This window comes from Schistocerca gregaria, chromosome 5 (genome assembly GCF_023897955.1).
Source record: "Schistocerca gregaria isolate iqSchGreg1 chromosome 5, iqSchGreg1.2, whole genome shotgun sequence".
Classification (NCBI taxonomy): domain Eukaryota; kingdom Metazoa; phylum Arthropoda; class Insecta; order Orthoptera; family Acrididae; genus Schistocerca; species Schistocerca gregaria.
Window position 1 is genome coordinate 1,018,996 of NC_064924.1, and position 288,358 is coordinate 1,307,353.

The window sequence follows — 288,358 nt, forward strand, 5'->3', positions numbered from 1 at the left end:
TCCACGAGATGTATGTCTCTAACAGTCTATGCTTTGATCGTTCCCTTGAAGACCAGTAGTAGTTTCCGATGCACATCTGGTGGCATTCTGTAATCTGTGGACTATCAGAGTGTTGATGAAACACAGAAATTGCATCGGGATTGAACATAACAGTCACCATCCGCACTTTCCTCCATGGGAGGAATTTCTGAAACAGTCTACGCTTTGATCGTTCCCTGTAAGACCAGTAGCAGTTACCGATGCACATCTAGTGGCATTCTGTAATATGTGGACTATCAGAGTGTTGATGAAACACAGAAATTGCTCCGGGATTGAATACAACAGTCACCATGCGCACTTTACTCCACGGGAGTAATGTCTCAAACTATCTACGCTTTTGATCGTTCCCTGGAAGACCAGTACTTGTTTCCGATGCACATCTGGTGGCATTCTGTAATGTGTAGACTATCAGAGTGTTGATGAAACACAGTAATTGCATCGGGATTGAATACAACAGTCACCATGCGCACTTTCCAGCATGGGAGAAATGTCCCAAACAGTCTACGCTTTGATCGTTCCCTGGAAGACCAGTAGTTGTTTCCGATGCACATCGGGAGGCATTCTGTAATCTGTGGACTATCAGAGTGTTGATGAAACACAGAAATTGCATCGGGATTGAATACTACATTCACCATGCGCACTTTCCTCCATGGGAGTAATGTCTCAATCAGTCTACGACTTGATCGTTCCCTGGAAGACCAGTAGTAGTTTCCGATGCACATCTGGTGGCATTCTGTAATCTGTGGACTATCAGAGTGTTGATGAAACACAGAAATTGTATCGGGATTGAATACAACAATCACCATGCGCACTTTCCTCCACGGGAGGTATGTCTCAAACAGTCTACGCTTTGATCGTTCCCTGGAAGACCAGTAGTAGTTTCCGATGCACATCTGGTGGCATTCTGTAATCTGTGGACTATCAGAGTGTTGATGAAACACAGAAATTGCATCGGGATTGAATACAACAGTCACCATCCGCACTTTCCTCCATGGGAGTAATGTCTGAAACAGTCTACGCTTTAATCGTTCCCTGGAAGACCAGTAGTAGTTTCCGATGCACATCTGGTAGCATTCTGTAATCTGTGGACTATCAGAGTGTTGATGAAACACAGAAATTTCATCCGGATTGAATACAACAGTCACCATGCGCACTCTCCTCCATGGGAGTAATGTCCCAAACGTTCTATGCTTTGATCGTTCCCTGGAAGCCCAGTAGTAGTTTGCGATGAACATGTGGAAGCATTCTGAAACCTGTGGACTATCAGATGGTTGATGAAACACAAAAACTGCATCGGGATTGAATACAACAGAAACCATGCGCACTTTCCTCCATGGGAGTAATGTCACTAACAGTCTACGTTTTGATCGTTCCCTGGAAGACCACTAGTAGTTTCCGATGCACATTTGGAGGCTTTCCGTTATCTGTGGACTATCAGAGTGTTGATGAAACACAGAAATAGCATCGGGATTGAATACAAGAGTCACCATGCGCACTTTCCTTTATGGGAGTAATGTCTCAAACAGTCTACGCTTTGATCGTTCCCTGAAAGACCAGTAGTAGTTTCCGATGCAAATCTGCTGGCATTCTGTAATCTGTGGACTACTAGAGTGTTGATGAAACACAGAAATTGCATCGGGATTGAATACAACAGTCACCATCCGCACTTTCCTCCATGGGAATAATGTCTGAAACAGTCTACGCTTGGATCGTTCCCAGGAAGACCAGTAGTAGTTTCCGATGCACATCTCGTATCATTCTGTAATCTGTGGACTATCAGAGTGTTGATGAAACACAGAAAACAGCATCGGGATTGAATACAACATTCACCATGCGCACTTTCCTCCATGGGAGTAATGTCTCAAGGAGTTTACAATTTGATCGTACTCTGGAAGTCCAATAGTAGTTTCCGATGCACATCTGGAGGCATTCTGTAATCTGTGGACTATCAGAGTGTTGATGAAACACAGAAATTGCATCGAAATTGAATACAACAATCACCATGCGCACTTTCTTCCATGGGAGTAATGTCTGAAACAGTCTACGCTTTGATCGTTCCCTGGAAGACCAGTAGTAGTTTCCGATGCACATCTGGAGGCATTCTGTAATCTGTGGACTATCAGAGTGTTGATGAAACACAGAAATTGCATCGGGATTGAATAGAACAGTCACCATGCGCACATTCTTCCATAAAAGTAATGTCTCAAAGAGTCTACGCTTTCATCGTTCCCTGGAAGATCAGTAGTAGTTTCCAATGAATATCTGGATGCAGTCTGTTATCTGTGGACTATCAGAGTGTTGATGAAACACAGAAATTGCATCGGGATTGAACACAACAGTCACCATCCGCACTTTCCTCCATGGGACTAATGTCTCAAACAGTCTACGCTTTGATCGTTAGCTGGAAGACCAGTAGTAGTTTCCGATGCACATCTGGTGGCATTCTGTAATCTGTGGACTATCAGAGTGTTGATGAAACACAGAAATTGCATCGGGATTGAATACAACAGTCACCATGCGCACTTTCCTCCATGGGAGAAACGTCTCAAAGAGTTTACGCTTTGATCGTTCCCTGGAACACCAGTAGTAGTTTAGGATGCACATCTGGAGGCATTCTGTAATCTGTGGACTATTAGAGTGTTGATGAAACACAGAAATTGCATCGGGATTGAATACAACAGTCACCATGCGCACATTCATCAATAAAAGTAATGTCTCAAAGAGTCTACGCTTTGATCGTTCCCTGGAAGACCAGTTGTAGTTTCCGATGAACATCTGGATGCATTCTGTAATCTGTGGACTATCAGAGTGTTGATGAAACACAGAAATTGCATCGGGATTGAACACAACGGTCACCATCCGCTTTTTCCTCCATGGGAGTAATGTCTGAAACAGTCTACGCTTTGATGGCTAGCTGGAAGACCAGTAGTAGTTTCCGATGCACATCTTGAAACATTCTGTAATATGTGGACTATCAGAGTGTTGATGAAACACAGAAATTGCTTCGGGATTGAATACAACAGTCGCCATGCGCACTTTACTCCACGGGAGTAATGTCTCAAACAATCTACGCGTTTGATCGTTCGCTGGAAGACCAGTACTTGTTTCCGATGCACATCTGGTGGCATTCTGTAATGTGTAGACTATCAGAGTGTTGATGAAACACAGTAATTGCATCGGGATTGAATACAACAGTCACCATGCGCACTTTCCTCCCTGGGAGTAATGTCTCTAACAGTCTATGCTTTGATCGTTCCCTGGAAGACCAGTAGTATTTTCCGATGCACATCTGGAGGCTTCCTGTAATCTGTGGACTATCAGAGTGTTGATGAAACACAGAAATTTCATCGGGATTGAATACAACAGTCTCCATGCGCTGTTTCCTACATGGCAGTAATGTCTCAAACAGTCTACGCCTTGATCGTTCCCTGGGAGACCAGAAGTAGCTTCCGATTAACATCTGGAGGCATTCTGTAATCTGTGGACTATCAGAGAGTTGATGAAACACAGAAATTGCTTCAGGATTGAAGACAAAAGTCACCATGCGCACTTTCCAGCATGGGAGAAATGTCCCAAACAGTCTACGCTTTGATCGTTCCCTGGAAGACCAGTAGTTGTTTCCGATGCACATCGGGAGGCATTCTGTAATCTGTGGACTATCAGAGTGTTGATGAAACACAGAAATTGCATCGGGATTGAATACTACATTCACCATACGCACTTTCCTCCATGGGAGTCATGTCTCAATCAGTCTACGACTTGATCGTTCCCTGGAAGACCAGTAGTAGTTTCCGATGCACATCTGGTGGCATTCTGTAATCTGTGGACTATCAGAGTGTTGATGAAACACAGAAATTGTATCGGGATTGAATACAACAATTACCATGCGCACTTTCCTCCACGGGAGGTATGTCTCAAACAGTCTACGCTTTGATCGTTCCCTGGAAGACCAGTAGTAGTTTCCGATGCACATCTGGTGGCATTCTGTAATCTGTGGACTATCAGAGTGTTGATGAAACACAGAAATTGCATCGGGATTGAATACAACAGTCACCATCCGCACATTCCTCCACGGAAGGTATGTCTCAAACAGTCTACGCTTTGATCGTTCCCTGGAAGACCAGTAGTAGTTTCCGATGCACATCTGGAGGCATTCTGTAATCTGTGGACTATCAGAGTGTTGATGAAACACAGAAATTGCATCGGGATTGAATACAACAGTCACCTTGCGCACTTTCCTCCATGGGAGTAATGTCTCTAACAGTCTACGCTTTGATCGTTCCCTGGAAGACCAGTAGTATTTTCCGATGCACATCTGGAGGCTTCCTGTAATCTGTGGACTATCAGAGTGTTGATGAAACACAGAAATTTCATCGGGATTGAATACAAAGGTCTCCATGCGCAGTTTCCTACATGGCAGTAATGTCTCAAACAGTCTACGCTTTGATCGTTCCCTGGGAGACCAGAAGTAGCTTCCGATTAACATCTGGAGGCATTCTGTAATCAGTGGACTATCAGAGTGTTGATGAAACACAGAAATTGCATCAGGATTGAAGACAACAGTCACCATGCGCACTTTCCAGCATGGGAGAAATGTCCCAAACAGTCTACGCTTTGATCGTTCCCTGGAAGACCAGTAGTTGTTTCCGATGCACATCGGGAGGCATTCTGTAATCTGTGGATTATCAGAGTGTTGATGAAACACAGAAATTGCATCGGGATTGAATACTACATTCACCATGCGCACTTTCCTCCATGGGAGTAATGTCTCAATCAGTCTACGATTTGATCGTTCCCTGGAAGACCAGTAGTAGTTTCCGATGCACATCTGGTAGCATTCTGTAATCTGTGGACTATCAGAGTGTTGATGAAACACAGAAATTTCATCCGGATTGAATACAAAAGTCACCATGCGCACTTTCCTCCATGGGAGTAATTCTCAAACAGTCTACGCTTTGATCGTTCCCTGGAAGGCCAGTAGTAGTTTCCGATGCACATCTGGTGGCATTCTGTAATCTGTGGACTATCAGAGTGTTGATGAAACACAGAAATTGCATCGGGATTGAATACAACAGTCACCATCTGCTCTTTCCTCCATGGGAGTAAAGTCTGAAACAGTCTACGCTTTAATCGTTCCCTGGAAGACCAGTAGTAGTTTCCGATGCACATCTGGTAGCATTCTGTAATCTGTGGACTATCAGAGTGTTGATGAAACACAGAAGTTTCATCCGGATTGAATACAACAGTCACCATGCGCACATTCCTCCACGGGAGGTATGTCTCAAACAGTCTACGCGTTGATCGTTCCCTAGAAGACCAGTACTTGTTTCCGATGCAAATCTGGTGGCATTCTGTAATGTGTAGACTATCAGAGTGTTGATGAAACACAGAAATTTCATCCGGATTTAATGCAACAGTCACCATGCGCACTTTCCTCCATGGGAGTAATTCTCAAACAGTCTACGCTTTGATCGTTCCCTGGAAGGCCAGTAGTAGTTTCCGATGCACATCCTATGGCATTCTGTAATCTGTGGACTATCAGAGTGTTGATGAAACACAGAAATTGTATCGGGATTGAATACAACAATCACCATGCGCACTTTCCTCCACGGGAGGTATGTCTCAAACAGTCTACGCCTTGATCGTTCCCTGGAAGACCAGTAGCAGTTTCCGATGCACATCTGGTGGCATTCTGTAATCTGTGGACTATCAGAGTGTTGATGAAACACAGAAATTGCATCGGGATTGAATACAACAGTCACCATCCGCACTTTCCTCCATGGGAGTAATGTCTGAAACAGTCTACGCTTTAATCGTTCCCTGGAAGACCAGTAGTAGTTTCCGATGCACATCTGGTAGCATTCTGTAATCTGTGGACTGTCAGAGTGTTGATGAAACACAGAAATTTCATCCGGATTGAATACAACAGTCACCATGCGCACATTCCTCCACGGGAGGTATGTCGCAAACAGTCTACGTTTTGATCGTTCCCTGGAAGACCAGTAGTAGTTTCCGATGCACATCTGGTAGCATTTTGTAATCTGTGGACTGTCAGAGTGTTGATGAAACACAGAAATTTCATCCGGATTGAATACAACAGTCACCATGCGCATATTCCTCCACGGGAGGTATGTCTCAAACAGTCTACGCTTTGATCGTTCCCTGGAAGACCAGTAGTAGTTTCCGATGCACATCTGGTGGCATTCTGTGATCTGTGGACTATCAGAGTGTAAATGAAACACAGAAATTGCTTCGGGATTGAATACAACAATCACCATACGCACTTTCCTCCACGGGAGGTATGTCTCAAACAGTCTACGCTTTGATCGTTCACTGGAGGACCAGTAGTAGTTTCCGATGCACATCTGGAGGCATTCTGTAATCTGTGGACTATCAGAGTGTTGATGAAACACAGAAATTGCATCGGGATTGAATAAAACAGTCACCATGCGCACATTCTTCCATAAAAGTAATGTCTCAAAGAGTCTACGCTTTGATCGTTCCCTGGTAGATCAGTAGTAGCTTCCCATGAATATCTGGATGCATACTGTAATCTGTGGACGATCAGAGTGTTGATGAAACACAGAAATTGCATCGGGATTGAACACAACAGTCACCATCCGCACTTTCCTCCATGGGAGTAATGTCTCATACAGTCTACGCTTTGATCGTTAGCTGGAAGACCAGTAGTAGTTTCCGATGCACATCTTGAAACATTCTGTAATATGTGGACTATCACACTTTTGATGAAACACAGAAATTGCATCGGGATTGAATACAACAGTCACCTTGCGCACTTTCCTCCATGGGAGTAATGTCTCTAACAGTCTACGCTTTGATCGTTCCCTGGAAGACCAGTAGTATTTTCCGATGCACATCTGGAGGCTTCCTGTAATCTGTGGACTATCAGAGTGTTGATGAAACACAGAAATTTCATCGGGATTGAATACAACAGTCTCCATGCGCAGTTTCCTACATGGCAGTAATGTCTCAAACAGTCTACGCTTTGATCGTTCCCTGGGAGACCAGAAGTAGCTTCCGATTAACATCTGGAGGCATTCTGTAATCAGTGGACTATCAGAGTGTTGATGAAACACAGAAATTGCATCAGGATTGAAGACAACAGTCACCATGCGCACTTTCCAGCATGGGAGAAATGTCCCAAACAGTCTACGCTTTGATCGTTCCCTGGAAGACCAGTAGTTGTTTCCGATGCACATCGGGAGGCATTCTGTAATCTGTGGATTATCAGAGTGTTGATGAAACACAGAAATTGCATCGGGATTGAATACTACATTCACCATGCGCACTTTCCTCCATGGGAGTAATGTCTCAATCAGTCTACGATTTGATCGTTCCCTGGAAGACCAGTAGTATTTTCCGATGCACATCTGGAGGCTTCCTGTAATCTGTGGACTATCAGAGTGTTGATGAAACACAGAAATTTCATCGGGATTGAATACAAAGGTCTCCATGCGCAGTTTCCTACATGGCAGTAATGTCTCAAACAGTCTACGCTTTGATCGTTCCCTGGAAGGCCAGTAGTAGTTTCCGATGCACATCTGGTGGCATTCTGTAATCTGTGGACTATCAGAGTGTTGATGAAACACAGAAATTGCATCGGGATTGAATATAGCAGTCACCATCTGCTCTTTCCTCCATGGGAGTAAAGTCTGAAACAGTCTACGCTTTAATCGTTCCCTGGAAGACCAGTAGTAGTTTCCGATGCACATCTGGTAGCATTCTGTAATCTGTGGAGTATCAGAGTGCTGATGAAACACAGAAATTTCATCCGGATTGAATACAACAGTCACCATGCGCACATTCCTCCACGGGAGGTATGTCTCAAACAGTCTACGCGTTGATCGTTCCCTGGAAGACCAGTACTTGTTTCCGATGCACATCTGGTGGCATTCTGTAATGTGTAGACTATCAGAGTGTTGATGAAACACAGAAATTTCATCCGGATTTAATGCAACAGTCACCATGCGCACTTTCCTCCATGGGAGTAATTCTCAAACAGTCTACGCTTTGATCGTTCCCTGGAAGGCCAGTAGTAGTTTCCGATGCACATCTGGTAGCATTCTGTAATCTGTGGACTATCAGAGTGTTGATGAAACACAGAAATTGTATCAGGATTGAATACAACAATCACCATGCGCACTTTCCTCCACGGGAGGTATGTCTCAAACAGTCTACGCTTTGATCGTTCCCTGGAAGACCAGTAGCAGTTTCCGATGCACATCTGGTGGCATTCTGTAATCTGTGGACTATCAGAGTGTTGATGAAACACAGAAATTGCATCGGGATTGAATACAACAGTCACCATCCGCACTTTCCTCCATGGGAGTAATGTCTGAAACAGTCTACGCTTTAATCGTTCCCTGGAAGACCAGTAGTAGTTTCCGATGCACATCTGGTAGCATTCTGTATTTTGTGGACTATCAGAGTGTTGATGAAACACAGAAATTTCATCCGGATTGTATACAACAGTCACCATGCGCACATTCCTCCACGGGAGGTATATCTCAAACAGTCTACGCTTTGATCGTTCGCTGGAAGACCAGTAGTAGTTTCCGATGCACATCTGGAGGCATTCTGTAATCTGTGGACTATCAGAGTGTTGATGAAACACAGAAATTGCATCGGGATTGAATACAACAGTCACCATGCGCACTTTCCTCCATGTGAGTAATGTCTCAAACAGTCTACGCTTTGATCGTTCCCTGGAAGACCAGAAGTAGCTTCCGATTAACATCTGGAGGCATTCTGTAATCTGTGGACTATCAGAGTGTTAATGAAACACAGAAATTGCATCAGGATTGAAGACAACAGTCACCATGCGCACTTTCCAGCATGGGAGGAATGTCTCAAACAGTCTACGCTTTGATCGATCCCTAGAAGACCAGTAGTTGTTTCCGATGCACATCGGGAGGCATTCTGTAATCTGTGGACTATCAGAGCGTTGATGAAACACAGAAATTGCATCGGGATTGAATACTACATTCACCATGCGCACTTTCCTCCATGGGAGTAATGTCTCAATCAGTCTACGATTTGATCGTTCCCTGGAAGACCAGTAGTAGTTTCCGATGCACATCTGGTAGCATTCTGTAATCTGTGGACTATCAGAGTGTTGATGAAACACAGAAATTTCATCTGGATTGAATACAACAGTCACCATGCGCACTTTCCTCCATGTGAGTAATGTCTCAAACAGTCTACGCTTTGATCGTTCCCTGGAAGGCCAGTAGTAGTTTCCGATGCACATCTGGTGGCATTCTGTAATCTGTGGACTATCAGAGTGTTGATGAAACACAGAAATTGTATCGGGATTGAATACAACAGTTTCCATGCGCAATTTCCTACATGGCAGTAATGTCTCAAACAGTCTACGCTTTGATCGTTCCCTGGAAGACCAGCAGTTGTTTCCGATGCACATCGGGAGGCATACTGTAATCTGTGGACTATCAGAGTGTTGATGAAACACAGAAATTGCATCGGGATTGAATACTACATTCACCATGCGCACTTCCCTCCATGGGAGTAATGTCTCAATCAGTCTACGATTTGATCGTTCCCTGGAAGACCAGTAGTAGTTTCCGATGCACATCTGGTAGCATTCTGTAATCTGTGGACTATCAGAGTGTTGATGAAACACAGAAATTTCATCCGGATTGAATACAACAGTCACCATGCGCACTTTCCTCCATGGGAGTAATTGTCAAACAGTCTACGCTTTGATCGTTCCCTGGAAGGCCAGTAGTAGTTTCCGATGCACAACTGGTGGCATTCTGTAATCTGTGGACTATCAGAGTGTTGATGAAACACAGAAATTGTATCGGGATTGAATACAACAATCACCATGCGCACTTTCCTCCACGGGAGGTATGTCTCAAACAGTCTACGCTTTGATCGTTCCCTGGAAGACCAGTAGTAGTTTCCGATGCACATCTGGTGGCATTCTGTAATCTGTGGACTATCAGAGTGTTGATGAAACACAGAAATTGCATCGGGATTGAATACAACAGTCACCATCCGCACTTTCCTCCATGGGAGTAATGTCTGAAACAGTCTACGCTTTAATCGTTCCCTGGAAGACCAGTAGTAGTTTCCGATGCACATCTGGTAGCATTTTGTAATCTGTGGACTGTCAGAGTGTTGATGAAACACAGAAATTTCATCCGGATTGAATACAACAGTCACCATGCGCATATTCCTCCACGGGAGGTATGTCTCAAACAGTCTACGCTTTGATCGTTCCCTGGAAGACCAGTAGTAGTTTCCGATGCACATCTGGTGGCATTCTGTGATCTGTGGACTATCAGAGTGTAAATGAAACACAGAAATTGCTTCGGGATTGAATACAACAATCACCATACGCACTTTCCTCCACGGGAGGTATGTCTCAAACAGTCTACGCTTTGATCGTTCCCTGGAGGACCAGTAGTAGTTTCCGATGCACATCTGGAGGCATTCTGTAATCTGTGGACTATCAGAGTGTTGATGAAACACAGAAATTGCATCGGGATTGAATAAAACAGTCACCATGCGCACATTCTTCCATAAAAGTAATGTCTCAAAGAGTCTACGCTTTGATCGTTCCCTGGTAGATCAGTAGTAGCTTCCGATGAATATCTGGATGCATACTGTAATCTGTGGACGATCAGAGTGTTGATGAAACACAGAAATTGCATCGGGATTGAACACAACAGTCACCATCCGCACTTTCCTCCATGGGAGTAATGTCTCATACAGTCTACGCTTTGATCGTTAGCTGGAAGACCAGTAGTAGTTTCCGATGCACATCTTGAAACATTCTGTAATATGTGGACTATCACAGTTTTGATGAAACACAGAAATTGCATCGGGATTGAATACAACAGTCACCATGCGCACTTTCCTGTATGGGAGAAATGTCCCAAACAGTCTACGCTTTGATCGTTCCCTGGAAGACCAGTACTTGTTTCCGATGCACATCTGGTGGCATTCTGTAATGTGTAGACTATCAGAGTGTTGATGAAACACAGAAATTTCATCGGGATTGAATACAACTGTCTCCATGCGCAGTTTCCTACATGGCAGTAATGTCTCAAACAGTATATACTTTGATCGTTCCCTGGAAGACCAGTAGTAGTTTCCGATGCACATCTGGTGGCATTCTGTAATCTGTGGACTATCAGAATGTTGATGAAACACAGAAATTGCATCGGGATTGAATACAACAGTCACCATCTGGTCTTTCCTCCATGGGAGTAAAGTCTGAAACAGTCTACGCTTTAATCGTTCCCTGGAAGACCAGTAGTAGTTTCCGATGCACATCTGGTAGCATTCTGTAATCTGTGGACTATCAGAGTGTTGATGAAACACAGACATTTCATCCGGATTGAATACAACAGTCACAATGCGCACATTCCTCCACGGGAGGTATGTCTCAAACAGTCTACGCGTTGATCGTTCCCTGGAAGACCAGTACTTGTTTCCGATGCACATCTGGTGGCATTCTGTAATGTGTAGACTATCAGAGTGTTGATGAAACACAGAAATTTCATCCGGATTCAATGCAACAGTCACCATGCGCACTTTCCTCCATGGGAGTAATTCTCAAACAGTCTACGCTTTGATCGTTCCCTGGAAGGCCAGTAGTAGTTTCCGATGCACATCCTATGGCATTCTGTAATCTGTGGACTATCAGAGTGTTGATGAAACACAGAAATTGTATCGGGATTGAATACAACAACCACCATGCGCACTTTCCTCCACGGGAGGTATGTCTCAAACAGTCTACGCTTTGATCGTTCCCTGGAAGACCAGTAGCAGTTTCCGATGCACATCTGGTGGCATTCTGTAATCTGAGGACTATCAGAGTGTTGATGAAACACAGAAATTGCATCGGGATTGAATACAACAGTCACCATCCGCACTTTCCTCCATGGGAGTAATGTCTGAAACAGTCTACGCTTTAATCGTTCCCTGGAAGACCAGTAGTAGTTTCCGATGCACATCTGGTAGCATTCTGTAATCTGTGGACTATCAGAGTGTTGATGAAACACAGAAATTTCATCCGGATTGAATACAACAGTCACCATGCGCACATTCCTCCACGGGAGGTATGTCTCAAACAGTCTACGCTTTGATCGTTCCCTGGAAGACCAGTAGTAGTTTCCGATGCACATCTGGAGGCATTCTGTAATCTGTGGACTATCAGAGTGTTGATGAAACACAGAAATTGCATCGGGATTGAATACAACAGTCACCATGCGCACTTTCCTCCATGTGAGTAATGTCTCAAACAGTCTACGCTTTGATCGTTCCCTGGAAGACCAGAAGTAGCTTCCGATTAACATCTGGAGGCATTCTGTAATCTGTGGACTATCAGAGTGTTAATGAAACACAGAAATTGCATCAGGATTGAAGACAACAGTCACCATGCGCACTTTCCAGCATGGGAGGAATGTCCCAAACAGTCTACGCTTTGATCGATCCCTAGAAGACCAGTAGTTGTTTCCGATGCACATCGGGAGGCATTCTGTAATCTGTGGACTATCAGAGCGTTGATGAAACACAGAAATTGCATCGGGATTGAATACTACATTCACCATGCGCACTTTCCTCCATGGGAGTAATGTCTCAATCAGTCTACGATTTGATCGTTCCCTGGAAGACCAGTAGTAGTTTCCGATGCACATCTGGTAGCATTCTGTAATCTGTGGACTATCAGAGTGTTGATGAAACACAGAAATTTCATCTGGATTGAATACAACAGTCACCATGCGCACTTTCCTCCATGTGAGTAATGTCTCAAACAGTCTACGCTTTGATCGTTCCCTGGAAGGCCAGTAGTAGTTTCCGATGCACTTCTGGTGGCATTCTGTAATCTGTGGACTATCAGAGTGTTGATGAAACACAGAAATTGTATCGGGATTGAATACAACAGTCTCCATGCGCAATTTCCTACATGGCAGTAATGTCTCAAACAGTCTACGCTTTGATCGTTCCCTGGAAGACCAGTAGTTGTTTCCGATGCACATCGGGAGGCATTCTGTAATCTGTGGACTATCAGAGTGTTGATGAAACACAGAAATTGCATCGGGATTGAATACTACATTCACCATGCGCACTTCCCTCCATGGGAGTAATGTCTCAATCAGTCTACGATTTGATCGTTCCCTGGAAGACCAGTAGTAGTTTCCGATGCACATCTGGTAGCATTCTGTATTCTGTGGATTATCAGAGTGTTGATGAAACACAGAAATTTCATCCGGATTGAATATAACAGTCACCATGCGCACTTTCCTCCATGGGAGTAATTCTCAAACAGTCTACGCTTTGATCGTTCCCTGGAAGGCCAGTAGTAGTTTCCGATGCACAACTGGTGGCATTCTGTAATCTGTGGACTATCAGAGTGTTGATGAAACACAGAAATTGTATCGGGATTGAATACAACAATCACCATGCGCACTTTCCTCCACGGGAGGTATGTCTCAAACAGTCTACGCTTTGATCGTTCCCTGGAAGACCAGTAGTAGTTTCCGATGCACATCTGGTGGCATTCTGTAATCTGTGGACTATCAGAGTGTTGATGAAACACAGAAATTGCATCGGGATTGAATACAACAGTCACCATCCGCACTTTCCTCCATGGGAGTAATGTCTGAAACAGTCTACGCTTTAATCGTTCCCTGGAAGACCAGTAGTAGTTTCCGATGCACATCTGGTAGCATTTTGTAATCTGTGGACTATCAGAGTGTTGATGAAACACAGAAATTTCATCCGGATTGAATACAACAGTCACCATGCGCACATTCCTCCACGGGAGGTATGTCTCAAACAGTCTACGCTTTGATCGTTCCCTGGAAGACCAGTAGTAGTTTCCGATGCACATCTGGTGGCATTCTGTGATCTGTGGGCTATCAGAGTGTAAATGAAACACAGAAATTGCTTCGGGATTGAATACAACAATCACCATACGCACTTTCCTCCACGGGAGGTATGTCTCAAACAGTCTACGCTTTGATCGTTCCCTGGAGGACCAGTAGTAGTTTCCGATGCACATCTGGTGGCATTCTGTAATCTGTGGACTATCAGAGTGTTGATGAAACACAGAAATTGCATCGGGATTGAATAAAACAGTCACCATGCGCACATTCTTCCATAAAAGTAATGTCTCAAAGAGTCTACGCTTTGATCGTTCCCTGGTAGATCAGTAGTAGCTTCCGATGAATATCTGGATGCATACTGTAATCTGTGGACGATCAGAGTGTTGATGAAACACAGAAATTGCATCGGGATTGAACACAACAGTCACCATCCGCACTTTCCTCCATGGGAGTAATGTCTCATACAGTCTACGCTTTGATCGTTATCTGGAAGACCAGTAGTAGTTTCCGATGCACATCTTGAAACATTCTGTAATATGTGGACTATCACAGTTTTGATGAAACACAGAAATTGCATCGGGATTGAATACAACAGTCACTATGCGCACTTTCCTGCATGGGAGAAATGTCCCAAACAGTCTACGCTTTGATCGTTCCCTGGAAGACAAGTACTTGTTTCCGATGCACATCTGGTGGCATTCTGTAATGTGTAGACTATCAGAGTGTTGATGAAACACAGAAATTTCATCGGGATTGAATACAACTGTCTCCATGCGCAGTTTCCTACATGGCAGTAATGTCTCAAACAGTATACACTTTGATCGTTCCCTGGAAGACCAGTAGTAGTTTCCGATGCACATCTGGATGCTTTCCGTAATCTGTGGACTATCAGAGTGTTGATGAAACACAGATATTGCATCGGGATTGAATACAACAGTCACCATGCCCACTTTCCTCCATATGAGTAATGTCTCAAACAGTCTACGCTTTGATCGCTCCCTGGAAGACCAGTAGTAGCTTCCGATTAACATCTGGAGGCATTCTGTAATCTGTGGACAATCAGAGTGTTGATGAAACACACAAATTGCATCAGGATTGAAGACAACAGTCACTATGCGCACTTTCCAGCATGGGAGAAATGTCCCAAACAGTCTACGCTTTGAAACTTCCTGGCAAATTAAAACTGTGTGCCCGACCGAGACTCGAACTCGGGACCTTTGCCTTTCGCGGGCAAGTGCTCTACCAAGTAAAGCTGTGAGTACCGGGCGTGAGTCGTGCTTTGGTAGCTCAGTTGGTAGAGCACTTGCCCGCGAAAGGCAAAGGTCCCGAGTTCGAGTCTCGGTCGGGCACACAGTTTTAATCTGCCAGGAAGTTTCATATCAGCGCACACTCCGCTGCAGAGTGAAAATCTCATTCTGGAAACATCCCCCAGGCTGTGGCTAAGCCATGTCTCCACAGTATCCTTTCTTTCAGGAGTGCTAGTTCTGCATGTTTGCCAGAAGAGCTTCTGTAAAGTTTGGAAGGTAGGAGACGGATACTGGCAGAAGTAAAGCTGTGAGTACCGGGCGTGAGTCGTGCTTCGGTAGCTCAGTTGGTAGAGCACTTGCCCGCGAAAGGCAAAGGTCCCGAGTTCGAGTCTCGGTCGGGCACACAGTTTTAATCTGCCAGGAAGTTTCATATCAGCGCACACTCCGCTGCAGAGTGAAAATCTCATTCAGTCTACGCTTTGATCGTTCCCTGGAAGACCAGTAGTTGTTTCTGATGCACATCGGGAGTCATTCTGTAATCTGTGGACGATCAGAGTGTTGATGAAACACAGAAATTGCATCGGGATTGAACACAACAGTCACCATCCGCACTTTCCTCCATGGGAGTAATGTCTCATACAGTCTACGCTTTGATCGTTAGCTGGAAGACCAGTAGTAGTTTCCGATGCACATCTTGAAACATTCTGAAATATGTGGACTATCACAGTTTTGATGAAACACACAAATTGCATCGGGATTGAATACAACAATCACCATACGCACTTTCCTCCACGGGAGGTATGTCTCAAACAGTCTACGCTTTGATCGTTCCCAGGAAGACCAGTAGCAGTTTCCGATGCACATCTCGTTGCATTCTGTAATCTGTGGAGTATCAGAGTGTTGATGAAACGCAGAAATTGCATCGGGATTGAATACAACAGTCACCATGCGCACTTTCCTCCATGGGAGTAATTGTCAAACAGTCTACGATTTGATCGTTCCCTGGAAGACCAGTAGTAGTTTCCGATGCACATCTGGTAGCATTCTGTAATCTGTGGACTATCAGAGTGTTGATGAAACACAGAAATTTCATCCGGATTGATTACAACAGTCACCAAGCGCACTTTCCTCCATGGGAGTAATTCTCAAACAGTCTACGCTTTGATCGTTTCCTGGAAGGCCAGTAGTAGTTTCCGATGCACATCTGGTGGCATTCTGTAATCTGTGGACTATCAGAGTGTTGATGAAACACAGAAATTGCATCGGGATTGAATACAACAATCACCATGCGCACTTTCCTCCACGGGAGGTGTGTCTCAAACAGTCTACGCTTTGATCGTTCCCTGAAAGGCCAGTAGTAGTTTCCGATGCACATCTGGAGGCATTCTGCAATCTGTGGACTATCAGAGTGTTGATGAAACACAGAAATTGCATCGGGATTGAATACAACAGACACCATGCGCACTTTCCTTCATGGGAGTAATGTCTGAAACAGTCTACGCTTGGATCGTTCCCAGGAAGACCAGTAGTAGTTTCCGATGCACATCTCGTGGCATTCTGTAATCTGTGGACTATCAGAGTGTTGATGAAACACAGAAAATGCATCGGGATTGAATACAACAGTCACCATGCGCACTTCCCTCCATGGGAGTAACTCTCAAACAGTCTACGCTTTAATCGTTCCCTGGAAGACCAGTAGTAGTTTCCGATGCACATCTGGTAGCATTCTGTAATCTGTGGACTATCAGAGTGTTGATGAAACACAGAAATTCCATCGGGATTGAAGACAACAGCCACCATGCGCACTATGCACCATGGGAGTAATGTCCCAAACAGTCTACGCTTTGATCGTTCCCTGGAAGACCAGTAGTTGTTTCCGATGCACATCGGGAGGTATTCTGTAATCTGTGGACTATCAGAGTGTTGATGAAACACAGAAACAGCATCGGGATTGAATACAACAATCACCGTGCGCACTTTCCTCCACGGGAGGTATGTCTCAAACAGTCTACGCTTTGATCGTTCCCTGGAAGACCAGTAGTAGTTTCCGATGCACATTTGGTGGCATTCTGTAATCTGTGGACTATCAGAGTGTTGATGAAACACAGAAATTGCATCGGGATTGAATACAACGGTCACCATCCGCACTTTCGTCCATGGGAGTAATGTCTGAAACAGTCTACGCTTGGATCGTTCCCAGGAAGACCAGTAGTAGTTTCCGATGCACATCTGGTAGCATTCTGTAATCTGTGGACTATCAGAGTGTTGATGAAACACAGAAATTGCATCGGGATTGAATACAACAGTCACCATGCGCACTTTCCACCATGTGAGTAATGTCTCAAACAGTCTACGCTTTGATTGTTCCCTGGAAGACCAGAAGTAGCTTCCGATTAACATCTGGAGGCATTCTGTAATCTGTGGACTATTAGAGTGTTGATGAAACACAGAAAGTGCATCAGGATTGAAGACAACAGTCACCATGCGCACTTTCCAGCATGGGAGAAATCTCCCAAACAGTCTACGCTTTGATCGTTCCCTGGAAGACCAGTAGTTGTTTCCGATGCACATCGGGAGGTATTCTGTAATCTGTGGACTATCAGAGTGTTGATGAAACACAGAAATTGCATCGGGATTGAATACTACATTCACCATGCGCACTTTCCTCCATGGGAGTGATGTCTCAATCAGCCTACGATTTGATCGTTCCCTGGAAGACCAGTAGTAGTTTCCGATGCACATCTGGTAGCATTCTGTAATCTGTGGACTATCAGAGTGTTGATGAAACACAGAGATTTCATCCGGATTGAATACATCAGTCACCATGCGCACTTTCCTCTATGTGAGTAATGTCTCAAACAGTCTACGCTTTGATCGTTCCCTGGAAGGCCAGTAGTAGTTTCCGATGCACATCTGGTGGCATTCTGTAATCTGTGGACTATCAGAGTGTTGATGAAACACAGAATTTGTATCGGGATTGAATACAACAGTCTCCATGCGCAATTTCCTACATGGTAGTAATGTCTCAAACAGTCTACGCTTTGATCGTTCCCTGGAAGACCAGTAGTTGTTTCCGATGCACATCAGGAGGCATTGTGTAATCTGTGGACTATCAGAGTGTTGATGAAACACAGATATTGCATCGGGATTGAATACTACATTCACCATGCGCACTTTCCTCCATGATAGTAATGTCTCAATCAGTCTACTATTTGATCGTTCCCTGGAAGACCAGTAGTAGTTTCCGATGCACATCTGGTAGCATTCTGTAATCTGTGGACTATCAGAGTGTTGATGAAACACAGAAATTTCATCCGGATTGAATACAACAGTCACCATGCGCACTTTCCTCCATGGGAGTAATTCTCAAACAGTCTACGCTTTGATCGTTCCCTGGAAGGCCAGTAGTAGTTTCCGATGCACATCTGGTGGCATTCTGTAATCTGTGGACTATCAGAGTGTTGATGAAACACAGATATTGTATCGGGATTGAATACAACAATCACCATGCGCACTTTCCTCCACGGGAGGTATGTCTCAAACAGTCTACGCTTTGATCGTTCCCTGGAAGACCAGTAGTAGTTTCCGATGCACATCTGGTGGCATTCTGTAATCTGTGGACTATCAGAGTGTTGATGAAACACAGAAATTGCATCGGGATTGAATACAACAGTCACCATCCGCACTTTCCTCCATGGGAGTAATGTCTGAAACAGTCTACGCTTTAATCGTTCCCTGGAAGACCAGTAGTAGTTTACGATGCACATCTGGTAGCATTTTGTAATCTGTGGACTGTCAGAGTGTTGATGAAACACAGAAATTTCATCCGGATTGAATACAACAGTCACCATGCGCATATTCCTCCACGGGAGGTATGTCTCAAACAGTCTACGCTTTGATCGTTCCCTGGAAGACCAGTAGTAGTTTCCGATGCACATCTGGTGGCATTCTGTGATCTGTGGACTATCAGAGTGTAAATGAAACACAGAAATTGCTTCGGGATTGAATACAACAATCACCATACGCACTTTCCTCCACGGGAGGTATGTCTCAAAGAGTCTACGCTTTGATCGTTCCCTGGAGGACCAGTAGTAGTTTCCGATGCACATCTGGAGGCATTCTGTAATCTGTGGACTATCAGAGTGTTGATGAAACACCGAAATTGCATCGGGATTGAATAAAACAGTCACCATGCGCACATTCTTCCATAAAAGTAATGTCTCAAAGAGTCTACGCTTTGATCGTTCCCTGGTAGAGAAGTAGTAGCTTCCGATGAATATCTGGATGCATACTGTAATCTGTGGACGATCAGAGTGTTGATGAAACACAGAAATTGCATCGGGATTGAACACAACAGTCACCATCCGCACTTTCCTCCATGGGAGTAATGTCTCATACAGTGTACGCTTTGATCGTTAGCTGGAAGACCAGTAGTAGTTTCCGATGCACATCTTGAAACATTCTGTAATATGTGGACTATCACAGTTTTGATGAAACACAGAAATTGCATCGGGATTGAATACAACAGTCACTATGCGCACTTTCCTGCATGGGAGAAATGTCCCAAACAGTCTACGCTTTGATCGTTCCCTGGAAGACCAGTACTTGTTTCCGATGCACATCTGGTGGCATTCTGTAATGTGTAGACTATCAGAGTGTTGATGAAACACAGAAATTTCATCGGGATTGAATACAACTGTCTCCATGCGCAGTTTCCTACATGGCAGTAATGTCTCAAACAGTATACACTTTGATCGTTCCCTGGAAGACCAGTAGTAGTTTCCGATGCACGTCTGGTGGAATTCTGTAATCTGTGGACTATCAGAGTGTTGATGAAACACAGAAATTGCATCGGGATTGAATACAACAGTCACCATCTGCTCTTTCCTCCATGGGAGTAAAGTCTGAAACAGTCTACGCTTTAATCGTTCCCTGGAAGACCAGTAGTAGTTTCCGATGCACATCTGGTGGCATTCTGTAATCTGTGGACTATCAGAGTGTTGATGAAACACAGAAATTTCATCCGGATTGAATACAACAGTCACCATGCGCACATTCCTCCACGGGAGGTATGTCTCAAACAGTCTACGCGTTGATCGTTCCCTGGAAGACCAGTACTTGTTTCCGATGCACATCTGGTGGCATTCTGTAATGTGTAGACTATCAGAGTGTTGATGAAACACAGAAATTTCATCCGGATTCAATGCAACAGTCACCATGCGCACTTTCCTCCATGGGAGTAATTCTCAAACAGTCTACGCTTTGATCGTTCCCTGGAAGGCCAGTAGTAGTTTCCGATGCACATCCTATGGCATTCTGTAATCTGTGGACTATCAGAGTGTTGATGAAACACAGAAATTGTATCGGGATTGAATACAACAATCACCATGCGCACTTTCCTCCACGGGAGGTATGTCTCAAACAGTCTACGCTTTGATCGTTCCCTGGAAGACCAGTAGCAGTTTCCGATGCACATCTGGTGGCATTCTGTAATCTGTGGACTATCAGAGTGTTGATGAAACACAGAAATTGCATCGGGATTGAATACAACAGTCACCATCCGCACTTTCCTCCATGGGAGTAATGTCTGAAACAGTCTACGCTTTAATCGTTCCCTGGAAGACCAGTAGTTGTTTCTGATGCACATCTGGTAGCATTCTGTAATCTGTGGACTATCAGAGTGTTGATGAAACACAGAAATTTCATCCGGATTGAATACAACAGTCACCATGCGCACATTCCTCCACGGGAGGTATGTCTCAAACAGTCTACGCTTTGATCGTTCCCTGGAAGACCAGTAGTAGTTTCCGATGCACATCTGGAGGCATGCTGTAATCTGTGGACTATCAGAGTGTTGATGAAACACAGAAATTGCATCGGGATTGAATACAACAGTCACCATGCGCACTTTCCTCCATGTGAGTAATGTCTCAAACAGTCTACGCTTTGATCGTTCCCTGGAAGACCAGAAGTAGCTTCCGATTAACATCTGGAGGCATTCTGTAATCTGTGGACTATCAGAGTGTTAATGAAACACAGAAATTGCATCAGGATTGAAGACAACAGTCACCATGCGCACTTTCCAGCATGGGAGGAATGTCCCAAACAGTCTACGCTTTGATCGATCCCTAGAAGACCAGTAGTTGTTTCCGATGCACATCGGGAGGCATTCTGTAATCTGTGGACTATCAGAGCGTTGATGAAACACAGAAATTGCATCGGGATTGAATACTACATTCACCATGCGCACTTTCCTCCATGGGAGTAATGTCTCAATCAGTCTACGATTTGATCGTTCCCTGGAAGACAAGTAGTAGTTTCCGATGCACATCTGGTAGCATTCTGTAATCTGTGGACTATCAGAGTGTTGATGAAACACAGAAATTTCATCTGGATTGAATACAACAGTCACCATGCGCACTTTCCTCCATGTGAGTAATGTCTCAAACAGTCTACGCTTTGATCGTTCCCTGGAAGGCCAGTAGTAGTTTCCGATGCACATCTGGTGGCATTCTGTAATCTGTGGACTATCAGAGTGTTGATGAAACACAGAAATTGTATCGGGATTGAATACAACAGTCTCCATGCGCAATTTCCTACATGGCAGTAATGTCTCAAACAGTCTACGCTTTGATCGTTCCCTGGAAGACCAGTAGTTGTTTCCGATGCACATCGGGAGGCATTCTGTAATCTGTGGACTATCAGAGTGTTGATGAAACACAGAAATTGCATCGGGATTGAATACTACATTCACCATGCGCACTTCCCTCCATGGGAGTAATGTCTCAATCAGTCTACGATTTGATCGTTCCCTGGAAGACCAGTAGTAGTTTCCGATGCACATCTGGTAGCATTCTGTAATCTGTGGACTATCAGAGTGTTGATGAAACACAGAAATTTCATCCGGATTGAATACAACAGTCACCATGCGCACTTTCCTCCATGGGAGTAATTCTCAAACAGTCTACGCTTTGATCGTTCCCTGGAAGGCCAGTAGTAGTTTCCGATGCACAACTGGTGGCATTCTGTAATCTGTGGACTATCAGAGTGTTGATGAAACACAGAAATTGTATCGGGATTGAATACAACAATCACCATACGCACTTTCCTCCACGGGAGGTATGTATCAAACAGTCTACGCTTTGATCGTTCCCTGGAAGACCAGTAGTAGTTTCCGATGCACATCTGGTGGCATTCTGTAATCTGTGGACTATCAGAGTGTTGATGAAACACAGAAATTTCATCCGGATTGAATACAACAGTCACCATGCGCACATTCCTCCACGGGAGGTATGTCTCAAACAGTCTACGCTTTGATCGTTCCCTGGAAGACCAGTAGTAGTTTCCGATGCACATCTGGTGGCATTCTGTGATCTGTGGGCTATCAGAGTGTAAATGAAACACAGAAATTGCTTCGGGATTGAATACAACAATCACCATACGCACTTTCCTCCACGGGAGGTATGTCTCAAACAGTCTACGCTTTGATCGTTCCCTGGAGGACCAGTAGTAGTTTCCGATGCACATCTGGAGGCATTCTGTAATCTGTGGACTATCAGAGTGTTGATGAAACACAGAAATTGCATCGGGATTGAATAAAACAGTCACCATGCGCACATTCTTCCATAAAAGTAATGTCTCAAAGAGTCTACGCTTTGATCGTTCCCTGGTAGATCAGTAGTAGCTTCCGATGAATATCTGGATGCATACTGTAATCTGTGGACGATCAGAGTGTTGATGAAACACAGAAATTGCATCGGGATTGAACACAACAGTCACCATCCGCACTTTCCTCCATGGGAGTAATGTCTCATACAGTCTACGCTTTGATCGTTAGCTGGAAGACCAGTAGTAGTTTCCGATGCACATCTTGAAACATTCTGTAATATGTGGACTATCACAGTTTTGATGAAACACAGAAATTGCATCGGGATTGAATACAACAGTCACTATGCGCACTTCCCTGCAAGGGAGAAATGTCCCAAACAGTCTACGCTTTGATCGTTCCCTGGAAGACCAGTACTTGTTTCCGATGCACATCTGGTGGCATTCTGTAATGTGTAGACTATCAGAGTGTTGATGAAACACAGAAATTTCATCGGGATTGAATACAACTGTCTCCATGCGCAGTTTCCTACATGGCAGTAATGTCTCAAACAGTATACACTTTGATCGTTCCCTGGAAGACCAGTAGTAGTTTCCGATGCACATCTGGATGCTTTCCGTAATCTGTGGACTATCAGAGTGTTGATGAAACACAGAAATTGCATCGGGATTGAATACAACAGTCACCATGCCCACTTTCCTCCATATGAGTAATGTCTCAAACAGTCTACGCTTTGATCGCTCCCTGGAAGACCAGTAGTAGCTTCCGATTAACATCTGGAGGCATTCTGTAATCTGTGGACAATCAGAGTGTTGATGCAACACACAAATTGCATCAGGATTGAAGACAACAGTCACTATGCGCACTTTCCAGCATGGGAGAAATGTCCCAAACAGTCTACGCTTTGATCGTTCCCTGGAAGACCAGTAGTTGTTTCCGATGCACATCGGGAGTCATTCTGTAATCTGTGGACGATCAGAGTGTTGATGAAACACAGAAATTGCATCGGGATTGAACACAACAGTCACCATCCGCACTTTCCTCCATGGGAGTAATGTCTCATACAGTCTACGCTTTGATCGTTAGCTGGAAGACCAGTAGTAGTTTCCGATGCACATCTTGAAACATTCTGAAATATGTGGACTATCACAGTTTTGATGAAACACAGAAATTGCATCGGGATTGAATACAACAATCACCAAATGCACTTTCCTCCACGGGAGGTATGTCTCAAACAGTCTACGCTTTGATCGTTCCCAGGAAGACCAGTAGCAGTTTCCGATGCACATCTCGTTGCATTCTGTAATCTGTGGAGTATCAGAGTGTTGATGAAACGCAGAAATTGCATCGGGATTGAATACAACAGTCACCATGCGCACTTTCCTCCATGGGAGTAATTGTCAAACAGTCTACGATTTGATCGTTCCCTGGAAGACCAGTAGTAGTTTCCGATGCACATCTGGTAGCATTCTGTAATCTGTGGACTATCAGAGTGTTGATGAAACACAGAAATTTCATCCGGATTGATTACAACAGTCACCATGCGCACTTTCCTCCATGGGAGTAATTCTCAAACAGTCTACGCTTTGATCGTTCCCTGGAAGGCCAGTAGTAGTTTCCGATGCACATCTGGTGGCATTCTGTAATCTGTGGACTATCAGAGTGTTGATGAAACACAGAAATTGCATCGGAATTGAATACAACAATCACCATGCGCACTTTCCTCCACGGGAGGTGTGTCTCAAACAGTCTACGCTTTGATCGTTCCCTGAAAGGCCAGTAGTAGTTTCCGATGCACATCTGGAGGCATTCTGCAATCTGTGGACTATCAGAGTGTTGATGAAACACAGAAATTGCATCGGGATTGAATACAACAGACACCATGCGCACTTTCCTCCATGGGAGTAATGTCTGAAACAGTCTACGCTTGGATCGTTCCCAGGAAGACCAGTAGTAGTTTCCGATGCACATCTCGTGGCATTCTGTAATCTGTGGACTATCAGAGTGTTGATGAAACACAGAAAATGCATCGGGATTGAATACAACAGTCACCATGCGCACTTCCCTCCATGGGAGTAACTCTCAAACAGTCTACGCTTTAATCGTTCCCTGGAAGACCAGTAGTAGTTTCCGATGCACATCTGGTAGCATTCTGTAATCTGTGGACTATCAGAGTGTTGATGAAACACAGAAATTTCATCCGGATTGAATACAACAGTCACCATGCGGACATTCCTCCACGGGAGGTATGTCTCAAATAGTCTACGCTTTGATCGTTCCCTGGAAGACCAGTAGTAGTTTCCGATGCACATCTGGAGGTATTCTGTAAGCATTAGACTATGAGAGTGTTGATGAAACACAGAATTTGCATCGGGATTGATTACAACAGTCACCATGAGCACTTTCCTCCATGGGAGTAACTCTCAAACAATCTACGCTTTGATCGTTCCCTGGAAGACCACTAGTAGTTTCCAATGCACATCTGGTAGCATTCTGTAATCTGTGGACTATGAGAGTGTTGATGAAACACAGAAATTTCATCCGGATTGAATACAACAGCCACCATGCGCACTTTCCTCCACGGGAGTAATGTCTCAAACAATCTACGCCTTTGATCGTTCCCTGGAAGACCAGTAGTAGTTTGCGATGCACATATGGTGGCATTGTGTAATGCGTATACTATCTGAGTGTTGATGAAACACAGTAATTTCATCCGGATTGAATACAACAGTCACCATGCGCACTTTCCTCCATGGGAGTAATGTCTCTAACAGTCTACGCTTTGATCGTTCCCTGGAAGACCAGTAGTATTTTCCGATGCACATCTGGAGGCTTTCTGTAATCTGTGGACTATCAGAGTGTTGATGAAACACAGAAATTCCATCGGGATTGAAGACAACAGCCACCATGCGCACTTTGCACCATGGGAGTAATGTCCCAAACAGTCTACGCTTTGATCGTTCCCTGGAAGACCAGTAGTTGTTTCCGATGCACATCGGGAGGTATTCTGTAATCTGTGGACTATCAGAGTGTTGATGAAACACAGAAACAGCATCGGGATTGAATACAACAATCACCGTGCGCACTTTCCTCCACGGGAGGTATGTCTCAAACAGTCTACGCTTTGATCGTTCCCTGGAAGACCAGTAGTAGTTTCCGATGCACATTTGGTGGCATTCTGTAATCTGTGGACTATCAGAGTGTTGATGAAACACAGAAATTGCGTCGGGATTGAATACAACAGTCACCATCCGTACTTTCGTCCATGGGAGTAATGTCTGAAACAGTCTACGCTTTAATCGTTCCCTGGAAGACCAGTAGTAGTTTCCGATGCACATCTGGTAGCATTCTGTAATCTGTGGACTATCAGAGTGTTGATGAAACACAGAAATTTCATCCCGATTGAATACAACAGTCACCATGCGCACATTCCTCCACGGGAGGTATGTCTCAAACAGTCTACGCTTTGATCGTTCCCTGGAAGACCAGTAGTAGTTTCCGATGCACATCTGGAGGCATTCTGTAATCTGTGGAGTATCAGAGTGTTGATGAAACACAGAAATTGCATCGGGATTGAATACAACAGTCACCATGCGCACTTTCCACCATGTGAGTAATGTCTCAAACAGTCTACGCTTTGATTGTTCCCTGGAAGACCAGAAGTAGCTTCCGATTAACATCTGGAGGCATTCTGTAATCTGTGGACTATTAGAGTGTTGATGAAACACAGAAATTGCATCAGGATTGAAGACAACAGTCACCATGCGCACTTTCCAGCATGGGAGAAATGTCCCAAACAGTCTAGGCTTTGATCGTTCCCTGGAAGACCAGTAGTTGTTTCCGATGCACATCGGGAGGTATTCTGTAATCTGTGGACTATCAGAGTGTTGATGAAACACAGAAATTGCATCGTTGAATACTACATTCACCATGCGCACTTTCCTCCATGGGAGTGATGTCTCAATCAGCCTACGATTTGATCGTTCCCTGGAAGACCAGTAGTAGTTTCCGATGCACATCTGGTAGCATTCTGTAATCTGTGGACTATCAGAGTGTTGATGAAACACAGAGATTTCATCCGGATTGAATACAACAGTCACCATGCGCACTTTCCTCCATGTGAGTAATGTCTCAAACAGTCTACGCTTTGATCGTTCCCTGGAAGGCCAGTAGTAGTTTCCGATGCACATCTGGTAGCATTCTGTAATCTGTGGACTATCAGAGTGTTGATGAAACACAGAAATTGTATCGGGATTGAATACTACAGTCTCCATGCGCAATTTCCTACATGGCAGTAATGTCTCAAACAGTCTACGCTTTGATCGTTCCCTGGAAGACCAGTAGTTGTTTCCGATGCACATCGGGAGGCATTGTGTAATCTGTGGACTATCAGAGTGTTGATGAAACACAGAAATTGCATCGGGATTAAATACTACATTCACCATGCGCACTTTCCTCCATGATAGTAATGTCTCAATCAGTCTACTATTTGATCGTTCCCTGGAAGACCAGTAGTAGTTTCCGATGCACATCTGGTAGCATTCTGTAATCTGTGGACTATCAGAGTGTTGATGAAACACAGAAATTTCATCCGGATTGAATACAACAGTCACCATGCGCACTTTCCTCCATGGGGGTAATTCTTAAACAGTCTACGCTTTGATCGTTCCCTGGAAGGCCAGTAGTAGTTTCCGATGCACATCTGGTGGCGTTCTGTAATCTGTGGACTATCAGAGTGTTGATGAAACACAGATATTGTATCGGGATTGAATACAACAATCACCATGCGCACTTTCCTCCACGGGAGGTATGTCTCAAACAGTCTACGCTTTGATCGTTACCTGGAAGACCAGTAGTAGTTTCCGATGCACATCTGGTGGCATTCTGTAATCTGTGGACTATCAGAGTGTTGATGAAACACAGAAATTGCATCGGGATTGAATACAACAGTCACCATCCGCACTTTCCTCCATGGGAGTAATGTCTGAAACAGTCTACGCTTTAATCGTTCCCTGGAAGACCAGTAGTAGTTTCCGATGCACATCTGGTAGCATTCTGTAATCTGTGGACTATCAGAGTGTTGATGAAACACAGAAATTTCATCCGGATTGAGTACAACAGTCACCATGCGCAGATTCCTCCACGGGAGGTATGTCTCAAACAGTCTACGCTTTGATCGTTCCCTGGAAGACCAGTAGTAGTTTCCGATGCACATCTGGTGGCATTCTGTGATCTGTGGACTATCATAGTGTTGATGAAACACAGAAACTGCTTCGGGATTGAATACAACAATCACCATACGCACTTTCCTCCACGGGAGGTATGTCTCAATCAGTCTACGCTTTGATCGTTCCCTAGAAGACCAGTAGTAGTTTCCGATGCACATCTGGAGGCATTCTGTAATCTGTGGACTATCAGAGTGTTGATGGAACACAGAAATTGCATCGGGATTGAATAAAACAGTCACCATGCGCACATTCTTCCATAAAAGTAATGTCTCAGAGAGTCTACGCTTTGACCGTTCCCTGGTAGATCAGTAGTAGTTTCCGATGAATATCTGGATGCATTCTGTAATCTGTGGACGATCAGAGTGTTGATGAAACACAGAAATTGCATCGGGATTGAACACAACAGTCACCATACGCACTTTCCTCCATGGGAGAAATGTCTCAAACAGTCTACGCTTTGATCGTTCCCTGGAAGACCAGTAGTAGTTTCCTATGCACATCTAGAGGCATTCTGTAATCTGTATACTATCAGAGTGTTGATGAAACACAGAAATTGCATCGGCATTGAATACAACAGTCACTATGCGCACTTTCCTGCATGGGAAAAATGTCCCAAACAGTCTACGCTTTGATCGTTCCCTGGAAGACCAGTACTTGTTTCCGATGCACATCTGGTGGCATTCTGTAATGTGTAGACTATCAGAGTGTTGATGAAACACAGTAATTGCATCGGGATTGAATACAACAGTCACCATGCGCACTTTCCTCCATGGGAGTAATGTCTCTAACAGTCTACGCTTTGATCGTTCCCTGGAAGACCAGTAGTATTTTCCGATGCACATCTGGAGGCTTCCTGTAATCTGTGGACTATCAGAGTGTTGATGAAACACAGAAATTTCATCGGTATTGAATACAACAGTCTCCATGGGCAGTTTCCTACATGGCAGTAATGTCTCAAACAGTCTACGCTTTGATCGTTCCCTGGAAGACCAGTAGTAGCTTCCGATTAACATCTGGAGGCATTCTGTAATCTGTGGACAATCAGAGTGTTGATGAAACACACAAATTGCATCAGGATTGAAGACAACAGTCACCATGCGCAATTTCCTCCACGGGAGTAATTCTCACACAGTCTACGCTTTGATCGTTCCCTGGAAGACAGGTAGTAGTTTCCAATGCACATCTGGTGGCATTCTGTAATCTGTGGACTATCAGAGTGTTGATGAAACACAGAAACTGCTTCAGGATTGAATACAACAATCACCATACGCACTTTCCTCCACGGGAGGTATGTCTCAAACAGTCTACGCTTTGATCGTTCCCTGGAAGACCAGTAGTAGTTTCCGATGCACATCTGGTGGAATTCTCTAATCTGTGGACTATCAGAGTGTTGATGAAACACAGAAATTGCATCGGGATTGAATACAACAGTCACCATCCGCACTTTCCTCCATGGGAGTAATGTCTGAAACAGTCTACGCTTGGATCGTTCCCTGGAAGACAAGTAGTAGTTTCCGATGCACATATGGTGGCATTCTGTAATGCGTATACTATCAGAGTGTTGATGAAACACAGTAATTGCATCGGGATTGAATACAACAGTCACCATGCGCACTTTCCTACATGGGAGTAATGTCTCTAACAGTCTACGCTTTGATCGTTCCCTGGAAGACCAGTAGTATTTTCCGATGCACATCTGGAGGCTTTCTGTAATCTGTGGACAATTAGAGTGTTGATGAAACACAGAAATTCCATCGGGATTGAAGACAACAGCCACCATGCGCACTTTGCACCATGGGAGTAATGTCCCAAACAGTCAACGCTTTGATCGTTCCCTGGAAGACCAGTAGTTGTTTCCGATGCACATCGGGAGGCATTCTGTAATCTGTGGACTATCAGAGTGTTGATGAAACACAGAAACTGCATCGGGATTGAATACAACAATCACCGTGCGCACTTTCCTCCACGGGAGGTATGTCTCAAACAGTCTACGCTTTGATCGTTCCCTGGAAGACCAGTAGTAGTTTCCGATGCACATCTGGTGGTATTCTCTAATCTGTGGACTATCAGAGTGTTGATGAAACACAGAAATTGCATCGGGATTGAATACAACAGTCACCATGCGCACTCTCCTCCATGGGAGTAATTCTCAAACAGTCTACGCTTTGATCGTTCCCTGGAAGACCAGTAGTAGTTTCCGATGCACATCTAGTGGCATTCTGTAATCTGTGGACTATCAGAGTGTTGATGAAGCACAGAAATTGCATCGGGATTGAATACAAAAGTCACCATGCGCACTTTCTTCCATGGGAGTAATTCTCAAACAGTCTACGCTTTGATCGTTCCCTGGAAGACCAGTAGTAGTTTCCGATGCACATCTGGTGGCATTCTGTAATCTGTAGACTATCAGAGTGTTGATGAAACACAGAAATTGCATCGAGATTGAATACAACAGTCACCAGCGCACTTTCCTCCATGGGAGTTATTCTCAAACAGTCTACGCTTTGATCGTTCCCTGGAAGACCAGTAGTAGTTTCCGATGCACATCTGGTGGCATTCTGTAATCTGTGGACTATCAGAGTGTTGATGAAACACAGAAATTTCATCGGGATTGAATACAAGAATCACCTTACGCACTTTCCTCCACGGGAGGTATGTCTCAAACAGTCTACGCTTTGATCGTTCCCTGGAAGACCAGTAGTAGTTTCCGATGCACATCTGGTGGCATTTTGTAATCTGTGGGCTATCAGAGTGTTGATGAAACACAGAAATTGCATCGGGATTCAATACAACAGTCACCATCCGCACTTTCCTCCATGGGAGTAATGTCTGAAACAGTCTACGCTTGGAATGTTCCCAGGAAGACCAGTAGCAGTTTCCGATGCACATCACGTGGCATTCTGTAATCTGTGGAGTATCAGAGTGTTGATGAAACACAGAAATTGCATCGGGATTGAATACAACAGTCACCATGCGCACTTTCCTCCGTGGGAGTAATTCTCAAACAGTCTACGCTTTGATCGTTCCCTGGAAGACCAGTAGTAGTTTCCGATACACATCTGGTGGCATTCTGTAATCTGTGGACTATCAGAGTGTTGATGAAAGACAGAAATTTCATCGGGATTCAATACAACAGTCACCATCCGCACTTTCCTCCATGGGAGTAATGTCTGAAACAGTCTACGCTTGGATTGTTCCCAGGAAGACCAGTAGCAGTTTCCGATGCACATCTCGTGGCATTCTGTAATCTGTGGAGTATCAGAGTGTTGATGAAACACAGAAATTGCATCGGGATTGAATACAACAGTCACCATGCGCACTTTGCTCCATGGGAGTAACTCTCAAACAGTCTACGCTTTGATCGTTCCCTGGAAGACCAGTAGTAGTTTCTGATGCACATCTGGAGGTATTCTCTAATCTGTAGACTATGAAGGTGTTGATGAAACACAGAATTTGCATCGAAATTAAATACAACAGTCACTATGCGCACTTTCCTCCATGGGAATAATGTCTCTAACAGTTTTCGCTTTGATCGTTCCCTGGAAGACCAGTAGTAGTTTCCGATGCACATCTGGAGGCTTTCTGTAATCTGTGGACTATCAGAGTGTTAATGAAACACAGAAATTGCATCAGGATTGAATACAACAGTCAACATGTCCACTTTCCTCCACGGGATGTATGTCTCTAACAGTCTATGCTGTGATCGTTCCCTTGAAGACCAGTAGTAGTTTCCGATGCACATCTGGTGGCATTCTGTAATCTGTGGACTATCAGAGTGTTGATGAAACACAGAAATTGCATCGGGATTGAACACAACAGTCACCATCCGCACTTTCCTCCATGGGAGTAATGTCTCAAACAGTCTACGCTTTTATCGTTAGCTGGAAGACCAGTAGTAGTTTTCGATGCATATCTTGAAACGTTCTGTAATATGTGGACTATCAGAGTGTTGATGAAACACAGAAATTGCATCGGGATTGAATACAACAGTCACCATGCGCAGTTTACTCCACGGGAGTATTGTCTCAAACTATCTACGCTTTTGATCGTTCCCTGGAAGACCAGTACTTGTTTCCGATGCACATCTCCTGGCATTCTGTAATGTGTAGACTATCAGAGTGTTGATGAAACACAGTAATTGCATCGGGATTGAATACAACAGTCACCATGCGCACTTTCCTCCATGGGAGTAATGTCTCTAACAGTCTACGCTTTGATCGTTCGATGGAAGACCAGTAGTAGTTTCCGATGCACATCTGGAGGCTTTCTGTAATCTGTGGACTCTCAGAGTGTTGATGAAACACAGAAATTCCATCGGAATTGAAGACAACAGCCACCATGCGCACTTTGCACCATGGGAGTAATGTCCCAAACAGTCTACGCTTTGATCGTTCCCTGGAAGACCAGTAGTTGTTTCCGATGCACATCGGGAGGTATTCTGTAATCTGTGGACTATCAGAGTGTTGATGAAACACAGAAACAGCATCGGGATTGAATACAACAATCACCGTGCGCACTTTCCTCCACGGGAGGTATGTCTCAAACAGTCTACGGTTTGATCGTTCCCTGGAAGACCAGTAGTAGATTCCGATGCACATTTGGTGGCATTCTGTAATCTGTGGACTATCAGAGTGTTGATGAAACACAGAAATTGCATCGGGATTGAATACAACAGTCACCATCCGCACTTTCGTCCATGGGAGTAATGTCTGAAACAGTCTACGCTTTAATCGTTCCCTGGAAGACAAGTAGTAGTTTCCGATGCACATCTGGTAGCATTCTGTATTCTGTGGACTATCAGAGTGTTTATGAAACACAGAAATTTCATCCCGATTGAATACAACAGTCACCATGCGCACATTCCTCCACGGGAGGTATGTCTCAAACAGTCTACGCTTTGATCGTTCCCTGGAAGACCAGTAGTAGTTTCCGATGCACATCTGGAGGCATTCTGTAATCTGTGGACTATCAGAGTGTAGATGAAACACAGAAATTGCATCGGGATTGAATACAACAGTCACCATGCGCACTTTCCTCCATGTGAGTAATGTTTCAAACAGTCTACGCTTTGATCGTTCCCTGGAAGACCAGTAGTTGTTTCCGATGCACATCGGGAGGTATTCTGTAATCTGTGGACTATCAGAGTGTTGATGAAACACAGAAACAGCATCGGGATTGAATACAACAATCACCGTGCGCACTTTCCTCCACGGGAGGTATGTCTCAAACAGTATACGCTTTAATCGTTCCCTGGAAGGCCAGTAGTAGTTTCCGATGCACATCTGGTGGCATTCTGTAATCTGTGGACTATCAGAGTGTTGATGAAACACAGATATTGTATCGGGATTGAATACAACAATCTCCATGCGCACTTTCCTCCACGGGAGGTATGTCTCAAACAGTCTACGGTTTGATCGTTCCCTGGAAGACCAGTAGTAGTTTCCGATGCACATTTGGTGGCATTCTGTAATCTGTGGACTATCAGAGTGTTGATGAAACACAGAAATTGCATCGGGATTGAATACAACAGTCACCATCCGCACTTTCGTCCATGGGAGTAATGTCTGAAACAGTATACGCTTTAATCTTTCCCTGGAAGACCAGTAGTAGTTTCCGATGCACATCTGGTAGCATTCTGTAATCTGTGGACTATCAGAGTGTTGATGAAGCACAGAAATTTCATCCCGATTGAATACAACAGTCACCATGCGCACTTTCCTCCACGTGAGGTATGTCTCAAACAGTCTACGCTTTGATCGTTCCCTGGAAGACCAGTAGTAGTTTCCGATGCACATCTGGAGGCATTCTGTAATCTGTGGACTATCAGAGTGATGATGAAACACAGAAATTGCATCGGGATTGAATACAACAGTCACCATGCGCACTTTCCTCCATGTGAGTAATGTCACAAACAGTCTACGCTTTGATCGTTCCCTGGAAGACCAGAAGTAGCTTCCGATTAACATCTGGAGGCATTCTGTAATCTGTGGACTATCAGAGTTTTGATGAAACACAGAAATTGCATCAGGATTGAAGACAACAGTCACCATGCGCACTTTCCAGCATGGGAGAAATGTCCCAAACAGTCTACGCTTTGATCGTTCCCTGGAAGACCAGTAGTTGTTTCCGATGCACATCGGGAGGTATTCTGTAATCTGTGGACTATCAGAGTGTTGATGAAACACAGAAATTGCATCGGGATTGAATACTACATTCACCATGCGCACTTTCCTCCATGGGAGTAATGTCTCAATCAGTCTACGATTTGATCGTTCCCTGGAAGACCAGTAGTAGTTTCCGATGCACATCTGGTAGCATTCTGTAATCTGTGGACTATCAGAGTGTTGATGAAACACAGAGATTTCATCCGGATTGAATACAACAGTCACCATGCGCACTTTCCTCCATGTGAGTAATGTCTCAAACAGTCTACGCTTTGATCGTTCCCTGGAAGGCCAGTAGTAGTTTCCCATGCACATCTGGTGGCATTCTGTAATCTGTGGACTATCAGAGTGTTGATGAAACACAGAAATTGTATCGGGATTGAATACAACAGTTTCCATGCGCAATTTCCTACATGGCAGTAATTTCTCAAACAGTCTACGCTTTGATCGTTCCCTGGATGACCAGTAGTTGTTTCCGATGCACATCGGGAGGCATTGTGTAATCTGTGGACTATCAGAGTGTTGAGGAAACACAGAAATTGCATCGGGATTGAATACTACATTCACCATGCGCACTTTCCTCCATGATAGTTATGTCTCAATCAGTCTACGATTTGATCGTTCCCTGGAAGACCAGTAGTAGTTTCCGATGCACATCTGGTAGCATTCTGTAATCTGTGGACTATCAGAGAGTTGATGATACACAGAAATTTCATCCGGATTGAATACAACAGTCACCATGCGCACTTTCCTCCATGGGAGTAAATCTCAAACAGTCTACGATTTGATGGTTCCCTGGAAGGCCAGTAGTAGTTTCCGATGCACATCTGGTGGCATTCTGTAATCTGTGGACTATCAGAGTGTTGCTGAAACACAAATATTGTATCGGGATTGAATACAACAATCACCATGCGCACTTTCCTCCACGGGAGGTATGTCTCAAATAGTCTACGCTTTGATCGTTACCTGGAAGACCAGTAGTAGTTTCCGATGCACATCTGGTGGCATTCTGTAATCTGTGGACTATCAGAGTGTTGATGAAACACAGAAATTGCGTCGGGATTGAATACAACAGTCACCATCCGCACTTTCCTCCATGGGAGTAATGTCTGAAACAGTCTACGCTTTAATCGTTCCCTGGAAGACCAGTAGTAGTTTCCGATGCACATCTGGTAGCATTCTGTCATCTGTGACTATCAGCGTGTTGATGAAACACAGAAATTTCATCCGGATTGAGTACAACAGTCACCATGCGCACATTCCTCCACGGGAGGTATGTCTCAAACAGTCTACGCTTTGATCGTTCCCTGGAAGACCAGTAGTAGTTTCCGATGCACATCTGGTGGCATTCTGTGATCTGTGGACTATCATAGTGTTGATGAAACACAGAAACTGCTTCGGGATTGAATACAACAATCACCATACGCACTTTCCTCCACGGGAGGTATGTCTCAAACAGTCTACGCTTTGATCGTTCCCTGGAAGACCAGTAGTAGTTTCCGATGCACATCTGGAGGCATTCTGTCATCTGTGACTATCAGAGTGTTGATGAAACACAGAAATTGCATCGGGATTGAATAAAACGGTCACCATGCGCACATTCTTCCATAAAAGTAATGTCTCAAAGAGTCTACGCTTTGATCGTTCCCTGGTAGATCAGTAGTAGTTTCCGATGAATATCTGGATGCATTCTGTAATCTGTGGACGATCAGAGTGTTGATGAAACACAGAAATTGCATCGGGATTGAACACAACAGTCACCATACGCACTTTCCTCCATGGGAGTAATGTCTCAAACAGTCTACGCTTCGATCGTTCCCTGGAAGACCAGTAGTAGTTTCCTATGCACATCTGGAGGCATTCTGTAATCTGTATACTATCAGAGTGTTGATGAAACACAGAAATTGCATCGGGATTGAATACAACAGTCACTATGCGCACTTTCCTGCATGGGAAAAATGTCCCAAACAGTCTACGCTTTGATCGTTCCCTGGAAGACCAGTACTTGTATCCGATGCACATCTGGTGGCATTCTGTAATGTGTAGACTATCAGAGTATTGATGAAACACAGTAATTGCATCGGGATTGAATACAACAGTCACCATGCGCACTTTCCTCCATGGGAGTAATGTCTCTAACAGTCTACGCTTTGATCGTTCCCTGGAAGACCAGTAGTATTTTCCGATGCACATCTGGAGGCTTAATGTAATCTGTGGACTATCAGAGTGTTGATGAAACACAGAAATTTCATCGGTATTGAATACAACAGTCTCCATGGGCAGTTTCCTACATGGCAGTAATGTCTCAAACAGTCTACGCTTTGATCGTTCCCTGTAAGACCAGTAGTAGATTCCGATGCACATCTGGATGCTTTCCGTAATCTGTGGACTATCAGAGTGTTGATGAAACACAGAAAATGCATCGGGATTGAATACAACTGTCACCATGCGCACTTTCCTCCATATGAGTAATGTCTCAAACAGTCTACGCTTTGATCGTTCCCTGGAAGACCAGTAGTAGCTTCCGATTAACATCTGGAGGCATTCTGTAATCTGTGGACAATCAGAGTGTTGATGAAACACACAAATTGCATCAGGATTGAAGACAACATTCACCATGCGCAATTTCCTCCACGGGAGTAATTCTCAAACAGTCTACGCTTTGATCGTTCCCTGGAAGACAGGTAGTAGTTTCCGATGCACATCTGGTGGCATTCTGTAATATGTGGACTATCAGAGTGTTGATGAAACACAGAAACTGCTTCAGGATTGAATACAACAATCATCATACGCACTTTCCTCCACGGGAGGTATGTCTCAAACAGTCTACGGTTTGATCGTTCCCTGGAAGACCAGTAGTAGTTTCCGATGCACATTTGGTGGCATTCTGTAATCTGTGGACTATCAGAGTGTTGATGAAACACAGAAATTGCATCGGGATTGAATACAACAGTCACCTTACGCACTTTCGACAATGGGAGTAATGTCTGAAACAGTCTACGCTTTAATCGTTCCCTGGAAGACCAGTAGTAGTTTCCGATGCACATCTGGTAGCATTCTGTAATCTGTGGACTATCAGAGTGTTGATGAAACACAGAAATTTCATCCCGATTGAATACAACAGTCACCATGCGCACATTCCTCCACGGGAGGTATGTCTCAAACAGTCTACGCTTTGATCGTTCCCTGGAAGACCAGTAGTAGTTTCCGATGCACATCTGGAGGCATTCTGTAATCTGTGGACTATCAGAGTGATGATGAAACACAGAAATTGCATCGGGATTGAATACAACAGTCACCATGCGCACTTTCCTCCATGTGAGTAATGTCTCAAACAGTCTACGCTTTGATCGTTCCCGGGAAGACCAGTAGTTGTTTCCGATGCACATCGGGAGGTATTCTGTAATCTGTGGACTATCAGAGTGTTGATGAAACACAGAAATTGCATCGGGATTGAATACTACATGCACCATGCGCACTTTCCTCCATGGGAGTAATGTCCCAATCAGTCTACGATTTGATCGTTCCCTGGAAGACCAGTAGTAGTTTCCGATGCACATCTGGTAGCATTCTGTAATCTGTGGACTATCAGAGTGTTGATGAAACACAGAGATTTCATCCGGATTGAATACAACAGTCACCATGCGCACTTTCCTCCATGTGAGTAGTGTCTCAAACAGTCTACGCTTTGATCGTTCCCTGGAAGGCCAGTAGTAGTTTCCGATGCACATCTGGTGGCATTCTGTAATCTGTGGACTATCAGAGTGTTGAGGAAACACAGAAATTGCATCGGGATTGAATACTACATTCACCATGCGCACTTTCCTCCATGATAGTTATGTCTCAATCAGTCTACGATTTGATCGTTCCCTGGAAGACCAATAGTAGTTTCCGATGCACATCTGGTAGCATTCTGTAAACTGTGGACTATCAGAGAGTTGATGAAACACAGAAATTTCATCCGGATTGAATACAACAGTCACCATGCGCACTTTCCTCCATGGGAGTAATTCTCAAACAGTCTACGCTTTGATCGTTCCCTGGAAGGCCAGTAGTAGTTTCCGATGCACATCTGGTGGCATTCTGTAATCTGTGGACTATCAGAGTGTTGCTGAAACACAGATATTGTATCGGGATTGAATACAACAATCACCATGCGCACTTTCCTCCACGGGAGGTATGTCTCAAATAGTCTACGCTTTGATCGTTACCTGGAAGACCAGTAGTAGTTTCCGATGCACATCTGGTGGCATTCTGTAATCTGTGGACTATCAGAGTGTTGATGAAACACAGAAATTGCATCGGGATTGAATACAACAGTCACCATCCGCACTTTCCTCCATGGGAGTAATGTCTGAAACAGTCTACGCTTTAATCGTTCCCTGGAAGACCAGTAGTAGTTTCCGATGCACATCTGGTAGCATTCTGTCATCTGTGGACTATCAGCGTGTTGATGAAACACAGAAATTTCATCCGGATTGAGTACAACAGTCACCATGCGCACATTCCTCCACGGGAGGTATGTCTCAAACAGTCTACGCTTTGATCGTTCCCTGGAAGACCAGTAGTAGTTTCCGATGCACATCTGGTGGCATTCTGTGATCTGTGGACTATCATAGTGTTGATGAAACACAGAAACTGCTTCGGGATTGAATACAACAATCACCATACGCACTTTCCTCCACGGGAGGTATGTCTCAAACAGTCTACGCTTTGATCGTTCACTGGAAGACCAGTAGTAGTTTCCGATGCACATCTGGAGGCATTCTGTCATCTGTGACTATCAGAGTGTTGATGAAACACAGAAATTGCATCGGGATTGAATAAAACGGTCACCATGCGCACATTCTTCCATAAAAGTAATGTCTCAAAGAGTCTACTCTTTGATCGTTCCCTGGTAGATCAGTAGTAGTTTCCGATGAATATCTGGATGCATTCTGTAATCTGTGGACGATCAGAGTGTTGATGAAACACAGAAATTGCATCGGGATTGAACACAACAGTCACCATACGCACTTTCCTCCATGGGAGTAATGTCTCAAACAGTCTACGCTTTGATCGTTCCCTGGAAGATCAGTAGTAGTTTCCTATGCACATCTGGAGGCATTCTGTAATCTGTATACTATCAGAGTGTTGATGAAACACAGAAATTGCATCGGGATTGAATACAACAGTCACTATGCGCACTTTCCTGCATGGGAAAAATGTCCCAAACAGTCTACGCTTTGATCGTTCCCTGGAAGACCAGTACTTGTATCCGATGCACATCTCGTGGCATTCTGTAATGTGTAGACTATCAGAGTGTTGATGAAACACAGTAATTGCATCGGGATTGAATACAACAGTCACCATGCGCACTTTCCTCCATGGGAGTAATGTCTCTAACAGTCTACGCTTTGATCGTTCCCTGGAAGACCAGTAGTATTTTCCGATGCACATCTGGAGGCTTAATGTAATCTGTGGACTATCAGAGTGTTGATGAAACACAGAAATTTCATCGGTATTGAATACAACAGTCTCCATGGGCAGTTTCCTACATGGCAGTAATATCTCTAACAGGCTACGCTTTGATCGTTCCCTGGAAGACCAGTAGTAGATTCCGATGTAAATCTGGATGCTTTCCGTAATCTGTGGACTATCAGAGTGTTGATGAAACACAGAAAATGCATCGGGATTGAATACAACTGTCACCATGCGCACTTTCCTCCATATGAGTAATGTCTCAAACAGTCTACGCTTTGATCGTTCCCTGGAAGACCAGTAGTAGCTTCCGATTAACATCTGGAGGCATTCTGTAATCTGTGGACAATCAGAGTGTTGATGAAACACACAAATTGCATCAGGATTGAAGACAACATTCACCATGCGCAATTTCCTCCACGGGAGTAATTCTCAAACAGTCTACGCTTTGATCGTTCCCTGGAAGACAGGTAGTAGTTTCCGATGCACATCTGGTGGCATTCTGTAATCTGTGGCCTATCAGAGTGTTGATGAAACACAGAAACTGCTTCAGGATTGAATACAACAATCATCATACGCACTTTCCTCCACGGGAGGTATGTCTCAAACAGTCTACGCTTTGATCGTTCCCTGGAAGACCAGTAGTAGTTTCCGATGCACATCTGGTGGTATTCTCTAATCTGTGGACTATCAGAGTGATGATGAAACACAGAAATTGCATCGGGATTGAATACAACAGTCACCATCCGCACTTTCCTCCATGGGAGTAATGTCTGAAACAGTCTACGCTTGGATCGTTCCCTGGAAGACAAGTAGTAGTTTCCGATGCACATATGCTGGCATTCTGTAATGCGTATACTATCAGAGTGTTGATGAAACACAGAAATTGCATCGGGATTGAATACAACAGTCACCATGCGCACTTTCCTCCATGGGAGTAATGTCTCTAACAGTCTACGCTTTGATCGTTCCCTGGAAGACCAGTAGTAGTTTCCGATGCACATCTGGTGGCATTCTGTAATCTGTAGACTATCAGAGTGTTGATGAAACACAGAAATTGCATCGGGATTGAATACAACAGTCACCAGCGCACTTTCCTCCATGGGAGTAATTCTCAAACAGTCTACGCTTGGATCGTTCCCTGGAAGACCAGTAGTAGTTTCCGATGCACATCTGGTGGCATTCTGTAATCTGTGGACTATCAGAGTGTTGATGAAACACAGAAATTTCATCGCGCTTGAATACAAGAATCACCTTACGCACTTTCCTCCACGGGAGGTATGTCTCAAACAGTCCACGCTTTGATCGTTCCCTGGAAGACCAGTAGTAGTTTCCGATGCACATCTGGTGGCATTTTGTAATCTGTGGACTATCAGAGTGTTGATGAAACACAGAAATTGCATCGGGATTCAATACAACAGTCACCATCCGCACTTTCCTCCATGGGAGTAATGTCTGAAACAGTCTACGCTTGGAATGTTCCCAGGAAGACCAGTAGCAGTTTCCGATGCACATCTCGTGGCATTCTGTAATCTGTGGAGTATCAGAGTGTTGATGAAAGACAGAAATTGCATCGGGATTGAATACAACAGTCACCATGCGCACTTTCCTCCATGGGAGTAATTCTCAAACAGTCTACGCTTTGATCGTTCCCTGGAAGGCCAGTAGTAGTTTCCGATACACATCTGGTGGCATTCTGTAATCTGTGGACTATCAGAGTGTTGATGAAACACAGAAATTCCATCGGGATTCAATACAACAATCACCATCCGCACTTTCCTCCATGGGAGAAATGTCTGAAACAGTCTACGCTTGGATTGTTCCCAGGAAGACCAGTAGCAGTTTCCGATGCACATCTCGTGGCATTCTGTAATCTGTGGAGTATCAGAGTGTTGATGAAACACAGAAATTGCATCGGGATTGAATACAACAGTCACCATGCGCACTTTGCTCCATGGGAGTAACTCTCAAACAGTCTACGATTTGATCGTTACCTGGAAGACCAGTAGTAGTTTCTGATGCACATCTGGAGGTATTCTCTAATCTGTAGACTATGAAGGTGTTGATGAAACACAGAATTTGCATCGAAATTAAATACAACAGTCACTATGCGCACTTTCCTCCATGGGAATAATGTCTCTAACAGTTTTCGCTTTGATCGTTCCCTGGAAGACCAGTAGTAGTTTCCGATGCACATCTGGAGGCTTTCTGTAATCTGTGGACTATCAGAGTGTTGATGAAACACAGAAATTGCATCAGGATTGAATACAACAGTCAACATGTCCAATTTCCTCCACGGGATGTATGTCTCTAACAGTCTATGCTGTGATCGTTCCTTGAAGACCAGTAGTAGTTTCCGATGCACATCTGGTGGCATTCTGTAATCTGTGGACTATCAGAGTGTTGATGAAACACAGAAATTGCATCGGGATTGAACACAACAGTCACCATCCGCACTTTCCTCCATGGGAGTAATGTCTCAAACAGTCTACGCTTTGATCGTTAGCTGGAAGACCAGTAGTAGTTTTCGATGCACATATTGAAACATTCTGTAATATGTGGACTATCAGAGTGTTGATGAAACACAGAAATTGCATCGGGATTGAATACAACAGTCACCATGCGCACTTTACTCCACGGGAGTATTGTCTCAAACTATCTACGCTTTTGATCGTTCCCTGGAAGACCAATACCTGTTTCCGATGCACATCTCCTGGCATTCTGTAATGTGTAGACTATCAGAGTGTTGATGAAACACAGTAATTGCATCGGGATTGAATACAACAGTCACCATGCGCACTTTCCTCCATGGGAGTAATGTCTCTAACAGTCTACGCTTTGATCGTTCCCTGGAAGACCAGTAGTAGTTTCCGATGCACATCTGGAGGCTTTCCGTCATCTGTGGACTATCAGAGTGTTGATGAAACACAGAAATTGCATCGGGATTGAATACAACAGTCACCATCCGCACTTTCGTCCATGGGAGTAATGTCTGAAACAGTCTACGCTTTAATCGTTCCCTGGAAGACCAGTAGTAGTTTCCGATGCACATCTGGTAGCATTCTGTAATCTGTGGACTATCAGAGTGTTGATGAAACACAGAAATTTCATCCCGATTGAATACAACAGTCACCATGCGCACATTCCTCCACGGGAGGTATGTCTCAAACAGTCTACGCTTTGATCGTTCCCTGGAAGACCAGTAGTAGTTTCCGATGCACATCTGGAGGCATTCTGTAATCTGTGGACTATCAGAGTGACGATGAAACACAGAAATTGCATCGGGATTGAATACAACAGTCACCATGCGCACTTTCCTCCATGTGAGTAATGTCTCAAACAGTCTACGCTTTGATCGTTCCCTGGAAGACCAGAAGTAGCTTCCGATGAACATCTGGAGGCATTCTGTAATCTGTGGACTATCAGAGTTTTGATGAAACACAGAAATTGCATCGGGATTGAATACAACAGTCACCATCCGCACTTTCCTCCATGGGAGTAATGTCTGAAACAGTCTACGCTTTAATCGTTCCCTGGAAGACCAGTAGTAGTTTCCGATGCACATCTGGTAGCATTCTGTCATCTGTGGACTATCAGCGTGTTGATGAAACACAGAAATTTCATCCGGATTGAGTACAACAGTCACCATGCGCACTCTCCAGCATGGGAGAAATGTCCCAAACAGTCTACGCTTTGATCGTTCCCTGGAAGACCAGTAGTTGTTTCCGATGCACATCGGGAGGTATTCTGTAATCTGTGGACTATCAGAGTGTTGATGAAACACAGAAATTGCATTGGGATTGAATACTACATTCACCATGCGCACTTTCCTCCATGGGAGTAATGTCTCAATCACTCTACGATTTGATCGTTCCCTGGAAGACCAGTAGTAGTTTCCGATGCACATCTGGTAGCATTCTGTAATCTGTGGACTATCAGAGTGTTGATGAAACACAGAGATTTCATCCGGATTGAATACAACAGTCACCATGTGCACTTTCCTCCATGTGAGTAATGTCTCAAACAGTCTACGCTTTGATCGTTCCCTGGAAGGCCAGTAGTAGTTTCCGATGCACATCTGGTGGCATTCTGTAATCTGTGGACTATCAGAGTGTTGATGAAACACAGATATTGTATCGGGATTGAATACAACAATCACCATGCGCACTTTCCTCCACGGGAGGTATGTCTCAAATAGTCTACGCTTTGATCGTTACCTGGAAGACCAGTAGTAGTTTCCGATGCACATCTGGTGGCACTCTGTAATCTGTGGACTATCAGAGTGTTGATGAAACACAGAAATTGCATCGGGATTGAATACAACAGTCACCATCCGCACTTTCCTCCATGGGAGTAATGTCTGAAACAGTCTACGCTTTAATCGTTCCCTGGAAGACCAGTAGTAGTTTCCGATGCACATCTGGTAGCATTCTGTCATCTGTGGACTATCAGCGTGTTGATGAAACACAGAAATTTCATCCGGATTGAGTACAACAGTCACCATGCGCACATTCCTCCACGGGAGGTATGTCTCAAACAGTCTACGCTTTGATCGTTCCCTGGAAGACCAGTAGTAGTTTCCGATGCACATCTGGTGGCATTCTGTGATCTGTGGACTATCATAGTGTTGATGAAACACAGAAACTGCTTCGGGATTGAATACAACAATCACCATACGCACTTTCCTCCACGGGAGGTATGTCTCAAACAGTCTACGCTTTGATCGTTCCCTGGAAGACCAGTAGTAGTTTCCGATGCACATCTGGAGGCATTCTGTCATCTGTGGACTATCAGAGTGTTGATGAAACACAGAAATTGCATCGGGATTGAATAAAACAGTCACCATGCGCACATTCTTCCATAAAAGTAATGTCTCAAAGAGTCTACGCTTTGATCGTTCCCTGGTAGATCAGTAGTAGTTTCCGATGAATATCTGGATGCATTCTGTAATCTGTGGACGATCAGAGTGTTGATGAAACACAGAAATTGCATCGGGATTGTACACAACAGTCACCATACGCACTTTCCTCCATGGGAGTAATGTCTCAAACAGTCTACGCTTTGATCGTTCCCTGGAAGACCAGTAGTAGTTTCCTATGCACATCTGGAGGCATTCTGTAATCTGTATACTATCAGAGTGTTGATGAAACACAGAAATTGCATCGGGATTGAATACAACAGTCACTATGCGCACTTTCCTGCATTGGGAAAAATGTCCCAAACAGTCTACGCTTTGATCGTTCCCTGGAAGACCAGTACTTGTATCCGATGCACATCTGGTGGCATTCTGTAATGTGTAGACTATCAGAGTGTTGATGAAACACAGTAATTGCATCGGGATTGAATACAACAGTCACCATGCGCACTTTCCTCCATGGGAGTAATGTCTCTAACAGTCTACGCTCTGATCGTTCCCTGAAAGACCAGTAGTATTTTCCGATGCACATCTGGAGGCTTCCTGTAATCTGTGGACTATCAGAGTGTTGATGAAACACAGAAATTTCATCGGGATTGAATACAACAGTCTCCATGGGCAGTTTCCTACATGGCAGTAATGTCTCAAACAGTCTACGCTTTGATCGTTCCCTGGAAGACCAGTAGTAGCTTCCGATTAACATCTGGAGGCATTCTGTAATCTGTGGACAATCAGAGTGTTGATGAAACACACAAATTGCATCAGGATTGAAGACAACATTCACCATGCGCAATTTCCTCCACGGGAGTAATTCTCAAACAGTCTACGCTTTGATCGTTCCCTGGAAGACAGGTAGTAGTTTCCGATGCACATCTGGTGGCTTTCTGTAATCTGTGGACTATCAGAGTGTTGATGAAACACAGAAACTGCTTCAGGATTGAATACAACAATCATCATACGCACTTTCCTCCACGGAAGGTATGTCTCAAACAGTCTACGCTTTGATCGTTCCCTGGAAGACCAGTAGTAGTTTCCGATGCACATCTGGTGGTATTCTCTAATCTGTGGACTATCAGAGTGTTGATGAAACACAGAAATTGCATCGGGATTGAATACAACAGTCACCATCCGCACTTTCCTCCATGGGAGTAATGTCTGAAACAGTCTACGCTTGGATCGTTCCCTGGAAGACAAGTAGTAGTTTCCGATGCACATATGGTGGCATTCTGTAATGCGTATACTATCAGAGTGTTGATGAAACACAGAAACTGCATCGGGATTGAATACAACAATCACCGTGCGCACTTTCCTCCACGGGAGGTATGTCTCAAACAGTCTACGATTTGATCGTTCCCTGGAAGACCAGTAGTAGTTTCCGACGCACATCTGGTGGTATTCTCTAATCTGTGGACTATCAGAGTGTTGATGAAACACAGAAATTGCATCGGGATTGAATACAACAGTCACCATGCGCACTTTCCTCCATGGGAGTAATTCTCAAACAGTCTACGCTTTGCTCGTTCCCTGGAAGACCAGTAGTAGTTTCCGATGCACATCTAGTGGCATTCTGTAATCTGTGGACTATCAGAGTGTTGATGAAGCACAGAAATTGCATCGGGATTGAATACAAAAGTCACCATGCGTACTTTCTTCCATGGGAGTAATTCTCAAACAGTCTACGCTTTGATCGTTCCCTGGAAGACCAGTAGTAGTTTCCGATGCACATCTGGTGGCATTCTGTAATCTGTAGACTATCAGGGTGTTGATGAAACACAGAAATTGCATCGGGATTGAATACAACAGTCACCAGCGCACTTTCCTCCATGGGAGTAATTCTCAAACAGTCTACGCTTTGATCGTTCCCTGGAAGACCAGTAGTAGTTTCCGATGCACATCTGGTGGCATTCTGTAATCTGTGGACTATCAGAGTGTTGATGAAACACAGAAATTTCATCGCGATTGAATACAAGAATCACCTTACGCACTTTCCTCCACGGGAGGTATGTCTCAAACAGTCTACGCTTTGATCGTTCCCTGGAAGACCAGTAGTAGTTTCCGATGCACATCTGGTGGCATTTTGTAATCTGTGGACTATCAGAGTGTTGATGAAACACAGAAATTGCATCGGGATTCAATACAACAGTCACCATCCGCACTTTCCTCCATGGGAGTAATGTCTGAAACAGTCTACGCTTGGAATGTTCCCAGGAAGACCAGTAGCAGTTTCCGATGCACATCTCGTGGCATTCTGTAATCTGTGGAGTATCAGAGTGTTGATGAAAGACAGAAATTGCATCGGGATTGAATACAACAGTCACCATGCGCACTTTCCTCCATGGGAGTAATTCTCAAACAGTCTACGCTTTGATCGTTCCCTGGAAGACCAGTAGTAGTTTCCGATACACATCTGGTGGCATTCTGTAATCTGTGGACTATCAGAGTGTTGATGAAACACAGAAATTTCATCGGGATTCAATACAACAGTCACCATCCGCACTTTCCTCCATGGGAGTAATGTCTGAAACAGTCTACGCTTTAATCGTTCCCTGGAAGACCAGTAGTAGTTTCCGATGCACATCTGGTAGCATTCTGTCATCTGTGGACTATCAGCGTGTTGATGAAACACAGAAATTTCATCCGGATTGAGTACAACAGTCACCATGCGCACTCTCCAGCATGGGAGAAATGTCTCAAACAGTCTACGCTTTGATCGTTCCCTGGAAGACCAGTAGTAGTTTCCTATGCACATCTGGAGGCATTCTGTAATCTGTATACTATCAGAGTGTTGATGAAACACAGAAATTGCATCGGGATTGAATACAACAGTCACTATGCGCACTTTCCTGCATTGGGAAAAATGTCCCAAACAGTCTACGCTTTGATCGTTCCCTGGAAGACCAGTACTTGTATCCGATGCACATCTGGTGGCATTCTGTAATGTGTAGACTATCAGAGTGTTGATGAAACACAGTAATTGCATCGGGATTGAATACAACAGTCACCATGCGCACTTTCCTCCATGGGAGTAATGTCTCTAACAGTCTACGCTCTGATCGTTCCCTGAAAGACCAGTAGTATTTTCCGATGCACATCTGGAGGCTTCCTGTAATCTGTGGACTATCAGAGTGTTGATGAAACACAGAAATTTCATCGGGATTGAATACAACAGTCTCCATGGGCAGTTTCCTACATGGCAGTAATGTCTCAAACAGTCTACGCTTTGATCGTTCCCTGGAAGACCAGTAGTAGCTTCCGATTAACATCTGGAGGCATTCTGTAATCTGTGGACAATCAGAGTGTTGATGAAACACACAAATTGCATCAGGATTGAAGACAACATTCACCATGCGCAATTTCCTCCACGGGAGTAATTCTCAAACAGTCTACGCTTTGATCGTTCCCTGGAAGACAGGTAGTAGTTTCCGATGCACATCTGGTGGCTTTCTGTAATCTGTGGACTATCAGAGTGTTGATGAAACACAGAAACTGCTTCAGGATTGAATACAACAATCATCATACGCACTTTCCTCCACGGAAGGTATGTCTCAAACAGTCTACGCTTTGATCGTTCCCTGGAAGACCAGTAGTAGTTTCCGATGCACATCTGGTGGTATTCTCTAATCTGTGGACTATCAGAGTGTTGATGAAACACAGAAATTGCATCGGGATTGAATACAACAGTCACCATCCGCACTTTCCTCCATGGGAGTAATGTCTGAAACAGTCTACGCTTGGATCGTTCCCTGGAAGACAAGTAGTAGTTTCCGATGCACATATGGTGGCATTCTGTAATGCGTATACTATCAGAGTGTTGATGAAACACAGAAACTGCATCGGGATTGAATACAACAATCACCGTGCGCACTTTCCTCCACGGGAGGTATGTCTCAAACAGTCTACGATTTGATCGTTCCCTGGAAGACCAGTAGTAGTTTCCGACGCACATCTGGTGGTATTCTCTAATCTGTGGACTATCAGAGTGTTGATGAAACACAGAAATTGCATCGGGATTGAATACAACAGTCACCATGCGCACTTTCCTCCATGGGAGTAATTCTCAAACAGTCTACGCTTTGCTCGTTCCCTGGAAGACCAGTAGTAGTTTCCGATGCACATCTAGTGGCATTCTGTAATCTGTGGACTATCAGAGTGTTGATGAAGCACAGAAATTGCATCGGGATTGAATACAAAAGTCACCATGCGTACTTTCTTCCATGGGAGTAATTCTCAAACAGTCTACGCTTTGATCGTTCCCTGGAAGACCAGTAGTAGTTTCCGATGCACATCTGGTGGCATTCTGTAATCTGTAGACTATCAGGGTGTTGATGAAACACAGAAATTGCATCGGGATTGAATACAACAGTCACCAGCGCACTTTCCTCCATGGGAGTAATTCTCAAACAGTCTACGCTTTGATCGTTCCCTGGAAGACCAGTAGTAGTTTCCGATGCACATCTGGGGGCATTCTGTAATCTGTGGACTATCAGAGTGTTGATGAAACACAGAAATTTCATCGCGATTGAATACAAGAATCACCTTACGCACTTTCCTCCACGGGAGGTATGTCTCAAACAGTCTACGCTTTGATCGTTCCCTGGAAGACCAGTAGTAGTTTCCGATGCACATCTGGTGGCATTTTGTAATCTGTGGACTATCAGAGTGTTGATGAAACACAGAAATTGCATCGGGATTCAATACAACAGTCACCATCCGCACTTTCCTCCATGGGAGTAATGTCTGAAACAGTCTACGCTTGGAATGTTCCCATGAAGACCAGTAGCAGTTTCCGATGCACATCTCGTGGCATTCTGTAATCTGTGGAGTATCAGAGTGTTGATGAAAGACAGAAATTGCATCGGGATTGAATACAACAGTCACCATGCGCACTTTCCTCCATGGGAGTAATTCTCAAACAGTCTACGCTTTGATCGTTCCCTGGAAGACCAGTAGTAGTTTCCGATACACATCTGGTGGCATTCTGTAATCTGTGGACTATCAGAGTGTTGATGAAACACAGAAATTTCATCGGGATTCAATACAACAGTCACCATCCGCACTTTCCTCCATGGGAGTAATGTCTGAAACAGTCTACGCTTTAATCGTTCCCTGGAAGACCAGTAGTAGTTTCCGATGCACATCTGGTAGCATTCTGTCATCTGTGGACTATCAGCGTGTTGATGAAACACAGAAATTTCATCCGGATTGAGTACAACAGTCACCATGCGCACTCTCCAGCATGGGAGAAATGTCCCAAACAGTCTACGCTTTGATCGTTCCCTGGAAGACCAGTAGTTGTTTCCGATGCACATCGGGAGGTATTCTGTAATCTGTGGACTATCAGAGTGTTGATGAAACACAGAAATTGCATTGGGATTGAATACTACATTCACCATGCGCACTTTCCTCCATGGGAGTAATGTCTCAATCACTCTACGATTTGATCGTTCCCTGGAAGACCAGTAGTAGTTTCCGATGCACATCTGGTAGCATTCTGTAATCTGTGGACTATCAGAGTGTTGATGAAACACAGAGATTTCATCCGGATTGAATACAACAGTCACCATGTGCACTTTCCTCCATGTGAGTAATGTCTCAAAGAGTCTACGCTTTGATCGTTCCCTGGAAGGCCAGTAGTAGTTTCCGATGCACATCTGGTGGCATTCTGTAATCTGTGGACTATCAGAGTGTTGATGAAACACAGATATTGTATCGGGATTGAATACAACAATCACCATGCGCACTTTCCTCCACGGGAGGTATGTCTCAAATAGTCTACGCTTTGATCGTTACCTGGAAGACCAGTAGTAGTTTCCGATGCACATCTGGTGGCATTCTGTAATCTGTGGACTATCAGAGTGTTGATGAAACACAGAAATTGCATCGGGATTGAATACAACAGTCACCATCCGCACTTTCCTCCATGGGAGTAATGTCTGAAACAGTCTACGCTTTAATCGTTCCCTGGAAGACCAGTAGTAGTTTCCGATGCACATCTGGTAGCATTCTGTCATCTGTGGACTATCAGCGTGTTGATGAAACACAGAAATTTCATCCGGATTGAGTACAACAGTCACCATGCGCACATTCCTCCACGGGAGGTATGTCTCAAACAGTCTACGCTTTGATCGTTCCCTGGAAGACCAGTAGTAGTTTCCGATGCACATCTGGTGGCATTCTGTGATCTGTGGACTATCATAGTGTTGATGAAACACAGAAACTGCTTCGGGATTGAATACAACAATCACCATACGCACTTTCCTCCACGGGAGGTATGTCTCAAACAGTCTACGCTTTGATCGTTCCCTGGAAGACCAGTAGTAGTTTCCGATGCACATCTGGAGGCATTCTGTCATCTGTGGACTATCAGAGTGTTGATGAAACACAGAAATTGCATCGGGATTGAATAAAACAGTCACCATGCGCACATTCTTCCATAAAAGTAATGTCTCAAAGAGTCTACGCTTTGATCGTTCCCTGGTAGATCAGTAGTAGTTTCCGATGAATATCTGGATGCATTCTGTAATCTGTGGACGATCAGAGTGTTGATGAAACACAGAAATTGCATCGGGATTGTACACAACAGTCACCATACGCACTTTCCTCCATGGGAGTAATGTCTCAAACAGTCTACACTTTGATCGTTCCCTGGAAGACCAGTAGTAGTTTCCTATGCACATCTGGAGGCATTCTGTAATCTGTATACTATCAGAGTGTTGATGAAACACAGAAATTGCATCGGGATTGAATACAACAGTCACTATGCGCACTTTCCTGCATTGGGAAAAATGTCCCAAACAGTCTACGCTTTGATCGTTCCCTGGAAGACCAGTACTTGTATCCGATGCACATCTGGTGGCATTCTGTAATGTGTAGACTATCAGAGTGTTGATGAAACACAGTAATTGCATCGGGATTGAATACAACAGTCACCATGCGCACTTTCCTCCATGGGAGTAATGTCTCTAACAGTCTACGCTCTGATCGTTCCCTGAAAGACCAGTAGTATTTTCCGATGCACATCTGGAGGCTTCCTGTAATCTCTGGACTATCAGAGTGTTGATGAAACACAGAAATTTCATCGGGATTGAATACAACAGTCTCCATGGGCAGTTTCCTACATGGCAGTAATGTCTCAAACAGTCTACGCTTTGATCGTTCCCTGGAAGACCAGTAGTAGATTCCGATGCACATCTGGATGCTTTCCGTAATCTGTGGACTATCAGAGTGTTGATCAAACACAGAAAATGCATCGGGATTGAATACAACTGTCACCATGCGCACTTTGCTCCATATGAGTAATGTCTCAAACAGTCTACGCTTTGATCGTTCCCTGGAAGACCAGTAGTAGCTTCCGATTAACATCTGGAGGCATTCTGTAATCTGTGGACAATCAGAGTGTTGATGAAACACACAAATTGCATCAGGATTGAAGACAACATTCACCATGCGCAATTTCCTCCACGGGAGTAATTCTCAAACAGTCTACGCTTTGATCGTTCCCTGGAAGACAGGTAGTAGTTTCCGATGCACATCTGGTGGCATTCTGTAATCTGTGGACTATCAGAGTGTTGATGAAACACAGAAACTGCTTCAGGATTGAATACAACAATCATCATACGCACTTTCCTCCACGGAAGGTATGTCTCAAACAGTCTACGCTTTGATCGTTCCCTGGAAGACCAGTAGTAGTTTCCGATGCACATCTGGTGGTATTCTCTAATCTGTGGACTATCAGAGTGTTGATGAAACACAGAAATTGCATCGGGATTGAATACAACAGTCACCATCCGCACTTTCCTCCATGGGAGTAATGTCTGAAACAGTCTACGCTTGGATCGTTCCCTGGAAGACAAGTAGTAGTTTCCGATGCACATATGGTGGCATTCTGTAATGCGTATACTATCAGAGTGTTGATGAAACACAGAAACTGCATCGGGATTGAATACAACAATCACCGTGCGCACTTTCCTCCACGGGAGGTATGTCTCAAACAGTCTACGATTTGATCGTTCCCTGGAAGACCAGTAGTAGTTTCCGACGCACATCTGGTGGTATTCTCTAATCTGTGGACTATCAGAGTGTTGATGAAACACAGAATTTGCATCGGGATTGAATACAACAGTCACCATGCGCACTTTCCTCCATGGGAGTAATTCTCAAACAGTCTACGCTTTGCTCGTTCCCTGGAAGACCAGTAGTAGTTTCCGATGCACATCTAGTGGCATTCTGTAATCTGTGGACTATCAGAGTGTTGATGAAGCACAGAAATTGCATCGGGATTGAATACAAAAGTCACCATGCGCACTTTCTTCCATGGGAGTAATTCTCAAACAGTCTACGCTTTGATCGTTCCCTGGAAGACCAGTAGTAGTTTCCGATGCACATCTGGTGGCATTCTGTAATCTGTAGACTATCAGGGTGTTGATGAAACACAGAAATTGCATCGGGATTGAATACAACAGTCACCAGCGCACTTTCCTCCATGGGAGTAATTCTCAAACAGTCTACGCTTTGATCGTTCCCTGGAAGACCAGTAGTAGTTTCCGATGCACATCTGGTGGCATTCTGTAATCTGTGGACTATCAGAGTGTTGATGAAACACAGAAATTTCATCGCGATTGAATACAAGAATCACCTTACGCACTTTCCTCCACGGGAGGTATGTCTCAAACAGTCTACGCTTTGATCGTTCCCTGGAAGACCAGTAGTAGTTTCCGATGCACATCTGGTGGCATTTTGTAATCTGTGGACTATCAGAGTGTTGATGAAACACAGAAATTGCATCGGGATTCAATACAACAGTCACCATCCGCACTTTCCTCCATGGGAGTAATGTCTGAAACAGTCTACGCTTGGAATGTTCCCAGGAAGACCAGTAGCAGTTTCCGATGCACATCTCGTGGCATTCTGTAATCTGTGGAGTATCAGAGTGTTGATGAAAGACAGAAATTGCATCGGGATTGAATACAACAGTCACCATGCGCACTTTCCTCCATGGGAGTAATTCTCAAACAGTCTACGCTTTGATCGTTCCCTGGAAGACCAGTAGTAGTTTCCGATACACATCTGGTGGCATTCTGTAATCTGTGGACTATCAGAGTGTTGATGAAACACAGAAATTTCATCGGGATTCAATACAACAGTCACCATCCGCACTTTCCTCCATGGGAGTAATGTCTGAAACAGTCTACGCTTGGATTGTTCCCAGGAAGACCAGTAGCAGTTTCCGATGCACATCTCGTGGCATTCTGTAATCTGTGGAGTATCAGAGTGTTGATGAAACACAGAAATGGCATCGGGATTGAATACAACAGTCACCATGCGCACTTTGCTCCATGGGAGTAACTCTCAAACAGTCTACGATTTGATCGTTACCTGGAAGACCAGTAGTAGTTTCTGATGCACATCTGGAGGTATTCTCTAATCTGTAGACTATGAAGGTGTTGATGAAACACAGAATTTGCATCGAAATTAAATACAACAGTCACTATGCGCACTTTCCTCCATGGGAATAATGTCTCTAACAGTTTTCGCTTTGATCGTTCCCTGGAAGACCAGTAGTAGTTTCCGATGCACATCTGGAGGCTTTCTGTAATCTGTGGACTATCAGAGTGTTGATGAAACACAGAAATTGCATCAGGATTGAATACAACAGTCAACATGTCCACTTTCCTCCACGGGATGTATGTCTCTAACAGTCTATGCTGTGATCGTTCCCTTGAAGACCAGTAGTAGTTTCCGATGCACATCTGGTGGCATTCTGTAATCTGTGGACTATCAGAGTGTTGATGAAACACAGAAATTGCATCGGGATTGAACACAACAGTCACCATCCGCACTTTCCTCCATGGGAGTAATGTCTCAAACAGTCTACGCTTTGATCGTTAGCTGGAAGACCAGTAGTAGTTTTCGATGCACATATTGAAACATTCTGTAATATGTGGACTATCAAAGTGTTGATGAAACACAGAAATTGCATCGGGATTGAATACAACAGTCACCATGCGCACTTTACTCCACGGGAGTATTGTCTCAAACTATCTACGCTTTTGATCGTTCCCTGGAAGACCAATACTTGTTTCCGATGCACATCTCCTGGCATTCTGTAATGTGTAGACTATCAGAGTGTTGATGAAACACAGTAATTGCATCGGGATTGAATACAACAGTCACCATGCGCACTTTCCTCCATGGGAGTAATGTCTCTAACAGTCTACGCTTTGATCGTTCCCTGGAAGACCAGTAGTAGTTTCCGATGCACATCTGGAGGCTTTCCGTCATCTGTGGACTATCAGAGTGTTGATGAAACACAGAAATTGCATCGGGATTAAATACAACAATCACCATGCGCACTTTCCTCCATGTGAATAATGTCCCAAACAGTCTATGCTTTGATCGTTCCCTGGAAGACCAGTAGTAGTTTCCGATGAACATCTGGAGGCATTCTGAAATCTGTGGACTATCAGAGTGTTGATGAAATACAGAACTTGCATCGGGATTGAATACAATAGTCACCATGCGGACTTTCCTCCATGGGAGTAATTCTCAAACAGTCTACGCTTTGATCGTTCCCTGGAAGACCAGTAGTAGTTTCCGATGCACATCTGGTGGCATTCTGTAATGCGTATACTATCAGAGTGTTGATGAAACACAGAAATTGCATCGGGATTGAATACAACAATCACCATGCGCACTTTCCTCCACGGGAGGTATGTCTCAAACAGTCTACGCTTTGATCGTTCCCTGGAAGACCAGTAGTAGTTTCCGATGCACATCTGGTGGCATTCTGTAATCTGTGGACTATCAGAGTGTTGATGAAACACAGAAATTGCATCGGGATTCAATACAACAGTCACCATCCGCACTTTCCTCCATGGGAGTAATGTCTGAAACAGTCTACGCTTGGATTGTTCCCAGGAAGACCAGTAGCAGTTTCCGATACACATCTCGTGGCATTCTGTAATCTGTGGAGTATCAGAGTGTTGATGAAACACAGAAATTGCATCGGGATTGAATACAACAGTCACCATGCGCACTTTCCTCCATGGGAGTAACTCTCAAACAGTGTACGCTTTGATCGTTCCCTGGAAGACCAGTAGTAGTTTCCGATGCACATCTGGAGGTATTCTGTAATCTGTAGACAATGAGAGTGTTGATGAAACACAGAATTTGCATCGGGATTGAATACAACAGTCACCATGCGCACTTTCCTCCATGGGAATAATGTCTCGAAAAGTTTTCGCTTTGATCGTTCCCTGGAAGACCAGTAGTAATTTCCGATGCACATCTGGAGGCCTTCTGTAATCTGTGGACTATCAGGGTGTTGATGAAACACAGAAATTCCATCGGGATTGAAGACAACAGCCACCATGCGCACTTTGCACCATGGGAGTAATGTCCCAAACAGTCTACGCTTTGATCGTTCCCTGGAAGACCGGTAGTTGTTTCCGATGCACATCGGGAGGCATTCTGTAATCTGTGGACTATCAGAGTGTTGATGAAACACAGAAACTGCATCGGGATTGAATACAACAATCACCGTGCGCACTTTCCTCCACGGGAGGTATGTCTCAAACAGTCTACGCTTTGATCGTTCCCTGGAAGACCAGTAGTAGTTTCCGATGCACATCTGGTGGTATTCTCTAATCTGTGGACTATCAGAGTGTTGATGAAACACAGAAATTGCATCGGGATTGAATACAACAGTCACTATGCGCACTTTCCTGCATGGGAAAAATGTCCCAAACAGTCTACGCTTTGATCGTTCCCTGGAAGACCAGTACTTGTATCCGATGCACATCTGGTGGCATTCTGTAATGTGTAGACTATCAGAGTGTTGATGAAACACAGTAATTGCATCGGGATTGAATACAACAGTCACCATGCGCACTTTCCTCCATGGGAGTAATGTCTCTAACAGTCTACGCTCTGATCGTTCCCTGGAAGACCAGTAGTATTTTCCGATGCACATCTGGAGGCTTCCTGTAATCTGTGGACTATCAGAGTGTTGATGAAACACAGAAATTTCATCGGGATTGAATACAACAGTCTCCATGGGCAGTTTCCTACATGGCAGTAATGTCTCAAACAGTCTACGCTTTGATCGTTCCCTGGAAGACCAGTAGTAGATTCCGATGCACATCTGGATGCTTTTCGTAATCTGTGGACTATCAGAGTGTTGATGAAACACAGAAAATGCATCGGGATTGAATACAACTGTCACCATGCGCACTTTCCTCCATATGAGTAATGTCTCAAACAGTCTACGCTTTGATCGTTCCCTGGAAGACCAGTAGTAGCTTCCGATTAACATCTGGAGGCATTCTGTAATCTGTGGACAATCAGAGTGTTGATGAAACACACAAATTGCATCAGGATTGAAGACAACATTCACCATGCGCAATTTCCTCCACGGGAGTAATTCTCAAACAGTCTACGCTTTGATCGTTCCCTGGAAGACAGGTAGTAGTTTCCGATGCACATCTGGTGGCATTCTGTAATCTGTGGACTATCAGAGTGTTGATGAAACACAGAAACTGCTTCAGGATTGAATACAACAATCATCATACGCACTTTCCTCCACGGGAGGTATGTCTCAAACAGTCTACGCTTTGATCGTTCCCTGGAAGACCAGTAGTAGTTTCCGATGCACATCTGGTGGTATTCTCTAATCTGTGGACTATCAGAGTGTTGATGAAACACAGAAATTGCATCGGGATTGAATACAACAGTCACCATCCGCACTTTAGTCCATGGGAGTAATGTCTGAAACAGTCTACGCTTGGATCGTTCCCTGGAAGACAAGTAGTAGTTTCCGATGCACATATGGTGGCATTCTGTAATGCGTATACTATCAGAGTGTTGATGAAACACAGTAATTGCATCGGGATTGAATACAACAGTCACCATGCGCACTTTCCTCCATGGGAGTAATGTCTCTAACAGTCTACGCTTTGATCGTTCCCTGGAAGACCAGTAGTATTTTCCGATGCACATCTGGAGGCTTTCTGTAATCTGTGGACAATCAGAGTGTTGATGAAACACAGAAATTCCATCGGGATTGAAGACAACAGCCACCATGCGCACTTTGCACCATGGGAGTAATGTCCCAAACAGTCTACGCTTTGATCGTTCCCTGGAAGACCGGTAGTTGTTTCCGATGCACATCGGGAGGCATTCTGTAATCTGTGGACTATCAGAGTGTTGATGAAACACACAAATTGCATCAGGATTGAAGACAACATTCACCATGCGCAATTTCCTCCACGGGAGTAATTCTCAAACAGTCTACGCTTGGATCGTTCCCTGGAAGACAAGTAGTAGTTTCCGATGCACATATGGTGGCATTCTGTAATGCGTATACTATCAGAGTGTTGATGAAACACAGAAACTGCATCGGGATTGAGTACAACAATCACCGTGCGCACTTTCCTATACGGGAGGTATGTCTCAAACAGTCTACGATTTGATCGTTCCCTGGAAGACCAGTAGTAGTTTCCGACGCACATCTGGTGGTATTCTCTAATCTGTGGACTATCAGAGTGTTGATGAAACACAGAAATTGCATCGGGATTGAATACAACAGTCACCATGCGCACTTTCCTCCATGGGAGTAATTCTCAAACAGTCTACGCTTTGCTCGTTCCCTGGAAGACCAGTAGTAGTTTCCGATGCACATCTAGTGGCATTCTGTAATCTGTGGACTATCAGAGTGTTGATGAAGCACAGAAATTGCATCGGGATTGAATACAAAAGTCACCATGCGCACTTTCTTCCATGGGAGTAATTCTCAAACAGTCTACGCTTTGATCGTTCCCTGGAAGACCAGTAGTAGTTTCCGATGCACATCTGGTGGCATTCTGTAATCTGTAGACTATCAGAGTGTTGATGAAACCCAGAAATTGCATCGGGATTGAATACAACAGTCACCAGCGCACTTTCCTCCATGGGAGTAATTCTCAAACAGTCTACGCTTTGATCGTTCCCTGGAAGACCAGTAGTAGTTTCCGATGCACATCTGGTGGCATTCTGTAATCTGTGGACTATCAGAGTGTTGATGAAACACAGAAATTTCATCGCGATTGAATACAAGAATCACCTTACGCACTTTCCTCCACGGGAGGTATGTCTCAAACAGTCTACGCTTTGATCGTTCCCTGGAAGACCAGTAGTAGTTTCCGATGCACATCTGGTGGCATTTTGTAATCTGTGGACTATCAGAGTGTTGATGAAACACAGAAATTGCATCGGGATTCAATACAACAGTCACCATCCGCACTTTCCTCCATGGGAGTAATGTCTGAAACAGTCTACGCTTGGAATGTTCCCAGGAAGACCAGTAGCAGTTTCCGATGCACATCTCGTGGCATTCTGTAATCTGTGGAGTATCAGAGTGTTGATGAAAGACAGAAATTGCATCGGGATTGAATACAACAGTCACCATGCGCACTTTCCTCCATGGGAGTAATTCTCAAACAGTCTACGCTTTGATCGTTCCCTGGAAGACCAGTAGTAGTTTCCGATACACATCTGGTGGCATTCTGTAATCTGTGGACTATCAGAGTGTTGATGAAACACAGAAATTTCATCGGGATTCAATACAACAGTCACCATCCGCACTTTCCTCCATAGGAGTAACTCTCAAACAGTCTACGATTTGATCGATACCTGGAAGACCAGTAGTAGTTTCTGATGCACATCTGGAGGTATTCTCTAATCTGTAGACTATGAAGGTGTTGATGAAACACAGAATTTGCATCGAAATTAAATACAACAGTCACTATGCGCACTTTCCTCCATGGGAATAATGTCTCTAACAGTTTTCGCTTTGATCGTTCCCTGGAAGACCAGTAGTAGTTTCCGATGCACATCTGGAGGCTTTCTGTAATCTGTGGACTATCAGAGTGTTGATGAAACACAGAAATTGCATCAGGATTGAATACAACAGTCACCATGCACACTTTCCTCCATGGGAGTAATGTCTCTAACAGTCTACGCTTTGATCGTTCCCTGGAAGACCAGTAGTAGTTTCCGATGCACATCTGGAGGCTTTCCGTCATCTGTGGACTATCAGAGTGTTGATGAAACACAGAAATTGCATCGATATTAAATACAACAATCACCATGCGCACTTTCCTCCATGTGAATAATGTCCCAAGCAGTCTATGCTTTGATCGTTCCCTGGAAGACCAGTAGTAGTTTCCGATGAACATCTGGAGGCATTCTGAAATCTGTGGACTATCAGAGTGTTGATGAAATACAGAAATTGCATCGGGATTGAATACAATAGTCACCATGCGGACTTTCCTCCATGGGAGTAATTCTCAAACAGTCTACGCTTTGATCGTTCCCTGGAAGACCAGTAGTAGTTTCCGATGCACATCTGGTGGCATTCTGTAATGCGTATACTATCAGAGTGTTGATGAAACACAGAAATTGCATCGGGATTAAATACAACAATCACCATGCGCACTTTCCTCCACGGGAGGTATGTCTCAAACAGTCTACGCTTTGATCGTTCCCTGGAAGACCAGTAGTAGTTTCCGATGCACATCTGGTGGCATTCTGTAATCTGTGGACTATCAGAGTGTTGATGAAACACAGTAATTGCATCGGGATTCAATACAACAGTCACCATCCGCACTTTCCTCCATGGGAGTAATGTCTGAAACAGTCTACGCTTGGATTGTTCCCAGGAAGACCAGTAGCAGTTTCCGATACACATCTCGTGGCATTCTGTAATCTGTGGAGTATCAGAGTGTTGATGAAACACAGAAATTGCATCGGGATTGAATACAACAGTCACCATGCGCACTTTCCTCCATGGGAGTAACTCTCAAACAGTGTACGCTTTGATCGTTCCCTGGAAGACCAGTAGTAGTTTCCGATGCACATCTGGAGGTATTCTGTAATCTGTAGACTATGAGAGTGTTGATGAAACACAGAATTTGCATCGGGATTGAATACAACAGTCACCATGCGCACTTTCCTCCATGGGAATAATGTCTCGAAAAGTTTTCGCTTTGATCGTTCCCTGGAAGACCAGTAGTAATTTCCGATGCACATCTGGAGGCCTTCTGTAATCTGTGGACTATCAGAGTGTTGATGAAACACAGAAATTGCATCGGGATTGAATACAACAGTCAACATGCGTACTTTCCTCATCGGGATGTATGAATCTAACAGTCTATGCTGTGATCGTTCCCTTGAAGACCAGTAGTAGTTTCCGATGCACATCTGGTGGCATTCTGTAATCTGTGGACTATCAGAGTGTTGATGAAACACAGAAATTGCATCGGGATTGAACACAACAGTCACCATCCGCACTTTCCTGCATGGGAGTAATGTCTGAAACAGTCTACGCTTGGATTGTTCCCAGGAAGACCAGTAGCAGTTTCCGATACACATCTCGTGGCATTCTGTAATCTGTGGAGTGTCAGAGTGTTGATGAAACACAGAAATTGCATCGGGATTGAATACAACAGTCACCATGCGCACTTTCCTCCATGGGAGTAACTCTCAAACAGTGTACGCTTTGATCGTTCCCTGGAAGACCAGTAGTAGTTTCCGATGCACATCTGGAGGTATTCTGTAATCTGTAGACTATGAGAGTGTTGATGAAACACAGAATTTGCATCGGGATTGAATACAACAGTCACCATGCGCACTTTCCTCCATGGGAATAATGTCTCGAAAAGTTTTCGCTTTGATCGTTCCCTGGAAGACCAGTAGTAATTTCCGATGCACATCTGGAGGCCTTCTGTAATCTGTGGACTATCAGGGTGTTGATGAAACACAGAAATTCCATCGGGATTGAAGACAACAGCCACCATGCGCACTTTGCACCATGGGAGTAATGTCCCAAACAGTCTACGCTTTGATCGTTCCCTGGAAGACCGGTAGTTGTTTCCGATGCACATCGGGAGGCATTCTGTAATCTGTGGACTATCAGAGTGTTGATGAAACACAGAAACTGCATCGGGATTGAATACAACAATCACCGTGCGCACTTTCCTCCACGGGAGGTATGTCTCAAACAGTCTACGCTTTGATCGTTCCCTGGAAGACCAGTAGTAGTTTCCGATGCACATCTGGTGGTATTCTCTAATCTGTGGACTATCAGAGTGTTGATGAAACACAGAAATTGCATCGGGATTGAATACAACAGTCACCATGCGCACTTTCCTCCATGGGAGTAATTCTCAAACAGTCTACGCTCTGATCGTTCCCTGGAAGACCAGTAGTAGTTTCCGATGCACATCTAGTGGCATTCTGTAATCTGTGGACTATCAGAGTGTTGATGAAGCACAGAAATTGCATCGGGATTGAATACAAAAGTCACCATGCGCACTTTCTTCCATGGGAGTAATTCTCAAACAGTCTACGCTTTGATCGTTCCCTGGAAGACCAGTAGTAGTTTCCGATGCACATCTGGTGGCATTCTGTAATCTGTAGACTATCAGAGTGTTGATGAAACACAGAAATTGCATCGGGATTGAATACAACAGTCACCAGCGCACTTTCCTCCATGGGAGTAATTCTCAAACAGTCTACGCTTTGATCGTTCCCTGGAAGACCAGTAGTAGTTTCCGATGCACATCTGGTGGCATTTTGTAATCTGTGGACTATCAGAGTGTTGATGAAACACAGAAATTGCATCGGGATTCAATACAACAGTCACCATCCGCACTTTCCTCCATGGGAGTAATGTCTGAAACAGTCTACGCTTGGAATGTTCCCAGGAAGACCAGTAGCAGTATCCGATGCACATCTCGTGGCATTCTGTAATCTGTGGAGTATCAGAGTGTTGATGAAAGACAGATATTGCATCGGGATTGAATACAACAGTCACCATGCGCACTTTCCTCCATGGGAGTAATTCTCAAACAGTCTACGCTTTGATCGTTCCCTGGAAGACCAGTAGTAGTTTCCGATACACATCTGGTGGCATTCTGTAATCTGTGGACTATCAGAGTGTTGATGAAACACAGAAATTTCATCGGGATTCAATACAACAGTCACCATCCGCACTTTCCTCCATGGGAGTAATGTCTGAAACAGTCTACGCTTGGATTGTTCCCAGGAAGACCAGTAGCAGTTTCCGATGCACATCTCGTGGCATTCTGTAATCTGTGGAGTATCAGAGTGTTGATGAAACACAGAAATTGCATCGGGATTGAATACAAGAGTCACCATGCGCACTTTGCTCCATGGGAGTAACTCTCAAACAGTCTACGATTTGATCGTTACCTGGAAGACCAGTAGTAGTTTCTGATGCACATCTGGAGGTATTCTCTAATCTGTAGACTATGAAGGTGTTAATGAAACACAGAATTTGCATCGAAATTAAATACAACAGTCACTATGCGCACTTTCCTCCATGGGAATAATGTCTCTAACAGTTTTCGCTTTGATCGTTCCCTGGAAGACCAGTAGTAGTTTCCGATGCACATCTGGATGCATTCTGTAAACTGTGGACGATCAGAGTGTTGATGAAACACAGAAATTGCATCGGGATTGTACACAACAGTCACCATACGCACTTTCCTCCATGGGAGTAATGTCTCAAACAGTCTACGCTTTGATCGTTCCCTGGAAGACCAGTAGTAGTTTCCTATGCACATCTGGAGGCATTCTGTAATCTGTATACTATCAGAGTGTTGATGAAACACAGAAATTGCATCGGGATTGAATACAACAGTCACTATGCGCACTTTCCTGCATGGGAAAAATGTCCCAAACAGTCTACGCTTTGATCGTTCCCTGGAAGACCAGTACTTGCATCCGATGCACATCTAGTGGCATTCTGTAATGTGTAGACTATCAGAGTGTTGATGAAACACAGTAATTGCATCGGGATTGAATACAACAGTCACCATGCGCACTTTCCTCCATGGGAGTAATGTCTCTAACAGTCTACGCTCTGATCGTTCCCTGGAAGACCAGTAGTATTTTCCGATGCACATCTGGAGGCTTCCTGTAATCTGTGGACTATCAGAGTGTTGATGAAACACAGAAATTTCATCGGGATTGAATACAACAGTCTCCATGGGCAGTTTCCAACATGGCAGTAATGTCTCAAACAGTCTACGCTTTGATCGTTCCCTGGAAGACCAGTAGTAGATTCCGATGCACATCTGGATGCTTTCCGTAATCTGTGGACTATCAGAGTGTTGATGAAACACAGAAAATGCATCGGGATTGAATACAACTGTCACCATGCGCACTTTCCTCCATATGAGTAATGTCTCAAACAGTCTACGCTTTGATCGTTCCCTGGAAGACCAGTAGTAGCTTCCGATTAACATCTGGAGGCATTCTGTAATCTGTGGACAATCAGAGTGTTGATGAAACACACAAATTGCATCAGGATTGAAGACAACATTCACCATGCGCAATTTCCTCCACGGGAGTAATTCTCAAACAGTCTACGCTTTGATCGTTCCCTGGAAGACAGGTAGTAGTTTCCGATGCACATCTGGTGGCATTCTGTAATCTGTGGACTATCAGAGTGTTGATGAAACACAGAAACTGCTTCAGGATTGAATACAACAATCATCATACGCACTTTCCTCCACGGGAGGTATGTCTCAAACAGTCTACGCTTTGATCGTTCCCTGGAAGACCAGTAGTAGTTTCCGATGCACATCTGGTGGTATTCTCTAATCTGTGGACTATCAGAGTGTTGATGAAACACAGAAATTGCATCGGGATTGAATACAACAGTCACCATCCGCACTTTCCTCCATGGGAGTAATGTCTGAAACAGTGTACGCTTGGATCGTTCCCTGGAAGACAAGTAGTAGTTTCCGATGCACATATGGTGGCATTCTGTAATGCGTATACTATCAGAGTGTTGATGAAACACAGTAATTGCATCGGGATTGAATACAACAGTCACCATGCGCACTTTCCTCCATGGGAGTAATGTCTCTAACAGTCTACGCTTTGATCGTTCCCTGGAAGACCAGTAGTATTTTCCGATGCACATCTGGAGGCTTTCTGTAATCTGTGGACAATCAGAGTGTTGATGAAACACAGAAATTCCATCGGGATTGAAGACAACAGCCACCATGCGCACTTTGCACCATGGGAGTAATGTCCCAAACAGTCTACGCTTTGATCGTTCCCTGGAAGACCGGTAGTTGTTTCCGATGCACATCGGGAGGCATTCTGTAATCTGTGGACTATCAGAGTGTTGATGAAACACAGAAACTGCATCGGGATTGAATACAACAATCACCGTGCGCACTTTCCTCCACGGGAGGTATGTCTCATACAGTCTACGCTTTGATCGTTCCCTGGAAGACCAGTAGTAGTTTCCGATGCACATATGGTGGCATTTTGTAATCTGTGGACTATCAGAGTGTTGATGAAACACAGAAATTGCATCGGGATTCAATACAACAGTCACCATCCGCACTTTCCTCCATGGGAGTAATGTCTGAAACAGTCTACGCTTGGAATGTTCCCAGGAAGACCAGTAGCAGTTTCCGATGCACATTTCGTGGCATTCTGTAATCTGTGGAGTATCAGAGTGTTGATGAAAGACAGAAATTGCATCGGGATTGAATACAACAGTCACCATGCGCACTTTCCTCCATGGGAGTAATTCTCAAACAGTCTACGCTTTGATCGTTCCCTGGAAGACCAGTAGTAGTTTCCGATACACATCTGGTGGCATTCTGTAATCTGTGGACTATCAGAGTGTTGATGAAACACAGAAATTTCATCGGGATTCAATACAACAGTCACCATCCGCACTTTCCTCCATGGGAGTAATGTCTGAAACAGTCTACGCTTGGATTGTTCCCAGGAAGACCAGTAGCAGTTTCCGATGCACATCTCGTGGCATTCTGTAATCTGTGGAGTATCAGAGTGTTGATGAAACACAGAAATGGCATCGGGATTAAATACAACAGTCACCATGCGCACTTTGCTCCATGGGAGTAACTCTCAAACAGTCTACGATTTGATCGTTACCTGGAAGACCAGTAGTAGTTTCTGATGCACATCTGGAGGTATTCTCTAATCTGTAGACTATGAAGGTGTTGATGAAACACAGAATTTGCATCGAAATTAAATACAACAGTCACTATGCGCACTTTCCTCCATGGGAATAATGTCTCTAACAGTTTTCGCTTTGATTGTTCCCTGGAAGACCAGTAGTAGTTTCCGATGCACATCTGGAGGCTTTCTGTAATCTGTGGACTATCAGAGTGTTGATGAAACACAGAAATTGCATCAGGATTGAATACAACAGTCAACATGTCCACTTTCCTCCACGGGATGTATGTCTCTAACAGTCTATGCTGTGATCGTTCCCTTGAAGACCAGTAGTAGTTTCCGATGCACATCTGGTGGCATTCTGTAATCTGTGGACTATCAGAGTGTTGATGAAACACAGAAATTGCATCGGGATTGAACACAACAGTCACCATCCGCACTTTCCTCCATGAGAGTAATGTCTCAAACAGTCTACGCTTTGATCGTTAGCTGGAAGACCAGTAGTAGTTTTCGATGCACATATTGAAACATTCTGTAATATGTGGACTATCAAAGTGTTGATGAAACACAGAAATTGCATCGGGATTGAATACAACAGTCACCATGCGCACATTCCTCCACGGGAGTATTGTCTCAAACTATCTACGCTTTTGATCGTTCCCTGGAAGACCAATACTTGTTTCCGATGCACATCTCCTGGCATTCTGTAATGTGTAGACTATCAGAGTGTTGATGAAACACAGTAATTGCATCGGGATTGAATACAACAGTCACCATGCGCACTTTCCTCCATGGGAGTAATGTCTCTAACAGTCTACGCTTTGATCGTTCCCTGGAAGACCAGTAGTAGTTTCCGATGCACATCTGGAGGCTTTCCGTCATCTGTGGACTATCAGAGTGTTGATGAAACACAGAAATTGCATCGGGATTAAATACAACAATCACCATGCGCACTTTCCTCCATGTGAATAATGTCCCAAACAGTCTATGCTTTGATCGTTCCCTGGAAGACCAGTAGTAGTTTCCGATGAACATCTGGAGGCATTCTGAAATCTGTGGACTATCAGAGTGTTGATGAAATACAGAAATTGCATCGGGATTGAATACAATAGTCACCATGCGGACTTTCCTCCATGGGAGTAATTCTCAAACAGTCTACGCTTTGATCGTTCCCTGGAAGACCAGTAGTAGTTTCCGATGCACATCTGGTGGCATTCTGTAATGCGTATACTATCAGAGTGTTGATGAAACACAGAAATTGCATCGGGATTGAATACAACAATCACCATGCGCACTTTCCTCCACGGGAGGTATGTCTCAAACAGTCTACGCTTTGATCGTTCCCTGGAAGACCAGTAGTAGTTTCCGATGCACATCTGGTGGCATTCTGTAATCTGTGGACTATCAGAGTGTTGATGAAACACAGAAATTGCATCGGGATTCAATACAACAGTCACCATCCGCACTTTCCTGCATGGGAGTAATGTCTGAAACAGTCTACGCTTGGATTGTTCCCAGGAAGACCAGTAGCAGTTTCCGATACACATCTCGTGGCATTCTGTAATCTGTGGAGTATCAGAGTGTTGATGAAACACAGAAATTGCATCGGGATTGAATACAACAGTCACCATGCGCACTTTCCTCCATGGGAGTAACTCTCAAACAGTGTACGCTTTGATCGTTCCCTGGAAGACCAGTAGTAGTTTCCGATGCACATCTGGAGGTATTCTGTAATCTGTAGACTATGAGAGTGTTGATGAAACACAGAATTTGCATCGGGATTGAATACAACAGTCACCATGCGCACTTTCCTCCATGGGAATAATGTCTCGAAAAGTTTTCGCTTTGATCGTTCCCTGGAAGACCAGTAGTAATTTCCGATGCACATCTGGAGGCCTTCTGTAATCTGTGGACTATCAGAGTGTTGATGAAACACAGAAATTGCATCGGGATTGAATACAACAGTCAACATGCGTACTTTCCTCATCGGGATGTATGCCTCTAACAGTCTATGCTGTGATCGTTCCCTTGAAGACCAGTAGTAGTTTCCGATGCACATCTGGTGGCATTCTGTAATCTGTGGACTATCAGAGTGTTGATGAAACACAGAAATTGCATCGGGATTGAACACAACAGTCACTATCCGCACTTTCCTGCATGGGAGTAATGTCTGAAACAGTCTACGCTTGGATTGTTCCCAGGAAGACCAGTAGCAGTTTCCGATACACATCTCGTGGCATTCTGTAATCTGTGGAGTGTCAGAGTGTTGATGAAACACAGAAATTGCATCGGGATTGAATACAACAGTCACCATGCTCACTTTCCTCCATGGGAGTAACTCTCAAACAGTGTACGCTTTGATCGTTCCCTGGAAGACCAGTAGTAGTTTCCGATGCACATCTGGAGGTATTCTGTAATCTGTAGACTATGAGAGTGTTGATGAAACACAGAATTTGCATCGGGATTGAATACAACAGTCACCATGCGCACTTTCCTCCATGGGAATAATGTCTCGAAAAGTTTTCGCTTTGATCGTTCCCTGGAAGACCAGTAGTAATTTCCGATGCACATCTGGAGGCCTTCTGTAATCTGTGGACTATCAGGGTGTTGATGAAACACAGAAATTCCATCGGGATTGAAGACAACAGCCACCATGCGCACTTTGCACCATGGGAGTAATGTCCCAAACAGTCTACGCTTTGATCGTTCCCTGGAAGACCGGTAGTTGTTTCCGATGCACATCGGGAGGCATTCTGTAATCTGTGGACTATCAGAGTGTTGATGAAACACAGAAATTTCATCGGGATTCAATACAACAGTCACCATCCGCACTTTCCTCCATGGGAGTAATGTCTGAAACAGTCTACGCTTGGATTGTTCCCAGGAAGACCAGTAGCAGTTTCCGATGCACATCTCGTGGCATTCTGTAATCTGTGGAGTATCAGAGTGTTGATGAAACACAGAAATGGCATCGGGATTGAATACAACAGTCACCATGCGCACTTTGCTCCATGGGAGTAACTCTCAAACAGTCTACGATTTGATCGTTACCTGGAAGACCAGTAGTAGTTTCTGATGCACATCTGGAGGTATTCTCTAATCTGTAGACTATGAAGGTGTTGATGAAACACAGAATTTGCATCGAAATTAAATACAACAGTCACTATGCGCACTTTCCTCCATGGGAATAATGTCTCTAACAGTTTTCGCTTTGATTGTTCCCTGGAAGACCAGTAGTAGTTTCCGATGCACATCTGGAGGCTTTCTGTAATCTGTGGACTATCAGAGTGTTGATGAAACACAGAAATTGCATCAGGATTGAATACAACAGTCAACATGTCCACTTTCCTCCACGGGATGTATGTCTCTAACAGTCTATGCTGTGATCGTTCCCTTGAAGACCAGTAGTAGTTTCCGATGCACATCTGGTCGCATTCTGTAATCTGTGGACTATCAGAGTGTTGATGAAACACAGAAATTGCATCGGGATTGAACACAACAGTCACCATCCGCACTTTCCTCCATGAGAGTAATGTCTCAAACAGTCTACGCTTTGATCGTTAGCTGGAAGACCAGTAGTAGTTTTCGATGCACATATTGAAACATTCTGTAATATGTGGACTATCAAAGTGTTGATGAAACACAGAAATTGCATCGGGATTGAATACAACAGTCACCATGCGCACATTCCTCCACGGGAGTATTGTCTCAAACTATCTACGCTTTTGATCGTTCCCTGGAAGACCAATACTTGTTTCCGATGCACATCTCCTGGCATTCTGTAATGTGTAGACTATCAGAGTGTTGATGAAACACAGTAATTGCATCGGGATTGAATACAACAGTCACCATGCGCACTTTCCTCCATGGGAGTAATGTCTCTAACAGTCTACGCTTTGATCGTTCCCTGGAAGACCAGTAGTAGTTTCCGATGCACATCTGGAGGCTTTCCGTCATCTGTGGACTATCAGAGTGTTGATGAAACACAGAAATTGCATCGGGATTAAATACAACAATCACCATGCGCACTTTCCTCCATGTGAATAATGTCCCAAACAGTCTATGCTTTGATCGTTCCCTGGAAGACCAGTAGTAGTTTCCGATGAACATCTGGAGGCATTCTGAAAACTGTGGACTATCAGAGTGTTGATGAAATACAGAAATTGCATCGGGATTGAATACAATAGTCACCATGCGGACTTTCCTCCATGGGAGTAATTCTCAAACAGTCTACGCTTTGATCGTTCCCTGGAAGACCAGTAGTAGTTTCCGATGCACATCTGGTGGCATTCTGTAATGCGTATACTATCAGAGTGTTGATGAAACACAGAAATTGCATCGGGATTGAATACAACAATCACCATGCGCACTTTCCTCCACGGGAGGTATGTCTCAAACAGTCTACGCTTTGATCGTTCCCTGGAAGACCAGTAGTAGTTTCCGATGCACATCTGGTGGCATTCTGTAATCTGTGGACTATCAGAGTGTTGATGAAACACAGAAATTGCATCGGGATTCAATACAACAGTCACCATCCGCACTTTCCTCCATGGGAGTAATGTCTGAAACAGTCTACGCTTGGATTGTTCCCAGGAAGACCAGTAGCAGTTTCCGATACACATCTCGTGGCATTCTGTAATCTGTGGAGTATCAGAGTGTTGATGAAACACAGAAATTGCATCGGGATTGAATACAACAGTCACCATGCGCACTTTCCTCCATGGGAGTAACTCTCAAACAGTGTACGCTTTGATCGTTCCCTGGAAGACCAGTAGTAGTTTCCGATGCACATCTGGAGGTATTCTGTAATCTGTAGACTATGAGAGTGTTGATGAAACACAGAATTTGCATCGGGATTGAATACAACAGTCACCATGCGCACTTTCCTCCATGGGAATAATGTCTCGAAAAGTTTTCGCTTTGATCGTTCCCTGGAAGACCAGTAGTAATTTCCGATGCACATCTGGAGGCCTTCTGTAATCTGTGGACTATCAGAGTGTTGATGAAACACAGAAATTGCATCGGGATTGAATACAACAGTCAACATGCGTACTTTCCTCATCGGGATGTATGCCTCTAACAGTCTATGCTGTGATCGTTCCCTTGAAGACCAGTAGTAGTTTCCGATGCACATCTGGTGGCATTCTGTAATCTGTGGACTATCAGAGTGTTGATGAAACACAGAAATTGCATCGGGATTGAACACAACAGTCACTATCCGCACTTTCCTGCATGGGAGTAATGTCTGAAACAGTCTACGCTTGGATTGTTCCCAGGAAGACCAGTAGCAGTTTCCGATACACATCTCGTGGCATTCTGTAATCTGTGGAGTGTCAGAGTGTTGATGAAACACAGAAATTGCATCGGAATTGAATACAACAGTCACCATGCTCACTTTCCTCCATGGGAGTAACTCTCAAACAGTGTACGCTTTGATCGTTCCCTGGAAGACCAGTAGTAGTTTCCGATGCACATCTGGAGGTATTCTGTAATCTGTAGACTATGAGAGTGTTGATGAAACACAGAATTTGCATCGGGATTGAATACAACAGTCACCATGCGCACTTTCCTCCATGGGAATAATGTCTCGAAAAGTTTTCGCTTTGATCGTTCCCTGGAAGACCAGTAGTAATTTCCGATGCACATCTGGAGGCCTTCTGTAATCTGTGGACTATCAGGGTGTTGATGAAACACAGAAATTCCATCGGGATTGAAGACAACAGCCACCATGCGCACTTTGCACCATGGGAGTAATGTCCCAAACAGTCTACGCTTTGATCGTTCCCTGGAAGACCGGTAGTTGTTTCCGATGCACATCGGGAGGCATTCTGTAATCTGTGGACTATCAGAGTGTTGATGAAACACAGAAACTGCATCGGGATTGAATACAACAATCACCGTGCGCACTTTCCTCCACGGGAGGTATGTCTCAAACAGTCTACGCTTTGATCGTTCCCTGGAAGACCAGTAGTAGTTTCCGATGCACATCTGGTGGTATTCTCTAATCTGTGGACTATCAGAGTGTTGATGAAACACAGAAATTGCATCGGGATTGAATACAACAGTCACCATGCGCACTTTCCTCCATGGGAGTAATTCTCAAACAGTTTACGCTCTGATCGTTCCCTGGAAGACCAGTAGTAGTTTCCGATGCACATCTAGTGGCATTCTGTAATCTGTGGACTATCAGAGTGTTGATGAAGCACAGAAATTGCATCGGGATTGAATACAAAAGTCACCATGCGCACTTTCTTCCATGGGAGTAATTCTCAAACAGTCTACGCTTTGATCGTTCGGTGGAAGACCAGTAGTAGTTTCCGATGCACATCTGGTGGCATTCTGTAATCTGTAGACTATCAGAGTGTTGATGAAACACAGAAATTGCATCGGGATTGAATACAACAGTCACCAGCGCACTTTCCTCCATGGGAGTAATTCTCAAACAGTCTACGCTTTGATCGTTCCCTGGAAGACCAGTAGTAGTTTCCGATGCACATCTGGTGGCATTTTGTAATCTGTGGACTATCAGAGTGTTGATGAAACACAGAAATTGCATCGGGATTCAATACAACAGTCACCATCCGCACTTTCCTCCATGGGAGTAATGTCTGAAACAGTCTACGCTTGGAATGTTCCCAGGAAGACCAGTAGCAGTTTCCGATGCACATCTCGTGGCATTCTGTAATCTGTGGAGTATCAGAGTGTTGATGAAAGACAGAAATTGCATCGGGATTGAATACAACAGTCACCATGCGCACTTTCCTCCATGGGAGTAATTCTCAAACAGTCTACGCTTTGATCGTTCCCTGGAAGACCAGTAGTAGTTTCCGATACACATCTGGTGGCATTCTGTAATCTGTGGACTATCAGAGTGTTGATGAAACACAGAAATTTCATCGGGATTCAATACAACAGTCACCATCCGCACTTTCCTCCATGGGAGTAATGTCTGAAACAGTCTACGCTTGGATTGTTCCCAGGAAGACCAGTAGCAGTTTCCGATGCAGATCTCGTGGCATTCTGTAATCTGTGGAGTATCAGAGTGTTGATGAAACACAGAAATTGCATCGGGATTGAATACAAGAGTCACCATGCGCACTTTGCTCCATGGGAGTAACTCTCAAACAGTCTACGATTTGATCGTTACCTGGAAGACCAGTAGTAGTTTCTGATGCACATCTGGAGGTATTCTCTAATCTGTAGACTATGAAGGTGTTAATGAAACACAGAATTTGCATCGAAATTAAATACAACAGTCACTATGCGCACTTTCCTCCATGGGAATAATGTCTCAAACGGTTTTCGCTTTGATCGTTCCCTGGAAGACCAGTAGTAGTTTCCGATGCACATCTGGAGGCTTTCTGTAATCTGTGGACTATCAGAGTGTTGATGAAACACAGAAATTGCATCAGAATTGAATACAACAGTCAACATGTCCACTTTCCTCCACGTTATGTATGTCTCTAACAGTCTATGCTGTGATCGTTCCCTTTAAGACCAGTAGTAGTTTCCGATGCACATCTGGTGGCATTCTGTAATCTGTGGACTATCCGAGTGTTGATGAAACACAGAAATTGCATCGGGATTGAACACAACAGTCACCATCCGCACTTTCCTCCATGGGAGTAATGTCTCAAACAGTCTACGCTTTGATCGTTAGCTGGAAGACCAGTAGTAGTTTTCGATGCACATCTTGAAACATTCTGTAATATGTGGACTATCAGAGTGTTGATGAAACACAGAAATTGCATCGGGATTGAATACAACAGTCACCATGCGCACTTTACTCCACGGGAGTATTGTCTCAAACTATCTACGCTTTTGATCGTTCCCTGGAAGCCCAATACTTGTTTCCGATGCACATCTCCTGGCATTCTGTAATGTGTAGACTATCAGAGTGTTGATGAAACACAGTAATTGCATCGGGATTGAATACAACAGTCACCATGCGCACTTTCCTCCATGGGAGTAATGTCTCTAACAGTCTACGCTTTGATCGTTCCCTGGAAGACCAGTAGTAGTTTCCGATGCACATCTGGAGGCTTTCCGTCATCTGTGGACTATCAGAGTGTTGATGAAACACAGAAATTGCATCGGGATTAAATACAACAATCACCATGCGCACTTTCCTCCATGTGAATAATGTCCCAAACAGTCTATGCTTTGATCGTTCCCTGGAAGACCAGTAGTAGTTTCCGATGAACATCTGGAGGCATTCTGAAATCTGTGGACTATCAGAGTGTTGATGAAATACAGAAATTGCATCGGGATTGAATACAATAGTCACCATGCGGACTTTCCTCCATGGGAGTAATTCTCAAACAGTCTACGCTTTGATCGTTCCCTGGAAGACCAGTAATAGTTTCCGATGCACATCTGGTGGCATTCTGTAATGCGTATACTATCAGAGTGTTGATGAAACACAGAAATTGCTTCGGGATTGAATACAACAATCACCATGCGCACTTTCCTCCACGGGAGGTATGTCTCAAACAGTCTACGCTTTGATCGTTCCCTGGAAGACCAGTAGTAGTTTCCGATGCACATCTGGTGGCATTCTGTAATCTGTGGACTATCAGAGTGTTGATGAAACACAGAAATTGCATCGGGATTCAATACAACAGTCACCATCCGCACTTTCCTCCATGGGAGTAATGTCTGAAACAGTCTACGCTTGGATTGTTCCCAGGAAGACCAGTAGCAGTTTCCGATACACATCTCGTGGCATTCTGTAATCTGTGGAGTATCAGAGTGTTGATGAAACACAGAAATTGCATCGGGATTGAATACAACAGTCACCATGCGCACTTTCCTCCATGGGAGTAACTCTCAAACAGTGTACGCTTTGATCGTTCCCTGGAAGACCAGTAGTAGTTTCCGATGCACATCTGGAGGTATTCTGTAATCTGTAGACTATGAGAGTGTTGATGAAACACAGAATTTGCATCGGGATTGAATACAACAGTCACCATGCGCACTTTCCTCCATGGGAATAATGTCTCGAAAAGTTTTCGCTTTGATCGTTCCCTGGAAGACCAGTAGAAATTTACGATGCACATCTGGAGGCCTTCTGTAATCTGTGGACTATCAGAGTGTTGATGAAACACAGAAATTGCATCGGGATTGAATACAATAGTCAACATGCGTACTTTCCTCATCGGGATGTATGTCTCTAACAGTCTATGCTGTGATGGTTCCCTTGAAGACCAGTAGTAGTTTCCGATGCACATCTGGTGGCATTCTGTAATCTGTGGACTATCAGAGTGTTGATGAAACACAGAAGTTGCATCGGGATTGAACACAACAGTCACCATCCGCACTTTCCTCCATGGGAGTAATGTCCGAAACAGTCTACGCTTTGATCGTTTCCTGGAAGACCAGTAGCAGTTTCCGATGCACATCTCGTGGCATTCTGTAATCTGTGGACTATCAGAGTGTTGATGAAACACAGAAAATGCATCGGGATTGAATACAACAGTCACCATGCGCACTTTCCTCCATGGGAGAAATGTCTCAAAGAGGTTACGCTTTGATCGTTCCCTGGAAGACCAGTAGTAGTTTAGGATGCACATCTGGAGGCATTCTGTAATCTGTGGACTATTAGAGTGTTGATGAGACACAGAAATAGCATCGGGATTGAATACAACAGTCACCATGCGCACTTTACTTTATGGGATAATGTCACAAACAGTCTACGCTTTGATCGTTCCCTGAAAGACCAGTAGTAGTTTCCGATGCAAATCTGGTGGCATTCTGTAATCTGTGGACTATCAGAGTGTTGATGAAACACAGAAATTCCATCGGGATTGAATAGAGCAGTCACCATGCTCCCTTTCCTCCATGGGAGTAATGTCTCAAACAGTCTACGCTATGATCGTTCCCTGGAAGACCAGTAGTAGTTTCCGATGCACATCTGGAGGCATTCTGTAATCTGTGGACTATCAGAGTGTTGATGAAACACAGATATTCCATCGGGATTGAATACAACAGTCACCATGCGCACTTTACTTTATGGGAGTAATGTCACAAACAGTCTACGCTTTGATCGTTCCCTGAAAGACCAGTAGTAGTTTCCGATGCAAATCTGGTGGCATTCTGTAATCTGTGGACTATCAGAGTGTTGATGAAACACAGAAATTCCATCGGGATTGAATAGAGCAGTCACCATGCGCCCTTTCCTCCATGGGAGTAATGTCTCAAACAGTCTACGCTATGATCGATCCCTGGAAGACCAGTAGTAGATTCCGATGCACATCAGGAGGCATTCTGTAATCTGTGGACTATCAGAGTGTTGATGAAACACAGAAATTGCATCGAAATTGAATACAACAGTCACTATTCGCACTTTCTTCCATGCGACTAATGTCTGAAGCAGTCTACGTTTGGATCGTTCCCAGGAAGACCAGTAGTAGTTTCCGATGCACATCTCGTGGCATTCGGTAATCTGTGGACTATCAGAGTGTTGATGAAACACAGAAATTGCATCGGGATTGAATACAACGATCACCATGCGCACTTTCCTCCACGGGAGGTATGTCTCAAACAGTCTACGCTTTGATCGTTCCCTGGAAGACCAGTAGTAGTTTCCGATGCACATCTGGTGGCATTCTGTAATCTGTGGACTATCAGAGTGTTGATGAAACACGGAAATTGCATCGGGATTCAATACAACAGTCACCATCCGCACTTTCCTCCATGGGAGTAATGTCTGAAACAGTCTACGCTTGGATTGTTCCCAGGAAGACCAGTAGCAGTTTCCGATACACATCTCGTGGCATTCTGTAATCTGTGGAGTATCAGAGTGTTGATGAAACACAGAAATTGCATCGGGATTGAATACAACAGTCACCATGCGCACTTTCCTCCATAAGAGTAACTTTCAAACAGTGTACGCTTTGATCGTTCCCTGGAAGACCAGTAGTAGTTTCCGATGCACATCTGGAGGTATTCTGTAATCTGTAGACTATGAGAGTGTTGATGAAACACAGAATTTGCATGGGGATTGAATACAACAGTCAGCATGCGCACTTTCCTCCATGGGAATAATGTCTCTAAAAGTTTTCGCTTTGATCGTTCCCTGGAAGACCAGTAGTAGTTTCCGATGCACATCTGGAGGCTTTCTGTAATCTGTGGACTATCAGAGTGTTGATGAAACACAGAAATTGCATCGGGATTGAATACAACAGTCAACATGCGTACTTTCCTCATCGGGTTGTATGTCTCTAACAGTCTATGCTGTGATCGTTCCCTTGAAGACCAGTAGTAGTTTCCGATGCACATCTGGTGGCATTCTGTAATCTGTGGACTATCAGAGTGTTGATGAAACACAGAAATTGCATCGGGATTGAACACAACAGTCACCATCCGCACTTTCCTCCATGGGAGCAATGTCAAAAACAGTCTACGCTTTGATCGTTCCCTGGAAGACCAGTAGCAGTTTCCGATGCACATCTCGTGGCATTCTGTAATCTGTGGACTATCAGAGTGTTGATGAAACACAGAAAATGCATCGGGATTGAATACAACAGTCACCATGCGCACTTTCCTCCATGGGAGAAATGTCTCAAAGAGGTTACGCTTTGATCGTTCCCTGGAAGACCAGTAGTAGTTTAGGATGCACATCTGGAGGCATTCTGTAATCTGTGGACTATTAGAGTGTTGATGAGACACAGAAATAGCATCGGGATTGAATACAACAGTCACCATGCGCACTTTACTTTATGGGAGTAATGTCACAAACAGTCTACGCTTTGATCGTTCCCTGAAAGACCAGTAGTAGTTTCCGATGCAAATCTGGTGGCATTCTGTAATCTGTGGACTATCAGAGTGTTGATGAAACACAGAAATTCCATCGGGATTGAATAGAGCAGTCACCATGCGCACTTTCCTCCATGGGAGTAATGTCTCAAACAGTCTACGCTATGATCGTTCCCTGGAAGACCAGTAGTAGTTTCCGATGCACATCTGGAGGCATTCGGTAATCTGTGGACTATCAGAGTGTTGATGAAATACAGAAATTCCATCGGGATTGAATAGAACAGAGACCATGCGCACTTTCCTCCATGGGAGTAATGTCTCAAACAGTCTACGCTTTGATCGTTCCCTGGAAGACCAGTAGTAGATTCCGATGCACATCTGGAGGCATTCTGTAATCTGTGGACTATCAGAGTGTTGATGAAACACAGAAATTCCTTCGGGATTGAATAGAGCAGTCACCATCCGCACTTTCCTCCATGGGAATAATGTCTCTAACAGTTTTCGCTTTGATCGTTCATTGGAAGGCCAGTAGTAGTTTATAATGCACATCTGGAGGCTTTCTGTAATCGGTGGACTATCAGAGTGTTGATGAAACACAGAAATTGCATCGGGATTAAATACAACTATCACCATGGGCACTTTCCTCCACGGGAGGTATGTCTCAAACAGTCTACGCTTTGATCGTTCCCTGGAAGACCAGTAGTAGTTTCCGATGCACATCTGGTGGCATTCTGTAATCTGTGGACTATCAGAGTGTTGATAAAACACAGAAATTGCATCAGGATTCAATACAACAGTCACCATCCGCACTTTCCTAGATGGGAGTAATGTCTGAAACAGTCTACGATTTGATTGTTCCCAGGAAAACCAGTAGCAGTTTCCGATGCACATCTCGTGGCATTCTGTAATCTGTGGAGTGTCAGAGTGATGATGAAACACAGAAATTGCATCGGGATTGAATACAACAGTCACCATGCGCACTTTCCTCCATGGCAGTAACTCTCAAAGAGTCTACGCTTTGATCGTTCCGTGGAAGACCAGTAGTAGTTTCCGATGCACATCTGGAGGTGTTCTGTAATCTGTAGACTATGAGAGTGTTGATGAAACACAGAATTGGTATCGGGATTGAATACAACAGTCACCATGCGCACTTTCCTCCATGGGAATAATGTCTCTAACAGTTTTCGCTTTGATCGTTCCCTGGAAGACCAGTAGTAGTTTCCGAAGCACATCTGGAGGCTTTCTGTAATCTGTGGAATATCAGAGTGTTGATGAAACACAGAAATTGCAGCGGGATTGAATACAACAGTCAACATGCGCACTTTCCTTCACGGGATGTATGTCTCCAACAGTCTATACTGTGATCGTTCCCTTGAAGACCAGTAGTAGTTTCCGATGCACATCTGGTGGCATTCTGTAATCTGTGGACTATCAGAGTGTTGATGAAACACAGAAATTGCATCGGGATTGAACACAACAGTCACCATCCGCACTTTCCTCCATGGGAGTAATGTCTGAAACAGTCTACGCTTTGATCGTTCCCTGGAAGACCAGTAGCAGTTTCTGATGCACATCTCGTGGCATTCTGTAATCTGTGGACTATCAGAGTGTTGATGAAACACAGAAATTGCAGCGGGATTGAATACAACAGTCAACATGCGCACATTCCTCCACGGGATGTATGTCTCTAACAGTCTATGCTGTGATCGTTCCCTTGAAGACCAGTAGTAGTTTCCGATGCACATCTGGTGGCATTCTGTAATCTGTGGACTATCAGAGTGTTGATGAAACACAGAAATTGCATCGGGATTGAACACAACAGTCACCATCCGCACTTTCCTCCATGGGAGTAATGTCTGAAACAGTCTTCGCTTTGATCGTTCCCAGGAAGACGAGTAGTAGTTTAGGATGCACATCTGGAGACATTCTGTAATCTGTGGACAATTAGAGTGTTGATGAAACACAGAAATTGCAGCGGGATTGAATACAACAGTCAACATGCGCACTTTCCTCCATGGGAGTAATGTCTCAAACAGTCTACGGTTTGATCGTTCCCTGGAAGACCAGTAGTAGTTTCCGACGCACATCTGGAGGCATTCTGTAATCTGTGGACTATCAGAGTGTTGATGAAACACAGAAAATGCATCGGGATTGAATACAACATTCACCATGCGCACTTTCCTCCATGGGAGTGATGTCTCAAGGAATTTACGCTTTGATCGTACTCTGGATGTCCAGTAGTAGTTTCCGATGCACATCTGGAGGCATTCTGTAATCTGTGGACTATCAGAGTGTTGATGAAACACAGAAATTGCATCAGGATTGAATACAACAGTCAACATGTCCACTTTCCTCCACGGGATGTATGTCTCTAACAGTCTATGCTGTGATCGTTCCCTTGAAGACCAGTAGTAGTTTCCGATGCACATCTGGTGGCATTCTGTAATCTGTGGACTATCAGAGTGTTGATGAAACACAGAAATTGCATCGGGATTGAACACAACAGTCACCATCCGCACTTTCCTCCATGGGAGTAATGTCTCAAACAGTCTACGCTTTGATCGTTAGCTGGAAGACCAGTAGTAGTTTTCGATGCACATCTTGAAACATTCTGTAATATGTGGACTATCAGAGTGTTGATGAAACACAGAAATTGCATCGGGATTGAATACAACACTCACCATGCGCACTTTCCTCCATGGGAGTAATGTCTCTAACAGTCTACGCTTTGATCGTTCCCTGGAAGACCAGTAGTAGTTTCCGATGCACATGTGGAGGCTTTACGTCATCTGTGGACTATCAGAGTGTTGATGAAACACAGAAATTGCATCGGGATTAAATACAACAATCACCATGCGCACTTTCCTCCATTGGAATAATGTCCCAAACAGTCTATGCTTTGATCGTTCCCTGGAAGACCAGTAGTAACTTCCGATGAACATCTGGAGGCATTCTGAAATCTGTGGACTATCAGGGTGTTGATGAAACACAGAAATTGCATCGTGATTGAATACAATAGTCACCATGCGGACTTTCCTCCATGGGAGTAATACTCAAACAGTCTACGCTTTGATCGTTCCCTGGAAGACCAGTAGTAGTTTCCGATGCACATCTGGTGGCATTCTGTAATCTGTGGACTATCAGAGTGTTGATGAAACACAGAAATTGCATCGGGATTGAATACAACAATCACCATGCGCACTTTCCTCCACGGGAGGTATGTCTCAAACAGTCTACGCTTTGATCGTTCCCTGGAAGACCAGTAGTAGTTTCCGATGCACATCTGGTGGCATTCTGTAATCTGTGGACTATCAGAGTGTTGATGAAACACAGAAATTGCATCGGGATTCAATACAACAGTCACCATCCGCACTTTCCTCCATGGGAGTAATGTCTGAAACAGTCTACGCTTGGATTGTTCCCAGGAAGACCAGTAGCAGTTTCCGATACACATCTCGTGGCATTCTGTAATCTGTGGAGTATCAGAGTGTTGATGAAACACAGAAATTGCATCGGGATTGAACACAACAGTCACCATGCGCACTTTCCTCCATGGGAATAATGTCTCTAAAAGTTTTCGCTTTGATCGTTCCCTGGAAGACCAGTAGTAGTTTCCGATGCACATCTGGAGGCTTTCTGTAATCTGTGGACTATCAGAGTGTTGATGAAACACAGAAATTGCATCGGGATTGAATACAACAGTCAACATGCGTACTTTCCTCATCGGGATGTATGTCTCTAACAGTCTATGCTGTGATCGTTCCCTTGAAGACCAGTAGTAGTTTCCGATGCACATCTGGTGGCATTCTGTAATCTGTGGACTATCAGAGTGTTGATGAAACACAGAATTTCGATCGGGATTGAATACAACAGTCACCATGCCCACTTTCCTCCATTGGAGTAATTCTCAAACAGTCTACGCTTTCATCGTTATCTGGAAGACCAGTAGCAGTTTCCGATGCACATCTCGTGGCATTCTGTAATCTGTGGACTATCAAAGTGTTGATGAAACACAGAAAATGCATCGGGATTGAATACAACAGTCACCATGCGCACTTTCCTCCATGGGAGAAATGTCTCAAAGAGGTTACGCTTTCATCGTTCCCTGGAAGACCAGTAGTAGTTTAGGATGCACATCTGGAGGCATTCTGTAATCTGTGGACTATTAGAGTGTTGATGAAACACAGAAATAGCATCGGGATTGAATACAACAGTCACCATGCGCACTTTACTTTATGGGAGTAATGTCACAAACAGTCTACGCTTTGATCGTTCCCTGAAAGACCAGTAGTAGTTTCCGATGCAAATCTGGTGGCATTCTGTAATCTGTGGACTATCAGATTGTTGATAAAACACAGAAATTCCATCGGGATTGAATAGAGCAGTCACCATGCGCACTTTCCTCCATGGGAGTAATGTCTCAAACAGTCTACGCTATGATCGTTCCCTGGAAGACCAGTAGTAGTTTCCGATGCACATCTGGAGGCATTCTGTAATCTGTGGACTATCAGAGTGTTGATGAAACACAGAAATTGCATCGAAATTGAATACAACAGTCACTATTCGCACTTTCTTCCATGGGAGTAAAGTCTGAAACAGTCTACGATTAGATCGTTCCCAGGAAGACCAGTAGTAGTTTCCGATGCACATCTCGTGGCATCCGGTAATCTGTGGACTATCAGAGTGTTGATGAAACACAGAAAATGCATCGGGATTGAATACAACAGTCACCATGCGCACATTCCTCCACGGGTGGTATGTCTCAAACAGTCTACGCTATGATCGTTCAATGGATGACCAGTAGTAGTTTCCGATGCACATCTGGAGGTGTTCTGTAATCTGTAGACTATGAGAGTGTTGATGTAACACAGAATTTCGATCGGGATTGAATACAACAGTCACCATGCCCACTTTCCTCCATTGGAGTAATTCTCAAACAGTCTACGTTTTCATCGTTATCTGGAAGACCAGTTGCAGTTTCCGATGCACATCTGGTGGCATTCTGTAATCTGTGGACTATCAGAGTGTTGATGAAACACAGAAATTGCATCGGGATTGAATACAACAATCACCATGCGCACTTTCCTCCACGGGAGGTATGTCTCAAACAGTCTACGCTTTGATCATTCCCTGGAAGACCAGTAGTAGTTTCCGATGCACATCTTGTGGCATTCTGTAATCTGTGGACTATCAGAGTGTTGATGAAACACAGTAATTGCATCGGGATTTAATACAACAGTCACCATCCGCACTTTCCTCCATGGGAGTAATGTCTGAAACAGTCTACGCTTGCATTGTTCCCTGGAAGACCAGTAGCAGTTTCCGATGCACATCTCGTGGCGCTCTGTTATCTGTGCAGTATGAGAGTGTTGATGAAACACAGAAATTGCATCGGGATTGAATACAACAGTCACCTTGCGCACTTTCATCCTTGGGAGTAACTCTCAAAGAGTCTACGCTTTGATCGTTCCCTGGAAGACCAGTAGTAGTTTCCGATGCACATCTGGAGGTGTTCTGCAATCTGTAGACTATGAGAGTGTTGATGAAACACAGAATTTGGATCGGGATTGAATGCAACGGTCACCATGCGCACTTTCCTCCATGGGAATAATGTCTCTAACAGTTTTCGCTTTGATCGTTCCCTGGAAGACCGGTAGTAGTTTCCGATGCACATCTGGAGGCTTTCTGTAATCTGTGGACTATCAGAGTGTTGATGAAACACAGATATTGCAGCGTGATTGAATACAACAGTCAACATGCGCACTTTCCTCCACGGGATGTATGTCTCTAACAGTCTATGCTGTGATCGTTCCCTTGAAGACCAGTAATAGTTTCCGATGCACATCTGGTGGCATTCTGTAATCTGTGGACTATCAGAGTGTTGATGAAACACAGAAATTGCATCGGGATTGAACACAACAGTCACCATCGGCACTTTCCTCCATGGGAGTAATGTCTGAAACAGTCTACGCTTTGATCGTTCCCTGGAAGACCAGTAGCAGTTTCCGATGCACATCTCGTGGCATTCTGTAATCTGTGGACTATCAGAGTGTTGATGAAACACATAAAATGCATCGGGATTGAATACAACAGTCACCATGCGCACTTTCCTCCATGGGAGAAATGTCTCAAAAAGTTTACGCTTTGATCGTTCCCTGGAAGACCAGTAGTAGTTTAGGATGCACATCTGGCGGCATTCTGTAATCTGTGGACTATTAGAGTGTTGATGAAACACCGAAATTGCATCGGGATTGAATACAACAGTCACCATGCGCACTTTCCTCCATGGGAGAAATGTCTCAAAAAGTTTACGCTTTGATCGTTCCCTGGAAGACCAGTAGTAGTTTCCGATGCACATCTGGTGGCTTTCCGTTATCTGTGGACTACCAGAGTGTTGATGAAACACAGAAATTGCATCGGGATTGAATAGAACAGTCACCATGCGCACATTCTCCCATAAAAGTAATGTCTCAAAGAGTCTACGCTTTGATCGTTCCCTGAAAGACCAGTAGTAGGTTCCGATGAATATCTGGATGCATTCTGTAATCTGTGGACTATCAGAGTGTTGAGAAACACAGAAATAGCATCGGGATTGAATACAACAGTCACCATGCGCACTTTCCTTTATGGGAGTAATGTCTCAAACAGTCTACGCTTTGATCGTTCCCTTAAAGACCAGTAGTAGTTTCCGATGCAAATCTGGTGGCATTCTGTAATCTGTGGACTACCAGAGTGTTGATGAAACACAGGAATTGCACCGGCATTGAATACAACAATCACCATCCGCACTTTCCTCCATGGGAGTAATGTCTGAAACAGTCTACGCTTTGATCGTTCCCTGGAAGACCAGTAGTAGTTTCCGATGCACATCTATAGGCATTCTGTAATCTGTGGACTATCAGAGTGTTGACGAAACACAGAAATTGCATCGAAATTGAATACAACAGTCACCATGATCACTTTCTTCCATGGGAGTAATGTCTGAAACAGTCTACGCTTTGATCGTTCCCTGGAAGACCAGTAGTAGTTTCCGATGCACATCTGGAGGCATTCTGTAATCTGTGGACTATCTGAGTGTTGATGAAACACAGAAATTGCATCGAAATTGAATGCAACAGTCACTATGCGCACTTTCTTCCACGGGAGTAATGTCTGAAACAGTCTACGCTTGGATCGTTCCCTGGAAGACCAGTAGTAGTTTCTGATGCACATCTCGTGGCATTCGGTAATCTGTGGACTATCAGAGTGTTGATGAAACACAGAAAATGCATCGGGATTGAATACAACAGTCACCATGCGCACTTTCCTCCATGGGAGTAACTCTCAAACAGTCTACGCATTGATCGTTCCCTGGAAGACCAGTAGTAGTTTCCGATGCACATCTGGTAGCATTCTGTAACCTGTGGACTATCAGAGTGTTGATGAAACACAGAAATTTCATCGGGATTGAATACAACAGTCACCATGCGCACTTTCCTCAATGGGAGTAACTCTCAAACAGTCTACGCATTGATCGTTCCCTGGAAGACCAGTAGTAGTTTCCGATGCACATCTGGTAGCATTCTGTAATCTGTGGACTATCAGAGTGTTGATGAAACACAGAAATTTCATCCGGATTGAATACAACAATCACCATGCGCACATTCCTCCACGGGTGGAATGTCTCAAACAGTCTACGCTTTGATCGTTCCCTGGAAGACCAGTAGTAGTTTCCAATGCACATCTGGAGGCTTTCCGTCATCTGTGGACTATCAGAGTGTTGATGAAACACAGAGATTGCATCGGGATTGAATACAACAGTCACCATGCGCACTTTCCTCCATGGGAGTAATGTCCCAAACAGTCTATGCTTTGATCGTTCCGTGGAAGACCAGTAGTAGTTCCGATGAACATCTGGAGGCATTCTGAAATCTGTGGACTATCAGAGGGTTGATGAAACACAGAAACTGCATCGGGATTGAATACAACAGTCACCTTGCGCACTTTCCTCCATGGGAGTAATGTCACTAACAGTCTATGCTTTGATCGTCCCTGGAAGACCAGTAGTAGTTTCCGATGCACGTCTGGTTGCTTTGTGTTATCTGTGGACTACCAGAGTGTTGATGAAACACAGAAATTGCATCGGGATTGAATAGAACAGTCACCATGCGCACATTCTTCCATAAAAGTAATGTCTCAAAGAGTCTACGCTTTGATCGTTCCCTGGAAGACCAGTAGTAGTTACCGATGAATATCTGGATGCATTCTGTAATCTGTGGACTATCAGAGTGTTGATGAAACACAGAAATAGCATTGGGATTGAATACAACAGTCACCATGCGCACTTTCCTTTATGGGAGTAATGTCTCAAACAGTCTACACTTTGATCGTTCCCTGAGAGACAAGTAGTAGTTTCCGATGCAAATCTGGTGGCATTCTGTAATCTGTGGACTACCAGAGTGTTGATGAAACACAGGAATTGCATCGGGATTGAATACAACAGTCACCATCCGCACTTTCCTCCATGGGAGTAATGTCTGAAACAGTCTACGCTTTGATCGTTCCCTGGAAGACCAGTAGTAGTTTCCGATGCACATCTGGAGGCATTCTGTAATCTATGGACTATCAGAGTGTTGACGAAACACAGAAATTGCATCGAAATTGAATACAACAGTCACCACGATCACTTGCTTCCATGGGAGTAATGTCTGAAACAGTCTACGCTTTGATCGTTCCCTGGAAGACCAGTAGTTGTTTCCGATGCACATCTGGAGGCATTCTGTAATCTGTGGACTATCAGAGTGTTGATGAAACACAGAAATTGCATCGGGAATGAATACAACAGTCAACATGCGCAGTTTCCTCCATGGGAGTAATGTCTGAAACAGTCTACGCTTGGATCGTTCCCTGGAAGACCAGTAGTAGTTTCTGATGCACATCTCGTGGCATTCGGTAATCTGTGGACTATCAGAGTGTTGATGAAACACAGAAAATGCATCGGGATTGAATAGAACAGTCACCATCCGCACTTTCCTCCATGGGAGTAATGTCTGAAACAGTCTACGCTTTGATCGTTCCCAGGAAGACCAGTAGTAGTTTCCGATGCACATCTCGTGGCATTCTGTAATCTGTGGACTATCAGAGTGTTGATGAAACACAGAAAATGCATCGGGATTGAATACAACATTCACCATGCGCACTTTCCTCCATGGGATAAATGTCTCAAGGAGTTTACGCTTTGATCGTATTCTGGAAGTCCAGTAGTAGTTTCCGATGCACATCTGGTGGCATTCTGTAATCTGTGGACTATCAGAGTGCTGATGAAACACCGAAATTGCATCGAAATTGAATACAACAGTCACCATGCGCACTTTTTTCCATGGGAGTAATGTCTGAAACAGTCTACGCTTTGATCGTTCCCTTGAAGACCAGTAGTAGTTTCCGATGCACATCTGGAGGCATTCTGTAATCTGTGAACTATCAGAGTGTTGATGAAACACAGAAATTGCATCGGGATTGAATAGAACAGTCACCATGCGCACATTCTTCCATAAAAGTAATGTCTCAAAGAGTCTACGCTTTGATCGTTCCCTGGAAAACCAGTAGTAGTTTCCGATGAATATCTGGATGCATTCTGTAATCTGTGGACTATCAGAGTGTTGATGAAACACAGAAATAGCATCGGGATTGAATACAACAGTCACCATGCGCACTTTCCTTTATGGGAGTAATGTCTCAAACAGTCTACGCTTTGATCGTTCCCTGAAAGGCCAGTAGTAGTTTCCGATGCAAATCTGGTGGCATTCTGTAATCTGTGGACTACCACAGTGTTGATGAAACACAGGAATTGCATCGGTATTGAATACAACAGTCACCATCCGCACTTTCTTCCATGGGAGTAATGTCTGAAACAGTCTACGCTTTGATCGTTCCCTGGAAGACCAGTAGTAGTTTCCGATGCACATCTGGAGGCATTCTGTAATCTGTGGACTATCAGAGTGTTGACGAAACACAGAAATTGCATCGAAATTGAATGCAACAGTCACTATGCGCACTTTCTTCCACGGGAGTAATGTCTGAAACAGTCTACGTTTGGATCGTTCCCTGGAAGACCAGTAGTAGTTTCTGATGCTCATCTCGTGGCATTCGGTAATCTGTGGACTATCAGAGTGTTGATGAAACACAGAAAATGCATCGGGATTGAATACAACAGTCACCATGCGCACTTTCCTCCATGGGAGTAACTCTCAAACAGTCTACGCATTGATCGTTCCCTGGAAGACCAGTAGTAGTTTCCGATGCACATCTGGTAGCATTCTGTAATCTGTGGACTATCAGAGTGTTGATGAAACACAGAAATTTCATCCGGATTGAATACAACAATCACCATGCGCACATTCCTCCACGGGTGGAATGTCTCAAACAGTCTACGCTTTGATCGTTCCCTGGAAGACCTGTTGTAGTTTCCGATGCACATCTGTAGGTATTCTGTAATCTGTAGACTATGAGAGTGTTGATGAAACACAGAATTGGCATCGGGATGAATACAACAGTCACCATGAGCACTTTACTCCATGGGAATAATATCTCAAACAGTTTTCGCTTTGATCGTTCCCTGGAAGACCAGTAGTAGTTTCCGATGCACATCTGGAGGCATTCTGTAATCTGTGGACTATCAGAGTGTTGATGAAACACAGAAAATGCATCGGGATTGAATACAACATTCACCATGCGCACTTTCAACCATGGGAGTAATGTCTCAAGGAATTTACGCTTTGATCGTACTCTGGAAGTCCAGTAGTAGTTTCCGATGCACATCTGGAGGCCTTCTGTAATCTGTGGACTATCAGAGTGTTGATGAAACACAGAAATTGCATCGAAATTGAATACAACAGTCACCATGCGCACTTTCTTCCATGGGAGTAATGACTGAAACAGTCTACGCTTTGATCGTTCCCTGGAAGACTAGTAGTAGTTTCCGATGCACATCTGGAGGCATTCTGTAATCTGTGGAGTATCAGAGTGTTGATGAAACACAGAAAATGCATCGGGATTGAATACAACAGTCACCATGCGCACTCTCCTCCATGGGAGAAATGTCTCAAAGAGTTTACGCTTTGATCGTTCCCTGGAAGACCAGTAGTAGTTTTGGGATGCACATCTGGATTCATCTGTGGACTATTAGAGTGTTGATGAAACACAGAAATTGCATTGGGAATGAATACAACAGTCACCATGCGCACATTCATCCATAAAAGTATTGACTCAAAGAGTCTACGCTTTGATCGTTCCCTGGAAGACCAGTAGTAGTTTCCGATGAACATCTGGATGCATTCTGTAATCTGTGGACTATCAGAGTGTTGATGAAACACAGAAATTGCAAATGGATTGAATACTACAGTCACCATGCGCACTTTCCTCCATGGGAGTAATGTCTCAAACAGTCTACGCTTTGATCGTTAGCTGGAAGACCAGTAGTAGTTTCCGATGCACATCTTGAAACATTCTGTAATATGTGGACTATCAAAGTGTTGATGAAACACAGAAATTGCATCGGGATTGAATACAACAGTCACCATGCGCACTTTACTCCACGGGAGTAATGTCTCAAACTATCTATGCTTTTGATCGTTCCCTGGAAGACAAGTACTTGTTTCCGATGCACATCTGGAGGCTTTCCGTCATCTGTGGACTATCAGAGTGTTGATGAAACACAGAAATTGCATCGGGATTGAATACAACAGTCACCATGCGCACTTTCCTCCATGGGAGTAATGTCCCAAACAGTCTATGCTTTGATCGTTCCCTGGAAGACCAGTAGTAGTTTCCAATGAACATCTGGAGGCATTCTGAAATCTGTGGACTATCAGAGTGTTGATGAAACACAGAAAATACATCGGGATTGAATACAACAGCACCATGCGCACTTTCCTCCATGGGAGAAATGTGTCAAAGAGTTTACGCTTTGATCGTTCCCTGGAAGACCAGTAGTAGTTTCAGATGAATATCTGGATGCATTCTGAAATCTGTGGACTATCAGAGTGTTGATGAAACACAGAAATTGCAATTGGATTGAATACTACAGTCACCATGCGCACTTTCCTCCATCGGAGTAATGTCTCAACCAGTCTATGCTTTGATCGTTAGCTGGAAGACCAGTAGTAGTTTCCGTTGCACATCTCGAAACATTCTGTAAAATGTGGACTATCAGAGTGCTGATGAAACAGAGAAATTGCATCGGGATGGAATACAACAGTCAACATGCGCACTTTACTCCACGGGAGTAATGTCTAGAACTATCTATGCTTTTGATCGTTCCCTGGAAGACCAGTACTTGTTTCCGATGCACATCTGGTGGCATTATGTAATCTGTGGACTATCAGAGTGTTGATGAAACACAGAAAATTCATCGGGATTGAATACAACAGTCACCATCCGCACTTTCCTCCATGGGAGTAATGTCTGAAACAGTCTACGCTTGGATTGTTACCAGGAAGACCAGTAGTAGTTTCCGATGCACATCTCGTGGCATTGTGTAATCTGTGGACTATCAGAGTGTTGATGAAACACAGAAAATGCATCGGGATTGAATACAACATTCACCATGCGCACTTTCCTCCATGGGAATTATGTCTCAAGGAGTTTACGCTTTAATCGTACTCTGGAAGTCCAGTAGTAGTTTCCGATGCACATCTGGAGGCATTCTGTAATCTGTAGACAATCAGAGTGTTGATGAAACACCGAAATTGCATCGAAATTGAATACAACAGTCACCATGCGCACTTTTTTCCATGGGAGTAATGTCTGAAACAGTCTACGCTTTGATCGTTCCCTGGAAGACCTGTAGTAGTTTCCGATGCACATCTGGAGGCATTCTGTAATCTGTGGACTATCCGAGTGTGGATGAAACACAGAAATTGCATCGGGATTGAATAGAACAGTCACCATGCGCACATTCTTCCATAAAAGTAATGTCTCAAAGTGTCTACGCTTTGATCGTTCCCTGGAAGACCAGTAGTAATTTCCGATGAATATCTGGATGCATTCTGTAATCTGTGGACTATCAGAGTGTTTATGAAACACAGAAATTGCATCGGGATTGAACACAACAGTCACCATCCGCACTTTCCTCCATGGGAGTAATGTCTCAAACAGTCCACGCTTTGATCGGTAGCTGGAAGACCAGTAGTAGTTTCCGATGCAAATCTGGTGGCATTATGTAATCTGTGCACTACCAGAGTGTTGATGAAACACAGAAATTGCATCGGGATTGAATACAACAGTCACCATCCGCACTTTAATCCATGGGAGTAATGTCTGAAACAGTCTACGCTTGGATCGTTACCAGGAAGACCAGTAGTAGTTTCCGATGCACATCTCGTGGCATTGTGTAATCTGTGGACTATTAGAGTGTTGATGAAACACAGAAAATGCATCGGGATTGAATACAACATTCACCATGCGCACTTTCCTCCATGGGAATTATGTCTCAAGGAGTTTACGCTTTGATCGTACTCTGGAGGTCCAGTAGTAGTTTCCGATGCACATCTGGAAGCATTCTGTAATCTGTGGACAATCAGAGTGTTGATGAAACACCGAAATTGCATCGAAATTGAATACAACAGTCACCATGCGTACTTTTTTCCATGGGAGTAATGTCTGAAACAGTCTACGCTTTGATCGTTCCCTGGAAGACCTGTAGTAGTTTGTGATGCACATCTGGAGGCATTCTGTAATGTGTGGACTATCCGAGTGTGGATGAAACACAGAAATTGCATCGGGATTGAATAGAACAGTCACCATGCGCACATTCTTCCATAAAAGTAATGTCTCTAACAGTCTACAATTTGATCGTTCCCTGGAAGACCAGTAGTAGTTTCCGATGCACATCTGGAGGCTTCCTGTCATCTGTAGACTATCAGAGTGTTGATGAAACACAGAAATTGCATCGGGATTGAATACAACAGTCACCATGCGCACTTTCCTCCATGGGAGTAATGTCCCAAACAGTCTACGCTTTGATCGTTCCCTGGAAGACCAGTAGTAGTTTCCGATGCACATCTGGAGGCTTTCCGTTATCTGTGGACTATCAGAGTGTTGATGAAACACAGAAATAGCATCGGGATTGAATACAACAGTCGCCATGCGCACTTTCCTTTATGGTAGTAATGTCTCAAACAGTCTACGCTTTGATCGTTCCCTGAAAGACCAGTAGTAGTTTCCGATGCAAATCTGGTGGCATTCTGTAATCTGTGGACTACCAGAGTGTTGATGAAACACAGAAATTGCATCGGCATTGAATACAACAGTCACCATCAGCACTTTCCTCCATGGGAGAAATGTCTGAATCAGTCTACGCTTGGATCGTTCCCAGGGAGACCAGTAGTAGTTTCCGATGCACATCTCGTGGCATTCTGTAATCTGTATACTATTAGCGTGTTGATGAAACACAGAAAATGCATCGGGATTGAATACAACTTCACCATGCGCACTTTCCTCCATGGGAGTAATGTCTCAAAGAGTTTACGCTTTGACCGTACTCTGGAAGTACAGTAGTAGTTTCCGATGCACATCTGGAGGCATTCTGTAATCTGTGGACTATCAGAGTGTTGATGAAACACAGAAATTGCATCGAAATTGAATACAACAGTCACCATGCGCACTTTCCTCCACGGGTGGAATGTCTCAAACAGTCTACGCTTTGATCGTTCCCTGGAAGACCAGTAGTAATTTCCGATGAATATCTGGATGCATTCCGTAATCTGTGGACTATCAGAGTGTTATGAAACACAGAAATTGCATCGGGATTGAACACAACAATCACCATCCGCACTCTCCTCCATGGGAGTAATGTCTCAAACAGTCTACGCTTTGATCGGTAGCTGGAAGACCAGTAGTAGTTTCCGATGCAAATCTGGTGGCATTCTGTAATCTGTGGACTATCAGAGTGTTGATGAAACACAGAAAATGCATCGGGATTGAATACAACATTCACCATGCGCACTTTCCTCCATGGGAATTATGTCTCAAGGAGTTTACGCTTTCATCGTACTCTGGAAGTCCAGTAGTAGTTTCCGATGCACATCTGGAGGCATTCTGTAATCTGTGGACTATCAGAGTGTTGATGAAACACCGAAATTGCATCGAAATTGAATACAACAGTCACCATGCGCAAATTTTTCCATGGGAGTAATGTCTGAAACAGTCTACGCTTTGATCGTTCCCTGGAAGACCAGTAGTAGTTACCGATGCACATCTGGAGGCATTCTGTAATCTGTGGACTATCCGAGTGTGGATGAAACACTGAAATTGCATCGGGATTGAATAGAACAGTCACCATGCGCACATTCTTCCATAAAAGTAATGTCTCTAACAGGCTACGCTTTGATCGTTCCCTGGAAGACCAATAATAGTTTCCGATGCACATCTGGAGCCTTTCTGTCATCTGTAGACTATCAGAGTGTTGATGAAACACAGAAATTGCATCGGGATTGAATATAACAGTCACCATGCGCACTTTCCTCCATGGGAGTAATGTCCCAAACAGTCTATGATTTGATCGTTCCCTGGAAGACCAGTAGTAGTTTCCGATGAACATCTGGAGGCATTGTGGAATCTGTGGACAATCAGAGGGTTGATGAAACTCAGAAACTGCATCGGGATTGAATACAACAGTTACCAAGCGCACTTTCCTCCATGGGAGTAATGTCACTAACAGTCTACGCTTTGATCGTTCCCTGGAAGACCAGTAGTAGTTTCCGATGCACATCTGGAGGCTTTCCGTTATCTGTGGACTATCAGAGTGTTGATGAAACACAGAAATAGCATCGGGATTGAATACAACTGTCGCCATGCGCACTTTCCTTTATGGGAGTAATGTCTCAAACAGTCTACGCTTTGATCGTTCCCTGAAAGACCAGTAGTAGTTTCCGATGAACATCTGGTGGCATTCTGTAATCTGTGGACTACCAGAGTGTTGATGAAACACAGAAATTGCATCGGGATTGAATACAACAGTCACCATCAGCACTTTCCTCCATGGGAGAAATGTCTGAAACAGTCTACGCTTGGATCGTTCCCAGGGAGACCAGTAGTAGATTCCGATGCACATCTCCTGGCATTCTGTAATCTGTGGACTATTAGCGTGTTGATGAAACACAGAAAATGGATCGGGATTGAATACAACATTCACCATGCACACTTTCCTCCATGGGAGTAATGTCTCAACGAGTTTACGCTTTGATCGTACTCTGGAAGTACAGTAGTAGTTTCCGATGCACATCTGGAGGCATTCTGTAATCTGTGGACTATCAGAGTGTTGATGAAACACAGAAATTGCATCGAAATTGAATACAACAGTCACCATGCGCACTTTCTTCCATGGGAGTAATGTCTGAAACAGTCTACGCTTTGATCGTTCCCTGGAAGACCAGTAGTAGTTTCCGATGCACATCTGGAGGCATTCTGTAATCTGTGGAGTATCAGAGTGTTGATGAAACACAGAAAATTCATCGGGATTGAATACAACAGTCACCATCCGCACTTTCCTCAATGGGAGTAAAGTCTCAAACAGTCTACGCTTTGATCGTACCCTGAAAGACCAGTAGTTGTTTCCGATGCACATCTGGAGGCATTCTGTAATCTGTGGACTATCAGAGAGTTGATGAAACACAGAAATTCCATCGGGATTGAATACAACAGTCACCATCCGCACTTTCCTCCATGGGAGTAATGTTTGAAACAGTCTACGCTTTGATCGTTCCCTGGAAGACCTGTAGTAGTTTCCGATGCACATCTGGAGGTATTCTGTAATCTGTAGACTATGAGAGTGTTGATGAAACACAGAATTTGCATCGGGATTGAATACAACAGTCACCATGCGCACTTTCCTCCATGGGAATAATGTCTCTAACAGTTTTCGCTTTGATCGTTCCCTGGAAGACCAGTAGTAGTTTCCGATGCACATCTGGAGGCTTTCTGTAATCTGTGGACTATCAGAGTGTTGATGAAACACAGAAATTGCATTGGGAATGAATACAACAGTCAACATGCGCACTTTCCTCCACGAGATGTATGTCTCTAACAGTCTATGCTTTGATCGTTCCCTTGAAGACCAGTAGTAGTTTCCGATGCACATCTGGTGGCATTCTGTAATCTGTGGACTAGCAGAGTGTTGATGAAACAGAAATTGCATAGGGATTGAACACAACGGTCACCATCCGCTCTTTCCTCCATGGGAGTAATGTCTGAAACAGTCTACGCTTTGATCGTTAACTGGAAGACCAGTAGCAGTTTCCGATGCACATCTCGTGGCATTCTGTAATCTGTGGACTATCAGAGTGTTGATGAAACACAGAAAATGCATCGGGATTGAATACAACAGTCACCATGCGCACTCTCCTCCATGGGAGAAATGTCTCAAAGAGTTTACGCTTTGATCGTTCCCTGGAAGACCAGTAGTAGTTTAGGATGCACATCTGGAGGCATCTGTTGACTATTAGAGTGTTGATGAAACACAGACATTGCATCGGGATTGAATACAACAGTCACCATGCGCACATTCATCCATAAAAGTAATGTCTCAAAGAGTCTACGCTTTGATCGTTCCCAGGAAGACCAGTAGTAGTTTCCGATGAACATCTGGATGCATTCTGTAATCTGTGGACTAACAGAGTGTTGATGAAACACAGAAATTGCAGATGGATTGAATACTACAGTCACCATGCGCACTTTCCTCCATGGGAGTAATGTCTCAAACAGTCTACGCTTTGATCGTTAGCTGGAAGACCAGTAGTAGTTTCCGATGCACATCTTGAAACATTCTGTAATATGTGGACTATCAAAGTGTTGATGAAACACAGAAATTGCATCGCGATTGAATACAACAGTCACCATGCGCACTTTACTCCACGGGAGTAATGTCTCAAACTATCTACGCTTTTGATCGTTCCCCGGAAGACAAGTACTTTTTTCCGATGCACATCTGGTGGCATTCTGTAATGTGTAGACTATCAGAGTGTTGAGGAAACACAGTAATTGCATCGGGATTGAATACACCAGTCACCATGCGCACTTTCCTCCATGGGAGTAATGTCTCAAACAGTCTACGCTTTGATCGTTCCCTGGAAGACCAGTAGTAGTTTCCGATGCACATCTGGAATCTTTCCGTCATCTGTGGACTATCAGAGGGTTGATGAAACACAAAAACTGCATCGGGATTGAATATAACATTCACCATGCGCACTTTCCTCCATGGAAGTAATCTCTCAAACAGTCTACGCTTTGATCGTCACCTGGAAGACCAGTAGTAGTTTCCGATGCACATCTGGAGGCTTTCCGTCATCTGTGGACTATCAGAGTGTTGATGAAACACAGAAATTGCATCGGGATTGAATACAACAGTCACCTTACGCACTTTCCTCCATGGGAGTAATGTCACTAACAGTCTACGCTTTGAACGTTCGCTGGAAGACCAGTAGTAGTTTCCGTTGCACATCTGGAGGCTTTCCGTTATCTGTGGACTATCAGAGTGTTGATGAAACACAGAAATTGCATCGGGATTGAATACAACAGTCACCATCCGCACTTTCCTCCATGGGAGTAATGTTTGAAACAGTCTATGCTTTGATCGTTCCCTGGAAGACCAGTAGTAGTTTCCGATGAACATCTGGAGGCATTCTGAAATCTGTGGACTATCAGAGGGCTGATGTAACACAGAAACTGCATCGGGATTGAATACAACAGTCACCATGCGCACTTTCCTCCATGGGAGTAATGTCACTAACAGTCTACGCTTTGATCGTTCCCTGGAAGACCAGTAGTAGTTTCCGTTGCACATCTCTAGGCTTTCCGTTATCTGTGGACTATCAGAGTGTTGATGAAACACAGAAATAGCATCGGGATTGAATACAACAGTCACCATGCGCATTTTTCTTTATGGGAGTAATGTCTCAAACAGTCAACGCTTTGATCGTTTCCTGAAAGACCAGTAGTAGTTTCCGATGCACAACTGGTGGCATTCTGTAATCTGTGGAGTACCAGAGTGTTGATGAAACACAGAAATTGCATCGGGATTGAATACAACAGTCACCATCCGCACTTTCCTCCATGGGAGTAATGTTTGAAACTGTCTACGCTTTGATCGTTCCCTGGAAGACCAGTAGCAGTTTCCGATGCACATCTCGTGGCATTCTGTAATCTGTGGACTGTCAGAGTGTTGATGAAACACAGAAATTGCAATTGGATTGAATACTACAGTCACCATGCGCACTTTCCTCCATGGGAGTAATGTCTCAAACAGTCTACGCTTTGATCGTTAACTGGAATACCAGTAGTAGTTTCCGATGCACATCTCGAAACATTCTGTAATATGTGGACTATCAGAGTGCTGATGAAACAGAGAAATTGCATCGGGATTGAATACAACAGTCGCCATGCGCACTTTACTCCTCGGGAGTAATGTCTCCAACTATCTACGCTTTTGATCGTTCCCTGGAAAACCAGTACTTGTTTCGATGCACATCTGGTAGCATTCTGTAATGTGTAGAATATCAGAGTGTTGATGAAAGACAGAAATTGCATAGGGATTGAATACAACAGTCACCATGCGCACTTTCCTCCATGGGAGTAATGTCACTAACGGTCTACGACTTGATCGTTCCCTGGAAGACCAGTAGTAGTTTCCGATGCACATCTGGAGGCTTTCCGTTATCTGTGGACTATCAGAGTGTTGATGAAACACAGAAATAGCATCGGGATTGAATCCAACAGTCACCATGCGCACTTAACTTTATGGGAGTAATGTCACAAACAGTCTACGCTTTGATCGTTCCCTGAAAGACCAGTAGTAGTTTCCGATGCAAATCTGGTGGCATGATGTAATCTGTGGAATACCAGAGTGTTGATGAAACACAGAAATTGCATAGGGATTGAATACAACAGTCACCATCCGCACTTTCCTCCATGGGAGTAATGTCTGAAACAGTCTACACTTGGATCGTTCAAAGGAAGACCAGTAGTAGTTTCCGATGCACATCTCGTGGCATTCTGTAATCTGTGGACTATCAGAGTGTTGATGAAACACAGAAAATGCATCGTGAATTAATACAACATTCACCATGCGCACATTCCTCCATGGGAATTATGTCTCAAGGATTTTACGCTTTGATCGTACTCTGGAAGTCCAGTAGTAGTTTCCGATGCACATCTGGAGGCATTCTGTAATCTGTGGACTATCAGAGTGTTGATGAAACACCGAAATTGCATCGAAATTGAATACAACAGTCACCATGCGCACTTTCCTCCATGGGAGTAATGTCTCAAACAGTCTACGCTTTGATCGTTCCCTGGAAGACCAGTAGTAGTTTCCGATGCACATCTGGAGGCATTCTGTAATCTGTGGACTATCCGAGTGTGGATGAAACACAGAAATTGCATCGGGATTGAATAGAACAGTCACCATGCACACATTCTTCCATAAAAGTAATGTCTCAAAGAGTCTACGGTTTGATCGTTCCCTCGAAGACCAGTAGTAATTTCCGATGAATATCTGGATGCATTTTGTAATCTGTGGACTATCAGAGTGTTTATGAAACACAGAAATTGCATCGGGATTGAACACAACAGTCACCATCGGCACTTTCCTCCATGGGAGTAATGTCTCAAACAGACTACGCTTTGATCGGTAGCTGGAAGACCAGTAGTAGTTTCCGATGCACATCTTGAAACATTCTTTAATATGTGGACTATCAGAGTGTTGATGAAACACAGAAATTGCATCGGGATTGAATACAACAGTCACCATGCGCACTTTCCTCCATGGGAGTAATGTCTCAAACAGTCTACGCTTTGATCGTCCCCGGGAAGACCAGTACTTCTTTCCGATGCACATCTGGAGGCTTTGCGTCATCTGTGGACTATCAGAGTGTTGATGAAACACAGAAATTGCATCGGGATTGAATACAACAGTCACCATACGCACTTTCCTCCATGGGAGTAATGGCACTAACAGTCTACGCTTTGAACGTTCGCTGGAAGACCAGTAGTAGTTTCCGTTGCACATCTGGAGGCTTTCCGTTATCTGTGGACTATCAGAGTGTTGATGAAACACAGAAATTGCATCGGGATTGAATACAACAGTTACCATCCGCACTTTCCTCCATGGGAGTAATGTTTGAAACAGTCTACGCTTTGATCGTTCCCTGGAAGACCAGTAGTAGTTTCCGATGAACATCTGGAGGCATTCTGAAATCTGTGGACTATCAGAGGGTTGATGAAACACAGAAACTGCATCGGGATTGAATACAACAGTCACCATGCGCACTTTCCTCCATGGGAGTAATGTCACTAACAGTCTACGATTTGATCGTTCCCTGGAAGACCAGTAGTAGTTTCCGTTGCACATCTGGAGGCTTTCCGTTATCTGTGGACTATCAGAGTGTTGATGAAACACAGAAATAGCATCGGGATTGAATACAACAGTCACCATGCGCATTTTTCTTTAAGGGAGTAATGTCTCAAACAGTCAACGCTTTGATCGTTCCCTGAAAGACCAGTAGTAGTTTCCGATGCACAACTGGTGGCATTCTGTAATCTGTGGCGTACCAGAGTGTTGATGAAACACAGAAATTGCATCGGGATTGAATACAACAGTCACCATCCGCACTTTCCTCCATGGGAGTAATGTTTGAAACAGTCTACGCTTTGATCGTTCCCTGGAAGACCAGTAGCAGTTTCCGATGCACATCTCGTGGCATTCTGTAATCTGTGGACTGTCAGAGTGTTGATGAAACACAGAAATTGCAATTGGATTGAATACTACAGTCACCATGAGCACTTTCCTCCATGGGAGTAATGTCTCAAACAGTCTACGCTTTGATCGTTAGCTGGAAGACCAGTAGTAGTTTCCGATGCACATCTCGAAACATTCTGTAATATGTGGACTATCAGAGTGCTGATGAAACAGAGAAATTGCATCGGGATTGAATACAACAGTCGCCATGCGCACTTTACTCCACGGGAGTAATGTCTCCAACTATCTACGCTTTTGATCGTTCCCTGGAAAACCAGTACTTGTTTCGATGCACATCTGGTAGCATTCTGTAATGTGTAGACTATCAGAGTGTTGATGAAAGAGAGAAATTGCATAGGGATTGAATACAACAGTCACCATGCGCACTTTCCTCCATGGGAGTAATGTCACTAACGGTCTACGACTTGATCGTTCCCTGGAAGACCAGTAGTAGTTTCCGATGCACATATGGAGGCTTTCCGTTATCTGTGGACTATCAGAGTGTTGATGAAACACAGAAATAGCATCGGGATTGAATCCAACAGTCACCATGCGCACTTAACTTTATGGGAGTAATGTCACAAACAGTCTACGCTTTGATCGTTCCCTGAAAGACCAGTAGTAGTTTCCGATGCAAATCTGGTGGCATTATGTAATCTGTGGAATACCAGAGTGTTGATGAAACACAGAAATTGCATCGGGATTGAATACAACAGTCACCATCCGTACGTTCCTCCATGGGAGTAATGTCTGAAACAGTCTACGCTTGTATCGTTCCCAGGAAGACCAGTAGTAGTTTCCGATGCACATCTCGTGGCATTCTGTAATCTGTGGACTATCAGAGTGTTGATGAAACACAGAAAATGAATCGGGATTGAATACAACATTCACCATGCGCACTTACCTCCATGGGAATTATGTCTCAAGCAGTTAACGCTTTCATCGTACTCTGCAAGTCCAGTAGTAGTTTCCGATGCACATCTGGAGGCATTCTGTAATCTGTGGACTATCAGGGTGTTGATGAAACACCGAAATTGCATCGAAATTGAATACAACAGTCACCATGTGCACTTTTTTCCATGGGAGTAATGTCTGAAACAGTCTACGCTTTGATCGTTCCCTGGAAGACCAGTGGTAGTTTCCGATGCACATCTGGAGGCATTCTGTAACCTGTGGACTATCCGAGTGTGGATGAAACACAGAAATTGCATCGGGATTGAATAGAACAGTCACCATGCGCACATTCTTCCATAAAAGTAATGTCTCAAAGAGTCTACGCTTTGATCGTTCCCTGGAAGACCAGTAGTAATTTCCGATGAATAACTGGATGCATTCTGTAATCTGTGGACTATCAGAGTGTTTATGAAACACAGAAATTGCATCGGGATTGAACACAACAGTCACCATCCGCACTTTCCTCCATGGGAGTAATGTCTCAATCAGTCTACGCTTTTATCTGTAGCTGGAAGACCAGTAGTAGTTTCCGATGCAAATCTGGTGGCATTATGTAATCTGTGGACAACCAGAGTGTTGATGAAACACAGAAACTGCATAGGGATTGAATACAACAGTCACCATCCGCACTTTCCTCCATGGGAGTAATGTCTGAAACAGTCTACACTTGGATCGTTCAAAGGAAGACCAGTAGTAGTTTCCGATGCACATCTCGTGGCATTCAGTAATCTGTGGACTATCAGAGTGTTGATGAAACACAGAAAATGCATCGTGAATGAATACAACATTCACCATGCGCACATTCCTCCATGGGAATTATGTCTCAAGGAGTTTACGCTTTGATCGTACTCTGGAAGTCCAGTAGTAGTTTCCGATGCACATCTGGAGGCATTCTGTAATCTGTGGACTATCAGAGTGTTGATGAAACACCGAAATTGCATCGAAATTGAATACAACAGTCACCATGCGCACTCTTTTCCATGGGAGTAATGTCTGAAACAGTCTACGCTTTGATCGTTCCCTGGAAGATCAGTAGTAGTTTCCGATGCACATCTGGAGGCATTGTGTAATCTGTGGACTATCCGAGTGTGGATGAAACACAGAAATTGCATCGGGATTGAATAGAACAGTCACCATGCGCACATTCTTCCATAAAAGTAATGTCTCAAAGAGTCTACGCTTTGATCGTTCCCTGGAAGACCAGTAGTAATTTCCGATGAATATCTGGATGCATTCTGTAATCTGTGGACTATCAGAGTGTTTATGAAACACAGAAATTGCATCGGGATTGAACACAACAGTCACCATCCGCACTTTCCTCCATGGGAGTAATGTCTCAAACAGTCTACGCTTTGATCGGTAGCTGGAAGACCAGTAGTAGTTTCCGATGCAAATCTGGTGGCATTATGTAATCTGTGGACTACCAGAGTGTTGATGAAACACAGAAATTGCATAGGGATTGAATACAACAGTCACCATCCGCACTTTCCTCCATGGGAGTAATGTCTGAAACAGTCTACGCTTGTATCGTTCCCAGGAAGACCAGTAGTAGTTTCCGATGCACATCTCGTGGCATTCTGTAATCTGTGGACTATCAGAGTGTTGATGAAACACAGAAAATGAATCGGGATTGAATACAACATTCACCATGCGCACTTACCTCCATGGGAATTATGTCTCAAGCAGTTAACGCTTTCATCGTACTCTGCAAGTCCAGTAGTAGTTTCCGATGCACATCTGGAGGCATTCTGTAATCTGTGGACTATCAGGGTGTTGATGAAACACCGAAATTGCATCGAAATTGAATACAACAGTCACCATGTGCACTTTTTTCCATGGGAGTAATGTCTGAAACAGTCTACGCTTTGATCGTTCCCTGGAAGACCAGTGGTAGTTTCCGATGCACATCTGGAGGCATTCTGTAACCTGTGGACTATCCGAGTGTGGATGAAACACAGAAATTGCATCGGGATTGAATAGAACAGTCACCATGCGCACATTCTTCCATAAAAGTAATGTCTCAAAGAGTCTACGCTTTGATCGTTCCCTGGAAGACCAGTAGTAATTTCCGATGAATAACTGGATGCATTCTGTAATCTGTGGACTATCAGAGTGTTTATGAAACACAGAAATTGCATCGGGATTGAACACAACAGTCACCATCCGCACTTTCCTCCATGGGAGTAATGTCTCAATCAGTCTACGCTTTTATCTGTAGCTGGAAGACCAGTAGTAGTTTCCGATGCAAATCTGGTGGCATTATGTAATCTGTGGACAACCAGAGTGTTGATGAAACACAGAAACTGCATAGGGATTGAATACAACAGTCACCATCCGCACTTTCCTCCATGGGAGTAATGTCTGAAACAGTCTACACTTGGATCGTTCAAAGGAAGACCAGTAGTAGTTTCCGATGCACATCTCGTGGCATTCAGTAATCTGTGGACTATCAGAGTGTTGATGAAACACAGAAAATGCATCGTGAATGAATACAACATTCACCATGCGCACATTCCTCCATGGGAATTATGTCTCAAGGAGTTTACGCTTTGATCGTACTCTGGAAGTCCAGTAGTAGTTTCCGATGCACATCTGGAGGCATTCTGTAATCTGTGGACTATCAGAGTGTTGATGAAACACCGAAATTGCATCGAAATTGAATACAACAGTCACCATGCGCACTCTTTTCCATGGGAGTAATGTCTGAAACAGTCTACGCTTTGATCGTTCCCTGGAAGATCAGTAGTAGTTTCCGATGCACATCTGGAGGCATTGTGTAATCTGTGGACTATCCGAGTGTGGATGAAACACAGAAATTGCATCGGGATTGAATAGAACAGTCACCATGCGCACATTCTTCCATAAAAGTAATGTCTCAAAGAGTCTACGCTTTGATCGTTCCCTGGAAGACCAGTAGTAATTTCCGATGAATATCTGGATGCATTCTGTAATCTGTGGACTATCAGAGTGTTTATGAAACACAGAAATTGCATCGGGATTGAACACAACAGTCACCATCCGCACTTTCCTCCATGGGAGTAATGTCTCAAACAGTCTACGCTTTGATCGGTAGCTGGAAGACCAGTAGTAGTTTCCGATGCAAATCTGGTGGCATTATGTAATCTGTGGACTACCAGAGTGTTGATGAAACACAGAAATTGCATAGGGATTGAATACAACAGTCACCATCCGCACTTTCCTCCATGGGAGTAATGTCTGAAACAGTCTACACTTGGATCGTTCCCAGGAAGACCAGTAGTAGTTTCCGATGCACATCTCGTGGCATTCTGTAATCTGTGGACTATCAGAGTGTTGATGAAACACAGAAAATGCATCGGGATTGAATACAACATTCACCATGCGCACTTTCCTCCATGGGAATTATGTCTCAAGGAGTTTACGCTTTGATCGTACTCTGGAAGTCCAGTAGTAGTTTCCGATGCACATCTGGAGGCATTCTGTAACCTGTGGACTATCAGAGTGTTGATGAAACACCGAAATTGCATCGAAATTGAATACAACAGGCAGCATGCGCACTTTCCTCCATGGGAGTAATGTCTGAAACAGTCTACGCTTTGATCGTTCCCTGGAAGACCAGTAGCAGTTTCCGATGCACATCTCGTGGCATTCTGTAATCTGTGGACTATCAGAGTGTTGATGAAACACAGAAAATGCCTCGGGATTGAATACAACAGTCACCATGCGCACTTTCCTCCATGGGAGAAATGTCTCAAAGAGTTTACGCTTTGATCGTTCCCTGGAAGACCAGTAGTAGTTTCCGATGAACATCTGGATGCATTCTGTAATCTGTGGACTATCAGAGTGTTGATGAAACACAGAAATTAAAGTTGGATTGAATACTACAGTCACCATGCGCACTTTCCTCCATGGGAGTAATGTCTCAAACAGTCTACGCTTTGATCGTTAGCTGGAAGACCAGTAGTAGTTTCCGATGCACATCTCGAATTATTCTGTAGTATGTGGACTATCAGAGTGCTGATGAAACAGAGAAATTCCATCGGGATTGAATACAACAGTCACCATGCGCACTTTACTCCACGGGAGTAATGTCTCCAACTATCTACGCTTTTGATCGTTCCCTGGAAGACCAGTACTTGTTTCCGATGCACATCTGGTGGCATTCTGTAATGTGTAGACTATCAGAGTGTTGATGAAACACAGAAATTGCATAGGGATTGAATACAACAGTCACCATGCGCACTTTCCTCCATGGGAGTAATGTCACTAACAGTCTACGCTTTGATCGTTCCCTGGAAGACCAGTAGTAGTTTTCGATGCACATCTGGAGGCTTTCCGTTATCTGTGGACTATCAGAGTGTTGATGAAACACAGAAATAGCATCGGGATTGAATACAACAGTCACCATGCGCACTTTACTTTATGGGAGTAATGTCACAAACAGTCTACGCTTTGATCGTTCCCTGAAAGACCAGTAGTAGTTTCCGATGCAAATCTGGTGGCATTATGTAATCTGTGGACTACCAGAGTGTTGATGAAACACAGAAATTGCATCGGGATTGAATACAACAGTCACCATGCGCACTTTCCTCCATGGGAGTAATGTCTGAAACAGTCTACGCTTGTATCGTTCCCAGGAAGACCAGTAGTAGTTTCCGACGCACATCTCGTGGCATTCTGTAATCTGTGGACTATCAGAGTGTTGATGAAACACACAAAATGCATCGGGATTGAATACTACATTCACCATGCGCACTTTCCTCAATGGGAATTATGTCTCAAGGAGTTTACGCTTTCATCGTACTCTGGAAGTCCAGTAGTAGTTTCCGATGCACATCTGGAGGCATTCTGTAATCTGTGGACTATCAGAGTGTTGATGAATCACCGAAATTGCATCGAAATTGAATACAACAGTCACCATGCGCACTTTTTTCCATGGGAGTAATGTCTGAAACAGTCTACGCTTTGATCGTTCCCTGGAAGACCAGTAGTAGTTTCCGATGCACATCCGGAGGCATTCTGTAATCTGTGGACTATCCGAGTGTGCATGAAACACAGAAATTGCATCGGGATTGAATAGAACAGTCACCATGCGCACATTCTTCCATAAAAGTAATGTCTCAAAGAGTCTACGCTTTGATCGTTCCCTGGAAGACCAGTAGTAATTTCCGATGAATATCTGGATGCATTCTGTAATCTGTGGACTATCAGAGTGTTTATGAAACACAGAAATTGCATCGGGATTGAACACAACAGTCACCATCCGCACTTTCCTCCATGGGAGTAATGTCTCAAACAGTCTACGCTTTGACGGTAGCTGGAAGACCAGTAGTAGTTTCCGATGCACATCTTAAAACATTCTTTAATATGTGGACTATCAGAGTGTTGATGAAACACAGAAATTGCATCGGGATTGAATACAACAGTCACCATGCGCACTTTACTCCACGGGAGTAATGTCACAAACTATCTACGCTTTTGACCGTTCCTTGGAAGACCAGTACTTTTTTCCGATGCACATCTAAAGGCATTCGGTAATGTGTAGACTATCAGAGTGTTGATGAAACACAGTAATTGCATCGGGATTGAATACAACAGTCACCATGCGCACTTTCCTCCATGGGAGTAATGTCTCTAACAGTCTACGCTTTGATCGTTCCCTGGAAGACCAGTAGTAGTTTCCGATGCACATCTGGAGGCTTTCTGTCATCTGTAGACTATCCGAGTGTTGATGAAACACAGAAATTGCATCGGGATTGAATACAACAGTCACCATGCGCACTTTCCTCCATGGGAGTAATGTCTGAAACAGTCTACGCTTTGATCGTTCCCTGGAAGACCAGTAGCAGTTTCCGATGCACATCTCGTGGCATTCTGTAATCTGTGGACTATCAGAGTGTTGATGAAACACAGAAAATGCATCGGGATTGAATACAACAGTCCCCATGCGCACTTTCCTCCATGGGAGAAATGTCTCAAAGAGTTTACGCTTTGATCGTTCCCTGGAAGACCAGTAGTAGTTTCCGATGAACATCTGGATGCATTCTGTAATCTGTGGACTATCAGAGTGTTGATGAAACACAGAAATTGCAATTGGATTGAATACTACAGTCACCATGCGCACTTTCCTCCATGGGAGTAATGTCTCAAACAGTCTACGCTTTGATCGTTAGCTGGAAGACCAGTAGTAGTTTCCGATGCACATCTCGAAACATTCTGTAATATGTGGACTATCAGAGTGCTGATGAAACAGAAAAATTGCATCGGGATTGAATACAACAGTCACCATGCGCACTTTCCTCCATGGGAGTAATGTCTCCAACTACCTACGCTTTTGATCGTTCCCTGGAAGACCAGTACTTGTTTCCGATGCACATCTGGTGGCATTCTGTAATGTGTAGACTATCAGAGTGTTGATGAAACACAGAAATTGCATAGGGATTGTATACAACAGTCACCATGCGCACTTTCCTCCATGGGAGTAATGTCACTAACAGTCTACGCTTTAATCGTTCCCTGGAAGACCAGTAGTAGTTTCCGATGCACATCTGGTGGCATTATGTAATCTGTGGACTACCAGAGTGTTGATGAAACACAGAAAATGCATCGGGATTGAATACAACAGTCACCATCCGCACTTTCCTCCATGGGAGTAATGTCTGAAACAGTCCACGCTTGTATCGTTACCAGGAAGACCAGTAGTAGTTTCCGATGCACATCTCGTGGCATTCTGTAATCTGTGGACTATCAGAGTGTTGATGAAACACAGAAAATGCATCGGGATTGAATACAACATTCACCAGGCGCACTTTCCTCCATGGGAAGTATGTCTCAAGGAGTTTACGCTTTCATCGTACTCTGGAAATAAAGTAGTAGTTTCCGATGCACATGTGGAGGCATTCTGTAATCTGTGGACTATCAGAGTGTTGATGAAACACAGAAATTGCATCGGGATTGAATACAACAGTCACTATGCGCACTTTTTTCTATGGGAGTAATGTCTGAAACAGTCTACGCTTTGATCGTTCCGTGGAAGACCAGTAGTAGTTTCCGATGCACATCTGGAGGCATTGTGTAATCTGTGGACTATCCGAGTGTGGATGAAACACAGAAATTGCATCGGGATTGAATAGAACAGTCACCATGCGCACATTCTTCCATAAAAGTAATGTCTCAAAGAGTCTACGCTTTGATCGTTCCCTGGAAGACCAGTAGTAATTTCCGATGAATATCTGGATGCATTCTGTAATCTGTGGACTATCAGAGTGTTTATGAAACACAGAAATTGCATCGGGATTGAACACAACAGTCACCATCCGCACTTTCCTCCATGGGAGTAATGTCTCAAACAGTCTACGCTTTGATCGGTAGCTGGAAGACCAGTAGTAGTTTCCGATGCAAATCTGGTGGCATTATGTAATCTGTGGACTACCAGAGTGTTGATGAAACACAGAAATTGCATAGGGATTGAATACAACAGTCACCATCCGAACTTTCCTCCATGGGAGTAATGTCTGAAGCAGTCTACACTTGGATCGTTCCCAGGAAGACCAGTAGTAGTTTCCGATGCACATCTCGTGGCATTCTGTAATCTGTGGACTATCAGAGTGTTGATGAAACACAGAAAATGCATCGGGATTGAATACAACATTCACCATGCGCACTTTCCTCCATGGGAATTATGTCTCAAGGAGTTTACGCTTTGATCGTACTCTGGAAGTCCAGTAGTAGTTTCCGATGCACATCTGGAGGCATTCTGTAACCTGTGGACTATCAGAGTGTTGATGAAACACCAACATTGTATCGAAATTGAATACAACAGGCAGCATGCGCAGTTTTTTCCATGGGAGTAATGTCTGAAACAGTCTACGCTTTGATCGTTCCCTGGAAGACAAGTAGTAGTTTCCGATGAACATCTGGAGGCATTCTGTAATCTGTGGACTATCCGAGTGTGGATTAAACACAGAAATTGCATCGGGATTGAATAGAACAGTCACCATACGCACCTTCTTCCATAAAAGTAATGTCTCAAAGAGTCTACGCTTTGATCGTTCCCTGGAAGACCAGTAGTAATTTCCGATGAATATCTGGATGCATTCTGTAATCTGTGGACTATCAGAGTGTTTATGAAACACAGAAATTGCATCGGGATTGAACACAACAGTCACCATCCGCACTTTCCTCCATGGGAGTAAAGTCTCAAACAGTCTACGCTTTGAATCGGTAGCTGGAAGACCAGTAGTAGTTTCCGATGCAAATCTGGTGGCATTATGTAATCTGTGGACTACCAGAGTGTTGATGAAACACAGAAATTGCATAGGGATTGAATACAACAGTCACCATCCGCACTTTCCTCCATGGGAGTAATGTCTGAAACAGTCTACACTTGGATCGTTCCCAGGAAGACCAGTAGTAGTTTCCGATGCACATCTCGTGGCATTCTGTAATCTGTGGACTATCAGTGTGTTGATGAAACACAGAAAATGCATCGGGATTGAATACAACATTCACCATGCGCACTTTCCTCCATGGGAATTATGTCTCAAGGAGTTTACGCTTTGATCGTACTCTGGAAGTCCAGTAGTAGTTTCCGATGCACATCTGGAGGCATTCTGTAACCTGTGGACTATCAGAGTGTTGATGAAACACCGAAATTGCATCGAAATTGAATACAACAGTCAGCATGCGCAGTTTTTTCCATGGGAGTAATGTCTGAAACAGTCTACGCTTTGATCGTTCCCTGGAAGACAAGTAGTAGTTTCCGATGAACATCTGGAGGCATTCTGTAATCTGTGGACTATCCGAGTGTGGATGAAACACAGAAATTGCATCGGGATTGAATAGAACAGTCACCATGCGCACCTTCTTCCATAAAAGTAATGTCTCAAAGAGTCTACGCTTTGATCGTTCCCTGGAAGACCAGTAGTAATTTCCGATGAATATCTGGATGCATTCTGTAATCTGTGGACTATCAGAGTGTTTATGAAACACAGAAATTGCATCGGGATTGAACACAACAGTCACCATCCGCACTTTCCTCCATGGGAGTAATGTCTCAAACAGTCTACGCTTTGATCGGTAGCTGGAAGACCAGTAGTAGTTTCCGATGCAAATCTGGTGGCATTATGTAATCTGTGGACTACCAGAGTGTTGATGAAACACAGAAATTGCATAGGGATTGAATACAACAGTCACCATCCGCACTTTCCTCCATGGGAGTAATGTCTGAAACAGTCTACACTTGGATCGTTCCCAGGAAGACCAGTAGTAGTTTCCGATACACATCTCGTGGCATTCTGTAATCTGTGGACTATCAGAGTGTTGATGAAACACAGAAAATGCATCGGGATTGAATACAACATTCACCATGCGCACTTTCCTCCATGGGAATTATGTCTCAAGGAGTTTACGCTTTGATCGTACTCTGGAAGTCCAGTAGTAGTTTCCGATGCACATCTGGAGGCATTCTGTAACCTGTGGACTATCAGAGTGTTGATGAAACACAGAAATTGCATCGGGATTGAATACAACAGTCACTATGCGCACTTTTTTCTATGGGAGTAATGTCTGAAACAGTCTACGCTTTGATCGTTCCGTGGAAGACCAGTAGTAGTTTCCGATGCACATCTGGAGGCATTGTGTAATCTGTGGACTATCCGAGTGTGGATGAAACACAGAAATTGCATCGGGATTGAATAGAACAGTCACCATGCGCACATTCTTCCATAAAAGTAATGTCTCAAAGAGTCTACGCTTTGATCGTTCCCTGGAAGACCAGTAGTAATTTCCGATGAATATCTGGATGCATTCTGTAATCTGTGGACTATCAGAGTGTTTATGAAACACAGAAATTGCATCGGGATTGAACACAACAGTCACCATCCGCACTTTCCTCCATGGGAGTAATGTCTCAAACAGTCTACGCTTTGATCGGTAGCTGGAAGACCAGTAGTAGTTTCCGATGCAAATCTGGTGGCATTATGTAATCTGTGGACTACCAGAGTGTTGATGAAACACAGAAATTGCATAGGGATTGAATACAACAGTCACCATCCGAACTTTCCTCCATGGGAGTAATGTCTGAAGCAGTCTACACTTGGATCGTTCCCAGGAAGACCAGTAGTAGTTTCCGATGCACATCTCGTGGCATTCTGTAATCTGTGGACTATCAGAGTGTTGATGAAACACAGAAAATGCATCGGGATTGAATACAACATTCACCATGCGCACTTTCCTCCATGGGAATTATGTCTCAAGGAGTTTACGCTTTGATCGTACTCTGGAAGTCCAGTAGTAGTTTCCGATGCACATCTGGAGGCATTCTGTAACCTGTGGACTATCAGTGTGTTGATGAAACACCAACATTGTATCGAAATTGAATACAACAGGCAGCATGCGCAGTTTTTTCCATGGGAGTAATGTCTGAAACAGTCTACGCTTTGATCGTTCCCTGGAAGACAAGTAGTAGTTTCCGATGAACATCTGGAGGCATTCTGTAATCTGTGGACTATCCGAGTGTGGATTAAACACAGAAATTGCATCGGGATTGAATAGAACAGTCACCATACGCACCTTCTTCCATAAAAGTAATGTCTCAAAGAGTCTACGCTTTGATCGTTCCCTGGAAGACCAGTAGTAATTTCCGATGAATATCTGGATGCATTCTGTAATCTGTGGACTATCAGAGTGTTTATGAAACACAGAAATTGCATCGGGATTGAACACAACAGTCACCATCCGCACTTTCCTCCATGGGAGTAAAGTCTCAAACAGTCTACGCTTTGAATCGGTAGCTGGAAGACCAGTAGTAGTTTCCGATGCAAATCTGGTGGCATTATGTAATCTGTGGACTACCAGAGTGTTGATGAAACACAGAAATTGCATAGGGATTGAATACAACAGTCACCATCCGCACTTTCCTCCATGGGAGTAATGTCTGAAACAGTCTACACTTGGATCGTTCCCAGGAAGACCAGTAGTAGTTTCCGATGCACATCTCGTGGCATTCTGTAATCTGTGGACTATCAGAGTGTTGATGAAACACAGAAAATGCATCGGGATTGAATACAACATTCACCATGCGCACTTTCCTCCATGGGAATTATGTCTCAAGGAGTTTACGCTTTGATCGTACTCTGGAAGTCCAGTAGTAGTTTCCGATGCACATCTGGAGGCATTCTGTAACCTGTGGACTATCAGAGTGTTGATGAAACACCGAAATTGCATCGAAATTGAATACAACAGTCAGCATGCGCAGTTTTTTCCATGGGAGTAATGTCTGAAACAGTCTACGCTTTGATCGTTCCCTGGAAGACAAGTAGTAGTTTCCGATGAACATCTGGAGGCATTCTGTAATCTGTGGACTATCCGAGTGTGGATGAAACACAGAAATTGCATCGGGATTGAATAGAACAGTCACCATGCGCACCTTCTTCCATAAAAGTAATGTCTCAAAGAGTCTACGCTTTGATCGTTCCCTGGAAGACCAGTAGTAATTTCCGATGAATATCTGGATGCATTCTGTAATCTGTGGACTATCAGAGTGTTTATGAAACACAGAAATTGCATCGGGATTGAACACAACAGTCACCATCCGCACTTTCCTCCATGGGAGTAATGTCTCAAACAGTCTACGCTTTGATCGGTAGCTGGAAGACCAGTAGTAGTTTCCGATGCAAATCTGGTGGCATTATGTAATCTGTGGACTACCAGAGTGTTGATGAAACACAGAAATTGCATAGGGATTGAATACAACAGTCACCATCCGCACTTTCCTCCATGGGAGTAATGTCTGAAACAGTCTACACTTGGATCGTTCCCAGGAAGACCAGTAGTAGTTTCCGATACACATCTCGTGGCATTCTGTAATCTGTGGACTATCAGAGTGTTGATGAAACACAGAAAATGCATCGGGATTGAATACAACATTCACCATGCGCACTTTCCTCCATGGGAATTATGTCTCAAGGAGTTTACGCTTTGATCGTACTCTGGAAGTCCAGTAGTAGTTTCCGATGCACATCTGGAGGCATTCTGTAACCTGTGGACTATCAGAGTGTTGATGAAACACCGAAATTGCATCGAAATTGAATACAACAGTCAGCATGCGCAGTTTTTTCCATGGGAGTAATGTCTGAAACAGTCTACGCTTTGATCGTTCCCTGGAAGACAAGTAGTAGTTTCCGATGAACATCTGGAGGCATTCTGTAATCTGTGGACTATCCGAGTGTGGATGAAACACAGAAATTGCATCGGGATTGAATAGAACAGTCACCATGCGCACATTCTTCCATAAAAGTAATGTCTCAAAGAGTCTACGCTTTGATCGTTCCCTGGAAGACCAGTAGTAATTTCCGATGAATATCTGGATGCATTCTGTAATCTGTGGACTATCAGAGTGTTTATGAAACACAGAAATTGCATCGGGATTGAACACAACAGTCACCATCCGCACTTTCCTCCATGGGAGTAATGTCTCAAACAGTCTACGCTTTGATCGGTAGCAGGAAGACCAGTAGTAGTTTCCGATGCAAATCTGGTGGCATTATGTAATCTGTGGACTACCAGAGTGTTGATGAAACACAGAAATTGCATAGGGATTGAATACAACAGTCACCATCCGCACTTTCCTCCATGGGAGTAATGTCTGAAACAGTCTACATTTGGATCGTTCCCAGGAAGACCAGTAGTAGTTTCCGATGCACATCTCGTGGCATTCTGTAATCTGTGGACTATCAGAGTGTTGATGAAACACAGAAAATGCATCGGGATTGAATACAACATTCACCATGCGCACTTTCCTCCATGGGAATTATGTCTCAAGGAGTTTACGCTTTGATCGTACTCTGGAAGTCCAGTAGTAGTTTCCGATGCACATCTGGAGGCATTCTGTAACCTGTGGACTATCAGAGTGTTGATGAAACACCGAAATTGCATCGAAATTGAATACAACAGTCAGCATGCGCAGTTTTTTCCATGGGAGTAATGTCTGAAACAGTCTACGCTTTGATCGTTCCCTGGAAGACAAGTAGTAGTTTCCGATGAACATCTGGAGGCATTCTGTAATGTGTGGACTATCCGAGTGTGGATGAAACACAGAAATTGCATCGGGATTGAATAGAACAGTCACCATGCGCACCTTCTTCCATAAAAGTAATGTCTCAAAGAGTCTACGCTTTGATCGTTCCCTGGAAGACCAGTAGTAATTTCCGATGAATATCTGGATGCATTCTGTAATCTGTGGACTATCAGAGTGTTTATGAAACACAGAAATTGCATCGGGATTGAACACAACAGTCACCATCCGCACTTTCCTCCATGGGAGTAATGTCTCAAACAGTCTACGCTTTGATCGGTAGCTGGAAGACCAGTAGTAGTTTCCGATGCACATCTTGAAACATTCTTTAATATGTGGACTATCAGAGTGTTGATGAAACACAGAAATTGCATCGGGATTGAATACAACAGTCACCATGCGCACTTTACTCCACGGGAGTAATGTCTCAAACTATCTACGCTTTTGATCGTTCCCTGGAAGACAAGTACTTGTTTCCGATGCACATCTAAAGGCATTCTGTAATGTGTAGACTATCAGACTGTTGATGAAACACAGTAATTGCATAGGGATTGAATACAACAGTCACCATGCGCACTTTCCTCCATGAGAGTAATGTCTCTAACAGTCTACGCTTTGATCGTTCCCTGGAAGACCAGTAGTAGTTTCCGATGCACATCTGGAGGCTTTCTGTCATCTGTAGACTATCAGAGTGTTGATGAAACACAGAAATTGCATCGGGATTGAATACAACAGTCACCATGCGCACTTTACTCCACGGGAGTAATGTCTCAAACTATCTACGCTTTTGATCGTTCCCTGGAAGACCAGTACTTGTTTCCGATGCACTTCTAAAGGCATTCTGTAATGTGTAGACTATCAGACTGTTGATGAAACACAGTAATTGCATAGGGATTGAATACAACAGTCACCATGCGCACTTTCCTCCATGGGAGTAATGTCTCTAACAGTCTACGCTTTGATCGTTCCCTGGAAGACCAGTAGTAGTTTCCGATGCACATCTGGAGGCTTTCTGTCATCTGTAGACTATCAGAGTGTTGATGAAACACAGAAATTGCATCGGGATTGAATACAACAGTCACCATGCGATCTTTCCTCCATGGGAGTAATGTCCCAAACAGTCTATGATTTGATCGTTCCCTGGAAGACCAGTACTAGTTTCCAATGAACATCTGGAGGCATTGTGAAATCTGTGGACTATCAGATGGTTGATGAAACTCAGAAACTTTATCGGGATTGAATACAACAGTTACCAAGCGCACTTTCCTCCATGGGAGTAATGTCACTAACAGTCAACGCTTTGATCGTTCCCTGGAAGACCAGTAGTAGTTTCCGATGCACATCTGGCGGCTTTCCGTTATCTGTGGACTATTAGAGTGTTGATGAAACACAGAAATAGCATCGGGATTGAATTCAACGGTCGCCATGCGCACTTTCCTTTATGGGAGTAATGCATCAAACAGTCTACGCTTTGATCGTTCCCTGAAAGACCAGTAGTAGTTTCCGATGCAAATCTGCTGGCATTCTGTAATCTGTGGACTACCAGAGTGTTGATGAAACACCGAAATTTCATCGGGATTGAATACAACAGTCACCATCCGCACTTTCCTCCATGGGAGTAATGTCTGAAACAGTCTACGCTTGGATCGTTCCCAGGAAGACCAGTAGTAGTTTCCGATGCACATCTCGTGGCATTCTGTAATCTGTGGACTATTAGAGTGTTGATGAAACACAGAAAATGCATCGGGATTGAATACAACATTCACCATGCGCACTTTCCTCCATGGGAGTAATGTCTCAAGGAGTTTACGCTTTGACCGTACTCTGGAAGTAAAGTAGTAGTTTCCGATGCACATCTGGAGGTATTCTGTAATCTGTGGACTATCAGAGTGTTGTTGAAACACAGGAATTGCATCGAAATTGAATACAACAGTCACCATGCGCACTTTCTTCCATGGGAGTAATGTCTGAAACAGACTACGCTTTGATCGCTCCCTGGAAGACCAGTAGTAGTTTCCGATGCACATCTGGAGGCATTCTGTAATCTGTGGAGTATCAGAGTGTTGATGAAACACAGAAAATTCATCGGGATTGAATTCAACAGTCCCCAACCGCACTTTCCTCAATGGGAGTAATGTCTCAAACAGTCTACGCTTTGATCGTTCCCTGAAAGACCAGTAGTAGTTTCCGATGCACATCTGGTGGCATTCTGTAATCCGTGGACTACCAGAGTGTTGATGAAACACAGAAATTGCATCGGGATTGAATACAACAGTCACAATCCGCACTTTCCTCCATTGGAGTAATGTCTGAAACAGTCTACGCTTTGATCGTTCCCTGGAAGACCAGTAGCAGTTTCCGATGCACATCTCGTGGCATTCTGTAATCTGTGGACTATCAGAGTGTTGATGAAACACAGAAAGTGCATCGGGATTGAATACAACAGTCACCATGCGCACTTTCCTCCATGGGAGAAATATCTCAAAGAGTTTACGCTTTGATCGTTCCCTGGAAGACCAGTAGCAGTTTCCGATGAACATCTGGATGCATTCTGTAATCTGTGGACTATCAGAGTGTTGATGAAACACAGAAATTGCAATTGGATTGAATACTACAGTCACCATGCGCACTTTAATCCATGGGAGTAATGTCTCAAACAGTCTACGCTTTGATCGTTAGCTGGAAGACCAGTAGTAGTTTCCGATGCACATCTTGAAACATTCTGTAATATGTGGACTATCAGAGTGTTGATGAAACAGAGAAATTGCATCGGGATTGAATACAACAGTCACCATGCGCACTTTACTCCACGGGAGTAATGTCTCCAACTATCTACGCTTTTGATCGATCCCTGGAAGACCAGTACTTGTTTCCGATGCACATCTGGTGGCATTCTGTAATGTGTAGACTATCAGAGTGTTGATGAAACACAGATATTGCATAGGGATTGAATACAACAGTCATCATGCGCACTTTCCTCCATGGGAGTAATGTCACTAACAGTCTACGCTTTGATCGTTCCCTGGAAGATCAGTAGTAGTTTCCGATGCACATCTGGAGGCTTTCCGTTATCTGTGGACTATCAGAGTGTTGATGAAACACAGAAATAGCATCGGGATTGAATACAACAGTCACCATGCGCACTTTACTTTATGGGAGTAATGTCACAAACAGTCTACGCTTTGATCGTTCCCTGAAAGACCAGTAGTAGTTTCCGATGCAAATCTGGTGGCATTATGTAATCTGTGGACTACCAGAGTGTAGATGAAACACAGAAATTGCATCGGGATTGAATACAACAGTCACCATCCGCACTTTCCTCCATGGGAGTAATGTCTGAAACAGTCTACGCTTGGATCGTTCCCAGGACGACCAGTAGTAGTTTCCGATGCACATCTCGTGGCATTCTGTAATCTGTGGACTATCAGAGTGTTGATGAAACACAGAAAATGCATCGGGATTGAATACAACATTCACCATGCGCACTTTCCTCCATGGGAATTATGTCTAAGGAGTTTACGCTCTGATCGTACTCTGGAAGTCCAGTAGTAGTTTCCGATGCACATCTGGAGGCATTCTGTAATCTGTGGACTATCAGAGTGTTGATGAAACACCGAAATTGCATCGGAATTGAATACAACAGTCACCATGCGCACTTTTTTCCATGGGAGTAATGTCTGAAACAGTCTACGCATTGATCGTTCCCTGGAAGACCAGTAGTAGTTTCCGATGCACATCTGGAGGCATTCTGTAATCTGTGGACTATCCGAGTGTGGATGAAACACAGAAATTGCATCGGGATTGAATAGAACAGTCACCATGTGCACATTCTTCCATAAAAGTGTCTCAAAGAGTCTACGCTTTGATCGTTCCCTGGAAGACCAGTAGTAGTTTCCGATGAATATTTGGATGCATTCTGTAATCTGTGGACTATCAGAGTGTTTATGAAACACAGAAATTGCATGGGGATTAAACACAACAGTCACCATCCGCACTTTCCTCCATGGGAGTAATGTCTCAAACAGTCTACGCTTTGATCGGTAGCTGGAAGACCAGTAGTAGTTTCCGATGCAAATCTGGTGGCATTATGTAATCTGTGGACTACCAGAGTGTTGATGAAACACAGAAATTGCATCGGGATTGAATACAACAGTCACCATCCGCACTTTCCTCCATGGGAGTAATGTCTGAAACAGTCTACACTTGGATCGTTCCCAGGAAGACCAGTAGTAGTTTCCGATGCACATCACGTGGCATTCTGTAATCTGTGGACTATCAGAGTGTTGATGAAACACAGAAAATGCATCGGGATTGTATACAACATTCACCAAGCGCACTTTCCTCCATGGGAATTATGTCTCAAGGAGTTTACGCTTTGATCGTACTCTGGAAGTCCAGTAGTAGTTTCCGATGCACATCTGGAGGCATTCTGTAATCTGTGGACTATCAGAGTGTTGATGAAACACCGAAATTGCATCGAAATTGAATACAACAGTCACCATGCGCACTTTTTTCCATGGGAGTAATGTCTGAAACAGTCTACGCTTTGATCGTTCCCTGGAAGACAAGTAGTAGTTTCCGATGAACATCTGGAGGCATTGTGTAATCTGTGGACTATCCGAGTGTGGATGAAACACAGAAATTGCATCGGGATTGAATAGAACAGTCACCATGCGCACATTCTTCCATAAAAGTGATGTCTCAAAGGGTCTACGCTTTGATCGTTCCCTGGAAGACCAGTAGTAATTTCCGATGAATATCTGGATGCATTCTGTAATCTGTGGACTATCAGAGTGTTTATGAAACACAGAAATTGCATCGGGATTGAACACAACAGTCACCATCCGCACTTTCCTCCATGGGAGTAATGTCTCAAACAGTCTACGCTTTGATCGGTAGCTGGAAGACCAGTAGTAGTTTCCGATGCACATCTTGAAACATTCTTTAATATGTGGACTATCAGAGTGTTGATGAAACACAGAAATTGCATCGGGATTGAATACAACAGTCACCATGCGCACTTTACTCCATGGGAGTAATGTCTCAAACTATCTACGCTTTTGATCGTTCCCTGGAAGACCAGTACTTGTTTCCGATGCACATCTAAAGGCATTCTGTAATGTGTAGACTATCAGACTGTTGATGAAACACAGTAATTCGCATAGGGATTGAATACAACAGTCACCATGCGCACTTTCCTCCATGGGAGTTATGTCTGTAACAGTCTACGCTTTGATCGTTCCCTGGAAGACCAGTAGTAGTTTCCGATGCACATCTGGAGGCTTTCTGTCATCTGTAGACTATCAGAGTGTTGATGAAACACAGAAATTGCATCGGGATTGAATACAACAGTCACCATGCACACTTTCCTCCATGGGAGTAATGTCCCAAACAGTCTATGATTTGATCGTTCCCTGGAAGACCAGTAGTAGTTTCCAATGAACATCTGGAGGCATTGTGAAATCTGTGGACTATCAGAGGGTTGATGAAACTCAGAAACTGCATCGGGATTGAATACAACAGTTACCAAGCGCACTTTCCTCCATGGGAGTAATGTCACTAACAGTCTACGCTTTGATCGTTCCCTGGAAGACCAGTAGTAGTTTCCGATGCACATCTGGAGGCTTTCCGTTATCTGTGGACTATTAGAGTGTTGATGAAACACAGAAATAGCATCGGGATTGAATACAACGGTCGCCATGCGCACTTTCCTTTATGGGAGTAATGTATCAAACAGTGTACGCTTTGATCGTTCCCTGAAAGACCAGTAGTAGTTTCCGATGCAAATCTGGTGGCATTCTGTAATCTGTGGACTACCAGAGTGTTGATGAAACACCGAAATTGCATCGGGATTGAATACAACAGTCACCATCCGCACTTTCCTCCATGGGAGTAATGTCTGAAACAGTCTACGCTTGGATCGTTCCCAGGAAGACCAGTAGTAGTTTCCGATGCACATCTCGTGGCATTCTGTAATCTGTGGACTATTAGAGTGTTGATGAAACACAGAAAATGCATCGAAATTGAATACAACAGTCACCATGCGCACTTTCCTCCATGGGAGTAATGTCTCAAGGAGTTTACGCTTTGACCGTACTCTGGAAGTAAAGTAGTAGTTTCCGATGCACATCTGGAGGCATTCTGTAATCTGTGGACTATCAGGGTGTTGTTGAAACACAGAAATTGCATCGAAATTGAATACAACAGTCACCATGCGCACTTTCTTCCATGGGAGTAATGTCTGAAACAGACTACGCTTTGATCGCTCCCTGGAAGACCAGTAGTAGTTTCCGATGCACATCTGGAGGCATTCTGTAACCTGTGGAGTATCAGAGTGTTGATGAAACACAGAAAATTCATCGGGATTGAATTCAACAGTTCCCATTCGCACTTTCCTCAATGGGAGTAATGTCTCATACAGTCTACGCTTTGATCGTTCCCTGAAAGACCAGTAGTAGTTTCCGATGCACATCTGGTGGCATTCTGTAATCTGTGGACTACCAGAGTGTTGATGAAACACAGAAATTGCATCGGGATTGAATACAACAGTCACCATCCGCACTTTCCTCCATGGGAGTAATGTCTGAAACAGTCTACGCTTTGATCGTTCCCTGGAAGACCAGTAGCCACATCTCGTGGCATTCTGTAATCTGTGGACTATCAGAGTGTTGATGAAACACAGAAAGTGCATCGGGATTGAATACAACAGTCACCATGCGCACTTTCCTCCATGGGAGAAATATCTCAAAGAGTTTACGCTTTGATCGTTCCCTGGAAGACCAGTAGTAGTTTCCGATGAACATCTGGATGCATTCTGTAATCTGTGGACTATCAGAGTGTTGATGAAACACAGAAATTGCAATTGGATTGAATACTACAGTCACCATGCGCACTTTAATCCATGGGAGTAATGTCTCAAACAGTCTACGCTTTGATCGTTAGCTGGAAGACCAGTAGTAGTTTCCGATGCACATCTTGAAACATTCTGTAATATGTGGACTATCAGAGTGTTGATGAAACAGGGAAATTGCATCGGGATTGAATACAACAGTCACCATGCGCACTTTACTCCACGGGAGTAATGTCTCCAACTATCTACGCTTTTGATCGATCCCTGGAAGACCAGTACTTGTTTCCGATGCACATCTGGTGGCATTCTGTAATGTGTAGACTATCAGAGTGTTGATGAAACACAGAAATTGCATAGGGATTGAATACAACAGTCATCATGCGCACTTTCCTCCATGGGAGTAATGTCACTAACAGTCTACGCTTTGATCGTTCCCTGGAAGACCAGTAGTAGTTTCCGATGCACATCTGGAGGCTTTCCGTTATCTGTGGACTATCAGAGTGTTGATGAAACACAGAAATAGCATCGGGATTGAATACAACAGTCACCATGCGCACTTTACTTTATGGGAGTAATGTCACAAACAGTCTACGCTTTGATCGTTCCCTGAAAGACCAGTAGTAGTTTCCGATGCAAATCTGGTGGCATTATGTAATCTGTGGACTACCAGAGTGTTGATGAAACACAGAAATTGCATCGGGATTGAATACAACAGTCACCATCCGCACTTTCCTCCATGGGAGTAATGTCTGAAACAGTCTACGCTTGGATCGTTCCCAGGAAGACCAGTAGTAGTTTCCGATGCACATCTCGTGGAATTCTGTAATCTGTGGACTATCAGAGTGTTGATGAAACACAGAAAATGCATCGGGATTGAATACTACATTCACCATGCGCACTTTCCTCCATGGGAATTATGTCTAAGGAGTTTACGCTCTGATCGTACTCTGGAAGTCCAGTAGTAGTTTCCGATGCACATCTGGAGGCATTCTGTAATCTGTGGACTATCAGAGTGTTGATGAAACACCGAAATTGCATCGGAATTGAATACAACAGTCACCATGCGCACTTTTTTCCATGGGAGTAATGTCTGAAACAGTCTACGCTTTGATCGTTCCCTGGAAGACCAGTAGTAGTTTCCGATGCACATCTGGAGGCATTCTGTAATCTGTGGACTATCCGAGTGTGGATGAAACACAGAAATTGCATCGGGATTGAATAGAACAGTCACCATGTGCACATTCTTCCATAAAAGTGTCTCAAAGAGTCTACGCTTTGATCGTTCCCTGGAAGAGCAGTAGTAGTTTCCGATGAATATTTGGATGCATTCTGTAATCTGTGGACTATCAGAGTGTTTATGAAACACAGAAATTGCATGGGGATTAAACACAACAGTCACCATCCGCACTTTCCTCCATGGGAGTAATGTCTCAAACAGACTACGCTTTGATCGGTAGCTGGAAGACCAGTAGTAGTTTCCGATGCAAATCTGGTGGCATTATGTAATCTGTGGACTACCAGAGTGTTGATGAAACACAGAAATTGCATCGGGATTGAATACAACAGTCACCATCCGCACTTTCCTCCATGGGAGTAATGTCTGAAACAGTCTACACTTGGATCGTTCCCAGGAAGACCAGTAGTAGTTTCCGATGCACATCACGTGGCATTCTGTAATCTGTGGACTATCAGAGTGTTGATGAAACACAGAAAATGCATCGGGATTGTATACAACATTCACCAAGCGCACTTTCCTCCATGGGAATTATGTCTCAAGGAGTTTACGCTTTGATCGTACTCTGGAAGTCCAGTAGTAGTTTCCGATGCACATCTGGAGGCATTCTGTAATCTGTGGACTATCAGAGTGTTGATGAAACACCGAAATTGCATCGAAATTGAATACAACAGTCACCATGCGCACTTTTTTCCATGGGAGTAATGTCTGAAACAGTCTACGCTTTGATCGTTCCCTGGAAGACAAGTAGTAGTTTCCGATGAACATCTGGAGGCATTGTGTAATCTGTGGACTATCCGAGTGTGGATGCAACACAGAAATTGCATCGGGATTGAATAGAACAGTCACCATGCGCACATTCTTCCATAAAAGTGATGTCTCAAAGGGTCTACGCTTTGATCGTTCCCTGGAAGACCAGTAGTAATTTCCGATGAATATCTGGATGCATTCTGTAATCTGTGGACTATCAGAGTGTTTATGAAACACAGAAATTGCATCGGGATTGAACACAACAGTCACCATCCGCACTTTCCTCCATGGGAGTAATGTCTCAAACAGTCTACGCTTTGATCGGTAGCTGGAAGACCAGTAGTAGTTTCCGATGCACATCTTGAAACATTCTTTAATATGTGGACTATCAGAGTGTTGATGAAACACAGAAATTGCATCGGGATTGAATACAACAGTCACCATGCGCACTTTACTCCACGGGAGTAATGTCTCAAACTATCCACGCTTTTGATCGTTCCCTGGAAGACCAGTACTTGTTTCCGATGCACATCTAAAGGCATTCTGTAATGTGTAGACTATCAGACTGTTGATGAAACACAGTAATTCGCATAGGGATTGAATACAACAGTCACCATGCGCACTTTCCTCCATGGGAGTAATGTCTGTAACAGTCTACGCTTTGATCGTTCCATGGAAGACCAGTAGTAGTTTCCGATGCACATCTGGAGGCTTTCTGTCATCTGTAGACTATCAGAGTGTTGATGAAACACAGAAATTGCATCGGGATTGAATACAACAGTCACCATGCGCACTTTCCTCCATGGGAGTAATGTCCCAAACAGTCTATGATTTGATCGTTCCCTGGAAGACCAGTAGTAGTTTCCAATGAACATCTGGAGGCATTGTGAAATCTGTGGACTATCAGAGGGTTGATGAAACTCAGAAACTGCATCGGGATTGAATACAACAGTTACCAAGCGCACTTTCCTCCATGGGAGTAATGTCACTAACAGTCTACGCTTTGATCGTTCCCTGGAAGACCAGTAGTAGTTTCCGATGCACATCTGGAGGCTTTCCGTTATCTGTGGACTATTAGAGTGTTGATGAAACACAGAAATAGCATCGGGATTGAATACAACGGTCGCCATGCGCACTTTCCTTTATGGGAGTAATGTATCAAACAGTGTACGCTTTGATCGTTCCCTGAAAGACCAGTAGTAGTTTCCGATGCAAATCTGGTGGCATTCTGTAATCTGTGGACTACCAGAGTGTTGATGAAACACCGAAATTGCATCGGGATTGAATACAACAGTCACCATCCGCACTTTCCTCCATGGGAGTAATGTCTGAAACAGTCTACGCTTGGATCGTTCCCAGGAAGACCAGTAGTAGTTTCCGATGCACATCTCGTGGCATTCTGTAATCTGTGGACTATTAGAGTGTTGATGAAACACAGAAAATGCATCGAAATTGAATACAACAGTCACCATGCGCACTTTCCTCCATGGGAGTAATGTCTCAAGGAGTTTACGCTTTGACCGTACTCTGGAAGGAAAGTAGTAGTTTCCGATGCACATCTGGAGGCATTCTGTAATCTGTGGACTATCAGAGTGTTGTTGAAACACAGAAATTGCATCGAAATTGAATACAACAGTCACCATGCGCACTTTCTTCCATGGGAGTAATGTCTGAAACAGACTACGCTTTGATCGCTCCCTGGAAGACCAGTAGTAGTTTCCGATGCACATCTGGAGGCATTCTGTAACCTGTGGAGTATCAGAGTGTTGATGAAACACAGAAAATTCATCGGGATTGAATTCAACAGTTCCCATTCGCACTTTCCTCAATGGGAGTAATGTCTCATACAGTCTACGCTTTGATCGTTCCCTGAAAGACCAGTAGTAGTTTCCGATGCACATCTGGTGGCATTCTGTAATCTGTGGACTACCAGAGTGTTGATGAAACACAGAAATTGCATCGGGATTGAATACAACAGTCACCATCCGCACTTTCCTCCATGGGAGTAATGTCTGAAACAGTCTACGCTTTGATCGTTCCCTGGAAGACCAGTAGCCACATCTCGTGGCATTCTGTAATCTGTGGACTATCAGAGTGTTGATGAAACACAGAAAGTGCATCGGGATTGAATACAACAGTCACCATGCGCACTTTCCTCCATGGGAGAAATATCTCAAAGATTTTACGCTTTGATCGTTCCCTGGAAGACCAGTAGTAGTTTCCGATGAACATCTGGATGCATTATGTAATCTGTGGACTACCAGAGTGTTGATGAAACACAGAAATTGCATCGGGATTGAATACAACAGTCACCATCCGCACTTTCCTCCATGGGAGAAATGTCTGAAACAGTCTACGCTTGGATCGTTCCCAGGAAGACCAGTAGTAGTTTCCGATGCACATCTCGTGGCATTCATTAATCTGTGGACTATCAGAGTGTTTATGAAACACAGAAAATGCACCGGGATTGAATACAACATTCGCCATGCGCACTTTCCTCCATGGGAATTATGTCTCAAGGAGTTTAAGCTTTGATCGTACTCTGGAAGTCCAGTAGTAGATTCCGATGCACATCTGGAGGCATTCTGTAATCTGTGGACTATCAGAGTGTTGATGAAACACCGAAATTGCATCGGAATTGAATACAACAGTCACCATGCGCACTTTTTTCCATTGGAGTAATGTCTGAAACAGTCTACGCTTTGATCGTTCCCTGGAAGACCAGTAGTAGTTTCCGATGCACATCTGGAGGCATTCTGTAATCTGTGGACTATCCGAGTGTGGATGAAACACAGAAATTGCATCGGGATTGAATAGAATAGTCACCATGCGCACATTCTTCCATAAAAGTAATGTCTCAAAGAGTCTACGATTTGATCGTTCCCTGGAAGACCAGTTGTAGTTTCCGATGAATATCTGGATGCATTCTGTAATCTGTGGACTATCAGAGTGTTTATGAAACACAGAAATTGCATCGGGATTGAACACAACAGTCACCATCCGCACTTTCCTCCATGGGAGTAATGTCTCAAACAGTCTACGCTTTGATCGGTAGCTGGAAGACCAGTAGTAGTTTCCGATGCAAATCTGGTGGCATTATGTAATCTGTGGACTACCAGAGTGTTGATGAAACACAGAAACTGCATACGGATTGAATACAACAGTCACCATCCGCACTTTCCTCCATGGGAGTAATGTCTGAAACAGTCTACACTTGGATCGTTCCCAGGAAGACCAGTAGTAGTTTCCGATGCACATCTCGTGGCATTCTGTAATCTGTGGACTATCAGAGTGTTGATGAAACACAGAAAATGCATCGGGATTGAATACAACATTCACCATGCGCACTTTCCTCCATGGGAATTATGTCTCAAGGAGTTTACGATTTGATCGTACTCTGGAAGTCCAGTAGTAGTTTCCGATGCACATCTGGAGGCATTCTGCAATCTGTGGACTATCAGAGTGTTGATGAAACACCGAAATAGCATCGAAATTGAATACAACAGTCACCATGCGCACTTTTTTCCATGGGAGTAATGTCTGAAACAGTCTACGCTTTGATCGTTCCCTGGAAGACAAGTAGTAGTTTCCGATGAACATCTGGAGGCATTCTGTAATCTGTGGACTATCCGAGTGTGGATGAAACAAAGAAATTGCATCGGGATTGAATAGAACAGTCACCATGCGCACATTCTTCCATAAAAGTAATGTCTCAAAGGGTCTACGCTTTGATCGTTCCCTGGAAGACCAGTAGTAATTTCCGATGAATATCTGGATGCATTCTGTAATCTGTGGACTATCAGAGTGTTTATGAAACACAGAAATTGCATCGGGATTGAACACAACAGTCACCATCCGCACTTTCCTCCATGGGAGTAATGTCTCAAACAGTCTACGCTTTGATCGGTAGCTGGAAGACCAGTAGTAGTTTCCGATGCACCTCTTGAAACATTCTTTAATATGTGGACTATCAGAGTGTTGATGAAACACAGAAATTGCATCGGGATTGAATACAACAGTCACCATGCGCACTTTACTCCACGGGAGTAATGTCTCAAACTATCTACGCTTTTGATCGTTCCCTGGAAGACCAGTACTTGTTTCCGATGCACATCTAAAGGCATTCTGTAATGTGTAGACTATCAGACTGTTGATGAAACACAGTAATTGCATAGGGATTGAATACAACAGTCACCATGCGCACTTTCCTCCATGGGAGTAATGTCTGTAACAGTCTACGCTTTGATCGTTCCCTGGAAGACCAGTAGTAGTTTCCGATGCACATCTGGAGGCTTTCTGTAATGTGTAGACTATCAGACTGTTGATGAAACTCAGAAACTGCATCGGGATTGAATACAACAGTTACCAAGCGCACTTTCCTCCATGGGAGTAATGTCACTAACAGTCAACGCTTTAATCGTTCCCTGGAAGACCAGTAGTAGTTTCCGATGCTCATCTGGAGGCATTCCGTTATCTGTGGACTATTAGAGTGTTGATGAAACACAGAAATAGCATCGGGACTGAATACAACGGTCGCCATGCGCACTTTCCTTTATGGGAGTAATGTATCAAACAGTCTACGCTTTGATCGTTCCCTGAAAGACCAGTAGTAGTTTCCGATGCAAATCTGGTGGCATTCTGTAATCTGTGGACTACCAGAGTGTTGATGAAACACCGAAATTGCATCGGGATTGAATACAACAGTCACCATCCGCACTTTCCTCCATTGGAGTAATGTGTGAAACAGTCTACGCTTGGATCGTTCCCAGGAAGACCAGTAGTAGTTTCCGATGCACATCTCGTGGCATTCTGTAATCTGTGGACTATTAGAGTGTTGATGAAACACAGAAAATGCATCGGGATTGAATACAACATTCACCATGCGCACTTTCCTCCATGGGAGTAATGTCTCAAGGAGTTTACGCTTTGACCGTACTCTGGAAGTAAAGTAGTAGTTTCCGATGCACATCTGGAGGAATTCTGTAATCTGTGGACTATCAGAGTGTTGTTGAAACACAGAAATTGCATCGAAATTAAATACAACAGTCACCATGCGCACTTTCTTCCATGGGAGTAATGTCTGAAACAGACTACGCTTTGATCGCTCCCTGGAAGACCAGTAGTAGTTTCCGATGCACATCTGGAGGCATTCTGTAATCTGTGGAGTATCAGAGTGTTGATGAAACACAGAAAATTCATCGGGATTGAATTCAACAGTCCCCATTCGCACTTTCCTCAATGGGAGTAATGTCTCAAACAGTCTACGCTTTGATCGTTCCCTGAAAGATCAGTAGTAGTTTCCGATGCACATCTGGTGGCATTCTGTAATCTGTGGACTACCAGAGTGTTGATGAAACACATAAATTGCATCGGGATTGAATACAACAGTCACCATCCGCACTTTCCTCCATGGGAGTAATGTCTGAAACAGTCTACGCTTTGATCGTTCCCTGGAAGACCAGTAGCAGTTTCCGATGCACATCTCGTCGCATTCTGTAATCTGTGGACTATCAGAGTGTTGATGAAACACAGAAAGTGCATCGGGATTGAATACAACAGTCACCATGCGCACTTTCCTCCATGGGAGAAATATCTCAAAGAGTTTACGCTTTGATCGTTCCCTGGAAGACCAGTAGTAGTTTCCGATGAACATCTGGATGCATTCTGTAATCTGTGGACTATCAGAGTGTTGATGAAACACAGAAATTGCAATTGGATTGAATACTACAGTCACCATGCGCACTTTAATCCATGGGAGTAGTGTCTCAAACAGTCTACGCTTTGATCGTTAGCTGGAAGACCAGTAGTAGTTTCCGATGCACAACTTGAAACATTCTGTAATATGTGGACTACCAGAGTGTTGATGAAACAGAGAAATTGCATCGGGATTGAATACAACAGTCACCATGCGCACTTTACTCCACGGGAGTAATGTCTCCAACTATCTACCCTTTTGATCGTTCCCTGGAAGACCAGTACTTGTTTCCGATGCACATCTGGTGGCATTCTGTAATGTGTAGAATATCAGAGTGTTGATGAAACACAGAAATTGCATAAGGATTGAATACAACAGTCACCATGCTCACTTTCCTCCATGGGAGTAATGTCACTAACAGTCTACGCTTTGATCGTTCCCTGGAAGACCAGTAGTAGTTTCCGATGAACATCTGGAGGCTTTCCGTTATCTGCGGACTATCAGAGTGTTGATGAAACACAGAAACAGCATCGGGATTGAATACAACAGTCACCATGCGCACTTTACTTTATGGGAGTAATGTCACAAACAGTCTACGCTTTGATCGTTCCCTGAAAGACCAGTAGTAGTTTCCGATGCAAATCTGGTGGCATTATGTAATCTGTGGACTACCAGAGTGTTGATGAAACACAGAAATTGCATCGGGATTGAATACAACAGTCACCATCCGCACTTTCCTCCATGGGAGTAATGTCTGAAACAGTCTACGCTTGGATCGTTCCCAGGAAGACCAGTAGTAGTTTCCGATGCACATCTCGTGGCATTCTGTAATCTGTGGACTATCAGAGTGTTGATGAAACACAGAAAAGGCATCGGGATTGAATACAACATTCACCATGCGCACTTTCCTCCATGGGAATTATGTCTCAAGGAGTTTAAGCTTTGATCGTACTCTGGAAGTCCAGTAGTAGTTTCCGATGCACATCTGGAGGCATTCTGTAATCTGTGGACTATCAGAGTGTTGATGAAACACCGAAATTGCATCGGAATTGAATACAACAGTCACCATGCGCACTTTTTTCAATTGGAGTAATGTCTGAAACAGTCTACGCTTTGATCGTTCCCTGGAAGACCAGTAGTAGTTTCCGATGCACATCTGGAGGCATTCTGTAATCTGTGGACTATCCGAGTGTGGATGAAACACAGAAATTGCATCGGGATTGAATACAACAGTCACCATGCGCACATTCTTCTATAAAAGTAATGTCTCAAAGAGTCTACGCTTTGATCGTTCCCTGGAAGACCAGTAGTAGTTTCCGATGAATATCTGGATGCATTCTGTAATCTGTGGACTATCAGAGTGTTTATGAAACACAGAAATTGCATCGGGATTGAACACAACAGTCACCATCCGCACTTTCCTCCATGGGAGTAATGTCTCAAACAGTCTACGCTTTGATCGGTAGCTGGAAGACCAGTAGTAGTTTCCGATGCACATCTTGAAACATTCTTTAATATGTGGACTATCAGAGTGTTGATGAAACACAGAAATTGCCTCGGGATTGAATACAACTGTCACCATGTGCACTTTACTCCACGGGAGTAATGTCTCAAACTATCTACGATTTTGATCGTTCCCTGGAAGACCAGTACTTGTTTCCGATGCACATCTAAAGGCATTCTGTAATGTGTAGACTATCAGACTGTTGATGAAACACAGTAATTGCATCGGGATTGAATACAACAGTCACCATGCGCACTTTCCTCCATGGGAGTAATGTCTCTAACAGTCTACGCTTTGATCGTTCCCTGGAAGACCAGTAGTAGTTTCCGATACACATCTGGAGGCTTTCTGTCATCTGTAGACTATCAGAGTGTTGATGAAACACAGAAAATGCATCGGGATTGAATACAACATTCACCATGCGCACTTTCCTTCATGGGAGTAATGTCTCAAGGAGTTTACGGTTTGACCGTACTCTGGAAGTACAGTAGTAGTCTCCAATGCACATCTGGAGGCATTTTGTAATCTGTGGACTATCAGAGTGTTGATGAAACACAGAAATTGCATCGAAATTGAATACAACAGTCACCATGCGCACTTTCTTCCATGGGAGTAATGTCTGAAACAGTCTACGCTTTGATCGTTCCCTGGAAGACCAGTAGTAGTTTCCGATGCACATCTTGAGGCATTCTGTAATCTGTGGAGTATCAGAGTGTTGATGAAACACAGAAAATTCATCGGGATTGAATACAACAGTCACCATCCGCTCTTTCCTCAATGGGAGTAATGTCTCAAACAGTCTACGCTTTGATCGTTCCCTGGAAGACCAGTAGTAGTTTCCGATGCACATCTGGAGGTATTCTGTAATCTGTGGACTATCAGAGTGTTGATGAAACACAGAAATTGCATCGGAATTGAATACAACAGTCACCATGCGCACTTTTTTCCATTGGAGTAATGTCTGAAACAGTCTACGCTTTGATCGTTCCCTGGAAGACCAGTAGTAGTTTCCGATGCACATCTGGAGGCATTCTGTAATCTGTGGACTATCCGAGTGTGGATGAAACACAGAAATTGCATCGGGATTGAATACAACAGTCACCATGCGCACATTCTTCCATAAAAGTAATGTCTCAAAGAGTCTACGCTTTGATCGTTCCCTGGAAGACCAGTAGTAGTTTCCGATGCACATCTTGAAACATTCTTTAATATGTGGACTATCAGAGTGTTGATGAAACACAGAAATTGCCTCGGGATTGAATACAACTGTCACCATGTGCACTTTACTCCACGGGAGTAATGTCTCAAACTATCTACGCTTTTGATCGTTCCCTGGAAGACCAGTACTTGTTTCCGATGCACATCTAAAGGCATTCTGTAATGTGTAGACTATCAGACTGTTGATAAAACACAGTAATTGCATCGGGATTGAATACAACAGTCACCATGCGCACTTTCCTCCATGGGAGTAATGTCTCTAACAGTCTACGCTTTGATCGTTCCCTGGAAGACCAGTAGTAGTTTCCGATACACATCTGGAGGCTTTCTGTCATCTGTAGACTATCAGAGTGTTGATGAAACACAGAAATTGCATCGGGATTGAATACAACATTCACCATGCGCACTTTCCTCCATGGGCGTAATGTCCCAAACAGTCTATGATTTGATCGTTCCCTGGAAGACCAGTAGTAGTTTCCGATGAACATCTGGAGGCATTGTGAAATCTGTGGACTATCAGAGGGTTGATGAAACTCAGATACTGCATCGGGATTGAATACAACAGTTACCAAGCGTACTTTCCTCCATGGGAGTAATGTCACTAACACTCTACGCTTTGATCGTTCCCTGGAAGACCAGTAGTAGTTTCCGATGCACATCTGGAGGCTTTCCGTTATCTGTGGACTATCAGAGTGTTGATGAAACACAGAAATAGCATCGGGATTGAATACAACAGTCGCCATGCGCACTTTCCTTTATGGTAGAAATGTCTCAAACAGTCTACGCTTTGATCGTTCCCTGAAAGACCAGTAGTAGTTTCCGATACAAATCTGGTATCATTCTGTAATCTGTGGACTACCAGAGTGTTGATGAAACACAGAAATTGCATCGGGATTGAATACAACAGTCACCATCCGCACTTTCCTCCATGGGAGTAATGTCTGAAACAGTCTACGCTTGGATCGTTCCCAGGAAGACCAGTAGTAGTTACCGATGCACATCTCGTGGCATTCTGTAATCTGTGGACTATTAGAGTGTTGATGAAACACAGAAAATGCATCGGGATTGAATACAACATTCACCATGCGCACTTTCCTTCATGGGAGTAATGTCTCAAGGAGTTTACGGTTTGACCGTACTCTGGAAGTACAGTAGTAGTCTCCGATGCACATCTGGAGGCATTTTGTAATCTGTGGACTATCAGAGTGTTGATGAAACACAGAAATTGCATCGAAATTGAATACAACAGTCACCATGCGCACTTTCTTCCATGGGAGTAATGTCTGAAACAGTCTACGCTTTGATCGTTCCCTGGAAGACCAGTAGTAGTTTCCGATGCACATCTGGAGGCATTCTGTAATCTGTGGAGTATCAGAGTGTTGATGAAACACAGAAAATTCATCGGGATTGAATACAACAGTCACCATCCGCTCTTTCCTCAATGGGAGTAATGTCTCAAACAGTCTACGCTTTGATCGTTCCCTGGAAGACCAGTAGTAGTTTCCGATGCACATCTGGAGGTATTCTGTAATCTGTGGACTATCAGAGTGTTGATGAAACACAGAAATTGCATCGAAATTGAATACAACAGACACCATGCGAACTTTCTTCCATGGGATTAATGTCTGAAACAGTCTAAGCTTTGATCGTTCCCTGGAAGACCAGTAGTAGTTTCCGATGCACATTTGGAGGCATTCTGTAATCTGTGGACTATCAGAGTGTTGATGAAACACAGAAATAGCATCGAAATTGAATGCAACAGTCACTATGCGCACTTTCTTCCACGGGAGTAATGTCTGAAACAGTCTACGCTTGGATCGTTCCCAGGAAGACCAGTAGTAGTTTCCGATGCACATCTCGTGGCATTCTGTAATCTGTGGACTATTAGAGTGTTGATGAAACACAGAAAATGCATCGGGATTGAATACAACATTCACCATGCGCACTTTCCTCCATGGGAGTAATGTCTCAAGGAGTTTACGCTTTGACCGTACTCTGGAAGTAAAGTAGTAGTTTCCGATGCACATCTGGAGGCATTCTGTAATCTGTGGACTATCAGAGTGTTGTTGAAACACAGAAATTGCATCGAAATTGAATACAACAGTCACCATGCGCACTTTCTTCCATGGGAGTAATGTCTGAAACAGACTACGCTTTGATCGCTCCCTGGAAGACCAGTAGTAGTTTCCGATGCACATCTGGAGTCATTCTGTAGTCTGTGGAGTATCAGAGTGTTGATGAAACACGGAAAATTCATCGGGATTGAATTCAACAGTCCCCATTCGCACTTTCCTCAATGGGAGTAATGTCTCAAACAGTCTACGCTTTGATCGTTCCCTGAAAGACCAGTAGTAGTTTCCGATGCACATCTGGTGGCATTCTGTAATCTGTGGACTACCAGAGTGTTGATGAAACACAGAAATTGCATCGGGATTGAATACAACAGTCACCATCCGCACTTTCCTCCATGGGAGTAATGTCTGAAACAGTCTACGCTTTGATCGTTCCCTGGAAGACCAGTAGCAGTTTCCGATGCACATCTCGTGGCATTCTGTAATCTGTGGACTATCAGAGTGTTGATGAAACACAGAAAGTGCATCGGGATTGAATACAACAGTCACCATGCGCACTTTCCTCCATGGGAGAAATATCTCTAAGAGTTTACGCTTTGATCGTTCCCTGGAAGACCAGTAGTAGTTTCCGATGAACATCTGGATGCATTCTGTAATCTGTGGACTATCAGAGTGTTGATGAAACACAGAAATTGCAATTGGATTGAATACTACAGTCACCATGCGCACTTTAATCCATGGGAGTAATGTCTCAAACAGTCTACGCTTTGATCGTTAGCTGGAAGACCAGTAGTAGTTTCCGATGCACATCCTGAAACATTCTGTAATATGTGGACTATCAGAGTGTTGATGAAACAGAGAAATTGCATCGGGATTGAATACAACAGTCACCATGCGCACTTTACTCCACGGGAGTAATGTCTCCAACTATCTACGCTTTTGATCGTTCCCTGGAAGACCAGTACTTGTTTCCGATGCACATCTGGTGGCATTCTGTAATGTGTAGACTATCAGAGTGTTGATGAAACACAGAAATTGCAGGGGGATTGAATACAACAGTCACCATGCGCACTTTCCTCCATGGGAGTAATTTCACTAACAGTCTACGCTTTGATCGTTCCCTGGAAGACCAGTAGTAGTTTCCGATGAACATCTGGAGGCTTTCCGTTATCTGTGGACTATCAGAGTGTTGATGAAACACAGAAACAGCATCGGGATTGAATACAACAGTACCATGCGCACATTACTTTATGGGAGTAATGTCACAAACAGTCTACGCTTTGATCGTTCCCTGAAAGACCAGTAGTAGTTTCCGATGCAAATCTGGTGGCATTATGTAATCTGTGGACTACCAGAGTGTTGATGAAACACAGAAATTGCATCGGGATTGAATACAACAGTCACCATCCGCACTTTCCTCCATGGGAGTAATGTCTGAAACAGTCTACGTTTGGATCGTTCCCAGGAAGACCAGTAGTAGTTTCCGATGCACATCTCGTGGCATTCTGTAATCTGTGGACTATCAGAGTGTGGATGAAACACAGAAAATGCATCGGGATTGAATACAACATTCACCATGCGCACTTTCCTCCATGGGAATTATGACTCAAGGAGTATAAGCTTTGATCGTACTCTGGAAGTCCAGTAGTAGTTTCCGATGCACATCTGGAGGCATTCTGTAATCTGTGGACTATCAGAGTGTTGATGAAACACCGAAATTGCATCGGAATTGAATACAACAGTTACCATGCGCACTTTTTTCCATTGGAGTAATGTCTAAAACAGTCTACGCTTTGATCGTTCCCTGGAAGACCAGTAGTAGTTTCCGATGCACATCTGGAGGCATTCTGTAATCTGTGGACTATCCGAGTGTGGATGAAACACAGAAATTGCATCGGGATTGAATAGAACAGTCACCATGCGCACATTCTTCCATAAAAGTAATGTCTCAAAGAGTCTACGCTTTGATCGTTCCCTGGAAGACCAGTAGTAGTTTCCGATGAATATCTGGATGCATTCCGTAATCTGTGGACTATCAGAGTGTTTATGAAACACAGAAATTGCATCGGGATTGAACACAACAGTCACCATCCGCACTTTCCTCCATGGGAGTAATGTCTCAAACAGTCTACGCTTTGATCGGTAGCTGGAAGACCAGTAGTAGTTTCCGATGCACATCTTGAAACATTCTTTAATATGTGGACTATCAGAGTGTTGATAAAACACAGAAATTGCCTCGGGATTGAATACAACTTTCACCATGTGCACTTTACTCCACGGGAGTAATGTCTCAAACTATCTACGCTTTTGATCGTTCCCTGGAAGACCAGTACTTGTTTCCGATGCACATCTAAAGGCATTCTGTAATGTGTAGACTATCAGACTGTTGATGAAACACAGTAATTGCATAGGGATTGAATACAACAGTCACCATCCGCACTTTCCTCCATGGGAGTAATGTCTCTAACAGTCTACGCTTTGATCGTTCCCTGGAAGACCAGTAGTAGTTTCCGATACACATCTGGAGGCTTTCTGTCATCTGTAGACTATCAGAGTGTTGATGAAACACAGAAATTGCATCGGGATTGAATACAACATTCACCATGCGCACTTTCCTCCATGGGCGTGGTGTCCCAAACAGTCTATGATTTGATCGTTCCCTGGAAGACCAGTAGTAGTTTCCGATGAACATCTGGAGGCATTGTGAAATCTGTGGACTATCAGAGGGTTGATGAAACTCAGATACTGCATCGGGATTGAATACAACAGTTACCAAGCGCACTTTCCTCCATGGGAGTAATGTCACTAACAGTCTACGCTTTGATCGTTCCGTGGAAGACCAGTAGTAGTTTCCGATGCACATCTGGAGGCTTTCCGTTATCTGTGGACTATCAGAGTGTTGATGAAACACAGAAATAGCATCGGGATTGAATACAACAGTCGCCATACGCACTTTCCTTTATGGGAGTAATGTCTCAAACAGTCTACGCTTTGATCGTTCCCTGAAAGACCAGTAGTAGTTTCCGATGCAAATCTGGTATCATTCTGTAATCTGTGGACTACCAGAGTGTTGATGAAACACAGAAATTGCATCGGGATTGAATACAACAGTCACCATGCGCACTTTCTTCCATGGGAGTACTGTCTGAAACAGTCTAAGCTTGGATCGTTCCCAGGAAGACCAGTAGTAGTTTCCGATGCACATCTCGTGGCATTCTGTAATCTGTGGACTATTAGAGTGTTGATGAAACACAGAAAATGCATCGGGATTGAATACAACATTCACCATGCGCACTTTCCTTCATGGGAGTAATGTCTCAAGGAGTTTACGGTTTGACCGTACTCTGGAAGTACAGTAGTAGTCTCCGATGCACATCTGGAGGCATTCTGTAATCTGTGGACTATCAGAGTGTTGATGAAACACAGAAATTGCATCGAAATTGAATACAACAGTCACCATGCGCACTTTCTTCCATGGGAGTAATGTCTGAAACAGTCTAAGCTTTGATCGTTCCCTGGAAGACCAGTAGTAGTTTCCGATGCACATCTGGAGGCATTCTGTAATCTGTGGAGTATCAGAGTGTTGATGAAACACAGAAAATTCATCGGGATTGAATACAACAGTCACCATCCGCTCTTTCCTCAATGGGAGTAATGTCTCAAACAGTCTACGCTTTGATCGTTCCCTGGAAGACCAGTAGTAGTTTCCGATGCACATCTGGAGGTATTCTGTAATCTGTGGACTATCAGAGTGTTGATGAAACACAGAAATTGCATCGAAATTGAATACAACAGACACCATGCGAACTTTCTTCCATGGGAGTAATGTCTGAAACAGTCTAAGCTTTGATCGTTCCCTGGAAGACCAGTAGTAGTTTCCGATGCACATTTGGAGGCATTCTGTAATCTGTAGACTATCAGAGTGTTGATGAAACACAGAAATTGCATCGAAATTGAATGCAACAGTCACTATGCGCACTTTCTTCCACGGGAGTAATGTCTGAAACAGTCTACGCTTGGATCGTTCCCAGGAAGACCAGTAGTAGTTTCCGATGCACATCTCGTGGCATTCTGTAATCTGTGGACTATTAGAGTGTTGATGAAACACAGAAAATGCATCGGGATTGAATACAACATTCACCATGCGCACTTTCCTCCATGGGAGTAATGTCTCAAGGAGTTTACGCTTTGACCGTACTCTGGAAGTAAAGTAGTAGTTTCCGATGCACATCTGGAGGCATTCTGTAATCTGTGGACTATCAGAGTGTTGTTGAAACACAGAAATTGCATCGAAATTGAATACAACAGTCACCATGCGCACTTTCTTCCATGGGAGTAATGTCTGAAACAGACTACGCTTTGATCGCTCCCTGGAAGACCAGTAGTAGTTTCCGATGCACATCTGGAGGCATTCTGTAATCTGTGGAGTATCAGAGTGTTGATGAAACACGGAAAATTCATCGGGATTGAATTCAACAGTCCCCATTCGCACTTTCCTCAATGGGAGTAATGTCTCAAACAGTCTACGCTTTGATCGTTCCCTGAAAGACCAGTAGTAGTTTCCGATGCACATCTGGTGGCATTCTGTAATCTGTGGACTACCAGAGTGTTGATGAAACACAGAAAGTGCATCGGGATTGAATACAACAGTCACCATGCGCACTTTCCTCCATGGGAGAAATATCTCAAAGAGTTTACGCTTTGATCGTTCCCTGGAAGACCAGTAGTAGTTTCCGATGAACATCTGGATGCATTCTGTAATCTGTGGACTATCAGAGTGTTGATGAAACACAGAAATTGCAATTGGATTGAATACTACAGTCACCATGCGCACTTTAATCCATGGGAGTAATGTCTCAAACAGTCTACGCTTTGATCGTTAGCTGGAAGACCAGTAGTAGTTTCCGATGCACATCTGGAGGCATTCTGTAATCTGTGGACTATCAGAGTGTTGATGAAACACCGAAATTGCATCGGAATTGAATACAACAGTCACCATGCGCACTTTTTTATATTGGAGTAATGTCTGAAACAGTCTACGCTTTGATCGTTCCCTGGAAGACCAGTAGTAGTTTCCGATGCACATCTGGAGGCATTCTGTAATCTGTGGACTATCCGAGTGTGGATGAAACACAGAAATTGCATCGGGATTGAATAGAACAGTCACCATGCGCACATTCTTCTATAAAAGCAATGTCTCAAAGAGTCTACGCTTTGATCGTTCCCTGGAAGACCAGTAGTAGTTTCCGATGAATATCTGGATGCATTCTGTAATCTGTGGACTATCAGAGTGTTTATGAAACACAGAAATTGCATCGGGATTGAACACAACAGTCACCATCCGCACTTTCCTCCATGGGAGTAATGTCTCTAACAGTCTACGCTTTGATCGTTCCCTGGAAGACCAGTAGTAGTTTCCGATACACATCTGGAGGCTTTCTGTCATCTGTAGACTATCAGAGTGTTGATGAAACACAGAAATTGCATCGGGATTGAATACAACATTCACCATGCGCACTTTCCTCCATGGGCGTAATGTCCCAAACAGTCTATGATTTGATCGTTTCCTGGAGGACCAGTAGTAGTTTCCGATGCAAATCTGGTTTCATTCTGTAATCTGTGGACTACCAGAGTGTCCATGAAACACAGAAATTGCATCGGGATTGAATACAACAGTCACCATGCGCACTTTCTTCCATGGGATTAATGTCTGAAACAGTCTACGCTTGGATCGTTCCCAGGAAGACCAGTAGTAGTTTCCGATGCACATCTCGTGGCATTCTGTAATCTGTGGACTATTAGAGTGTTGATGAAACACAGAAAATGCATCGGGATTGAATACAACATTCACCATGCGCACTTTCCTTCATGGGAGTAATGTCCAAAGGAGTTTACGGTTTGACCGTACTCTGGAAGTACAGTAGTAGTCTCCGATGCACATCTGGAGGCATTCTGTAATCTGTGGACTATCAGAGTGTTGATGAAACACAGAAATTGCATCGAAATTGAATACAACAGTCACCATGCGCACTTTCTTCCATGGGAGTAATGTCTGAAACAGTCTACGCTTTGATCGTTCCCTGGAAGACCAGTAGTAGTTTCCGATGCACATCTGGAGGCATTCTGTAATCTGTGGAGTATCAGAGTGTTGATGAAACACAGAAAATTCATCGGGATTGAATACAACAGTCACCATCCGCTCTTTCCTCAATGGGAGTAATGTCTCAAACAGTCTACGCTTTGATCGTTCCCTGGAAGACCAGTAGTAGTTTCCGATGCACATCTGGAGGTATTCTGTAATCTGTGGACTATCAGAGTGTTGATGAAACACAGAAATTGCATCGAAATTGAATACAACAGACACCATGCGAACTTTCTTCCATGGGAGTAATGTCTGAAACAGTCTAAGCTTTGATCGTTCCCTGGAAGACCAGTAGTAGTTTCCGATGCACATTTGGAGGCATTCTGTAATCTGTGGACTATCAGAGTGTTGATGAAACACAGAAATTGCATCGAAATTGAATGCAACAGTCACTATGCGCACTTTCTTCCACGGGAGTAATGTCTGAAACAGTCTACGCTTGGATCGTTCCCAGGAAGACCAGTAGTAGTTTTCGATGAACATCTCGTGGCATTCGGTAATCTGTGGACTATCAGAGTGTTGATGAAACACAGAAAATGCATCGGGATTGAATACAACAGTCACCATGCGCACTTTCCTCCATGGGAGTAACTCTCAAACAGTCTACGCATTGATCGTTCCCTGGAAGACCAGTAGTAGTTTCCGATGCACATCTGGTAGCATTCTGTAATCAGTGGACTATCAGAGTGTTGATGAAATACAGAAATTTCATCCGGATTGAATACAACAGTCACCATGCGCACATTCCTCCACGGGTGGAAAGTCTCAAACACTCTACGCTTTGATCGATCCCTGGAAGACCAGTAGTAGTTTCCGATGCACATCTCGTGGCATTCGGTAATCTGTGGACTATCAGAGTGTTGATGAAACACAGAATTTTCATCGGGATTGAATACAACAGTCACCATGCGCACTTTCCTCCATGGGAATAATGTCTCTAACAGTTTTCGCTTTGATCGTTCCCTGGAAGACCTGTAGTAGTTTCCGATGCACATCTGGAGGCATTCTGTAATCTGTGGACTATCATAGTGTTGATGAAACACAGAAATTGCATCGGGATTGAACACAACAGTCACCATCCGCACTTTCCTCCATGGGAGTAATGTCTGAAACAGTCTACGCTTTGATCGTTCCCTGGAAGACCAGTAGCAGTTTCCGATGCACATCTCGTGTCATTCTGTAATCTGTGGACTATCAGAGTGTTGATGAAACACAGAAAGTGCATCGGGATTGAATACAACAGTCACCATGCGCCCTTTCCTCCATGGGAGAAATATCTCAAAGAGTTTACGCTTTGATCGTTCCCTGGAAGACCAGTAGTAGTTTCCGATGAACATCTGGATGCATTCTGTAATCTGTGGACTATCAGAGTGTTGATGAAACACAGAAATTGCAATTGGATTGAATACTACAGTCACCATGCGCACTTTAATCCATGGGAGTAATGTCTCAAACAGTCTACGCTTTGATCGTTAGCTGGAAGACCAGTAGTAGTTTCCGATGCACATCTTGAAACATTCTGTAATATGTGGACTATCAGAGTGTTGATGAAACAGAGAAATTGCATCGGGATTGAATACAACAGTCACCATGCGCACTTTACTCCACGGGAGTAATGTCTCCAACTATCTACGCTTTTGATCGTTCCCTGGAAGACCAGTACTTGTTTCCGATGCACATCTGGTGGCATTCTGTAATGTGTAGACTATCAGAGTGTTGATGAAACACAGAAATTGCATGGGGATTGAATACAACAGTCACCATGCGCACTTTCCTCCATGGGAGTAATGTCGCTAACAGTCTACGCTTTGATCGTTCCCTGGAAGACCAGTAGTAGTTTCCGATGAACATCTGGAGGCTTTCCGTTATCTGTGGACTATCAGAGTGTTGATGAAACACAGAAACAGCATCGGGATTGAATACAACAGTCACCATGCGCACATTACTTTATGGGAGTAATGTCACAAACAGTCTACGCTTTGATCGTTCCCTGAAAGACCAGTAGTAGTTTCCGATGCACATCTCGTGGCATTCTGTAATCTGTGGACTATCAGAGTGTGGATGAAACACAGAAAATGCATCGGGATTGAATACAACATTCACCATGCGCACTTTCCTCCATGGGAATTATGTCTCAAGGAGTTTAAGCTTTGATCGTACTCTGGAAGTCCAGTAGTAGTTTCCGATGCACATCTGGAGGCATTCTGTAATCTGTGGACTATCAGAGTGTTGATGAAACACCGAAATTGCATCGGAATTGAATACAACAGTCACCATGCGCACTTTTTTCCATTGGAGTAATGTCTGAAACAGTCTACGCTTTGATCGTTCCCTGGAAGACCAGTAGTAGTTTCCGATGCACATCTGGAGGCATTCTGTAATCTGTGGACTATCCGAGTGTGGATGAAACACAGAAATTGCATCGGGATTGAATAGAACAGTCACCATGCGCACATTCTTCCATAAAAGTAATGTGTCAAAGAGTCTACGCTTTGATCGTTCCCTGGAAGACCAGTAGTAGTTTCCGATGAATATCTGGATGCATTCTGTAATCTGTGGGCTATCAGAGTGTTTATGAAACACAGAAATTGCATCGGGATTGAACACAACAGTCACCATCCGCACTTTCCTCCATGGGAGTAATGTCTCAAACAGTCTACGCTTTGATTGGTAGCTGGAAGACCAGTAGTAGTTTCCGATGCACATCTTGAAACATTCTTTAATATGTGGACTATCAGAGTGTTGATGAAACACAGAAATTGCCTCGGGATTGAATACAACTTTCACCATGTGCACTTTACTCCACGGGAGTAATGTCTCAAACTATCTACGCTTTTGATCGTTCCCTGGAAGACCAGTACTTGTTTCCGATGCACATCTAAAGGCATTCTGTAATGTGTAGACTATCAGACTGTTGATGAAACACAGTAATTGCATCGGGATTGAATACAACAGTCACCATCCGCACTTTCCTCCATAGGAGTAATGTCTCTAACAGTCTACGCTTTGATCGTTCCCTGGAAGACCAGTAGTAGTTTCCGATACACATCTGGAGGCTTTCTGTCATCTGTAGACTATCAGAGTGTTGATGAAACACAGAAATTGCATCGGGAATGAATACAACATTCACCATGCGCACTTTCCTCCATGGGCGTAATGTCCCAAACAGTCTATGATTTGATCGTTCCCTGGAAGACCAGTAGTAGTTTCCGATGAACATCTGGAGGCATTGTGAAATCTGTGGACTATCAGAGGGTTGATGAAACTCAGATACTGCATCGGGATTGAATACAACAGTTACCAAGCACACTTTCCTCCATGGGAGTAATGTCACTAACAGTCTACGCTTTGATCGTTCCCTGGAAGACCAGTAGTAGTTTCCGATGCACATCTGGAGGCTTTCCGTTATCTGTGGACTATCAGAGTGTTGATGAAACACAGAAATAGCATCGGGATTGAATACAACAGTCGCCATGCGCACTTTCCTTTATGAAAGTAATGTCTCAAACAGTCTACGCTTTGATCGTTCCCTGGAAGACCAGTAGTAGTTTCCGATGCACATCTGGAGGCATTCTGTAATCTGTGGAGTATCAGAGTGTTGATGAAACACAGAAAATTCATCGTGATTGAATACAACAGTCACCATCCGCTCTTTCCTCAATGGGAGTAATGTCTCAAACAGTCTACGCTTTGATCGTTCCCTGGAAGACCAGTAGTAGTTTCCGATGCACATCTGGAGGTATTCTGTAATCTGTGGACTATCAGAGTGTTGATGAAACACAGAAATTGCATCGAAATTGAATACAACAGACACCATGCGAACTTTCTTCCATGGGAGTAATGTCTCAAACAGTCTACGCTTTGATCGTTCCCTGGAAGACCAGTAGTAGTTTCCGATGCACATCTGGAGGCATTCTGTAATCTGTGGACTATCAGAGTGTTGATGAAACACAGAAAATGCATCGGGATTGAATACAACAGTCACCATGCGCACTTTCCTCCATGGGAGTAACTCTCAAACAGTCTACGCATTGATCGTTCCCTGGAAGACCAGTAGTAGTTTCCGATGCACATCTGGTAGCATTCTGTAATCAGTGGACTATCAGAGTGTTGATGAAATACAGAAATTTCATCCGGATTGAATACAACAGTCACCATGCGCACATTCCTCCACGGGTGGAATGTCTCAAACACTCTACGCTTTGATCGATCCCTGGAAGACCAGTAGTAGTTTCCGATGCACATCTCGTGGCATTCGGTAATCTGTGGACTATCAGAGTGTTGATGAAACACAGAATTTGCATCGGGATTGAATACAACAGTCACCATGCGCACTTTCCTCCATGGGAATAATGTCTCTAACAGTTTTCGCTTTGATCGTTCCCTGGAAGACCTGTAGTAGTTTCCGATGCACATCTGGAGGCATTCTGTAATCTGTGGACTATCAGAGTGTTGACGAAACACAGAAATTGCATCGAAATTGAATACAACAGACACCATGCACACTTTCTTCCATGGGAGTAATGTCTGAAACAGTCTACGTTTTGATCGTTCCCTGGAGGACCAGTAGTAGTTTCCGATGCACATCTGGTGGCATTCTGTAATCTGTGGACTATCATAGTGTTGATGAAACACTGAAATTGCATCGGGATTGAACACAACAGTCACCATCCGCACTTTCCTCCGTGGGAGTAATGTCTGAAACAGTCTACGCTTTGATCATTCCCTGGAAGACCAGTAGCAGTTTCCGATGAACATCTCGTGTCATTCTGTAATCTGTGGACTATCAGAGTGTTGATGAAACACAGAAAATGCATCGGGATTGAATACAACAGTCACCATGCGCACTTTCCTCTATGGGAGAAATGTCTCAAAGAGTTTACGCTTTGATCGTTCCCTGGAAGACCAGTAGTAGTTTAGGATGCACATCTGGAGGCATCTGTGGACTATTAGAGTGTTGATGAAACACAGAAATTGCATCGGGATCGAATACAACAGTCACCATGCGCACATTCATCCATAAAAGTAATGTCTCAAAGAGTCTACGCTTTGATCGTTCCCTTGAAGACCAGTAGTAGTTTCCGATGCACATCTGGTGGCATTCTGTAACCTGTGGACTAGCAGAGTGTTGATGAAACAGAAATTGCATAGGGATTGAACACAACAGTCACCATCCGCACTTTCCTCCATGGGAGTAATGTCTGAAACAGTCTACGCTTTGATCGTTAACTGGAAGACCAGTAGCAGTTTCCGATGCACATCTCGTGGCATTCTGTAATCTGTGGACTATCAGAGTGTTGATGAAACACCGAAAATGCATCGGGATTGAATACGACAGTCACCATGCGCACTTTCCTCCGTGGGAGAAATGTCTCAAAGAGTTTACGCTTTGATCGTTCCCTGGTAGACCAGTAGTAGTTTAGGATGCACATCTGGAGGCATCTGTGGACTATTAGAGTGTTGATGAAACACGGAAATTGCATCGGGATTGAATACAACTGTCACCATGCGCACATTCATCCATAAAAGTAATGTCTCAAAGAGTCTACGCTTTGATCGTTCCCTGGAGGACCAGTAGTACTTCCCGATGCACATCTGGAGGCTTTCCGTAAACAGTGGACTATCAGAGTGTTGATGAAGCACATAAATTGCATCGTTTTTGAATACAACAGTCACCATCCGCACTTTCCTCCATGGGAGTAATGTCTGAAACAGTCTACGCTTTGATCGTTAACTGGAAGACCAGTAGTAGTTTCCGATGAACATCTGGATGCATTCTGTAATCTGTGGACTAACAGAGTGTTGATGAAACACAGAAATTGCAAATGGATTGAATACTACAGTCACCATGCGCACTTACCTCCATGGGAGTAATGTCCCAAACAGTCTATGCTTTGATCGTTCCCTGGAAGACCAGTAGTAGTTTAGGATGTACATCTGGAGGCATCTGTGGACTATTAGAGTGTTGATGAAACACAGAAATTGCATCGGGATTGAATACAACAGTCACCATGCGCACATTCATCCATAAAAGTAATGTCTCAAAGAGTCTACGCTTTGATCGTTAGCTGGATGACCAGTAGTAGTTTTCGATGCACATCTGGAGGCTTTCCGTCTTCTGTGGACTATCAGAGTGTTGATGAAACACAGAAATTGCATCGGGATTGAATACAACAGTCACCATGTGCACTTTCCTCCATGGGAGTAATGTCCCAAACAGTCTATGCTTTGATCGTTCCCTGGAAGACCAGTAGTAGTTTCCGATGAACATCTGGAGGCATTCTGAAATCTGTGGACTATCAGACGGTTGATGAAACACAGAAACTGCATCGGGATTGAATACAACAGTCACCATGCGCACTTTCCTCCATGGGAGTAATGTCACTAAGAGTCTACGCTTTGATCGTTCCCTGGAAGACCAGTAGTAGTTTCCGTTGCACATCTGGAGGCTTTCCGTTATCTGTGGACTATCAGAGTGTTGATGAAACACAGAAATAGCATCGGGATTGAATACAACAGTCACCATGCGCATTTTTCTTTATGGGAGTAATGTCTCAAACAGTCAACGCTTTGATCGTTCCCTGAAAGACCAGTAGTAGTTTCCGATGCACATCTGGTGGCATTCTGTAATCTGTGGACTACCAGAGTGTTGATGAAACACAGAAATTGCATCGGGATTGAATACAACAGTCACCATCCGCACTTTCCTCCATGGGAGTAATGTCTGAAACAGTCTACGCTTTGATCGTTCCCTGGAAGTCCAGTAGCAGTTTCCGATGAACATCTCGTGGCATTCTGTAATCTGTGGACTATCAGAGTGTTGATGAAACACAGAAAATTCATCGGGATTGAATACAACAGTCACCATGCGCACTTTCCTCCATGGGAGAAATATCTCGCAGAGTTTACGCTTTGATCGTTCCCTGGAAGACCAGTAGTAGTTTCCGATGAACATCTGGATGCATTCTGTAATCTGTGGACTATCAGAGTGTTGATGAAACACAGAAATTGCAATTGGATTGAATACTACAGTCACCATGCGCACTTTCCTCCATGGGAGTAATGTCTCAAACAGTCTAAGCTTTGATCGTTAGCTGGAAGACCAGTAGTAGTTTCCGATGCACATCTTGAAATATTCTGTAATATGTGGACTATCAGAGTGTTGATGAAACAGAGAAATTGCATCGGGATTGAATACAACAGTCACCATGCGCACTTTACTCCACGGGAGTAATGTCTCCAACTATCTACGCTTTTGATCGTTCCCTGGAAGACCAGTACTTGTTTCCGATGCACATCTTGTGGCATTCTGTATTGTGTAGACTATCAGAGTGTTGATGAAACACAGAAATTGCATAGGGATTGAATACAACAGTCACCATGCGCACTTTCTTCCATGGGAGTAATGTCTGAAACAGTCTACGCTTGGATCGTTCCCAGAAGACCAGTAGTAGTTTCCGATGCACATCTGGAGGCATTCTGTAATCTGTGGAGTATCAGAGTGTTGATGAAACACAGAAAATTCATCGGGATTGAATACAACAGTCACCATCCGCACATTCCTCAATGGGAGTAATGTCTCAAACAGTCTACGCTTTGATCGTTCCCTGAAAGACCAGTAGTTGTTTCCGATGCACATCTGGAGGCATTCTGTGATCTGTGGACTATCAGAGTGTTGATGAAACACAGAAATTCCATCGGGATAGAATAGAACAGTCACCATGCGCACTTTCCTCCATGGGAGTAATGTCTCAAACAGTCTACGCTTTGATCGTTCCCTGGAAAACCAGTAGTAGTTTCCGATGCACATCTGGAGGTATTCTGTAATTTGTGGACTATCAGAGTGTTGATGAAACACAGAAATTGCATCGAAATTGAATACAACAGACACCATGCGAACTTTCTTCCATGGGAGTAATGTCTGAAACAGTCTAAGCTTTGATCGTTCCCTGGAAGACCAGTAGTAGTTTCCGAGGCACATCTGGAGGCATTCTGTAATCTGTGGACTATCAGAGTGTTGATGAAACACAGAAATTGCATCGAATTTGAATGCAACAGTCACTATGCGCACTTTCTTCCACGGGAGTAATGTCTGAAACCGTCTACGCTTGGATCGTTCCCAGGAAGACCAGTAGTAGTTTCCGATACACATCTCGTGGCATTCGGTAATCTGTGGACTATCAGAGTGTTGATGAAACACAGAAAATGCATCGGGATTGAATACAACAGTCACCATGCGCACTTTCCTCCATGGGAGTAACTCTCAAACAGTCTACGCATTGATCGTTCCCTGGAAGACCAGTAGTAGTTTCCGATGCACATCTGGTAGCATTCTGTAATCTGTGGACTATCAGAGTGTTGATGAAACACAGAAATTTCATCCGGATTGAATACAACAGTCACCATGCGCACATTCCTCCACGGGTGGAATGTCTCAAACACTCTACGCTTTGATCGTTCCCTGGAAGACCAGTAGTAGTTTCCGATGCACATCTGGAGGCATTCTGTAATCTGTGGACTATCTGAGTGTTGATGAAACACCGAAATTGCATCGGAATTGAATACAACAGTCACCATGCGCACTTTTTTCCATGGGAGTAATGTCTGGAACAGTCTACGCTTTGATCGTTTCTGGAAGATCAGTAGTAGTTTCCGATGCACATCTGGAGGCATTCTGTAATCTGTGGACTATCCGAGTGTGGATGAAACACTGAAATTGCATCGGGATTGAATAGAACAGTCACCATGCGCACATTCTTCCATAAAAGTAATGTCTCAAAGAGACTACGCTTTGATCGTTCCCTGGAAGACCAGTAGTAGTTTCCGATGCACATCTGGAGGCATTCTGTTATCTGTGGACTATCAGAGTGTATATGAAACACAGAAATTGCATCGGGATTGAATACAACAGTCACCATCCGCACTTTCCTCCATGGGAGTAATGTCTCAAACAGTCTACGCTTTGATCGGTAGCTGGAAGACCAGTAGTAGTTTCCGATGCACATCTTGAAACATTCTTTAATATGTGGACTATCAGAGTGTTGATGAAACACAGAAATTGCATCGGCATTGAATACAACAGTCACCATGTGAATTTTACTCCACGGGAGTAATGTCTCAAACTATCTACGCTTTTGATCGTTCCCTGGAAGACCAGTACTTGTTTCCGATGCACATCTAAAGGCATTCTGTAATGTGTAGACTATCAGAGTGTTGATGAAACACAGTAATTGCATCGGGATTGAATACAACAGTCACCATGCGCACTTTCCTCCATGGGAGTAATGTATCTAACAGTCTACGCTTTGATCGTTCCCTGGAAGACCAGTAGTAGTTTCCGATGCACATCTGGAGGCTTTCTGTCATCTGTAGACTATCAGAGTGTTGATGAAACACAGAAATTGCATCGGGATTGAATACAACAGTCACCATGCGCACTTTCCTCCATGGGAGTAATGTCCCAAACAGTCTATGATTTGATCGTTCCCTGGAAGACCAGTAGTAGTTTCCGATGAACATCTGGAGGCATTGTGAAATCTGTGGACTATCAGAGGGTTGATGAAACTCAGAAACTGCATCGGGATTGAATACAACAGTTACCAAGCCAACTTTCCTCCATGGGAGTAATGTCACTAACAGTCTACGCTTTGATCGTTCCCTGGAAGACCAGTAGTAGTTTCCGATGCACATCTGGAGGCTTTCCGTTATCTGTGGACTATCAGAGTGTTGATGAAACACAGAAAATGCATCGGGTTTGAATACAACATTCACCATGCGCACTTTCCTTCATGGGAGTAATGTCTCAAGGAGTTTACGCTTTGACCGTACTCTGGAAGTACAGTAGTAGTTTCCGATGCACATCTGGAGGCATTCTGTAATCTGTGGGCTATCAGAGTGTTGATGAAATACAGAAATTGCATCGAAATTGAATACAACAGTCACCATGCGCACTTTCTTCCATGGGAGTAATGTCTGAAACAGTCTACGCTTTGATCGTTCCCTGGAAGACCAGTAGTAGTTTCCGATGCACATCTGGAGGCATTCTGTAATCTGTGGAGTATCAGAGTGTTGATGAAACACTGAAAATTCATCGGGATTGAATACAACAGTCACCATCCGCACTTTCCTCAATGGGAGTAATGTCTCAAACAGTCTACGCTTTGATCGTTCCCTGAAAGACCAGTAGTTGTTTCCGATGCACATCTGGAGGCATTCTGTAATCTGTGGACTATCAGAGTGTTGATGAAACACAGAAATTCCATCGGGATAGAATAGAACAGTCACCATGCGCACTTTCCTCCATGGGAGTAATGTCTCAAACAGTCTACGCTTTGATCGTTCCCTGGAAAACCAGTAGTAGTTTCCGATGCACATCTGGAGGTATTCTGTAATCTGTGGACTATCAGAGTGTTGATGAAACACAGAAATTGCATCGAAATTGAATACAACAGACACCATGCGAATTTTCTTCCATGGGAGTAATGTCTGAAACAGTCTAAGCTTTGATCGTTCATTGGACGACCAGTAGTAGTTTCCGATGCACATCTGGAGGCATTCTGTAATCTGTGGACTATCAGAGTGTTGATGAAACACTGAAATTGCATCGAAATTGAATGCAACAGTCACTATGCGCACTTTCTTCCACGGGAGTAATGTCTGAAACAGTCTACGCTTGGATCGTTCCCAGGAAGACCAGTAGTAGTTTCCGTTGCACATCTCGTGGCATTCGGTAATCTGTGGACTATCAGAGTGTTGATGAAACACAGAAAATGCATCGGGATTGAATACAACAGTCACCATGCGCACTTTCCTCCATGGGAGTAGCTCCCAGACAGTCTACGCATTGATCGTTCCCTGGAAGACCAGTAGTAGTTTCCGATGCACATCTGGTAGCATTCTGTAATCTGTGGACTATCAGAGTGTTGATGAAACACAGAAATTTCATCCGTATTGAATACAACAGTCACCATGCGCACATTCCTCCACGGGTGAATGTCTCAAACACTCTACGCTTTGATCGTTCCCTGGAAGACCTGTAGTAGTTTCCGATGCACATCTGGAGGTATTCTGTAATCTGTAGACTATGAGAGTGTTGATGAAACACAGAATTTGCATCGGGATTGAATACAACAGTCACCATGCGCACTTTCCTCCATGGGAATAATGTCTCTAACAGTTTTCGCTTTGATCGTTCCCTGGAAGACCAATAGTAGTTTCCGATGCACATCTGGAGGCATTCTGTAATCTGTGGACTATCAGAGTGTTGACGAAACACAGAGATTGCATCGAAATTGAATACAACAGACACCATGCACACTTTCTTCCATGGGAGTAATCTCTGAAACAGTCTACGCTTTGATCGTTCCCTGGAAGACCAGTAGTAGTTTCCGATGCACATCTGGTGGCATTCTGTAATCTGTGGACTATCATAGTGTTGATGAAACACAGAAATTGCATCGGGATTGAACACAACAGTCACCATCCGCACTTCCCTCCATGGGAGTAATGTCTGAAACAGTCTACGGTTTGATCGTTCCCTGGAAGACCAGTAGCAGTTTCCGATGCACATCTCGAGGTATTCTGTAATCTGTGGACTATCAGAGTGTTGATGAAACACAGAAAATGCATCGGGATTGAATACAACAGTCACCATGCGCACTTTCCTCCATGGGAGAAATGTCTCAAAGAGTTTACGCTTTGATCGTTCCCTGGGAAGACCAGTAGTAGTTTAGGATGCACATCTGGAGGCATCTGTGGACTATTAGAGTGTTGATAAAACACAGATATTGCATCGGGATTGAATACAACAATCACCATGCGCACATTCATCCATAAAAGTAATGTCTCGAAGAGTCTACGCTTTGATCGTTCCCTGGAAGACCAGTCGTAGTATCCGATGAACATCTGGATGCATTCTGTAATCTGTGGACTATCAGAGTGTTGATGAAACACAGAAATTGCATATGGATTGAATACTACAGTCACCATGCGCACTTTCCTCCATGGGAGTAATGTCTCAAACAGTCTACGCTTTGATCGTTACCTGGAAGACCAGTAGTAGTTTCCGATGCACATCTTGAAACATTCTGTAATTTGTGGACTATCAAAGTGTTGATGAAACACAGAAATTGCATCGGGATTGAATACAACAGTCTCCATGCGCACTTTACTCCACGGGAGTAATGTCTCAAACTATCTACGCATTTGATCGTTCCCTGGAAGACCAGTACTTGTTTCCGATGCACATCTGGTGGCATTCTGTAATGTGTACACTATCAGAGTGTTGATGAAACACAGTAATTGCATCAGGATTGAATACACCAGTCACCATGCACACTTTCCTCCATGGGAGTAATGTCACTAACAGTCTACGCTTTGATCGTTCCCTGGAAGACCAGTAGTAGTTTCCGATGCACATCTGGAGGCTTTCCGTTATCTGTGGACTATCAGAGTGTTGATGAAACACAGAAATTGCATCGGGATTGAATACAACAGTCACCATCCGAACTTTCCTCCATGGGAGTAATGTCTGAAACAGTCTACGCTTTGATCATTACCTGGAAGACCAGTAGCAGTTTCCGTTGCACATCTCGTGGCATTCTGTAATCTGTGGACTATCAGAGTGTTGATGAAACACAAAAAATGCGTCGGGATTGAATACAACAGTCACCATGCGCACTTTCCTCCATGGGAGAAATGTCTCAAAGAGTTTACGCTTTGATCGTTCCCTGGAAGACCAGTAGTAGTTTAGGATGCACATCTGGAGGCATTCTGTAATCTGTGGACTATTTGAGTGTTTATGAAACACAGAAATTGCATCGGGATTGAATACAACAGTCACCATGCGCACTTTCATCCATAAAAGTAATGTCTCAATGAGTCTACGCTTTGATCGTTCCCTGGAATTCCAGTAGTAGTTTCCGATTAACATCTGGATGCATTCTGTAATCTGTGGACTATCAGAGGGTTGATGATACACAGATATTGCAATTGGATTGAATACTACAGTCACCATGCGAACTTTCCTCCATGGGAGTAATGTCTCAAACAGTCTACGGTTAGATCGTTAGCTGGAAGACCAGTAGTAGTTGACGATGCACATCTTGAAACATTCTGTAATATGTGGACTATCAGAGTGTTGATGAAACAAAGAAATTGCATCGGGATTGAATACAACAGTCACCATGCGCACTTTACTCCACGGGAGTAATGTCTCAAACTATCTACGCTTTTGATCGTTTCCGAAGCACATCTGGTGGCATTCTGAAATGTGTAGACTATCAGAGTGTTGATGAAACACAGTAATTGCATCGTTATTGAATACAACAGTCACCATGCGCACTTTACTCCATGGGAGTAATGTCTTTAGCAGTCTACGCTTTGATCGTTCCCTGGAAGACCAGTAGTTGTTTCCGATGCACATCGGGAGGCCCTCCGTCATCTGTGGACTATCAGAGCGTTGATGAAACACAGAAATTGCATAGGGATTGAATACAACAGTCACCATGCGCAACTTTCCTCCATGAGAGTAATGTCCCAAACAGTCTATGCTTTGATCGTTCTTTGGAAGACCAGTAGTAGCTTCCGATGCACATCTGGAGGTATTCTGTAATCTGTGGACTATCAGAGTGTTGATGAAACACAGAAACTTCATCGGGATTGAATACAACAGTCACCATCCGCACTTTCCTCAATGGGAGTAATGTCTCAAACAGTCTACGCTTTGATCGTTCCCTGAAAGACCAGTAGCATTTTCCGATGCACATCTGAAGGCATTCTGTAATCTGTGGACTATCAGAGTGTTGATGAAACACAGAAATTCCATCGGGATTAAATAGAACAGTCACCATGCGCACTTTCCTCCATGGGAGTAATGTCTCAAACAGTCTAAGGTTTGATCGTTCCCTGGAAGACCAGTAGTAGTTTCCGATGCACATCTGGAGGCATTCTGTAATCTGTGGACTATCAGAGTGTTGATGAAACACAGAAATTGCATCGAAATTGAATGCAACAGTCACTATGCGCACTTTCTTCCACGGGAGTAATGTCTGAAACAGTCTACGCTTGGATCGTTCCCAGGAAGACCAGTAGTAGTTTCCGATGCACATTTCGTGGCATTCGGTAATCTGTGGACTATCAGAGTGTTGATGAAACACAGAAAATGCATCGGGATTGAATACAACAGTCACCATGCGCACTTTCCTCCATGGGAGTAACTCTCAAACAGTCTACGCATTGATCGTTCCCTGGAAGACCAGTAGTAGTTTCCGATGCACATCTGGTAGCATTCTGTAATCTGTGGACTATCAGAGTGTTGGAGAAACACAGAAATTTCATCCGGACTGAATACAACAGTCACCATGCGCACATTCCTCCACGGGTGGAATGTCTCAAACACTCTACGCTTTGATCGTTCCCTGGAAGACCAGTAGTAGTTTCCGATGCACATCTGGAGGCTTTCCATTATCTGTGGACTATCAGAGTGTTGATGAAACACAGAAAATGCATCGGGTTTGAATACAACATTCACCATGCGCACTTTCCTTCATGGGAGTAATGTCTCAAGGAGTTCACGCTTTGACCGTACTCTGGAAGTACAGTAGTAGTTTCTGATGCACATTTGGAGGCATTCTGTAATCTGTGGACTATCAGAGTGTTGATGAAACACAGAAATTGCATCGAAATTGAATACAACAGTCATCCTTCCGCACTTTCTTCCATGGGAGTAATGTCTGAAACAGTCTACGCTTTGATCGTTCCCTGGAAGACCAGTAGTAGTTTCCGATGCACATCTGGAGGCATTCTGTAATCTGTGGAGTATCAGAGTGTTGATGAAACACAGAAAATTCATCGGGATTGAATACAACAGTCACCATCCGCACTTTCCTCAATGGGAGTAATGTCTCAAACAGTCTACGCTTTGATCGTTCCCTGAAAGACCAGTAGTTGTTTCCGATGCACATCTGGAGGCATTCTGTAATCTGTGGACTATCAGAGTGTTGATGAAACACAGAAATTCCATCGGGATAGAATAGAACAGTCACCATGCGCACTTTCCTCCATGGGAGTAATGTCTCAAACAGTCTACGCTTTGACCGTTCCCTGGAAAACCAGTAGTAGTTTCCGATGCACATCTGGAGGTATTCTGTAATCTGTGGACTATCAGAGTGTTGATGAAACACAGAAATTGCATCGAAATTGAATACAACAGACACCATGCGAACTTTCTTCCATGGGAGTAATGTCTGAAACAGTCTAAGCTTTGATCGTTCGTTGGAAGACCAGTAGTAGTTTCCGATGCACATCTGGAGGCTTTCTGTCATCTGTAGACTATCAGAGTGTTGATGAAACACAGAAATTGCATCGGGATTGAATACAACAGTCACCATGCGCACTTTCCTCCATGGGAGTAATGTCCCAAATAGTCTATGATTTGATCGTTCCCTGGAAGACCAGTAGTAGTTTCCGATGAACATCTGGAGGCATTGTGAAATCTGTGGACTATCAGAGGGTTGATGAAACTCAGAAACTGCATCGGGATTGAATACAACAGTTACCAAGCCAACTTTCCTCCATGGGAGTAATGTCACTAACAGTCTACGCTTTGATCGTTCCCTGGAAGACCAGTAGTAGTTTCCGATGCACATCTGGAGGCTTTCCGTTATCTGTGGACTATCAGAGTGTTGATGAAACACAGAAAATGCATCGGGTTTGAATACAACATTCACCATGCGCACTTTCCTTCATGGGAGTAATGTCTCAAGGAGTTTACGCTTTGACCGTACTCTGGAAGTACAGTAGTAGTTTCCGATGCACATTTGGAGGCATTCTGTAATCTGTGGACTATCAGAGTGTTGATGAAACACAGAAATTGCATCGAAATTGAATACAACAGTCATCCTTCCGCACTTTCTTCCATGGGAGTAATGTCTGAAACAGTCTACGCTTTGATCGTTCCCTGGAAGACCAGTAGTAGTTTCCGATGCACATCTGGAGGCATTCTGTAATCTGTGGAGTATCAGAGTGTTGATGAAACACAGAAAATTCATCGGGATTGAATACAACAGTCACCATCCGCACTTTCCTCAATGGGAGTAATGTCTCAAACAGTCTACGCTTTGATCGTTCCCTGAAAGACCAGTAGTTGTTTCCGATGCACATCTGGAGGCATTCTGTAATCTGTGGACTATCAGAGTGTTGATGAAACACAGAAATTCCATCGGGATAGAATAGAACAGTCACCATGCGCACTTTCCTCCATGGGAGTAATGTCTCAAACAGTCTACGCTTTGATCGTTCCCTGGAAAACGAGTAGTAGCTTCCGATGCACATCTGGAGGTATTCTGTAATCTGTGGACTATCAGAGTGTTGATGAAACACAGAAATTGCATCGAAATTGAATACAACAGACACCATGCGAACTTTCTTCCATGGGAGTAATGTCTGAAACAGTCTAAGCTTTGATCGTTCGTTGGAAGACCAGTAGTAGTTTCCGATGCACATCTGGAGGCTTTCTGTCATCTGTAGACTATCAGAGTGTTGATGAAACACAGAAATTGCATCGGGATTGAATGCAACAGTCACCATGCGCACTTTCCTCCATGGGAGTAATGTCCCAAATAGTCTATGATTTGATCGTTCCCTGGAAGACCAGTAGTAGTTTCCGATGAACATCTGGAGGCATTGTGAAATCTGTGGACTATCAGAGGGTTGATGAAACTCAGAAACTGCATCGGGATTGAATACAACAGTTACCAAGCCAACTTTCCTCCATGGGAGTAATGTCACTAACAGTCTACGCTTTGATCGTTCCCTGGAAGACCAGTAGTAGTTTCCGATGCACATCTGGAGGCTTTGCGTTATCTGTGGACTATCACAGTGTTGATGAAACACAGAAAATGCATCGGGTTTGAATACAACATTCACCATGCGCACTTTCCTTCATGGGAGTAATGTCTCAAGGAGTTTACGCTTTGACCGTACTCTGGAAGTACAGTAGTAGTTTCCGATGCACATTTGGAGGCATTCTGTAATCTGTGGACTATCAGAGTGTTGATGAAACACAGAAATTGCATCGAAATTGAATACAACAGTCATCCTTCCGCACTTTCTTCCATGGGAGTAATGTCTGAAACAGTCTACGCTTTGATCGTTCCCTGGAAGACCAGTAGTAGTTTCCGATGCTCATCTGGAGGCATTCTATAATCTGTGGAGTATCAGAGTGTTGATGAAACACAGAAAATTCATCGGGATTGAATACAACAGTCACCATCCGCACTTTCCTCAATGGGAGTAATGTCTCAAACAGTCTACGCTTTGATCGTTCCCTGAAAGACCAGTAGTTGTTTCCGATGCACATCTGGAGGCATTCTGTAATCTGTGGACTATCAGAGTGTTGATGAAACACAGAAATTCCATCGGGATAGAATAGAACAGTCACCATGCGCACTTTCCTCCATGGGAGTAATGTCTCAAACAGTCTACGCTTTGATCGTTCCCTGGAAAACCAGTAGTAGTTTCCGATGCACATCTGGAGGTATTCTGTAATCTGTGGACTATCAGAGTGTTGATGAAACACAGAAATTGCATCGAAATTGAATACAACAGACACCATGCGAACTTTCTTCCATGGGAGTAATGTCTGAAACAGTCTAAGCTTTGATCGTTCGTTGGAAGACCAGTAGTAGTTTCCGATGCACATCTGGAGGCTTTCTGTCATCTGTAGACTATCAGAGTGTTGATGAAACACAGAAATTGCATCGGGATTGAATACAACAGTCACCATGCGCACTTTCCTCCATGGGAGTAATGTCCCAAATAGTCTATGATTTGATCGTTCCCTGGAAGACCAGTAGTAGTTTCCGATGAAAATCTGGAGGCATTGTGAAATCTGTGGACTATCAGAGGGTTGATGAAACTCAGAAACTGCATCGGGATTGAATACAACAGTTACCAAGCCAACTTTCCTCCATGGGAGTAATGTCACTAACAGTCTACGCTTTGATCGTTCCCTGGAAGACCAGTAGTAGTTTCCGATGCACATCTGGAGGCTTTCCGTTATCTGTGGACTATCAGAGTGTTTATGAAACACAGAAAATGCATCGGGTTTGAATACAACATTCACCATGCGCACTTTCCTTCATGGGAGTAATGTCTCAAGGAGTTTACGCTTTGACCGTACTCTGGAAGTACAGTAGTAGTTTCCGATGCACATCTGGAGGCATTCTGTAATCTGTGGACTATCAGAGTGTTGATGAAACACAGAAATTGCATCGAAATTGAATACAAAAGTCACCATGCGCACTTTCTTCCATGGGAGTAATGTCTGAAACAGTCTACGCTTTGATCGTTCCCTGGAAGACCAGTAGTAGTTTCCGATGCACATCTGGAGGCATTCTGTAATCTGTGGAGTATCAGAGTGTTGATGAAACACAGAAAATTCATCGGGATTGAATACAACAGTCACCATCCGCACTTTCCTCAATGGGAGTAATGTCTCAAACAGTCTACGCTTTGATCGTTCCCTGAAAGACCAGTAGTTGTTTCCGATGCACATCTGGAGGCATTCTGTAATCTGTGGACCATCAGAGTGTTGATGAAACACAGAAATTCCATCGGGATAGAATCGAACAGTCACCATGCGCACTTTCCTCCATGGGAGTAATGTCTCAAACAGTCTACGCTTTGATCGTTCCCTGGAAAACCAGTAGTAGTTTCCGATGCACATCTGGAGGTATTCTGTAATCTGTGGACTATCAGAGTGTTGATGAAACATAGAAATTGCATCGAAATTGAATACAACAGACACCATGCGAACTTTCTTCCATGGGAGTAATGTCTGAAACAGTCTAAGCTTTGATCGTTCATTGGAAGACCAGTAGTAGTTTCCGATGCACATCTGGAGGCATTCTGTAATCTGTGGACTATCAGAGTGTTGATGAAACATTGAAATTGCATCGAAATTGAATGCAACAGTCACTATGCGCACTTTCTTCCACGGGAGTAATGTCTGAAACAGTCTACGCTTGGATCGTTCCCAGGAAGACCAGTAGTAGTTTCCGATGCACATCTCGTGGCATTCGGTAATCTGTGGACTATCAGAGTGTTGATGAAACACAGAAAATGCATCGGGATTGAATACAACAGTCACCATGCGCACTTTCCTCCATGGGAGTAGCTCCCAAACAGTCTACTCATTGATCGTTCCCTGGAAGACCAGTAGTAGTTTCCGATGCACATCTGGTAGCATTCTGTAATCTGTGGACTATCAGAGTGTTGATGAAACACAGAAATTTCATCCGGATTGAATACAACAGTCACCATGCGCACATTCCTCCACGGGTGAATGTCTCAAACACTCTACGCTTTGATCGTTCCCTGGAAGACCTGTAGTAGTTTCCGATGCACATCTGGAGGTATTCTGTAATCTGTAGACTATGAGAGTGTTGATGAAACACAGAATTTGCATCGGGATTGAATACAACAGTCACCATGCGCACCTTCCTCCATGGGAATAATGTCTCTAACAGTTTTCGCTTTGATCGTTCCCTGGAAGACCAATAGTAGTTTCCGATGCACATCTGGAGGCATTCTGTAATCTGTGGACTATCAGAGTGTTGACGAAACACAGAAATTGCATCGAAATTGAATACAACAGACACCATGCACACTTTCTTCCATGGGAGTAATCTCTGAAACAGTCTACGCTTTGATCGTTCCCTGGAAGACCAGTAGTAGTTTCTGATGCACATCTGGTGGCATTCTGTAATCTGTGGACTATCATAGTGTTGATGAAACACAGAAATTGCATCGGGATTGAACACAACAGTCACCATCCGCACTTCCCTCCATGGGAGTAATGTCTGAAACAGTCTACGGTTTGATCGTTCCATGGAAGACCAGTAGCAGTTTCCGATGCACATCTCGTGGTATTCTGTAATCTGTGGACTATCAGAGTGTTGATGAAACACAGAAAATGCATCGGGATTGAATACAACAGTCACCATGCGCACTTTCCTCCATGGGAGAAATGTCTCAAAGAGTTTACGCTTTGATCGTTCCCTGGAAGACCAGTAGTAGTTTAGGATGCACATCTGGAGGCATCTGTGGACTATTAGAGTGTTGATGAAACACAGATATTGCATCGGGATTGAATACAACAATCACCATGCGCACATTCATCCATAAAAGTAATGTCTCGAAGAGTCTACGCTTTGATCGTTCCCTGGAAGACCAGTCGTAGTATCCGATGAACATCTGGATGCATTCTGTAATCTGTGGACTATCAGAGTGTTGATGAAACACAGAAATTGCATATGTATTGAATACTACAGTCACCATGCGCACTTTCCTCCATGGGAGTAATGTCTCAAACAGTCTACGCTTTGATCGTTACCTGGAAGACCAGTAGTAGTTTCCGATGCACATCTTGAAACATTCTGTAATTTGTGGACTATCAAAGTGTTGATGAAACACAGAAATTGCATCGGGATTGAATACAACAGTCACCATGCGCACTTTACTCCACGGGAGTAATGTCTCAAACTATCTACGCATTTGATCGTTCCCTGGAAGACCAGTACTTGTTTCCGATGCACATCTGGAGGCATTCTGTAATCTGTGGACTATCAGAGGGTTGATGAAACTCAGAAACTGCATCGGGATTGAATACAACAGTCATCCTTCCGCACTTTCTTCCATGGGAGTAAAGTCTGAAACAGTCTACGCTTTGATCGTTCCCTGGAAGACCAGTAGTAGTTTCCGATGCACATCTGGAGGCATTCTGTAATCTGTGGAGTATCAGAGTGTTGATGAAACACAGAAAATTCATCGGGATTGAATACAACAGTCACCATCCGCACTTTCCTCAATGGGAGTAATGTCTCAAACAGTCTACGCTTTGATCGTTCCCTGAAAGACCAGTAGTTGTTTCCGATGCACATCTGGAGGCATTCTGTAATCTGTGGACTATCAGAGTGTTGATGAAACACAGAAATTCCATCGGGATAGAAGAGAACAGTCACCATGCGCACTTTCCTCCATGGGAGTAATGTCTCAAACAGTCTACGCTTTGATCGTTCCCTGGAAAACCAGTAGTAGTTTCCGATGCACATCTGGAGGTATTCTGTAATCTGTGGACTATCAGAGTGTTGATGAAACACAGAAATTGCATCGAAATTTAATACAACAGACACCATGCGAACTTTCTTCCATGGGAGTAATGTCTGAAAGAGTCTAAGCTTTGATCGTTCGTTGGAAGACCAGTAGTAGTTTCCGATGCACATCTGGAGGCTTTCTGTCATCTGTAGACTATCAGAGTGTTGATGAAACACAGAAATTGCATCGGGATTGAATACAACAGTCACCATGCGCACTTTCCTCCATGGGAGTAATGTCCCAAATAGTCTATGATTTGATCGTTCCCTGGAAGACCAGTAGTAGTTTCCGATGAACATCTGGAGGCATTGTGAAATCTGTGGACTATCAGAGGGTTGATGAAACTCAGAAACTGCATCGGGATTGAATACAACAGTTACCAAGCCAACTTTCCTCCATGGGAGTAATGTCACTAACAGTCTACGCTTTGATCGTTCCCTGGAAGACCAGTAGTAGTTTCCGATGCACATCTGGAGGCTTTCCGTTATCTGTGGACTATCACAGTGTTGATGAAACACAGAAAATGCATCGGGTTTGAATACAACATTCACCATGCGCACTTTCCTTCATGGGAGTAATGTCTCAAGGAGTTTACGCTTTGACCGTACTCTGGAAGTACAGTAGTAGTTTCCGATGCACATCTGGAGGCATTCTGTAATCTGTGGACTATCAGAGTGTTGATGAAACACAGAAATTGCATCGAAATTGAATACAAAAGTCACCATGCGCACTTTCTTCCATGGGAGTAATGTCTGAAACAGTCTACGCTTTGATCGTTCCCTGGAAGACCAGTAGTAGTTTCCGATGCACATCTGGAGGCATTCTGTAATCTGTGGAGTATCAGAGTGTTGATGAAACACAGAAAATTCATCGGGATTGAATACAACAGTCACCATCCGCACTTTCCTCAATGGGAGTAATGTCTCAAACAGTCTACGCTTTGATCGCTCCCTGAAAGACCAGTAGTTGTTTCCGATGCACATCTGGAGGCATTCTGTAATCTGTGGACCATCAGAGTTTTGATGAAACACAGAAATTCCATCGGGATAGAATCGAACAGTCACCATGCGCACTTTCCTCCATGGGAGTAATGTCTCAAACAGTCTACGCTTTGATCGTTCCCTGGAAAACCAGTAGTAGTTTCCGATGCACATCTGGAGGTATTCTGTAATCTGTGGACTATCAGAGTGTTGATGAAACATAGAAATTGCATCGAAATTGAATACAACAGACACCATGCGAACTTTCTTCCATGGGAGTAATGTCTGAAACAGTCTAAGCTTTGATCGTTCATTGGAAGACCAGTAGTAGTTTCCGATGCACATCTGGAGGCATTCTGTAATCTGTGGACTATCAGAGTGTTGATGAAACACTGAAATTGCATCGAAATTGAATGCAACAGTCACTATGCGCACTTTCTTCCACGGGAGTAATGTCAGAAACAGTCTACGATTGGATCGTTCCCAGGAAGACCAGTAGTAGTTTCCGATGCACATCTCGTGGCATTCGGTAATCTGTGGACTATCAGAGTGTTGATGAAACACAGAAAATGCATCGGGATTGAATACAACAGTCACCATGCGCACTTTCCTCCATGGGAGTAGCTCCCAAACAGTCTACGCATTGATCGTTCCCTGGAAGACCAGTAGTAGTTTCCGATGCACATCTGGTAGCATTCTGTAATCTGTGGACTATCAGAGTGTTGATGAAACACAGAAATTTCATCCGGATTGAATACAACAGTCACCATGCGCACATTCCTCCACGGGTGAATGTCTCAAACACTCTACGCTTTGATCGTTCCCTGGAAGACCTGTAGTAGTTTCCGATGCACATCTGGAGGTATTCTGTAATCTGTAGACTATGAGAGTGTTGATGAAACACAGAATTTGCATCGGGATTGAATACAACAGTCACCATGCGCACTTTCCTCCATGGGAATAATGTCTCTAACAGTTTTTGCTTTGATCGTTCCCTGGAAGACCAATAGTAGTTTCCGATGCACATCTGGAGGCATTCTGTAATCTGTGGACTATCAGAGTGTTGACGAAACACAGAAATTGCATCGAAATTGAATACAACAGACACCATGCACACTTTCTTCCATGGGAGTAATCTCTGAAACAGTCTACGCTTTGATCGTTCCCTGGAAGACCAGTAGTAGTTTCTGATGCACATCTGGTGGCATTCTGTAATCTGTGGACTATCATAGTGTTGATGAAACACAGAAATTGCATCGGGATTGAACACAACAGTCACCATCCGCACTTCCCTCCATGGGAGTAATGTCTGAAACAGTCTACGGTTTGATCGTTCCCTGGAAGACCAGTAGCAGTTTCCGATGCACATCTCGTGGTATTCTGTAATCTGTGGACTATCAGAGTGTTGATGAAACACAGAAAATGCATCGGGATTGAATACAACAGTCACCATGCGCACTTTCCTCCATGGGAGAAATGTCTCAAAGAGTTTACGCTTTGATCGTTCCCTGGAAGACCAGTAGTAGTTTCCGATGCACATCTGGAGGCTTTCCGTTATCTGTGGACTATCAGAGTGTTGATGAAACACAGAAATAGCATCGGGATTGAATACAACAGTCACCATCCGCACTTCCCTCCATGGGAGTAATGTCTGAAACAGTCTACGGTTTGATCGTTCCCTGAAAGACCAGTAGTTGTTTCCGATGCACATCTGGAGGCATTCTGTAATCTGTGGACCATCAGAGTGTTGATGAAACACAGAAATTCCATCGGGATAGAATCGAACAGTCACCATGCGCACTTTCATCCATGGGAGTAATGTCTCAAACAGTCTACGCTTTGATCGTTCCCTGGAAAACCAGTAGTAGTTTCCGATGCACATCTGGAGGTATTCTGTAATCTGTGGACTATCAGAGTGTTGATGAAACATAGAAATTGCATCGAAATTGAATACAACAGACACCATGCGAACTTTCTTCCATGGGAGTAATGTCTGAAACAGTCTAAGCTTTGATCGTTCATTGGAATACCAGTAGTAGTTTCCGATGCACATCTGGAGGCATTCTGTAATCTGTGGACTATCAGAGTGTTGATGAAACACTGAAATTGCATCGAAATTGAATGCAACAGTCACTATGCGCACTTTCTTCCACGGGAGTAATGTCTGAAACAGTCTACGCTTTGATCGTTCCCAGGAAGACCAGTAGTAGTTTCCGATGCACATCTCGTGGCATTCGGTAATCTGTGGACTATCAGAGTGTTGATGAAACACAGAAAATGCATCGGGATTGAATACAACAGTCACCATGCGCACTTTCCTCCATGGGAGTAGCTCCCAAACAGTCTACGCATTGATCGTTCCCTGGAAGACCAGTAGTAGTTTCTGATGCACATCTGGTAGCATTCTGTAATCTGTGGACTATCAGAGTGTTGATGAAACACAGAAATTTCATCCGGATTGAATACAACAGTCACCATGCGCACATTCCTCCACGGGTGAATGTCTCAAACACTCTACGCTTTGATCGTTCCCTGGAAGACCTGTAGTAGTTTCCGATGCACATCTGGAGGTATTCTGTAATCTGTAGACTATGAGAGTGTTGATGAAACACAGAATTTGCATCGGGATTGAATACAACAGTCACCATGCGCACTTTCCTCCATGGGAATAATGTCTCTAACAGTTTTCGCTTTGATCGTTCCCTGGAAGACCAATAGTAATTTCCGATGCACATCTGGAGGCATTCTGTAATCTGTGGACTATCAGAGTGTTGACGAAACACAGAAATTGCATCGAAATTGAATACAACAGACACCATGCACACTTTCTTCCATGGGAGTAATCTCTGAAACAGTCTACGCTTTGATCGTTCCCTGGAAGACCAGTAGTAGTTTCTGATGCACATCTGGTGGCATTCTGTAATCTGTGGACTATCATAGTGTTGATGAAACACAGAAATTGCATCGGGATTGAACACAACAGTCACCATCCGCACTTCCCTCCATGGGAGTAATGTCTGAAACAGTCTACGGTTTGATCGTTCCCTGGAAGACCAGTAGCAGTTTCCGATGCACATCTCGTGGTATTCTGTAATCGGTGGACTATCAGAGTGTTGATGAAACACAGAAAATGCATCGGGATTGAATACAACAGTCACCATGCGCACTTTCCTCCATGGGAGAAATGTCTCAAAGAGTTTACGCTTTGATCGTTCCCTGGAAGACCAGTAGTAGTTTAGGATGCACATCTGGAGGCATCTGTGGACTATTAGAGTGTTGATGAAACACAGATATTGCATCGGGATTGAATACAACAATCACCATGCGCACATTCATCCATAAAAGTAATGTCTCGAAGAGTCTACGCTTTGATCGTTCCCTGGAAGACCAGTCGTAGTATCCGATGAACATCTGGATGCATTCTGTAATCTGTGGACTATCAGAGTGTTGATGAAACACAGAAATTGCATATGGATTGAATACTACAGTCACCATGCGCACTTTCCTCCATGGGAGTAATGTCTCAAACAGTCTACGCTTTGATCGTTACCTGGAAGACCAGTAGTAGTTTCCGATGCACATCTTGAAACATTCTGTAATTTGTGGACTATCAAAGTGTTGATGAAACACAGAAATTGCATCGGGATTGAATACAACAGTCACCATGCGCACTTTACTCCACGGGAGTAATGTCTCAAACTATCTACGCATTTGATCGTTCCCTGGAAGACCAGTACTTGTTTCCGATGCACATCTGGTGGCATTCTGTAATGTGTACACTATCAGAGTGTTGATGAAACACAGTAATTGCATCGGGATTGAATACACCAGTCACCATGCACACTTTCCTCCATGGGAGTAATGTCACTAACAGTCTACGCTTTGATCGTTCCCTGGAAGACCAGTAGTAGTTTCCGATGCACATCTGGAGGCTTTCCGTTATCTGTGGACTATCAGAGTGTTGATGAAACACAGAAACAGCATCGGGATTGAATACAACAGTCACTATACGCATTTTTCTTTATGGGAGTAATGTCTCAAACAGTCAACGCTTTGATCGTTCCCTGAAAGACCAGTAGCAGTTTCCGATGCACATCTGGTGGCATTCTGTAATCTGTGGACTACCAGAGTGTTGATGAAACACAGAAATTGCATCGGGATTGAATACAACAGTCACCATCCGCACTTTCCTCCATGGGAGTAATGTCTGAAACAGTCTACGCTTTGATCATTCCCTGGAAGACCAGTAGCAGTTTCCGTTGCACATCTCGTGGCATTCTGTAATCTGTAGACTATTTGAGTGTTTATGAAACACAGAAATTGCATCGGGATTGAATACAACAGTCACCATGCGCACATTCATTAATAAAAGTAATGTCTCAATGAGTCTACGCTTTGAACGTTCCCTGGAATTCCAGTAGTAGTTTCCGATTAACATCTGGATGCATTCTGTAATCTGTGGACTATCAGAGTGTTGATGAAACACAGATATTGCAATTGGATAGAATACTACAGTCACCATGCGCACTTTCCTCCATGGGAGTAATGTCTCAAACAGTCTACGCTTTGATCGTTACCTGGAAGACCAGTAGTAGTTGACGATGCACATCTTGAAACATTCTGTAATATGTGGACTATCAGAGTGTTGATGAAACAAAGAAATTGCATCGGGATTGAATACAACAGTCACCATGCGCACTTTACTCCACGGGAGTAATGTCTCAAACTATCTACGCTTTTGATCGTTCCCTGGAAGACCAGTACTTGTTTCCGATGCACATCTGGTGGCATTCTGTAATGTGTACACTATCAGAGTGTTGATGAAACACAGTAATTGCATCGGGATTGAATACACCAGTCACCATGCACACTTTCCTCCATGGGAGTAATGTCACTAACAGTCTACGCTTTGATCGTTCCCTGGAAGACCAGTAGTAGTTTCCGATGCACATCTGGAGGCTTTCCGTTATCTGTGGACTATCAGAGTGTTGATGAAACACAGAAATAGCATCGGGATTGAATACAACAGTCACCATCCGCACTTCCCTCCATGGGAGTAATGTCTGAAACAGTCTACGGTTTGATCGTTCCCTGAAAGACCAGTAGTTGTTTCCGATGCACATCTGGAGGCATTCTGTAATCTGTGCCCCATCAGAGTGTTGATGGAACACAGAAATTCCATCGGGAAAGAATCGAACAGTCACCATGCGCACTTTCATCCATGGGAGTAATGTCTCAAACAGTCTACGCTTTAATCGTTCCCTGGAAAACCAGTAGTAGTTTCCGATGCACATCTGGAGGTATTCTGTAATCTGTGGACTATCAGAGTGTTGATGAAACATAGAAATTGCATCGAAATTGAATACAACAGACACCATGCGAACTTTCTTCCATGGGAGTAATGTCTGAAACAGTCTAAGCTTTGATCGTTCATTGGAAGACCAGTAGTAGTTTCCGATGCACATCTGGAGGCATTCTGTAATCTGTCGACTATCAGAGTGTTGATGAAACACTGAAATTGCATCGAAATTGAATGCAACAGTAACTATGCGCACTTTCTTCCACGGGAGTAATGTCTGAAACAGTCTACGCTTGGATCGATCCCAGGAAGACCAGTAGTAGTTTCCGATGCACATCTCGTGGCATTCGGTAATCTGTGGACTATCAGAGTGTTGATGAAACACAGAAAATGCATCGGGATTGAATACAACAGTCACCATGCGCACTTTCCTCCATGGGAGAAATGTCTCAAAGAGTTTACGCTTTGATCGTTCCCTGGAAGACCAGTAGTAGTTTAGGATGCACATCTGGAGGCATCTGTGGACTATTAGAGTGTTGATGAAACACAGATATTGCATCGGGATTGAATACAACAATCACCATGCGCACATTCATCCATAAAAGTAATGTCTCGAAGAGCCTACGCTTTGATCGTTCCCTGGAAGACCAGTCGTAGTATCCGATGAACATCTGGATGCATTCTGTAATCTGTGGACTATCAGAGTGTTGATGAAACACAGAAATTGCATATGGATTGAATACTACAGTCACCATGCGCACTTTCCTCCATGGGAGTAATGTCTCAAACAGTCTACGCTTTGATCGTTACCTGGAAGACCAGTAGTAGTTTCCGATGCACATCTTGAAACATTCTGTAATTTGTGGACTATCAAAGTGTTGATGAAACACAGAAATTGCATCGGGATTGAATACAACAGTCACCATGCGCACTTTACTCCACGGGAGTAATGTCTCAAACTATCTACGCATTTGATCGTTCCCTGGAAGACCAGTACTTGTTTCCGATGCACATCTGGTGGCATTCTGTAATGTGTACACTATCAGAGTGTTGATGAAACACAGTAATTGCATCGGGATTGAATACACCAGTCACCATGCACACTTTCCTCCATGGGAGTAATGTCACTAACAGTCTACGCTTTGATCGTTCCCTGGAAGACCAGTAGTAGTTTCCGATGCACATCTGGAGGCTTTCCGTAATCTGTGGACTATCAGAGTGTTGATGAAACACAGAAATAGCATCGGGATTGAATACAACAGTCACCATCCGCACTTCCCTCCATGGGAGTAATGTCTGAAACAGTCTACGGTTTGATCGTTCCCTGAAAGACCAGTAGTTGTTTCCGATGCACATCTGGAGGCATTCTGTAATCTGTGCCCCATCAGAGTGTTGATGAAACACAGAAATTCCATCGGGATAGAATCGAACAGTCACCATGCGCACTTTCATCCATGGGAGTAATGTCTCAAACAGTCTACGCTTTAATCGTTCCCTGGAAAACCAGTAGTAGTTTCCGATGCACATCTGGAGGTATTCTGTAATCTGTGGACTATCAGAGTGTTGATGAAACATAGAAATTGCATCGAAATTGAATACAACAGACACCATGCGAACTTTCTTCCATGGGAGTAATGTCTGAAACAGTCTAAGCTTTGATCGTTCATTGGAAGACCAGTAGTAGTTTCCGATGCACATCTGGAGGCATTCTGTAATCTGTGGACTATCAGAGTGTTGATGAAACACTGAAATTGCATCGAAATTGAATGCAACAGTAACTACGCGCACTTTCTTCCACGGGAGTAATGTCTGAAACAGTCTACGCTTGGATCGATCCCAGGAAGACCAGTAGTAGTTTCCGATGCACATCTCGTGGCATTCGGTAATCTGTGGACTATCAGAGTGTTGATGAAACACAGAAAATGCATCGGGATTGAATACAACAGTCACCATGCGCACTTTCCTCCATGGGAGAAATGTCTCAAAGAGTTTACGCTTTGATCGTTCCCTGGAAGACCAGTAGTAGTTTAGGATGCACATCTGGAGGCATCTGTGGACTATTAGAGTGTTGATGAAACACAGATATTGCATCGGGATTGAATACAACAATCACCATGCGCACATTCATCCATAAAAGTAATGTCTCGAAGAGTCTACGCTTTGATCGTTCCCTGGAAGACCAGTCGTAGTATCCGATGAACATCTGGATGCATTCTGTAATCTGTGGACTATCAGAGTGTTGATGAAACACAGAAATTGCATATGGATTGAATACTACAGTCACCATGCGCACTTTCCTCCATGGGAGTAATGTCTCAAACAGTCTACGCTTTGATCGTTACCTGGAAGACCAGTAGTAGTTTCCGATGCACATCTTGAAACATTCTGTAATTTGTGGACTATCAAAGTGTTGATGAAACACAGAAATTGCATCGGGATTGAATACAACAGTCACCATGCGCACTTTACTCCACGGGAGTAATGTCTCAAACTATCTACGCATTTGATCGTTCCCTGGAAGACCAGTACTTGTTTCCGATGCACATCTGGTGGCATTCTGTAATGTGTACACTATCAGAGTGTTGATGAAACACAGTAATTGCATCGGGATTGAATACACCAGTCACCATGCACACTTTCCTCCATGGGAGTAATGTCACTAACAGTCTACGCTTTGATCGTTCCCTGGAAGACCAGTAGTAGTTTCCGATGCACATCTGGAGGCTTTCCGTTATCTGTGGACTATCAGAGTGTTGATGAAACACAGAAATAGCATCGGGATTGAATACAACAGTCACTATACGCATTTTTCTTTATGGGAGTAATGTCTCAAACAGTCAACGCTTTGATCGTTCCCTGAAAGACCAGTAGCAGTTTCCGATGCACATCTGGTGGCATTCTGTAATCTGTGGACTACCAGAGTGTTGATGAAACACAGAAATTGCATCGGGATTGAATACAACAGTCACCATCCGCACTTTCCTCCATGGGAGTAATGTCTGAAACAGTCTACGCTTTGATCATTCCCTGGAAGACCAGTAGCAGTTTCCGTTGCACATCTCGTGGCATTCTGTAATCTGTGGACTATTTCAGTGTTTATGAAACACAGAAATTGCATCGGGATTGAATACAACAGTCACCATGCGCACATTCATCCATAAAAGTAATGTCTCAATGAGTCTACGCTTTGATCGTTCCCTGGAATTCCAGTAGTAGTTTCCGATTAACATCTGGATGCATTCTGTAATCTGTGGACTATCAGAGTGTTGATGAAACACAGATATTGCAATTGGATTGAATACTACAGTCACCATGCGCACTTTCCTCCATGGGAGTAATGTCTCAAACAGTCTACGGTTAGATCGTTAGCTGGAAGACCAGTAGTAGTTGACGAAGCACATCTTGAAACATTCTGTAATATGTGGACTATCAGAGTGTTGATGAAACAAAGAAATTGCATCGGGATTGAATACAACAGTCACCATGCGCACTTTACTCCACGGGAGTAATGTCTCAAACTATCTACGCTTTTGATCGTTCCCTGGAAGACCAGTACTTGTTTCCGAAGCACATCTGGTGGCATTCTGAAATGTGTAGACTATCAGAGTGTTGATGAAACACAGTAATTGCATCGTTATTGAATACAACAGTCACCATGCGCACTTTACTCCATGGGAGTAATGTCTTTAGCAGTCTACGCTTTGATCGTTCCCTGGAAGACCAGTAGTTGTTTCCGATGCGCATCGGGAGGCTTTCCGTCATCTGTGGACTATCAGAGTGTTGATGAAACACAGAAATTGCATAGGGATTGAATACAACAGTCACCATGCGCACTTTCCTCCATGAGAGTAATGTCCCAAACAGTCTATGCTTTGATCGTTCTTTGGAAGACCAGTAGTAGTTTCCGATGAACTTCTGGAGGCATTTTGAAATCTATGGACTATCAGAGGGTTGATGAAACAGAGAAACTGCATCGGGATTGAATACAACAGTCACCATGCGCACTTTCTTCCATGGGAGTAATGTCTGAAACAGTCTACGCTTTGATCGTTCCCTGGAAGACCAATAGTAGTTTCCGATGCACATCTGGAGGCATTCTGTAATCTGTGGACTATCAGAGTGTTGATGAAACACGGAAATTGCATCGAAATTGAATACAACAGTCACCATGCGCACTTTCTTCCATGGGAGTAATGTCTGAAAGAGTATACGCTTTGATCGATAGCTGGAAGACCAGTAGTAGCTTCCGATGCACATCTGGAGGCATTCTGTAATCTGTGGAGTATCAGAGTGTTGATGACACACAGAAACTTCATCGGGATTGAATACAACAGTCACCATCCGCACTTTCCTCAATGGGAGTAATGTCTCAAACAGTCTACGCTTTGATCGTTCCCTGAAAGACCAGTAGTATTTTCCGATGCACATCTGGAGGCATTCTGTAATCTGTGGACTATCAGAGTGTTGATGAAACACAGAAATTCCATCGGGATTAAATAGAACAGTCACCATGCGCACTTTCCTCCATGGGAGAAATGTCTCAAACAGTCTACGCTTTGATCGTTCCCTGGAAGACCAGTAGTAGTTTCCGATGCACATCTGGAGGCATTCTGTAATCTGTGGACTATCAGAGTGTTGATGAAACACAGAAATTCCATCGGGATTGAATAGAACAGTCACCATGCGCACTTTCCTCCATGGGAGTAATGTCTGAAACAGTCTAAGGTTTGATCGTTCCCTGGAAGACCAGTAGTAGTTTCCGATGCACATCTGGAGGCATTCTGTAATCTGTGGACTATCAGAGTGTTGATGAAACAGAGAAATTGCATCGAAATTGAATGCAACAGTCACTATGCGCACTTTCTTCCACGGGAGAAATGTCTGAAACAGTCTACGCTTGGATCGTTCCCAGGAAGACCAGTAGTAGTTTCCGATGCACATTTCGTGGCATTCGGTAATCTGTGGACTATCAGAGTGTTGATGAAACACAGAAAATGCATCGGGATTGAATACAACAGTCACCATGCGCACTTTCCTCCATGGGAGTAACTCTCAAACAGTCTACGCATTGATCGTTCCCTGGAAGACCAGTAGTAGTTTCCGATGCACATCTGGTAGCATTCTGTAATCTGTGGACTATCAGAGTGTTGATGAAACACAGAAATTTCATCCGGATTGAATAGAACAGTCACCATGCGCACATTCCTCCACGGGTGGAATGTCTCAAACACTCTACGCTTTGATCGTTCCCTGGAAGACCAGTAGTAGTTTCCGATGCACATCTGGAGGCATTCTGTAATCTGTGGACTATCAGACTGTATATGAAACACAGAAATTGCATCGGGATTGAACACAACAGTCACCATCCGCACTTTCCTCCATGGGAGTAATGTCTCAAACAGTCTACGCTTTGATCGGTAGCTGAAAGACCAGTAGTAGTTTCCGATGCACATCTTGAAACATTCTTTAATATGTGGACTATCAGAGTGTTGATGAAACACAGAAATTGCATCGGGATTGAATATAACAGTCACCATGTGCACTTTACTCCACAGGAGTAATGTCTCAAACTATCTACGCTTTTGATCGTTCCCTGGAAGACCAGTACTTGTTTCCGATGCACATCTAAAGGCATTCTGTAATGTGTAGACTATCAGAGTGTTGATGAAACACAGTAATTGCATCGGGATTGAATACAACAGTCACCATGCGCACTTCCTCCATGGGAGTAGTGTCTCTAACAGTCTACGCTTTGATCGTTCCCTGGAAGACCAGTAGTAGTTTCCGATGCACATCTGGAGGCTTTCCGTTATCTGTGGACTATCAGAGTGTTGATGAAACACAGAAAATGCATCGGGTTTGAATACAACATTCACCATGCGCACTTTCCTTCATGGGAGTAATGTCTCAAGGAGTTTACGCTTTGACCGTACTCTGGAAGTACAGTAGTAGTTTCCGATGCACATTTGGAGGCATTCTGTAATCTGTGGACTATCAGAGTGTTGATGAAACACAGAAATTGCATCGAAATTGAATACAACCGTCACCATGCGCACTTTCTTCCATGGGAGTAATGTCTGAAACAGTCTACGCTTTGATCGTCCCCTGGAAGACCAGTAGTAGTTTCCGATGCACATCTGGAGGTATTCTGTAATCTGTAGACTATAAGAGTGTTGATGAAACACAGAATTTGCATCGGGATTGAATACAACAGTCACCATGCGCACTTTCCTCCATGGGAATAATGTCTCTAACAGTTTTCGCTTTGATCGTTCCCTGGAAGCCAATAGTAGTTTCCGATGCACATCTGGAGGCATTCTGTAATCTGTGGACTATCAGAGTGTTGACGAAACACAGAAATTGCATCGAAATTGAATACAACAGACACCATGCACACTTTCTTCCATGGGAGTTATCTCTGAAACAGTCTACGCTTTGATCGTTCCCTGGAAGACCAGTAGTAGTTTCCGATGCACATCTGGTGGCATTCTGTAATCTGTGGACTATCATAGTGTTGATGAAACACAGAAATTGCATCGGGATTGAACACAACAGTCACCATCCGCACTTCCCTCCATGGGAGTAATGTCTGAAACAGTCTACGCTTTGATCGTTCCCTGGAAGACCAGTAGCAGTTTCCGATGCACATCTCGTGGCATTCTGTAATCTGTGGACTATCAGAGAGTTGATGAAACACAGAAAATGCATCGGGATTGATTACAACAGTCACCATGCGCACTTTCCTCCATGGGAGAAATGTCTCAAAGAGTTTACGCTTTGATCGTTCCCTGGAAGACCAGTAGTAGTTTAGGATGCACATCTGGAGGCATCTGTGGCCTATTAGAGTGTTGATGAAACACAGAAATTGCATTGGGATTGAATACAACAATCACCATGCGCACATTCATCCATAAAAGTAATGTCTCGAAGAGTCTACGCTTTGATCGTTCCCTGGAAGACCAGTCGTAGTATCCGATGAACATCTGGATGCATTCTGTAATCTGTGGACTATCAGGGTGTTGATGAAACACAGAAATTGCATATGGATTGAATACTACAGTCACCATGCGCACTTTCCTCCATGGGAGTAATGTCTCAAACAGCCTACGCTTTGATCGTTACCTGGAAGACCAGTAGTAGTTTCCTAGGCACATGTGGAGGCATTCTGTAATCTGTGGACATTTAGAGTGTGATGAAACACAGAAATTACATCGGGATTGAATACAACAGGCACCATACGGATTTTTCTCCATGGGAGTAATGTCTCAAACTGTATACGATTTGATCGTTCCCTGGAACACCAGTAGCAGATTCCGAAGCACATCTGGAGGCATTATGTAATCTGTGGCCCTTCAGAGGGTAGATGAAACACAGAAATTGCATCGGGATTGAATGCAAGAAGCACGATGCGGAGTTTTCTGCATGGGAGTAATGTCTCAAACTGCTTACGCTTTGATCGTACCCTGGAAGACCAGTAATAGTTTCCGAAGCTCATCTGGAGGCATTCTGTAATCTGTGGACCTTCAGATTGTTGAAACACAGAAATTGCATCGTGTTGAATATGACAGGCACCATGCGAACTTTTTGTCATGTGCGAATGTCTCAAACTGTATACGGTTTGATCGTTCCCTGGAATACCAGTAATAGTTTGCGAACCACATCAGGAGGCATTCTGTAATCAGTGGACCTTAAGAGTGTTGATGAAACACAGCAATTGCATCGGGAGTGAATACAACAGTAACCATGTGGACTTTTCTCCATGGGATTAATGTCTCAAACTGTCTACGCTTTGATCGTTCCCTGGAAGACCAGTAGCAGTTTCCGAAGCACCTCTGGAGGCATTCTGTAATTTGTAGAACTTTAGAGTGAAGATGGAACACAGAAATTGCATCGTGATGGACTACAACAGGCACCATGCGTACTTTTCTCCATGGGAGTAATGTCTCAAACTATCTACGCTTTGATCGTTCCCTGGAAGGCCAGTAGTAAATTCGGAAGCACATCTGGAGAGATTCTATAATCTGTGAGACCTTCAGAGTGTTGATGAAACACAGAAATTGCATCGGGATTGAATACAAAAGCCACCATGCGGACTTTTCTAAATTGGAATATATATCTCAAACTGTGTACGATTTGATCGTTACCTGGAAGACAAGTAGCAGTTTCCGAAGCACATCTGGAGGCATTCTCTAATCTGTGGTAATTCAGAGTGTTGATGAAACACAGAAATTGCGTCGGGTTTGAATACAATAGGCACCATGCGAACGTTTGTCCATGGGAGTAATATCTCAAAATGTATACGCTTTGATCGTTCCCTGGCTGACCAATAGCATTTTGCCAAGCACATCTGGAGGCATTCTGTAGTCTGTGAAACTTCAGAGTGTTGATGAAGCACAGAAATTGTATCGGGATTAAATACAACAGCCACCATGCCGACTTTTCTTCATGAGAGTAATGACTCAAACTATCTACGCTTTGATCGCTCCCAGGAAGACCAATAGCAGTTTCCGATGCACATTTGGAGGCATTCTATAACCTGTGAGACCTTCAGAGTGTTAATGAAAAACCGAAATTGCATCGTGATTGAATGCAACATCCACCATGAGGACATTTCTCCATTGGAGTAAAATCTCAAACAGTCTACGCCTTGATCCTTCCCTGGAAGGCCAGTAGTAGTTTCCGAAGCACATCTGGAGGCATTCTGTCATCTGTGGACCTTCAGAGTGTTAAAACAGGGAAATTGCATCGGGATTAAATACGAGACTCACCATGCGAACTTTTCTCCAAGATAGTAATGTCTCAAACTGTCTACGCTTTGATCGTTCCCTGGAAGACTAGTAGTAGTTTCCGAAGCACACCTGAAGGCATTCTGTAATCTGTGGATCATCAGAGTGTTGATGAAACACAGAAATTGCTTCGGGATTGAATACAACAGTCACCATGCGCACTTCCCTCCATGGGAGTAATGTCTCAAACTATTTACGCTTTGATCGTTTCCTGGAAGACCAGTAATAGATTAAGAAGAACATATGGAGGCATTGTGTAATGTGTGGACATTCGGAGGGTTGTGAAACACACTAATTGCATCGGGATTGAATACAACAGCCATCATGCGGTCTTTTCTGCATTCCAGTAATGTCTCAAACTGTGTACAATTTGATCGTTCCCTGGAAGACCAGTAGTAGTATCCGAAGCACATCTGGAGACATTCTGTAATCTGTGAACCTTCGGAGTGTTGATGAAACACAGAAATTATATCGGGATTGACTACAACAATCACCATGCGGACTTTTCTCCATTGGAGTAATGTCTCAAACAGTCTAGGCTTTCATCCTTCCTGGTAGGCCAGTAGTAGTTTCAGAAGCACATCTGGTGGCATTCTGTAATCTGTGTACCATCAGAGTGTTGATGAAACACAGATATTGCATCGGGATTGAATACAATAGGCACCATGCGGACATATGTCAATGGGAGTAATGTATCAAACTGTTTACGCTTTGAATGTTCCCTGGCTGACGTATAGTAGTTTGCCAAGCACATCTGGAGGCATTCTGTAGTCTGTGGAATTTCAGAGGGTTGATTGAACACAAAAATTACATTGGGAATGAATACACCAGGCAACCTGCGCACTTTTCACCATGGGAGTAATGTCTCTAACTGACTACGCATTGATCGATTCCTGGAAGACCAGAAGTAGTTCCTGAAGCACATCGGGAGGCAACTTGTATTCTGTGGACCTTCAGAGTGTTGATGAAACACAGAAATTGCATCGGGTTAGAATACAACAGCCACCATGCGGACTTTTCTCCATTGGAGTAATTTTTCAAAGTGTCTTCGCTTTGATCGTTCCCTGGAGGCAAGTAGTAGTTTCCGAAGCAGATTGTCGATGAAACACAGAAATTGCATCGGGATTGAATACAACAGCCACCCTGCGGACTTTTCTACATGGGAGTAATGTCTCAAACTATCTACGCTTTGATCGTCCCTGGAAGGCCAGTAGTAGTTTCCGAAGCACATCTGGAAGCAACTTCTAATCTGTGGAACTTCAGAGTGTTGATGAAACACAGAAATTGCATCGGGTTTGAATACAACAGCCACCATGCGGACTTTTCTCCATTGGGGTAATTTTTCAAAGTATCTACGCTTTAATCGTTCCCTGGAGGCAAGTAGTAGTTTCCGAAGCAGAGTGTCGATGAAACACAGAAATTGCATCGTGATTGAATACAATAGCCAAAATGCGGGCTTTTCTCCATGGGAGTAATGTCTCAAACTGTATACGCTTTGATCGTTCCCTGGAAGTCCAGTAGTAGTTTGCGCAGCACATCCGGAGGCATTCTGTAGTCTGTTGAACTTCAGAGTGTTGATGGAACACAGAAATTACAGCGCGATTGAATACAACAGGCACCATGCGGACTTCACTCCATGGGAGTAAAATCTCCAACTGTCTACGCTTTGATCGTTCCCTGGAAGAGCAGTACTAGTTTTCGAAGCACATCTGGAGGCATTCTATAATCTGTGAGACCTTCAGAGAGTTGATGAAACACAGAAATAGCATCGGGAGAGAATACAACAGCCACCATGCGGACATTTCTCCATGGGAGGAATGTCTCAAACTGTCTACGCTTTGATCGTTCCCTGGAAGACAAGTAGTAGTTTTCGAAGCACATCTGGAAGCATTCTGTACTCTGTGGACCTTCAGAGTGTTAATGGAACACAGACATTTCACCGGAATTGAATACAACAGGCACCATGCGGCCTTTTCCTCATGGGAGCAATATCTCAAACTGTGTACGAGTTGATCGATTCCTGGAAGAACTGTAGTAGATTCCGAAGCACATCTTCAGGCATTCTGTAATCTGTGGACATACAGAGTGTTGATGAACCACAGAAATTGCATCGGGATTGAATACAATATTTACCATGCGGACTATTCTCCATGGGAGTAATGTCTCAAACTTTCTGCTCTTTGATCGTTCCCAGGATGTCCAGTATTAGTTTCCGAAGGACATCTGGTAGCAATGTGTAATCTGTGGCCCCTCAGAGAGTTGATGAAACACAGAAAATGCATCGGGATTGAGTACAACTAGCATCATGCGGACTTTTCTCCATGGGAGTAATGTCTCAAACTGTCTACGCTTTGATTGATCAATGGAAGAGCACTAGTAGTTTCCGAAGCACATCTGGAGGCATTCTGTAATCTGTGGACCTTCAGAGTGTTGATGAAACACAGAAATTGCATCGGGATTAAATACAACAGGCGCCATGTCCACTTTCCTCCATGAGAGTAATGTCTCAAACTGTCTACGCTATGATCGTTTCCTGGAAGACCAGTAATAGATTAAGAAGAACATATGGAGGCATTGTGTAATGTGTGGACATTCGGAGGGTTGTGAAACACACTAATTGCATCGGGATTGAATACAACAGGCACCATGTGGACTTTTCTCCATGCGAGTAATGTCTCAAACTGTCTACGCTTTGATCGTTCCCTGTAAGACCAGAAGTAGTTTCCGAAGCACATCTGGAGTCATTCTGTCATCTTTAAACCTTCAGACTGTAGATGAAACACAGAAATTGCATCGGGATTGAATACAACAGGCACATGCGGACTATTCTCCATGGGAGTAATGTCTCAAACTGTCTACGCTTTAATAGTTCCCTGGAAGACCAGTAGTTGTTTGCGAATCACATCTTTTGGCATTCTGTAATCCGCGGCCTTTTAGAGTATTGATGAAACATAGAAAATACATCGGGACTAAATACAACAGGCAGCATGTTGACCTTTCTCCATGGGAGTAATGTCTCGAACTGTCTACGCTTTGATCGTTCCCTAGAAGACAATTAGTAGTTTCCGAAGCACATCTGGAGGCATTCTGTAACCTGTGCAGCTTCAGAGTGTTCATAAAACACAGAAATTGCATCGGGATTGAATACAACAGTCACAATGCGCATTTTTCCCCACGGCATTAATGTCTCAAACTGATTACGTTTTGATCGATTCTTGGGAGACCAGTAATAGTTTTCGAAGCACATCTGGAGGCATACTGTAATATGTGGACCTTCAAAGTGTTGATGAAACACTGAATTTGCAGTGGTATTGAATACAATAGGCACCAAGCGCTGTTTTCTCCATGGGATTAATGTCTCAAACTTTCAACGTTTTGATAGTTCACTGGAAGACCAGTAGCAGCTGCCGAAGCACATCTGGAGGCATTCCGTAATCTGTGGACCTGCAGAGTGTTGATGAAACACAGAGGTTGCATCGGGATTGAATACAACAGCCACCATGCGTACTTTTCTCCATTGGAGTAACGTCTCAAATTGTCTAGGCTTTGATCGTTTACTGGAAGGCCAGTAGTAGTTTCCGAAGCACATCTGGTGGTATTCTGTAATCTGTGGACCATCAGAGTGTTGATGAAACACAGAAATTGCATCATGATTCAATACAACAGCCACCATGCGGATTTTTCTCAATGGGAGCAATGCCTCAAACTGTCCACGATTTGATCGTTCCCTGGAAGGCCTGTTGTAGTTTCCGAAGCACATCTGGATGCATTCTGTATACTGTGGACCTTAAGAGTGTTGATGAAGCACAGAAATTGCATCGGGATTGAATACAACAAGCACAATTTGGTTTTTTGTCCATGGGAGTAAAGTCTCAAACTGTCTACACTTTAATCGATCCCTATAAGAACAGTAGTAGTTTCCGAAGCACATCTGGAAGCATTCTGTTGTCTGTGGACCTTCAGAGTGTTGATAAAACACACAAATTGAATGGGGATTGTATACAACAGGGACCATGCGGACTTTTCTCCGTAGGAGTAATGTCTCTAACTGTCTATGGTTTGATCGGTCAGTGGAAGACCAGTAGTAGTTGCCGAAGCACATGTGAGGGCATTCTGTAATCTGCAGACCTTCAAAGTGTTGATGAAACACTTAATTTGCAGCGGTATTGAATACAATAGGCACAATGCGCTCTTTTTTCCATGGGATTAATGTCTCAAACTTTCTACGATTTAATCGTTCCCTGGAAGACCAGTAGTAGTTTAAGAAGCACATCTGGAGGCATTCCGTAATCTGTGGACCTTCAGAGTTTTGATAAAACTCAGAAATTGCATCTGGATTGAATACAACAGGCAACATGCGGACTTTTCTCCATTGGAGTAATGTCTCAAACTGTCTACGATTTGATCGTTTCCTGGAAGACCAGTAGTTGTTTCCGAATCACACCTTTTGGCATTCTTTAATCTGCGGCCCTTCAGAGTGTTGATTAAACACAGAAAATACATCGGGACTAAATAAAACAGGCACCATGTTGACCTTGCTCCATGGGAGTAATGTCTCGAACTGTCTACGCTTTGATCGTTCCCTGGAAGACAATTAGTAGTTTCCGAAGCACATATGGAGGCATTCTGTAATCTGTGGACCTGCAGAGTGTTGATGAAACACAGAAATTGCATCGGGATTGAGTACAAGAGGCACCATGTGGACGTTTCTCCATGAGAGTAATGTCTCAAACTGTCTACGCTTCGATCGTTCTCTGGAAAACCATTAGTAGTTTCAGAAGCACATCTGGAATCATTCTGCAATCTGTGGACCTTCAGAGTGTTGATGAAACACAGAAATTGCGTCGGGATTGAATACAACACGGACCATGCGGACTTTTCTCCAGGGGAGTAATGTCTCAAACTGTCCACGCTTTGATCGTTCCCTGGATGACCAGTAGTAGTTTCCGAAGGACATTCGGAGGTATTCTTTAGTGTGTGAACTATCAGAGTGTAGGTGAAACACAGAAATTTCATCGGGATTGAGTACAACTAGCATCATGCGGACTTTTCTCCATGGGAGTAATGTCTCAAACTGTCTACGCTTTGATTGATCAATGGAAGAGCACTAGTAGTTTCCGAAGCACATCTGGAGGCATTCTGTAATCTGTGGACCTTCAGAGTGTTGATGAAACACAGAAATTGCATCGGGATTAAATACAACAGGCGCCATGTCCTCTTTCCTCCATGAGAGTAATGTCTCAAACTGTCTACGCTATGATCGTTTCCTGGAAGACCAGTAATAGATTAAGAAGAACATATGGAGGCATTGTGTAATGTGTGGACATTCGGAGGGTTGTGAAACACACTAATTGCATCGGGATTGAATACAACAGGCACCATGTGGACTTTTCTCCATGCGAGTAATGTCTCAAACTGTCTACGCTTTGATCGTTCCCTGTAAGACCAGAAGTAGTTTCCGAAGCACATCTGGAGTCATTCTGTCATCTTTAAACCTTCAGAGTGTTGATGAAACACAGAAATTGCATCTGGATTGAATACAACAGACGCCACGTGGATTTTTCTACATTGCAGTAATGTCTCAAACTGTCTACGGTTTGATCGTTCCCTGGAAGGCCAGTAGCAGTTTCTGAGGCACATCTGGAGGCATTCTGTAGTCTGTGGCCCTCAGAGTGTTAATGAAACACAGAAATTGCATCGGGATTGAATACAACAGGCACTATTTGGTTTTATCACAATGGGAGTAAAGTCTCAAACTCTCTACACTTTAATCGTTCCCTGGAAGGCCAGTAGCTGTTTCTGAGGCACATCTGGAGGCATTCTGTAGTCTGTGGACCTTCAGAGTGTTGATGAAACACAGAAATTGCATCGGGATTGAATACAACAGGCACTATTTGGTTTATCACCATAGGAGTAATGTCTCAAACTGTCCACGCTTTGATCGTTCCCTGGATGACCAGTATAAGTTTCCGAAGGACATCTGGAGGTATTCTGTAATCTGTGAACTTTCAGAGTGTTGATGAAACACAGAAATTTCGTCGGGATTCAATACAACAGGCGCCATGCGGATTGTTCTCCATGGGAGTAAAGTCTCAAACTCTCTACGCTTTGATTGATCAATGGAAGAGCACTAGTAGTATCCTAAGCACATCTAGAGGCATTTTGTAATCTGTGGATCTTCAGAGTGTTGATGAAACACAGAAATTGCATCGGGATTGAATACATTAGGCACCATGTTGACTTTTCTCCGTGAGAGTAATGTCTCAAACTGTCTACGCTTTGTTTGTTCCCTAGAAGACCAGTAGTAGTTTCCGAAGTACATCTTGAGGTATTCTGTAATCAGTGGACCTTCAGAGTGTTGATGAAACACAGATATTGCATCGGGATTGAATACAACTGGCACCATGCAGACTTATCTCCATCGGAGTAATGTCTCAAACTGTCTACGCTTTGATAGTTCCCTGGAATGACAGTAGTTGTTTCCGAAGCACATCTTGAGGCATTCTGTATTCTTTCGACCTTCAGAGTGTTGATGAAACACAGAAATGGCATCGGGATTTAATACAACAGGCACCATGTGGACTTTTCTCTATGAGTGTACTTTCTCAAACTCTCTACGCTTTGATCATTCCCTGGAAGACCATTAGTAGTTTCCGAAGCACATCTGGAGGCATTCTGTAATCTGTGGATCTTCAGAGTGTTGATGAAACACAGAAATTGCATCGGGATTGAATACAACAGCCATCATGCGGACTTTTCTCCATTGGAGTAACGTCTCAAACTGTTTCCTCTTTGATCGTTTACTGGAAGGACAGTAGTAGTTTCCGAAGCGCATCTGGTTTCATTATGTAATCTGTGGACGAGCAGAGGGTTAATGAAACACAGACATTGCATCAGGATTGAATACACGAGGCGCCACGTGGACTTTTCTCCATTGGAGTAATGTCTCAAAATGTCTACGATTTGTTCGTTCCCTGGAAGGCAAGTAGCAGTTTCCGAAGAACATCTGGAGGCATTCTGTAATCTGTGGACCATCAGAGTGTTGATGAGACACAGAAATTGCATCGGAATTGAATACAACAGCCACCATGCGGATTTTTCTCAATGAGAGAAATGCCTTAAACTGTCTACACTTTATCCGTTCCCTGGAAGACCAGTAGTAGTTTCCGTAGCACATCTGGAGACATTCTGTAATCTGTGGACATTCAGAGTGTTGATGAAACACATAAATTGCATCGGGATTGAATAAAACAGGCGCAACGTGGACTTTTCTCCATTGGAGTAATGTCCCAAACTGTCCACGCTTTGATCGTTCCCTGGAAGACCAGTAGCAGTTTCTGAAGCACATCTGGAGGCATTCTGTAGTCTGTGGACCTTCAGAGTGTTGATGAAACACAGAAATGGCATCGGGAATGAATACAACCGGCACTATGCGGACTTTTCTCCATGGGAGTAATGTCTCAAACTGTCCACGCTTTGATCGTTCCCTTGATAACCAGTATTAGTTTCCGAATGACTTCTGGAGGTATTCTGTAATCTGTGAACTTTCAGAGTGTTGATGAAACACAGAAATTTCATCGGGATGAAATACAACAGGCACCATGCGGACTTTTCTCCATGGGAGTAATGTCTCAAACTGTCTACGCTTTGATTGATCAATGGAAGAGCACTACTAGTTTCCGAAGCACATCTGGAGGCATTCTGTAATCTGTGGACCTTCAGAGTGTTGATGAAACACAGAAATTGCATCGGGATTAAATACAACAGGCACCATGTCCACTTTCCTCCATGAGAGTAATGTCTCAAACTGTCTACGCTATGATCGTCTCCTGGAAGACCAGTAATAGATTAAGAAGAACATATGGAGGCATTGTGTAATGTGTGGACATTCGGAGGGTTGTGAAACACACTAATTGCATCGGGATTGAATACAACAGGCATCATGCGGTCTTTTCTGCATTCGAGTAATGTCTCAAACTGTGTACAATTTGATCGTTCCCTGGAAGACAAGTAGTAGTATCCGAAGCACATCTGGAATCATTCTATAATCTGTGGCCCTTCGGGGTGTTTATGAAACACAGAAATTGCATCGGGATTGAATACAACAGGCACCATGTGGACTTTTCTCCATGCGAGTAATGTCTCAAACTGTCTACGCTTTGATCGTTCCCTGTAAGACCAGAAGTAGTTTCCGAAGCACATCTGGAGTCATTCTGTCATCTTTAAACCTTCAGAGTGTTGATGAAACACAGAAATTGCATCGGGATTGAATACAACAGACGCCATGTGGATTTTTCTACATTGGAGTAATGTCTCAAACTGTCTACGCTTTGATCGTTCCCTGGAAGGCCAGTAGCTGTTTCTGAGGCACATCTGGAGGCATTCTGTAGTCTGTGGCCCTCAGAGTGTTGACGAAACACAGAAATTGCATCGGGATTGAATACAACAGGCACTATTTGGTTTTATCACAATGGGAGTAAAGTCTCAAACTCTCTACACTTTAATCGTTCCCTGGAAGGCCAGTAGCAGTTTCTGAGGCACATCTGGAGGCATTCTGTAGGCTGTGGACCTTCAGAGTGTTGATGAAACACAGAAATTGCATCGGGATTGAATACAACAGGCACTATCTATTTTATCACCATAGGAGTAATGCCTCAAACTGTCCACGCTTTGATCGTTCCCTGGATGACCAGTATAAGTTTCCGAAGGACATCTGGAGGTATTCTGTAATCTGTGAACTTTCAGATTGCTGATGAAACACAGAAATTTCGTGGAAGCCCAGTAGTAGTAACCGATGCAAATCTGGAGGCATTCTGTAATCTGTGGACTATCAGAGTGTTGATGAAACACAGAAATTGCATCGTGATTGAATACAACAGTCACCATGCGCCACTACCTCCACGGGAGTAATGTCTGAAACAGTCTACGCTTTGATCGTTCCCTGGAAGACCAGTAGTAGTTTCCGATGCACATCTGGTGGCATTCTGTAATCTGTAGACTATCAGAGTGTTGATGAAACACAGATATTGCATCGGGATTGAATACAACAGTCACCATGCGCACTTTCCTCCACGGGAGTAATGTCTCAAACAGTCTACGCTTTGATCGTTCCCTGGAGGACCAGTAGTAGTTTCCAATGCACATCTGGTGGCATTCTGTAATCTGTAGACTATCAGAGTGTTGATGAAACACAGATATTGCATCGGGATTGAATACAACAGTCACTATGCGCACTTCCCTCCATGGGAGTAATGACTCTAACAGCATACGCTTTGATCGTACCCTGGAAGACCAGTAGTAGTTACAGATGCACATCTGGGTGCTTTCTGTAATCTGTGGACTATCAGAGTGTTGATGAAAAACAGATATTGCATCGGGATTGAATACAACAGTCACCATGCGCACTTTCCTCCATGGGAGTAATGTCTCTAGCAGTCTACGCTTTGTTCGTTCCCTGGAAGACCAGTAGTACTTTCCGATGCACATCTGGGGGCCTTCTGTAATCTGTGGACTATCAGATTGTTGATGAAACACAGAAATTGCATCGGGATTGAATACAACAGTCACCATGCGCAACTACCTCCACGGGAGTAATGTCTGAAACAGTCTACGCTTCGATCGTTCCCTGGAAGACCAGTAGTAGTTTCCGATGCACATCTGGTGGCATTCTGTAATCTGTAGACCATCAGAGTGTTGATGAAACACAGATATTGCATCGGGATTGAATACAACAGTCACCATGCGCACTTTCCTCCACCGGAGTAATGTCTCAAACAGACTACGCTTTTATCGTTCCCTGAAAGACCAGTAGTAGTTTCCGATGCACATCTGGTGGCATTCTGTAATCTGTAGACTGTCAGAGTGTTGATGAAACACAGAAATTGCATCGGGATTGAATACAACAGTCACCATGAGCACTTTCCTCCATGCGAGATATGTCTCCAAGAGTCTACGCTTTGATCGTTCGCTGGAAGACCAGTAGTAGTTTCCGATGCACATATGGATGCTTTCTGTAATCTGTGGACTATCAGATTGTTGATGAAACACAGAAATTGCAGCGGTATTGAATAAAACAGTCTCCATGCGCAGTTTCCTCCATGGGAGTAATGTCTCAAACAGTCTACGCTTTGATCGTTCCCTGGAAGACCAGTAGTAGTTTCCAATGCACATCTGGTGGCATTCTGTAATCTGTGGAGTATCAGAGTGTTGATGAAACACAGATATTGCATCGGGATTGAATACAACAGTCACCATGCGCACTTCCCTCCATGGGAGTAATGACTCTAACAGCCTACGCTTTGATCGTTCCCTGGAAGACCAGTAGTAGTTACAGATGCACATCTGGGTGCTTTCTGTAATCTGTGGACTATCAGAGTGTTGATGAAACACAGATATTGCATCGGGATTGAATACAACAGTCACCATGCGCACTTTCCTCCATGGGAGTAATGTCTCTAGCAGTCTACGCTTTGATCGTTCCCTGGAAGACCAGTAGTACTTTCCGATGCACATCTGGATGCATACTGTAATCTGTGGACTATCAGAGTCTTGATGAAACACAGAAATTGCAACGGGATTGAATACAACATTCACCATGCTCACTTTCCTTCATGGGAGTAATGTCTCAAACACTCTACGCTTTGATCGTTCCCTGGAAGCCCAGTAGTAGTTTCCGATGCACATCTGGAGGCATTCTGTAATCTGTGGACTATCAGAGTGTTGATGAAACACAGAAATTGCATCGGGATTGAATACAACAGTCACCATTCGCACTTTCTTCCATGGGAGTAATGTCTCAATCAGTCTACGATTTGATCGTTCCCTGGAAGACCAGTAGTAGTTTCCGATGCTCATCTGGAGGCTTTCCGTAATTTGTGGACTATCAGAGTGTTGATGAAACACAGAAATTGCATCGGGATAGAATACAACAGTCACCATGCGAACTTTCCTCCATGGGAGTAATGACTCTAACAGCCTACGCTTTGATCGTTCCCTGGAAGACCAGTAGTAGTTACAGATGCACATCTGGGTGCTTTCTGTAATCTGTGGACTATCAGAGTGTTGATGAAACACAGATATTGCTTCGGGATTGAATACAACAGTCACCATGCGCACTTTCCTCCATGGGAGTAATGTCTCTAACAGTCTACGCTTTGATCGTTCCCTGGTAGACCAGTAGTACTTTCCGATGCACATCTGGATGCATACTGTAATCTGTGGACTATCAGAGTGTTGATGAAACACAGAAATTGCATCGGGATTGAATACAACAGTCACCATGAGCACTTTCCTCCATGCGAGAAACGTCTCTAAGAGTCTACGCTGTGATCGTTCGCTGGAAGACCAGTAGTAGTTTCCGATGCACATCTGGTGGCATTCTGTAATCTGTGGACTATCAGAGTGTTGATGAAACACAGAAATTGCATCGGGATTGAATACAACAGTCACCATGCGCAACTACCTCCACGGGAGTAATGTCTAAAACAGTCTACGCTTTGATCGTTCATTGGAAGACCAGTAGTAGTTTCCGATGCACATCTGGTGGCATTCTGTAATCTGTGGACTATCAGAGTGTTGATGAAACACAGAAATTGCATCGGGATTGAATAAAACAGTCACCATGCGTAACTACCTCCACGGGAGTAATGTCTCAAACAGTCTAGGCTTTGATCGTTCCCTGGAAGACCAGTAGTAGTTTCCGATGCACATCTGGTGGCATTCTGTAATCTGTAGACTATCAGAATGTTGATGAAACACAGATATTGCATCGGGATTGTATACAACAGTCACCATGCGCACTTTCCTCCACGGGAGTAATGCTTCAAACAGTCTACGCTTTGATCGTTCCCTGAAAGACCAGTAGTAGTTTATGATGCACATCTGGTGGTATTCTGTAATCTGTGGACTATCAGAGTGTTGATGAAACACAGAAATTGCATCGGGATTGAATACAACAGTCACCATGCGCAACTACCTCCACGGGAGTAATGTCTGAAACAGTCTACGCTTTGATCGTTCCCTGGAAGACCAGTAGTAGTTTCCGATGCACATCTGGTGGCATTCTGTAATCTGTGGACTATCAGAGTGTTGATGAAACACAGAAATTGCATCGGGATTGAATACAACAGTCACCATGGGCACTTTCCTTCATGCGAGAAATGTCTCTAAGAGTCTACGCTTTCATCGTTCGCTGGAAGACCAGTAGTAGATTCCGATGCACATATGGATGCTTTCTGTAATCTGTGGACTATCAGATTGTTGATGAAACACAGAAATTGCAGCGGTATTGAATAAAACAGTCTCCATGCGCAGTTTCCTCCATGGGAGTAATGTCTCAAACAGTCTACGCTTTGATCGTTCCCTGGAAGACCAGTAGTAGTTTCCAATGCACATCTGGTGGCATTCTGTAATCTGTAGACTATCAGATTGTTGATGAAACACAGATATTGCATCGGGATTGAATACTACAGTCACCATGCGCACTTCCCTCCATGGGAGTAATGACTCTAACAGCCTACGCTTTGATCGTTCCCTGGAAGACCAGTAGTACTTTCCGAAGCACATCTGGGGGCCTTCTGTAATCTGTGGACTATCAGAGTGTTGATGAAATACAGAAATTGCATCGGGATTGAATACAACAGTCACCCTGCGCAACCACCTCCACGGGAGTAATGTCTGAAACAGTCTACGCTTTGATCGTTCCCTGGAAGACCAGTAGTAGTTTCCGTTGCACATCTGGTGGCATTCTGTAATCTGTAGACTGTCAGAGTGTTGATAAAACACAGAAATTGCATCGGGATTGAATACAACAGTCACCATGAGCACTTTCCTACATGCGAGAAATGTCTCCAAGAGTCTACGCTTTGATCGTTCGCTGGAAGACCAGTAGTAGTTTCCGATCCACATATGGATGCTTTCTGTAATCTGTGGACTATCAGATTGTTGATGAAACACAGAAATTGCAGCGGTATTGAATAAAGCAGTCTCCATGCGCAGTTTCCTCCATGGGAGTAATGTCTCAAACAGTCTGCGCTTTGATCGTTCCCTGGAATACCAGTAGTAGTTTCCAATGCACACCTGGTGGCATTCTGTAATCTGTAGACTATCAGAGTGTTGATGAAACACAGATATTGCATCGGGATTGAATACAACAGTCACCATGCGCTCTTCCCTCCATGGGAGTAATGACTCTAACAGCCTACGCTTTGATCGTTCCCTGGAAGACCAGTAGTAGTTACAGATGCACATCTGGGTGCTTACTGTAATCTGTGGACTATCAGAGTGTTGATGAAACACAGATATTGCATCGGGATTGAAAACAACAGTCACCATGCGCACTTTCCTCCATGGGAGTAATGTCTCTAGCAGTCTACGCTTTGATCGTTCCCTGGAAGACCAGTAGTACTTTCCGATGCACATCTGGATGCATACTGTAATCTGTGGACTATCAGAGTGTTTATGAAACACAGAAATTGCATCGGGATTGAATACAACATTCACCTTGTTTACTTTCCTTCATGGGAGTAATGTCTCAAACACTCTACGCTTTGATCGTTCCCTGGAAGCCCAGTAGTAGTAACCGATGCACATCTGGAGGCATTCTGTAATCTGTGGACTATCAGAGTGTTGAAGAAACACAGAAATTGCATCGGGTTTGAGTACAACAGTCACCATGCGCACTTTCTTCCATGGGAGTAATGTCTCAATCAGTCTACGATGTGATCGTTAGCTGGAAGACCAGTAGTAGTTTCCGATGCACATCTGGAGGCATTCTGTAATCTGTGGAGTATCAGTGTGTTGATGAAACACAGAAATTGCATCGGGATTGAATACAACAGTCACCATGCGAACTTTCCTCCATGGGAGTAATTCTCAAACAGTCTCCGCTTTGATCGTTCCCTGGAAGACCAGTAGTAGTTTCCGATGCACATCTGGTGGCATTCTGTAATCTGTGGACTATCAGAGTGTTGATGAAACACAGAAATTGCATCGGGATTGAATACAACAGTAACCATGCGCACTTTCCTCCATGGGAGTAATGTCATTAACAGTCTACGCTTCGATCGTTTACTGGAAGACCACTAGTAGTTTCCGATGCTCATCTGGAGGCTTTCCGTAATTTGTGGACTATCAGAGTGTTGATGAAACACAGAAATTGCATCGGGATAGAATACAACAGTCACCATGCGAACTTTAATCCACGGCAGTAATGTCTCAAACAGTCTACGCTTTGATCGTTCCCTGTAAGACCAGCAGTACTTTCCGATGCACATCTGGAGGCATTCTGTAATCTGTAGACTGTCAGAGTGTTGATGAAACACAGAAATTGCATCCGGATTGAATACAACAGTCACCATGCGCTCTTTCTTCCACGGGAGTAATGTCTCAAACTGTCTACGCTTTGATCGTTCCCTGTAAGACCAGCAATACTTTCCGATGCACATCTGGAGGCATTCTGTAATCTGTGGACTATCAGAGTGTTGATGAAACACAGAAATTGCATCGGGATTGAATACAACAGTCACCATGCGCACTTTCCTCCATGGGAGTAATGTCTCTAACAGTCTACGCTTTGATAGTTCCCTGGAAGCCCAGTAGTACTTTCCGATGCACATCTGTAGGCATTCTGTAACTGTGGACTATCAGAGTGTTGATGAAACACAGAGATTGCATCGGGATTGAATACAACAGTCACCATGCTCACTTTCCTTCATGGAAGTAATGTCTCTAACAGTCTACGCTTTGATCGTTCCGAGGAAGACCAGCAGTACTTTCCGATGCACATCTGGAGGCATTCTGTAATCTGTGGACTATCAGAGTGTTGATGAAACACAGAAATGGCATCGGGATTGTATACAACATTCACCATGCCCACTTTCCTTCATGGGAGTAATGTCTCAAACACTCTACGCTTTGATCGTTCCCTGGAAGACCAGTAGTAGGTTCCGATACACATCTGGAGGCATTCTGTAATGTGTGGACTATCCGAGTGTTGATAAAACACAGAAATTGCATCGGGATTGAATACAACAGTCACCATGCGCACTCCCTTCCATAGGAGTAATGTCTCAAACAGTCTATGATTTGATCGTTCCCTGGAAGACCAGTAGTAGTTTCCGATGCATATCTGGAGGCATTCTTTAATCTGTGGAGTATCAGAGTGTTGATGAAACACCGAAATTGCATCGGGATTGAATACAACAGCCACCTTGCGAACTTTCCTCCATGGGAGTAATTCTCAAACAGTTTCCGCTTTGATCGCTCCCTGGAAGACCAGTAGCAGTTTCCAATGCACATCTGGTGGCATTCTGTAATCTGTGGACTATCAGAGTGTTGATGAAACACAGAAATTGCATCGGGATTGAATACAACAGTCACCATGCGCACTTTCCTCCATGGGAGTAATGTCTCTAAAAGTCTACGCTTTGATAGTTCCCTGGAAGCCCAGTAGTACTTTCCGATGCATATCTGGAGGCATTCTGTAACTGTGGACTATCAGAGTGTTGATGAAACACAGAAATTGCATCGGGATTGAATACAACAGTCACCATGCGCACTTTCTTCCATGGGAGTAATGTCTCAATCAGTCTACGATTTGATCGTTCCCTGGAAGACCAGTAGTAGTTTCCGATGCACATCTGGAGGCATTCTGTAATCTGTGGAGTCTCAGAGTGTTGATGAAACACAGAAATTGCATCGGGATTGAATACAACAGTCACCATGCGAACTTTCCTCCATGGGAGTAATTCTCAAACAGTCTCCGCTTTGATCGTTCCCTGGAAGACCAGTAGTAGTTTCCGATGCACATCTGGTGGCATTCTGTAATCTGTGGACTATCAGAGTGTTGATGAAACACAGAAATTGCATCGGGATTGAATACAACGGTCACCATGCGCAACTACCTCCACGGGAGTAATGTCTGAAACAGTCTACGCTTTGATCGTTCCCTGGAAGACCAGTAGTAGTTTCCGATGCACATCTGGTGGCATTCTGTAATCTGTAGACTTTCAGAGTGTTGATGAAACACAGATATTGCATCGGGATTGAATACAACAGTCACCATGCGCACTTTCCTCCACAGGAGTAATGTCTCAAACAGTCTACGCTTTGATCGTTCCCTGAAAGACGAGTAGTAGTTTCCGATGCAAATCTGTTGGCATTCTGTAATCTGTAGACTGTCAGAGTGTTGATGAAACACAGAAATTGCATCGGGATTGAATACAACAGTCACCATGAGCACTTTCCTCCATGCGAGAAATGTCTCTAAGAGTCTACGCTTTGATCGTTCCCTGGAAGATTAGTAGTAGTTACAGATGCACATCTGGGTGCTTTCTGTAATCTGTGGACTATCAGAGTGTTGATGAAACACAAATATTGCATCGGGATTGAATACAACAGTCACCATGCGCACTTTCCTCCATGGGAGTAATGTCTCTAGCAGTCTACGCTTTGATCGTTCCATGGAAGACCAGTAGTAGTTTCCGATGCACATCTGGTGGCATTCTGTGATCTGTGGACTATCAGAGTGTTGATGAAACACAGAAATTGCATCGGGATTGAATACAACATCCACCATGCTCACTTTCCTTCATGGGAGTAATGTCTCAAACACTCTACGCTTTGATCGTTAGCTGGAAGCCCAGTAGTAGTTTCCGATGCACATCTGGAGGCATTCTGTAATCTGTGGACTATCAGAGTGTTGATGAAACACAGAAACTGCATCGGGATTGAATACAACAGTCACCATGCGCACATTCCTCCACGGGAGTAATGTCAATAACAGTCTACGCTTCGATCGTTCCCTGGAAGACCAGTAGTAGTTTCCGATGCTCATCTGGAGGCTTTCCGTAATTTGTGGACTATCAGAGTGTTGATGAAACACAGAAATTGCATCGGGATAGAATACAACAGTCACCATGCGAACTTTCCTCCACGGCAGTAATGTCTCATACACTCTACGCTTTGATCGTTTCCTGGGAGACCAGTAGTAGTTTCCGATGAACATCTGGAGGCATTCTGTAATCTGAGGACTATCAAAGTGTTGTGAAACACAGAAATTGCATCGGGATTGAATACAACAGTCACCATGCGCACTTTCCTAAACGGGAGTAATGTCTCAAACAGTCTACGCTTTGATCGTTCCCTGAAAGACCAGTAGCAGTTTCCGATGCACATCTGGTGGCATTCTGTAATCTGTAGACTGTCAGAGTGTTCATGAAACACAGAAATTGCATCGGGATTGAATACAACAGTCACCATGCGCACTTTCCTCCACGGGAGTAATGTCTCAAACAGTCTACGCTTTGATGGTTCCCTGTAAGACCAGCAGTACTTTCGATGCACATCTGGAGGCATTCTGTAATCTGTGGACTATCAGAGTGTTGATGAAACACAGAAATTGCATCGGGATTGAATACAACAGTCACCATGCGCACTTTCCTCCATGGGAGTAATGTCTCTAACAGTCTACGCTTTGATAGTTCCCTGGAAGCCCAGTAGTACTTTCCGATGCACATCTGGAGGCATTCTGTACCTGTGGACTATCAGAGTGTTTATGAAACACAGAATTTGCATCGGGATTGAATACAACTGTCACCATGCTCACTTTCCTTCATGGAAGTAATGTCTCTAACAGTCTACGCTTTGATCGTTCCGAGGAAGACCAGTAGTATATTCCGATGCACATCTGGGGGCATTGTGTAATCTGTGGACTATCAGAGTGTTGATGAAACACAGAAACTGCATCGGGATTGAATACAACAGTCACCATGCGCACATTCCTCCACGGGAGTAATGTCTCAAACAGTCTACGCTTTGATCGTTCCCTGGAAGACCAGTAGTAGTTCCCATTACACATCTGGAGGCATTCTGTAATGTGTGGACTATCCGAGTGTTGATGAAACACAAAAAATTGCATCGGTATTGAATACAACAGTCACCATGCGCACTTTCTTCCATGGGAGTAATGTCTCAAACAGTCTATGATTTGATCGTTCCCTGGAAGACCAGTAGTAGTTTCCGTTGCACATCTGGAGGCATTCTTTAGTCTGTGGAGTATCAGAGTGTTGATGAAACACCGAAATTGCATCGTGATTGAATACAACAGTCACCATGCGAATTTTCCTCCATGGGAGTAATTCTCAAACAGTTTCCGCTTTGATCCTTCCCTGGAAGACCAGTAGTAGTTTCCAATGCAATCTGTGGACTATCAGAGTGTTGATGAAACACAGAAATTGAATCGGGATTGAATACAACAGTCACCATACGCACTTTCCTCCATGGGAGTAATGTCTCTAAAAGTCGACGCTTTGATAGTTCCCTGGAAGCCCAGTAGTACTTTCCGATGCACATCTGGAGGCATTCTGTAACTGTGGACTATCAGAGTGTTGATGACACACAGAAATTGCATCGGGATTGAATACAACAGTCACCATGCTCACTTTCCTTCATGGAAGCAATGTCTCAAACACTCTACGCTTTGATCGTTCCCTGAAAGACCAGTAGCAGTTTCCGATGCACATCTGGTGGCATTCTGTAATCTGTAGACTGTCAGAGTGTTCATGAAACACAGAAATTGCATCGGGATTGAATACAACAGTCACCAAGCGCACTTTCCTCCACGGGAGTAATGTCTCAAACAGTCTACGCTTTGATCGTTCCCTGTAAGACCAGCAGTACTTTCGATGCACATCTGGAGGCATTCTGTAATCTGTGGACTATCAGAGTGTTGATGAAACACAGAAATTGCATCGGGATTGAATACAACAGTCACCATGCGCACTTTCCTCCATGGGAGTAATGTCTCTAACAGTCTACGCTTTGATAGTTCCCTGGAAGCCCAGTAGTACTTTCCGATGCACATCTGGAGGCATTCTGTACCTGTGGACTATCAGAGTGTTTATGAAACACAGAATTTGCATCGGGATTGCATACAACAGTCACCATGCTCACTTTCCTTCATGGAAGTAATGTCTCTAACAGTCTACGCTTTGATCGTTCCGAGGAAGACCAGTAGTACTTTCCGATGCACATCTGGAGGCATTGTGTAATCTGTGGACTATCAGAGTGTTGGTGAAACACAGAAATTGCATCGGGATTGAATACAACAGTCACCATGCGCACATTCCTCCACGGGAGTAATGTCTCAAACAGTCTACGCTTTGATCGTTCCCTGGAAGACCAGCAGTAGTTCCCGATACACATCTGGAGGCATTCTGTAATGTGTGGACTATCCGAGTGTTGATGAAACACAGTAATTGCATCGTGATTGAATACAACAGTCACCATGCGAACTTTCCTCCATGGGAGTAATTCTCAAACAGTTTCCGCTTTTATCGTTCCCTGGAAGACCAGTAGTAGTTTCCAATGCACATCTGGTGGCATTCTGTAATCTTTGGACTATCAGAGTGTTGATGAAACACAGAAATTGCATCGGGATTGAATACAACAGTCACCATGCGAACTTACCTCCATGGGAGTAATTCTTAAACGGTCTCCGCTTTGATCGTTCCCTGGAAGACCAGTAGTAGTTTCCGATGCACATCTGGTGGCATTCTGTAATCTGTGGACTATGAGAGTAGTGATGAAACACAGAAATTGCATCGGGATTGAATACAACAGTCACCATGCGCACTTTCGTCCATGGGAGTAATGTCTCTAACAGTCTACGCTTCGATCGTTCCCTGGAAGACCAGTAGTGGTTTCCGATGCTCATGTGGAGGCTTTCCGTAATTTGTGGACTATCAGAGTGTTGATGAAACACAGAAATTGCATCAGGATAGAGTACAACAGTCACCATGCGAACTTTCCTCCACGGCAGTAATGTCACAAACAGTCTACGCTTTGATCGTTCCCTGGGAGACCAGTAGCAGTTTCCGATGAATATCTGGAGGCATTCTGTAATCTGTGGACTATCAGAGTGTTGTGAAACACAGAAATTGCATCGGGATTGAATACAACAGTCACCATGTGCACTTTCGTCCATGGGAGTAATGTCTCTAACAGTCTACGCTTCGATCGTTCCCTGGAAGACCAGTAGTGGTTTCCGATGCTCATGTGGAGGCTTTCCGTAATTTGTGGACTATCAGAGTGTTGATGAAACACAGAAATTGCATCAGGATAGAGTACAACAGTCACCATGCGAACTTTCCTCCACGGCAGTAATGTCTCAAACAGTCTATTCTTTGATCGTTCCCAGAAAGACCAGTAGTAGTTTCCGATGCACATCTGGTGGCATTCTGTAATCTGTAGACTGTCAGAGTGTTGATGAAGCACAGAAATTGCATCGGGATTGAATACAACAGTCACCATACGCACTTTCCCCCACGGGAGTAATGTCTCAAACAGTCTAAGCTTTGATCGTTACCTGTAAGACCAGTAGTACTTTCCGATGCACATCTGGAGACTTTCCGTGAACTGTGGACTATCAGAGTGTTGATGAAGCTCAGAAATTGCATCGGGATTGAATACAACAGGCACCATGCGCACTTTCCTCCATGGGAGTAATGTCTTAAAGAGTCTACTCTTTGATCGTACCCTGGAAGACCAGTAGTAGTTTCCAATGCACATCTGGAGGCATTCTGTAATCTGTGGACTATCAGAGTGTTGATGAAACACAGAAATCGCATCGGGATTGAATACAACAGTCACCATGCGCACTTTCCTCCATGGGAGTAATGTCTCTAACAGTCTACGCTTTGATCGTTCCCTGGAAGTCCAGTAGTACTTTCCGATGCACATCTGGAGGCATTCTGAAATTGTGGACTATCAAAGTGTTGATGAAACACAGAAATTGCATCGGGATTGAATACAACAGTCACCATGCGCACTTTCCTTAATGGAAGTAATGTCTCAAACACACTACGCTTTGATCGTTCCCTGGAAGCCCAGTAGTAGTTTCCGATGCACATCTGGAGGCATTCTGTAATCTGTGGACTATCAGAGTGTTGATGTAACACAGAAATTGCATCGGGATCGAATACAACAGTCACCATGCGCACTTTCCTCCATGGGAGTAATGTCTCTAACACTCTACACTTTTATCGTTCCCTGGAAGACCAGTAGTACTTTCCGATGCACATCTGGAGGCATTATGTAATCTGTGGACTATCAGAGTGTTGATGAAACACAGAAATTGCATCGGGATTGAATACAACATTCACCATGCTCACTTTCCTTCATGGGAGTAATGTCTCAAACACTCTACGCTTTGATCGTTCCCTGGAAGACCAGTAGTAGTTTCCGATGCACATCTGGAGGCATTCTGTAATCTGTGGAGTATCAGAGTGTTGATGAAACACAGAAATTGCATCGGGATTGAATACAACAGTCACCATGCGAACTTTCCTCCATGGGAGTAATTCTCAAACAGTTTCGGCTTTGATTGTTCCCTGGAAGACCAGTAGTAGTTTCCAATGCACATCTGGAGGCTTTCCGTAATTTGGGGACTATCAGAGAGTTGATGAAACACAGAAATTGCATCGGGATTGAATACAACAGTCACCATGCGAACTTTCCTCCATGGGAGTAATTCTCAAACAGTTTCCGCTTTGATCGTTCCCTGAAAGACCAGTAGTAGTTTCCGATGCACATCTGGTGGCATTCTGTAATCTGTAGACTATCAGAGTGTTGATGACACACAGAAATTGCATCGGGATTGGATACAACAGTCACCATGCGCAACTACCTCCACGGGAGTAATGTCCGAAACCGTCTACTCTTTGATCGTTCCCCGGAAGACCAGTAGTAGTTTCCAATGCACATTTGGTGGCATTCTGTAATCTGTGGACTATCAGAGTGTTGATGAAACACAGAAATTGCATCGGGATTGAATACAACAGTCACAATGGGCACTTCCTCCATGGGAGAAATATCTCTAACAGTCTACACTTTGATCGTTCCCTGAAAGACCAATAGTAGTTTCCGATGAACATCTGGAGGCTTTTCGTAATTTGTGGACTATCAGAGTGTTGATGAAACACAGAAATTGCATCGGGATTGAATGCAACAGTCACCATGCGCACTTTTCTCCACGGCAGTAATGTCTCAAACAGTCTACGCTTTGATCGTTCCCTGAAAGACCAGTAGTAGTTTCCGATGCACATCTAGTGGCATTCTGTAATCTGTAGACTGTCAGAGTGTTGATGAAACACAGAAATTGCATCGGGATTGAATACAACAGTCACCATGCGTACTTCCCTCTATGGGAGTAATGTTTCTAGCAGTCTACGCTTTGATCGTTCCCTGGAAGACCAGTAGTAGTTTCCGATGCACATCTGGATGCTTTCTGTAATCTGTGGACTATCAGATGTTTGATGAAACACAGAAATTGCATCGGTATTGAATACAAAAGTCCCAATGTGCAGTTCCCTCCATGGCAGTAATGTCACAAACAGTCTACGCTTTGATCGTTCCCTGGAAGACCAGTAGTAGTTTCCGATGCACATCTGGAGGCTTTCCGTAATTTGGCGACTATCAGAGTGTTGATGAAACATAGAAATTGCATCGGGATTGAATACAACAGTCACCATGCGCACTTTTCTCCACGGGAGTAATGTCTCAAACAGTCTACGATTTGATCGTTCCCTGGAAGACCAGTAGTAGTTTCCGATGCACATCTGGTGGCATTCTGTAATCTGTGGACTATCTGAGTGGTGATGAACCACAGAAATTGCATCGGGATTGAATACAACAGTCGCCATGCGCAACTACCTCCACGGGAGTAATGTCTCAAACCTTCTACGCATTGATCGTTCCCCGGAAGATCAGTAGTAGTTTCCGATGCACATCTGGTGGCATTCTGTAATCTGTGGACTATCAGAGTGTTGATGAAACACAGAAATTGCATCATGATTGAATACAACAGTCACCATGCGCACTTTCCTCCATGGGAGTAATGTCTCTAACAGTCTACGCTTTGATCGTTCCCTGGAAGACCAGTAGTAGTTTCCGATGCACATCTGGAGGCTTTCCGTAATTTGTGGACTATCAGAGTGTTGATGAAACACAGATTTTGCATCGGGATTGAATACAACAGTCACCATGCGCACTTTCCACCACGGGAGTAATGTCTCAAACAGTCTACGATTTGATCGTTCCCTGGAAGACCAGTAGTAGTTTCCGATGCACATCTGGTGGCATTCTGTAATCTGTGGACTATCAGAGTGTTGATGAACACAGAAGTTGCATAGGGATGAATACAACAGTCACAATGTGCACTTTCCTCCATGGGAGTAATGTCTCAAACAGTCTACGATTTGATCGTTCCCTTGAAGACCAGTAGTAGTTTCCGATGCACATCTGGTGGCATTCTGTAATCTGTGGACTATCAGAGTGTTGATGAAACACAGAAGATGCATAGGGATTGAATACAACTGTCACCATGCGCACTTTCCACCACGGGAGTAATGTCTCAAACAGTCTACGCTTTGATCGTTCCCTGGGAGACCAGTAGTAGTTTCCGATGCACATCTGGTGGCATTCTGTAATCTGTGTACTGTCAGAGTGTTGATGAAACACAGAAATTGAATCGCAAATGGATACAACTGCCACCATGCGCACTTTCCTCCACGGGAGTAATGTCTCAAACAGGCTACGCTTTGATCGTTCCCTGTAAGACCAGTAGTAGTTTCCGATGAACATCTGGAGGCCATCTGTAATCTGTGGACTATCAGAGTGTTGATGAAACACAGAAATTGCATCGGAATTGAATACAACAGTCACCATGTGCACTTTCTTCCATGGGAGTAATGTCTCAAACAGTCTACGATTTGATCGTTCCCTGGAAGACCAGTAGTAGTTTCCGATGCACATCTGGACGCATTCTGTAATCTGTGGAGTATCAGAGTGTTGATGAAACACAGAAATTGCATCGGGATTGAATACAACAGTCACCATGCGCACTTCCCTCAATGGGAGTGATGTCTCAAAGAGTTTACGCTTTGATCGTTCGATGGAAGACCAGTAGTAGTTTCCGATGCACATCTGGAGGCATTCTGTAATCTGTGGACTATCAGAGTGTTGATGAAACACAGAAATTGCATCGGGATTGAATACAACCGTCACCATGCGCACTTTCCTCCACGGCAGTAATGTCTCAAACAGTCTACAATTTGATCGTTCCCTGGAAGACCAGTAGTAGTTTCCGATGAACATCTGGAGGCATTCTGTAATCTGTGGACTATCGGAGTGTTGATGAAACACAGAAATTGCATCGGGATTGAATACAACAGTCACCATGCGCACTTTCTTCCATGGGAGTAATGTCTCAAACAGTCTACGATTTGATCGTTCCCTGGAAGACCAGTAGTAGTTTCCGATGCACATCTGGACGCATACTGTAATCTGTGGACTATCAGAGTGTTGATGAAACACAGAGATTGCATCGGGATTGAATACAACAGTCACCATGCGCATATTCCTCCATGGGAGTAATGTCTCTAACAGTCTACGCATAGATCGTTCCCTGGAAGACCAGTAGTACTTTCCGATGCTCATCTGGAGGCTTTCCGTAAACTGTGGACTATCAGAGTGTTGATGAAGCAAAGAAATTGCATCGGGATTGAATACAACAGTCACCATGCGCACTTTCCTCCATGGGAGTAATGTCTCAAACAGTCTACTCTTTGATCGTTCCCTGGAAGACCAGTAGTAGTTTCTGATGCACATCTGGAGGCATTCTGTTCTCTGTGGACTATCAGAGTGTTGATGAAACACAGAAATTGCATCGGGATTGAATACAACAGTCACCATGCGCACTTTCCTCCATGGGAGTAATGTCTCTAACAGTCTACGCTTTGATCGTTCCCTGGAAGACCAGTATTACTTTCCGATGCACATCTGGAGACTTTCCGTAAAATTAGGACTATCAGAGTGTTGATGAAGCACAGAAATTGCATCGGGATTCAATACAACAGTCACCATGCGCACATTCCTCCATGGGAGTAATACCTCAAAAAGTCTACACTTTGATCGTTCCCTGGAAGACGAGTAGTAGTTTCCGATGCACATCTGGAGGCAATCTGTAAGCTGTGGACTATCAGAGTGTTGATGAAACACAGAAATTGCGTCGGGATTGAATATAACAGTCACCATGCGCACATTCCTCCATGGGAGTAATGTCTCTAACAGTCTACGCATTGATCGTTCCCTTGAAGACCAGTAGTACTTTCCGATGCTTATCTGGAGGCTTTCCGTAAACTGTGGACTATCAGAGTGTTGATGAAGCACAGAAATTGCATCGGGATTGAATACAACAGTCACCATGCTCACTTTCCTCCATGGGAGTAATATCTCTAACAGTCTACGCTTTGATCGTTATCTGGAAGACCAGTAGTACTTTCCGATGCACATCAGGAGGCATTCTGTAATCTGTGAACTATCAGTGTGTTGATGAAACACAGAAATTGCATCGGGATTGAATACAACAGTCACCATGCTCACTTTCCTTCATGGGAGTAATGTCTCAAACACTCTACGCTTTGATCTTTCCCTGGAAGACCAGTAGTAGTTTCCGATGCACATCTGGAGGCATTCTGTAATCTGTGGAGTATCCGAGTGTTGATGAAACACAGAAATTGCATCGGGATTGAATACAACAGTCCCCATGCGCAACTACCTCCACGGGAGTAATGTCTCAAACCGTCTACGCTTTGATCGTTCCCCGGAAGATCAGTAGTAGTTTCCGATGCACATCTGGATGCTTTCTGTAATCTGTGGACTATCAGATTTTTGATGAAACACAAAAATTGCATCGGTATTGAATACAACAGTCTCCATGTGCAGTTTCCTCCATTCGAGTAATGTCTCAAACAGTCTACGCTTTGATCGTTCCCTGGAAGACCAGTAGTAGTTTCCGATGCACATCTGGAGGCTTTTTCGTAATTTGGGGACTATCAGAGTGTTGATGATACACAGAAATTGCATCGGGATTGAATACAACAGTCACCATGCGCACTTTCCTCCACGGGAGTAATGTCTCAAACAGTCTACGATTTGATCGTTCCCTGGAAGACCAGTAGTAGTTTTCGATGCACATCTGGTGGCATTCTGTAATCTGTGGAGTATCAGAGTGGTGATGAACCACAAAAATTGCATCGGGATTGAATACAACAGTCACCATGCGCAACTACCTCCACGGGAGTAATGTCTCAAACCGTATACGCTTTGATCGTTCCCCGGAAGATCAGTAGTAGTTTCCGATGCACATCTGGTGGCATTCTGTAATCTGTAGACTATCAGAGTGTTGATGAAACACTGAAATTGCATCATGATTGAATACAACAGTCACCATGCGCACTTTCCTCCATGGGAGTAATGTCTCTAACAGTCTACGCTTTGATCGTTCCCTGGAAGACCATTAGTAGTTTCCGATGCACATCTGGAGGCTTTCCGAAATTTGTGGACTATCAGAGTGTTGATTAAACACAGAAATTTCATCGGGATTGAACACAACAGTCACCATGCGCACTTTCCACCACGGGAGTAATGTCTCAAACAGTCTACGCTTTGATCGTTCCCTGGAAGACCAGTAGTAGTTTCCGATGCACATCTGGAGGCTTTCCGTAATTTGTGGACTATCAGAGTGTTGATGAAACACAAAAATTGCATCGGGATTGAATACAACAGTCACCATGCGCACTTTCTTCCATGGGCGTAATGTCTCAAACAGTCTACGATTTGATCGTTCCCTGGAAGACCAGTAGTAGTTTCCGATGCACATTTGGACGCATTCTGTAATCTGTGGAGTATCAGAGTGTTGATGAAACACAGAAATTGCATCGGGATTGAATACAACAGTCACAATGCGCACGTTCCTCCATGGGAGTAATGTCTCAAAGAGTTTACGCTTTGATCGTTCGATGGAAGACCAGTAGTAGTTTCCGATGCACATCTGGAGGCATTCTGTAATCTGTGGACTATCAGAGTGTTGATGAAACACAGAAATTGCATCGGGATAGAATACAACATTCACTATGCGCACTTTCCTCCATGGGAGTAATGTCTCTAACAGTCTACGCTTTGATCGTTCCCTGGAAGACCAGTATTACTTTCCGATGCACATCTGGAGACTTTCCGTAAAATTAGGACTATCAGAGTGTTGATGAAGCACAGAAATTGCATCGGGATTCAATACAACAGTCACCATGCGCACATTCCTCCATGGGAGTAATACCTCAAAAAGTCTACACTTTGAGCGTTCCCTGGAAGACGAGTAGTAGTTTCCGATGCACATCTGGAGGCAATCTGTAAGCTGTGGACTATCAGAGTGTTGATGAAACACAGAAATTGCATCGGGATTGAATATAACAGTCACCATGCGCACATTCCTCCATGGGAGTAATGTCTCTAACAGTCTACGCTTTGATCGTTATCTGGAAGACCAGTAGTACTTTCCGATGCACATCAGGAGGCATTCTGTAATCTGTGGACTATCAGAGTGTTGATGAAACACAGAAATTGCATCGGGATTGAATACAACAGTCACCATGCTCACTTTCCTTCATGGGAGTAATGTCTCAAACACTCTACGCTTTGATCTTTCCCTGGAAGACCAGTAGTAGTTTCCGATGCACATCTGGAGGCATTCTGTAATCTGTGGACTATCCGAGTGTTGATGAAACACAGAAATTGCATCAGGATTGAATACAACAGTCTCCATGCGCAACTACCTCCACGGGAGTAATGTCTCAAACCGTCTACGCTTTGATCGTTCCCCGGAAGATCAGTAGTAGTTTCCGATGCACATCTGGATGCTTTCTGTAATCTGTGGACTATCAGATTTTTGATGAAACACAGAAATTGCATCGGTATTGAATACAACAGTCTCCATGTGCAGTTTCCTCCATTCGAGTAATGTCTCAAACAGTCTACGCTTTGATCGTTCCCTGGAAGACCAGTAGTAGTTTCCGATGCACATCTGGAGGCTTTTTCGTAATTTGGGGACTATCAGAGTGTTGATGAAACACAGAAATTGCATCGGGATTGAATACAACAGTCACCATGCGCACTTTCCTCCACGGTAGTAATGAATCAAACAGTCTACGATTTGATCGTTCCCTGGAAGACCAGTAGTAGTTTCCGATGCACATCTGGTGGCATTCTGTAATCTGTGGAGTATCAGAGTGGTGATGAACCACAAAAATTGCATCGGGATTGAATACAACGGTCACCATGCGCAACTACCTCCACAGGAGTAATGTCTCAAACCGTCTACGCTTTGATCGTTCCCCGGAAGATCAGTAGTAGTTTCCGATGCACATCTGGTGGCATTCTGTAATCTGTAGACTATCAGAGTGTTGATGAAACACAGAAATTGCATCATGATTGAATACAACAGTCACCATGCGCACTTTCCTCCATGGGAGTAAAGTCTCTAACAGTCTACGCTTTGATCGTTCCCTGGAAGACCATTAGTAGTTTCCGATGCACATCTGGAGGCTTTCCGTAATTTGTGGACTATCAGAGTGTTGATTAAACACAGATATTGCATCGGGATTGAACACAACAGTCACCATGCGCACTTTCCACCACGGGAGTAAAGTCTCAAACAGTCTACGCTTGGATCGTTCCCTGGAAGACCAGTAGTAGTTTCCGATGCACATCTGGAGGCTTTCCGTAATTTGTGGACTATCAGAGTGGTGATGAACCACAGAAATTGCATCGGGATTGAATACAACTGTCACCATCGCATCTACCTCCACGTTAGTAATGTCTCAAACCGTCTACGCTTTGATCGTTCCCCGGAAGATCAGTAGTAGTTTCCGATGCACATCTGGTGGCATTCTGTAATCTGTGGACTATCAGAGTGTTGATGAAACACAGAAATTGCATGATGATTGAATACAACAGTCACCATGCGCACTATCCTCCATGGGAGTAATGTCTCTAACGGTCTACGCTTTGATCGTTCCCTGGAAGACCAGTTGTAGTTTCCGATGCACATCTGGAGGCTTTCCGTAATTTGTGGACTATCAGAGTGTTGATGAAACACAGATATTGCATCGGGATTGAATACAACAGTCACCATGCACACTCTCCTCCACGGGAGTAATGTCTCAAACAGTCTACGCTTTGATCGTTCCCTGGAAGACCAGTAGTAGTTTCCGATGCACATCTGGTGGCATTCTGTAATCTGTGGACTATCAGAGTGTTGATGATACACAGAAGTTGCATATGGATGAATACAACAGTCACAATGTGCATTTTCCTCCACGGGAGTAATGTCTCAAACAGTCTACGATTTGATCGTTCCCTGGATGACCAGTAGTAGTTTCCGATGCACATCTGGTGGCATTCTGTTATCTGTGGACTATCAGAGTGTTGATGAAACACAGAAGATGCATAGGGATTGAATACAACGGTCACCATGCGCACTTTCCTCCACGGGAGTAATGTCTCAAACAGTCTACGCTTTGATCGGACCCTGGAAGACCAGTAGTAGTTTCCGATGCACATCTGAAAGCATACTGTAATCTGAGGACTATCAGAGTGTTGATGAAACACAGAAATTGCATCGGGGTTGAATACAACAGTCACCATGCGCACTTCCCTCAACAGGGGTAATGTCTCAAAGAGTTTACGCTTTGATCATCGATGGAAGACCAGCAGTAGTTTCCGATGCACATCTGGAGGTATTCTGTAATCTGTGGACTATCAGAGTGTTGATGAAACACAGAAATTGCATCGGGATTGAATACAACAGTCACCATGCGCACTTTCTTCCATGGGAGTAATGTCTCAAACAGTCTACGATTTGATCGTTCCCTGGAAAACCAGTAGTAGTTTCCGATGCACATCTGGACGCATTCTGTAATCTGTGGACTATCAGGGTGTTGATGAAACACAGAAATTGCATCGGGATTGAATACAACAGTCACCATGCGCACATTCCTCCATGGGAGTAATGTCTCTAACAGTCTACGCATTGATCGTTCCCTGGAAGACCAGTAGTAGTTTCCGATGCACATCTGGATTCTTTCTGTAATCTGTGGACTATCAGATGTTTGATGAAACACAGAAATTGCATCGGTATTGAATACAAAAGTCTCAATGTGCAGTTTCCTCCATGGGAGTAATGTCACAAACAGTCTACGCTTTGATCGTTCCCTGGAAGACCAGTAGTAGTTTCCGATGCACATCTGGAGGCTTTCCGTAATTTGGGGACTATCAGAGTGTTGATGAAACACAGAGATTGCATCGGGATTGAATACAACAGTCACCATGCGCACTTTTCTCCACGGGAGTAATGTCTCAAACAGTCTACGATTTGATCGTTCCCTGGAAGACCAGTAGTAGTTTCCGATGCACATCTGGTGGCATTCTGTAATCTGTGTACTATCAGAGTGGTGATGAACCACAGAAATTGCATCGGGATTGAATACAACAGTCGCCATGCGCAACTACCTCCACGGGAGTAATGTCTCAAACCTTCTACGCATTGATCGTTCCCCGGAAGATCAGTAGTAGTTTCTGATGCACATCTGGTGAAATTCTGTAATCTGTGGACTATCAGAGTGTTGATGAAACACAGAAATTGCATCATGATTGAATACAACAGTCACCATGCGCACTTTCCTCCATGGGAGTAATGTCTCTAACAGTCTACGCTTTGATCGTTCCCTGGAAGACCAGTAGTAGTTTCCGATGCACATCTGGAGGCTTTCCGTAATTTGTGGACTATCAGAGTGTTGATGAAACACAGATTTTGCATCGGGATTGAATACAACAGTCACCATGCGCACTTTCCACCACGGGAGTAATGTCTCAAACAGTCTACGCTTTGATCGTTCCCTGGAAGACCAGTAGTAGTTTCCGATGCACATCTGGTGGCATTCTGTAATCTGTGGACTATCAGAGTGTTGATGAACACAGAAGTTGCATAGGGATGAATACAACAGTCACAATGTGCACTTTCCTCCATGGGAGTAATGTCTCAAACAGTCTACGATTTGATCGTTCCCTTGAAGACCAGTAGTAGTTTCCGATGCACATCTGGTGGCATTCTGTAATCTGTGGACTATCAGAGTGTTGATGAAACACAGAAGATGCATAGGGATTGAATACAACTGTCACCATGCGCACTTTCCACCACGGGAGTAATGTCTCAAACAGTCTACGCTTTGATCGTTCCCTGGGAGACCAGTAGTAGTTTCCGATGCACATCTGGTGGCATTCTGTAATCTGTGGACTGTCAGAGTGTTGATGAAACACAGAAATTGAATCGCAATTGAATACAACTGCCACCATGCGCACTTTCCTCCACGGGAGTAATGTCTCAAACAGGCTACGCTTTGATCGTTCCCTGTAAGACCAGTAGTAGTTTCCGATGAACATCTGGAGGCCATCTGTAATCTGTGGACTATCAGAGTGTTGATGAAACACAGAAATTGCATCGGAATTGAATACAACAGTCACCATGTGCACTTTCTTCCATGGGAGTAATGTCTCAAACAGTCTACGATTTGATCGTTCCCTGGAAGACCAGTAGTAGTTTCCGATGCACATCTGGACGCATTCTGTAATCTGTGGAGTATCAGAGTGTTGATGAAACACAGAAATTGCAACGGGATTGAATACAACAGTCACCATGCGCACTTCCCTCAATGGGAGTGATGTCTCAAAGAGTTTACGCTTTGATCGTTCGATGGAAGACCAGTAGTAGTTTCCGATGCACATCTGGAGGCATTCTGTAATCTGTGGACTATCAGAGTGTTGATGAAACACAGAAATTGCATCGGGATTGAATACAACCGTCACCATGCGCACTTTCCTCCACGGCAGTAATGTCTCAAACAGTCTACAATTTGATCGTTCCCTGGAAGACCAGTAGTAGTTTCCGATGAACATCTGAAGGCATTCTGTAATCTGTGGACTATCGGAGTGTTGATGAAACACAGAAATTGCATCGGGATTGAATACAACAGTCACCATGCGCACTTTCTTCCATGGGAGTAATGTCTCAAACAGTCTACGATTTGATCGTTCCCTGGAAGACCAGTAGTAGTTTCCGATGCACATCTGGACGCATACTGTAATCTGTGGACTATCAGAGTGTTGATGAAACACAGAGATTGCATCGGGATTGAATACAACAGTCACCATGCGCATATTCCTCCATGGGAGTAATGTCTCTAACAGTCTACGCATAGATCGTTCCCTGGAAGACCAGTAGTACTTTCCGATGCTCATCTGGAGGCTTTCCGTAAACTGTGGACTATCAGAGTGTTGATGAAGCAAAGAAATTGCATCGGGATTGAATACAACAGTCACCATGCGCACTTTCCTCCATGGGAGTAATGTCTCAAACAGTCTACTCTTTGATCGTTCCCTGGAAGACCAGTAGTAGTTTCTGATGCACATCTGGAGGCATTCTGTTCTCTGTGGACTATCAGAGTGTTGATGAAACACAGAAATTGCATCGGGATTGAATACAACAGTCACCATGCGCACTTTCCTCCATGGGAGTAATGTCTCTAACAGTCTACGCTTTGATCGTTCCCTGGAAGATCAGTAGTACTTTCCGATGCACATCTGGAGCCATTCTGTAATCTGTGGACTATCAGAGTGTTGATGAAACACAGAAATTGCATCGGGATTGAATACAACAGTCGCCATGCTCCCTTTCCTTCATGGGAGTAATGTCTCAAACACGCTACGCTTTGATCGTTCCCTGGAAGACCAGTAGTAGTTTCCGATGCACATATGGAGGCATTCTGTAATCTGTGGACTATCAGAGTGTTGATGAAACACAGAAATTGCATCGTGATTGAATACAACAGTCACCATTCGCACTTACCTCCATGGGAGTAATGTCTCTAACAGTCTACACTTTGATCGTTCCCTGGAAGACCAGTAGAGCTTTCCGATGCACATCTGGAGGCTTTCCGTAAACTGTGGACTATCAGAGTGTTGATGAAGCACAGAAATTGCATGGCGATAGAATAAAACAATCACCATGCGCACTGTCCTCCATGGGAATAATGTCTCAAACAGTCTACGCTTTGATCGTTCGATGGAAGACCAGTAGTAGTTTCCGATGCACATCTGGAGGCACACTGTAATCTGTGGACTATCAGAGTGGTGATGAAACACAGAAATTGCATCGGGATTGAATACAACAGTCACCATGCGCACTTTCCTCCACGGCAGTAATGTCTCAAACAGTCTACGCTTTGATCGTTCCCTGGAAGACCAGAAGTAGTTCCCGATGAACATCTGGAGGCATTCTGTAATCTGTGGACTATCAGAGTGTTGATGAAACACAAAAATTGCATCGGGATTGAATACAACAGTCCCAATGCGCACTTTCCTCCATGGGAGTAATGTCTCAAAGAGTTTACGCCTTGATCGTTCGAAGGAAGACCAGTAGTAGTTTCCGATGCACATCTGGAGGCATTCTGTAATCTGTGGACTATCAGAGTGTTGATGAAACACAGAAATTGCATCGGGATAGAATACAACATTCACTATGCGCACTTTCCTCCATGGGAGTAATGTCTCTAACAGTCTACGCTTTGATCGTTCCCTGGAAGACCAGTATTACTTTCCGATGCACATCTGGAGACTTTCCGTAAAATTAGGACTATCAGAGTGTTGATGAAGCACAGAAATTGCATCGGGATTCAATACAACAGTCACCATGCGCACATTCCTCCATGGGAGTAATACCTCAAAAAGTCTACACTTTGATCGTTCCCTGGAAGACGAGTAGTAGTTTCCGATGCACATCTGGAGGCAATCTGTAAGCTGTGGGCTATCAGAGTGTTGATGAAACACAGAAATTGCGTCGGGATTGAATATAACAGTCACCATGCGCACATTCCTCCATGGGAGTAATGTCTCTAACAGTCTACGCATTGATCGTTCCCTTGAAGACCAGTAGTACTTTCCGATGCTTATCTGGAGGCTTTCCGTAAACTGTGGACTATCAGAGTGTTGATGAAGCACAGAAATTGCATCGGGATTGAATACAACAGTCACCATGCTCACTTTCCTCCATGGGAGTAATATCTCTAACAGTCTACGCTTTGATCGTTATCTGGAAGACCAGTAGTACTTTCCGATGCACATCAGGAGGCATTCTGTAATCTGTGAACTATCAGAGTGTTGATGAAACACAGAAATTGCATCGGGATTGAATACAACAGTCACCATGCTCACTTTCCTTCATGGGAGTAATGTCTCAAACAGTCTACGCTTTGATCTTTCCCTGGAAGACCAGTAGTAGTTTCCGATGCACATCTGGATGCTTTCTGTAATCTGTGGACTATCAGATTTTTGATGAAACACAAAAATTGCATCGGTATTGAATACAACAGTCTCCATGTGCAGTTTCCTCCATTCGAGTAATGTCTCACACAGTCTACGCTTTGATCGTTCCCTGGAAGACCTGTAGTAGTTTCCGATGCACATCTGGAGGCTTTTTCGTAATTTGGGGACTATCAGAGTGTTGATGAAACACAGAAATTGCATCGGGATTGAATACAACAGTCACCATGCGCACTTTCCTCCACGGGAGTAATGTCTCAAACAGTCTACGATTTGATCGTTCCCTGGAAGACCAGTAGTAGTTTCCGATGCACATCTGGTGGCATTCAGTAATCTGTGGAGTATCAGAGTGGTGATGAACCACAAAAATTGCATCGGGATTGAATACAACAGTCACCATGCGCAACTACCTCCACGGGAGTAATGTCTCAAACCGTATACGCTTTGATCGTACCCCGGAAGATCAGTAGTAGTTTCCGATGCACATCTGGTGGCATTCTGTAATCTGTAGACTATCAGAGTGTTGATGAAACACAGAAATTGCATCATGATTGAATACAATAGTCACCATGCGCACTTTCCTCCATGGGAGTAATGTCTCTAACAGTCTACGCTTTGATCGTTCCCTGGAAGACCATTAGTAGTTTCCGATGCACATCTGGAGGCTTTCCGAAATTTGTGGACTATCAGAGTGTTGATTAAACACAGAAATTGCATCGGGATTGGACACAACAGTCACCATGCGCACTTTCCACCACGGGAGTAATGTCTCAAACAGTCTACGCTTTGATCGTTCCCTGGAAGACCAGTAGTAGTTTCCGATGCACATCTGGAGGCTTTCCGTAATTTGTGGACTATCAGAGTGTTGATGAAACACAAAAATTGCATCGGGATTGAATACAACAGTCACCATGCGCACTTTCTTCCATGGGCGTAATGTCTCAAACAGTCTACGATTTGATCGTTCCCTGGAAGACCAGTAGTAGTTTCCGATGCACATCTGGACGCATTCTGTAATCTGTGGAGTATCAGAGTGTTGATGAAACACAGAAATTGCATCGGGATTGAATACAACAGTCACAATGCGCACGTTCCTCCATGGGAGTAATGTCTCAAAGAGTTTACGCTTTGATCGTTCGATGGAAGACCAGTAGTAGTTTCCGATGCACATCTGGAGGCATTCTGTAATCTGTGGACTATCAGAGTGTTGATGAAACACAGAAATTGCATCGGGATAGAATACAACATTCACTATGCGCACTTTCCTCCATGGGAGTAATGTCTCTAACAGTCTACGCTTTGATCGTTCCCTGGAAGACCAGTATTACTTTCCGATGCACATCTGGAGACTTTCCGTAAAATTAGGACTATCAGAGTGTTGATGAAGCACAGAAATTGCATCGGGATTCAATACAACAGTCACCATGCGCACATTCCTCCATGGGAGTAATACCTCAAAAAGTCTACACTTTGATCGTTCCCTGGAAGACGAGTAGTAGTTTCCGATGCACATCTGGAGGCAATCTGTAAGCTGTGGACTATCAGAGTGTTGATGAAACAAAGAAATTGCATCGGGATTGAATATAACAGTCACCATGCGCACATTCCTCCATGGGAGTAATGTCTCTAACAGTCTACGCATTGATCGTTCCCTTGAAGACCAGTAGTACTTTCCGATGCTTATCTGGAGGCTTTCCGTAAACTGTGGACTATCAGAGTGTTGATGAAGCACAGAAATTGCATCGGGATTGAATACAACAGTCACCATGCTCACTTTCCTCCATGGGAGTAATATCTCTAACAGTCTACGCATTGATCGTTATCTGGAAGACCAGTAGTACTTTCCGATGCACATCAGGAGGCATTCTGTAATCTGTGGACTATCAGAGTGTTGATGAAACACAGAAATTGCATCGGGATTGAATACAACAGTCACCATGCTCACTTTCCTTCTTGGGAGTAATGTCTCAAACACTCTACGCTTTGATCTTTCCCTGGAAGACCAGTAGTAGTTTCCGATGCACATCTGGAGGCATTCTGTAATCTGTGGACTATCCGAGTGTTGATGAAACACAGAAATTGCATCGGGATTGAATACAACAGTCTCCATGCGCAACTACCTCCACGGGAGTAATGTCTCAAACCGTCTACGCTTTGATCGTTCCCCGGAAGATCAGTAGTAGTTTCCGATGCACATCTGGATGCTTTCTGTAATCTGTGGACTATCAGATTTTTGATGAAACACAGAAATTGCATCGGTATTGAATACAACAGTCTCCATGTGCAGTTTCCTCCATTCGAGTAATGTCTCAAACAGTCTACGCTTTGATCGTTCCCTGGAAGACCAGTAGTAGTTTCCGATGCACATCTGGAGGCTTTTTCGTAATTTGGGGACTATCAGAGTGTTGATGAAACACAGAAATTGCATCGGGATTGAATACAACAGTCACCATGCGCACTTTCCTCCACGGGAGTAATGTCTCAAACAGTCTACGATTTGATCGTTCCCTGGAAGACCAGTAGTAGTTTCCGATGCACATCTGGTGGCATTCTGTAATCTGTGGAGTATCAGAGTGGTGATGAACCACAAAAATTGCATCGGGATTGAATACAACGGTCACCATGCGCAACTACCTCCACGGGAGTAATGTCTCAAACCGTCTACGCTTTGATCGTTCCCCGGAAGATCAGTAGTAGTTTCCGATGCACATCTGGTGGCTTTTTCGTAATTTGGGGACTATCAGAGTGTTGATGAAACACAGAAATTGCATCGGGATAGAATACAACAGTCACCATGCGCACTTTCCTCCACGGGAGTAATGTCTCAAACAGTCTACGATTTGATCGTTCCCTGGATGACCAGTAGTAGTTTCCGATGCACATCTGGTGGCATTCTGTAATTTGTGGAGTATCAGAGTGGTGATGAACCACAAAAATTGCATCGGGATTGAATACAACGGTCACCATGCGCAACTACCTCCACGGGAGTAATGTCTCAAACCGTCTACGCTTTGATCGTTCCCCGGAAGATCAGTAGTAGTTTCCGATGCAGATCTGGTGGCATTCTGTAATCTGTAGACTATCAGAGTGTTGATGAAACACAGAAATTGCATCATGATTGAATACAACAATCACCATGCGCACTTTCCTCCATGGGAGTAAAGTCTCTAACAATCTACGCTTTGATCGTTCCCTGGAAGACCATTAGTAGTTTCCGATGCACATCTGGAGGCTTTCCGTAATTTGTGGACTATCAGAGTGTTGATTAAACACAGAAATTGCATCGGGATTGAACACAACAGTCACCATGCGCACTTTCCACGACGGGAGTAATGTCTCAAACAGTCTACGCTTTGATCGTTCCCTGGAAGACCAGTAGTAGTTTCCGATGCACATCTGGAGGCTTTCCGTAATTTGTGGACTATCAGAGTGGTGATGAACCACAGAAATTGCATCGGGATTGAATACAACAGTCACCATCGCATCTACCTCCACGTTAGTAATGTCTCAAACCGTCTACGCTTTGATCGTTCCCCGGAAGATCAGTAGTAGTTTCCGATGCACATCTGGTGGCATTCTGTAATCTGTGGACTATCAGAGTGTTGATGAAACACAGAAATTGCATCATGATTGAATACAACAGTCACCATGCGCACTATCCTCCATGGGAGTAATGTCTCTAACAGTCTACGCTTTGATCGTTCCCTGGAAGACCAGTTGTAGTTTCCGATGCACATCTGGAGGCTTTCCGTAATTTGTGGACTATCAGAGTGTTGATGAAACACAGATATTGCATCGGGATTGAATACAACAGTCACCATGCACACTCTCCTCCACGGGAGTAATGTCTCAAACAGTCTACGCTTTGATCGTTCCCTGGAAGACCAGTAGTAGTTTCCGATGCACATCTGGTGGCATTCTGTAATCTGTGGACTATCAGAGTGTTGATGATACACAGAAGTTGCATAGGGATGAATACAACAGTCACAATGTGCATTTTCCTCCACGGGAGTAATGTCTCAAACAGTCTACGATTTGATCGTTCCCTGGAAGACCAGTAGTAGTTTCCGATGCACATCTGGTGGCATTCTGTTATCTGTGGACTATCAGAGTGTTGATGAAACACAGAAGATGCATAGGGATTGAATACAACGGTCACCATGCGCACTTTCCTCCACGGGAGTAATGTCTCAAACAGTCTACGCTTTGATCGGACCCTGGAAGACCAGTAGTAGTTTCCGATGCACATCTGGTGGCATTCTGTAATCTGTGGACTATCAGAGTGTTGATGAAACACAGAAATTGAATCGCAATTGAATACAACAGTCACCATGCGCACTTTCTCCACGGGAGTAATGTCTCAAACAGTCTACGCTTTGATCGTTCCTGGAAGACCAGTAGTAGTTTCCGATGCACGTCTGGTGCTATTCTGCAATCTGTGGAATATCAGAGTGTTGATGAAACACGGAAATTGCCTCGGGATTGAATACAACAGTCACCATGCGCACTTTCCTTCATGGGAATAAAGTCTCAAACAGTCTACGCTTTGATCGTTCCCAGGAAGACCAGTAGTAGTTTCCGATGCACATCTGAAAGCATACTGTAATCTGAGGACTATCAGAGTGTTGATGAAACACAGAAATTGCATCGGGGTTGAATACAACAGTCACCATGCGCACTTCCCTCAACGGGGGTAATGTCTCAAAGAGTTTACGCTTTGATCATCGATGGAAGACCAGCAGTAGTTTCCGATGCACATCTGGAGGTATTCTGTAATCTGTGGACTATCAGAGTGTTGATGAAACACAGAAATTGCATCGGGATTGAATACAACAGTCACCATGCGCACTTTCTTCCATGGGAGTAATGTCTCAAACAGTCTTCGATTTGATCGTTCCCTGGAAAACCAGTAGTAGTTTCCGATGCACATCTGGACGCATTCTGTAATCTGTGGACTATCAGGGTGTTGATGAAACACAGAAATTGCATCGGGATTGAATACAACAGTCACCATGCGCACATTCCTCCATGGGAGTAATGTCTCTAACAGTCTACGCATTGATCGTTCCCTGGAAGACCAGTAGTACTTTCCGATGCTCATCTGGAGGCTTTCTGTAAACTGTGGACTATCAGAGTGTTGATGAAGCAAAGAAATTGAATCGGGATTGAATACAACAGTCACCATGCGCACTTTCCTCCATGGGAGTAATGTCTCTAACAGTCTACGCTTTCATCGTTCCCTGGAAGACCAGTAGTACTTTCCGATGCACATCTTGAGGCATTCTGTAATCTGTTTACTATCAGAGTGTTGATGAAACACAGAAATTGCATCGGGATTGAATACAACAGTCACCATGCGCACTTACCTCCATGGGAGTAATGTCTCTAACAGTCTACACTTTGATCGTTCCCTGGAAGACCAGTAGAGCTTTCCGATGCACATCTGGAGGCTTTCCGTAAACTGTGGACTATCAGAGTGTTGATGAAGCACAGAAATTGCATGGGGATAGAATAAAACAGTCACCATGCGCACTGTCCTCCATGGGAGCAATGTCTCAAACAGTCTACGCTTTGATCGTTCGATGGAAGACCAGTAGTAGTTTCCGATGAACATCTGGAGGCATTCTGTAATCTGTGGACTATCAGAGTGTTGATGAAACACAAAAATTGCATCGGGATTGAATACAACAGTCACCATGCGCACTTTCTTCCATGGGAGTAATGTCTCAAACAGTCTACGATTTGATCGTTCCCTGGAAGACCAGTAGTAGTTTCCGATGCACATCTGGACGCATTCTGTAATCTGTGGAGTATCAGAGTGTTGATGAAACACAGAAATTGCATCGGGATTGAATACAACAGTCACCATGCGCACTTCCCTCAATGGGAGTAATGTCTCAAAGAGTTTACGCTTTGATCGTCCGATGGAAGACCAGTAGTAGTTTCCGATGCACATCTGGAGGCATTCTGTAATCTGTGGACTATCAGAGTGTTGATGAAACACAGAAATTGCATCGGGATAGAATACAACGGTCACCATGCGCACTGTCCTCCATGGGTGTAATGTCTCTGACAGTCTACGCTTTGATCGTTCCCTGGAAGGCCATTAGTAGTTTCCGATGCACATCTGGAGGCTTTCCGTAATTTGTGGACTATCAGAGTGTTGATTAAACACAGGAATTGCATCGGGATTGAATACAACAGTCACCATGCGCACTTTCCACGACGGGAGTAATGTCTCAAACAGTCTACGCTTTGATCGTTCCCTGGAAGACCAGTAGTAGTTTCCGATGCACATCTGGTGGCATTCTGTAATATGTGGACTATCAGAGTGGTGATGAACCACAGAAATTGCATCGGGATTGAATACAACAGTCACCATCGCATCTACCTCCACGTTAGTAATGTCTCAAACCGTCTACGCTTTGATCGTTCCCCGGAAGATCAGTAGTAGTTTCCGATGCACATCTGGTGGCATTCTGTAATCTGTGGACTATCAGAGTGTTGATGAAACACAGAAATTGCATCATGATTGAATACAACAGTCACCATGCGCACTTTCCTCCATGGGAGTAATGTCTCTAACAGTCTACGCTTTGATCGTTCCCTGGAAGACCAGTTGTAGTTTCCTATGCACATCTGGAGCCTTTCCGTAATTTGTGGACTATCAGAGTGTTGATGAAACACAGATATTGCATCGGGATTGAATACAACAGTCACCATGCGCACATTCCTCAACGGGAGTAATGTCTCAAACAGTCTACGCTTTGATCGTTCCCTGGAAGACCAGTAGTAGTTTCCGATGCACATCTGATGGCATTCTGTAATCTGTGGACTATCAGATTTTTGATGAAACACAGAAGTTGCATAGGGATGAATACAACAGTCACAATGTGCACTTTCCTCCACGGAAGTAATGTCTCAAACAGTCTACGATTTGATCGTTCCCTGGAAGACCAGTAGTAGTTTCCGATGAACATCTGGTAGCATTCTGTTATCTGTGGACTATCAGAGTGTTGATGAAACACAGAAATTGAATCGCAATTGAATACAACAGCCACCATGCGCACTTTCCTCCACGGGAGTAATGTCTCAAACAGTCTACGCTTTGATCGGACCCAGGAAGACCAGTAGTAGTTTCCGATGCACATCTGGTGGCATTCTGTTATCTGTGGACTATCAGAGTGTTGATGAAACACAGAAATTGAATCGCAATTGAATACAACAGTCACCATGCGCACTTTCCTCCATGGGAGTAATGTCTCAAACAGTCTACTCTTTGATCGTTCCCTGGAAGACCAGTAGCAGTTTCCGATGCACATCTTGAGGCATTCTGTTCTCTGTGGACTATCAGAGTGTTGATGAAACACAGAAATTGCATTGGGATTGAATAAAGCAGTCACCAAGCGCACTTACCTCCATGGGAGTAATGTCTCTAACAGTCTACACTTTGATCGTTCCCTGGAAGACCAGTAGAGCTTTCCGTTGCACATCTGGAGGCTTTCCGTAAACTGTGGACTATCAGAGTGTTGATGAAGCACAGAAATCGCATGGGGATAGAATAAAACAGTCACCATGCGCACTGTCCTCCATGGGAGTAATGTCTCAAACAGTCTACGCTTTGATCGTTCGATGGAAGACCAGTAGTAGTTTCCGATGCACATCTGGAGGCACAGTGTAATCTGTGGACTATCAGAGTGGTGATGAAACACAGAAATTGCATCGGGATTGAATACAACAGACACCATGCGCACTTTCCTCCACGGCAGTATTGTCTCAAACAGTCTACGCTTTGATCGTTCCCTGGAAGACCAGTAGTAGTTTCCGATGCACATCTGGTGGCATTCTGTAATCTGTGGACTATCAGAGTGTTGATGAAACACAGAAATAGCATCATGATTGAATACAACAGCCACCATGCGCACTTTCCTCCATGGGAGTCATGTCTCTAACAGTCTACGCTTTGATCGTTCCCTGGAAGACCAGTAGTAGTTTCCGATGCACATCTGGACGCTTTCTGTAATCTGTGGAGTATCAGAGTGTTGATGAAACACAGAAATTGCATCGGGATTGAATACAACAGTCACCATGCGCACTTCCCTCAATGGGAGTAGTGTCTCAAAGAGTTTACGCTTTGATCGTTCCATGGAAGACCAGTAGTAGTTTCCGATGCACATCTGGAGGCATTCTGTAATCTGTGGTCTATCAGAAAGTTGATGAAACACAGAAATTGCATCGGGATAGAATACAACGGTCACCATGCGCACTTTCCTCAGTGGGAGTAATGTCTCTAACAGTCTACGATTTGATCGTTCCCTGGAAGACCATTAGTAGTTTCCGATGCACATCTGTAGGCTTTCCGTAATTTGTGGACTATCAGAGTGTTGATTAAACACAGAAATTGCATCGGGATTGAATACAACAGTCACCATGCGCACTTTCCACCACGGGAGTAATGTCTCAAACAGTCTACGCTTTGATCGTTCCCTGGAAGACCAGTAGTAGTTTAGGATGCACATCTGGTGGCATTCTGTACTCTGTGGACTATCAGAGTGGTGATGAACCACAGAAATTGCATCGGGATTGAATACAACAGTCACCATCGCATCTACCTCCACGGGAGTAATGTCTCAAACCGTCTACGCTTTGATCGTTCCCCGGAAGATCAGTAGTAGTTTCCGATGCACATCTGGGGGCATTCTGTAATCTGTGGACTATCAGAGTGTTGATGAAACACAGAAATTGCATCATGATTGAATACAACAGCCACCATGCGCACTTTCCTCCATGGGAGTTATGTCTCTAACAGTCTACGCTTTGATCGTTCCCTGGAAGACCAGTTGTAGTTTCCGATGCACATCTGGAGGCTTTCCGTAATTTGTGGACTATCAGAGTGTTGATGAAACACAGATATTGCATCGGGATTGAATACAACAGTCACCATGCACACTCTCCTCCACGGGAGTAATGTCTCAAACAGTCTACGCTTTGATCGTTCCCTGGAAGACCAGTAGTAGTTTCCGATGCACATCTGGTGGCATTCTGTAATCTGTGGACTATCAGAGTGTTGATGAAACACAGAAGATGCATAGGGATTGAATACAACAGTCACCATGCGCACTTTCCTCCACGGGAGTAATGTCTCAAACAGTCTACGCTTTGATAGTTCCTGGAAGACCAGTAGTAGATTCCGATGCACGTCTGGTGCTATTCTGTAATCTGTGGAATATCAGAGTGTTGATGAAACACAGAAATTGCCTCGGGATTGAATACAACAGTCACCACGCGCACTTTCCTTCATGGGAATATTGTCTCAAACAGTCTACGCTTTGATCGTTCCCAGGAAGACCAGTAGTAGTTTCCGATGCACATCTGAAAGCATACTGTAATCTGAGGACTATCAGAGTGTTGATGAAACACAGAAATTGCATCGGGGTTGAATACAACAGTCACCATGCGCACTTCCCTCAACGGGGGTAATGTCTCAAAGAGTTTACGCTTTGATCATCGATGGAAGACCAGCAGTAGTTTCCGATGCACATCTGGAGGTATTCTGTAATCTGTGGACTATCAGAGTGTTGATGAAACACAGAAATTGCATCGGGATTGAATACAACAGTCACCATGCACACTTTCCTCCATGGGAGTAATGTCTCAAACAGGCTACGCTTTGATCGTTCACTGGAAGACCAGTAGTAGTTTCCGATGAACATCTATAGGCCATCTGTAATCTGTGGACTATCAGAATGTTGATGAAACACAGAAATTGCATCGGAATTGCATACAACAGTCACCATGTGCACTTTCTTCCATGGGAGTAATGTCTCAAACAGTCTACGATTTGATCGTTCCCTGGAAGACCAGTAGCAGTTTCCGATGCAACATCTGGACGCATTCTGTAATCTGTGGAGTATCAGAGTGTTGATGAAACACAGAAATTGCATCGGGATTGAATACAACAGTCACCATGCGCACTTCCCTCACTGGGAGTAATGTCTCAAAGTGTTTACGCTTTGATCGTTCGATGGAAGACCAGTAGTAGTTTCCGAGGCACATCTGGAGGCATTCTGTAATCTGTGGACTATCAGAGTGTTGATGAAACACAGAAATTGCATCGTGATTGAATACAACCGTCACCATGCGCACTTTCCTCCACGGCAGTAATGTCTCAAACATTCCACAATTTGATCGATCCCTGGAAGACCAGTAGTAGTTTCCGATGAACATCGGGAGGCATTCTGTAATTTGTGGACTATCAGAGTGTTGATGAAACACAGAAATTGAATCGGGATTGAATACAACAGTCACCAAGCGCACTTTCTTCCATGGGAGTAATGTCTCAAACAGTCTACGATTTGATCGTTCCCTGGAAGACCAGTAGTAGTTTCCGATGCACATCTGGACGCATTCTGTAATCTGTGGAGTATCAGAGTGTTGATGAAACACAGAAATTGCATCGGGATTGAATACAACAGTCACCAGGCGCACTTCCCTCAATGGGAGTAATGTCTCAAAGAGTTTACGCTTTGATCGTTCGATGGAAGACCAGTAGTAGTTTCCGATGCACATCTGGAGGCATTCTGTAATCTGTGGACTATCAGATTGTTGATGAAACACAGAAATTGCATCGGGATAGAATACAACAGTCACCATGCGCACTTTCCTCCATGGGAGTAATGTCTCTAACAGTCTACGCTTTGATCGTTCCCTGGAAGACCAGTATTACTTTCCGATGCACATCTGGAGACTTTCCGTAAAATTTGGACTATCAGAGTGTTGATGAAGCACAGAAATTGCATCGGGATTCAATACAACAGTCACCATGCGCACTTTCCTCCATGGCAGTAATGTCTCAAAAAGTCTACTCTTTGATCGTTCCCTGGAAGACGAGTAGTAGTTTCCGATGCACATCTGGAGCCAATCTGTAATCTGTGGACTATCAGAGTGTTGATGAAACACAGAAATTGCATCGGGATTGAATACAACAGTCACCATGCTCACATTCCTCCATGGGAGTAATGTCTCTAACAGTCTACGCATTGATCGTTCCCTGGAAGACCAGTAGTACTTTCCGATGCTCATCTGGAGGCTTTCCGTAAACTGTGGTCTATCAGAGTGTTGATGAAGCACAGAAATTGCATCCGGATTGAATACAACAGTCACCATGCACACTTTCCTCCATGGGAGTAATGTCTCTAACAGTCTACGCTTTGATCGTTATCTGGAAGACCAGTAGTACTTTCCGATGCACATCTGGAGGCATTCTGTAATCTGTGGACTATCAGAGTGTTGATGAAACACAGAAATTGCATCGGGATTGAATACAACAGTCACCATGCTCACTTTCCTTCATGGGAGTAATGTCTCAAACACTCTACGCTTTGATCGTTCCCTGGAAGACCAGTAGTAGTTTCCGACGCACATCTGGAGTCATTCTGTAATCTGTGGACTATCCGAGTGTTGATGAAACACAGAAATTGCATCGGGATTGAATACAACAGTCTCCATGCGCAGTTTCTTCCATGGGAGTAATGTCTCAAACAGTCTATGATTTGATCGTTCCCTGGAAGACCAGTGGTAGTTTCCGATGCACATCTGGAAGCATTCTGTAATCTAAGGAGTATCAGAGTGTTGATGAAACACAGAAATTGCATCGGGATTGAATACAACAGTCACCATGCGAACTTTCCTCTAAGGGAGTAATTCTCAAACAGTCTCCCATTTGATCGTTCCCTGGAAGACCAGTAGTAGTTTCCGATGCACATCTGGTGGCATTCTGTAATCTGTGGACTATCAGAGTGTTGATGAAACACAGAAATTGCATCGGGATTGAATACAACAGTCACCATGCGCAACTATCTCCACGGGCGTAATGTCTCAAGCAGTCTACGCTTTGATCGTTCCCTGGAAGACCAGTAGTAGTTCCCGATGCACATATGGATGCTTTCTGTAATCTGTGGACTATCAGATTGTTGATGAAACACACAAATTGCAATGGTATTGAATAAAACAGTCTCCATGCGCAGTTTCCTCCATGGGAGTAATGTCTGAAACAGTCTACGCTTTGATCGTTCCCTGGAAGACCAGTAGTAGTTTCCAATGCACATCTGGTGGCATTCTGTAATCTGTGGACTATCAGAGTGTTGATGAAACACAGAAATTGCATCGGGATTGAATACAAGAGTCACCATGCGCAACTACCTCCACGGGAGTAATGTCCCAAACCGTCTACTCTTTGATCGTTCCCCGGAAGGCCAGTAGTAGTTTCCGATGCACATCTGGTGGCATTCTGTAATCTGTGGACTATCAGAGTGTTGATGATACACAGAAATTGCAACGGGATTGAATACAACAGACACCATGCGCACTTCCTCCATGGGAGTAATATCTCGAACAGTCTACACTTTGATCGTTCCCTGGAAGACCAATAGTAGTTTCCGATGCACATCTGGAGGCTTTTCGTAATTTGTGGACTATCAGAGTGTTGATGAAACTCAGAAATTGCATCGGGATTGAATACAACAGTCACCATGCGCACTTTCTTCCATGGGAGTAATATCTCAATCAGTCTACGATTTGATCGTTCCCTGGAAGACCAGTAGTAGTTTCCGATTCACTTCTGGAGGCATTCTGTAATCTGTGGAGTATCAGAGTGTTGATGAAACACAGAAATTGCTTCGGCATTGAATACAACAGTCACCATGCGAACTTTCCTCCATTTGAGTAATTCTCAAACTGTCTCCGCTTTGATCGTTCCCTGGAAGACCAGTAGTAGTTTCCGATGCACATCTGGTGGCATTCTGTAATCTGTGGACTATCAGAGTGTTGTGAAAGACAGAAATTGCATCGGGATTGAATACAACAGTCACCATGCGCACTTCCCTCCACGGGAGTAATGTCTCAAACAGTCTACGCTTTGATCTTTCCCTGAAAGACCAGTAGTAGTTACCGATGCACATCTGGAGACTTTCCGTGAACTGTGGACTATCAGAGTGTTGATGAAGCACAGATATTGCATCGGGATTGAATACAACAGTCACCATGCGCACTTTCCTCCATGGGAGTAATGTTTCAAACAGTCTACGTTTGATCGTACCCTGGAAGACCAGTAGTAGTTTCCGATGCACATCTGGAGGCATTCTGTAATCTGTGGACTATCAGAGTGTTGATGAAACACAGAAATTGCATCGGGATCGTATACAACAGTCACCATGCGCACTTTCCTCCATGGGAGTAATGTCTCTAACAGTCTACGCTTTGATCGTTCCGAGGACGACCAGTAGTACTTTCCCATGCACATCTGGAGGCATTCTGTAATCTGAGGACTATCAGAGTGTTGATGAAACACAGAAATTGCATCGGGATTGAATACAACATTCACCATGCTCACTTTCCTTCATGGGAGTAATGTCTCAAACACTCTACGCTTTGATCGTTCCCTGAAAGACCAGTAGTAGTTTCCGATACACATCTGGAGGCATTCTGTAATGTGTGGACTATCCGAGTGTTGATGAAACACAGAAATTGCATCGGGATTGAATACAACAGTCACCATGCGCACTTTCTTCCATGGGAGTAATGTCTCAAACAGTCTATGATTTGATCGTTCCCTGGAAGACCAGTAGTAGTTTCCGATGCACATCTGGAGGCATTCTGTAATCTGTGGAGTATCAGAGGGTTGATGAAACACAGAAATTGCAACGGGATTGAATACAACAGACACCATGCGCACTTCCTCCATGGGAGTAATATCTCTAACAGTCTACACTTTGATCGTTCCCTGGAAGACCAATAGTAGTTTCCGATGCACATCTGGAGGCTTTTCGTAATTTGTGGACTATCAGAGTGTTGATGAAGCACAGAAATTGCATCGGGATTGAATACAACAGTCACCATGCGCACTTTCTTCCATGGGAGTAATATCTCAATCAGTCTACGATTTGATCGTTCCCTGGAAGACCAGTAGTAGTTTCCGATTCACATCTGGAGGCATTCTGTAATCTGTGGAGTATCAGAGTGTTGATGAAACACAGAAATTGCTTCGGCATTGAATACAACAGTCACCATGCGAACTTTGCTCCATATGAGTATTTCTCAAACAGTCTCCGCTTTGATCGTTCCCTGGAAGACCAGTAGTAGTTTCCGATGCACATCTGGTGGCATTCTGTAATCTGTGGACTATCAGAGTGTTGATGAAACACAGAAATTGCATCGGGATTGAATACAACAGTCACCATGCGCACTTTCCTCCATGAGAGTAATGTCTCTAACAGTCTACGCTTCGATCGTTCCCTGGAAGGCCAGTAGTAGTTTCCGATGCACATCTGGAGGCTTTCCGTAATTTGTGGACTATCAGGGTGTTGATGAAACACACAAATTGCATCGGGATAGAATACAACAGTCACCATGCAAACTTTCCTCCACCGCAGTAATGTCTCAAACAGTCTACGCTTTGATCGTTCCCTGGGAGACCAGTAGTAGTTTCCGATGAACATCTGGAGGCATTCTGTAATCTGTAGACTGTCAGAGTGTTGATGAAGCACAGAAATTGCATCGGGATTGAATACAACAGTCACCATGCGCACTTTCCTCCATGGGAGTAATGTCTCAAACAGTCTACGCTTTGATCGTTAAATATAAAACCAGTTAGACTTTCCGATGCACATCCTGAGACTTTCCGTGAACTGTGGACTATCAGAGTGTTGATGAAGCACAGAAATTGCATCGGGATTGAATACAACAGTCACCATGCGCACTTTCTACCATGGGAGTAATGTCTCAAACGGTCTACGCTTTGATCGTTCCCTGGAAGACCAGTAGTAGTTTCCGATGAACATCTGGAGGCATTCTGTAATCTGTGGACTATCAGTGTGTTGATGAAGCACGGAAATTGCATCGGGATTGAATACAACAGTCACCATGCGCACTTTCCTCAATGGGAGTAATGTCTCAAAGAGTTTACGCTTTGATCGTTCGATGGAAGACCAGTAGTAGTTTCCGATGCACATCTGGAGGCACACTGTAATCCGTGGACTATCAGAGTGTTGATGAAACACAGAAATTCCATCGGGATTGAATACAACAGTCACCATGCGCACTTTCCTCCACGGCAGTAATGTCTCAAACAGTCTACGCTTTGATCGTTCCCTGGAAGACCAGTAGTAGTTTCCGATGAACATCTGGAGGCATTCTGTAATCTGTGGACTATCAGAGTGTTGATGAAGCCCGGAAATTGCATCGGGATTGAATACAACAGTCACCATGCGCACTTTCCTCCATGGGAGTAATGTCTCAATAAGTCTATTCTTTGATCGTTCCCTGGAAGACGAGTAGTAGTTTCCGATGCACATCTGGAGGCAATCTGTAATCTGTGGACTATCAGAGTGTTGATGAAACACAGAAATTGCATCGGGATTGTATACAGCAGTCACCATGCGCAGTGTCCTCCATGGGAGTAATTCTCAAACAGTCTCCGCTTTGATCGTTCCCTGGAAGACCAGTAGTAGTTTCCGATGCACATCTGGTGGCATTCTGTAATCTGTGGACTATCAGGGTGATGATGAAACACAGAAATTGCATCAGGATTGAATACAACAGTCACCATGCGCAACTACCTCCACGGGCGTAATGTCTCAAGCAGTCTACGCTGTGGTCGTTCCCTGGAAGACCAGTAGTAGCTTCCGATGCACATCTGGGGGCATTCTGTAATCTGTAGACTATCAGAGTGTTGATGAAACACAGATATTGCATCGGGATTGAATACAACAGTCACCATGCGTACTTTCCTCCACGGGAGTAATGTCACAAACAGTCTACGCTTTGATCGTTCCCAGAAAGACCAGTAGTAGTTTCCGATGCACATCTGGTGGTATTCTGTAATCTGTAGACTGTCAGAGTGCTGATGAAACACAGAAATTGCTTCGGGATTGAATACAACAGTCACCATGAGCACTTTCCTCCATGCGAGAAATGTCTCAAAGAGTCTACGCTTTGATCGTTCGCTGGAAGACCAGAAGTAGTTTCCGATGCACATCTGGATGCTTTCTGTAATCTGTGGACTATCAGATTGTTGATGAAAGACAGAAATTGCAACGGTATTCAATAAAACAGTCTCCATGCGCACTTTCTTCCATGGGAGTAATGTCTCAAACAGTCTACGCTTTGATCGTTCCCTGGAAGACCAGTAGTAGTTTCCAGTGCACATCTGGTGGCATTCTGTAATCTGTAGACTATCAGAGTGTTGATGAAACACAGATATTGCATCGGGATTGAATACAACAGTCACCATGCGCACTTTCCTTCATGGGAGTAATATCTCTAGCAGTCTACGCTTTGATCGTTCCCTGGAAGACCAGTAGTAGTTTCCGATACACATCTGGAGGCATTCTGTAATGTGTGGACTATCCGAGTGTTGATGAAACACAGAAATTGCATCGGGATTGAATACAACAGTCACCATGCGCACTTTCTTCCATGGGAGTAATGTCTCAAACAGTCTATGATTTGATCGTTGCCTGGAAGACGAGTAGTAGTTTCCGATGCACATCTTGAGGCATTCTGTAATCTGTGGAGTATCAGAGTGTTGATGAAACACAGAAATTGCATCGGGATTGAATACAACAGTCACCAAGCGAACTTTCCTCCATGGGAGTAATTCTCAAACAGTTTCCGCTTTGATCGTTCCCTGGAAGACCAGTAGTAGTTTCCAATGCACATCTGGAGGCATTCTGTAATCTGTGGACTATCAGAGTGTTGATGAAACACTGAAATTGCATCGGGATTGAATACAACAATCACCATGCGCAACTACCTCCACGGGAGTAATGTCCCAAACCGTCTACTCTTTGATCGTTCCCCGGAAGGCCAGTAGTAGTTTCCGATGCACATCTGGTGGCATTCTGTAATCTGTGGACTATCAGAGTGTTGATGAAACACAGAAATTGCAACGGGATTGAATACAACAGACACCATGCGCACTTCCTCCATGGGAGTAATATCTCTAACAGTCTACACTTTGATCGTTCCCTGGAAGACCAATAGTAGTTTCCGATTCACATCTGGAGGCTTTTCGTAATTTGTGGACTATCAGAGTGTTGATGAAACACAGAAATTGCATCGGGATTGAATACAACAGTCACCATGCGAACTTTCTTCCATGGGAGTAATATCTCAATCAGTCTACGATTTGATCGTTCCCTGGAAGACCAGTAGTAGTTTCCGATGCACATCTGGAGGCATTCTGTAATCTGTGGAGTATCAGAGTGTTGATGAAACACAGAAATTGCTTCGGCATTGAATACAACAGTCACCATGCGAACTTTCCTCCATTTGAGTAATTCTCAAACAGTCTCCGCTTTGATCGTTCCCTGGAAGACCAGTAGTAATTTCCTGATGCACATCTGGTGGCATTCTGTAATCTGTGGACTATCAGAGTGTTGATGAAACACAGTAATTGCTTCGGCATTGAATACAACAGTCACCTTGCGCACTTTCCTCCACGGGAGTAATGTCTCATACAGTCTACGCTTTGATCGTTCCCTGAAAGACCATTAGTAGTTTCCGATGCACATCTGGTTGCATTCTGTAATCTGTAGACTGTCAGAGTGTTGATGAAGCACAGAAATTGCATCGGGATTGAATACAACAGTCACCAAGCGCACTTTCCTCCACGGGAGTAATGTCTCAAACAGTCTACGCTTTGATAGTTCCCTGGAAGCCCCGTAGTACTTTCCGATCCACATCTGGAGGCATTCTGTAACTGTGGACTATCAGAGTGTTGATGAAACACAGAAATTGCATCGGGATTGAATACAACAGTCACCATGCTCACTTTCCTTCATGGGAGTAATGTCTCAAACACTCTACGCTTTGATCGTTCCCTGGAAGACCAGTAGTAGTTTCCGATACACATCTGGAGGCATTCTGTAATGTGTGGACTATCCGAGTGTTGATGAAACACAGAAATTGCATCGGGATTGAATACAACAGTCACCATGCGCACTTCCTTCCATGGGAGTAATGTCTCAAACAGTCTATGATTTGATCGTTCCCTGGAAGACCAGTAGTAGTTTCCGATGCACATCTGGAGGCATTCTGTAATCTGTGGAGTATCAGAGTGTTGATGAAACACAGAAATTGCATCGGGATTGAATACAACAGTCACCATGCGAACTTTCCTCCATGGGAGTAATTCTCAAACAGTTTCCGCTTTGATCGTTCCCTGGAAGACCAGTAGTAGTTTCCAATGCACATCTGGTGGCATTCTGTAATCTGTGGACTATCAGAGTGTTGATGAAACACGGAAATTGCATCGGGATTGAATACAACAGTCACCATGCGTACTTTCCTCCACGGGAGTAATGTCACAAACAGTCTACGCTTTGATCGTTCCCTGAAAGACCAGTAGTAGTTTCCGATGCACATCTGGTGGCATTCTGTAATCTGTAGACTGTCAGAGTGTTGATGAAACACAGAAATTGCATCGTTATTGAATACAACAGTCACCATGAGCACTTTCCTCCATGCGAGAAATGTCTCTAAGAGTCTACGCTTTGATCGTTCGCTGGAAGACCAGTAGTAGTTTCCGATGCACATATGGATGCTTTCTGTAATCTGTGGACTCTCAGATTGTTGATGAAAGAAAGAAATTGCAACGGTATTCAATAAAACTGTCTCCATGCGCACTTTCTTCCATGGGAGTAATGTCTCAAACAGTCTACGATTTGATCGTTCCCTGAAAGACCAGTAGTAGTTTCCGATGCACATCTGGTGGTATTCTGTAATCTGTAGACTGTCAGAGTGCTGATGAAACACAGAAATTGCATCGGGATTGAATACAACAGTCACCATGAGCACTTTCCTCCTTGCGAGAAATGTCTCTAAGAGTCTACGCTTTGATCGTTCGCTGGAAGACCAGAAGTAGTTTCCGATGCACATCTGGATGCTTTCTGTAATCTGTGGACTATCAGATTGTTGATGAAAGACAGAAATTGCAACGGTATTCAATAAAACAGTCTCCATGCGCACTTTCTTCCATGGGAGTAATGTCTCAAACAGTCTACGCTTTGATCGTTCCCTGGAAGACCAGTAGTAGTTTCCAGTGCACATCTGGTGGCATTCTGTAATCTGTAGACTATCAGAGTGTTGATGAAACACAGATATTGCATCGGGATTGAATACAACAGTCACCATGCGCACTTTCCTCCATGGGAGTAATATCTCTAGCAGTCTACGCTTTGATCGTTCCCTGGAAGACCAGTAGTAGTTTCCGATACACATCTGGAGGCATTCTGTAATGTGTGGACTATCCGAGTGTTGATGAAACACAGAAATTGCATCGGGATTGAATACAACAGTCACCATGCGCACTTTCTTCCATGGGAGTAATGTCTCAAACAGTCTATGATTTGATCGTTGCCTGGAAGACCAGTAGTAGTTTCCGATGCACATCTTGAGGCATTCTGTAATCTGTGGAGTATCAGAGTGTTGATGAAACACAGAAATTGCATCGGGATTGAATACAACAGTCACCATGCGAACTTTCCTCCATGGGAGTAATTCTCAAACAGTTTCCGCTTTGATCGTTCCCTGGAAGACCAGTAGTAGTTTCCAATGCACATCTGGAGGCATTCTGTAATCTGTGGACTATCAGAGTGTTGATGAAACACTGAAATTGCATCGGGATTGAATACAACAATCACCATGCGCAACTACCTCCACGGGAATAATGTCCCAAACCGTCTACTCTTTGATCGTTCCCCGGAAGGCCAGTAGTAGTTTCCGATGCACATCTGGTGGCATTCTGTAATCTGTGGACTATCAGAGTGTTGATGAAACACAGAAATTGCAACGGGATTGAATACAACAGACACCATGCGCACTTCCTCCATGGGAGTAATATCTCTAACAGTCTACACTTTGATCGTTCCCTGGAAGACCAATAGTAGTTTCCGATTCACATCTGGAGGCTTTTCGTAATTTGTGGACTATCAGAGTGTTGATGAAACACAGAAATTGCATCGGGATTGAATACAACAGTCACCATGCGAACTTTCTTCCATGGGAGTAATATCTCAATCAGTCTACGATTTGATCGTTCCCTGGAAGACCAGTAGTAGTTTCCGATGCACATCTGGAGGCATTCTGTAATCTGTGGAGTATCAGAGTGTTGATGAAACACAGAAATTTGCTTCGGCATTGAATACAACAGTCACCATGCGAACTTTCCTCCATTTGAGTAATTCTCAAACAGTCTCCGCTTTGATCGTTCCCTGGAAGACCAGTAGTAATTTCCTGATGCACATCTGGTGGCATTCTGTAATCTGTGGACTATCAGAGTGTTGATGAAACACAGTAATTGCTTCGGCATTGAATACAACAGTCACCTTGCGCACTTTCCTCCACGGGAGTAATGTCTCATACAGTGTACGCTTTGATCGTTCCCTGAAAGACCATTAGTAGTTTCCGATGCACATCTGGTTGCATTCAGTAATCTGTAGACTGTCAGAGTGTTGATGAAGCACAGAAATTGCATCGGGATTGAATACAACAGTCACCAAGCGCACTTTCCTCCACGGGAGTAATGTCTCAAAGAGTCTACGCTTTGATAGTTCCCTGGAAGCCCCGTAGTACTTTCCGATCCACATCTGGAGGCATTCTGTAACTGTGGACTATCAGAGTGTTGATGAAACACAGAAATTGCATCGGGATTGAATACAACAGTCACCATGCTCACTTTCCTTCATGGAAGTAATGTCTCAAACACTCTACGCTTTGATCGTTCCCTGGAAGCCCAGTAGTAGTTTCCGATGCACATCTGGAGGCATTCTGTAATCTGTGGACTATCAGAGTGTTGATGAGACACAGAAATTGCATCGGGATTGTATACAACAGTCACCATGCGCACTTTCCTCCATGGGAGTAATGTCTCTAACAGTCTACGCTTTGATCGTTCCGAGGAAGACCAGTAGTACTTTCCGATGCACATCTGGAGGCATTCTGTAATCTGTGGACTATCAGAGTGTTGATGAAACACAGAAATTGCATCGGGATTGAATACAACATTCACCATGCTCACTTTCCTTCATGGGAGTAATGTCTCAAACACTCTACGCTTTGATCGTTCCCTGGAAGACCAGTAGTAGTTTCCGATACACATCTGGAGGCATTCTGTAATGTGTGGACTATCCGAGTGTTGATGAAACACAGAAATTGCATCGGGATTGAATACAACAGTCACCATGCGCACTTCCTTCCATGGGAGTAATGTCTCAAACAGTCTATGATTTGATCGTTCCCTGGAAGACCAGTAGTAGTTTCCGATGCACATCTGGAGGCATTCTGTAATCTGTGGAGTATCAGAGTGTTGATGAAACACAGAAATTGCATCGGGATTGAATACAACAGTCACCATGCGAACTTTCCTCCATGGGAGTAATTCTCAAACAGTTTCCGCTTTGATCGTTCCCTGGAAGACCAGTAGTAGTTTCCAATGCACATCTGGTGGCATTCTGTAATCTGTGGACTATCAGAGTGTTGATGAAACACGGAAATTGCATCGGGATTGAATACAACAGTCACCATGCGTACTTTCCTCCACGGGAGTAATGTCACAAACAGTCTACGCTTTGATCGTTCCCTGAAAGACCAGTAGTAGTTTCCGATGCACATCTGGTGGCATTCTGTAATCTGTAGACTGTCAGAGTGTTGATGAAACACAGAAATTGCATCGTTATTGAATACAACAGTCACCATGAGCACTTTCCTCCATGCGAGAAATGTCTCTAAGAGTCTACGCTTTGATCGTTCGCTGGAAGACCAGTAGTAGTTTCCGATGCACATATGGATGCTTTCTGTAATCTGTGGACTCTCAGATTGTTGATGAAAGAAAGAAATTGCAACGGTATTCAATAAAACTGTCTCCATGCGCACTTTCTTCCATGGGAGTAATGTCTCAAACAGTCTACGCTTTGATCGTTCCCTGGAAGACCAGTAGTAGTTTCCAATGCACTTCTGGTGGCATTCTGTAATCTGTAGACTATCAGAGTGTTGATGAAACACAGATATTGCATCGGGATTGAATACAACAGTCACCATGCGCACTTTCCTCCATGGGAGTAATATCTCTAGCAGTCTACGCTTTGATCGTTCCCTGGAAGACCAGTAGTAGTTTCCGATACACATCTGGAGGCATTCTGTAATGTGTGGACTATCCGAGTGTTGATGAAACACAGAAATTGCATCGGGATTGAATACAACAGTCACCATGCGCACTTTCTTCCATGGGAGTAATGTCTCAAACAGTCTATGATTTGATCGTTCCCTGGAAGACTAGTAGTAGTTTCCAATGCACATCTGGTGGCATTCTGTAATCTGTAGACTATCAGAGTGTTGATGAAACACAGATATTGCATCGGGATTGAATACAACAGTCACCATGCGCACTTTCCTCCATGGGAGTAATATCTCTAGCAGTCTACGCTTTGATCGTTCCCTGGAAGACCAGTAGTAGTTTCCGATGCACATCTGGAGGCATTCTGTAATCTGTGGAGTATCAGAGTGTTGATGAAACACAGAAATTGCATCGGGGTTGAATACAACAGTCACCATGCGCAACTACCTCCACGGGAGTAATGTCCCAAACCGTCTACTCTTTGATCGTTCCCCGGAAGGCCAGTAGTAGTTTCCGATGCACATCTGGTGGCATTCTGTAATCTGTGGATTATCAGAGTGTTGATGAAACACAGAAATTGCAACGGGATTGAATACAACAGACACCATGCGCACTTCCTCCATGGGAGTAATATCTCTAACAGTCTACACTTTGATCGTTCCCTGGAAGACCAATAATAGTTTCCGATGCACATCTGGAGGCTTTTCGTAATTTGTGGACTATCAGAGTGTTGATGAAACACAGAAATTGCATCGGGATTGAATACAACAGTCACCATGCGCACTTCCTCCATGGGAGTAATATCTCAATCAGTCTACGATTTGATCGTTCCCTGGAAGACCAGTAGTAGTTTCCGATGCACATCTGGAGGCATTCTGTAATCTGTGGAGTATCAGAGTGTTGATGAAACACAGAAATTGCATCGGGATTGAATACAACAGTCACCATGCGCACTTTCCTCCACGGGAGTAATGTCTCAAACAGTCTACGCTTTGATCGTTACCTGTAAGACCAGAAGTACTTTCCGATGCACATCTGGAGACTTTCCGTGAACTGTGGACTATCAGAGTGTTGATGAAGCACAGAAATTGCATCGGGATTGAATACAACAGTCACCATGCGCACTTTCTACCATGGGAGTAATGTCTCAAACAGTCTACGACTTGATCGTTCCCTGGAAGACCAGTAGTAGTTTCAGATGCTCATCTGGACGCATTCTGTAATCTGTGGAGTATCAGAGTGTTGATGAAACACAGAAATTGCATCGGGATTGAATACAACAGTCACTATGCGAACTTCCCTCAATGGGAGTAATGTCTCAAAGAGTTTACGCTTTGATCGTTCGATGGAAGACCAGTAGTAGTTTCCGATGCACATCTGGAGGCACACTGTAATCCGTGGACTATCAGAGTGTTGATGAAACACAGAAATTGCATCGGGATTGAATACAACAGTCACCATGCGCACTTTCCTCCACGGCAGTAATGTCTCAAACAGTCTACGCTTTGATCGTTCCCTGGAAGACCAGTAGTAGTTTCCGATGAACATCTGGAGGCATTCTGTAATCTGTGGACTATCAGAGTGTTGATGAAGCACAGAAATTGCATCGCGATTAAATACAACAGTCACCATGCACACTTTCCTTCATGGGAGTAATGTCTCAATAAGTCTATTCTTTGATCGTTCCCTGGAAGACGAGTAGTAGTTTCCGATGCACATCTGGAGGCAATCTGTAATCTGTGGACTATCAGAGTGTTGATGAAACACAGAAATTGCATCGGGATTGAATACAGCAGCCACCATGCGCAGTTTCCTCCATGGGAGTAATTCTCAAACAGTCTCCGCTTTGATCGTTCGCTGGAAGACCAGTAGTAGTTTCCGATGCACATATGGATGCTTTCTGTAATCTGTGGACTATCGGATTGTTGATGAAAGACAGAAATTGCAACGGTATTGAATAAAACAGTCTCCATGCGCAGTTTCCTCCATGGGAGTAATGTCTCAAACTGTCTACGCTTTGATCGTTCCCTGGAAGACTAGTAGTAGTTTCAAATGCACATCTGGTGTTATTCTGTAATCTGTAGACTATCAGAGTGTTGATGAAACACAGATATTGCATCGGGATTGAATACAACAGTCACCATGCGCACTTTCCTCAATTGGGAGTAATTTCTCTAGCAGTCTACGCTCTGATCGTTCCCTGGAAGACCAGTAGTACTTTCCGATGCACATCTGGATGCATACTGTAATCTGTGGACTATCAGAGTGTTGATGAAACAAAGAAATTGCATCGGGATTGAATACAACATTCACCATGCTCACTTTCCTTCATGGGAGTAATGTCTCAAACACTCTACGCTTTGATCGTTCCCTGGAAGGCCCGTAGTAGTTTCCGATGCACATCTGGAGGCATGCTGTAATCTGTGGACTATTAGAGTGTTGATGAAACATAGAAATTGCATCGGGATTGAATACAACAGTCACCATGCGCACTTTCTTCCATGGGAGTAATGTCTCAATCAGTCTACGATTTGATCGTTACCTGGAAGACCAGTAGTAGTTTCCGATGCACATCTGGAGGCATTCTGTAATCTGTGGAGTATCAGAGTGTAGATGAAACACAGAAATTCCATCGGGATTGAAACAACAGTTACCATTGGAACTTTCCTCCATGGGAGTAATTCTCAAACAGTCTCCGCTTTGATCGTTCCCTGGGGGACCAGTAGTAGTTTCCGATGCACATCTGGTGGCATTCTGTAATCTGTGGACTATCAGAGTGTTGATGAAACACAGAAATTGCATCGGGATTGAATACAACAGTCACCATGCGCACTTTCCTCCATGGGAGTAATGTCATTAACAGTCTACGCTTCGATCGTTCCCTGGAAGACCAGTAGTACTTTCCGATGCTCATCTGGAGGCTTTCCGTAATTTGTGGACTATCAGAGTGTTGATGAAACACAGAAATTGCATCGGGATAGAATACAACAGTCACCATGCGAACTTTCCTCCATGGGAGTAATTTCTCAAACAGTCTACGCTTTGATCTTTCCCTGAAAGACCAGTAGTAGTTTCCGATGCACATCTGGTGGCATTCTGTAATCTGTATACTGTCAGAGTGTTGATGAAACACAGAAATTGCTTTGGGATTGAATACAACAATCACCATGCGCACTTTCCTCCACGGGAGTAATGTCTCAAACAGTCTACGCTTTGATCGTTCCCTGTAAGACCAGTAGTACTTTCCTATGCACATCTGGAGACTTTCCGTAAACTGTGGACTATCAGAGTGTTGATGAAGCACAGAAATTGCAACGGGATTGAATACAACAGTCACCATGTGCACTTTCCTCCACGGGAGTAATGTCTAAAACAGTCTACGCTTTGATCTTTCCCTGAAAGACCAGTAGTACTTTCCGATGCACATCTAGTGGCATTCTGTAATCTGTAGACTGTCAGAGTGTTGATGAAACACAGAAATTGCATCGGGATTGAATACAACAGTCACCATGCGCACTTTCCTCCACTGGAGTAATGTCTCAAACAGTCTACGCTTTGATCGTTCCCTGTAAGACCAGTAGTACTTTCCGATGCACATCTGGAGACTTTCCGTAAACTGTGGACTATCAGAGTGTTAATGAAGCACAGAAATTGCATCGGGATTGAATACAACAGTCACCATGCGCACTTTCCTCCATGGGATTAATGTCTCAAACAGTCTACGTTTGATCGTACCCTGGAAGACCAATAGTAGTTTCCGATGCACATCTGGAGGCATTCTGTAATCTGTGGACTATCAGAGTGTTGATGAAACACAGAAATTGCATCGGGATTGAATACAACAGTCACCATGCGCACTTTCCTCCATGGGAGTAATGTCTCTAACAGTCTACGCTTCGATCGTTCCCTGGAAGACCATTAGTAGTTTCCGATGCACATCTGGTGGCATTCTGTAATCTGTAGACTGTCAGAGTGTTGATGAAGCACAGAAATTGCATCGGGATTGAATACAACAGTCACCATGCGCACTTTCCTCCACGGGAGTAATGTCTCAAACAGTCTACGCTTTGATCGTTACCTGTAAGACCAGTAGTACTTTCCGATGCACATCTGGAGACTTTCCGTGAACTGTGGACTATCAGAGTGTTGATGAAGCACAGAAATTGCATCGGGATTGAATACAACAGTCACCATGCGCACTTTCCTCCATGGGAGTAATGTCACAAACAGTCTACGCTTTGATCGTTCCCTGAAAGACCAGTAGTAGTTTCCGATGCACATCTGGTGGCATTCTGTAATCTGTAGACTGTCAGAGTGTTGATGAAACACAGAAACTGCATCGTTATTGAATACAACAGTCACCATGAGCACTTTCCTCCATGCGAGAAATGTCTCTAAGAGTCTACGCTTTGATAGTTCGCTGGAAGACCAGTAGTAGTTTCCGATGCACATATGGATGCTTTCTGTAATCTGTGGACTATCAGAGTGTTGATGATACACAGAAATTGCATCGGGATTGAATACAACAGTCACCATGTTCAACTACCTCCACGGGAGTAATGTCCCAAACCGTCTACTCTTTGATCGTTCCCCGGAAGGCCAGTAGTAGTTTCCGACGCACATCTGGTGGCATTCTGTAATCTGTGGACTATCAGAGTGTTGATGAAACACAGATATTGCAACGGGATTGAATACAACAGACACCATGCGCACTTCCTCCATGGGAGTAATATCTCTAACAGTCTACACTTTGATCGTTCCCTGGAAGACCAATAATAGTTTCCGATGCACATCTGGAGGCTTTTCGTAATTTGTGGACTATCAGAGTGTTGATGAAACACAGAAATTGCATCGGGATTGAATACAACAGTCACCATGCGCACTTCCTCCATGGGAGTAATATCTCAATCAGTCTACGATTTGATCGTTCCCTGGAAGACCAGTAGTAGTTTCCGATGCACATCTGGAGGCATTCTGTAATCTGTGGAGTATCAGAGTGTTGATGAAACACAGAAATTGCTTCGGCATTGAATACAACAGTCACCATGCGAACTTTCCTCCATTTGAGTAATTCTCAACAGTCTCCGCTTTGATCGTTCCCTGGAAGACCAGTAGTAATTTCCTGATGCACATCTGGTGGCATTCTGTAATCTGTGGACTATCAGAGTGTTGATGAAACACAGAAATTGCTTCGGCATTGAATACAACAGTCACCTTGCGCACTTTCCTCTACGGAGAAATGTCTCATACAGTCTACGCTTTGATCGTTCCCTGAAAGACCATTAGTAGTTTCCGATGCACATCTGGTGGCATTCTGTAATCTGTAGACTGTCAGAGTGTTGATGAAGCACAGAAATTGCATCGGGATTGAATACAACAGTCACCATGCGCACTTTCCTCCACGGGAGTAATGTCTCAAACAGTCTACGCTTTGATCGTTACCTGTAAGACCAGTAGTAGCTTCAGATGCACATCTGGACGCATTCTGTAATCTGTGGAGTATCAGAGTGTTGATGAAACACAGAAATTGCATCGGGATTGAATACAACAGTCACTATGCGAACTTCCCTCAATGGGAGTAATGTCTCAAAGAGTTTACGCTTTGATCGTTCGATGGAAGACCAGTAGTAGTTTCCGGTGCACATCTGGAGGCACACTGTAATCCGTGGACTATCAGAGTGTCGATGAAACACAGAAATTGCACCGGGATTGAATACAACAGTCACCATGCGCACTTTCCTCCACGGCAGTAATGTCTCAAACAGTCTACGCTTTGATCGTTCCCTGGAAGACCAGTAGTAGTTTCCGATGAACATCTGGAGGCATTCTGTAATCTGTGGACTATCAGAGTGTTGATGAAGCACAGGAATTGCATCGCGATTGAATACAACAGTCACCATGCGCACTTTCCTTCATGGGAGTAATGTCTCAATAAGTCTATTCTTTGATCGTTCCCTGGAAGACGAGTATTAGTTTCCGATGCACATCTGGAGGCAATCTCTAATCTGTGGACTATCAGAGTGTTGATGAAACACAGAAATTGCATCGGGATTGAATACAGCAGCCACCATGCGCAGTTTCCTTCATGGGAGTAATTCTCAAACAGTCTCCGCTTTGATCGTTCGCTGGAAGACCAGTAGTAGTTTCCGATGCACATATGGATGCTTTCTGTAATCTGTGGACTATCAGATTGTTGATGAAAGACAGAAATTGCAACAGTATTGAATAAAACAGTCTCCATGCGCAGTTTCCTCCATGGGAGTAATGTCTCAAACTGTCTACGCTTTGATCGTTCCCTGGAAGACTAGTAGTAGTTTCCAATGCACATCTGGTGGCATTCTGTAATCTGTAGACTATCAGAGTGTTGATGAAACACAGATATTGCATCGGGATTGAATACAACAGTCACCATGCGCACTTTCCTCAATTGGGAGTAATATCTCTAGCAGTCTACGCTCTGATCGTTCCCTGGAAGACCAGTAGTACTTTCCGATGCACATCTGGATGCATACTGTAATCTGTGGACTATCAGAGTGTTGATGAAACACAGAAATTGCATCGGGATTGAATACAACATTCACCATGCTCACTTTCCTTCATGGGAGTAATGTCTCAAACACTCTACGCTTTGATCGTTCCCTGGAAGGCCCGTAGTAGTTTCCGATGCACTTCTGGAGGCATGCTGTAATCTGTGGACTATTAGAGTGTTGATGAAACATAGAAATTGCATCGGGATTGAATACAACAGTCACCATGGGCACTTTCTTCCATGGGAGTAATGTCTCAATCAGTCTACGATTTGATCGTTACCTGGAAGACCAGTAGTAGTTTCCGATGCACACCTGGAGGCATTCTGTAATCTGTGGAGTATCAGAGTGTAGATGATACACAGAAATTGCATCGGGATTGAAACAACAGTCACCATTGGAACTTTCCTCCATGGGAGTAATTCTCAAACAGTCTCCGCTTTGATCGTTCCCTGGGGGACCAGTAGTAGTTTCCGATGCACATCTGGTGGCATTCTGTAATCTGTGGACTATCAGAGTGTTGATGAAACACAGAAATTGCATCGGGATTGAATACAACAGTCACCATGCGCACTTTCCTCCATGGGAGTAATGTCATTAACAGTCTACGCTTCGATCGTTCCCTGGAAGACCAGTAGTACTTTCCGATGCTCATCTGGAGGCTTTCCGTAATTTGTGGACTATCAGAGTGTTGATGAAACACAGAAATTGCATCGGGATAGAATACAACAGTCACCATGCGAACTTTCCTCCATGGGAGTAATTTCTCAAACAGTCTACGCTTTGATCTTTCCCTGAAAGACCAGTAGTAGTTTCCGATGCACATCTGGTTTCATTCTGTAATCTGTAGACTGTCAGAGTGTTGATGAAACACAGAAATTGCATCGGGATTGAATACAACAGTCACCATGCCCACTTTCCTCCACGGGAGTAATGTCTCAAACAGTCTACTCTTTGATCGTTCCCTGTAAGACCAGTAGTACTTTCCTATGCACATCTGGAGACTTTCCGTAAACTGTGGACTATCAGAGTGTTGATGAAGCACAGAAATTGCAACGGGATTGAATACTACAGTCACCATGTGCACTTTCCTCCACGGGAGTAATGTCTAAAACAGACTACGCTTTGATCTTTCCCTGAAAGACCAGTAGTATTTTCCGATGCACATCTAGTGGCATTCTGTAATCTGTAGACTGTCAGAGTGTTGATGAAACACAGAAATTGCATCGGGATTGAATACTACAGTCACCATGCGCACTTTCCTCCACGGGAGTAATGTCTCAAACAGTCTACGCTTTGATCGTTCCCTGTAAGACCAGTAGTACTTTCCGATGCACATCTGGAGACTTTCCGTAAACTGTGGACTATCAGAGTGTTAATGAAGCACAGAAATTGCATCGGGATTGAATACAACAGTCACCATGCGCACTTTCCTCCATGGGAGTAATGTCTCAAACAGTCTACGTTTGATCGTACCCTGGAAGACCAGTAGTAGTTTCCGATGCACATCTGGAGGCATTCTGTAATCTGTGGACTATCAGAGTGTTGATGAAACACAGAAATTGCTTCGCATTGAATACAACAGTCACCATGCGAACTTTCCTCCTTTTGAGTAATTCTCAAACAGTCTCCGCTTTGATCGTTCCCTGGAAGACCAGTAGTAGTTTCCGATGCACATCTGGTGGCATTCTGTAATCTGTGGACTATCAGGGTGTTGATGAAACACAGAAATTGCATTGGGATTGAATACAACAGTCACCATGCGCACTTTCCTCCATGGGAGTAATGTCTCTAACAGTCTACGCTTCGATCGTTCCCTGGAAGACCAGTAGTAGTTTCCGATGCTCATCTGGATTCTTTCCGTAATTTGTGGACTATCAGAGTGTTAATGAAGCACAGAAATTGCATCGGGATTGAATACAACAGTCACCATGCGCACTTTCCTCCACGGGAGTAATGTCTCATACAGTCTACGCTTTGATCGTTCCCTGAAAGACCATTAGTAGTTTCCGATGCACATCTGGTGGCATTCTGTAATCTGTAGACTGTCAGAGTGTTGATGAAGCACAGAAATTGCATCGGGATTGAGTACAACAGTCACCATGCGCACTTTCCTCCACGGGAGTAATGTCTCAAACAGTCTACGCTTTGATCGTTCCCTGAAAGACCAGCAGTAGTTTCCGATGCACATCTGGTGGCATTCTGTAATCTGTAGACTGTCAGAGTGTGGATGAAACACAGAAATTGCATCGGGATTGAATACAACAGTCACCATGAGCACTTTCCTCCATGCGAGAAATGTCTCTAAGAGTCTACGCTTTGATCGTTCGCTGGAAGACCAGTAGTAGTTTCCGATGCACATATGGATGCTTTCTTTAATCTGTGGACTATCAGATTGTTGATGAAACACAGAAATTTCAACGGTATTGAATAAAACAGTCTCCATGCGCAGTTTCCTCCATGTTAGTAATGTCTCAAACAGTCTACGCTTTGATCGTTCCCTGGAAGACCAGTAGTAGTTTCCAATGCACATCTGGTGGCGTTCTGTAATCTGTAGACTATCAGAGTGTTGATGAAACACAGATATTGCATCGGGATTGAATACAACAGTCACCATGCGCACTTTCCTCCATGGGTGTAATGTCTCTAGCAGTCTACGCTTTGATCGTTCCCTGGAAGACCAGTAGTACTTTCCGATGCACATCTGGATGCATACTGTAATCTGTGGACTATCAGAGTGTTGATGAAACAAAGAAATTGCATCGGGATTGAATACAACATTCACCATGCTCACTTTATTTCATGGGAGTAATGTCTCAAACACTCTACGATTTGATCGTTCCCTGGAAGCCCAGTAGTAGTTTCCGATGCACATCTGGAGGCATGCTATAATCTGTGGACTATCCGAGTGTTGATGAAACACAGATATTGCATCGGGATTGAATACAACAGTCACCATGCGCACTTTCTTCCATGGGAGTAATGTCTCAATCAGTCTACGATTTGATCGTTCCCTGGAAGACCAGTAGTAGTTTCCGATGCACATCTGGAGCCATTCTGTAATCTGTGGAGTATCAGAGTGTTGATGAAACACAGAAATTGCATCATGTTTGAATACAACAGTCACCATGCGAACTTTCCTCCAAGGGAGTAATTCTCAAAGAGTCTCCGCTTTGATCGCTCCCTGGAAGACCAGTAGTAGTTTCCGATGCACATCTGGTGGCATTCTGTAATCTGTGGACTATCTGAGTGTTGATGAAACACAGAAATTGCATCGGGATTGAATGCAACAGTCACCACGCGCACTTTCCTCCATGGGAGTAATGTCATTAACAGTCTACGTTTCGATCGTTCCCTGGAAGACCAGTAGTACTTTCCGATGCTCATCTGGAGGCTTTCCGTAATTTGTGGACTATCAGAGTGTTGATGAAACACAGAAATTGCATCGGGATAGAATACAACAGTCACCATGCGAACTTTCCTCCACGGGAGTAATGTCTCAAACAGTCTACGCTTTGGTCTTTCCCTGAAAGACCAGTAGTAGTTTCCGATGCACATCTGGTGGCATTCTGTAATCTGTAGACTGTCAGAGTGTTGATGAAACACAGAAATTGCATCGGGATTGAATACAACAGTCGCCATGCGGACTTTCCTCAACGGGAGTAATGTCTCAATCAGTCTACACTTTGATCGTTCCCTGGGAAACCAGTAGTAGTTTCCGATGAACATCTGGAGGCATTCTGTAATCTGTGGACTATCAGAGTGTTGTGAAACACAGAAATTGAATCGGGATTGAATACAACAGTCACCATGCGCACTTTCCTCCACAGGAGTAATGTCTCAGACAGTCTACGCTTTGATCTTTCCCTGAAAGACCAGTAGTATTTTCCGATGCACATCTGGTGGCATTCTGTAATCTGTAGACTGTCAGAGTGTTGATGAAACACAGAAATTGCATCGGGATTGAATACAACAGTCACCATGCGCACTTTCCTCCACGGGAGTATTGTCTCAAACAATCTACGCTTTGATCGTTCAATGTAAGACCAGTAGTACTTTACGATGCACATCTGGAGAGTTTCCGTAAACTGTGGACTATCAGACTGATGATGAAGCACAGAAATTGCATCGGGATTGAATACAACAGTCACCATGCGCACTTTCCTCCATGGGAGTAATGTCTCAAACAGTCTACGTTTGATCGTACCCTGGAAGACCAGTAGTAGTTTCCGATGCACATCTGGAGGCATTCTGTAATCTGTAGACTATCAGAGTGTTGATGAAACACAGAAATTGCATCGGGATTCAATACAACAGTCACCATGCGCACTTTCCTCCATGGGAGTAATGTCTCTAACAGTCTACGCTTTGATAGTTCCCTGGAAGCCCAGTAGTACTTTCCGATGCACATCTGGAGGCATTCTGTAACTGAGGACTATCAGAGTGTTGATGAAACACAGAAATTGCATCGGGATTGAATACAACAGTCACCATGCGCACTTTCGTCCATGGGAGTAATGTCTCTAACAGTCTACGCTTTGATCGTTCCGACGAAGACCAGTAGTACCTTCCGATGCACATCTGGAGGCATTCTGTAATCTGTGGAGTATCAGAGTGTTGATGAAACACAGAAATTGCATCGGGATTGAATACAACAGTCACCATGCGCACTTTCTTCCATGGGAGTAATGTCTCAAACAGTCTATGATTTGATCGTTCCCTGGAAGACCAGTAGTACCTTCCGATGCACATCTGGAGGCACTCTGTAATCTGTGGAGTATCAGGGTGTTGATGAAACACAGAAATTGCATCGGGATTGAATACAACAGACACCATGTGAACTTTCCTCCATGGGAGTAATTCTCAAACAGTTTCCGCTTTGATCGTTCCCTGGAAGACCAGAAGTAGTTTCCAATGGACATCTGGTGGCATTCTGTAATCTGTGGACTATCAGAGTGTTGATGAAACACAGAAATTGCATCGGGATTGAATACAACAGTCATCATGCGCAACTACCTCCACGGGAGTAATGTCCAAAACCGTCAACCCTTTGATCGTTCCCCGGAAGACCAGTAGTAGTTTCCGATGCACATCTGGTGGCATTCTGTAATCTGTGGACTATCAGAGTGTTGATGAAACACAGAAATTGCATCGGGATTGAATACAACAGTCACCATGCGCACTTTCTTCCGTAGGAGTAATATCTCAATCAGTCTACGATTTGATCGTTCCCTGGAAGACCAGTAGTAGTTTCCGATGCACATCTGGAGGCATTCTGTAATCTGTGGAGTATCAGAGTGTTGATGAAACACAGAAATTGCTTCGGGATTGAATACAACAGTCACCATGCAAACTTTCCTCCGTGGGAGTAATTCTCAAACAGTCTCCGCTTTGATCGTTCCCTGGAAGACCAGTAGCAGTTTCCGATGCACAGCTGGTGGCTTCTGTAATCTGTGGACTATCAGAGTGTTGATGAAACACAGAAATTGCTTCGCATTGAATACAACAGTCACCATGCGAACTTTCCTCCTTTTGAGTAATTCTCAAACAGTCTCCGCTTTGATCGTTCCCTGGAAGACCAGTAGTAGTTTCCGATGCACATCTGGTGGCATTCTGTAATCTGTGGACTATCAGAGTGTTGATGAAACACAGAAATTGCATCGGGATTGAATACAACAGTCACCATGCGCACTTTCCTCCATGGGAGTAATGTCTCTAACAGTCTACGCTTCGATCGTTCCCTGGAAGACCAGTAGTAGTTTCCGATGCTCATCTGGATTCTTTCCGTAATTTGTGGACTATCAGAGTGTTGATGAAACACAGAAATTGCATCGGGATAGAATACAACAGTCACCATGCGAACTTTCCTCCACGGCAGAAATGTCTCAAACAGTCTACGCTTTGATCGTTCCCTGGGAGACCAGTAGTAGTTTCCGATGAACATCTGGAGGCATTCTGTAATCTGTGGACCAGCAGAGTGTTGTGAAACACAGAAATTGCATCGGGATTGAACACAACAGTCACCATGCGCACTTTCCTCCACGGGAGTAATGTCTCATACAGTCTACGCTTTGATCGTTCCCTGAACGACCATTAGTAGTTTCCGATGCACATCTGGTGGCATTCTGTAATCTGTAGACTGTCAGAGTGTTGATGAAGCACAGAAATTGCATCGGGATTGAGTACAACAGTCACCATGCGCACTTTCCTCCACGGGAGTAATGTCTCAAACAGTCTACGCTTTGATCGTTACCTGTAAGACCAGTAGTACTTTCCGATGCACATCTGGAGACTTTCCGTGAACTGTGGACTATCAGAGTGTTGATGAAGCACAGAAATTGCATCGGGATTGAATACAACAGTCACCATGCGCACATTCTACCATGGGAGTAATGTCTCAAACAGTCTACGATTTGATCGTTCCCTGGAAGACCAGTAGTAGTTTCAGATGCACATCTGGACGCATTCTGTAATCTGTGGAGTATCAGAGTGTTGATGAAACACAGAAATTGCATCGGGATTGAATACAACAGTCACCATGCGAACTTCCCTCAATGGGAGTAATGTCTCAAAGAGTTTACGCTTTGATCGTTCGATGGAAGACCAGTAGTAGTTTCCGATGCACATCTGGAGGCACACTGTAATCCGTGGACTATCAGGGTGTTGATGAAACACAGAAATTGCATCGGGATTGAATACAACAGTCACCATGCGCACTTTCCTCCATGGCAGTAATGTCTCAAACAGTCTACGCTTTGATCGTTCCCTGAAAGACCAGTAGTAGTTTCCGATGCACAACTGGTGGCATTCTGTAATCTGTAGACTATCAAAGTGTTGATGAAACACAGATATTGCATCGGGAATGAATACAACAGTCACCATGCGCACTTTCCTCCACGGGAGTAATGTCTCAAACAGTCTACGCTTTGATCGTTCCCTGAAAGACCAGCAGTAGTTTCCGATGCACATCTGGTGGCATTCTGTAATCTGTAGACTGTCAGAGTGTGGATGAAACACAGAAATTGCATCGGGATTGAATACAACAGTCACCATGAGCACTTTCCTCCATCCGAGAAATGTCTCTAAGAGTCTACGCTTTGATCGTTCGCTGGAAGACCAGTAGTAGTTTCCGATGCACATATGGATGCTTTCTTTAATCTGTGGACTATCAGATTGTTGATGAAACACAGAAATTTCAACGGTATTGAATAAAACAGTCTCCATGCGCAGTTTCCTCCATGTTAGTAATGTCTCAAACAGTCTACGCTTTGATCGTTCCCTGGAAGACCAGTAGTAGTTTCCAATGCACATCTGGTGGCGTTCTGTAATCTGTAGACTATCAGAGTGTTGATGAAACACAGATATTGCATCGGGATTGAATACAACAGTCACCATGCGCACTTTCCTCCATGGGTGTAATGTCTCTAGCAGTCTACGCTTTGATCGTTCCCTGGAAGACCAGTAGTACTTTCCGATGCACATCTGGATGCATACTGTAATCTGTGGACAATCAGAGTGTTGATGAAACAAAGAAATTGCATCGGGATTGAATACAACATTCACCATGCTCACTTTCCTTCATGGGAGTAATGTCTCAAACACTCTACGATTTGATCGTTCCTTGGAAGCCCAGTAGTAGTTTCCGATGCACATCTGGAGGCATGCTATAATCTGTGGACTATCCGAGTGATGATGAAACACAGAAATTGCATCGGGATTGAATACAACAGTCACCATGCGCACTTTCTTCCATGGGAGTAATGTCTCAATCAGTCTACGATTTGATCGTTCCCTGGAAGACCAGTAGTAGTTTCCGATGCACATCTGGAGCCATTCTGTAATCTGTGGAGTATCAGAGTGTTGATGAAACACAGAAATTGCATCATGTTTGAATACAACAGTCACCATGCGAACTTTCCTCCAAGGGAGTAATTCTCAAAGAGTCTCCGCTTTGATCGCTCCCTGGAAGACCAGTAGTAGTTTCCGATGCACATCTGGTGGCATTCTGTAATCTGTGGACTATCTGAGTGTTGATGAAACACAGAAATTGCATCGGGATTGAATGCAACAGTCACCACGCGCACTTTCCTCCATGGGAGTAATGTCATTAACAGTCTACGTTTCGATCGTTCCCTGGAAGACCAGTAGTACTTTCCGATGCTCATCTGGAGGCTTTCCGTAATTTGTGGACTATCAGAGTGTTGATGAAACACAGAAATTGCATCGGGATAGAATACAACAGTCACCATGCGAACTTTCCTCCACGGGAGTAATGTCTCAAACAGTCTACGCTTTGGTCTTTCCCTGAAAGACCAGTAGTAGTTTCCGATGCACATCTGGTGGCATTCTGTAATCTGTAGACTGTCAGAGTGTTGATGAAACACAGAAATTGCATCGGGATTGAATACAACAGTCGCCATGCGGACTTTCCTCCACGGGAGTAATGTCTCAATCAGTCTACACTTTGATCGTTCCCTGGGAAACCAGTAGTAGTTTCCGATGAACATCTGGAGGCATTCTGTAATCTGTGGACTATCAGAGTGTTGTGAAACACAGAAATTGAATCGGGATTGAATACAACAGTCACCATGCGCACTTTCCTCCACGGGAGTAATGTCTCAGACAGTCTACGCTTTGATCTTTCCCTGAAAGACCAGTAGTATTTTCCGATGCACATCTGGTGGCATTCTGTAATCTGTAGACTGTCAGAGTGTTGATGAAACACAGAAATTGCATCGGGATTGAATACAACAGTCACCATGCGCACTTTCCTCCACGGGAGTAATGTCTCAAACAATCTACGCTTTGATCTTTCAATGTAAGACCAGTAGTACTTTACGATGCACATCTGGAGAGTTTCCGTAAACTGTGGACTATCAGAGTGATGATGAAGCACAGAAATTGCATCGGGATTGAATACAACAGTCACCATGCGCACTTTCCTCCATGGGAGTAATGTCTCAAACAGTCTACGTTTGATCGTACCCTGGAAAACCAGTAGTAGTTTCCGATGCACATCTGGAGGCATTCTGTAATCTGTGGACTATCAGAGTGTTGATGAAACACAGAAATTGCTTCGAATTGAATACAACAGTCACCATGCGAACTTTCCTCCTTTCGAGTAATTCTCAAACAGTCTCCGCTTTGATCGTTCCCTGGAAGACCAGTAGTAGTTTCCGATGCACATCTGGTGGCATTCTGTAATCTGTGGACTATTAGAGTGTTGATGAAACACAGAAATTGCATCGGGATTGAATACAACAGTCACCATGCGCACTTTCCTCCATGGGAGTAATGTCTCTAACAGTCTACGCTTCGATCGTTCCCTGGAAGACCAGTAGTAGTTTCCGATGCTCATCTGGATTCCTTCCGTAATTTGTGGACTATCAGAGTGTTGATGAAACACAGAAATTGCATCGCGATAGAATACAACAGTCACCATGCGAACTTTCCTCCACGGCAGAAATGTCTCAAACAGTCTACGCTTTGATCGTTCCCTGGGAGACCAGTAGTAGTTTCCGATGAACATCTGGAGGCATTCTGTAATCTGTGGACCAGCAGAGTGTTGTGAAACACAGAAATTGCATCGGGATTGAACACAACAGTCACCATGCGCACTTTCCTCCACGGGAGTAATGTCTCATACAGTCTACGCTTTGATCGTTCCCTGAAAGACCATTAGTAGTTTCCGATGCACATCTGGTGGCATTCTGTAATCTGTAGACTGTCAGAGTGTTGATGAAGCACAGAAATTGCATCGGGATTGAATACAACAGTCACCATACGCACTTTCCTCCACGGGAGTAATGTCTCAAACAGTCTACGCTTTGTTCGTTACCTGTAAGACCAGTAGTACTTTCCGATGCACATCTGGAGACTTTCCGTGAACTGTGGACTATCAGAGTGTTGATGAAGCACAGAAATTGCATCGGGATTGAATACAAAAGTCACCATGCGCACATTCTACCATGGGAGTAATGTCTCAAACAGTCTACGATTTGATCGTTCCCTGGAAGACCAGTAGTAGTTTCAGATGCACATCTGGACGCATTCTGTAATCTGTGGAGTATCAGAGTGTTGATGAAACACAGATATTGCATCGGGATTGAATACAACAGTCACCATGCGAACTTCCCTCAATGGGAGTAATGTCTGAAAGAGTTTACGCTTTGATCGTTCGATGGAAGACGGGTAGTAGTTTCCGATGCACATCTGGAGGCACACTGTAATCCGTGGACTATCAGGGTGTTGATGAAACACAGAAATTGCATCGGGATTGAATACAACAGTCACCATGCGCACTTTCCTCCACGGCAGTAATGTCTCAAACAGTCTACGATTTGATCGTTCCCTGAAAGACCAGTAGTAGTTTCCGATGCACATCTGGTGGCATTCTGTAATCTGTAGACTATCAAAGTGTTGATGAAACACAGAAATTGCATCGGGATTGAATACAACAGTCACCAAGCGCACTTTCCTCCACGGGAGTAATGTCTCAAACAGTCTACGCTTTGATCGTTCCCTGAAAGACCAGCAGTAGTTTCCGATGCACATCTGGTGGCATTCTGTAATCTGTAGACTGTCAGAGTGTGGATGAAACACAGAAATTGCATCGGGATTGAATACAACAGTCACCATGAGCACTTTCCTCCATGCGAGAAATGTCTCTAAGAGTCTACGCTTTGATCGTTCGCTGGAAGACCAGTAGTAGTTTCCGATGCACATATGGATGCTTTCTTTAATCTGTGGACTATCAGATTGTTGATGAAACACAGAAATTGCAACGGTATTGAATAAAATAGTCTCCATGCGCAGTTTCCTCCATGTTAGTAATGTCTCAAACAGTCTACGCTTTGATCGTTCCCTGGAAGACCAGTAGTAGTTTCCAATGCACATCTGGTGGCGTTCTGTAATCTGTAGACTATTAGAGTGTTGATGAAACACAGATATTGCATCGGGATTGAATACAACAGTCACCATGCGCACTTTCCTCCATGGGTGTAATGTCTCCAGCAGTCTACGCTTTGATCGTTCCCTGGAAAACCAGTAGTACTTTCCGATGCACATCTGGATGCATACTGTAATCTGTGGACTATCAGAGTGTTGATGAAAGAAAGAAATTGCATCGGGATTGAATACAACATTCACCATGCTCACTTTCCTTCATGGGAGTAATGTCTCAAACACTCTACGATTTGATCGTTCCCTGGAAGCCCAGTAGTAGTTTCCGATGCACATCTGGAGGCATGCTATAATCTGTGGACTATCCGAGTGTTGATGAAACACAGAAATTGCATCGGGATTGAATACAACAGTCACCATGCGCACTTTCTTCCATGGGAGTAATGTCTCAATCAGTCTACGATTTGATCGTTCCCTGGAAGACCAGTAGTAGTTTCCGATGCACATCTGGAGCCATTCTGTAATCTGTGGAGTATCAGAGTGTTGATGAAAAACAGAAATTGCATCATGTTTGAATACAACAGTCACCATGCGAACTTTCCTCCAAGGGAGTAATTCTCAAAGAGTCTCCTCTTTGATCGCTCCCTGGAAGACCAGTAGTAGTTTCCGATGCACATCTGGTGGCATTCTGTAATCTGTAGACTGTCAGAGTGTTGATGAAACACAGAAATTGCATCGGGATTGAATACAACAGTCGCCATGCGCACTTTCCTCCACTGGAGTAATGTCTCAATCAGTCTACACTTTGATCGTTTCCTGGGAACCCAGTAGTAGTTTCCGATGAACATCTGGAGGCATTCTGTAATCTGTGGACTATCAGAGTGTTGTGAAACACAGAAATTGAATCGGGATTGAATACAACAGTCACCATGCGCACTTTCCTCCACAGGAGTAATGTCTCTAACAGTCTACGCTTTGATAGTTCCCTGGAAGCCCAGTAGTACTTTCCGATGCACATCTGGAGGCATTCTGTAACTGAGGACTATCAGAGTGTTGATGAAACACAGAAATTGCATCGGGATTGAATACAACAGTCACCATGCGCACTTTCGTCCATGGGAGTAATGTCTCTAACAGTCTACGCTTTGATCGTTCCGACGAAGACCAGTAGTACCTTCCGATGCACATCTGGAGGCATTCTGTAATCTGTGGAGTATCAGAGTGTTGATGAAACACAGAAATTGCATCGGGATTGAATACAACAGTCACCATGCGCACTTTCTTCCATGGGAGTAATGTCTCAAACAGTCTATGATTTGATCGTTCCCTGGAAGACCAGTAGAAGTTTCCGATGCACATCTGGAGGCACTCTGTAATCTGTGGAGTATCAGGGTGTTGATGAAACACAGAAATTGCATCGGGATTGAATACAACAGTCACCATGCGAACTTTCCTCCATGGGAGTAATTCTCAAACAGTTTCCGCTTTGATCGTTCCCTGGAAGACCAGTAGTAGTTTCCGATGCACATCGGGTGGCATTCTGTAATCTGTGGACTATCAGAGTGTTGATGAAACACAGAAATTGCATCGGGATTCAATACAACAGTCACCATGCGCACTTTCCTCCATGGGAGTAATGTCTCTAACAGTCTACGCTTTGATAGTTCCCTGGAAGCCCAGTAGTACTTTCCGATGCACATCTGGAGGCATTCTGTAACTGAGGACTATCAGAGTGTTGATGAAACACAGAAATTGCATCGGGATTGAATACAACAGTCACCATGCGCACTTTCGTCCATGGGAGTAATGTCTCTAACAGTCTACGCTTTGATCGTTCCGACGAAGACCAGTAGTACCTTCCGATGCACATCTGGAGGCATTCTGTAATCTGTGGACTATCAGAGTGTTGATGAAACACAGAAATTGCATCGGGATTGAATACAACATTCACCATGCTCACTTTCCTTCATGGGAGTAATGTCTCAAACACTCTACGCTTTGATCGTTCCCTGGAAGGCCCGTAGTAGTTTCCGATGCACATCTGGAGGCATGCTGTAATCTGTGGACTATTAGAGTGTTGATGAAACATAGAAATTGCATCGGGATTGAATACAACAGTCACCATGCGCACTTTCTTCCATGGGAGTAATGTCTCAATCAGTCTACGATTTGATCGTTACCTGGAAGACCAGTAGTAGTTTCCGATGCACATCTGGAGGCATTCTGTAATCTGTGGAGTATCAGAGTGTAGATGAAACACAGAAATTGCATCGGGATTGAAACAACAGTCACCATTGGAACTTTCCTCCATGGGAGTAATTCTCAAACAGTCTCCGCTTTGATCGTTCCCTGGGGGACCAGTAGTAGTTTCCGATGCACATCTGGTGGCATTCTGTAATCTGTGGACTATCAGAGTGTTGATGAAACACAGAAATTGCATCGGGATTGAATACAACAATCACCATGCGCACTTTCCTCCATGGGAGTAATGTCATTAACAGTCAACGCTTCGATCGTTCCCTGGAAGACCAGTAGTACTTTCCGATGCTCATCTGGAGGCTTTCCGTAATTTGTGGACTATCAGAGTGTTGATGAAACACAGAAATTGCATCGGGATAGAATACAACAGTCACCATGCGAACTTACCTCCATGGGAGTAATTTCTCAAACAGTCTACGCTTTGATCTTTCCCTGAAAGACCAGTAGTAGTTTCCGATGCACATCTGGTGGCATTCTGTAATCTGTAGACTGTCAGAGTGTTGATGAAACACAGAAATTGCATCGGGATTGAATACAACAGTCACCATGCGCACTTTCCTCCACGGGAGTAATGTCTCAAACAGTCTACGCTTTGATCGTTCCCAGTAAGACCAGTAGTAGTTTCCGATGCACATCTGGAGGCATTCTGTAATCTGTGGACTATCAGAGTGTTGATGAAACACAGAAATTGCTTCGCATTGAATACAACAGTCACCATGCGAACTTTCCTCCTTTTGAGTAATTCTCAAACAGTCTCCGCTTTGATCGTTCACTGGAAGACCAGTAGTAGTTTCCGATGCACATCTGGTGGCATTCTGTAATCTGTGGACTATCAGAGTGTTGATGAAACACAGAAATTGCATCGGGATTGAATACAACAGTCACGATGCGCACTTTCCTCCATGGGAGTAATGTCTCTAACAGTCTACGCTTCGATCGTTCCCTGGAAGACCAGTAGTAGTTTCCGATGCTCATCTGGATTCTTTCCGTAATTTGTGGACTATCAGAGTGTTGATGAAACACAGAAATTGCATCGGGAAAGAATACAACAGTCACCATGCGCACTTTCCTCCACGGCAGTAATGTCTCAAACAGTCTACGCTTTGATCGTTCCCTGAAAGACCAGTAGTAGTTTCCGATGCACATCTGGTGGCATTCTGTAATCTGTAGACTATCAAAGTGTTGATGAAACACAGATATTGCATCGGGATTGAATACAACAGTCACCATGCGCACTTTCCTCCACGGGAGTAATGTCTCAAACAGTCTACGCTTTGATCGTTCCCTGAAAGACCAGCAGTAGTTTCCGATGCACATCTGGTGGCATTCTGTAATCTGTAGACTGTCAGAGTGTGGATGAAACACAGAAATTGCATCGGGATTGAATACAACAGTCACCATGAGCACTTTCCTCCATGCGAGAAATGTCTCTAAGAGTCTACGCTTTGATCGTTCGCTGGAAGACCAGTAGTAGTTTCCGATGCACATCTGGAGCCATTCTGTAATCTGTGGAGTATCAGAGTGTTGATGAAACACAGAAATTGCATCATGTTTGAATACAACAGTCACCATGCGAACTTTCCTCCAAGGGAGTAATTCTCAAAGAGTCTCCTCTTTGATCGCTCCCTGGAAGACCAGTAGTAGTTTCCGATGCACATCTGGTGGCATTCTGTAATCTGTAGACTGTCAGAATGTTGATGAAACACAGAAATTGCATTTGGATTGAATACAACAGTCGCCATGCGCACTTTCCTCCACGGGAGTAATGTCTCAATCAGTCTACACTTTGATCGTTCCTTGGGAAACCAGTAGTAGTTTCCGATGAACATCTGGAGGCATTCTGTAATCTGTGGACTATCAGAGTGTTGTGAAACACAGAAATTGAATCGGGATTGAATACAACAGTCACCATGCGCACTTTCCTCCACAGGAGTAATGTCTCAGACAGTCTACGCTTTGATCTTTCCCTGAAAGACCAGTAGTATTTTGCGATGCACATCTGGTGGCATTCTGTAATCTGTAGACTGTCAGAGTGTTGATGAAACACAGAAATTGCATCGGGATTGAATACAACAGTCACCATGCGCACTTTCCTCCACGGGAGTAATGTCTCAAACAATCTACGCTTTGATCGTTCCCTGTAAGACCAGTAGTACTTTACGATGCACATCTGGAGAGTTTCCGTAAACTGTGGACTATCAGAGTGTTGATGAAGCACAGAAATTGCATCGGGATTGAATACAACAGTCACCATGCGCACTTTCCTCCATGGGAGTAATGTCTCAAACAGTCTACGTTTGATCGTACCCTGGAAGACCAGTAGTAGTTTCCGATGCACATCTGGAGGCATTCTGTAATCTGTGGACTATCAGAGTGTTGATGAAACACAGAAATTGCATCGGGATTAAATACAACAGTCACCATGCGCACTTTCCTCCATGGGAGTAATGTCTCTAACAGTCTACGCTTTGATAGTTCCCTGGAAGCCCAGTAGTACTTTCCGATGCACATCTGGAGGCATTCTGTAACTGAGGACTATCAGAGTGTGGATGAAACACAGAAATTGCATCGGGATTGAATACAACAGTCACCATGCGCACTTTCGTCCATGGGAGTAATGTCTCTAACAGTCTACGCTTTGATCGTTCCGACGAAGACCAGTAGTACCTTCCGATGCACATCTGGAGGCATTCTGAAATCTGTGGAGTATCAGAGTGTTGATGAAACACAGAAATTGCATCGGGATTGAATACAACAGTCACCATGCGCACTTTCTTAAATGGGAGTAATGTCTCAAACAGTCTATGATTTGATCGTTCCCTGGAAGACCAGTAGTAGTTTCCGATGCACATCTGGAGGCACTCTGTAATCTGTGGAGTATCAGGGTGTTGATGAAACACAGAAATTGCATCGGGATTGAATACAACAGTCACCATGCGAACTTTCCTCCATGGGAGTAATTCTCAAACAGTTTCCGCTTTGATCGTTCCCTGGAAGACCAGTAGTAGTTTCCAATGGACATCTGGTGGCATTCTGTAATCTGTGGACTATCAGAGTGTTGATGAAACACAGAAATTGCATCGGGATTGAATACAACAGTCATCATGCGCAACTACCTCCACGGGAGTAATGTCCCAAACCGTCAACCCTTTGATCGTTCCCCGGAAGACCAGTAGTAGTTTCCGATGCACATCTGGTGGCATTCTGTAATCTGTGGACTATCAGAGTGTTGATGAAACACAGAAATTGCATAGGGATTGAATACAACAGTCACCATGCGCACTTCCTCCATGGGAGTAATATCTCTAACAGTCTACACTTTGATCGTTCCCTGGAAGACCAATAGTAGTTTCCGATGCACATCTGGAGGCTTTTCGCAATTTGTGGACTATCAGAGTGTTGATGAAACACAGAAATTGCATCGGGATTGAATACAACAGTCACCATGCGCACTTTCTTCCGTGGGAGTAATATCTCAATCAGTCTACGATTTGATCGTTCCCTGGAAGACCAGTAGTAGTTTCCGATGCACATCTGGAGGCATTCTGTAATCTGTGGAGTATCAGAGTGTTGATGAAACACAGAAATTGCTTCGGGATTGAATACAACAGTCACCGTGCAAACTTTCCTCCGTGGGAGTAATTCTCAAACAGTCTCCGCTTTGATCGTTCCCTGGAAGACCAGTAGCAGTTTCCGATGCACAGCTGGTGGCTTCTGTAATCTGTGGACTATCAGAGTGTTGATGAAACACAGAAATTGCATCGGGATTGAATACAACAGTCACCATGCGCACTTCCTCCATGGGAGTAATATCTCTAACAGTCTACACTTTGAACGTTCCCTGGAACACCAATAGTAGTTTCCGATGCACATCTGGAGGCTTTTCGTAATTTGTGGACTATCAGAGTGTTGATGGAACACAGAAATTGCATCGGGATTGAATACAACAGTCACCATGCGCACTTTCTTCCATGGGAGTAATATCTCAATCAGTCTACGATTTGATCGTTCCCTGGAAGACTAGTACTAGTTTCCGATGCACATCTGGAGGCATTCTGTAATCTGTGGAGTATCAGAGTGTTGATGAAACACAGAAATTGCTTCGGGATGGAATACAACTGTCACCATGCGAACTATCCTCCGTGGGAGTAATTCTCAAACAGTCTCCGCTTTGATCGTTCCCTGGAAGACCAGTAGTAGTTTCCGATGCACAGCTGGTGGCATTCTGTAATCTGTGGACTATCAGAGTGTTGATGAAACACAGAAATTGCATCGGGATTGTATACAACAGTCACCATGCGCACTTTCCTCCATGGGAGTAATGTCTCCAACAGTCTACGCTTTGATCGTTAAGAGGAAGACCAGTAGTACCATCCGATGCACATCAGGAGGCATTCTGTAATCTGTGGACTATCAGAGTGTTGATGAAACACAGAAATTGCATCGGGATTGAATACAACATTCACCATGCTCACTTTCCTTCATGGGAGTAATGTCTCAAACACTCTACGCTTTGAACGTTCCCTGGAAGACCAGTAGTAGTTTCCGATACACATCTGGAGGCATTCTGTAATGTGTGGACTATCCGAGTGTTGATGAAACACAGAAATTGCATCGGGATTGAATACAACAGTCACCATCCGCACTTTCTTCCATGGGAGTAATGTCTCAAACAGTCTATGATTTTTTCGTTCCCTGGATGACCAGAAGTAGTTTCCGATGCACATCTGGAGGCATTCTGTAATCTGTGGAGTATCAGAGTGTTGATGAAACACAGAAATTGCATCGGTATTGAATACAACAGTCACCATGCGAACTTTCCTCCATGGGAGTAATTCTCAAACAGTCTCCGCTTTGATCGTTCCCTGGAAGACCAGTAGTAGTTTCCGATGCACATCTGGTGGCACTCTGTAACTGTGGACTATCAGAGTGTTGATGAAACACAGAAATTGCATCGGGATTGAATACAACAGTCACCATGCTCACTGTCCTTCATGGAAGTGATGTCTCAAACACTCTACGCTTTGATCGTTCCCTGTAAGCCCAGTAGTAGTTTCCGATGCACATCTGGAGGTATTCTGTAATCTGTGGACTATCAGAGTGTTGATGAAACACAGAAATTGCATCGGGATTGTATACAACAGTCACCATGCGCACTTTCCTCCATGGGAGTAATGTCACTAACAGTCTACGCTTAGATCGTTCCGAGGAAGACCAGTAGTACTTTCCGATGCACATCTGGAGGCATTCTGTAATCTGTGGAGTATCAGAGTGTTGATGAAACACAGAAATTGCATCGGGATTGAATACAACAGTCACCATGCGCACTTTCTTCCATGGGAGTAATGTCTCAAACAGTCTATGATTTGATCGTTCCCTGGAAGACCAGTAGTAGTTTCCGATGCACATCTGGAGGCACTCTGTAATCTGTGGAGTATCAGAGTGTTGATGAAACACAGAAATTGCATCGGGATTGAATACAACAGTTACCATGCGAAATTTCCTCCATGGGAGTAATTCTCAAACAGTTTCCGCTTTGATCGTTCCCTGGAAGACCAGTAGTTGTTTCCAATGGACAGCTGGTGGCATTCTGTAATCTGTGGACTATCAGAGTGTTGATGAATTACAGAAATTGCATCGGGATTGAATACAAGAGTCATCATGCGCAACTACCTCCACGGGAGTAATGTCCCAAACCGTCAACTCTTTGATCGTTGCCCGCAAGACCAGTATTAGTTTCCGATGCACATCTGGTGGCATTCTGTAATCTGTGGACTATCAGAGTGTTGAGGAAACACAGAAATTGCATCGGGATTTAATACAACAGTCACCATGCGCACTTCCTCCATGGGAGTAATATCTCTAACAGTCTACACTTTGATCGTTCCCTGGAAGACCAATAGTAGTTTCCGATGCACATCTGGAGTCATTCTGTAATCTGTGGAGTATCAGAGTGTTGATGAAACACAGAAATTGCATCGGGATTGAATACAACAGACACCATGCGCACTTTCTTCCATGGGAGTAATGTCTCAAACAGTCTATGATTTGATCGTTCCCTGGAAGACCAGTAGTAGTTTCCGATGCACATCTGGAGGCACTCTGTAATCTGTGGAGTATCAGAGTGTTGATGAAACACAGAAATTGCTTCGAAATTGAATACAACAGTAACCATGCGAACTTTCCTCCGTGGGAGTAATTCTCAAACAGTCTCCGCTTTGATCGTTCCCTGGAAGACCAGTAGTAGTTTCCGATGCACAGCTGGTGGCTTCTGTAATCTGTGGACTATCAGAGTGTTGATGAAACACAGAAATTGCATCGGGATTGAATACAACAGTCACCATGCGCACTTCCTCCATGGGAGTATTGTCTCTAGGAGTCTACGCTTTGATCGTTCCCTGGAAGACCAATAGTAGTTTCCGATGCACATCTGGAGGCTTTTCGTAATTTGTGGACTATCAGAGTGTTGATGAAACACAGAAATTGCATCGGGATTGTATACAACAGTCACCATGCGCACTTTCCTCCATGGGAGTAATGTCTCCAACAGTCTACGCTTTGATCGTTCCGAGGAAGACCAGTAGTACTTTCCGATGCACATCTGGAGGCATTCTGTAATCTGTGGACTAACAGAGTGTTGATGAAACACAGAAATTGCATCGGCATTGAATACAACAGTCACCATGCTCACTTTCCTTCATGGAAGTGATGTCTCAAACACTCTACGCTTTGATCGTTCCCTGGAAGCCCAGTAGTAGTTTCCGATGCACATCTGGAGGCATTCTGTAATCAGTGGACTATCAGAGTGTTGATGAAACACAGAAATTGCATCGGGATTGAATACAACAGTCACCATGCGCACTTTCTTCCATGGGAGTAATGTCTCAAACAGTCTATGATTTGATCGTTCCCTGGATGACCAGTAGTAGTTTCCGATGCACATCTGGAGGCATTCTGTAATCTGTGGACCATCAGAGTGTTGATGAAACACAGAAATTGCATCGGTATTGAATACAACAGTCACCTTGCGAACTTTCCTCCATGGGAGTAATTCTCAAACAGTCTCCGCTATGATCGTTCCCTGGAAGACCAGTAGTAGTTTCCGATGCACATCTGGTGGCATTCTGTAACTGTGGACTATCAGAGTGTTGATGAAACACAGAAATTGCATCGGGATTGAATACAACAGTCACCATGCTCACTTTCCTTCATGGAAGTGATGTCTCAAACACTCTACGCTTTGATCGTTCCCTGGATGCCCAGTAGTAGTTTCCGATGCACATCTGGAGGTATTCTGTAATCTGTGGAATATCAGAGTGTTGATGAAACACAGAAATTGCATCGGGATTGTATACAACAGTCACCATGCGCACTTTCCTCCATGGGAGTAATGTCACTAACAGTCTACGCTTTGATCGTTCCGAGGAAGACCAGTAGTACTTTCCGATGCACATCTGGAGGCATTCTGTAATCTGTGGAGTATCAGAGTGTTGATGAAACACAGAAATTGCATCGGGATTGAATACAACAGTCACCATGCGCACTTTCTTCCATGGGAGTAATGTCTCAAACAGTCTATGATTTGATCGTTCCCTGGAAGACCAGTAGTAGTTTCCGATGCACACCTGGAGGCATTCTGTAATCTGTGGAGTGTCAGAGTGTTGACGAAACACAGAAATTGCATCGGGATTTAATACAACAGTCACCATGCGAACTTTCCTCCATGGGAGTAATTCTCAAACAGTTTCCGCTTTGATCGTTCCCTGGAAGACCAGTAGTAGCTTCCAATGGACATCTGGTGGCATTCTGTAATCTGTGGACTATCAGAGTGTTGATGAAACACAGAAATTGCATCTGGATTGAATACAACAGTCACCATGCGAACTTTCCTCCATGGGAGTAATTCTCAAACAGTCTCCGCTTTGATCGTCCCCTGGAAGACCAGTAGTAGTTTCCGATGCACATCAGGTGGCATTCTGTAATCTGTGGACTATCAGAGTGTTGATGAAAGACAGAAATTGCATCGGGATTGAATACAACAGTCACCATGCGCACTTTCCTCCATGGGAGTAATGTCTCTAACTGTCTACGCTTCGATCGTTCCCTGGAACACCAGTAGTAGTTTCCGATGCTCATCTGGAGGCTTTCCGTAATTTGTGGACTATCAGAGTGTTGATGAAACAAAGAAATTGCATCGGGATTGAATACAACAGTCACCATGCGCACTTTCCTCCACGGGAGAAATGTCTCAAACAGTCAACGCTCTGATCGTTCCCTGAAAGACCAGTAGTAGTTTCCGATGCACATCTGGGTGCATTCTGTAATCTGTAGACTGTCAGAGTGTTGATGAAGCACAGAAATTGCATCGGGATTGAATACAACAGTCACCATGCGCACTTTCCTCCATTTGAGTAATGTCTCTAACATTCTACGCTTTGATCGTTCCCTGGAAGACCAGTAGTACTTTCCGATGCACATCTGGAGACTTTCCGTGAACTGTGGACTATCAGAGTGTTGATGAAGCACAGAAATTGCATCGGGATTGAATACAACAGTCACCATGCGCACTTTCTACCATGGGAGTAATGTCTCTAACAGTCTACGATTTGACCGTTCCCTGGAAGACCAGTAGTTGTTTCCGATGCACATCTGGACGCATTCTGTAATCTGTGGAGTATCAGAGTGTTTATGAAACACAGAAATTGCATCGGGATTGAATACAACAGTCACCATGCGAACTTCCCTCAATGGGAGTAATGTCTCAAAGAGTTTACGCTTTGATCGTTCGATGGAAGACCAGTAGTAGTTTCCGATGCACATCTGGAGGCACACTGTAATCTGTGGACTATCAGAGTGTTGATGAAACACAGAAATTGCATCGGGATTGAATACAACGGTCACCATGCGCACTTTCCTCCACGGCAGTAATGTCTCAAACAGTGTACGCTTTGATCGTTCCCTGGAAGACCAGTAGTAGTTTCCGATGAACATCTGGAGGCATTCTGTAAAGTGTGGACTATCAGAGTGTTGATGAAACACAGAAATTGAATCGGGATTGAATACAACAGTCACCATGCGCACTTTCTTCCATGGGAGTAATGTCTCAAACAGTCTACGATTTGATCGTACCCTGGAAGACCAGTAGTAGTTTCCGATGCACATCTGGACGCATTCTGTAATCTGTGGTGTATCAGAGTGTTGATGATACACAGAAATTGCAACGGGATTGAATACAACATTCACCATGCGCACTTCCCTCAATGGGAATAATGTCTCAAAGAGTTTACGCTTTGATCGTTCGATGAAAGACCAGTAGTAGTTTCCGATGCACATCTGGAGGCATTCTGTAATCTGTGGATTATCAGAGTGTTGATGAAACACAGAAATTGCATCGGGATAAAATACAACAGTCACCATGCGCACTTTCCTCCATGGGAGTAATGTCTCAAACAGTCTACGATTTGATCGTTCCCTGGAAGACCTGTAGTAATTTCCGATGCACATCTGGACGCATTCTGTAATCTGTGGAGTATCAGAGTGTTGATGAAACACAGAAATTGCATCGGGATTGAATACAACAGTCACCATGCGCACTTCCCTCAATTAGAGTAATGTCTCAAAGAGTTTACGCTTTGATCTTTCGATGGAAGACCAGTAGTAGTTTCCGATGCACATCTGGAGGCACACTGTAATCTGTGGACTATCAGAGTGTTGATGAAACACAGCAATTGCATCGGGATTGAATACAACAGTCACCATGCGCACTTTCCTATACGGCAGTAATGTCTCAAACAGTCTACGCTTTAATCGTTCCCTGGAAGACCAGTAGTAGTTTCCGATGCACATCTGGACGCATTCTGTAATCTGTGGAGTATCAGAGTGTTGATGAAACACAGAAATTGCATCGGGATTGAAACAACAGTCACCATGCGAACTTCCCACAATGGGAGTAATGTCTCAAAGAGTTTACGTTTTCATCGTTCGATGGAAGACCAGTAGTAGTTTCCGATGCACATCAGGAGGCACACTGTAATCTGTGGACTATCAGAGTGTTGATGAAACACAGAAATTGCATCGGCATTGAATACAACAGTCACCATGCGCACTTTCCTCCATCGGAGTAATGTCTCAATAAGTCTACTCTTTGATCGTTCCCTGGAAGACGAGTAGTAGTTTCCGATGCACATCTGGAGGCAATCTGTAATCTGTGGACTATCAGAGTGTTGATGAAACACAGACATTGCATCGGGATTGAATACAACAGTCTCCATGAACAGTTTCCTTCATGGGAGTAATGTCTCAAATAGTCTACGCTCTGATCGTTCCCTGGAAGACCAGTAGTAGTTTCCGATGCACATCCGGAGGCATTATGTAATCTGTGGACTATCAGAGTGTTGGTGAAACACAGAAATTGCATCGGGATTGAATACAACAGTCACCATGCGCACTTTCCTCCATAAAAGTAATGTCTCAAACAGTCTACGCTTTGATCGTTCCCCGGAAGACCAGTAGTAGTTTCCGATGCACATCTGGTGGCATTCTGTAATCTGTGGACTATCAGAGTGTTGATGAAACACAGAAATTGCATCGGGATTGGATACAACAGTCACCATGCGCACTTTCCTCCACGGCAGTAATGTCTCAAACAGTCTACGCTTTGATCATTCCCTGGAAGACCAGTTGTAGTTTCCGATGCACATCTGGATGCTTTCTGTAATCTGTGGACTATCAGAGTGTTTATGAAACACAGAAATTGCATCGGGATTGAATACAACAGTCTCCATGAGCAGTTTCCTTCATGGGAGTAATGTCTCAAACCGTCTACGCTTTGATCGTTCCCTGGAAGACCAGTAGTAGTTTCCGATGCACATCTGGAGGCATTCTGTAATCTGTGGACTATCAGAGTGTTGGTGAAACACAGAAATTGCATCGGGATTGAATACAACAGTCACCACGCGCACTTTCCTCCATAAAAGTAATGTCTCAAACAGTCTACGCTTTGATCGTTCCCTGGAAGACCAGTAGTAGTTTCCGATGCACATCTGGTGGCATTCTGTAATCTGTGGACTATCAGAGTGTTGATGAAACACAGTAATTGCATCGGGATTGAATACAACAGTCACCATGCGCACTTTCCTCCATGGGAGTAATGTCAAAACGGTCTACGTTTGATCGTACCCTGGAAGACCAGTAGTAGTTTCCGATGCACATCTGGAGGCATTCTGTAATCTGTGGACTATCAGAGTATTGATGAAACTAAGACATTGCATCGGGATTGAATACAACAGTCACCATGCGAACTTTCTTCCATGGGAGTAATTCTCAAACAGTTTCCGCTTTGATCGTTCCCTGGGAGACCAGTAGTAGTTTCCAATGCTCATCTGGTGGCATTCTGAAATCTGTGGACTATCAGAGTGTTGATGAAACACAGAAATTGCATCGGGATTGAATACAACAGTCACCATGCGCACTTTCCTCCAAGGGAGTAATGTCTCTAACAAACTACGCTTTGATAGTTCCCTGGAAGCCCAGTAGTACTTTCCGATGCACATCTGGAGGCATTCTGTAACTGTGGACTATCAGAGTGTTGATAAAACACAGAAATTGCATCGGGATTGAATACAACAGTCACCATGCTCACTTTCCTTCATGGAAGTAATGTCTCAAACACTCTACGCTTTGGTCGTTCCCTGGAAGCCCAGTAGTAGTTTCCGATGCACAACTGGAGGCATTCTGTTTTCTGTGGACTATCAGAGTGTTGATGAAACACAGAAATTGCATCGGGATTGTATACAACAGTCACCATGCGCACTTTCCTCCATGGGAGTAATGTCTCCAACAGTCTACGCTTTGATCGTTCCGAGGAAGACCAGTAGTACTTTCCGATGCACATCTGGAGGCATTCTGTGATCTGTGGACTATCAGAGTGTTGATGAAACACAGAAATTGCATGGGGATTGAATACAACAGTCACCATGCGCACTTTCTTCCATGGGAGTAATGTCTCAAACAGTCTATGATTTGATCGTTCCCTGGAAGACCAGTAGTAGTTTCCGATGCACATCTGGAGTCATTCTGTAATCTGTGGAGTATCAGAGTGTTGATGAAACACAGAAATTGCATCGGGATTGAATACAACAGTCACCATGCGAACTTTCCTACATGGGAGTAATTCTCAAACAGTTTCCGCTTTGATCGTTCCCCAGAAGACCAGTAGTAGTTTCCAATGCACATCTGGTGGCATTCTGTAATCTGTGGACTATCGGAGTGTTGATGAAACACAGAAATTACATCGGGGTTAAATACAACAGTCACCATGCGCAACTACCTCCACGGGAGTAATGTCCCAAACCGTCTACTGTTTGATCGTTCCCCGGAAGACCAGTAGTAGTTCCCGATGCTCATCTGGAGAATTTCCGTAATTTGTGGACTATCAGAGTGTTGATGAAACACAGAAATTGCATCGGGATAGAATACAACAGTCACCATGCGAACTTTCCTCCACGGCAGTAATGTCTCAAACAGTCTACGCTTTGATCGTTCCCTGGGAGACCAGTAGTAGTTTCCGAAGAACATCAGGAGGCATTCTGCAATCTGTGGACTATCAGAGTGTTGTGAAACACAGAAATTGCATCGGGATTGAATACAACAGTCACCATGCGCACTTTCCTCCACGGGAGTAATGTCTCAAACAGTCTACGCTTTGATCATTCCCTGAAAGACCAGTAGTAGTTTCCGATGCACATCTGGTGGCATTCTGTAATCTGTAGACTATCAGAGTGTTGATGAAACACAGAAATTGCATCGGGATTGAATACAACAGTCACCATGCGCACTTTCCTCCATGGGAGTAATGACTCTAACAGCCTACGCTTTGATCGTTCCCTGGAAGACCAGTAGTAGTTACAGATGCACATCTGGATGCTTTCCGTGAACTGTGGACTATCAGAGTGTTGATGAAGCACAGAAATTGCATCGGCATTGAATACAACAGTCACCATGCGCACTTTCCTCCATGGGAGTAATGTCTTAAACAGTCTACTCTTTGATCGTACCCTGGAAGACCAGTAGTAGTTTCCGATGCACATCTGGAGGCATTCTGTAATCTGTGGACTATCAGAGTGTTGATGAAACACAGAAATTGCATCGGGATTGAATACAACAGTCACCATGCGCACTTTCCTCCATGGGAGTAATGTGTCTAACGGTCTACGCTTTGATCGTTCCCTGGAAGCCTAGTAGTACTTTCCGATGCACATCTGGAGGCATTCTGTAACTGTGGACTATAAGAGTGTTGATGAAACACAGAAATTGCATTGGGATTGTATACAACAGTCACCATGCTCACTTTCCTTCATGGAAGTAATGCCTCAAACACTCTACGCTTTGATCGTTCCCTGGAAGCCCAGTAGTAGTTTCCGATGCACATCTGGAGGCATTCTGTAATCTGTGGACTATCAGAGTGTTGATGAAACACAGAAATTGCATCGGGATTGAATACAACAGTCACCATGCGCACTTTTCTCCACGGCAGTAATGTCTCAAACTGTCTACGCTTTGATCGTTCCCTGAAAGACCAGTAGTAGTTTCCGACGCACATCTGGTGGCATTCTGTAATCTGTAGACTGTCAGAGTGTTGATGAAACACAGAAATTGCATCGGGATTGAATACAACAGTCACCATGCGCACTTTCCTCCATGGGAGTAATGACTCTAACAGCCTACGCTTTGATCGTTCCCTGGAAGACCAGTAGTAGTTACAGATGCACATCTCGATGCTTACTGTAATCTGTGGAATATCAGAGTGTTGATGAAACACAGAAATTGAATCGCAATTGAATACAACAGTCAACATGCGCACTTCCCTCCATGGGAGTAATGTCTCTAGCAGTCTACGTTTTGATCGTTCCCTGGAAGACCAATAGTACTTTCCGATGCACATCTGGAGGCATACTGTAATCTGTGGACTATCAGAGTGTTGACGAAACACAGAAATTGCATCGGGATTGAATACAACATTCACCATGCTCACTTTCCTTCATGGGAGTAATGTCTCAAACACTCTACGCTTTGATCGTTCCCTGGAAGACCAGTAGTAGTTTCCGATGCACATCTGGAGGCATTCTGTAATCTGTGCACTATCAGAGTGTTGATAAAACACAGAAATTGCATCGGGATTGGATACAACAGTCACCATGCGCACTTTTCTCCATGGGAGTAATGTCTCAAACAGTCTACGATTTGATCGTTACCTGGAAGAGCTGTAGTAGTTTCCGATGCACATCTGCATGCTTTCTGTAATCTGTGGACTATCAGATTGTTGATGAAGCACAGAAATTGCATCGGTATTGAATACAACAGTCTCCATGCGCACTTTCCTCCATGGGAGTAATGTATCTAGCAGTCTACGCTTTGATCGTTCCCTGGAAGACCAGTAGTACTTTCCGATGCACATCTGGAGGCATACTGTAATCTGCGGACTATCAGAGTGTTGATAAAACACAGAAATTGCGTCGGGATTGAATACAACATTCACCATGCTCACTTTCCTTCATGGGAGTAATGTCTCAAACACTCTACGCTTTGATCGTTCCCTGAAAGACCAGTAGTAGTTTCGGATGCACATCTGGAGGCATTCTGTAATCTGTGGATTATCAGAGTGTTGATGAAATACAGAAATTGCATCGGGATTGAATACAACAGCCACCATGCGCACATTCTTCCATGGGAGTAATGTCTCAAACAGTCTACGATTTGATCGTACCCTGGAAGACCAGTAGTAGTTTCCGATGCACTTCTGGAGACATTCTGTAATCTGTGGAGTCTCAGAGTGTTGATGAAACACAGATATGGCATCGGGATTGAATACAACAGTCACAATGCGAACTTTCCTCCATGGGAATAATTCACAAACAGTCTCCGCTTTGATCGTTCCCTTGAAGACCAGTAGTAGTTTCCGATGCACATCTGGTGGCATTCTGTAATCTGTGGACTATCAGAGTGTTCATGAAACACAGAAATTGCATCGGGATTGAATACAACAGTCACCATGCGAACTTTCCTCAATGGGAGTAATGTCTCAAACAGTCTACGCTTTGATCGTTCCCTGGAAGACCAGTAGTAGTTTCCGATGCACAACTGGAGGCTTTCCGTAATTTGTGGACTATCAGAGTGTTGATGAAACACAGAAATTGCATCGGGATGGAATACAACAGTCACCATGCGCACTTTCTTCCTTGGGAGTAATGTCTCAAACAGTCTACTCTTTGATCGTTCCCTGGAAGACCAGTAGTACTTTCCGATGCACATCTGGAGGCTTTCTGTAATTTGTGGACTATCAGAGTGTTGATGAAACACAGAAATTGCATCGGGATTAAATACAACAGTCACCATGCGCACTTTCCTCCACGGCAGTAATGTCTCAAACAGTCTACGCTTTGATCGTTCCCTGAAAGACCAGTGGTAGTTTCCGATGCACATCTGGTGGCCATCTGTAATCTGTAGACTGTCAGAGTGTTGATGAAACACAGAAATAGCATCGGGATTGAATACAACAGTTATCATGAGCACTTTCCTGTATGGGAGTAATGTCTCTAAGAGTCTACGCTTTGATCGTTCAGTGGAAGACCAGTAGTAGTTTCCGATGCACATCTGGATGCTTTCTGTAATCTGTGGACTATCAGATTGTTGATGAAACACAGAAATGGCATCGGGATTGAATACAACAGTCACCATGCGCACAATCCTCCATGGGAGTAACGGTTCTAACAGTCTACGCTTTGATCGTTCCCAGAAAGACCAGTAGTACTTTCCGATGCACATCTGGAGGCTTTCCGTAAACTGTGGGCTAACAGAGTGTTGATGAAGCACAGAAATTGCATCGGGATTGAATGCAACAGTCTCCATGCGCACTTTCCTCCATGGGAGTAATGTCTCAAACAGTCTACTCTTTGATCGTTCCCTGGAAGACCAGTAGTAGTTTCCGATGCACATCTGGAGGCATTCTGTAATCTGTTGACTATCAGACTGTTGATGAAACACAGATATTGCATCGGGATTGAATACAACAGTCACCATGCGCACTTTCCTCCATAAAAGTAATGTCTCAAACAGTCTACGTTTTGATCGTTCCCTGGAAGACCAGTAGTAGATTCCGATGCACATCTGGTGGCATTCTGTGATCTGTGGACTATCTGAGTGTTGATGAAACAGAAATTGCATCGGTATTGAATACAATAGTCACCATCCGCACTTTCCTCCATGGGAGTAATGTCTCTAACAATCTACGCTTTGATCGTTCCCTGGAAGACCAGTAGTAGTTTCCGATGCATTTCTGGAGGCTTTCCGTAATTTGTGGACCATCAGTGTGTTGATGAAACACAGAAATTGCATCGGGATTTAATACATTTGTCATCATGCGCACTTTCGTCCATGGGAGTAATGTCCCAAATAGTCTACGCGTTGATCGTTCCCTGGAAGACCAGTAGCTGTTTCCGATGCACATCTGGAGGCATTCTGTAATCTGTGGACTATCAGAGTGTTGATGAAACACAGAAATTGCATCGGGATTGAATACAACAGTCACCATGCTCACTTCCCTTCATGGGAGTAATGTCTCAAACACTCTACGCTTTGATCGTTCCCTGGAAGACCAGTAGTAGTTTCCGGTGCACATCTGGAGGCAATCTGTAATCTGTGGACTATGAGAGTGTTGATGAAACACAAAAATTGCATCGGGATTGAATACAACAGTCACCATGCGCATTTTCTTCCATGGGAGTAATGTCTCTAACAGTCTACGCTTTGATCGTTCCCTGGAAGACCAGTAGTAGTTTCCGGTGCACATCTGGAGGCAATCTGTAATCTGTGGACTATGAGAGTGTTGATGAAACACAGAAATTGCATCGGGACTGAATACAACAGTCACCATGCGCACTTTCCTCCATGGGAGTAATGTCTCTAACAGTCTACGCTTTGATCGTTCCCTGGAAGACCAGCAGTAGTTTCCGATGCACATCTGGAGGCTTTCCGTAATTTGTGGACTATCAGCGTGTTGATGAAACACAGAAATTGCATCGGGATTGAATACAACAGTCACCATGCGCACTTTCTTCCATGGGAGTAATGTCTCAAACAGTCTACGCTTTGATCGTTCCCTGGAAGACCAGTAGTAGTTTCCGATGCACATCTGGAGGCTTTCCGTAATTTGTGGACTATCAGAGTGTTGATGAAACACAGAAATTACATCGGGATTGAATACAACAGTCACCATGCGCACTTTCCTCCACGGCAGTAATGTCTCAAACATTCTACGCTCTGATTGTTCCCTGAAAGACCAGTAGTAGTTTCCGATGCACATCTGGTGGCCATCTGTAATCTGTAGACTGTCAGAGTGTTGATGAAACACAGAAATTGCATCGGGATTGAATACAACAGTCACCATGCGAACTTTCCTCCATGGGAGTAATTTTCAAACAGTCTTCGCTTTGATCGTTCCCTGGAAGACCTGTAGTAGTTTCCGATGCACATCTGGTGGCATTCTGTAATCTGTGGACTATCAGAGTGTTGATGAAACACAGAAATTGCATCGGGATTGAATACAACAGTCACCATGCCCAGTTTCCTCCACGGCAGTAATGTCTCAAACAGTCTACGCTTTGATCGTTCCCTGGAAGACCAGTAGTACTTTCCGATGCACATCTGGAGACATACTGTAATCTGTGGACTATCAGAGTGTTGATGAAACACAGAAATTGCGTCGGGATTGAATACAACGTTCACCATGCTCTCTTTCCTTCATGGGAGTAAGGTCTCAAACACTCTACGCTTTGATCGTTCCCTGGAAGACCAGTAGTAGTTTCCGATGTACATCTGGAGGCATTCTGTACTCTGTGGATTATCAGAGAGTTGATGAAACACAGAAATTGCATCGGCATTGAATACAACAGTCACCATGCGAACTTTCCTCCATGGGAATAATTCTCAAACAGTCTCCACTTTGATCGTTCCCTGGAAGACCAGTAGTAGTTTCCGATGCACATCTGGTGGCATTCTGTAATCTGTGGACTATCAGAGTGTTGATGAAACACAGAAATTGCATCGGGATTGAATACAACAGTCACCATGCGAACTTTCCTCCATGGGAGTAATTCCCAAACATTCTCCGCTTTGATCGTTCCAAGGAAGACCTGTAGTAGTTTCCGATGCACATCTGGTGGCATTCTGTAATCTGTGGACTATCAGAGTGTTGATGAAACTCAGAAATTGCATCGGGATTGAATACAATAGTCACCATGCGCACTTTCCTCCATGGGAGTAATGTCTCTAACAGTCTACGCTTTGATCGTTCCCTGGAAGACCAGTAGTAGTTTCCGATGCACATCTGGAGGCTTTCCGTAATTTGTGGACTATCAGAGTGTTGATGAAACACAGAAATTGCATCGGGATTGAATACAACAGTCACCATGCGCACTTTCCTATATGGCAGTAATGTCTCAAACAGTCTACGCTTTGATCGCTCCCTGGAAGACCAGTAGTAATTTCCGATGCACATCTGGATGCTTTCTGTAATCTGTGGACTATCAGAGTGTTGATGAAACACAGAAATTGCATCGGGATTGAATACAACAGTCTCCATGAGCAGTTTCCTTCATGGGAGTTATTTCTCAAACAGTCTACGCTTTGATCGTTCCCTGGAAGACCAGTAGTAGTTTCCGATGCACATCTGGAGGCATTCTGTAATCTGTGGACTATCAGAGTGTTGGTGAAACACAGAAATTGCATCGTGATTGAATACAACAGTCACCATGCGCACTTTCCTCCATGGGAGTAATGTCTCTAACAGTCTACGCATTGATCGTTCCCTGGAAGACCAGTAGTAGTTTCCGATGCACATCTGGAGGCTTTCCGTAATTTGTGGACTATCAGAGTGTTGATGAAACACAGAAATTGCATCGGGATTGAATACAACAGTCACCATGCGCACTTTCCTATATCGGAGTAATGTCTCTAACAGTCTACGCTTTGATCGTTCCCTGGAAGACCAGTAGTACTTTCCGATGCACATCTGGAGGCATACTGTAATCTGTGGACAATCAGAGCGTGGATGAAACACAGAAATTGCGTCGGGATTGAATTCAACGTTCACCATGCTCACTTTCCTTCATGGGAGTAAGGTCTCAAACACTCTACGCTTTAATCGTTCCCTGGAAGACCAGTAGTAGTTTCCGATGCACATCTGGAGGCATTCTGTACTCTGTGGATTATCAGAGTGTTGATGAAACACAGAAATTGCATCGGGATTGAATACAACAGTCACCATGCGCACATTCTTCCATGGGAGTAATGTCTCAAACAGTCTACGATTTGATCGTACCCTGGAAGACCAGTAGTAGTTTCCGATGCACATCTGGTGGCATTCTGTAATCTGTGGACTATCAGAGTGTTGATGAAACACAGAAATTGCGTCGGGATTGAATACAACGTTCACCATGCTCACTTACCTTCATGGGAGTAAGGTCTCAAACACTCTACGCTTTGATCGTTCCCTATAAGACCAGTAGTAGTTTCCGATGCACATCTGGAGGCTTTCCGTAATTTGTGGACTATCAGAGTGTTGATGAAACACAGAGATTTCATCGGGATTGAATACAACAGTCACCATGCGCACTTTCCTCCACGGCAGTAATGTCTCAAACAGTCTACGCTTTGATCGTTCCCTGGAAGACCAGTTGTAGTTTCCGATGCACATCTGGATGCTTTCTGTAATCTGTGGACTATCAGAGTGTTGGTGAAACACAGAAATTGCATCGGGATTGAATACAACAGTCACCATGCGCACTTTCCTCCATAAAAGTAATGTCTCAAACAGTCTACGCTTTGATCGTTCCCTGGAAGACCAGTAGTAGTTTCCGATGCACATCTGGTGGCATTCTGTAATCTGTGGACTATCAGAGTGTTGATGAAACACAGAAATGGCGTCGGGATTGAATACAACGTTCACCATGCTCACTTTCCTTCATGGGAGTAAGGTCTCAAACACTCTACGCTTTGATCGTTCCCTGGAAGACCAGTAGTAGTTTCCGATGCACATCTGGAGGCATTCTGTACTCTGTGGATTATCAGAATGTTGATGAAACACAGTAATTGCATCGGGATTGAATACAACAGTCACCATGCGCACATTCTTCCATGGGAGTAATGTCTCAAACAGTCTACGATTTGATCGTACCCTGGAAGACCAGTAGTAGTTTCCGATGCACATCTGGAGGCATTCTGTAATCTGTGGAGTCTCAGAGTGTTGATGAAACACAGAAATTGCATCGGGATTCAATACAACAGTCAACATGCGAACTTTCCTCCATGGGAATAATTCTCAAACAGTCTCCACTTTGATCGTTCCCTGGAAGACCAGTAGTAGTTTCCGATGCACATCTGGTGGCATTCTGTAATCTGTGGACTATCAGACTGTTGATGAAACACAGAAATTGCATCGGGATTGAATACAACAGTCACCATGCGAACTTTCCTCCATGGGAGTAATTCCCAAACAGTCTCCGCTTTGATCGTTCCCTGGAAGACCTGCAGTAGTTTCCGATGCACATCTGGTGGCATTCTGTAATCTGTGGACTATCAGAGTGTTGATGAAACTCAGAAATTGCATCGGGATTGAATACAACAGTCACCATGCGCACTTTCCTCCATGGCAGTAATGTCTCTAACCGTCTACGCTTTGATCGCTCCCTGGAAGACCAGTAGTTATTTCCGATGCACATCTGGATGCTTTCTGTAATCTGTGGACTATCAGAGTGTTGATGAAACACAGAAATTGCATCGGGATTGAATACAACAGTCTCCATGAGCAGTTTCCTTCATGAGAGTAATATCTCAAACAGTCTACGCTTTGATCGTTCCCTGGAAGACCAGTAGTAGTTTCCGATGCACGTGTGGAGGCATTCTGTAATCTGTGGACTATCAGAGTGTTGGTGAAACACAGAAATTGCATCGTGATTGAATACAACAGTCACCATGCGCACTTTCCTCCATGGGAGTAACGTCTCTAACAGTCTACGCTTTGATCGTTCCCTGGAAGACCAGTAGTAGTATCCGATGCACATCTGGAGGCTTTCCGTAATTTGTGGACTATCAGAGTGTTGATGAAACACAGAAATTGCATCGGGATTGATTACAACAGTCACCATGCGCACTTTCCTCCACGGCAGTAATGTCTCAAACAGTCTACGCTTTGATCGTTCCCTGGAAGACCAGTTGTAGTTTCCGATGCACATCGGGATACTTTCTGTAATCTGTGGACTATCAGAGTGTTGATGAAACACAGAAATTGCATCGGGATTGAATACAACAGTCTCCATGAGCAGTTTCCTTCATGGGAGTAATGTCTCAAATAGTCTACGCTCTGATCGTTCCCTGGAAGACCAGTAGTAGTTTCCGATGCACATCCGGAGGCATTCTGTAATCTGTGGACTATCAGAGTGTTGGTGAAACACAGAAATTGCATCGGGATTGAATACAACAGTCACCATGCGCACTTTCCTCCATAAAAGTAATGTCTCAAACAGTCTACGCTTTGATAGTTCCCTGGAAGACCAGTAGTAGTTTCCGATGCACATCTGGTGGCATTCTGTAATCTGTGGACTATCAGAGTGTTGATGAAACACAGAAATTGCATCGGGATTGGATACAACAGTCACAATGCGCACTTTCCTCCACGGCAGTAATGTCTCAAACAGTCTACGCTTTGATCGTTCCCTGGAAGACCAGTTGTAGTTTCCGATGCACATCTGGATGCTTTCTGTAATCTGTGGACTATCAGAGTGTTTATGAAACACAGAAATTGCATCGGGATTGAATACAACAGTCTCCATGAGCAGTTTCCTTCATGGGAGTAATGTCTCAAACAGTCTACGCTTTGATCGTTCCCTGGAAGACCAGTAGTAGTTTCCGATGCACATCTGGAGGCATTCTGTAATCTGTGGACTATCAGAGTGTTGGTGAAACACAGAAATTGCATCGGGATTGAATACAACAGTCACCACGCGCACTTTCCTCCATAAAAGTAATGTCTCAAACAGTCTACGCTTTGATCGTTCCCTGGAAGACCAGTAGTAGTTTCCGATGCACATCTGGTGGCATTCTGTAATCTGTGGACTATCAGAGTGTTGATGAAACACAGAAATTGCATCGGGATTGAATTCAACAATCACCATCCGCACTTTCCTCCATGGGAATAATGTCTGAAACAGTCTACGCTTTGATCGTTCCCTGGAAGACCAGTAGTAGTTTCCGATTCACAACTGGATGCTTTCTGTAATCTGTGGACTATCAGAGTGTTGATGAAACACAGAAATTGCATCGGGATTGAATACAACAGTCACCATGAGCACTTTCCTCCATGGGAGTAATGTATCTAGCAGTCTACGCTTTGATCGTTCCCTGGAAGACCAGTAGTACATTCCGATGCACATCTGGAGGCATACTGTAATCTGTGGACTATCAGAGTGTTGATGAAACACAGAAATTGCGTCGGGCTTGAATACAACATTCACCATGCTCACTTTCCTTCATGGGAGTAATGTCTCAAACACTCTACGCTTTGATCGTTCCCTGTGAGACCAGTAGTAGTTTCCGATGCACATCTGGAGGCATTCTGTAATCTGTGGATTATCAGAGTGTTGATGAAACACAGACATTGCATCGGGATTGAATACAACAGTCACCATGCCCACATTCTTCCATGGGAGTAATGTCTCAAACAGTCTACGATTTGATCGTACCCTGGAAGACCAGTAGTAGTTTCCGATGCACATCTGGAGGCATTCTGTAATCTGTGGAGTCTCAGAGTGTTGATGAAACACAGAAATTGCATCGGGATTGAATACAACAGTCACCATGCGAACTTTCCTCCATGGGAATAATTCTCAAACAGTCTCCGCTTTGATCGTTCCCTGGAAGACCAGTAGTAGTTTCCGATGCACATCTGGTGGCATTGTGTAATCTGTGGACTATCAGAGTGTTGTTGAAACACAGAAATTGCATCGGGATTGAATACAACAGTCACCATGCGAACTTTCCTCCATGGGAGTAATTCTCAAACAGTCTCCGCTTTGATCGTTCCCTGGAAGACCTGTAGTAGCTTCCGATGCACATCTGGTGGCATTCTGTAATCTGTGGACTATCAGAGTGTTGATGAAACTCAGAAATTGCATCGGGATTGAATACAACAGTCACCATGCGCACTTTCCTCCATGGCAGTAATGTCTCTTACAGTCTACGCTTTGATCGTTCCCTGGAAGACCAGTAGTAGTTTCCGATGCACATCTGGAGGCTTTCCGTAATTTGTGGACTACCAGAGTGTTGATGAAACACAGAAATTGCATCGGGATTGAATACAACAGTCACCATGCTCACTTTCCTATACGGCAGTAATGTCTCAAACAGTCTACGCTTTGATCGCTCCCTGGAAGACCAGTAGTAATTTCCGATGCACATCTGGATGCTTTCTGTAATCTGTGGACTATCAGAGTGTTAATGAAACACAGATATTGCATCGGGATTTAATACAACAGTCTCCATGAGCAGTTTCCTTCATGGGAGTAATGTCTCAAACAGTCTACGCTTTGATCGTTCCCTGGAAGACCAGTAGTAGTTTCCGATGCACATCTGGAGGCATTCTGTAATCTGTGGACTATCAGAGTGTTGGTGAAACACAGAAATTGCATCGGGATTGAATACAACAGTCACCATGCGCACTTGCCTCCATGGGAGTAGTGTCTCTAACAGTCTTTGCTTTGATCGTTCCCTGGAAGACCAGTAGTGGTTTCCGATGCACATCTGGAGGCTTTCCGTAATTTGTGGACTATCAGAGTGTTGATGAAACACAGAAATTGCATCGGGATTGAATACAACAGTCACCATGCGCACTTTCCTCCACGGCAGTAATGTCTCAAACAGTCTACGCTTTGATCGGTCCCTGGAAGACCAGTTGTAATTTCCTATGCACATCTGGATGCTTTCTGTAATCTGTGGACTATCAGAGTGTTGATGAAACACAGAAATTGCATCGGGATTGAATGCAACAGTCTCCATGAGCAGTTTCCTTCATGGGAGTAATGTCTCAAATAGTCAACGCTCTGATCGTTCCCTGGAAGACCAGTAGTAGTTTCCGATGCACATCTGGAGGCATTCTGTAATCTGTGGACTATCAGAGTGTTGGTGAAACACAGAAATTGCATCGGGATTGAATACAACAGTCACCATGCGCACTTTCCTCCATAAAAATAATGTCTCAAACACTCTACGCTTTGATCGTTCCCTGGAAGACCAGTAGTAGTTTCCGATGCACATCTGGTGGCATTCTGCAATCTGTGGACTATCAGAGTGTTGATGAAACACAGAAATTGCATCGGGATTGAATACAACAGTCACCATGCGCACTTTCCTCCACGGCAGTAATGTCTCAAACAGTCTACGCATTGATCGTTCCCTGGAAGACCAGTTGTAGTTTCCGATGCACATCTGGATGCTTTCTGTAATCTGTGGACTATCAGAGTGTTGATGAAACACAGAAATTGCATCGGGATTGAATACAACGGTCTCCATGAGCAGTTTAATTCATGGGAGTAATTTCTCAAACAGTCTACGCTTTGATCGTTCCCTGGAAGACCAGTAGTAGTTTCCGATGCACATCTGGTGGCATTCTGTAATCTGTGGACTATCAGAGTGTTGATGAAACACAGAAATTGCATCGGGATTGAATTCAACAGTCACCATCCGCACGTTCCTCCATGGGAGTAATGTCTGAAACACTCTACGCTTTGATCGTTCCATGGAAGACCAGTAGTAGTTTCCGATGCACATCTGGATGCTATCTGTAATCTGTGGACTATCGGAGTGTTGATGAAACACAGAAATTGCATCGGGATTGAATACAACAGTCACCATGCGCACTTTCCTCCATGGGAGTAATGTATCTAGCAGTCTACGCTTTGATCGTTCCCTGGAAGACCAGTAGTACTTTCCGATGCACATCTGGAGGCATACTGTAATCTGTGGACTATCAGAGTGTTGATGAAACACAGAAATTGTGTCGGGATGAATACAACATTCACCATGCTCACTTTCCTTCATGGGAGTAATGCCTCAAACACTCTACGCTTTTATCGTTCCCTGGAAGACCAGTAGTAGTTTCCGATGCACATCTGGAGGCATTCTGTAATCTGTGGATTATCAGAGTGTTGATGAAACACAGAAATTGCATCGGGATTGAATACAACAGTCATCATGCGCACATTCTTCCGTGGGAGTAATGTCTCAAACAGTCTACGCTTTGATCGTTCCCTGGAAGACCAGTAGTAGTTTCCGATGCACATCTGGAGGCATTCTGTAATCTGTGGACTATCAGAGTGTTGGTGAAACACAGAAATTGCATCGGGATTGAATACAACAGTCACCATGCGCACTTGCCTCCATGGGAGTAGTGTCTCTAACAGTCTTCGCTTTGATCGTTCCCTGGAAGACCAGTAGTGGTTTCCGATGCACATCTGGATGCTTTCTGTAATCTGTGGACTATCAGAGTGTTGATGAAACACAGAAATTGCATCGGGATTGAATGCAACAGTCTCCATGAGCAGTTTCCTTCATGGGAGTAATGTCTCAAATAGTCTACGCTCTGATCGTTCCCTGGAAGACCAGTAGTAGTTTCCGATGCACATCTGGAGGCATTCTGTAATCTGTGGACTATCAGAGTGTTGGTGAAACACAGAAATTGCATCGGGATTGAATACAACAGTCACCATGCGCACTTTCCTCCATAAAAATAATGTCTCAAACACTCTACGCTTTGATCGTTCCCTGGAAGACCAGTAGTAGTTTCCGATGCACATCTGGTGGCATTCTGCAATCTGTGGACTATCAGAGTGTTGATGAAACACAGAAATTGCATCGGGATTGAATACAACAGTCACCATGCGCACTTTCCTCCACGGCAGTAATGTCTCAAACAGTCTACGCATTGATCGTTCCCTGGAAGACCAGTTGTAGTTTCCGATGCACATCTGGATGCTTTCTGTAATCTGTGGACTATCAGAGTGTTGATGAAACACAGAAATTGCATCGGAATTGAATACAACAGTCTCCATGAGCAGTTTAATTCATGGGAGTAATTTCTCAAACAGTCTACGCTTTGATCGTTCCCTGGAAGACCAGTAGTAGTTTCCGATGCACATCTGGTGGCATTCTGTAATCTGTGGACTATCAGAGTGTTGATGATACACAGAAATTGCATCGGGATTGAATTCAACAGTCATCATGCGCACATTCTTCCGAGGGAGTAATGTCTCAAACAGTCTACGATTTGATCGTACCCTGGAAGACCAGTAGTAGTTTCCGATGCACATCTGGAGGCATTCTGTAATCTGTGGAGTCTCAGAGTGTTGATGAAACACAGAAATTGCATCGGGATTGAATACAACAGTCACCATGCGAAGTTTCCTCAATGGGAATAATTCTCAAGCAGTCTCCGCTTTGATCGTTCCCTGGAAGACCAGTAGTAGTTTCCGATGCACATCTGGTGGCATTCTGTAATCTGAGGACTATCAGAGTGTTGATGAAACACAGAAATTGCATCGGGATTAAATACAACAGTCACCATGCGAACTTTCCTCCATGGGAGTGATTCTCAAACAGTCTCCGCTTTGATCGTTCCCTGGAAGACCTGTAGTAATTTCCGATGCACATCTGGTGGCATTCTGTAAGCTGTGGACTATCAGAGTGTTGATGAAACTCAGAAATTGCATCGGGATTGAATACAACAGTCACCATGCGCACTTTCCTCCATGGGAGTAATGTCTCTAACAGTCTACGTTTTGATCGTTCCCTGGAAGACCAGTAGTAGTTTCCGATGCACATCTGGAGGCTTTCCGTATATTGTGGACTATCAGAGTGTTGATGAAACACAGAAATTGCATCGGGATTGAATACAAATGTAACCATGCGCAGTTTCCTCCACGGCAGTAATGTCTCAAACAGTCTACGCTTTGATCGTTCCCTGGAAGACCAGTAGTAATTTCCGATGCACATCTAGATGCTTTCTGTAATCTGCGGACTATCAGAGTGTTTATGAAACACAGAGATTGCATCGGGATTGAATACAACAGTCTCCATGAGCAGTTTCCTTCATGGGAGTAATGTCTCAAACAGTCTACGCTTTGATCGTTCCCTGGAAGACCAGTAGTAGTTTCCGATGTACATCTGGAGGCATTCTGTAATCTGTGGACTATCAGAGTGTTGGTGAAACACAGAAATTGCATCGGGATTGAATACAACAGTCACCATGCGCACTTTCCTCCATAAAAGTAATGTCTAAAACAGTCTACGCTTTGATCGTTCCCTGGAAGACCAGTAGTAGTTTCCGATGCACATCTGGTGGCATTCTGTAATCTGTGGACTATCAGAGTGTTGATGAAACACAGAAATTGCATCGGGATTGGATACAACAGTCACCATGCGCACTTTCCTCCATGGGAGTAATGTATCTAGCAGTCTACGCTTTGATCGCTCCCTGGAAGACCAGTAGTACTTTCCGATGCACATCTGGAGGCATACTGTAATCTGTGGACTATCAGAGTGTTGATGAAACACAGAAATTGTGTCGGGATGAATACAACATTCACCATGCTCACTTTCCTTCATGGGAGTAATGCCTCAAACACTCTACGCTTTGATCGTTCCCTGGAAGACCAGTAGTAGTTTCCGATGCACATCTGGAGGCATTCTGTAATCTGTGGACTATCAGAGTGTTGGTGAAACACAGAAATTGCATCGGGATTGAATACAACAGTCACCACGCGCACTTTCCTCCATAAAAGAAATGTCTCAAACAGTCTACGCTTTGATCGTTCCCTGGAAGACCAGTAGTAGTTTCCGATGCACACCTGGTGGCATTCTGTAATCTGTGGACTATCAGAGTGTTGATGAAACACAGAAATTGCATCGGGATTGAATTCAACAGTCACCATCCGCACTTTCCTCCATGGGAATAATGTCTGAAACAGTCTACGCTTTGATCGTTCCCTGGAAGACCAGTAGTAGTTTCCGATTCACAACTGGATGCTTTCTGTAATCTGTGGACTATCAGAGTGTTGATGAAACACAGAAATTGCATCGGGATTGAATACAACAGTCACCATGCGCACTTTCCTCCATGGGAGTAATGTATCTAGCAGTCTACGCTTTGATCGTTCCCTGGAAGACCAGTAGTACATTCCGATGCACATCTGGAGGCATACTGTAATCTGTGGACTATCAGAGTGTTGATGAAACACAGAAATTGCGTCGGGCTTGAATACAACATTCACCATGCTCACTTTCCTTCAAGGGAGTAATGTCTCAAACACTCTACGCGTTGATCGTTCCCTGGAAGACCAGTAGTGGTTTCCGATGCACATCTGGGGGCTTTCCGTAATTTGTGGACTATCAGAGTGTTGATGAAACACAGAAATTGCATCGGGATTGAATACAACAGTCACCATGCGCACTTTCCTCCACGGCAGTAATGTCTCAAACAGTCTACGCTTTGATCGGTCCCTGGAAGACCAGTTGTAATTTCCTATGCACATCTGGATGCTTTCTGTAATCTGTGGACCATCAGAGTGTTGATGAAACACAGAAATTGCATCGGGATTGAATGCAACAGTCTCCATGAGCAGTTTCCTTCATGGGAGTAATGTCTCAAATAGTCTAAGCTCTGATCGTTCCCTGGAAGACCAGTAGTAGTTTCCGATGCACATCTGGAGGCATTCTGTAATCTGTGGACTATCAGAGTGTTGGTGAAACACAGAAATTGCATCGGGATTGAATACAACAGTCACCATGCGCACTTTCCTCCACGGCAGTAATGTCTCAAACAGTCTACGCATTGATCGTTCCCTGGAAGACCAGTTGTAGTTTCCGATACACATCTGGATGCTTTCTGTAATCTGTGGACTATCAGAGTGTTGATGAAACACAGAAATTGCATCGGGATTGAATACAACAGTCTCCATGAGCAGTTTCCTTCATGGGAGTAATTTCTCAAACAGTCTACGCTTTGATCGTTTCCTGGAAGTCCAGTAGTAGTTTCCGATGCACATCTGGTGGCATTCTGTAATCTGTGGACTATCAGAGTGTTGATGAAACACAGAAATTGCATCGGGATTGAATTCAACAGTCACCATCCGCACGTTCCTCCATGGGAGTAATGTCTGAAACACTCTACGCTTTGATCGTTCCCTGGAAGACCAGTAGTAGTTTCCGATGCACATCTGGATGCTTTCTGTAATCTGTGGACTATCGGAGTGTTGATGAAACACAGAAATTGCATCGGGATTGAATACAACAGTCACCATGCGCACTTTCCTCCATGGGAGTAATGTATCTAGCAGTCTACGCTTTGATCGTTCCCTGGAAGACCAGTAGTACTTTCCGATGCACATCTGGAGGCATACTGTAATCTGTGGACTATCAGAGTGTTGATGAAACACAGTAATTGTGTCGGGATGAATACAACATTCACCATGCTCACTTTCCTTCATGGGAGTAATGCCTCAAACACTCTACGCTTTGATCGTTCCCTGGAAGACCAGTAGTAGTTTCCGATGCACATCTGGTGGCATTCTGTAATCTGTGGATTATCAGAGTGTTGATGAAACACAGAAATTGCATCGGGATTGAATACAACAGTCATCATGCGCACATTCTTCCGTGGGAGTAATGTCTCAAACAGTCTACGATTTGATCGTACCCTGGAAGACCAGTAGTAGTTTCCGATGCACATCTGGAGGCTTTCCGTAATTTGTGGACTATCAGAGTGTTGATGAAACACAGAAATTGCATCGGGATTGAATACAACAGTCACCATGCGAAGTTTCCTCAATGGGAATAATTCTCAAGCAGTCTCCGCTTTGATCGTTCCCTGGAAGACCAGTAGTAGTTTCCTATGCACATCTGGAGGCATTCTGTAATCTGTGGACTATCAGAGTGTTGATGAAACACAGAAATTGCATCGGGATTGAATACAACAGTCACCATGCGCACATTCCTCCATAAAAGTAATGTCTCAAACAGTCTACGTTTTGATCGTTCCCTGGAAGACCAGTAGTAGTTTCCGATGCACGTCTGGAGGCTTCCTGTAATCTGTGGACTAACAGAGTGTTGATGAAACACAGAAATTGCATCGGGATTGAATACAACAGTCACCATGCGCACTTTCCTCCATGGGAGTAATGTTTCAAACAGTCTACGCGTTGATCGTCCCCTGGAAGACCAGTAGTAGTTTACGATGCACATCTGGTGAAATTCTGCAATCTGTGGAATATCAGAGTGTTGATGAAACTAAGAAATTTCATCGGGATTGAATACAACAGACACCATGCGCACTTTCCTCCATGGGAGTAACCCTGAAACAGTCTACGCTTTAATCGTTCCCTGGAAGACCAGTAGTAGTTTACGATGCACATCTGGTGGCACTCTGTAACCTGTGGACTATGAGAGTGTTGATGAAACACAGAAAATGCATCGGGATTGAATACAACAGTCACCATGCGCACTTTCCTCCATGGGCGTAATATCTCTAACAGTCTACGCTTTGATCGTTCCCTGGAAGACCAGTAGTAGATTCCGATGCACTTCTGGAGTCATTCCCTAATTTGTGGACTATCTGAGTGTTGATGAAACACAGAAATTGCATCGGGATTGAATACAACAGTCACCATGCGCACTTTCCTCCATGGGAGTAATGTCTCAATGAGTTTACGCTTTGATCGTTCCCTGGAAGACCAGTAGTGGTTTCCGATGCACATCTGGGGGCATTCTGTAATCTGTGGACTATCAGAGTGTTGACGAAACAAAGAAATTGCATCGGGATTGAATACAACAGTCACCATGCTCACTTTCCTATACGGCAGTAATGTCTCAAACAGTATACGCTTTGATCGCTCCCTGGAAGACCAGTAGTAATTTCCGATGCACATCTGGATGCTTTCTGTAATCTGTGGACTATCAGAGTGTTGATGAAACACAGATATTGCATCGGGATTGAATACAACAGTCTCCATGAGCAGTTTCCTTCATGGGAGTAATGTCTCAAACAGTCTACGCTTTGATCGTTCCCTGGAAGACCAGTAGTAGTTTCCGATGCACATCTGGAGACATTCTGTAATCTGTGGACTATCAGAGTGTTGGTGAAACACAGAAATTGCATCGGGATTGAATACAACAGTCACCATGCGCACTTTCCTCCATAAAAGTAATGTCTCAAACAGTCTACGCTTTGATCGTTCCCTGGAAGACCAGTAGTAGTTTCCGATGCACATCTGGTGGCATTCTGTAATCTGTGGACTATCAGAGTGTTGATGAAACTCAGAAATTGCATCGGGATTGAATACAACAGTCACCATGCGCACTTTCCTCCATGGGAGTAATGTCTCTAACAGTCTACGTTTTGATCGTTCCCTGGAAGACCAGTAGTAGTTTCCGATGCACATCTGGAGGCTTCCCGTAATTTGTGGACTATCAGAGAATTGATGAAACACAGAAATTGCATCGGGATTGAATGCAACTGTAACCATGCGCAGTTTCCTCCACGGCAGTAATGTCTCAAACAGTCTACGCTTTGATCGTTCCCTGGAAGACCTGTAGTAATTTCCGATGCACATCTGGATGCTTTCTGTAATCTGCGGACTATCAGAGTGTTTATGAAACACAGAAATTGCATCGGGATTGAATACAACAGTCTCCAAGAGCAGTTTCCTTCATGGGAGTAATGTCTCAAACAGTCTACGCTTTGATCGTTCCCTGGAAGACCGGTAGTAGTTTCCGATGTACATCTGGAGGCATTCTGTAATCTGTGGACTATCAGAGTGTTGGTGAAACACAGAAATTGCATCGGGATTGAATACAACAGTCACCATGCGCACTTTCCTCCATAAAAGTAATGTCTCAAACAGTCTACGCTTTGATCGTTCCCTGGAAGACCAGTAGTAGTTTCCGATGCACATCTGGAGGCATTCTGTAATCTGTGGACTATCAGAGTGTTGATGAAACACAGAAATTGCATCGGGATTGAATACAACAGTCACCATGCGCACATTCCTCCATAAAAGTAATGTCTCAAACAGTCTACGTTTTGATCGTTCCCTGGAAGATAAGTAGTAGTTTCCGATGCACGTCTGGAGGCTTCCTGTAATCTGTGGACTAACAGAGTGTTGATGAAACACAGAAATTGCATCGGGATTGAATACAACAGTCACCATGCGCACTCTCCTCCATGGGAGTAATGTTTCAAACAGTCTACGCTTTGATCGTCCCCTGGAAGACCAGTAGTAGTTTACGATGCACATCTGGTGAAATTCTGCAATCTGTGGAATATCAGAGTGTTGATGAAACTAAGAAATTTCTTCGGGATTGAATACAACAGACACCATGCGCACTTTCCTCCATGGGAGTAACCCTGAAACAGTCTACGCTTTAATCGTTCCCTGGAAGACCAGTAGTAGTTTACGATGCACATCTGGTGGCACTCTGTAATCTGTGGACTATGAGAGTGTTGATGAAACACAGAAAATGCATCGGGATTGAATACAACAGTCACCATGCGCACTTTCCTCCATGGGCGTAATGTCTCTAACAGTCTACGCTTTGATCGTTCCCTGGAAGACCAGTAGTAGATTCCGATGCACATCTGGAGTCATTCCCTAATTTGTGGACTATCTGAGTGTTGATGAAACACAGAAATTGCATCGGGATTGAATACAACAGTCACCATGCGCACTTTCCTCCATGGGAGTAATGTCTCAATGAGTTTACGCTTTGATCGTTCCCTGGAAGACCAGTAGTGGTTTCCGATGCACATCTGGGGGCATTCTGTAATCTGTGGACTATCAGAGTGTTGATGAAACACAGAAATTGCATCGGGATTGAATACAACAGTCACCATGCTCACTTTCCTATACGGCAGTAATGTCTCAAACAGTCTACACTTTGATCGCTCCCTGGAAGACCAGTAGTAATTTCCGATGCACATCTGGATGCTTTCTATAATCTGTGGACTATCAGAGTGTTGATGAAACACAGATATTGCATCGGGATTGAATACAACAGTCTCCATGAGCAGTTTCCTTCATGGGAGTAATGTCTCAAACAGTCTACGCTTTGATCGTTCCCTGGAAGACCAGTAGTAGTTTCCGATGCACATCTGGAGACATTCTGTAATCTGTGGACTATCAGAGTGTTGGTGAAACACAGAAATTGCATCGGGATTGAATACAACAGTCACCATGCGCACTTTCCTCCATAAAAGTAATGTCTCAAACAGTCTACGCTTTGATCGTTCCCTGGAAGACCTGTAGTAGTTTCCGATGCACATCTGGAGGCATTCTGTAATCTGTGGACTATCAGAGTGTTGATGAAACACAGAAATTGCATCGGGATTGAATACAACATTCACCATGCGCACATTCCTCCATAAAAGTAATGTCTCAAACAGTCTACGCTTTTATCGTTCCCTGGAAGTCCAGTAGTAGTTTCCGATGCACGTCTGGAGGCTTCCTGTAATCTGTGGACTAACAGAGTGTTGATGAAACACAGAAATTGCATCGGGATTGAATACAACAGTCACCATGCGCACTTTCCTCCATGGGAGTAATGTTTCAAACAGTCTACGCCTTGATCGTCCCCTGGAAGACCAGTAGTAGTTTACGATGCACATCTGGTGAAATTCTGCAATCTGTGGAATATCAGAGTGTTGATGAAACTAAGAAATTTCATCGGGATTGAATACAACAGACACCATGCGCACTTTCCTCCATGGGAGTATCCCTGAAACAGTCTACGCTTTAATCGTTCCCTGGAAGACCAGTAGTAGTTTACGATGCACATCTGGTGGCACTCTGTAATCTGTGGACTATGAGAGTGTTGATGAAACACAGAAAATGCATCGGGATTGAATACAACAGTCACCATGCGCACTTTCCTCCATGGGCGTAATGTCTCTAACAGTCTACGCTTTGATCGTTCCCTGGAAGACCAGTAGTAGATTCCGATGCACATCTGGAGTCATTCCCTAATTTGTGGACTATCTGAGTGGTGATGAAACACAGAAATTGCATCGGGATTGAATACAACAGTCACCATGCGCACTTTCCTCCATGGGAGTAATGTCTCAATGAGTTTACGCTTTGATCGTTCCCTGGAAGACCAGTAGTAGTTTCCGATGCACATCTGGGGGCATTCTGTAATCTGTGGACTATCAGATTGTTGATGAAACACAGAAATTGCATCGAGATTGAATACAACAGTCACCATGCTCACTTTCCTATACGGCAGTAATGTCTCAAACAGTCTACGCTTTGATCGGTCTCTGGAAGACCAGTAGTAATTTCCGATGCACATCTGGATGCTTTCTGTAATCTGTGGACTACCAGAGTGTTGATGAAACACAGAAATTGCATCGGGATTGAATACAACAGTCTCCATGAGCAGTTTCCTTCATGGGAGTAATGTCTCAAACAGTCTACGCTTTGATCGTTCCCTGGAAGACCAGTAGTAGTTTCCGATGCACATCTGGAGGCATTCTGTAATCTGTGGACTATCAGAGTGTTGGTGAAACACAGAAATTGCATCGGGATTGAATACAACAGTCACCATGCGCACTTTCCTCCATGGGAGTAATGTCTCAAAGAGTTAACGCTTTGATCGTTCCCTGGAAGACCAGTAGTAGTTTCCGATGCACATCTGGGGGCATTCTGTAATCTGTGGACTATCAGAGTGTTGATGAAACACAGAAATTGCATAGGGATTGAATACAACAGTCACCATGCGCACTTCCCTCCATAAAAGTAATGTCTCAAATAGTCTACGATTTGATCGTTCCCTGGAAGACCAGTAGTAGTTTCCGATGCACATCTGGTGGCATTCTGTAATCTGTGGACTATCAGAGTGTTGATGAAACACAGAAATTGCATCGGGATTGAATACAACAGTCACCATGCGCACTTTCCTCCACGGCAGTAATGTCTCAAACAGTCTACGAATTGATCGTTCCCTGGAAGACCAGTTGTAGTTTCCGATGCACATCTGGATGCTTTCTGTAATCTGTGGACTATCAGAGTGTTGATGAAACACAGAAATTGCATCGGGATTGAATACAACAGTCTCCATGAGCAGTTTCTTCATGGGAGTAATGTCTCAAACAGTCTACGCTTTGATCGTTCCCTGGAAGACCAGTAGTAGTTTCCGATGCACATCTGGAGGCATTCTGTAATCTGTGGACTATCGGAGTGTTGGTGAAACACAGAAATTGCATCGGGATTGAATACAACAGTCACCACGCGCACTTTCCTCCATAAAAGTAATGTCTCAAACAGTCTACGCTTTGATCGTTCCCTGGAAGACCAGTAGTAGTTTCCGATGCACATCTGGAGGCATTCTGTAATCTGTGGATTATCAGAGTGTTGATGAAACACAGAAATTGCATCGGGATTGAATACAACAGTCACCATGCGCACTTTTCTCCATGGGAGTAATGTATCTAGCAGTCTACGCTTTGATCGTTCCCTGGAAGACCAGTAGTACTTTCCGATGCACATCTGGAGGCATACTGTAATTTGTGGACTATCAGAGTGTTGATGAAACACAGAAATTGCGTCGGGATGAATACAACATTCACCATGCTCACTTTCCTTCATGGGAGTAATGTCTCAAACACCCTACGCTTTGATCGTTCCCTGGAAGACCAGTAGTAGTTTCCGATGCACATCTGGAGGCATTCTGTAATCTGTGGATTATCAGAGTGTTGATGAAACAAAGAAATTGCATCGGGATTGAATACAACAGTCACCATGCGCACATTCTTCCATGGGAGTAATGTCTCAAACAGTCTAAGATTTGATCGTACCCTGGAAGACCAGTAGTAGTTTCCGATGCACATCTGGAGGCATTCTGTAATCTGTGGAGTCTCAGAGTGTTGATGAAACACAGAAATTGCATCGGGATTGAATACAACAGTCACCATGCGCACTTTCCTCCATGGGAGTAAAGTCTCTAACCGTCTACGCTTTGATCGTTCCCTGCAAGACCAGTAGTAGTTTCCGATGCACATCTGCAGGCATTCTGTAATCTGTGGAATATCAGAGTGTTGATGAAACACAGAAATTGCATCGGGATTGAATACAACAGTCACCATGCGCACATTCTTCCATGGGAGTAATGTCTCAAACAGTCTACGCTTTGATCGTTCCCTGGAAGACCAGTAGTAGTTTCCGATGCACATCTGGAAGCATTCTGTAATCTGTGGACTAACAGAGTGTTGATGAAACACAGAAATTGCATCGGGATTGAATACAGCAGTCACCATGCGCACTTTCCTCCATGGGAGTAATGCTTCAAACAGTCTACGCTTTGATCGTCCCCTGGAAGACCAGTAGTAGTTTCCGATGCACATCTGGTGAAATTCTGCAATCTGTGGAATATCAGAGTGTTGATGAAACTAAGAAATTTCATCGGGATTGAATACAACAGACACCATGCGCACTTTCCTCCGTGGGAGTAACCCTGAAACAGTCTACGCTTTAATCGTTCCCTGGAAGACCAGTAGTAGTTTACGATGCACATCTGGTGGCACTCTGTAATCTGTGGACTATGAGAGTGTTGATGAAACACAGAAAATGCATCGGGATTGAATACAACAGTCACCATGCGCACTTTCCTCCATGGGCGTAATGTCTCTAACAGTCTACGCTTTGATCGTTCCCTGGAAGACCAGTAGTAGATTCCGATGCACATCTGGAGTCTTTCCCTAATTTGTGGACTATCTGAGTGTTGATGAAACACAGAAATTGCATCGGGATTGAATACAACAGTCAACATGCGCACTTTCCTCCATGGGAGTAATATCTCAAAGAGTTGACGCTTTGATCGTTCCCTGGAAGACCAGTAGTAGTTTCCGATTCACATCTGGGGGCATTCTGTAATCTGTGGACTATCAGAGTGTTGATCAAACACAGAAATTGCATCGGGATTGAATACAACAGTCAACATGCGCACATTCCTACATAAAAGTAATGTCTCAAACAGTCTACGCTTTGATTGTTCCCTGGAAGACCAGTAGTAGTTTCCGATGCACGTCTGGAGGCTTTCTGTAATCTGTGGACTATCAGAGTGTTGATGAAACACAGAAATTGCTTCGGGATTGAATACAACAGTCTCCATGAGCAGTTTCCTTCATGGGAGTAATGTCTCAAACAGTCTACGCTTTGATCGTTCCCTGGAAGACCAGTAGTAGTTTCCGATGCACATCTGGAGGCATTCTGTAATCTGTGGACTATCAGAGTGTTGGTGAAACACAGAAATTGCATCGGGATTGAATACAACAGTCACCATGCGCACTTTCCTCCATAAAAGTAATGTCTCAAACAGT